The sequence below is a fragment of the Elgaria multicarinata genome, chromosome 3 (assembly GCF_023053635.1).
Source record: "Elgaria multicarinata webbii isolate HBS135686 ecotype San Diego chromosome 3, rElgMul1.1.pri, whole genome shotgun sequence".
NCBI lineage: Eukaryota > Metazoa > Chordata > Lepidosauria > Squamata > Anguidae > Elgaria > Elgaria multicarinata.
Window position 1 is genome coordinate 17,225,489 of NC_086173.1, and position 275,850 is coordinate 17,501,338.

The window sequence follows — 275,850 nt, forward strand, 5'->3', positions numbered from 1 at the left end:
GAAACTCACTTGGGCATTAAGTTGAGGGTTTATTGGGAACTGCAGAGATCAGAACGGACAAAGAGCCTGTTCAGAATGGTTAAGCATTTTGAGCTAAACATTATGGCTTACGTGTGTCGTGTGAACCATTCCTAACCATGGTGACTACATAACCACAGTTTAAACATGCTCGCTAACCATTTTCAGCAAAAGAGTTAGCGGCGTAGCCATGGCTTAGCGTGTTGTCTGAACAGGCCCAGTCTGACTTGAAATGTTGTCTGGAGAGATTCGTTTGAGGCAGCAGGGCAAGCAGACAGTGTGGCCAAGAAATCATAAGATGGGGAATAGGACGGAGGCAATCCAAGCGTTAACTGTTTCCCCAAATTTACAATTCGCTTAAACAGAAGGAGAGATCAAAGTCTGCTTTTAGCCCGCTCCCTGTTTAGACTTACCCCAAAGAGTGGAAATCTTCTTGAGAGTGTAGGAGAGGGGGCTGGGAGAGGAGAACTTCAAAACGAGCTGATTTTTCAAACAACAGCTGTTAGTGGAACCCTCCCAAGCGGGAGGAAATAAATTGCCAACACCCCCTTTTTTCAGCCTTTTTGTCAATATCCTCCTGGAGCTGGAGAGAGAGAGAGAAATCTCCTCCTCCTCCTCCCTAGGCAGGCAGCAAGAGCCAATCGACATTCATGACTGTGTGTGGCTAATGCAATCCCATTTCTATCCCCCCCACAAAAATATATATATATGTGTGTGTGTTTTTTAAAAAAACTGGCTGAAGAGGAGGGTTTGAAAAATCTTCTTGCAAGCAATCTGCTCTCAGCGCCTGGCGCTGCAGTATGAAAGAGCCAACCCACTCACCAAGGAGTCTGTGTGTGGAGAGAGGAGGGGGAGGAGGAAGCGAAGTGGAGCGGGTGGGGAGAGGGGGACTTAGCAGACACTCCAACGTGGATATGCTTTCTGATACATTCCTGGCCAAGGCGATGCTTATTGCAAGAGCTGTGCTGACTTGTTGCAAGGATCTGTCTTAAAGCAAGAGAGAAAGGGGGGGGGAATCATCCATAGACTCTGTTGATCACCCCCCTCCTTCGTTCCAGCGGATCTATCTGGTCGATCTAGCTGCATTCATATTCACTGTTATTATATTATATATATTGAACGGGATCGGGCAATTTGATGGGGACTCCAAGCAGCCTGGCGTTTTGGGGGCGATCTCGGAGGGATTTCGGAGGGGACTGAAGGAGGGGAGGGGGGGTTGCAGTGCAATCATGCAGAGGGCCAGCGTGATGGGGATGCCCAGCCCGGAACCCAGTGGATCTTATTCCCAGCAGTTCAAAGCCATCAGGTTCTCCTATCACATTGAAGGAGCAGCAGCTACTTCACCTCAAATCCGAGCCGGTAAGCGCGAGGTGAATGGGGGAGGGGAATACTTGGGGTTGGGGGCTTTCGATTTCTATATTTGAGCCTTGGTTTATCCTTAAATCTGAGCGTAGATGAGGAGGGGGATTCTTGGTCTGGATTTTCATCTCTAGCAAGGAAAGTCGTGCTTAATGGTTAAAGCAAAGAGAGCTTGCATCAGGAGCATCTAGGCTCAGTCTTCCGTATTTGGGGGAGTGGAGTCCAGGGGTTAGAGCAGTACATTCAGACGAATGCTGTCTCTTTGGGGAGAAAAATATCTGGTTTCTGGTGAGGATTTAGGAGGGTGTATAGAAGCTCGGTCAAATGTGGATTTTTCATCGGTGGCTTTTGCAGCAGCTTCGGGTCACTATGGCTCTTAAAATTAGAGTGGGTCGCTTTTCTTTCTTTCGCCTTGTCTTGCAAAACATTGTCCCTCCTAAAACTAACCCAGAGTGGCTGGATTACAGGAGGAACTATGCCGCCTGCTTTGTAGTCTTCTGCCCCAACGTGCTTACAGTGGTAGTGCAGCTCTCCTTTCTGTCCACTCTTTCTTATCCTTCCTATAGTTGGCTGTCGCCTATCCTTCTAGTATTCTTTCAACCCTGCCATTTTGATTCTTTGCTCTTCAAATCCCCAAAGCTGCAACAAGTCCAAGAAGGCAGCTTTTGAAACAAAGAGGTATACAGTTAAATTGTAATGGAGGAGGCTCAAAAGAGGTGGAGGGTGTGCAAGAACATCAGCTTCTGAGCCTGTGTGCTCTAAGTCCATTCCAACATCTTGAGTAACACTTCTGATGCCTCCAAGGAAAACCCAGTTACCTTTCTTTATTTCAGATGTTAGATATTCTAATTCTACATGCATTATTTGCAAATACTTTTTCTAGATCCAATGCAGGCATTCTTCCAGTTCACTTGTTAGCCTTTTTGGAGACCACTTTCTCCACACTGAATCCATCTGATATGGACTTGGCCTAAGCTGCACCGGTGGAACTCCCTTCCACTTGTCCACACCAGGGCTCAAGAGTGTTTAACAAACAACTGTTTTAGACCCCAAGGGCCACATATGATGCTAGCTTGGGGGTTGGAAGCCACATGCACACGTATGCATACACACACCAGCAATCCTGATTCAGATAGCTCTTTCCTTGTTGCTAGTAGTGGTAAAGAACACTCTGTATGAGAATTTCTGGGAGAAGCTACAAGCGGCAGGAAAATTGGCAGGGGATTTGGTGGAGGGTACTCTTTGGGGGGGCATAAAGACTTTGGAGGGGGCTGCAGGTTGTGGACAGAAAGGCTTGGTCATATCTCTTGGCTACTTCTTTATTCATAGATGGAATAAAATTTTAAGCCAGGATTTGATGCCCTTTTTTTTTCTGTATCTGGTCCCAAACTGCATCCTATCAAGATGCAAGTGTGAAATGTGAAAAGAAGAGGATAAGTGTGTGTCCTCTCCTTTCCCAACCCCCCAGCTCAGCCTGCTGTGAAGAATCTCACACGCGGTACTGACACATTTGAGTCACCCTTGCAAGTTTGGTATTCTTAGAAACACTCTGAGAAAATCTATTGGGGTGGGTGGGAGGAAGATTCGTAAGAAAGAAAGAACTAAATAGTCTTCCTTCACAGTGGCTGAAAATATGACCAAAGAATGGGTCCTCTTTCCTCAATACCTCCCCCCACATCTTTGGGCACTGGTTCTTCAAAACTGCCACTTATTATCATGTCTGTTTCCTTCATGGCTTCAGGCAACAGCCTTTAGTAGGAAGGTGGTGCTTCCTAGTGGCTAGAAAAGGATGCCTGGAGGCCTGGATAATTGGCTTTTGTGTTCAGCTGTAAGAAAGGGAATGGAATGGGGTCTAAAAGTGGATGTTTTCTGGCCCCAGTTTTGTTCTCTGAGGCAGGGCAAACCCATCCCATCCCCGCCTCTTTCCTTTGTTGATTCAGTCTAGGGTAAGCTTTGTGCCTTTTTTTTTTTTACTCTGTGCCTGAGCCAGCACCTGGTGAGACTGAGAATCTGTTAGGGTGGATGCTGCCACAGTGCAGAGAAACTGTACAGACACAAGCTTTTCAATTGTAAAATCCATTCGGTTTTGGTTTAAGCACTGGTTTCTTTCCTTTATTTTTTTTCTTAACGAATCCATTTATGGGAATCTACTACGTTACATTATTGTCGTTGTTGTTGCAATACCACCTATGTGTCCCTTCTTCTTCTTCCCTCCCAAGCATGAGTTGCCCATTAGGCTTTGCTTCCCTCCATGTGTTGGGTAGAGAGTCCAGGAATCCTAACTGCCAGCCCTCCCTTCTTTCATATCATGGACCCACCCACTTCTCCCTTGAGCAAAAGGTGGGAAGGAAGCATAACGCTAAACTGAAAAGGTGGTTGTGTGGGCCGCCTCAGTGATCCGGGCCAGGATTGTTGGGTGTCAGACATGAGAATTATATGGGGGTGTGAAAGGTTGAGGGTTTACTGTTGGGGAGGAGGTGGGTGACTTCTGCTTTTGCTTTCTTATGTCAGACTCTAGCCTCCTGTATTTTACACTCCTTCAGCACAGAATAGCAAAAGAGACCCAGACAGATCTACCCTATTCTTAAAGATTGTGCCTACGTGTGTGTCTGCCTGCAGTTGTGCTTCCATCTTGCAATCCAGATTTTCAGCCACAAAGGAAGCCTTGGTTTGTTGCTTCCAATAGGAGTTGGCTGACTTTGCATTGCTTGAAAACAAAATGCCCTGCTTGAAAGGAAGTCTGTTGGAAGTCCTGGCTTCTTCAGGAGGCAGCAGAGCATAGTGGTTATATGCGATTGGGTGACAGACAGGACTCTTGTGGGCTTTCTCCCCAGTTACCTTCAATCTGATATAGGTCAAAGCAGAAGGACTTGGGAGCTGAAAAGGACTTGGGGTTCTGGAAAGGGGCAGGAATCTTGTGGTTAAAGGAGGAGGGCTGGCTGACTGGATTTATAGTTTTTGTATGGAGCCCGGAAGTGAAATTGTAGTATTTAGGCTTTTTTAGGGGGGTGCGGGGGGGGGGGAGATATCAGATGTGTTCAAAATGAATGTTTAGATGCTCTGTACATTGTGGTTGAAGGAGAAACTTGAGTTCTTTTGGACCAGGTGCTGGCCATCTTTGTCCCATGCCCACTTCTTTCACCCGAAGCAATGGTTCTGTCTCTGATCTCCTCCCCCGTCCTCCTTCATTACAAAGCCCTGAGGAACGCTGCTGGGTTGACATAAAAGCAAAGCCACATCCTGGCTCCAGGAAAACCCACAAGGGGACTATCTGGGGGCCAGAGCCTGGCTCAGGATGGGATAGGAAGGCCTCGTCCGTCTAATCCCGCCTGTGGGTTAGACTCAAAAAAGTTTAAGGAGACCAGGAGCTCAGGACTCATTGGCTTCTGGTTAGAGGAGCACAGGGGGTACTAAAAACAAAGAAACGTTGAAGCAAGCTCTGTAAGGCAACGCGAACCAAGGCTTAGGTGTAGTTTAACTCAGCAGTTCATCTGTCAGTGCTTTCTCTTGTCTTTGCGGCAAATGTGTAAAAGAAAAAGAACCATGGGAAAAGGATTTCAAGCCTTTAAAAAAGGCTAAAAATAGGACTATCAACTTATTAAGGACTTTTGAATTCATCTCATTTTTTAAAAAAATACACAACTGGTTTGTTATTTATATTTAAATATGCACATTACAATACTTCGAGTGCCTTTTTGAGATATTTAAAGAAACATGAGGTTACAGTTTCATAAACCAAAGCTGCAGTCACTTACCTAAGTGTAAGTCTTATTATATTAAACTGGAGTTACTTTTGAGTAGACATGTGTAAGATTGTGCTGCAAACTGTTAGACACAAAAGGCATCTTTAATACTTCCTTTCTCATTCCCTATTACAGTAGTATACTGGACACAAAAAGCCTCAGAAATAATCAAGAGTACTGTTAGCCGTTAGTCGCACAAGTTAAGCTATGGGATGGCCAATCTGAAAGCTTTCATTGGATAATCTGTTGATTAAAGTTTGCAACCCTGTGAGGAAAAAAATGTCTGAAGAATTCTCCCACCCTTCTCTAGCGCTGTCAGACCAACAGGAGAGATCCTTGTAGTATTGTTAGTCGTAGGAGATGTGGGATCCCGGTTAGAGGATAGCGTTGGGGATCTATGCTTCCTTTGGTGTTCCCTTGTGCCTCCCTACGTAATCAGAATAAAATGGTGGATGAGAGTGGAAGAAAGCAGGGCTTGGAATTGGAGAGCTTGGGTTTAGAGCAGCTGTGCGTCAAATTTTGGAGTGACTGGAGCAAAGCACGAAGTCTTATGATAAGGCCACTTCGGAGGATGCCTGAAGCAAGAGGTTTCCGGCATCATTAAGGGTGGCAAAGCGACAGCCAGGCAGATGTGACCTGCGGAGCACAATCAGCTGGAAAGTTCTCCTGCCTAAGCTTCTGAAATGAATGGGAACAAATTCACTTCAGTGGAGTTTGTGCAGGAGAACTTCCTGTTGGATTGTGCCTCTTCTCGAAGAGTGAGTAGGGGGCTTTTCTAACTTGGGCACCAAAATTTCCTGACAGTGTGTGGGCTAGTAAGGAAAGCAAGGGGGCCTTGGGGAAGATTCCTGCTGCCTTCCCTTGCCTGCCATCTCATCGGGCTGGCCCCACCATTTTTTTCCATCCATCTGGGTGAGAAGAGCTATCTTTAGAAAGGGGCCGGGCTGGGGAGCTCTGGGGCTGTAGTTCACTGTGTCAGCCACAGCTGCCAGGCTCTGAGTGGGGAGGGGAAGACTAGGCCTGAGCCAGGAAAGAGGTCTAGTTTGAGAAGACCGTTGAGGGGTGTATGTTGTTTGCTAATGACAGGATCCTGAGGCTTGCTGTGCCAGCAAATAAAATAATTTCGGATGGGGCGTACTAATAGCTGTGCCAGTGCTGCGTCATTGTGACATTCTGCTGGCACTGCAGGAAATTAACAGCAGCATTGGGACCGTTATCCTGGCTATTAAGGTAGTGAAAGGGGTTTGGGGGAGTAAGGTTTCCTCCCCCCTCCCTGCCCCAAATTGCATCCTGTAGGATGATTCCGGCCTGACGAAAGGAAACACTGCTTTACAAAATGCACATTTAACTGCTGGAAATGACTAACAAGTACCGCAAGAAGCAAGGATGGCCACTAGCGTAGATGGCTGTAAGAAAAGGGATTTCTTATCGATGGCAAACTTCCTAGGTCCTTTCAACTTGATCCAGGAGATGACTCCCAAATGTGTGCAGGAATCAGAAGCTGACAGGGCCTTCCCAGATGCCTGGATCTGGGGCCACTATTTTAATTTCCCATAATGCCCCACGCAAATGCTGTGTAGATAGTTGGCTCACTGCCACAGCTTGCAGCGTATATTAGCTGTGGGGGAGGGGCACTGTTGTAAGAAGGGCCCCCCTCAGACCTGAAGCCAGCCCTTCCTATGTGCACATGTATTCTGCACCCTAACAAATCCTGCAACAACTAAACCCAAACTGTTTTACCAGACAAACAACAACATGCTGATGAAGAAGATCTTCATGTATAATAAATGTCATTGAGCAGGAACCTATAAATAGCTAGTCTATAAAGTCATGAGACAGGAGGAAGAGAAAAAAGGAAGATACAAATGGGGGAAATTTATAACTGCTCTTTGATCACTGTTTCCAAGGGCTTACTGATCAAATAATTCTTCGACGTTGGGGAAAGGACTAGAGATGAATGGAAGGACTGCAGGATATAAAGTTGGAGGCAGGTTGTGGAGCATGTGGTCTCATCCCACCTTGCAACGGAAGGAGCAACTACACTAGCTGATCTGGGTTCATGGCCAGGACAACACTATGCCCCATCAATGCATACACAACAATGCCATAGGGCCGCAATGTATGAACCCCAGTAGCATAGGCGGAAAGCACAGAGCTTCCAAGAGACCCCAGGCAGCTCTGTAGGAAGACCTCTGAGACCCCAAATACTACACTGGGCGTACAAGCACCCAGCCTCAGAATCCAATCAACTCCCCCCACCCACTGCTAACCCATGGGACCAATCCCACCCATCACCACCTGCCAGTTCACCTGATAACATTTATATACCGCCCAGAGAGCTTTGGCTATGGGGCAGTATATAAATGTAATAAATAAATAAAATAAGTGTGCATGAAATGGGGCCAGAGAGAGATATCATCTGAGTTGGGGATAAGCAACATGGTGCCCTTCAGATGTCCTTGAGTACAACTTCTAGTCCCAGCAGGAATGGCCAATGGTAAATGATTATGGGAGTTGCAGTCCCCAAAATCTGGAGAATACCAGGTTACTCTTGCTCCTCATCCTCATTGCTGCCACTTGCTTGCCTGACAGGCAGAGAGCGAGTGAGCAAGCAGGCAGGGGCATCTCCTGCACCTCCTCACTACCATTGTTATTTCAGCCCATGTGAGGGGCGGGTGAACAAGTAGGTTGCAAACGTGAAAAGGAAGAAGAGACATAACTCCTGCTGTGTGGTGGGCGCTTGGCTGGTGCCTGGCCATGCCTACCATTGACATTGTCCATGACTCCATGTCAGAGCTTTATATGCTGGTTACACGATATCCTATGGTCAGGGTTGGGGATGTTGTTGACATGGACACAGCTTTTACAATATTCCCCCCTCCCAAGAAAAAAAAAATCAATGTGAGGGTGTTTTTGTGTGTATCTCCCATGTCCATGGCTGCTGTAAGGTTGTGTCATCGATAGAGCCATGAAGGAGTATAGGATGTGGCATAAATGTGCTCCTCCGCCATGTCGCCAGTGTTCCGCCCATGACTCTGCCCCATTTTAGCTGTTCTGCCAACATATTGGGGAGTTCCACACATCCCATAATAATTTAGAGTGCAAGCTGCTCAGGGAAGAAGCCTGTCCTTCACTTATATTACTCTGAAAACACACTCCTATCATTTTATAAAAAACACCTATTTGCATTTCACCTCCCACTACCTACATCCTTTCAGGTTCTTGATATGTGGAGATCTGTTCTGTATTGACTGTAGAGCGGCACGAGGGAGAAAGGCACCTGGCAATACTGATAGGACCTGCAATTTAGCCTAGTCAAAATGCCATGCCAGAATTCCATTATTCTAGTGGGCTAGGAAGTGGGGATTCCTTCTTTTTCCTAACAGTTCCTGTTATTCTAGGCTCAGCAATTTGATTAAAGCCTTTTTCTTTCTGCTGCCTCCTACTTCCTATTTTGTGGGATGGAAAGGGTTAACCCAGCCCTCCACACATACAACAGAGCAGGGTGAGGGCAGGATACATCCTGCTGCACCACCCACATTTGGCTTCTCTTCCCTCCCTCCAACCTTTTTTCTTTTGCAGAACCCTTAATACATTCCATATGGGCCCATCATGTGCACAGAAGCTTCCATGAGAGCCCTGGGGCTGAAGTTGCTGGTGGGATGGACCAGCAAAGGATCCTGAATCACCCCTAACCACCACCACCACCACCACCTCCCCTCTCCAGCCCCTTAATGCTCCAGCCCCTTACAGTGTTCCTTGTTTTGAATTGTAGTTGCCTGTGGAAGGGAGGGGGGCACTGTAAGCTGATCTACGAATCTTTCTTTGCCCCCACCAAGTGGTGCTTATCCTGGGCGTGTTCCAGGATTGTTCTTATGTGCTCAGATTCTGTTTAGTATTTCATCAGCAGATGGAACGCTGGGGGTCAGCAAGTTCTCAGATTTTGTTTTGGGGTGGGGTGGGAGACTCCTGAAGAGACTGCTGTATAGCCACTGTTCCTGGGTTTATCATGCAGAGTTAATGAAGCCCTGCTGGAGCTGTTGGGCTTGTCTGCTTTAACTTAATGTGATCCACTTTCCTCTTCCCAGGTCTGAGAACCTGAATCCAGGGGGCCTCTTGCATTCTGGGTAGTGGATGTTAAGCAGCCAGACTGCCATCATGTCTCTTGTTCCTGCTTGGAATTGGTGCCCTGTAATTTTGCAAGCAGGCCTTTAATTTGCTGCAAGCTGGACATGCTTTTAGTGAGAGAGAGAGGTTTGTAGGGTGGAGTCAGGAGGTGGACTGCAACCAACTCAGATTTTTAAGCAAAGGAGAATATTGCCAAGGCTGAGTGCTGAAATGCCAAACTCCTTCGACTGAGAGAGAAAAGCCCCCAAACCTAGTATTCCTGAGCCAGCTAAACTCTTTGCCCTGGGTCTAGTTTTCTTTCCTTTTGACTACGTGGTGGCTCAAAAGTAGCAGGAGTTTGTGTTATTTTCAGTGCCAGTGGAGGGCTTGGAAAGTAGACAAGGCCCCAACTTTGCAACATCTTTTGCATGGTTGTCATGCAGGTTGTGTGTGTGAGTGTTTAGATTCTGTCAAATTGGACACAACACATTCTAATTAAATTCACATGGATTATATATGCCTTAAGTCCCTTTAGCCTGCAATCCTATACACATGTACCTAGAAGTAAGGTTCATTGAACTCAGTGAGGTTTAGTTCTGAGTAAATTTCTATAGGATTGCACTGAACCATGTTCTTATACTTTATAGAAAGTTCAATAGTGGATTTCCTCAATGCTTTCAGTGCATGTTTATGGCTGGTGTAGGGCTTTTCATCACACCAGTGTTTCCGAGGTTGTGAACAGGGGTGCTGATTATATTTCAATTGATTTGTTTATTGCATTTATATCCCATCTTAATTAATACAGAATAGAAAGGTGTGATCTTATGCAAGTGGTGAATTGGAGAAAGAGTGTCTGATCCAGTGGAAGGGTTTCCAGTGAGTCTCCCCCAAAGGAAATGGTTGGGGCTTCATTTCTGGAAAAAGAGGTGCTGGTACTTAAGCCTGCTTCAGAGAAGTTTTCCTCAATTCTAAATTTGGGGACAGTCTAAGTGGTGAAGGAAAGGCAACTTGGCACATGCTTGGGTATTATTATTATTCCACATCTTTCCAGCACTGGTATTGAAATTGAATTCAAAGGCTGAAGGCTGGCCCAAATTGTTAAGTCCCAGCCAAATGCCAGGCAGGTCCGGCCTATTCCCACAACTTTAGCTCCTGCAATGCCCTAGCTCCCTCTTCGTCCTCCTGCCAACATTGCAAGCCCCAAAGGCTCACACAGCTCCTTTCTACCTCCTCACATCTTTAGTCATCGTGACCACTGTTTTTAGTCAAACCTCTCCAGGCAGCACAGAAGACGCCCTCAGACTGCAGGTGGTTCCAGACTAGGCTTTTATAGCACCAGCACCCTGCATCATTCACGGAATTTTACAGGGGGTCCAGATGACATCATCTTCCATGCACCCTCCTCCTGTGTTTTCCCGCCGCTTCTTCTGTCTTTTCTCTTACCATGGAAAATATGTTTAAAAAGAAGCAGTGGAATAGCTGCACAATGTCTTTTGATAGGTAGTGCTAGCCCCACCCCCACCCCGGTCTGGAAGTGCCCTTACTTGATTTCCCTTCTGCCCCAGTCTGCCTGGCAAGAAGATTAGGTATGGGCATGTGGTGCCTCACCAATAGAAACCATGGGATAGAAGATAATCAACCCTGAGGATAACAGAGAGAAGCCAGAAGGAAGGGGACAAGGGCTTGCAAACAAGATGGGAAGGAGGTCCTCTTCCTGGAATTCTTCAAATACTTCCACAATTTAAGTAAAATTGCCGTGTCTGTACACAGGATGGGGGCTCTTCTGTTTCCCCTGCTGTGATGGTTGCAATTTGTGCGAAGGGATTAATTGCTCAAACACAAATAAAAACATATCCTGCTTTCTCTAGATCTGCTGGCGAAGGCCATGATTTGCACTTTTGTTTTACCAGAATCCTTTGCTGGCAGGGTGTCTCCCTCTCCTGGCTACCAGGTGACAGTCTTATGTAGGTGACTCCTGGACAGATTTGACACAAATACCTCCAGACAAAGATTACCTTGGGTTGGCAGGCAGGCAGGCTGCTTCTGAGAAACCTCGGGACCTTATCAGTCCTTCGCAGGCTGGAAATGGCCGTTCCGTATTCCGCCTTCCCCTTTCCACCCCCACTGGGGCATTGCTAATACACTTCGTGTTCTATAACCTTCAGAGCCTTAATGGACTATGTACAGCCCAGTCCTTTACACCTCACCATGGGGTGGACATATTAAAGACATTGTGGATTTTTCAAGCCCTCCTTGCTTCAGTTTTGGTTAATCGAAAATGGAGCTCTTGTGTACCAAGCACTTTTCCTGTGTGAGCGGTCTGGGGGATTTTCCTTCTGACCCCTAATGACCCATACTAGGTCTGTGCAGGCTTCTGGGTTCTCTTGAACACCACCCACCCCCCCTTCGCCTTATCCATATCATTGTCTAATCCCTGCTTTGAGACTCATTAATCTGTTTGACTCAGCAGGGTTTCTGTTACTGGGGTGGGTGGGTTATGAGTTGGAATGGGGAGGGGGAGAAGGAACTTAAAAGCCCTGAGAGAGAGCCTGAGGCTGGAATTACAGTGGGGGAGATTCAGGGGGTCAGGACCCTGGTGCATAAGGAACCTCTGCCATCTGTTCCTTTCACTCCACAATACAGATGGCATCAGCATTTTTATGGAACAGGTAACCCACTGGGGATAAAGCAAGCTGGGTTTCCTATTTCCATGGGGGGTGGGTGGGGGGAGGAGGGCGTGCGGGCTTGCCATTTGACCAGCTGCCCCCATCGCCAAAGGTCAGATTTATGTGGAAAGACCCGAGTGATTTCCCCCTTTCCCCCACAACAGTGCTTAACTTCCATTATTATATAGCTCAGTCCATGTGCATGCTATGTCACATGGTAACATAAGGTCCCTCACCCCAAAGAGCTTACACCCTAAGAAAGCAAAGGGAAAGGCATGGGCTGACGAGGGGTGGATCGGCGCTAAGGCAGTTATGTGTACTTAAGCGATGTTGCAGTTGAGGGTGAGGACTAAAGTGAAAGGGGACCTGGCTGAAGCACTGTTCGAAAGTCCTGCTTTCTTCCTGGAAGCCCTTCCCCCCTCCTCCCAGATGTGTGGAGCAGGTTGTGTTTACCCAGCTACTGAAGGGAGGTACTTACCTCTGCCTGTTCCAGAATTCAGTGAACCGTGCGGTTGGCAATGTGCTCTGAGGCCAAACCCTCGTGAACCCTGGCTAGTTAGATTATGCCCTGCTCCTCCCCAGAACGTTCATGGAGCAGCCTGGAGGCTAACTCCTGACATGGGGTGCGGCGGGCGGCGGAAGTGCAGCAGGCGTGTCGGACTGGCAGGGCTGGGCCCTGGAGGTGAGGTCACCGACAGGGTTAAGGTAGAACCAGGGGAACTGCCAGGGGGAAGGTTCCATTATATGGGCCTCTGGGCCTAACTCTAGTGCAGACCACTACTGCAGATCCTGCGAAACCATAAATGAACAGTGGTAATATTGATAAGCACGTGAGGTGCTGTTAAACTGTGGAACTCACTGTTGTAGGATGTTGCACGTGCTGCAAGTAACTTTAGCAATGGATACTTGAATGGCTGCAAACTCGCTTCTGAGGATAATATTCTGTGAGGAGAGTCTGGAGTTGGGAGACTTTGAATCCTCCAGGGTGGGTTTTTCATAGACTGAAGGAAAGCTGCTAAATGTAATTTCCGGATTTGAGGATACCATAGCTGAGGTAGTCCCAAGAAAAATGGCTTTGGTTCGTCCTTTTATTACAAATTGTAGTTCTTGTTAATATATTCATACATATTTCACTTTTATTCTGTAACATGTTTTGTTTTGCCCTCACAATCACTTTCTGAGTCAGATCGCTATGGTCTCCCATTTTATAGATAGACTGAGGGGCTAAGTGCATGTGATGGTAATTGATCTCTGTGTTAGAAGATGGACAGCTGCTGAATTCATATAAAGAGGTGGGAGGGATTTAAATCAGAGGAGCAAGAGGAAGGTGATGCTAAACTTTGTTCTGCTGCTGCTTTCCCCCTCACAACCTGCTCTCCCCAACTGGGGAGGAGGGAACAGAAAACAGCATGTAAGGGCAGGCGTGAGTCCACTTTGAATTGTCCCCCTCTGCTTTATATGAATTAAGCCTGACCAGTGTTCTGACACGTGAGTTGTGTTGCCATCATTGTAACTTACCCTGAGAGAAAGTAAGTTGCACAGGGCCAACTGAAGCACTGCACTGACTGCATTCACTTCCAAGCACTGTATTAATTCAGGATCTCCTCTTCAATATTAGGGATACACATCTTGGTGTATCCCATTGTGCCTGGCAATGACAAATTATTGCCAAAGAGTTGGCTGTCTGAACACACAAAGGATAGATTTGGACACTAACTAAACATTGAGAAAGACAGAGGTGTTCTGTTCTGCACCTGTTCCTTGTAACATCTAGTTCAGCTATGGGGAGGCTCTGGCCTGTAGGCCCAATGTGGCCTATGGGTTTTCCCAATCCAGTTTACAGGGTCTTCCAGGAAAGAACACCCTCTTGTGCAGGTCATGCCCCCTTAGTTTGAGTCCTCTTGGCTCAAAGCCTCACATACAGCATGACATCATGTCATATGTTGGGTTCCAGTAGGCATTACAAAGAAGTGACCCTGAACAATGGCTATTCCATTTCTCCCGTAATGTTTAGTTAGACTCTACAGAGGAAAGAAGGATTAATGACTTAACTGAAGAAATAAGATAAATTCCATGGTGTGATATTTAAATAAATGAAGTTGGTTTGCTTTTGAATATTTGAAGGCTGCCTGTTAGTTTAAAACCCTCAGTTTAAAGATGGTATGTGAACTTTGGGGTTTCACAGAACAGTTTGTCGCGCACAGTGAATATTAGAACAACTTGATGGCCAAATCTATGAAGCTCCGAACTCATTTTTTAAACTACTGGTTGTTCCAATAAAACTTGTCATCTTCGATCAGTCTGGTTCCTTTCTTTCTGTGGGAACAATAGAGCCACCAACACTTGGATTAACTGGAAGACTCAGTTATATGTTATAGGGTGTTTAGTTCCTTGCATTCGGAAATTCCACCCTCCTTATTGAACTAGACTTGGTTTCAGCTCATAGATGGTGCCTCTAGCTCATAGATGGTGCCTCTGAGAGGAAAAATATTACTCTGTTGTCAGTCACACGCAAACACACTTAACTCTGTGTCTCATATTCCACTTGGAGATTCTACCACCTTAAAGAGGCAGGTAGGTTCCTGTTTGGGCAGTGCTGTTTGAAAGTGTTTGGCTTGACGGTTGCTAGGAACAGAGCCAGCAGCAGGAATTTTGACTTCATAACCAGGTTCTCTGGAACTGCAAAAGGACTTGGGCCCCTGGAAAGCAAGGCAGTGTTTGCACAGACTTCCACAAAGGTGAGTGTACACCTGGGTTTTTGGGGTCCTCTTGGTGGAAGAAGGGATTATACTAGGGAGTGAGAACAGTGTTTGGAGGCAGTTGCTGCCACCTTGTGAAGCATGTTTGGGCCATCATTAAGGATGGTGGTGTAAGAGCCAGAAAGATCTAGCTTTAGGGCATAATCCACCAGGGAAATCCATTTGAAAGGAATGATAGCTATGCGAGTATCCCTACTCATTTTTGCTGGGCCTGTGCAAGAGAACTTCCTGGTAGATTCTTCCCAGTGAGAAGCTACAGTCATTTTTGCTTTCTGACTCAGGTATCAAAATGTCCTTGGACTTGCTTGGGTGTTTGGGGGTTCTAGTTCTGTCTACCTACTGTGTGTGTGTTTACGGATAAGGGAGAGGATAATAGAACTGCAGGACTGAAAGAGAGGTAAAGAGCAATCTCATACAATTTAATCTCCACCATCACCCCTTAATCCTAATCATTTTTCATTACAATTTAGGCTACTATTGATTCAATAGTTCAATAAAGACAGTTGTCAAATGGGCAGAATAAGTAAGAAAGGAAACAGATTATATCTTTATTTTAGGCAATCTTCTGTTTCGGAATTGAAGTTTATAACCTGGTTAAATACAAAGTCCATTAATTTGAATAGAGATCTTAAGTTCCTGGACAGTTACAGCAACGTACAAGCTCCCTGTGGGTTACTTTATATGAATTTACAGAACTCCGCTCCAGCTCAGAGAAACATGTTCATGTTCCATTGAAATCAGAGGAATAAATGAACTGTGACTGATCTTTCTTTGATTTCAATGGACTTAAGTGAAACTAACCTTTTCCTAAATTAATCTAGAATCATAGAATAGCAGAGTTGGAAGGGGCCTTCAAGGCCATCGAGTCCAACCCCCTGCTCAATGCAGGAATCCACCCTAAAGCATCCCCGACAGATGCTTGTCCAGCTGCCTTTTGAAGGCCTCTAGTGTGGGAGAGCCCACAACCTCCCTAGGTAACTGATTCCATTGTCGCACTGCTCTAACAGTCAGGAAGTTTTTCCTGATGTCCAGCTGGAATCTGGCTTCCTTTAACTTGAGTCCATTATTCCGTGTCCTGCACTCTGGGAGGATCGAGAAGAGATCCTGGCCCTCCTCTGTGTGACAACCTTCCAAGTATTTGAAGAGTGCTATCATGTCTCCCCTCAATCTTCTCTTCTCCAGGCTAAACATGCCCAGTTCTTTCAGTCTCTCTTTATAGGGCTTTGTTTCCAGACCCCTGATCATCCTGGTTGCCCTCCTCTGAACATGCTCCAGCTTGTCTCCGTCCTTCTTGAATTGTGGAGCCCAGAACTGGACGCAATACTCTAGATGAGGCCTAACCAGGGCCGAATAGAGAAGAACCAGTACCTCACGTGATTTGGAAGCTATACTTCTATTAATGCAGCCCAAAATAGCATTTGCCTTTCTTGCAGCCATATCGCACTGTTGGCTCATATTCAGCTTGCAATCTACAACAATTCCAAGATCCTTCTCGTTTGTAGTATTGCTGAGCCAAGTATCCCCCATCTTGTAACTGTGCCTTTGGTTTCTATTTCCTAAATGTAGAACTTGGCATTTATTCCCAGATATCCAAGGAAAGGCTGCAGAGTGTTTCTGATATCCTTACTTCTCCAAACAACTTATATTAATGAGGGGTAGGGGCAGTTGGGGGAACTTTGCTTTTTTAAATATCAGTTGTGCAAATGGATGTGCATAATAGTGGTGGGTTGGTGCATGCATACCGAGTAGTTTGTATATTGGAGTGCTCTTTTGAAACCCGTCTAGCCTCTATTTCTACTACTCTTGCCCAGGTTGTAGAGAAATTTACATATTTTACCAGTGTTTCCCCCCTGACTGAAAGTAAGGTGGATAGAATTGGACAGAGGACATGTTGAGGGTAATTGTCCGCACCACAAGAATAACAATATCCACATCATAACAGATTCCTTCTGCAGAGAAGAGCAATATTCTTAAACTTTTTCAGAGCTGGGACCTAATCTTAACCCCAATGTGACATCCATGTTAAACACACACATAAAATGTAGAGGGGGAATTAAACAACCCCCTCTTTCCTGAACGAAAAGTTATGACAATAGTTTCTGTTTTTATCCCTCGGTTGGTGTGTGGTCCACTTGTGGGTCCCTATTGACCTGTTGAAAGCCAATAAAGTAGAGGAAGAAGGGGCAGAAGTGTCCTCCTGGGCCCCACACAGCTCCATCTCTCCTAGACCGCTCATAAGCTCCACCTGACCTAGCCTGGGTATAAATAGGTGCATGTGTTTTTCCTTGGGCCAAATTCCAGACTTCTGCCTTATCAGTATTGACTCTTTTTGCTGACTAGATCAGGTATGGGCAGACTTCAAGCTCCCAGGATCTACTTCATTGTTGTTGGTTTTATTAGAGCCCTGAGATCCATCAACTAGTTTTGTTGTTTATTCGTTCAGTCGTTTCCGACTCTTTGTGACTTCATGAACCAGCCCACGCCAGAGCTTTCTGTCGGCCGTCGCCACCCCTAGCTCCCCCAAGGTCAAGTCTGTCACCTCCAGAATATCTTCCATCCATCTTGCCTTTGGTCGGCCCCTCTTCCTTTTGCCTTCCACTTTCCCTAGCATCAGCCTCTTCTCCAGGGTATCCTGTCTTCTCATTATGTGGCCAAAGTACTTCAGTTTTGCCTTTAATACCATTCCCTCAAGTAAGCAATCTGGCTTTATTTCCTGGAGTATGGACTGGTTTGATCTTCTTGCAGTCCAAGGCACTCTTAGAACTTTCCTCCAACACCACAGTTCAAAAGCATCTATCTTCCTTCGCTCAGCTTTCCTTATGGTCCAGCTCTCGCAGCCATAGGTTACTACGGGAATACCATTGCTTTAACTATGCGGACCTTTGTTGTCAGTGTGGTGTCTCTGCTCTTAACTATTTTATCCATCAGTTTTACATCTATTCTCACCTATCTCCCGTCCAATATTTGGTACTGGCTCCATCAACTAGAGCCAGTGCCAAATATTGGATGGGAGATAGGTGAGAATAGATGTAAAATGGCGTCTCAGGTGGTAGAATCAGTTACCTACTGCATCCCATGGGCTGTACATTGGGATTACCTCTATATAGAAGTACAAATCTGGATATGAGTTCCTACAGGTTCCAATAGCCTAATTTAGAGGAAGGGGGGGGGAACTACCCTTGTGTCTGTTCAGAGAAACCCTTGCTTATCCACTGCAAATCATCCTGTGATCTACCTGATTTACTTTCTGCCCCTGTCTCTCTCCCTGCCTGTCCTCTAATCTTCCTGTTTGCCTAATGCCCTTGCAGGCTACTAACCTCCTTATCTGCCTTCTGGGCTCTCTTAATTGATTTGGCCATGTGCCCCTGTGGTGAGCTTCCTCACATCTGACTTCTCATGCTACCTTGACAACCTATTTCTTAGGATCTCTCTAGTCCAGGCATAGGCAACCTGGTGCCCTCCAGCAATTTTGGACTATAACTCCTGTAACCTTTGACCATTGGCTATGCTGGCTGGGGCTGATGGGAGCTGTAGCCCCAGACGCCTGGCGGTCACCACGTTGTCTGCCCCTGCTCTAAGCCCTCTGGTGTAGTGTTCTGACCTGGCCTCAGTCTTCCTCCTGACAGACTTGCACCTTCTGCCCTTGAGCTGTCCAAAAAGGACTGATGTTTGTCCTTTTTGTACCTCTTCTACGTAGGTTTTTCAGCTTTGACCAGCGTGGTTTGTTTGTTTTTCTTCGTGGCTTGTTCCTGCTCTAACGGTTAAGATTTTCTCCATAGCTTAACTTTACTCAATCTCAGTGTGGCTTTTAAAAAAACGTCTGGCCTATTTCCTCCCCTCCATATGAACGGTTATCCTTTATCTTTTTTATGACAGAGCTCTTACACTTATTTGAGGACTGCTATTGCAGTGTATCCCTTGCCCCCCTCCAATTTGCTTAACCTTTGGTCCCAGTTCCTGTCCTTATAAGCCTTGCATCTAAACTGTTTTATCATCTTTGCTGCTGTTGCATGCTCTGGTTTGTCAATATCTTCCTTCAAATGGGATACCCAACAGTGTGACTCAGTGGTCTGCTTCAGCTGGGGCCTAACCCCATGTGAAGTTTGTGTGTGCTAGAGCCAACTTTGTTTTACTTGGTATAGGAGGTTCACTCTATAAACAGAAGATTTCTTTGGTAACCATTTACCATAGATGGCAATGACTAATCTTGCACACTATTAAGCAGCTATCTGCAGAATGCAGGTTACAGTATAAGGAAATGGCTTTGTATTCATGTGTCTTGTGTATTTGTGTTTCAGACCCTTTATTTTGAAATGCCATTTCTATACTATCAAACTGTCCTGTGTTTATACAAAATACAGGAGGGGTATCTTATAGCCAAGAGCTATGAGACACTGCTCTGAAATTCAGCTAGATTGCTGAAGATGGGTTCTATTGCTGAAGGGTTTTTTAATTGGTTATTGGTGTTTCCTTTGTTTATTGTTGTATTATTAATTTAATTGTTCATACTGTGTTTTAGCTAAGATTTTGTTAATCTGGATTTTATTATTAGCTGCTTTGAGCACCATTTTGTTGGTGGAAAGGGGGGAGGGATAAGAAACTTAAATAATAAATAAGAGATCAGGCAAATGTTCCACTGCCCCATGATATGTCACATTATCATTAAATTGAGTTACCACTGTAGAATTAATATTGTAGATGCAAGATTTTAATAAACACAGTGTATTGGTTTCAATTATTCCCTTCTTTGGCCTTAATTGAGGTTTCTCAGAGATCTTCTGACTAGTTTGTTCAGGCAGCAGAATCAACAGTAAAGCCTTTTCCTGGATTGGTCTGTTTCAGGATACAGTGGAAGGAAGGGATAATTGTATCTTTGGATACTTCTTCCCATAGGGAAACACTTTCCCCCTTCACACAGAAAACTAGTGTATCCGTGAGAAAGGTTCTGCTTATTTTATTTATTTATTATTGCATTTATATCCCACCTTTTTTCCTGCAAGGAACCCAAGGCGGCGTACATAATCCTCCTCCTCCTCTCCACTTTATCCTCACAACAACAACCCTGTGAGGTGGGTTGGGCTGAGAGTCTGTGACTGGCCCAAAGTCACCCAGTGGCTTTCCATGGCTGAGTGGGGGACTAGAACCCGGATCTCCCGACTCCCAATCTGACACTAGCCACTATACCACACTGGCTTAGTCTGACTTGCTGGTTTTCTATATGCATGGAGGTTTTTTAATTTATTGCAAGGCATTTCGTGCATGCACCATCTGTGACGGAAAACTCACAATCTAGAAAAAGGGCTATCAAGTTTGCTGACTGTAGCCATTATATGAAAACTAGTACTTGTGCTGCAGGAAGTTTGAATATATTGTTTAAACTTTATGGTTAATATCTCAGAATGTAGGGATTTGCTGCTGGGCCCCCTGGAAAGGAGCTTTGGGTTCTCATTGTGGAACTGGGCTCTTTGTATACCTGACATATTTTGATGTAGGTCTGTATGTGTAAGTTTTCTGTCATGGGGCAAGTAGAAGCTGGTCTAGGGAGAGCACTTTAATCAGAAAAACAGCACTAAGGGAAAGCTAAAGGACCATCCCATCCCCACTCCATAGCCCATGTTTGAATTGGCATACCTGGCAGCTGTGTTTTGCTTAAAATTGTAAAGAGAATGGAGATTGTTTTGTCTAGTTAAGTTTGAAACACTGTAAATGTGTATGCATGCCTCTGGAATCCTCTAGTTCAGCCTTCTCCAACTTGGTGCTGCCAGGTGTGTCGGACTACAACTCCCATTGGCTGGGGACAATTGGAGTTGTAGTCAACACATCTGGAGGGTACCAGGTTGAGGAAGGCTGTTGTCCTCTTTTTGCAGTGCTACTGCTTACTCAGCTCTACCTGTTTAGGTCCTCTTTCTTTGTTGTAATGCTTTATATTCTTTTAGATGCCAGGTGAAGACCTTTTTATTCTCCCAGTATTTTAACAGTCTATACATTAATTTGAACTTGATGTTTTAAATTTGTATTTTAAATTTGTATTTTTGCATTGCTGCTGTTTTTATCTTGGTTGTGCTTTTATATTGTATTTTATATTACGGTTTTATACTGTTGTTTTATACTTGAATTGTCTTAATTTTGTAAACCGCCCAGGGAGCTTCAGCTATTGGGCGGTATAGAAATGCAATAAATAAATAAACAAATAAAACATAAATAAATAAATAAATAATTTTTTTGGCAGGAGCTAAAGGTAGCAAGCAGGAATCAAAATCAGCTGTGGACCAGAAGCTGGCAGGTGTGCTGGGTTGATGAGGGCGAACATTGGAGACCATTTTCTTTGGCGGGAGGGTTGATAATGAAAATCCATGATCACAGTAAAGAGTGCCCCAGGGATACAGTTCCAATCCTGGAAAAAGCAAGCAAGGGAGAATCAAGTAGGGTGATTTGGATTGGGTTGGATAGCAGTAGCCAGGTATGGAAATTCAGGGTTACTAGCTGCAGATCTGAACATTTGGGGGTGGGTGATCTACTCTTGTAGGATTTATATAAAGCTCAAAGACAATCAGGTCACTGGGCTGGGAACTAATCAGAGCCTTCTTGAAACAGGAAAAGACATTTTGGCAGGCCTTCCATGCTGGTTGAATGGTTGAGCTCCATTCTCCAGACTTGAAAATCCATTGTTTTGGACCTGAGGAGATTGCTACTTGCCATTTTTATCTCTGCTTTCATCATTTGTGTATGTTTTTGGCCCAGATCTGATTATTTTCCCCAGGACCACTTTGAATTCCAATTCTCTTCTCTATAGTTACGTCATCTGTGTGTGATAATAGCATGAATACTATCTACACTATTAAAAACATGTTGAATGGTTCTGGAGCCAAGAGCTCCATTCATAATTGCTCTTTGGTTGCAGTTTTTCAGCCAGTAGTGAACTCACTGTGTCAATTCCCCCTAGTTTATATATGCGGCTATTATGCAGAACCATGTCAAAACATACTGCTGAATTAGAAAAGAATAAAAGAACAGAGTGCACACCCGTCCCCTTATCTCTTGCCTTAACCACTAAGCAAGTTACCCCATCGAAGAAGGAAGTTAGGTTGTGTTTAACAATTCAACACAAGGAACTGGCAAGCAGAAAGTTTTCCTCTAGGCATTTTGACAATTTTTTAAAAATGTTTTAATCAGCCCTTAATTTGGTATGACTTTGTTCCCCTTACTTTTAAGAGTTGAGATTCTGTTTATCTTTGCCTGTTTGGTTTCAGTGACCTCCCTGGGGAAAACTGTAGACCCCACTTCATTCTGGGATTCTTCCCTTAATATTTTGGGTGCATATTTTTTTAAAAGACGAGGATAATAAATAGTAATAGTCTGCAACCCATTTAGATATGCAGATATAAAGAAAAACCTGCAGATAGTAATCTACTCAGTAAGAAACAAAGATAAGAACACAAGAAGTGCCCTGATGCTGGATCAGACTAAGGGTCTATTTAGTCCAGCACTCTGTTCACACAGTGGCCAAACAGCCATCGGCCAGGACCAACAAGCACCCTCCCACCCATGTTTCCAAATTCCTGCCCAATGAGTGCAAAGACATGAGATGCTTGACACACATTTAAAATTAATATATGTTTAACTTTGGCTCCATGCAGCTACTTGTTTTTAGGTTTTTTTATGGATTTGCGCAGTCGCCCTCCTGTATACATTTAGCCACCTTGCAGTACACACACACTTCTGGCTCTTGGCCTCCTCTCTTTTAGTTGTCTGTCAGGTCAGCAGTCTTCCAAGAATTCCTAGACAAAAGTGATGGCTGACAATAGGATATATTTCATATAATACCCTGCCAACTTGGATCCAGAGTAACGAAATAGTTTTCACTTGCTCTTTTCCTATGGCTTCAGCTAAGTGGAATAAAAACATAAGTAGATCACTGTTGGATCAGACCAAAGGCCTATCTAGTCCAGCGTCTTGTTTCTTGCATTGGCCAACCAGATGCCTCTGGGAAACCCACAAGCAGGACAATAGCATGCTCCCTCTTGTGTTCCCCAGAAGGTATTGAGAGTCCTCCAGTACTGGAAGTAATGTATAGTCCTCATGAAAAGTAGTCAATTATACTCTTATCTCCCATTAATTTGTCTAATTTCCTTTTAAAGCCATCTAAGTTTGTGGCAATCACCACGTCTTGTGCAAGTTAATTCCTTAGTTTAAGTATATAAGCTGTGTAAAGAAGCACTTCTCTTTATCTGTCCTGAATCTCCCAACACTCAACTTCATAGGATTTTAGGTTATATTATGACGAGAGAAGGAGAAAAATATCTGTCCATCCACTTTCTTCACACCATGCATATTTCTATATCTATGCAATGTCATCTTTTTGCTTCTTCTCTAAACTAAACAGCTCCAAATCTTGCAACTAACAGCATTTAACAACGCTAAGTTTTGTTTGTTTTTAACGGATCCCAGAACGGTTGTTTTTAAAATGGATACCGTTGTTTTTATACGGTTGTTTTTTATGTTTTTGATGGTTTTAAATTTTGTATACTTTTTAATGTTCACTGTTTTTAACTTTTGTAAACCGCCCAGGGAGCTTCGGCTATGAGGCGGTATATAAATGTAATAAATAAATAAACTTTTAAACTCTTTACTGAATCAGGTTGCACCATAGATTTCTATGAAAGCTTTACAATACAAGCAGTTTTATTTTCAACCCCTTTCCTAATAATCTCTAGCATGGAATTTGCCTTTTTCACAGCTGTTGCACAGAGTTGATGGTTCATTGCGCTATCCGCCATGATCCTGAGATCTCTTTCCTGGTCAGTCACTGCCAACTCAGCCCCCATCAATGTGTGCTGCTTTATCTTAATTTTGATAGTCACAATGGTAACTTAGTTTGGATTGCAGCTTCAGCTACTAACTTATCTCTGCGATCAAGCAATGTACTCATAGTTCTCTTAGATTTGTTACCTCTAAGGTACGTATTTGCAAAACCTTGTCTATTATTTCTTGTAACTCTCTACCTGTTGGTAACATGGTTGGTTGGCTGGTTTCTTTCTCACCATTAGATCCAGAAGGATCCCCAAGGCGGCTCACGTAAAATAAAACAATGAAATAGCTTTTGAGCATTCTTCGACCACCTCTGACACATGGCATTCTTCGAAGTAGCTTATCTTCCCTTTGTCCCAGAACTGTGAGTCTTTTTATTGTCCAAGGGCAGAGAGGGAGGAGCCAAGTGGAGCAGCCGTTCCTCAAATGAATTGCTGTGCAATGATAGTTGGATCTTCTGTTGTCTGGACGAAGAGGCATGCAGGACCAGTTGAAAGCTACATAGAGTCCTGCCTACATAGAGTCCGGCTGGCTTTGTGAGGCTGCCCTCAACCTGAGGGGATCTGTTGAGGCCCCTGACAAAGATCCTACGGCAATTGGGTTCACTGGAGGCTAACAGCAGGCATCGGTGACCACAGGAAAAAAGACCAGCACATCCAGAAGCCTTGCCATACACATTAGTAGCCAGGGGACGGAGGACTTGCCGGAGCAGGGCCAAGGAAAGACTGGGCTGCCACCAGTCCAGGTCAAAGTATGTAGCTTTGAAACAAAGAGGAGAAAAACAGAAGAGTGCTATGAAAGGAAAGCTGAGGTGGGGAGAGAACCTGGGAGGGAGAAGTGAGCTCTGGAGAAGCCTGAGGAGTTAGAGATTAGACAGGATCGAGAATCGGAGGTCAGCAAAGAGGAACCTGGACATAGGAGCCAAGATTACTGGGAGAGTGACAGAAAAGAGAAGCAGGTGAAGAAGTAGAAGCAGCCCTTAATCCACCAGACAGAAAATCCCAGCAACAGGACAGGACAGAAACTGCCACCAACCCCAGGCTTCGCCAGCTCCACTGGGTGATCCACCAAAGCACTAATGTCTACTGAAGGCCATCGACAAGCACCAGCCAGGTGGGTGGCAGAGCCTTAAGTTGGGTTCTTGGATCTGGACTGGGCGCAGAAGCTACACCCTGATACTTAGCTTTGCCCTGCTTATAGAATCATAGAATAGCAGAGTTGGAAGGGGGCTACAAGGCCATCGAGTCCAACCCCCTGCTCAATGCAAGAATCCACCCTAAAGCATCCCTGACAGATGGTTGTCCAGCTGCCTCTTGAAGGCCTCTAGTGTGGGAGAGCCCACAACCTCACCAGGCAACTGATTCCATTGTCGTACTGCTCTAACAGTCAGGAAGTTTTTCCTGATGTCCAGCTGGAATCTGGCTTCCTTTAACTTGAGCCCGTTATTCCGTGTCCTGCACTCTGGGAGGATCGAGAAGAGATCCTGGCCCTCCTCTGTGTGACAACCTTTTAAGTATTTGAAGAGTGCTATCATGTCTCCCCTCCATCTTCTCTTCTCCAGGCTAAACATGCCCAGTTCTTTCAGTCTCTCTTCATAGGGCTTTGTTTCCAGACCCCTGATCATCCTGGTTGCCCTCCTCTGAACACGCTCCAGCTTGTCTGTGTCCTTCTTGAAGTGTGGAGCCCAGAACTGGACGCAATACTCTAGATGAGGCCTAACCAGGGCCGAATAGAGAGGAACCAGTACCTCACGTGATTTGGAAGCCATACTCCTATTAATGCAGCCCAAAATAGCATTTGCCTTTCTTGCAGCCATATCGCACTGTTGGCTCATATTCAGCTTGCGATCTACAACAGTTCCAAGATCCTTCTCGTTTGTAGTATTGCTGAGTCAAGTATCCCCCATCTTGTAACTGTGCACTTGGTTTCTATTTCCTAAGTGTAGAACTTGGCATTTATCCCTATTAAATTTCAATTTGTTTTCAGCCCAGCACTCCAGCCTATCAAGATCACTTTGAAGTTTGTTTCTGTCTTCCAGGGTATTAGCTATCCCACCCATTTTTGTGTCATCTGCAAATTTGATAAGCATTCCCTGCAACTCCTCTTCCAAATCATTAATAAAAATGTTGAAGAGCACTGGGCCCAGGACTGAGCCCTGTGGTACCCCACTCGTTGCCTCTCCCCAGTTTGAGAAGTTTCCATTGATAAGTACTCTTTGAGTCCGATTCTGTAGCCAACTGTGAATCCACCTAATAGTTGTTCCATCTAGCCCACTTTTAGCTAGTTTGTTATCAGAATGTCATGTGGTTCTTTGTCAAAAGCTTTGCTTGTTAGTACAAAAAATACTTTCCCCCACTTTTGCCTATCCAGTGAAATTTTAGAATGTTTTCAGGATGTTTTACTCATGTATGGTATGTTTTAATTCGTTTTAATGTGTATTTTATCTCATGTTTTTATACTGTTTGTTTTACACTTTGAATTGTTTTAGTTTTTGTGAACCGCCCAGGGAGCTTCGGCTATTGGGCGGTATAAAAATGCAAATAATAATAATAATAATAATAATAATAATACTGGGACTCTGGAACTGATGAGCTTTGCTGCCTTTAAGTTCCAGCTTACTTCAGAACCACCCAGCAGTCTGCAAAATTGAAGTTAGCCACTTGTAGCCATTGTAGCAAGGATTATTTATTTATTTATTCAGTTTCTGAACTTCTCTACATGAGGCTGTTAATCTACTCTATCTACTTCCGATTTCATTGAAGAATTGAAACCTGCGCGCTTCATGCAAAGTGTTTCCTTTCCTGCTTTCCCACTACATAACCTCTATCTGATATTGTGCTATAGTGGAATAGTGCAAATACACAAATGAAAAGAGTGTTGTTGTTTCGCTTTTACAAATCAATGCCACATTTTCCATGCTCTAAAAAAGTTCTGTGAAAGTTCTCTTTAGACACAGAAGCAAAACTGGAGGGTCACAATGTTGTCTAAAGAGCCCATAAGCAACTATGAGTAAGGAATGACGAGTGCAGAATACCTCATGTAGAAAAGCCCTATATCCCACCCTCACAAGGAGCCCAGGGTGGCTAAGTTTTCCTTGATTTTCTCTTTTCCCTGCGGACACTATATATGGGACAATAAATGAACTGGTTGAGTATTTTTCCATTTGACAAATCCTTACTCCAAACTCTGCTATATGATGTATTTAGCAGTGCATTTGTTTGTTTTCAATGTTCACCTCCTGTGAACCCCACAAACAGGGTACCAGCAACTGATATTCAGAGATTTTACAAGGTGGTTTCAAGGCTAACAGAACATATCCATTATGAATGTATTTATTTTGCTTGTTAAATCACATTTAAATCCAGAGACATACGTTTTCCTTCTTTTTCTGTCTGTTGTTTGCTTCTACATGTTTTTAGTGGGTCCTTTATTTGCAAACATTTCTCTCTAGGAGCCAGCCCCACTACCGATTTTTAATTCAGTGCGGCTGAGCCAGAGTCTGTATGTGCATGTATGAATTTTCTGCTATATCCACAAGTATATGAAGGCTCCCTCATCCTCAACCTTATTCTCATTCACCAGGTGGATAGAGTTGAACATTTCCCATGATAACTTAGACACAGTGTGCCTGTAACGGTAAACTGGTTGTCTGTATTATCTTGCCAAGTGATAAGGTTTGGTTTTTTTCAACCACACTATAGGGATGGCAAAATGGCCACTTAAAACCACCCAATGATTCTGTCAAACACATGTGGAAGCACTCTCTAGCAGGAAATGACAGGCTCTTGCACTTCCGTACACTCTTATGGACTATTTATTTTATTACATTTCTATCCTGCCTTTAAGGACTTAAAGGCAGCCTACATGCTCTGTGTGTGTGTGTGTGTGTGTGTGTGTGCGCGCGTGCGCGCACGCACAATTGTATCCTCACAACCGCCCTTGAGGTAGTTTACAGTGAAAGATAATGGCCCAAGGTCATCCAGTGAGCTCCATGCCTGAATGAGGAACTGAACCTGGGTTTCCATTCTGCATTTTTGTGAGTCGATTGGCAAAACAGTCATTAAAGTATGCATTCCTCACTTTCTATTATTGTTCATGTATGGAAGGCCCCACTCCTGGTTGACATGGCTCTTAGGGATGGGGACATTAATAAAAACTGAAGTGCAAGGGGACAGAGTTTGGTTCAGCTCTTCAGCCTGAAAGTCTCCATCCCTGCGTTATACATCTCTTTCCTTTCGTTTTTTGAATGTTTCCCTACTGATTATCTGTGGTGGTTCCCCCCCTCCCTGCCCCACATAGACTGGCTCTGATTGTTTCTATTGTTCTTTTACAGGGTTGGGTGCTGTGTGGGGGGGATAGCTTTCCATTGTGACTTGATATATGATTACTACTACAATCTGCTATCTGTTTTGGCCTCCTTTCTCACTCCTTATTGTGCAGTGGAGGGTGCATAAGAAATTAAAGGCACCATATATGTTACCTCTCTAATGGAGTAGTAGGCAAACATTTTGCAAAATACACTTTTATTACTACTCACCCTAACAGTAGATACTGCATTATTGGTAAATGTTAGAGTCACATCTCTGTGCATTCTTCAAAGCCCCTTTTGTGCAGCTCTGCAGGCTTTCAGTGTACTATTAAGGAATGAAGGGTGCTTCCAGATTAGGCTTTTATTGTGCAATCACCCTCATTCCTGGGCTTTCCCAAGACATTTTGCTGCCTGAGGCAGAGCAGCAAATGGTGCCCCTACCCTGTCATGGTACATAGTGCCCAAGAGTAGTCAAATTATTTTGGTATCTGAGGCAGAAAATTCCACAAACACCTCTCTCTGGCAGAATAATAATAATAATAATAATAATAATAATAATAATAATAATAATAATAATAATAATAATTTTAGTAACTAACAACTCCTCCTCCCACTCCTTCTTGGTATAAAATTTGTTAAGGAGGGAAAGACCGAATTGCTGTACAATGCCTTTTGACTGGTAATACTAGGAGACTTCTGTCTGGAAGCACCCCAAGAATTTGTAGGCCTTGTGGCTGTGAAGGGACAAATGGGAAAATATAAATTTCTCTCTTTGACAGTCTTCTTTTTTCTCAATCTTGCCCCCACACACCCTCATTCTCACAGCTAAAACTGACATTGCTTTAAATTCATATCTAGCAGCTATCTATGTCTTACTCATTTTTACTCTAGGGTAGGTGCAAACCCACCCACCCCCTCTAATCTGGATTTTAAAAACTCCCACATTAGGGTCCTGATCTGGATTAGGCACATTGAGGCTACTCTAGAGTAAAGGTGAAAAAAAGCCATTAGATGCGGATTTAAAATAGTCTGTTTGGTCTTCAGTGACTTATGGCACAAGGAGCAAATATAGAAGCAACCTTTTGTCCTTACCCCATCTCTGCTATTAAACTATTGTGGATTGCTGTGTCACATTTTCTAAGGCAGGGGTTCTCAAATGTGAACATAAGCAGAGGAAGCAACTGCTTGAGTTTGTAGTAGCTGATGTCTTTGAGTCATGTGGGTGTTGTAAATCCCTCCCTTAGCCTCTGGAGTCTGGAGGAGGCAAGTGAAGTTATGAGGCAATTCCCCCCCCCCCCCGCCCCTTGAATATTTCCTACCCAGCAGTTAGGGGAGTATTCAGAGGGGGAAAGCAGATGGAGAGGGGAGGATGCCCAGAGTTGTAATTTCCTCACCCTTTAGAAATGCCTTCCCCATTGTGGTGCCCTCTGGATGCGTTGGACTACAATTCCCATCATCTAATTGGGTGTACTGGGATATCTAGTCCAACACATCAGATTGGGGAAGGCTCTTTTAGGGACTTTCCCTTGCAGTAGCTAATCACTAATCTGAGGTAGGCTACACTGATAAGAAACACTGAAGTGATCTATTTAGACTATGTTTCTTTGTGGCAAACACTGGCAAAACCACGCAAGGTTGGATTTTATCTCTTGTTGGCCTTCAGCTTGAGTGATTGGAATTTGGAAGAAAAAGCCGTCTTCCAAACCGCTCAGGGCCAACTAGATCAGCCCTTGCGAACTTTGGGGGAGCCTGATGGGATTGTGGTGGTGGGAGTGGGGTTTATGGGAGCCAAAGGGAAACTTCTTCACATTGCAAATAGAAGGGGGCGATTCCAGTTGCTAATATGGCAGGGATGAAGGGTTTAAGCCCCTTCCCCTCCCAGTCCAGAACTGGATTGCCTCCCTTACACCAGTGTGATTTTTTTCCCTTTAATCAGTGCTAAAGATGCAAGTGTTAAAGAGGTGAATATGAAGGAGCAGTTGTATAGCTTCATCACACCAGGGTTATACTGTGCAAGGAGGGCTTTAAGCATACCAAATTTGAATCGGATTGGGTCATCCGTTGATTTTTAATGATTTTTTACATTTCTCCCCCTCAAACCCTTTCCTGGTATGCAAAGGAACTTAGGAGCATTGCTGCCGAGGGTGTGATTTAGCTAACAACAACAACTTTACGCTGTGGGGATGATTTGAGGGAAACGGGTACGTGGGATGAAGCCGTTAGTTAGAACAGGATTTCAAAGCAGTTCTCATTTACTGCATCTAATGTCAAACCCTGACTGAGGGTTTCTCTCCTACGCTCTTTGGTGACAACTGCAGAGCAAAATCAATATTCAGAGATGGATTGTTCCTGTGCTGCATGGACTTCTTCTTCTTGTAAAATCAGCTGAGTTTATAACAAGGCTACATTAGTTTAGCTTTATTTATTTTTTTATTTGAGATATTTCTATCCCATCTTTTGACAAGTCTCACAACAGTTAAAAATAGATATACAATAACCCAATAATAAAACACTTAATAGCATATTTTCTATTAAAATAACCAAAGTGGCTTACAATTAAAACAAATACTTCATTATAACAAAATAAAAGTTTACATTAATTTAAAAAAAGAAACAGTAACTAAAGCAATAAGAGGCAGCCGTATGAAAACTTCAGTGGAAACATAAAATAGGACGTCATTGATTAAAAGGTAGCCTTTTTTAAAAAAATGTCCATCAAAAGACAGGAAGATAGGGAGATTGGAGAATTCCCACTCAGAGGGAGTTACATAATTCAGCTCTGTCTCTCTTATACCCACTTGCTTGATAACTCTGAAGCTGTGGAAGTTCATCTGGGAGCAGGAAGCTTATGAGGTAACATTACCTTTAAACCTTTTAGGGCTGCTTGTTGCACTGTGCTCAATGTACAGATGACTTAACATAAGAAGAACCAGGCTGGATCAGACCAAAGCATCCTGTTCACATCGTGGCCAACAAGCTGTCCATGGAGCGCCCACAAGCTGGTTACACCAAGCTTATATTCCCTGGGATGCTCTTTCAGGGACCATAGGATTGTTCTCTTGATCTCTGTTTCAAAACTTTTATGACTTCAGAAATCATCACGTAATTGGTAGTGCTCCTGAGACTTAGAAAAGTATCTCCTGCCATCTCCTGCAAGAATTACATGCTTCTGTTTAATCTATATCTTGTTATGTGGAGTAGCGAAGGTTGACAATAGGCCTGGTCAATGCCATTGATCCTGGTTTTGTTTTTCTCTTTCTCAAAACATGAATGTCTCTGTGCTCTTAAGTGATTAAATAAAAGGCTGGCATTATGCATTACAAAATGCAAAAAAAATCTCTTTGACTTAAACTGGTTAAAATTGAGAAAAAATTAAATTATTAAAAAAAGGGGAGGGGAGGAAAGCCCACAAGGATATTAGTGCAGCAGCATCCTCACACCCATGCAACTGGTTTACATAGGTATACTGCTTCTGATATTGGAGGTATCTGAGGCTAATTCCTGCTCTACTCTTCCAGTAAGCAACACTTCTTGCCATGTGCTAGCGAGGGATGTCAGTGAACAAATTTGCCATAATTTTTATTCCTTAGTTCAGGCATACATTGACGTGAATATATACCCGGTCACTATGTTCAACATCTAAGGTCCTCCTCCGGGTGCCTACTCCGAGAGAGGCTCGGAGTGTGGCAACGAGGGACAGGGCCTTTTCGGTGGTGGCTCCCAGACTACGGAATGATCTCTCTGACGAGGCTCGCCTGGCGCCAACGCTGCTATCTTTCCGGCGCCAGGTTAAGACTTTCCTCTTTGCCCAGGCATATGGCAGCACATCTTAATCACCCACATGTTTATTGTTTTAACGGTTTTTAATGCTTTATGTGTGTATGTTCTGTGTTTTAAAATTTTAAATTTTGTATACTTGTTTTTATCTCAATTTTAGAATTTCTGTAAACCGCCCAGAGAGCTCTGGCTATGGGGGTAGTATATAAGTGTAATAAATAAATAAATAAATTTGGGGATTTGGAAGCTTCTATTGCCCTTGGCTGCTGTCCTTTGGGAGGGAGCTGATATTGATAGTGTAATGCAATAATGAATATTAAAATGATTAGCCAGGCAATATTTAAGACTGAGCTTGCATGCTAGGTTAGTTTTTTTTAAGGGGGGAGATGGGGAAGTGTCCAACAGGGAACTCCCACTACAAGCTGACTTCCTCCCAGTAATTATTCTTCATTTGTTCTTATGAGTGCACCCCCTTGGGTGAATAGGGGGCCAAGCTAGAAATGATGGTAATTGCACAAATTCAATTAATACCCACTTTTTGTTGCTATAAGTACCAGCCATGGGGGAGAATAAGCAGCTTTTGGAGGGATGGAGGGAGGGGAACTTTAACTCTTTCTCTCTCTGTCATGGTCCTGACAAAAACTGTCCCTCTTTGCATTTCAAGGAAAAATTCCATTGGTACTAACAGGGCTTCTCTTGAAATGCAAATAGCAGCTTTGGAAAGGCATTTTATTTTGTCAGAATCATGACAGTAGACTTCCTTCCCCAACCCCAGCTGCTATTTACATAATAAAAAATTTGCATGTATTCATGCAAATTAATGTCATGTCTGATTTAGCATTGAGATACTGTAAGCAGCTGGTCTTCCAATAAAAATTAAAAACCCCTGTTTTCATTCAATTGTTTCACCACACTCATAAGAAGATAAACTCACATATAGATAAACATGGAAATTTCAAAATATTATATTGCAAAACAGATACATGTCAAGTCAGTCATAAGGATTGACATAATGCTTCTCCAGGAATCCGAATTAATTTCTGTCCCAGTTGCATCACATGGCCAACCAGCAACATTATTATTATTATTATTATTATTATTATTATTATTACAACATTTCTATACTGCCCCATAGAAGAAGCATTCTGGGCAATTTATATAAGATTAAAAACAATTAAAAATGATACACAAAATTTTAAACCAGAAATAGCAAAAGCATACATCAAAAACAACTATAAACTACTAGTTTATATGTTAATGTATCACATTTACCTTTTCCATAAAATGCTGAACGTGACTTAGAACTAAATTTAAATTACAAAAGCACAAGTACAGACATTCATAACATTGGTTTTTTTTTAAATGCTAAAAGAAGATGCATAAGTAAATGCAACAATAAAATAACCCAGCCTTAAAAAACAAACGACTTAAGAAATGCCAGTTAAAAACTACATTAAAGCAGGAAGGCTTTTTGCAGGCAAGAAAGTCTTTATCTTTCAGTGAAACATCAAAAACAATGGAAGTTGGCAAGGTTCCCTACTGAGATTGTTCCACAGAGTGGTTTGCTAACCATTGAAAATGTTGTCCCCAGGGAAGCATTTCCTTAAAAGATGGAACGCAGAGAAGATCAGCCTTCCCTAATCGGGTACCATCCTGATGTTTTGAACTACAGTTCCCAGCAACCTTGACTACTGGCCATACTGGTTGGGACTGGTAGGAGTTGAAGTCCAAAACATCTAGTGCATAGCAGGTGGTAGAAGGCTGGAGTAGACTGTCATTACCAGATCTTAGATCTCAGGGAAGAAATGTATGGGTGAATGTGTTCCCCAAGGTATATTAGGTCCTAGCTATTAAAGGTAATAATCTACAACTTGAATCTGAGCCCAGATTACCAGTGAAATGTAACAATGTAGGAAGCTGCCTTATAGTCAATCAAACTATTTGTTCATCTAGCCCAGTATTGGCGACACTGACTGTCAGCATATCCCCGAGATTTCAGATAGGAATCTTTCCCCTGGAGATGTCAGGGATTGAACCTGGGACCTTCTGCATGAAAAGCCAGTGCTCTATCACTGAGCCACAGGGCAGGCAATGCCTGATCATACACTGGTCTGACACAGGTAATGCCTGTTCCATGAGTCATGTCGGCCATTTCCTATCCCTACCCAATTCAAAAGTGCAAGCTGACTGAGATGGTAATTCCTGACACCGCTATAGGCAAGCTTGGAGCTGGCAATGAGGGAGTCAGATCAGAAGCCCTCTGTCCTCCCTTCCAACGTATGTATTGGGTGTCCCAAGAGCAGGGACGGTGAGGTGGCCATCTCAAGCAGCAGATTTCGGGTACCATTAAAGGCCATAGCATGGGAAAGAGACCAATCGTAGGAATGGAACCTACACGAGGCGGTCCTTCTGCCCCAAACCCATTGCAATGAACAAGCCCAATAGCATTATCACACAGACTGTATCCAGAGATGGCTGAGATTCCATTTGGATTTTCTATTTCAGGTAGCAAGATGTCTTTTCCCAGCCCTGGCCGGGAGACATCAGGGCTGCCCAGTCCTTTCAGTACAGGAGGCTGTACACTGGGTTTCCCCCCTAGAATTCCTGAGATCCACCGGAGCCTGGTGTAAAACACATATAGCTAGAATTAATTTATTCTGAGCCCAGGACATCTCCAAATGTCTTCATCAGGCAAGGTGTTGCAAAACCTGCTTTTTGTAATATCTTGGGATTGAGCAGGGAGTTCCACTTGATAGCCGTATAGGCCCTTTCCAACTCTACTATTCTATGATTCTATGATCTCAAAAGTTTGCACATTTTTTGTGATCTTTTGGTTGGCCTAATACAAGTATTTCACTAATATGAATTTTGGCAGTTTTCTTATGGTCAACATGACTGCCTTTGTTTTTGTTTGTTTTCTCATTTCAGTAGTATCATGGGTGTGTGTGTCATTTTGCGGCTGCTATTGTTAAACAATTGGGAGTGAGTCATAAATCCTGTCCATCTACTGAAAATCACCCAGAGATTCACCAATAGATCCAGACCTACCTTCTGCCAACCCATTTTGCATGATAGGATCATTTTAGCCCAGAAGTCTTCAAATATGCTACTCTCCTGCATAGCTTCCGTTCTTTAATTTTCCTGTCAGGCAGAGAGTAGAATTATCTTCCTGCAGGAAACTCCCCAAGAAGGTGGGATATGTGTGTAAATCTCTATTTTTTTGCTTTCAGATCTAAAGTGTTAAAGATCTAGAGAATTTTATCTCTAGATATCATACGCCCATGCCAGGACTGTTCTAGACTTCCTGCTCCTGGTGCTGAAATGATCCCTGGTTTGTATACGGAACCTTGAGGCTGCTAGAATTGGTGACGCAGGGCTAGTTTTTGTTTAACTATCCCTTCTCCCATTTTGTCTTCCTTCCAGGTCCTGCTCAACCCTCGCGGCTCCTGGTCAAAAGCCTTTCCTTGGAGCCCAGTCCAGAACATCGCTCCCCAGAAGCCCCCCAGAGGCTCATCTCGGATCCAGGACCTGATAGCAACGAAGGGGAAGCAGCCAAGCTACGCCCACACAAACGACCCCCAGGACCAAAGCCACAAGGTAGTCTCTCCTGGTGTTTCCAGTCCCAGCTTTGGACTCTGTAGAGGAAGTGGGGTAGGACACAGTTGTCAGTAGAAGGGAGATAATTATCTACTTTATTTATTAATTAGTGTATTTATTATATCTAGATCTGCTTTCCAGAGAACGTTGATTCCAAAAACAGCTTAGACTAAAACACAACACAGGATGCCTGGTTTTGTACATATGGCAGAGTCTTCTCCCCTGTGACAGTTTATGACTTAGTCCAGAGTTCAGGTCTTTGCTCCTGAAGGAAAGGGGCTGAAGGAGCTGCAGGTGGACTGGGCGGGGCGGCATGGGGCGGAGCAGTCTTCCCTAACCTGGTGCCTTCAACCTGATGTGTTTGGGCTGCAGTCCCATAATTCCAAGCCAATGGCCATGCTGATCTGGAATTATGGGAATTGCAGTTCAAATCATTCGGAGGACAGCTGGTTGGGGCAGAGCTACCTGATGCCAGCCTGCAGAAACGGCTGTTTCATTCATTATGTTTATTTATTTAAAGCCTTTTTTTACCCCTCTCCTCAGCCAAAAAAGGTTCCCGGAGCAGCTTACACACAATCAATAAAAACAAGACAGTCCCTGCCCGCCTTCTTAAAATCTGAAAATACATGACAGTAAAGGAAAGGGGATGGGGGAAGAAAGAGGAAAACAGATATTACTTCAGTCTTTGCTGGAGGTTTGTGTGCAATATTCGATCTTTATTTAAAGACCAATGATTCCTGTTTGTTTTCTAGTTCCTCCCAAGCCAGCCCATCTGCAGAGTATCCAGTCACCACGACTTCCTGAATCCATCCCTCCGCCCCCATCACGACCCCTCCCAGCTGATCCCCGCCTGAGCCGCAGCCCTCTGCTGAAAGATGGATCGGGGCCATTATCTGCCGTCTCCTGCCTCATTGAGAAGTTTGAGAGGTGAGTGCTTCAGTAGTTCAAGAGACCCTGCTTCCTTCTGACAAGCGCTGCTTCCCTTTGGTGTTATTTCACCTGCTGTGAGCTGCAGATCCCAGGGTGCTTCCAGGCAGAAGGCTCCTGGCGCTACCAATCAGAAGACATTGTGCAGCTTTCTGCCTCTTCCTCCTTTCCGGATTTCCTATAGAAAGTTATTTATTTATTTATTTATTACATTTTTATACCACTCAATAGCCGAAGCTCTCTGGGCGGTTCACAAAAATTAAAACCATAATAAAACAACCAACAGGTTAAAAGCACAAATACAAAATACCGTATAAAAAGCACAACCAGGATAAAACCACACAGCAAAATTGATATAAGATTAAAATACAGAGTTAGAACAGTAACATTTAAATTTAAGTTAAAATTAAGTGTTAAAATACTGAGAGAATAAAAAGGTCTTCAGCTGGCGACGAAAGGAGTACAGTGTAGGTGCCAGGCGGACCTCTCTGGGGTAAAAAAGACGGAAGAAAGACGGAAGAAGTGGCGGGAAAACACAAGAGCGTTGCAAGTGGATATTGTCATCAGCTTGACTCATCTTGACCCATGAGTCTGATTGGTGGGAGATCCAGGACAAATAAAAAGAAGTACTTCTTCACACAGCACATAGTTAAATTATGGAATTCACTACCACAAGACGTAGCGATGGCCACCAATTTGGATGGCTTTAAAAGGGGGTTGGATAAATTCCTGGAGGAGAAGGCTATCGATGGCTACTAGCCCTGATGGCTGTATGCTGTCTCCAGTATTGGAGGCAGTAAGCCTGTGTGGGGAACATGGGTAGAGGGGGCTGTTGCACTCATGTCGTGCTTCGTTGGTCCCTGGTCGACAGCTGGTTGGCCACTGTGTGAGCAGAGAACTGGATTGGATAGACCCTCTGTCTGATCCAGCATGGCTCTTCTTGTGTTCTTAAAATTCTGTGAATGTGGCAGGGTGATTGAACAATAAGTGTTTCATTTGGAAGCACCACAGTGTAAAGGACCAAATGACTGTGTTTTCCACATGAGAAAGCTCCTATTTAATTCTTGTGGAGCAGTGCTTCCAATTTTGCTGTACTCAGTGAGAAGAGCTGTGAATGTATTCCCTCTACCTCTCCCAGACCTTATACAGACTCACCCTCCATTTGTGAGTATATGAGAGAGGGGGTGGGTTGGATCAATGCATCTTTGACTTACAGAGCAGTAACGGGCACCGAAGCCATCTTGCCCTTACCCTTTAACTTCCTTGAACCTCTGGCTGGCCTCTGAGTCAGTAGATACAAAGACAGTCTAGGTGGATCCCCATCAGTCTGATCAAGCATGCCAGTTTTTAACATGCTGGGTTTTTTTGTGAAGGGCTATGAGTTCTGTCACTGTTAGAACTTGACCACAAGACATAGTGGTGGCCACTAGGGTGACCATATGAAAAGGAGGACAGGGCTCCTGTATCTTTAAGAGTTGCATAGAAAAGGGAATTTCAGCAGGTGTCATCTGTATGCATGTCACACCTGGTGAAATTCCCTCTTCATCACAGCACTTAAAGCTGCAGGAGCTACACTGTGACCACATTTACAAGAGGGCAGGGCACCTGCAGCTTTAACTGTTGTGATGAAGAGGAAATTTCACCAGGTTCTCCATATATACAAAGGACACCTGCTGAAATTCCCTTTTCAATATAACTGTTAAAGATACAGAAGCCCTGTCCTCCTTTTCATATGGTCACCCTAGTGGCCACCAATTTGGATGGCTTTAAAAAGGGGTTGGATAAATTCCTGGAGGTGAAGGCTATCAAGGGCTACTACCCCTGATGGTTATGTGCTACCTTAGGTATCCGAGGCAGTAAGCCTGTATGCATGAGTTGCTGGGGAACATGGGTGGGAGGGTGCTGCTGCATTCATGTCCTGCTTTGTTGGTCCCTGTTCAACAGCTGGTCGGCCAATGTGTGTACAGAGTGCTGGACTAGATGGACCCTCGGTCTGATCCAGCAGGGCTCCTTCTTACGTTCTGATGGTGCGTTTGTGCTTCTTTTGTCTCTTGTAGGGAACCTGTAATCCTGACAGTCGAGCAACCCCCCTCGCCGTGCCCCAGCCCAGATCTCCCCACCCCAGAGATCGGATCTATGGAGCCCTTGCTCGATCGCCCAGCTTCCTTGGAATCGGCCGAGCTGGCTCACAAACTCCTGGACCTCCTCGCACTGGAAGGGGGGCAAGAGGCTGTGGGGAACGCGGCCTCCTTGCCATCTCATGATGGTGGGAAGCTGGCTAATCGAGACAGTGGCATCGACAGCATCAGCTCACCATCCAACAGCGAGGAGATCTGCTTTGGGGGTGACGAGGGCTCAGGAGAAGGAGTGGGGGTCTCAGCACCGCCCGCTGCCATCAAGCGCCGCTCGACCCGTGATTCTGAGGGGGACAGTGACATGGACGATGGCAGCGGGGATGAGGCTGAGCTGCTGCCAGAGCTCCCGCCCCCACAGCCAGAGAGGCAGGACTCGGATGAGGTGAGAGGCTTGGCCCACCCCCGACACCAGTGTGATTGCCATCCACACACTAATGTCTAGGCCTGAAGCATAACTGGGAGTAAATCTCAAGGGAGAGAACACCTATTAACCCTGGACCAAATCCTTGTCCAGTGTTGCACTCTGGTGCTGGGATGGTTAGTGAATAATATCTGGTTCATACTCATTCATTCATTGATTGCATTTTCATCCCACCCGTCAGCCAAAAAAAGGTTCCCAGGACAACTTACAAAGTTAAGAAATATGTCAGTCCTACCTATAGGTTTTATAGTCTAAAAGACATGACACAAAAGGGGATTAGGAAGGAGGAGGAACTTCAGGGGTTGAACATAGAGCTTCAAGGTAGAGCTATTTCTGCGGGACTGAAATGCACTCAGTGGGGCTACTTTACTTATCCCTTGAAATCTTTTAACTGCCTGGTCATATTCACTCGCAAAGTGGCGAAGCCCTTTCAGTTTATGTTTATGGGAGTAGCGGGAATTCTAATCCACCCCTAGTGATTATGGGAACTGAGCCAAGTGATCAGTGCAATATGCATTTCACAATCTTTTCTAGGCCTGAATGGTAACTAGAGGAAAACAACTCAGGTGGGAAGAGGTAGGGGGGTATGTAAAGACCCATTGGAGAGGGGAAAAGCATGGACCGATCCCATGTCCAGTTTGTATGGTGCAACCTGGCATTTGAGGTGAAAGTAGTGGTAAGTGAATTAGGATTTGGTTCGTTTCCCCTTTAGGATTTAATTTATCCCCCTTGATCCCTTCATCAGATGACAGTTCCACAGAAGGTTTTCCGAATCGCCAATGAGCTTTTCCAGACAGAAAAGGCCTATGTGTCTCGCCTATATCTGCTGGACCAGGTAATGTGCATACTATGTGGAGTACCCAAAAACTGCTGTTGTGCATGTACTGTTTTTTTCTGAAGCCTTGGGGCAAAAGTAGCTTATCCTTTGCATTGCATGCCCCAGGCCATAAATTGGAAGGCCCACTTGCAGGGCTGTTGTGCACTTGTGGGATTGTGGCATACATTTTATCTCTGTTTGTAGGATTATGGGTTTGGCCTTTGTACACTGTTCTTGTACAGAACAGTGGTTCCCAATTAGCTAAGTACTGCGGACCCCTTGTTTTTCAAATGTCAAGCCATGGACCACCTACTTTGGAAAAAATTGTTATCTCTATGGTAGTTACCTGTGTGAAGCAATTTTTTGGAGAAAATAAGGGGTAGCCCCTAATAAGCAAAGGATTTTAGGTATACTGAAATTCAGACCATAAAATTTGTGATATTTGTGATATTACCACGCAAAAATGACAATGATTTAGTTAGGAATATAAAGACAAATTTAATTTTACTAACGTCTAGTTTACAATTGAACAAATTATGGCTTGTCTAGCAGCTACTAAACCTAAATGTGATGGGAAAATCATGCCTCTTTTTGTCCCGAACAATTCCTTCCACGTCCGATTCAATATTTCCTACTTTTAATCTCAAATCTGGATCAACATTGAGCCGATTTCTATGCTTGTTCTTCATATAACAAAATTTGAACATGTTTGTTCACAAAGATATGTGGAACAAAAGGGAACTAGATGTTTCAAAGCTTTTTCACCTAACTTCTTATAATCAGGAAAAACCGTCACCCAGAATTGGTCCAGTCTATATTCTTGGAAAAATGATTTCAATGAATCATCCCAAGTCACGGCAACAAGTGCATCTTGCTCTTCCGCAGATAGAGTTGTTAGTTGTACATCACCACATTCAAAAGGATTCCTTATCCATGAGTTTTCAGGATTAGGTGCAGGGAAGTAATCTCTGAAGCTAGTCGCTAAATCACGCAGGTGCTCAGTGATGTTATATTTTACTTCTGGTAGGAATTCATCATCAGTGGACTCCAGAAATGAATGGTGACTATGTGAATGGTACCACGGACCCCCTGGGTGGGTTACACGGACCCCCAATTAGGAACCACTGATAAAAGGGGGAGCAAGACAGGCAGGTGTTTTGTCCTACCACCAGCCCTAGCCAGCAATGCTGGGAGTTGCAGGCCAAAATATTTGGAGGGCCACAAGTGGCCAGCCCCTGGTCTAGGACCGTAGATTATGGAGAAAGCAGTAAGGGTGGTGGTGCTGCCAACCACGGACTGCAGAATCAATGGTGAACGTTGATTCTTAAGTGAATGTGGGCTGCTCTGGGGCAAGGCTGCCTCCTCCATGTTGCTGAAGTGCCTTCTGCCTTCTAGGTCTTCTGCGCCCGTTTGCTGGAGGAAGCACGCAGCCGAAATTCTTTCCCAGCTGACGTGGTGATGGGCATTTTTGCCAACATCTGCTCCATCTACTGCTTCCACCAGCAGTTCCTGCTCCCGGAACTGGAGAAACGTATGGAAGAATGGTGAGGAGGATTTGGTTGGCTCAGCGTAGGCATGTGGGTGCGCAGTTGCTGTTTTCTGTGTGTGTATGTGGGTGCACTTCCTTTTTTTAAAAAAAAAAAAGTTAATTTGTTTTAAGATTTAAAGCTGCCATTGGCAACTTGTACAGCATCAAAGATTGTCCTGAAGAAGTCCCATGAGTTTGGCATGGTAGCTATTGTGGTGTGTTTTTATCTGCATGGAATTTTAAATATAATTTCCATTTTATTTGAATGAAAGTGGTGTGTGTGTGTGTGTGTGTGTGTGTGTGTGTGTGTGTCGAGGTGATGGTGTTCCTGCTTCCCCAGCTTAATCTTCCAGCCGTTTGGGGTGATTTCAGGTCTTGGTGTTGCTAATTTAAAATGCCTCAAATGAATTGTCGTGCTTGAAGCTGTTCAATGCAGGCTCTGCAATGCAGGATGCTGCTGCAGCATCCCTGAGAGATGTGTGCTCTGCCTGTGCTTGAACACCTCCAGTGAAAGAGAGCCCATTACTTCCTGAGACAGTCTGTTCCAGACATTTTTTTTCCTTACTGCAAGGGTGAGCAACTTGTGGCCCTCCAGATGTTTTGGCCCACAACTCTCAGCATCCCTCAACATTAGCTATGCTGGCTAGGGCTGATTGGAACTGTAGGCCAAAACTATTAGATGGCTACAAGTTACCCACTCCTGGATTACTACACAATGGCCCCGTTCAGAAGACACCACAAACCATGGCTAACCACAGTGTTTAAGCCAGAAAGCCAGGCTGTGTTCAGAAGACACTTTAAACCACGACTTTAACCATGGTGGATAAAGCAAAAAGCCTTATTCACCGTGATTAAAGCCATGGTTTAAGGTGTCTTCTGAACACAGCCTGGCTTTCTGGCTTAACCACCATGGTTAAAGCCATGGATTTAAGGGCATAGCTAGACCAGCCGATATCCCAGGGATCGCCCTGGGATCAACCCAGTGCGTCTACATAACGCACAGGGCATCCTGGGTGTAGGGAGGGATCATCCCTCCCTTGGCCTGGAATATCAGCAGGCCCTTTAATCATGTTTTTTCTGCGGTCTTGGGACTTGTAGTGGCGCCTCTCAAGTAACCGCGACGAGCCGGGCACGGGGCACAGAGCTCCATTGGGGGTGCGGTGGGGGGAAAAACTCATTTTCTGTGCATGAGCGCTTGTGCGCGCCATCTCCTTTTTTAAAAAAATGGTGGGCGCGACATCCTCTTCATCCTAGGACATTGTGCACCGCATGTAGACAGAGGGGGAGATCTCGTGATAACCATATCATGAGATCCTCCCTCCTCTGTCATGCTAGACTCGTAGGTCTAGCCATGGCCAAGGTGTCTTCTGAACGGGCCCAATGAGTCTCCCAAATATTCCCTTCTTTTCCACCCCTAACCACCATCGCCTGCTTGTCTTTTACTAAGAGGCCAAGCTGCATGATTTCCAGCACCAACTCCATTCAGCATGTTCTCTTGGAATGCCATGGCTCCACTTGCTGCGTTACCTTTGACCTCGCCCTTTTCTGCCATCTTAACACCTGAGCTACCATCTGCCTCCCAAACAACAGCCTCCAGTGTGAAAGCTGTTGTGGACTTTGGAAGACCTTTTTATTCTCTCAATATTTTAACACTTAATTTTAACTTAAATTTAAATTTTACTGTTTTAACTCTGTATTTTAATTTTATTTCAATTTTGCTGCGTGGTTTTTATTCTGGTTGTGCTTTTTATATTGTATTTTGTATTTGTGCTTTTAACCTGTTGGTTGTCTTACTATGGTTTTAATTTTTGTGAACCGCCCAGAGAGCTTTGGCTATTGGGCAGTATAGAAATGTAATAAATAAATAAATAATCAATAAAAGCTCCTGCCCTATCTGTGTAGCTAGCTAGCTGCTGTCTGAGCATGGAGGACACCAGAGAGAAGTCTTTCAGGGACAACAATGGTCATATCTTTAGCAGGGACTCCTGGATCTCAGCCATGTCTCCATTTTTGGTGATGTTTCTCATCCGAACCTATTTTTTTGTTTTTGTTTTAGTGCAACCTGTCCTGCCCCTTCCAAAGTCCACAAGCCATATGTCCCACCTGGTTAGGATTTTCCTACCACTGCATGAAACAGCTGTTCTTGCAGACCAGATGTAACAGCCAAGGTGTTTTAGGTCCTTTTCACCATCTTGCCACAATGTTGTTTAACATCTATATGAAGTCTTTGGGGGAGGTCATTAGGTGATTTGGAGCCAAATGCCATCAGTATGCTGATGACACGTAGCTCTATCTCCCTGTGGCATCTGAATCAGGTGAGGCTGTACATGTTCGGGACCAGTGCCTAGACTCAGTAATGGGCTGGATGAGGGCCAATAAACTGAAACTGAATCTTGGCAAGACGGAAGCCCTGTGGGTGAGTGCTTCCTGAGTCTGGGAGATAGGATCATTACCTGTTGTGGATGGGGTTGCACTCTTCATGAAAGGTCAGGTTTGTAGTTTGGGGGTACTCTTAGATCCATCTCTGTCGCTGGAGGCCCAAGTTGCCACAGCGGCTCAGAGTGCATTTTACCAGCTTCGGATGGTTCACCAGCTATGGCCTCTCCTGGACAGGGATAGCTTGGCTATGGTGGTACAGGCCTTAGTAACCTCAAGGATGGATTACTGCAACACATTCTATGTGAGGCTGCCCTTAAAGCTTCTCCAGAAGCTGGAACTAGTGCAGAATGCAGCATCTCGGCTGTTGCCAGGAGTTACCCCTTTTCAGCATATAACTTCTTTGCTGAGGGAACTGCACTGGCTGCCTATTCACTAGTGGGCCAGGTTTAAGGGGTGGTCCTAGTTTATAAAGCTCTAAATAACTTGGTACCAGGATACCTGAGAGAGAGCCTTCATCCTCACCAACCTGCCAGGCCACTGAGGGCATCTGAGGGCATTTTCCACATGGACCTATGGCCCGATTGGAGTTTGCCAGGAGAAGAGCCTTCTACAATTTTCAATGTAGAACTTATAGAACTCCCTGCATTTGGAAGTCAGGCAGGCACCAACGTGTATTGTCTTCAACGCCTCCTGAAAACATTAGTGTTCCAAGAAGCTTTCCTGGAATGTCTGGCCATGTTTTTATCTGCACTTTTGTTTCTTTTAAAAATGTAATTTTAATGACGTTTTTATTCTTTTACCTTATTTGTTTACCACTTCTAGAAATATTGTAAATAAATAAATTACATGGTGTGAAAAATTAAGTGCACTTGACAGGGAACCCAAGGCAATTGGGACTTCCTAATGAATGTATGTGTATACGATGTGTATCTGCAAATACAAATTTGTCCACACTTGTTGATACTTAACACTTGCAAGTCTGTATTTGAATATCTTAGGTGAACACTTGAAAAACAATCCTATAGGTCACGTTCGCACAGGACACTAAGGCAGGATTATGGAGAATCTTGGCTTACTGTGAACGAGCTGTGTGCTGGGGCCCACAACCTGTAAGCTCCTGCTTGGCTCCTCCTACTAGTGTGAGTGGCTCCCTGTACAAGCCAGGATAATAAACCAGGGTTTGTTCTTGGGTTATGAATCCTGGCTTGTTTGGGAGCAGCAAGCCAGGATCCCAGGTTCAGATGACATTTTAAACAAACCATTTCTAGTTTGTTTAGCTGCTTGTGCTAGCAGGAGGAGCCAAGTGCGAGTGAATAGGCTGTATATACAAGCATACCGCTTCTTCAGGATAAGCTAGAAACCATAAGAATCATGGTAAAAACCCTGGCATACTGCTCTATGTAATCGCAGATGCAGTGTGTGGATCCACATTAAATCAGCTACTTTTCTCAACCTTGGGAAATGCAGAAGTTATCAAAAATTATAGCAAGGTTCAGTCCTCCCAAGTTCTCTGTGTTTTCCTAAGTACTTTGTCTTTCCTAGAGAGCCACACCTCTCTGCAAAATTCAAGTCCATAGCTTGATGTCATTGTTTTATAGAAAGTTTGGTGTCCCTCGTATACTTGTCTTACATCCACTCTGTTACGTGATGTGCTCTCATTAGACCCATGTACAAACTTGCACACGTTCTAATGAGACTTACACCCGCTTATAAGGAATCTTTTGACATTGGCAATAGAGCGTCTGTGGCTAAGTAAGGCAATTCTTACTCAAGAAGCTTACAGCACTGAAGGGGATAATGCCACAATGGCACATTTCTTGAGGTTGAAACAAATACAAAGGCACAAGCTAGTTTTGGGGAAATTAGCTGAGCAAGTAGAGGCTTAGAAGCAGTTTCAAGACTGAAAAATAGACTTTTTGAGACTTAAGAGCATACACACAGAGACAGCAGGGAAAAGAGGAGAGGGAATCTTTAAAGGCAATATACCTTTCCTTGGGCTGCAGCCCTTTCCTGTAGAGCAGAACTGGGGAGCATTGCAACTCTTGGTCTTAGGTGAAGAGGAAAAGAATACAGCCAGGCAAAGCACTCACTCATGGCAGCTTGCTCTCGCAAGCTGGAATGTGTAGTATGTTTCTGGTTCAAAAAGGGAGAGAGAGAGCTAGCCTGCTTCTTCCCTCAAACTTGAGGGTTTTTGTATGATGTTATCTAAAGATCTACTTGCTATGGGAACAAAAGAGGGTGATTTGGGATGATGGCTGTACTTGATGCAGCCTGGAGTTCAGCAACAGGGCTACATTAGCATGTGTATGACCAGGTAAAACTCTTGCCATCCAGCATTCATATTCTGCTTAGTTTTACCCCTACCTTTGTCTCTGGGGAATGCATTTGAAGAAGTCTATCAGGAAATGGTTACTTGACCTAGGCCTTCTGTGAATGCTCTCAGTCTGTAGGTGGGGTTTTGGGTCGCTCAAAATGGAGTCAGTACTGCTCACAGAAGCTACCTTGTAACAACTCCCAGTCAGAGTATTCCGCTGGACTTGCAGATAGTATCTGGACACTTTCCTGAACAAGGCATCTCAGTTTCCCTGTCAGTCCTGAATCTGTCTGTCTCCTATTCCCATCTTTTTGCTTCCATTCTCCCAGGGACCAACACCCCCGCATCGGGGATATCCTGCAGAAACTGGCCCCCTTCCTCAAGATGTATGGCGAGTATGTCAAGAACTTTGACCGCGCCATGGAGCTTGTCAACACCTGGATGGAACGCTCAGCACAGTTCAAGGGCATTATCCATGAAGTACAGGTGAGCCCGGTCACCCGTGACCTAGTTCAGGATGCTCTCAAACTTATTGTGGTAGCCAATGTCCCAAGTTCCCCCACCCCAAGGAACAAAGCAACACAGTCAAACAGCTGAGCCTACCCAGATGGCACAACTACAATTTGTTTTAGGCATGGAGGCCGGCACTGATGTAGCATTTTTTCGTACTAAATGTTCAAAGCGCTTACAACGTTTTATTCATTGAGCTTTTATTGACTGAGCATGTGCTAAGTACCCTTAAAGAAAAGAAGCAAAAAAGGTAAGGAATAGCTTCATTGCACCCACCACCATCTCAGGGGGCAGGTCTACCATGAGGTAGAGTGAGGCAGTTGCCTCAGGCAGCAGATTTTGTGTATCATAAAAGGGCAGCAAATAGTTATTTACTTTGTTATGATTGTATTTCTACTGCCAGGGAGGGAAGGAGGGAGGCGTTTGTGGATTTTCTGCCTCGTGCCCCAAATTAACTTGGCTGGCTTTGGATGCTATGCACCTTGACTTGAGGAGGCAGGCACCATTTGTTGCTCTGCCTCAGATGGACGGAAAGAGAGAACCGTTCTTCTGCTTCGTGGCCTAAATAAGACCAAAACAAAATCCGGGTGTTTGGATGGGGTTGTCAGGAAGGAGCTCCTGTCTCGGCAACGGCTCATGGCTCCCTAGGGAAACTTGCCCTAGATTCTGAGAACTCTGCCTCCAGTTCACTGGGTCTCAGTTCCCTCCAGGGGCAGGCATGTTGCCATTGGAGTACAGCCAGGCAGACAGCTCTCTTGAGGTTGCTTTCTGTTGCAGCGGGAAGAGATATGTGGGAACCTGACCCTGCAGCACCACATGCTGGAACCCGTCCAGAGAATTCCTCGCTACGAGCTGCTGCTGAAGGACTATCTCCTCAAGCTGCCACAGGACTCGCCCGATTGCAAGGATGCCCAGAGTGAGTGCAGCTGTAGGGGGCGATAGAGGACAGGGCAGGGCAGGAAGTGAAGGGAGCGCCATGTGCCACAGCAAGCACAGGAAGGGAACTTCGTAGAGGTGGCTGGGCTGTGGAACTGTGGGCTGGGTTGCTAGGGGACGCTTGCCCCACCTCTCTGAACTTCCCAGACCGTCTAAATTGCTCGGCAGTACGTTTCCCCAGGGTGACATAACTTTTGTGAACTGCCCAGAGAGCTTCGGCTATTGGGCGGTATAAAAATGAAATAAATAAATAAGTTGAGGAAGAGGTGGGAGGGCAAGGCAAGTAAGGCTCCCAACCCAAACCACTTACAGTGGCCATGCGTGGCTGGCCCTGTGGCCCCAGGGAACCCTCCCTCTACATGCATGGTTTGCCTTTGGGTTGGCCCATGCAGTGAGCCAGGTTTGGCTTGGAGGCCCTCCAGTTGCTGATGTTTAATGGAAATGGCAGACCCAGACGCCCCCTCCTTGTCCCAGCCCCTTCAGCCAATTTGAGTGGCGGCATTCTGGGAACCGTCCTGCATGACTTTTATTTTTCCGGATGTCCAGATGTGGTATTTCTGCCTTTAGTTCAGTTGGAGGCACTGTGTGGACTTTGGCTCACGTGGGCTCTCCTTTCCTCTTTCCCTCTTGCTCAGAATCCCTGGAACTTATTGCCACTGCGGCGGAACACTCCAATGCAGCTATCTGCAAAATGGTAAGAGTTGGGGGGTGGGGGAGTCAGAGATTATCCAGAGGAAAGGGCTCCTTTTTCTCCAAACTAGACTGGTTTAGAGCTGGGTGCTTACGGGGGCTGGGCCTGTGCTCTGGGTGAGGATGCAATGGGCCAGCAAGCCCACCTCAAGCAACCAGTGTCAGATTTGCTGGATCATCGTTTGCCTTGAGCCATATGGGAGCCTCCAAGCGAAGAAGGGACCCATAGCTCAGTGTCAGAGCAGCCGCTTTGCATGCAGAAGGTCCCAGGTTCAATCCCTGGCACCTCAAGTTTTTTAAAAATAGGGGGAAAGTCCAGGGAGCCAGTAATGGGAAAGCCACAAAGCCTAGAGAGAAGTCAGCGCTAGGCCAGAAGGACTAATAATCTGACGTACTCTAAGCCAGCTTCCTGTGTTTTGACCTAGTGTCCTCTAGATGTCTTTGGACTGCAGTTCCCATGAGCCCCAGCCAGCCTGGGTAATGGTCAGGGATAATGGGAATTGTAATCCAAAGCATCTGGAGGGCACCAGGTTGCCTTCCTTGTTCTAATCGGTTCTTTATTGCCAGCTGGGAGCACTTGCCTCCTTTCTCCCTCCCCGTCCATCCATCCATCTGTCTATCCATCCACATCAAGCCTGGAGGCAAAGCCTATCAATGGCTATTAGCCCTGATGCACACAATAAGCCTGTGTGCACCAGTTGCTAGGGAACATGGGCGGGAGAGTGCTGTTGCACCATGTCCTGCTTGTTCATCCCTGGCCGATGGCTGGTTGGCCACTGTGCTGGACTAGATGGACCCTTGGTCTGATCCTGCAGGGCTCTTCTGATATTCTAAGATCTGCAGAAGAGACTCTCATCCCGGTTTGCCCCATTGTCCCAAAGTTGGGTTTCTCCTGCTCCCCCTTGCACTTCTCAAGTCTCCCACCCCCACAATTCTCCTTCCTGCATCTAAGCTCCAGCTAGGCTCTTCCCAGCCCCCTTTGCTAGGGCTCCATCCATTTCCTTGTGGAGACTTGCATCCAACGCTATTTGGAACCAAGCCTTGCATTCCAACTCTTAATAAGTAAAGGTGGAGGGTGTGCCGTGTCATTTACTTGTGCCTGTAACCCTTTCTAGGAGAGGATGCACTCGTTGCTGAAGGTGTATGAGCTGCTTGGAGGTGAGGAAGACATAGTAAATCCCACCAACGAGCTCATCAAGGAAGGGCACATCCTGAAGCTTTCTGCCAAGAATGGTACCACGCAAGACCGGTACCTGATCCTGGTGAGAAGAGCTGGTGGGACTTTGTCCTTTTCTTCCTCCCCCTCCACCATCTGACTCAACTGGGGTGGGGGACATGGCAGGAAGACCTCCTCATCCTACAATCTCACTGTTGACTCCTTTCCTTTTGTCCAGTTCAATGACTGGTTGCTGTACTGTGTGCCAAAGCTGCGCCTGATTGGCCAGAAGTTCGGAGTCCGTGCTCGCATAGACGTAGAAGGGATGGAGGTAAAGGAGGGAAGGGAGCAATGGGAGAACTCTACAAATTCAGGCTTCTAGATGACCAATAAATGTCGTGATGCTTGTCCAACTCTGTGGGCTAAAACTGGGGGCAGTGGGATATAAATGTAATAAATAAATAATAAATAAATAAAATAGAACTTGGGAAGGGAAAGAATAGTTCCCAACCTTCTAGGAATTAAACAAGTGTGGTGTGTTTAGGTCAGACTGCAAAACTAGATCACAAGTGGATGGTGTGGAGAAAGTGGACAGGGAGACATTTTTCTCCCTCTCTCATAATGCTAGAAACCAAAGGGGTCATCTCATGTAGCTGAGTGGCCGGAGATTCAGGACAGATAAAAGCCCTAAACGGCTTGGGGCCAGGTTATTTGAAGGAACGCCTCCTCCCATATGTGCCTGCCTGGACCTTAAGATCATCCACAGGGGTCCTTCTCCGTGAGCCCCTGCAGAAGGAAGTGAGGCAGTTGGCTACTAGGAGGAGGGCTTTCTCTGCTGTGGCACCCCGGCTGTGGAACGAGCTCCCCAGAGAGGTTCGCTTGGCACCTACATTGTTTTCCTGTCGCTGCCAGCTGAAGACCTTTTTATTCTCTCAGTATTTTAACACTTAACTTTAACTTAAATTTAAATTTTACTGTTCTAACTCTGTATTTTAATCTTATATCAATTTTGCTGCGTGGTTTTATCCTGGTTGTGCTTTTTATGCTGTATTTTGTATTTGTGCTTTTAACCTGTTGATTGTTTTATTATGGTTTTAATTTTTGTGAACCGCCCAGAGAGCTTCAGCTATTGGGCGGGATAGAAATGAAATGAAATGAAATAAATAAATAAATAAATAAAAGGAAAGACATCTTAACACAGCGGCACGTAGTTAAATAAGGAATGCGCTGCCACAAGATGTAGTGATGGACACCAATTTGGATGTCATTAAAAAAGGATTAGACAAATTTATCAAGGATAAGGCTAACAATAGCTACTCCTCATGGTAGCTGCATATTTTTTCCAATATCAGAGGCAGTATGCCTATATACTCCAGTTGCTGGGGAACATGAGCAGGAGTGCAGGACATGCACTCATGTCCCACTTGTGGGAATCCCATGGGCTCTGTAGGTGGCCACTGTGTGAAGAGAATACTGGACTTGATGGACCCTGGTCTGATCTAGCAGGGCTCCCCTTATGTTCTTTTTCATAGCCATGATTTAATTACTCATCAGTCACTGACTTTCCACTGAATGGGTGGATTGGCGCCATTTTTAATGCATTTACTTGAGATGATGCTGGAAGTTTTTTTTTTTTTTTAAAAAAATACTTTTTATTTACAATAACAAAATTTCTATTATGTTTTCAATTAAACGACAAATATCCCTTGTATAAAACAATTAGGGGGGAGGTTTTAAAATAACTATAATACACAAAACAATGCAAAATTTTGTGAACCACCCAGAGAGCTCCGGCTATTGGACGGTATAGAAATGTAATTAATAAATAAATAATAAATAATAATTGTGGGGGTGGAGACAAACCAGGAAAGAAGTTTAACCCTACAGAATTGCTTATTTTATTTATTTTATTTATTTATTTATTATATTTTTATACTGCCCAATAGCTGAAGCTCTCTGGGAGGTTCACAAAATTTAAAACTATAATAAAACAACCAACAGGTTAAAAGCATAAATAAATAAATAACACAAGTGTATTCTAATTTAATATGTGAGGAAACTATGACCCTATTCAGACGACACGCTAAACCATGACGGTTAAGTATTTTGAGCTAATCATGATGGCTTAGCATGTTGTGTGAAGCAGTCCTAATTTTGGTGACTACATAACCATGATACGCTCACTAGCCATTTGCTGCAAAAAGGTTAGTGTCTTAACCATGGCTTAGTCTGTCATCTGAATAGGCCTTTTGAGTGGTCTTTTATATTTCTGATTAGTTGACTCTGGGGCAGTTAGGAATGGGAACCATTTCCCCCCAGAAATTGTCACTGAATGCAGGGCTAGCTGTGGGAAGTTCTAAGGACAGGGTTTGAGGTGCGCTGATGACTTGTTCACGTGCGCATGTTGCATTAGGTCAAGCGGCAAGCGTGCATGTGTGAACCAGCCTTATGCCTTTCCTTCTTTCCTACTCTGCAGCTGAAAGAGACCAGCAGCCTCAATGTGCCCCGGACCTTCCTTGTATCAGGGAAGCAGCGATCCCTAGAGCTTCAGGCCAGGTACAGCCAGCAAACCCAGTCCGCACTGTGTTCCCTTTCTCACCTCTCTTTGGGCAATGTGGTTTTGCCACCCCAGTGACTCCCCCTTCCATTGCTTCTTATCTTCTGTTGGGTGAGACCAATGGGGACCCTGTATCGATCCAGCTCAGCCTTTCCCAACTGGGCACCCACCAGACGTGTTGGACTCTGAATCCCATCATCTCCCACTCATCACAGTCAATGGCCATGCTGGCTGGGGGATGATGGGAGTTGAATAGTTGAGGGCACCTGGTTGGGGAAGGCTGACCCCTGCCACTTCCACTACTACAACCTCCCCAAGGTCAGGTTAACTGAGAGCCAGTGTGGTGTAGTGGCTAAGGTGTTGGGCTGGGAGTCGGGAGATCCGGGTTCTAGTCCCCACTCGGTCATGGAAACCCACTGGCTGACTTTGGGCCAGTCACAGACTCTCAGCCCAACCTACATCACAGGGTTGTTGTTGTGAGGATAAAATGGAGAGGAGGAGGATTATGTATGCCACTTTGGGTTCCTTAGAGGAAGAAGGGTGGGCTATAAATGAAATGAAATAAATGAATAACTGCATCCCTCTGTACATCTAATATAAATGCCCCATCAGCATGTCCTCCATCAACAATTCTCATTCTTCCTTAGGACTGAAGAGGAGAAGCGAGACTGGATCCAGGTAACTGCTGGTCTTTCTCACCTGCGCATAATGCTACCTTTCTTTATCGTCATGGGAGATGAAAGAAGTGGCAGAGGATCTCTTGCACAGTTACATCTAGACCTCCCATCCTGCAAAGCCCTTTTGTGGTTGGTTGAGGAGGCCTCTTTTAATTAATGGTGGGGAGGGTTGGATTTCTGGACCATGGTTACCTGGATGGCTTTCATTGACCCAGCAGAGAAGGAGAAGGCTCACAGGACAAGACTGTACCTCTTCTGTCAGGAATAATGTGATGTGAGTGACCCTGGGTGTTCCCCAACAGACAGCTCCTAGCACTACCAGTCAAAAGGCACGGTGCAGTTATTTTGTCTTTCCCCCTTACGAGACGACTGTGGAAAGAAAGTCGCAAGGAGCAGTGGGAGAGCAAAGGAGGGTTGCAAGTAGCAGATGGCCTCTGGACTCCCCTGTGAATTGAAGCAGGGCAGTGGTGCCATAAAGGTCTTGTCTGGAAGCACCTCCTTGGCAGGGCGCATTCTGACAGTGTGGAGCAGCACACCCAGAGGCAAGGCAGGTCTGGCCAATGGGCTCTGTTGGTGTGCATTTGATAGTGCAAGAGATCCACGGCGTTGGGCAGATGCTCACCAAAGGCACCCATGCAATGGCCTGTGTCTAATGGTGTGGCAGGCCTGCGCACTTGCCCCAGTGCCTGCACCCCTGCATGATAGGGAGACTAGGGCCTTAGCTAGACCCAGCTAAGGATTATCCCAGGCAAATAAAGGGGTCATCCCTGCCTGCTCCTGGGATCCCCTGTGTTAGGGTGACCATATGAAAAGGAGGACAGGGCTGCTGTATCTTTAACAGTTGCATAGAAAAGGGAATTTCAGCAGATGTCATTTGTATATATGGAGAACCTGATGAAATTCTGACTTCATCACAACAGTTAAAGGTGCAGGAGCTATGCTAGAGTGACCAGATTTAAAAGAGGGCAGGGCACCTGCAGCTTTAAGTGTTGTTATGAAGAGGAAATCTCACCAGGTTCCCCATATATACATATGACACCTGCTGAAATTTCCTTTTCAATACAACTGTTAAAGATACAGGAGCCCTGTCCTCCTTTTCATATGGTCACCCTACCCTGTGTATTGTTTGGATGCACAGGGATGATCCCAGGATATAGGCCTGGTCTAGCCGGGTGGTAAAGAGAAGCGAGAGATTAGAGAGGAGAGAGAGTCAAGAGCTATTCTCTCATCATCCAGTATATGCCAGACAGAAACTAGGATTGGAGAGGTATGTGGGCGCAGGGGCTCCCCTAAGCCCAGTGGTTCTTTCCTCGCCGCACCAAAGAGGCTGGGATTCTGCTTCCCTTTCCAGTTCAGAAATCTGTTTATCTGTTACAACAAATACTCTATTGTTAAAACCGTCAGGCAATACAGGCAACCATCCAGAAGCACGAGCAGACTCTGGAGATGTTCAAGCAGCTGGTTAGCGAAGATGAAACGCCGCCCAATTCGCCTGTGAGTCCACGCTCTGTATTTGTCCATGTGTGAGTGCGAGTCTCAGAAACTTGAAATGTTTTCAAAAGAAAGCTTCCGAAGAATCTTGGTTGAATCCTGAGCCAAGGTTGCATTCTGAAGCTTTTTTGGACCTCCCTGGTCTTGTGGCACGGCATAAGGCTTTGGCTATTTGCCTGAATGTTGAGGCTTGGGTTGGCTAGAAGTAGAAATGGCTTCTTCCTGGAGTGGCTTTTTGCTAGATAGATAGATTCACCTGCTTGACCTTCTGTTCCCCCGCATATAGGGGTGCGAATTGGGCCGACGGGCGCCCACACCAATCCGGGAAAAAGAGGTGACCCTGTGTATGCAGTGCAAGGAGCCCTTCAACGCCCTCACCAAGCGGAGGCATCATTGCCGGGCCTGTGGCCATGTGAGTGTGTGCAGCTGTAGGACTATGCATTTCCCATTTCACACTGCCCTCCTCGCCACCCCACCCGGTTTGTTTGCACTCCCCACCCCCCCAGCAGGCTCTTTGGAGGGAGGGCAAGGGACACATTTCATGTATGAACAAGCCAATCTTGTTCACTCTTGTCCCTCCTCCATATCCTGAGCCAACCTTCCCCAGCCTCATGTCCTCCAGATCTTAATGGATTCAATCAACCTGAGCCAGCATGGCCTATGGTCAGGAATGCTGGGCGTTGTCATCCAAGACATCCCACCCACTGAGACCATCTCATCCAAAAGCCCCTGATAAACCTGGAGCCATCACATTCAGTAAAACGCAGCAATAACGTTCTTCTGTAGGATTGTTCTGTGGCGGGTGTGGGTTTGTTTGTCGTCTTTAGTGCTGTTTCCCCATCGGAGAGGGTGGGGGAGCAAGGGTCTTGGAAAGGAAAGGAACCTCTCATGCAAGCACTGAGTCATTACTGACTCGGAGGGATTCCAGCTTTCGCTGACATTTTCTTGGCAGGCCTTATAGCGGGGTGGTTTGCCGTTGCCTTCCCTGGCCGTTATTACCTTTCCCCCAGCTAACTGGGTACTCATTTTACTGACCTCGGGAGGATGGAAGGCAGAGTCGACCCAAGCCGGCTGCACATTAAAAAAAGTTATCCGAGCAAACGCAAGGCTGAACCTGTCTTTCTGGGCTTGCTGTTTTTTCATATGTGGGGATTTGTTTTAATTCAGACGTGCAACACCCCCCCACCCCCCAGAAGCCTGACATGGAGTGCTTTCAGATGGGGGGAAATTGCATTTCCTTACCATTGGCTCTGAAGCTGCATCTCTTCCCTTCTGTAACGGGCTCCGATTACTAGGGCTGTGCTCCGCTTTGCTTCGGTTCTTAGAACTGATAGCGGAGCGGCCTGATTCGCCTTCAACAAAGGCGGAGACGTATTGGGTCGGGGGAGCTGCGGATTGAAACGAAGTGGATCGAGACCAAGCGATCCTTTGCCTCGATCCGGAGCTCTGAAAAAAAGGTAAGTGTGGCGGGAGGGGGGCTTATCTGGTGCCACTGCAGTCCGTGCGGCAACGGCAGCAGAGCCAGGTAAGGGGGGAGGGGGGGCTTACCTGCCTCCATCGCGGTCTGGCGGTGGCTTCAACTGAGGCCCAGGCCTCAAACAGGAAGACCAGGCCTGGTCTTCCTGTTTGAGGCCTGGGCCTCAGTTGAAGCTGCCGCTGGACCACGACGGAGGCAGGTAAGTGGTGAGGGGGGCCTTACCTGGTGGTGGCGGTGCAGTCTGTGCGCCGCCGGCGCCAGGTAAGGGGGGAGGGGGGCTTACCTGCCTCTAGCGCGGTCCGGCGGCGGCTTCAACTGAGGCCTGGGCCTCAGTTGAAGCCGCCACCGGACTGCGACGGAGGCAGGGGAGGGGGGGCCCTTTGATTTTCAATGCAAGTCTATGTGGGGGGGGGGAACACGGAGCTCCGATCTGGATCCGGAGCCCCGCAGCATAGGCGGATCAATGCTGGGTGGAGCGGACCCGATCCAGAAGTTGCGGATTGGGGGTGGGGGTCCGTGCACAGCCCTACTGATTACATGGTGGGAGAGAGCAGGAAGTGAAGCAACCACATGGCTTGTTCAGCTTCAATGGCACAGCACCCTCTTTTATAGCAGAACGTCTCCTGCACACGGCAGGAAATAGTGATGTATATCAGAAGAGTCGGCTTTTCTGAGCCTTTTTTTAAAATCGCTAAAACTGGGAAATGGAGCAGGAGGCGCGCAGGAGGAGCACTGCATTGTTAAAATGACCCCCGAAGATCCGTGAGTGGCCAGTTGCAAGTATGCGATAAAATGCTAATCATGGTCCAGTCCAGGGAAAGAGGTCTAATCCTTGATTCTGCTGCATGTATAAATGGGCTCTTAAGTCACTGACTGCCTTGCCCCAGCTGATTTCCTCCCTCCCCGCTCACTGCAGGTTGTCTGTGGGAAATGTTCCGAGTTCCGGGCCCGCCTGGTGTATGACAACAACCGGCCCAACCGTGTCTGCACTGACTGCTATACAATGCTACAGGGCTCCCCTGCCAGCCCCGTCCCACACCCTAATACACCTCAGCGCCGGAGATCCATTCTGGAGGTAAGGGTGGTGCTGCCAGCCAGATTAAGGCCTGCTGGTGGTGAAGCAACTTCTTTTGAAGCTAGGTGGATAGCGCAGTTCATGGAGAAATCCTTCTCCACCACCATCATCACCACCATTTTTATCCTGTTCCTTGCAGCTTCTCATGTTGGCTCTATACAATGTTCTTTGTTCTTGTGCTTCTTGCAGTATTTTCCCCCTAGGTACCCCTCCTTAACATACTGCACCCCGAAATGAGAGGCAAATTGTTGGCTAATGAAAGCAAAGCCACCCGCTGGTCTTGCTTCCCCAAAAGCACAGTGCAGAAAAAAAAAACCACAATGCATTTTTGTTTGCAGGTATTCTCTTCCTGATCATTTCAGTGTGCGGCCATCAAAAATCTTGCTGTTTAAAGTTTCTGGTCCTCTTGGTTGAATATATGAAGCTGCCTTATAACTGAATCAAATCACTGGTCCATCTAGCCAAGTGAGGACTATGCAGACTGGTGAAGCCTTGCCTTTTCTTTTAAAAAAAGAAAAGAAAAGCTGAACAGCTCAGGAAGCTGAATTCTTTAGCTTTTCTCCACTTTTATTTGGAATTGATCCAGATACACAGACCCCACCCCACTCTGGCTGCATAGAAGCTCCATATTAATATTGGGAAGAGCAAAAGAAAGGGGGAAAGAAAGGACAAATATAGTTGATGGTCTTTGAGATGATGACAGTTTGCATTTATATCTTTTCCTCCAAGGAGCTCATGGTTCTCACCCCCACCCCACCCTACTTTATATCACAACAACCTTGTGAGGTAGTTTAGGCTGAGGTCGCCCAGTAAATTCTGTGGCTGACTGGGAATTTGAATCTGGATCGTCCCCGTTTGACACGGCTCAGGAGTGTTGAACCTCAAGACTGCAAGTCAAATCTGGCCTGCCTGGGGTCCCAATTCGGCTCTCTCCAGATGGCCATGTCCCTTTCCCCTGGTCACTGATCATGTGATGGTTTGCTAGCTTTTGCATGCCCGCCCCCAATCCTAAATTGAAATGCCGCTCCTTTTGGTTACTGGCAATAACAGCTTTAAACTATAATGTGCTGGTGTTTTGGCCCTGCCCCTTTGGCCCCGCCCACCACTGATGTGCAGCCCCCGAGAGCGTCTCTTAAATGGGATTTAGCCTTTGGGCTGGATGGGGTTCCCCCACCCCCCTCAGCTAGCCGCTACACTGCTCTGGTTCTCTGTAATGGTACAATTGAAGTTCAAAGCTGCAAGGTGCCTGTGCCAACGGAACGGCCTGCTATTGGTGATTAGGGCTGTGGGCCTTACAAGAATCTCTCTGGCCTTTCTGCAGAAACAGGCTTCTGTGGTGGCAGAGAACAGTGTGATCTGCAGCTTCTTGCACTACATGGAAAAAGGAGGAAAGGCCTGGCACAAAGGCTGGTTTGTCATCCCCGAAAATGAACCCCTGGTGCTTTACATCTACGGAGCTCCCCAGGTATGGCAGCCCCCTTCCATTCTCCTATACACCACTTCTTTTCCATGATTTTCCCCTGTCATCAGGCCTGCAGATCCCCCTGAGAAAAAAAAAGGTCCGGCCCTCCTTGACTTGGGAAGAGCAGCCCTCTTGGGATGGGAATGGAACTCACGGCTCAGCTCGTGCCATTTGAAGGCGGGAGGGGGGATGTCTCATGCTCCCCCCTCTCCATATACGCAACTATTAAATGAGACAAAGGGTTCCCCAAATATGAATGCTAGCCTACCTGGCTACGAACCACCTGATGAAAACATCTTTCTTACCAGAGTTGGAAAGAAAGGATGCTAAGCTAGGCAAGGAAATTGAGCTAGGCCAGCCTACCCCAACCTGCTACGTTCCAAATGTTTTGGATCACAAGTCCCATCATTCTCGACCATTGGTTATCCAGACTGAGGTTGATGGGAGCTGGAGTCCAAAACATCTGGAAGGGGGAGAATGAGCTAGGCTCACACATCCACCCTTTCGTCCTTGGTGTCCTTTGACCCTGAGCTGCCTGCCTGTCCTGCAGGATGTGAAGGCCCAGCGCTCAATGCCTCTGATCGGCTTTGAGGTGAACCTTCCCGAACCAGGCGAGCGGGTGGATCGACGCCACGCCTTCCGGATCAGCCAGAGTCACCTGTGCTGGTATTTCAGCCCTGAGACGGAGGAGCTGCGGCAGCGATGGATGGAGGTGCTAAGCCGGGCAGGCCGAGGAGAAGAAGCCAAAGGGACACCTTCCATCCTGGAGGCAGATGAGGATACGGAGGCAGAGAGAACCTAAGACACGGAGGCTGAGGAATTAGGAATAACTGACTCTGCCCACCTTGGGAACTTGCTCACCATTTTCTGACCAGTATACTTGAAACATTTTCTCTCTCTCTCTCTCTCTCTCTGGCACTTTCTCCCCTTCCTTTCTTCGTCAGCATTAATGATTTGCCATAGGCGACCTCCTGTCTCCCTGCTACAAAGACCTGTCCTCAGCCAGAACAATCCCTGCCATCCCTGGCTGCAGAGGTGATGCACACGCACTGAGATTTTGCTCCAGGCCAGTTCCTATTCCCAGCTGTAGCATGTGAGAACCCTTTCTTTCTTTCTTTCTTTCTTTCTTTCTTTCTTTCTTTCTTTCTTTCTTTCTTTCTTTCTTTCCCTCCCCTCCTCTACACAGGGAGAAACTGATCCAAGAGGGTGGATTTCTTCCCTCTCATGTGCTTCCCCCTCGTTTACATCTTGTACCAAGATCTGTTCTTCCAGTTCTCCACTGCTTATTTAGCACTTACCGAACTTATCTCCATTGCAGTGGTTTGGGAAAGGCGGTGTGTGTGTGGGGGGGGGAGAAGGGGGGACAGTGAAAGAGGGAAAATCAGCATGGAGCCAATTATTTCATTGGAAGGGGGGTTGTCCTCTCGAGCATTCGTTATCCTCCCTCACCCCTGGCAATGTTTGTGTGAGATTAGGTGGAAATTTTGTCTATTGTGATGTTTCTCACCCTACCAGCTACTTCTGAGATAGAAAAGGCTGCTTTCAGCCTGCCTCAAATTTAGCAGATGGCTGATCTTGTTTTAACTTGAAGCCTCTGTCTTCAGGACTGCTTTGAATTAAACTCATACAGACTGGAAGAGAAGGGCTGGTTTAGAGAAGAGAAGCAAAGCAAGATCTTTACTTTGCAGGGAGGGGTCTTCTCTTACAGATGGGATACATTGATGAGTGGCCACATCCCATCTCATTATTTGCTCTTCCTTCCTCTTACCTTCTCTGGGCTTGGATAGCAGGTCACAGTCCACCCAGGGCTTCTCCTGTGCAAGCCCCACTGAAGTTGAATGGAGCTGTATAGCACTGTGGCTAGCATTCAGTTGATACCCATTCCTCATGTTTGTGGTGGTGACTTTTTTTAAAATTATAAATGGGTTGTATCTAGTGTTAGTTCTACTTAGAGTAGACCCATTGGAATGAATGAGACTTCAGTTAGACTGACATTGGATACAACCCTATAAATAGCTCAAAGGTGCTTGCAAAACAGAAGAGAACTTAAGAAAATTGCATAAAAGTTGAATTAAGTCAACAATTAAAAGGAAAATGATAGGTAAGTAGCTGGGAAACATAGTCTTCAAGTGCTTTTTGTGAGGACCAAGGAATGTAGTAGACACATGAGGGAGAAAAGTCCCCCATGGAGCAGCCTGTCCTAAGATTGCCTCTCGGCACGAAGGAGGCATGCGTGCATGAGCAGAGGTAGGCAAGAGAATGAAATTTCACAAGCTGAAATTGAATACAGCCAAGGCCTGGGATAGTGTAAGTCTCATTCATTTCAATATGAATGTAAGAATTGCCATGCTAAATCAGAGCAAAGTCCATCTGATATGACAGATGTTCTTAAATGTTAGTCCATCCACATGCTCCATCTAAGCAAGTCCCTAGAAAGCTTGAGGAATAGTCGAGAATATAATTGGTTTCACACAACATGCTAACCCACACTCTGTGGCTGAGTGTGGGTTAGCGTGTTGTCTGAACTCAGGACATTTTCCGCAGGGGGGGCTTGTTAACCATGCACGCTGGCTTATTTTTCTTGAACAAGCCGTCTTGAGAACCCATGGTTCGCAGTTGGGTTGTGCAGGGTGATTAACAAGCCACCCTGTGGGAAATGTCCCGGATTCAGACAACACACTAACCTACTGTTCAGCAACAACCCATACTCAACCACTGAGTGTGCGTTAGCCTGTTGTGTGAACAGCCCCTATCTGTACTTGGCCCTGTACTCACTTGTTGTGTTTTTGACTATGGTAATTGAAGCTATCTTGATTAGGAGCCAAGGTTATCTAACAGGTTAAGAAGGCCCTACCAAGCCTAGGTTGTATCATGATTTTCATAATACAGTCTACTAATTTCCCCCTAAAAATTTACCACTTCAAGGGTCCCTTCTCAGCTGTCTGGCCTGGGCCTCATAATTTTTTTGATGCTGGTTTTTGATGCTGCTGAAGGAAAAAAAATGTTATTGAAATATGATTTATGTTCATGCTTTGATTTTTAGAAAAACAACAACAAAAAGTACATTTGGTGCTTCAGGAACCTCACTACCAGGATGTTACAGTGAAATAGCCATTCTCCTTTTCTTTGTCCCAGCTGCTGGTTTTCTTAAGAGATGCTGCCCCTGACCTGAACATCTACCTATAACAGCAAATAAGACCGGTGTTCGCAGCTGGCTTTTGAATAAGCAAGCCCTGTGCCATCCAACACAGTGCTTGTGCAGGAGATGCTTCCAGTCAATTATGCCAAAGGAAGGGGTGATTATTTACAAGAGGCAGATCAAACCTGTCTCACACACACTCACACACACACACTTTTCTCAAATGCAGTTGCTTCCCTTCCTTGATACAATGCACTTAAAATCGCTGACATCCTTGAGTTCTATTCTGATCCTTAATTGGACCATCTTGTATGTTCCTATGACCCCACAGATATTTCTCCCCCCACCCTTGCCAGTACTGTTTTAACTTACAAGTGAGGGGTGTTTGTGTGTCCCTTTTTGAAAACTGACCCCTTGCCTTGTTTTATGTAGGTTTCCTGGTGGTGCCCATCCCTGTTCTTCGTCCTCCCCCCATGGTGTAGAGCTAGTGCATGTAACTTTTATATTAAAAAAAGCCTCAGTATTAAGGGATATACAAAATCTTACCAAAATAATATTTTATTGTTGCTCATGTACAGTGGCTGGCCACTACAGAGGTGAGGGAAGGGGAGCTTCTATTGACAGAAGTGCCCCTGTCCCACAACCGAGATTTGTGTATTGTTCATTTTACTTTCTAGTTTCATTGTTGGATTTTGTTTTCCATTGTCCATAATTTTTTTTTTTAAATACAGGATTTTGTTTTTCTGTTAAATTCATTTCTTTGCTTGAGTAAGGGCGAGCACGCACACTTTCCCTTCTGGGGTTGGGATGGAAGAGAGAGGCTGGCCCGCTTTGGTCTTCCAGGTGTTGGGCTACTTGACGGGGCAAGGGACATCCTGAAACAAGTGCCTCACACCAGACAGGCTGTGAATTGGGCACGGAGGAAGGTCTTTCCCTGCCAAAGAATCTATACGGCTGCTATCTGCCATTACAAACCCTAGGAAGAGAACGGATCCAGAACAACTTCAAGGACCGGAAGGCCTTCATGCTATTGAGTCTAGAACCTATTAAGTGCAGGTCAGCTTCTGCTAGGTCAGGAGCAAAGGCACTAACAGTGGAGTGTGCACAATAAATGCAGGCTGGAGTGGAGAGCCTAACCCATGACCCCCCACCCAAAAAAACACACCTCTGCTATCCAAGTTGCTTCCTTCAGCACTTTGTAAAGAAACACCCAAGCCATGGAAACAAACAACTCCTTGCAGCACTAGTCTATGCAGGAATCCTACACTCATGGTCTTTGGCTCCTGCTCTTCATTTCTATTTCTTCCTCACCAAGGTCCAACCATCTTCGGTCTCTGTGCTTGGTGGAGGTGGAGGGGTGCTGCGTTGTGGTCCATTTGTGCTGGGAGTGGTACTGCAGTCCATGGCCTGGGGAGGGAGAAAGCAGACCTGTTAAATGGTTGGACTAGCCCTTACTGACTGTCTTCTACAAGTATATGCAATTGTAGTTTTTTTTTAAAAAAAGTTCTTTGTTAAAACAGCTTCTAACCTCCCCGTTTGACAAATACCAAGGGAGTAGTCCTTGGCATTAACTAGCGGACAGGCTTGGGAGCAGCCGGTTACTGGGCAAGCCTAAGGAGCCATGATCCCCACGTGTATCTACACAACTGCGGTATTAAAAGCTGGATCTAGAATGGATTTTTAATAGTCATCTGACACGTTTACAGGGAGTACATGCAGAAGGCTCCACTCATCGGGGGCTTTGCTCTGCAATCTGAAAACCAGTCGTCTTTCTTTAATGGCATTCTTTAACCCTTCTTATCCCACTATCCTCAGACCACCCCTCTAAGTGAAGGTTTGGAACAAGGCCTGCAGCTCAGAGGAGGCGAAACAAGCTGGTTTGCATACAGACGGACTAATGGGCTCAGGTTTAGTTTTCAGAGCAGTATTTGCAATACCTCTTCCTTGGTCTCCTCTTCCTTGTTACTGCTGCTTTCTTGAGCTGCCTGGGATTTTGAAGCAGCCATCTTAGCCTCTTGCTTCTTCTGGGTCAGTCGGAGAATGGCTTCATGCACTGCTGCACTGTCTCCCTGCTGGCACTGACTGAAGAACAGGCACAGTTGCTGGCTTACCTACCGTGTGGGAAGAGGGACAAAATTCCTTTCAGCAAACAGTGCAGGACCATTCCCAAGCCAAGCACTCTAGAGATGACAGTAGGAGCATGTCTTTCTTCTATCCCATTAGAACACACACCGTTCACAGAGCGGAGAACCTAAAGCAGGAGTTCTTACTCTTACAACTATCTCGAGTGCTTACTGCTGTAGCTAGCAGTCATAACAGCATTAATAATACTAGATAATGAAGGAGATACTTAGCACACTTGCCCCACAAACAGAGTCCAGAATTGCAGGGTCTTGACATAAAATATCCCTCCAGTGTCGTGATCTGGGAATGTGGCAATGACCTTCCTTAGTTTTCCAGAAAGCAGGACTGATAAAATAGCTTTCAAGGCAATGGCTATTTTTAACCATTCCAAGCCAGAGGAATAGCTGGGATTCAGGCCCAAATGCAAATCAGTGTTGCTTAACTGTCTTTGCAAGTAAGGGCACAATCCTATGCATGTTTAGATGGAAAAAACGGTCTACAATTCCCAGCATGACCCAGCCAGCGAGCTAGGAACTGTAGATCATTTTTCGGTCTAAACATGTGTAGGATTGTGCCTTTAAGATATTTTGGTTCAGGGTCATCAACATTCGATAGCCATGAAAGATTGACAATGATAAATATTATTTATTTATTCCTCTAAGGAGTTCAGAGTAGATTATATTATGGCCCTCTCTTTTCCTGATGGTATCCTCACTTCAAACCTGTATGGAAGGTTAGGCTGAGAGTAATTGACCAAGGTCACTTGTAACTAAGCAATAATTTGAATTTAGCATCAACTCGTTTAATGTTTTAGGCTACCCTTCACCAACTTGGTGTCCTCCAGATGTGTTGGGTTACAACTCCCATCATCTACAGCCAACATGGCCCTAACTGGATGGGGATGATGGGAGTTGTAATCCAATACATCTGAAGGGCACCAGGTTGGGGGAGGCTGCTCTAGCTGCTCCAATACATTGTCTCTCAACTGACATAGAAAAAAAGGGAAGTGTACATTTTGTCTAGTGGAATCCTCCAATGCCTCTCTTTGCTGTACTACGCAAAAGGAGAAGTATTTGGCTCCATCTAGCATGCAACGTGATCTGACATTTTCTTTCCTTTCCTGCATTTTTATACCGCCCAATAGCTGAAGCTCTCAGGGCAGTTCACAAAAATTAAAAACCATTCAAAGTATAAAACAAACAGTATAAAAATACGATATAAAATACAACATAAAAGCACAATGACTGTCATGGGTGGATTGGTCAAGTCCATTTCCACAGGCTTCCTTCAAGTCTGGGCTTTGCTAGTTCTTTATGGATGGGGTTTTTAAGAGGATTTTTTGGCTTTTTTAAAAAGTGTGTTTTATGTGCTTTTTTCAATTGTGCGAATTTTTGTACACACTGTATCAACTAAAGCATGTTTTCACACATTTTTTAAACAGGCATTTTTTTTACTTGAGGACTTTTCAAATGGTCACATTTTTTTCAGATGTGTTTTTCCCCCGGTCTGTTAAGGTATGTTGAGTTCTGGATGGACACAAATGGTATCTGGTGCAGATCGGAGAAATCTGCCCCCAAAAGCCAGAGGGAGTGGATTTCTCACACACCCTCTCTATACGCATTTGAAAAACCTCCGTGTATGGAGCAACAGTGCCCCGCAGTGGTAAATGGCGACCAGTTCATTCAGGGACGGGAGGGTAGGTTAAAACCTCTTAACATCTCTGGGCAGGATTATAATGAAACAGGGAGAATAGGAAGGGGAGGTGTGATAAAGAAAGCAACCCTTACCTGTAAGGGCAGAAGAATCGGTCCAAATCAAAAGGGGCTTAACATGGTGAGAATGTCAACTCTCTAACACAAGAGCCTAAGCAGGTTTTCCGTGATTGCAATGCAAGTTCCAGAATTTGGCTTCCAGCACTGTACTGAGTGTATCCATCAGATTGCTGAGAATCCCAGTTTCTTTTTCCTCTCCGGTTTTTTTAAAATGATTCCCCCGCCCCTACTCATACTTGCAGAGTAGTTTGTAAAAGGCAAAGTCTTCAATTTATAGTGCATTATTTATTTAGCTTGCAGTCAACTTGTCAGCTTCATCTCTATGGCTGAGGAGTTTTGGTTTTGCCTTATACTAGGCTAAGATCCCTACCCTATATTTTCTTTTGGGGGAGAGTTAGTGTATGGGTTCCTTCACAATGAGCTCTAGTTACTGTATGAAGGGGAGGAGGCTGAGAATGACTGGCCTCAGATCAGAATGGCTAGTATTCCTGGAGCTTTTTGTGTGACTTGCACCCTTGTTCGCTGGTTGTGACACTTCACGGTGATGGATTATGTGGGTTCATTTATGGGATGTTGGCATGATGTGTGTCCTGCCTTGGAGTGAGTGTTTGGACTTGATGACCACCTGGTCCCTTCCAGTCCTTGGTTTTTAAGATGTCCAAACATCAGGATGGACTCATCAGAGCCTACATGCCTTACTAAAAAGAACTTTTGCAGGCAGACTAACTGGGTAGGCTGTCAAAACCAACCCCGCATTGGACCAATCAAGAGTGTGAATAAATACTGCAATACAGTAAGATGAGCATAACTAAGAAGACTACCTCTGGCTAATTACAGAGTAGGGAGAAAAGTTAGAAGGTGCGAAGTCCCCTATGAACCAAGAAGAAAGTAACAGGAGAAGAAGACCTATAGATCTCTCCATGACCTGCAGGAAGAATCCCATCTGACACCAAGGCCTGGATCGCACAAACAGCAGGTGAGGTTAATCTGTTTCAAACTGGGAAAAATGCTCCTATGGCTGACAGCTTCACCTTGCAAAACCATTTCCTGGATGTACTAGATGCAAGGGAGAAAAGTTGTACCCTGGCATGATAGTTTTGTGGCTGGAGATCGCTACTACTACTATTTAATTTGAAACAGCATTCAGTCATCTAAGCCCCCAGCTGCAATATGGAGAGATACAGAGGAATACGACTTAAGAAACAGCACTGTGAGACAGCAAACAGTCATGCATGCTTGCTCTCATGGTGACTGAAACCCTAATACTCACGGAGTAGCCAGTGGTAGAGAAAGATCTGGGTCTATTTTATGCTTTCGAAAAAGTGACATGGCCGGGGGAATTTACATGACCATGCCCCCAAAGCACCATATCTTTCTATCCTATCAGTCACATATCCCAGAGTGCCACTGGGATTCAGGTGGAGAGGAGAGGAAGGAAAGGTCAGAATTTTCCTTTCTTTATAGCCTAGCATATGAAATACCTGAGCCAGGCTTCCATCTTCTACCCTAGTGTCGAATTCATTGTTCATCAACTCAGCAAGGAAATCTTCTATCTCTTCAGGCTCCAGGTCAGCTGCAGAAAAGGTAGACATGGAGTCAAGTAATGCAAAGGGGAAAGATTTCAAGCACAGGAAGCTGCCTTATACTGAGCCAGGCCCTTGATCCATCAAGCCCAGTGTTGTCAACGCTCATTGACAGCAATGGCTCTCAAGGGTTGCAGGCAGTTTTTCCAGCCCTACCTGGAGATGCCGGAGATGGAACCTGGGACCTTCTGCATGCAAAGCATGTACTCTACCACTGAGCCACGCATGCCCCAAGATGCTCATGATCGGATATTCCCTAAGGGTAACAAAGGGACTCAGCCCATGCCCTTCCCTGCGGTAACCCACCATACCCCAACTGTGCTCTCTAAACTGGGGATAAAGGCCTGCAATGCGCTTCCTCCCAGCTGTAATCATACACAAGATGGGGGAGTCCTTGATCCCAGATCTCTGGTAAAATAGCCTTTCTCCTGGGATCGAAGGTGTTCATAACTAGCCACTTAGAGACACTTCAAATTTAATTTACATGCTCTTCTGAGTTTTCAAAATTGTAATAACGATGATGACTCTACTGTGTCTGCTTTGTCTCTGTTCCGTTTTAGGATGTTCAGACAGTTTTTCTTGACCCAGCGAGGATCCTGGTTTAGGATAAGACCAAATGAGCAAATTGCTAACCCTTGTGCCAAATAGCTCTGTTGCTGCTGTTTCTAAGATAGAACATAGTGAGACCAGTCTGACTTCGGACGCCCGCCATGTTGTCACAAAATTAAATCCGGGCCCCACCATGTTTATTTAATACACATTTATATACCACTTTCCAATAAGATTATCAAAGTCATTAACATAATAATATAACGATAAAATAATTACTGTTGAACAATAAAGCTATAGTTATAAGTAGCAGGGTTACACCTCTGGGCAGGCTTGCTCAAAAAGGTAGGTCTTAAACAGGCGGCTGAAAGTCAAAACTAGATGCCTGCCTGATGTTAATAGGGCAGAGGTCGGTAACCCCTTTCAGCCCAAGAGTCCAATTAAATTTCGGAGATGCTCTAGGGGCTGCATTCTAGTGGTGGGTGGGAGCAAAGGCAAAGGGGGAGGAGCCATTTTTTTTAAAAAAATGCCAGCGTATTCTATCTTAAAGCTCTTTCTGCCAGTAATTAAGCCTTAAGGGAGGCATTTCAACTTTTTAGAATGGAGGAAAAAAGCTACACCTAAGCCAAGGATTGTGGAGAAAGGGAAGGGAGTGTGGTCATCTGAGGAACTCCGGAGGGCTGGATCTGCCCCTGGGCCTGAGTTCCCCCCCCCCCCATCTGTAATAGGGAGTGTGTTCCAGAGGCCAGGTGCTATAACACTAAATGCCCAATAATACAATAATTTTAAAAATGTATTTATTACCTGACTCTCCCTCTGGATTGAGGCAGGGAACAACACCAAACACAATATAATACATAAAATTACTTAAAAGAGCATATAAGACCAATGCAATATTAAAATAACAATCACAGCATCTTAAAATTCTTAGGTTTAAAATTCATCTGGGTAGGCCTGCCGGAAGAGACCTCAGGAGCATGCAGTATCTTCAGAAGTGTTCCTTCTGAGGATTGCAAAGACCAAGCAAGGATGTAAGGGGTGAAGTGATCCCTAAGATAAGCTGATCCCAACTTGTTTAGGGCTTTATATGCTAATGATAAAACCTTGAACTTGGTCCAGTAGCTTGCTGGCAGTCAGGGCAATTCTTTTAGCAGAGGTGTAACATATTGTCGTTACTTGCCCCTCATTACTTACCTCGCAGCTGTGTCCTGCACCAGCTGTAGTTTCCAAACCAAAACTGAGGGTAGCCCAACATAGAGCACATTACAATAATCTAATCTTGCAGTTACCAAAGCCTGAACCACTGCGGTCGAGCTATTATAATCCAGGAGCATCTAGCATACCCGTCAAAGCACAGAAAAGACTCAGATAAGGATGAGGCTCTCCAGTTTCAACTAGTGATGTAAGGATCCAGTTTTAACTTGGGTCAGACCATTGTCCCTATTTTGGGCACACCATAGACAGTAGAGGAAACGGCATTCATAGCCGCAAGAATCTACCGCCTGATTCAATAGCACCTCACCATTGCTTTGGAAGTACTCCTCCACAGCCCCCACCATCCATTCAGCTTTCTCTTGGCTGTACGCTCCTCCAAAGCCATTTTCAACTGCAATCTGCATCAGAAGAAGACAAGGTCAAATTCATAAATGGGCAATTCTGCAATAAACAAACTTCCAGTTAATAAGGCAACACCTTTTAAGAGCGGCAGAGCTGGTTTGTTAATACCTTCACTGCCCTCAAAACTAGGGTGACCATATGAAAAGGAGGACAGGGCTCCTGTATCTTTAACAGTTGTATTGAAAAGGGAATTTCAGCAGGTGTCATTTGTATATATGGGGAATCTGGGGAAATTTCCTCTTCATCGCAACAGTTAAAGCTACAGGTGCCCTGCCCTCTTTTAAATCTGGTCACTCTAGTATAGCTCCTGCAGCTTTAACTGTTGTGATGAAAAGGGAATTTCACCAGGTTCTCCATATATACAAATGACACCTGCTGAAATTCCCTTTTCTATGCAACTGTTAAAGATACAGGAGCCCTGTCCTCATTTTCATATGGTCACCCTACTCAAAACATGCCTTTTCAGTCCTAATGGAGTTCTAAATATAAAGCAAAAGTTACTCAGGTTTTCTGCATGGTTTCAGAAGATGAATTAGGGAAAAGCCACTTCATCCTTTAATGCTGGTGGAGTTATGGCAGTGACAGATGCATATTAGTTAGCAACTGCAACACCATCAACACCTCACACCCAATAATCCCTGTCCTTTTTTTTGTTTCTAAGTTGAAGGAGAAATATGTATATTCTTATGTATCAGGCAGGCAGCCAGCCCAAAGCACAAAAGGGAAGGGCATGACTGACAGCTCTCTCCTAACTGTTCCAGCCTTCAACTGCCTTGTGTGAACTAGGTTTACAGGGTGCATAAAGAACCTATTGCTATGTTACCGCTAAAAAAACACATTTTAAAATGCTATACCCCTGATTATTCCAAAGCTCCTGGTTCTTGTTTATTTAAAAATCTCACTATTCTCAAGTGAGTTTCATTAGATTACAGCTATAAGTTTTCAACTGCATTAATATTTCCATGATCAGGGACATAGTTGCATGCCATTCAACTGCACCTATCAGGCTGGCTGAACACCAGCTGTGTGCTTTGGTAACATATATAATCCCCTTTCTAGGCGCATTCTGAAATTGATAAATGTTTTATAGAATGTACTAGCCACTGAAACCCCAAGGAACTGATTGATCTACTTTCAATTCTCCCATTCTTGTTCCATATGCAGTTGGCTCAGGGATATCATCACATTCTTGTTGCAGGTATATGAGGACTTAATTTTGCTAATATAAAATGAAGCTATGGTCATAGAAAAATGTGTTACCAGCATTCATGTGTGTGCATGGAGAACACAAGAGCGTATCAAACCCAAATACAGCTTAATCCTTTGCATTTTTACTCAGAAGCAAGTCCAATGGTGGTCAACTGAACTTCCTCCGGAGTACGTGCACACAAGATTGCAGCTTTACCATTGTATGAAAATGTCGTCATGGTTGGGCTTTCAATAAAAAAAGAACCAGCACGTGAGAGAAATGGCTACGGTGATGCATTACTGGGCCAGTACCATCCAAATTCCAGAGGAAAAGAAATGTTAAGTTTGTTACGACAAAAAGGAACTTCTTTGTCTACCATTCCTATGAGAATTGGTGGTCGATCTACATTGTTATTCTACCTGAGTTTAAATGGGATTTGGCTATTGGGATGCCATAATTTCTACATTGAGGTTCTACATTGTATCCCTCAACATTTGATAAAAGAAATTAGACTGAATGTACAAAGAGCTTATCACACGGTATAAGTCAGGGTGAGGCAGAAGGAAGACGGAGATCTACTGGCAGTTCAGCAAAGCTTTCTGATGCCCAATTGTTTAACAATAGCAACAACCCTTTCCACCTAAACTAGACTGCTATAATGAAGAAAGTTTGGGGTAACTATTAGTGGACTTTTATGTGAACTCAGTTCAGTTCTAGTACTGAAAACAAATTCCTAGGCTTAGAATGTACACAGAGCCACATTGTTCTTTAGTTCTAAGTATATGACTTTTGTGCCTGACTCTGAATGGTAGATCTTCTGGTTCCAGGGGAAGAAACAGAAGTAGCCCCAACAAGTCTGTATCTGCCCACTTTGGGGTGCTTTCAGAGGAGGCTTTTAATGTGCAATTCCCTTGCATCATTTAGAGGAGGTCCAGACAACATCATCCTCCGCTTTGCAGTGTTTTCCCACTGCTTTTTCCATTGTTTTTTTTCTTACTACAGATAATAAGTTAAGAAAGAAAAGATGGAATAGCTGCACAATGCCTTCTGATAATGTTAGGAAGCCTCCATCCGAAGTCCCTACTATAAGCAGCACAAATGAATGGGCAGCCTCTGTGGGCTCTAATGGCATACAGTAAGAAAACAGGTACTATATCTATTTTAAAAACAATGAAGGGCCCCTTGAAGAGTACCAATTTTATTCTATCACAAGCTTTCATGGACTATAGCCTAGTTCATCAGATGAATGGAGTATTATTATGATTGCAATGGGCATGGGGTATTATTATGATTGTCACTGTGACTACTTCCTGCATTTAATTTCCTTCTGACCTCACTGTTTACAATCTCCATCATCACCCCACCCCACCCCCATGTACTGTAGTGTAAACCAGAAGCTCTCCATAATACTCCACACATCTGTTGAACTGGGCTATAGTTCACAGAAGCTTATGATAGAATAAAACTGGTAGTCTTTAAGGTGACACTATTCTTCGTTGTTTTTAAAATAGCTATCCTACCTGTTTTCTTATTATGTGGTCTGGTTGCTGGTGACTGCGAACCGAATTTGTACCTGAGATAGGGTGACCATATGAAAAGGAGGACAGGGCTCCTGTATTGAAAAGTTGTATTGAAAAGGGATTTTCAGCAGGTGTCATTTGTACATATGGAGAACCTGGTGAAATTTCCTCTTCATCACAACTGTTAAAGCTGCAGGTGTCCTGCCCTCTTTTAAATCTGGTCACTCTAGTATAGCTCCTGCAGCTTTAATTGTTGTGATGAAGAGGGAATTTCACCAGGTTCTCCATATATACAAATGACACCTGCTGAAATTTCCTTTTCTATGCAACTGTTAAAGAAACAGGAGCCCTGTCCTCCTTTTCATATGGTCACCCTACAGCCTGAGACTTAAAAATGTTAAGTCTTTAAGGTGCCACAATACTTTTTGTTGTTATTGCTACAACAGGCTGATTCGGCTACCCTCTAGAAATGACATCTATTCCAGTGGGTCTACTACACAGGGCGCGCCTACTATAAAGCGTCATAACCCAACGAATCCGTCTCAAGATGCCACGGCCGGTTTTGCCTCGGTATTGCTGTTATCCAAGCTCACAGACGATGCCAGAGGACGGCGGGCCAGATAAAGAGCTTGCCCCCTCTGCCGCCATTGCTGGACCCCTGGGACTATTTGAAGGAAAGGCATTTTTCACTTACATGCCGCCCCAGAAATACACTTTGGTGCCACTTCCCCCCTTTAGTGCTGCCACTGTCCTAGCTCCTCGCCGACAGTTTCTCCGCCCGGGCTAAAAGAATCCTACCTGCAAGACAGGCCAGCTGTCCAGCACAGCCTCTACCGCCTGGCTGAAGAGGCCACGTGTCTCCTCCCTCGGCGTCGCCATGACAAGCTGTGGGCAGCCAGAAAGTCAACCGCAGATTTATCGATGGACAGCAGCAGAAATGGGGAGGCAGGCAAAAGGAAACGCGCGCAGAGTCTACGATATCTGCTCTTCTTTGTTAAGCGACAGGAACAGAAAAATTCTAAAAGTTCCAATCCCACCCTGTACTCTGGCGGGATACTCATATCCCGCGTATAGGACAAGGCAGCCTTCCCCCAATCTGATGTCCTCCAGCAATGTTGGATTACAAGGTCCACCATTCCCAACTACGGGGTCAATTGGGGATGATTTGCGTTATAGTCCAACCATCTGGAGGGCACCAGGTTGGGGAGGGCGGGTACAAGATTTCGAAATTTAACTAGAGGTTTGAACTAAACTCAGCCACAAATCTTTTTATTTCCTTAGATGGTTATTAAGCTCATCAAGTGTCAAAAAAGTTTGAAGCGGTGAATTTAGAATATGCCTGTAGTTGGAGCAAATTTCTTTTAAAAAATATGATGGGGAATGTTGAGAGTTGTAGGACTCTTTTCTGTCCAAATATGCATAGGATTGCGCCTTGAAAGAGACACTGTTCTTCATTACCCTTTCACATCTTACAAAGCTGAGCTCTGGTGTAAAAAACATTATGGAGGAGTCCTGTGTGACATGGAGGTTGCAATCCTAAACATACTTACTAAGGAGAAAGAGCAATGGAATTCAGCAAGGTTTACCACTGAGTAAACATGTTTAGGATTGGGCTGCATGCAACTTAGTATTCCTTTTATCTTCAATAAAAAAATGTAATTTAGGAACTACTTTCAATAAAGAGTTAATAAGATGAACCTTTGTAGATAGCAGAATGAGTGTATAAATTTGTTGATAATGTTGATGATGTTAATATCATACAATTGTTAACAGTGTTAACAATACATCCATTATCAGGACAAACTGGAGGGACGGTGTAAAAGCCGGAACGGAACAGAACAGGCCGGAACAGCCCCATTATATTAAAAAACCATACCAAAAACAGTGGCATGTGTTAGCAACACTTGAGAACAATATTTTAAGACTAAAACCATACCAATATTATATCACTATTAACCCCAGAACTCCCAAAACGACGTCCGGAACAGAATGGGATGGCCGGAACGGCCACTAGGGAACGAGCGATATCAACCAAACTCACCAGACATGCATAACTAAATGGCAGGGATGCAATAGGCCACAAAAGTTGCCCCGAAACCACGTTCAGATACCCGTTCCGGGCAAAAACGCATATTGCGCAAAATCGGCCGTAACGGCAGCTTCCCAATGAGATAAGTGAACCAAACTCACCAGATGCACATAACTAGGTGGGACAAATACAGAAAGCTCCAAAAGTTGCCCCAAAACCACGTTCAGTTACCCGTTCCGGGCAAAAATGTGTATTGCGCAAAACGGGCCATAATGGCAGCTTCCCAATGAGATAAGTGAACCAAACTCACCAGATGCACATAACTAGGTGGGACAAATACAGAAAGCTCCAAAAGTTGCCCCAAAACCACGTTCAGATACCCGTTCCGGGGAAAAACGTGTATTGCACAAAACGGGCCGTAACAGCAGCTTCCCAATGTCAACCAAACTCACCAGATGGACATGACAAGGTGGGACAAATATAGAAAGCTCCAAAAGTTGCCCCAAAACCACGTTCAGATACCCGTTCCGGGCAAAAACGCGTATTGTGCAAAACGGGCCGTAACAGCAGCTTCCCAATGAGGAAAGTCAACCAAACTCACCGGATGCACATAACTAGGTGGGACGAATATAGAAAGCTCCAAAACTTGCCCCGAAACCACGTTCAGATACCCGTTCCGGGCAAAAGTCTGTATTGCCCAAAACGAGCCGTAACGGCAGCTTCCCAATGAGGTAAGTCAACCAAACTCACCAGAAGCACATTACTAGATGGGACAGATATAATAACCTCTGAAATTTCCATGAAAGTCAGATTCTGTTACCCATTCCGGGCCATAGTTCATATTCCCAAAATTAGCTGGAAAAGAAAATTATGGGTGAGGAAAATGAGGCACTATCTATTGTCGGGAAATTGCCTTGAAAGGCAACTTCTATGTGTGTGAATGCAATCAAATAAACTACTTTCATTGTACTAACTGGAACATTTAATAAACTTTCTCAGAATCCAGAGTGAAGTTCTGCAAAGATGGTTTCCTACAGAAGCCCATAGTTGTCATGTGGTTTGGTAGTGTGCTTAAAATATCAGTCTATGATGGCATTGTTGGGGTTGGGCTGTCTCATTCCATCATGAAGCTTACAATGACCTGTGGCTATTCACATCTTTCAACCTAACTTATTCCACAGGGTTATTACAAAATTGGGAAAGGCCATTGTAGTTCACCATGCGTTTCTGGGTGGCGGGTGGGATATAAATGTTCTGTCAAAAAAGCCCAGGTCTTTTGAGGATTGCCATGGGAGTACTGGAGGCTGCATTCCAGGAAGTCCAAAAACACGGCCCCCAACCCCTTCCAGGGCTGATGAAGGCCTTCCCCTTCAGCCCTTTCCCCCAAGAAATTGGGTGCCAGTCCCGGTTGCCCTGGAGATCTCCGTTTTTCCAGAGGTCTCCCGGGTTTTCCGGGTCATCTGGTCACCCTTATCACACCAGGAGACAAAGCGTTAATGCCCACATTCCACAATCTTGACAGGTACCCCTCCCCTCCCCATTTATTTTTAAAAGCCAATCACACAATTTTTAATTGTATGTTAGGTGTCTTGAATAGGTTAGCCCCATGTGAATAAGAGGGAGCTAGGTTGACCATTTGTTTGATTCAGTATAACCCATTGTCATTGGCTGTGATGTTCTGAAGCTTTATTAACATATATGCTTCTTTAGTCATATTCTTTATGAAAACATGAATACAAGAAAAATAACCACAAACAGTAAGAACAAAAACAATGTACATAATATCTATACTCTCTCTCTCTCTCTCTCTGTGTGTGTGTGTGTGTGTGTGTGTGTGTAAATGTAAATGCTAACATATAGCACCTGTTAACATAAATTTTTGCCTACAGTGTAGATTATTCATTTCTCACAACACTTTGGACATTTGAATATACCACAAGAAGCTTGATTTATCTCAAGGCAAGAATGATGGTGCCAGTCCTGACATGCTCCCTCGCACAGAACCATGGTGTCGTCCTTTGGTTTCTTGCACTGATCACCCATTAAGCACAAAGACCAAGATGAAGTGTAATACTGTTGTATTGCTGAAGACAAGAACTGGATTGTAGAAAATGTTCCTTTCGGTGGTTTTCTAGAAACAGGACTATTGAATTGCTTAATTTCTCTCTGATTTATTTGCTTCTTTATTCTCTGCTGCTGTCTCTGCATTAAACTTGGCCGTGGAAGAAATGATTTGTGCTTGAGAAGTTCATTTGCAATCCACTGCCGTACAGGCACCATGTCTGCTGGGAAAGGGACAGGTGAGCCACTGCATAGCACATGTGCAAAGAGACATACAAAAAGTTTGGTTGACTTACCTCATTGGGAAGCTGCCGTTACGGCCGGTTTTGCGCAGTACACGTTTTTGCCCGGAATGGGTATCTGAACGTGGTTTTGGGGCAACGTTTGGAGCTTTCTGTATTTGTCCCACCTAGTTATGTGCATCTGGTGAGTTTGGTTTACTTTCCTCGTTGGGAAGCTGCTGTTACGGCCGGTTTTGCGCAATACGCGTTTTTGCCTGGAACGGGTGTCTGAACGTGGTTTGGGGGCAACTTTTGGAGCTTTCTATATTTATCCCACCTTGTCATGTGCATCTGGTGAGTTTGGTTCACTTACCTCATTGGGAAGCTGCCATTACGGCCCGTTTTGCGCAATATGCGTTTTTGCCTGGAACGGGTATCTGAACGTGGTTTCGGGGCAACTTTTGGGGCTTATTGCATCCCTGCCATTTAGTTATGCATGACTGGTGAGTTTGGTTGATATCGCTCGTTCCCTAGTGGCCGTTCCGGCCATCCCATTCTGTTCCGGACGTCGTTTTGGGAGTTTTGGGGTTAATAGTGATATAATATTGGTATGGTTTTAGTCCTAAAATATTGTTCTCAAGTGTTGCTAACACATGCCACTGTTTTTGGTATGATTTTTTAATATAATGGGGCTGTTCCGGCCTGTTCCGTTCCGTTCCGGCTTTTACACCGTCCCCAAACGGGATAATCTCATGAACTGTAGTAATAGAAACTCAGTGGGTAGCCTTTCTGAAGCATACCACAAACATATGACACAGCCTTTTCAGGTCAGTCCTGAGGAGAGAAATGGAGAAGCAAGGGAAATAATGTGAAATCCCCTCAATTACACCTAGTTACGACTGATAATATCAGGCATGATAACAAAAGTGGCCTTGGGCATTTTGCGCCTCCCATCCTTTCCTTCCAAAAACCAACTAGACCTTGGAATTTTGGATTCTCCTGCTCTCTGCTACCCTCAAATCACGTATCAACTCCTGATGTGACTTAATAAAAATCATGGATCCAGCGAGTCCTGGCAGGGCAATGATGCAAAATCCAGATTTCTTATTTTTTACAACTACACAAAAACTGTAACCCATTAAAACACATCTCACACCGATCTTTGTTGACTCATACCATATCAGAAAATAATAATAGCGAACTCTCATCAGAGGACAGACTAATGACTAACAGCCCCGTTATTCTAGACATGTCTACTCGGAAGTAAGATCCATTGTGTTCAATGGGGATTTACTCCCATGCAAGTGTGCATAGGATTGGAGTCTAATTCACGGTCGCAATTTCTTTCCAATGAGAAAATGCCTAAAGAGGAAGCACATGCCTGCTTTCAGACAGGCTGCATTTTGACGTTACCAACGTTTCTTTTCAGTTCTGTCTCTGTTACAAAAAAAACATTGTCTGAAAAAAGGAAGTACTCGGATCCAGAAGATGTGCATGTATGTAAGGCATAGCTATATTTTTAAAAAATCAAAATGTACAAGTAAAAAATATACTTTACATTATGTATAATTTTGGCATTACTCTCGTAAGAGTGTTATGCGTTACAATACAACCATCCCACCCTTTTCAATTAAGCAAAGCAAACAAAATGGCTGATATTGAATCCCAACCTCCGCTATAATCCCGCCATATGCCTCCCTCTCCTCAGAAGAAAGGTATGCTGTACTACAATTCCCAGGAAGCCTTGCGTGCAAAGAGTCCAACAGGGGTCGGGCGGGGGCCGCCGCTAGGCGCAGCCGAATCAATGGTGGGGTATACTCGTGGAGTTGGTACAATCTCGTACTTGATGCCGGCGTCTTCCTGCACTCCTTCCTCCTCCCCCCCTCCTCTCGCGCGCGGTGCCTCGCGCTGTCCTTCAGCCCCCCTCACCCCCTCTTAGCGAGTGATCTCTGGGAGTTAGTTGGGATTGGGAATAGTGTCAGTGCTTGTGGGGAGGAAAGAAGTGTCCCAACAGTGAGGGGGAATGGGAATGGTCCCCCTCCCCCTCTCCCGCCAGAAAGGTTAGTAAACTAAAATGGAGGCTCAGCCTGTGAAGGTTTTGGACATGGTTAAAGATTCTTACGTGGCAGGAAACCACCTCTTGAGATACCTCAGTGCAGAAGTCTTGCGAATTACGTTTTTGGGGTAAAAAAGCAACAACAGGTTTTAGTTCTGGCCGTCCTCCAAGGACTCAAGGAAGCCTATATGGTTCAACCCATTTTATTCTCATAACAACCCTGTGAGGTAGGTCAGGCTGAGAGATAGAAATTGGCCTCTCAGTGAACTTCATGGCTGAATTGATTTGATCTTGGGCCTCCTCAGGCCTAGTCTGACACAACACTATACTTGCCTGTCACACTGGGTGGTTATGTGTATATGCTCACACAGATTGAATTTCTGAGCCTAGCAGCATCTTTTTTTGCTAGAACTCATTTTGCTTATCACTTCCTCCTGCAGACCTCCTTTGCCTCCCTCACTGGGAAAAAGGTGTGTGTGTGTGTCTATGGGAGGTAATTGGGGTGAATCAGAAACTGGATAGGTAACGAATGAATGTGGGATATATAGAGTAATATTGTGGGGCATGAGCTATGGCAGGGCTGAAGATAGACTGGTAGGTACTAGGTAATCTACTGGTAGGTATCTAGGTAATTGCAGTAGATTGGCAAGAATTTCTGAGTCCCAATTGTTCCCTCCTCCCCACTCGCTCTAAATTATATGCTGAAATTAAGAAAACTGGTAGGCAGGATAATCCGGGCTGCTTCTAGATTAGGTTTTTGTGCTATCACACTGCCTTATTCATGGAATTTTGCCAGGGGTCCAGATGATGTCTTCCATTTGTAGTCCTCCTGTGTTTTCCCTTCACTTCTTCCATCTTTTCTCTTACCATAGAAAATTCGTTAATGAGAAAAAGACAGAATAGATGCACAACGCCTTTTGATGGTTAGCACTAGGAGTCTGAAAGCACCCAGGAGTGGATTTTTGTGTAGAAGAACTATGCGCTCTGTTCAGTTCTGGTACTCAAAACAAATTCCTAAGCACAAAATTCTTTAATTCTAAGTCTATCCATTATTCACCTTGTTCCATCTAGTGGATCTCAGGATTCTAGTAAAAAACAAAGCAGATCCCACAAGATTGGAATCTTGCTACCCCTGACATATGGAACTTGCAGATGAATTAAATGAAAGGACCCACCCTTTCAGTTCAGAGAGTAACTAAAAGGGTACCTTGGCAGTACACCAGTGCTGGGAATACACTCTGCAGCTTACATTTATGGACATAATGTCCAGGTATTTCTACTACAATTACACATTTGTTATCTGCAGTGTGCTACTTGCTGTTCCCTGATGTAATTTATGGCTCTGGAAGGTTTTTCCTGCACTCTTCGCTTGTGGCGTTTTAGACATTGGTCCCATGTTTTTTATGGACTTGATATTTTATAAAATGTATCTATATGGCAAACCTATGAAAACGTTTGACCTCTGTGGGTCCAGGTGGGTTCTGATGTGGGATTTGAAGGAAGAAAGGTGGTGTCATGTAAATGTTCAGTGAGAGACCTCCATCCATATGTTGCTTTACATTAAGGCAATTTGATACCCCTCTTCTTTTCACAGAAATGTGTCCTTTTGTGGGAAGGGAAAGTGAGGTCTTATATTGCCTGTGTGGTTTCCTGACTCAGTACTTATGGCCCCAAGATGGTGGGAGTGCATCCTGCACACCAAGGGTTGCACATAGGTCAATCACTGATGGCTGATAAGGACTGTTGTTGAATAATCTGTAGCAAAAGTTATATATTAAATACTACTTTTTGGGTTGGTGGGCACATACAGAATTTTGAGAAAGTTGTAGGTGCTCTCACAAAATGGCTGCCATGGGGGGTTTGCTCATTCATAAAATGGCTGCCAAGGTGGACGTAGCCAGTCACAAAACACTAATTTCCCAAAAGGCAAACTGGTGCGACTAAAAGCTCTATCCAACAAGCGTTTTATTGCACGCTCATTACTGGGCACTCTCGGAGTTTGCTCAGGTCCCTCACATGACATCGTCTGCCTCCCGCACGCATTCTGCCCCTTCTGGCCTTCCTTGCGCAACAACAAAACACCTGGTTAAGTTCGATGTATTTTTAAACATGGAATTGCTGCTCTCTCCTGCCATGTGCAGGAGAAGCAGCGCCATTAGAACAGTGGACTCAATGGGCCTCGTGATCCTTCTGTACTTCCTCTTTTGAAAGAGGAAGTAACTGAGGAACAAAAACACGGGCAGAGAAGCGAGGTAGGGAGTGTGTTAACCCCTGGTGTGATGAAGCTTTAAGAGAGCAATCCTATGGCCCCTAGATGATGTTGGGCGGTGGGGGGGAGCTATAAGATGCTTCAGATTCTTAGATCTGAGGTAGGAGATAGTGCTCTGATCTGTCCCCTCACAGTAGGTACAGAAGGAAATGCACTGGCTGCCCCTCTGAACTCGATCTTGGAGATGGGGCAAGGGAGGCATTCCGGTGGGAGGGGACTGATGCTGGCATAAGAGCTATACATAGGCTACTCCAGCCTGTCCAAGGCACCCCAGCTAAAGGGGCAAATAAGCCAGTCTAGCAAAAATACGTAGTGGGAGAAGAGGGGAGGCAGCAATCGCCTCCACCATTCCTCCTGTTATGCACTGGATCCTCGTGGGGCTCTGAGTTTGGAGGCTTATGAGCATCGAGGGCGGAAGTCATAGGATCCCACTCAGAGAAAAGAAACTTGGCTAAGAATTGAAGTACAAGGTGGAGCTGGGATCTGAGCTCCAAAACACAAAGACATTCTTTTGACCCCACCTTTCTCTCAGAAATCAAATTGATGTGGCTCAGAGACAAGTTATTTGGCCAAGAAGCTGAGTATAAGGCAGAACTAGGGTCCAAGCCCCAAATCATATGCCAAATCATATATTTCCTCCCCCCTCCCCACACCAAGCTCAACAAAATACCCATTTCACAGAAGGCAAGCTTGTGATGCTTGGAGATACACATACCACATATATACACACAAAACAAGGCAGAACACACACTATGCCAAAAACACGCTAACACCCAACCCCGACCCCCAGCAAAACAGAGATAGCACAGGTAAAACACCCTTCTTGTTCCACCACTTGCTCTAGCCTCCGAAGATGCTCCCTTCCATGGCAGCATAGCTTTTTTTCCTGGGTGGCTGGACATGTTTCAAAATGAAGCATGGGGATGCAGCCTCCAACATTTTTATTTTCTAAGAATGTCTCTGAGGCCCAGAGGCATTCACGGAAATAAAGATAGTGCTGGAGAGCATCACCTCACTTTGCAGCGTGCCACTATATATTTTTTAAATTAAAAACAAATCTTTAAAAACAAAATAAACAGTTCTGAATCAGTGCCTGAGCACAGTAATGGACTGGATGAGGGGCAATAAACTCAGACTCAATCCAGATGAGATAGAGGTACTGTTATTGGGTGGTTTGTCTCCTTGGCTAACTAATGTTCAACCTGTTCTGGCATGGCTTGATTTCCTTTAAAAGATCAGGTCTGGAAGTGTTCTAGGATCCAGCATTGTCTCTAGAGGCTATGCTTATCTGGTCAGAGATAGGTGCAGAGGGACCGTTGAGTGTTGTGGATTCTTGGGAGTTTTCTAGAATACACAGTTTACATGGGGCACTGACAAATTCTGATGGATCTCACAGTGGCCCTGTGTGAATGTAGGCCTGGTCTACACATGCAGCAGAATGGGGTGGTAGACCTCTGCGGTGGTAGAATGGACTTTGGGTGCTTCCAGACAAGGCTTTTAATGTGCCCTGCCTCCTTCGTGGAATTGGGTTGGGGGTGGGGAGATGTCACCATCCACTTGTAACCCTCCTGTGTTTTCCCACCATTTGACATTTTTCTTACAGTGAAAAAATGGTTAAGGGATAAAAGATGGAATAGCAGTACAATGCTTTCTGACTGTTAGTGCTAGGAAACATCCATCTAGAAACACTCCTTATCTCTTCAGACTGCAAGTGGGTTTGTCATTTTTTATGCTCATATAAAATACTGCCATCAAGAACAAAGGGTCTAAGTTCTACCACAGCTCTTTGCCTGCTGTGCTGGTTTTCTAATTGCTGGCAGTTTTTTAAAAAAACTGCAGAACATTAAAAAAAAAAGAAGTGATTTCCTCCAGTTCCAGTCTGAAGTGGTATAGTCTGTTCTACCACCTCAGAATTCTTAACACCTTACTTCGAGAACAATAGTCCTGAAGCAAAAGGCATATTTCCTTTGTTTTCACATTATAAACACAAGTGTTGTAGTAATTAGAGCAGCCTTTCCCAACCTGGTTCCCACTAGATGTTTTGAACAGCCCCAGGTAAAGTAGCCAATGGAGAGGATTGTGGGAATTGGTTGAAAACATCTGGAGGGCACCAGAATGGGGAAAGCTGAGTTAGAGAATCCCATCTTGTGTGTGTGTGTGTGAGAGAGAGAAGGAGGAATTGACTATTTTTAAAAAGGTGTTTCTTGGTATGAACACTTTTTATAAGTCATCTGCCAGTTTAATCAGAGCACCTTTTTAATTAATCAGAAGTGTTTATATTAATTAAAAGCTGCAGACCTAGAATTCATATTTACTGGAAGCATGTTTGATCTTTATTGTCCTGGTTTTGGTACTGGTAGACATGCAGTGATGTATATGTTGGAAAGCTAATGGTTGTAGAAATCAGAATATGTTTGGTTCCTGATTAAAATTTTGTATGTTGTGGTTGCTGTGCTGTTTTAGAACAGTTGCTTAGAAATTTGAGACTGTGTGTGTGTATACCTGTTTTGTTGAACCTGGGGTAGCCAGGATGTCCATGTTAATAAATAATTATGTAGGCTAAGTTAAGTGGCATGTATTGCACAAATGAGCTAATGCTATCACCATTTATTCTTTCTGCCTACTTGCACTCATCTCAGAGAATGGAAATCTCCACTGGTAAAGATGGGAAAGAACATGTTCCTTTGACATCCGGGTGATCTGCCTTTAATACACCATCTATTTCTGTGTGTCTCTTTCCCCCTCTCTTATATAGAATAGATGGTTTACCCCGATGTAGTTCGCTTCATTGAGACTTTGTTGGCATGTCAAGCTGCCTCTGCTTCCATCTCCTCCTCCCCTTGTGTGTGTACGCGCGTGTGGGGCTGGGTGGAAGGGTGGGTTTCCTCAGAATAGTACAGCCCAGACTGAAGGTGGAAGAGAGAGGATTGCTCTTCACCTGCTTAGCAGTCAAGGTTCACCATTACCCGGAAGTTCTTCCTTGTAAGGAGGGGGGGGGTCTTTTCTCCCTTGATGCAGTGAGCATCCCCCACCCTTTGCTGCTTCCATGGGGTTTGTTTGAGAGGAGTCCACAGAGATGGAAAGATGCGTCTCCCCTGGCACTAACCGAGACCCTGAAATATTGGGTAAGAAGGGGTGGCAGAAGGATGATTTCTTTTCCTAGAGGATGGGTGGGTAGAACGCAAGAAGAGGAGGAGGGGGTCTGGGCGGCTTTTGTGCATGTGACTACAGTATGTCTGGATGGATCTCCGTGCTGAATACTGTTAGAGTGGCGGCTGTTGGAGTAGAAAATGGATTCGGACAGGGATTTGTGTTACGATCCAAAGTACTAACACTTGGAAAACAAATTCTTTGAAGTTAGCAGGACTTTCTTCCTAGAAAATACGTTTAGCCTTGAGGTATCAGTGAGGGTTTGGGGTGGGGAATGGGGGGCGAACAAAAAGCTTCTGGGATTTCGTCTGTGAGCAGTGTTTGGTGTTGGAAAGACAGGTGTGTGTGGGTCAGGGTGGATGGAATTTCTTTCTAGGATGAGTCCTGTGCTCAAACATGATGAGGCAAAGAGAAACAGCAGAGCTGGTATTTTATATTGATATTTTATTTAGTGTGTGTGGAGGAAGCAGGCTGTGTGTGTGTGTTTAAACCTGTGTATAGAATTCCAGTAGACTAGATAGGAGAGCAGAAGGAAGTTTCCCTTTCCTTAAATTATTTGTGCCTTTGCTCTAAATGTTCCATAATGTCCCATTCACCACCTTTTGTTTTGCTTTATTATTTAATTTTTGTTTATGGTTTTTGTTATTGTTTCTTTGCACCTACCCTGCTGTGATGTAGTATCAACCTCATTCTGCAGGATTTTCTTTCTTTTTTTAAAAAGACCTTTGTGCATGGGTGTGTAGTTCCTCCAGCCCTAAGAATTTTGCAGACTGGATTCATCAGTGGGGTTTTTTCCCCCAGAGAAAGGAGTTAGTATATGTCAAATATATACATTTTAAAATAACTGTAGTTAGAATCCGAAGCACGCTTACCAGGGTGTAAGCATCATTGGACACAGTGGGACTTGCTTCTGAGTAAGCGTGGCTAGGATTGTGATGTTAAATTCATTTAGCTTTGTTGATGAAACATTTTAAGGAAGAGGGAAGAGAGATATTATCATTTCCATCTGGGGCATATCTCCATGGCTGATCTTCAAAATTAAATATGTATTTCCTTCAGTTTCCTTTAATGAATTGTTATTAATTGCTGTTTAGAACCATTCTTCGTAGCAGTGTGTCTGCTCTGTAATCTTATCTAGGTATCTTTAGGCTGCTTTTGAAATATCACATACTGTAGGCAAATGTATTGGTGGGTGGTTCCTGTATGCATTCATTTTGCTTTAAAAAGGTGTCAATTAGGCAAACCCAGTTTTCTTAGTTTAATTATATGGCTTGAGACTGTAAAGAAGGTATTTAAATGTATCCAGCAGCTATCAAAGTTCCTAGTTTAGTTCCTGTTGCCATTAGTGAAGTCAGGACTTGGAGCTGAGCTGCAGATGTTGGTATCTGGGTCATGAAAGTAGAAGTGAAATCCCTTGTGGCTTGGGATTTTGGCTACTTTGTATCCATTTGCTTCAGAAAGGTGCAACGCATCTCTTGTGGTTTCAGCAGTGTGGAGGGACCTCTGGTAGACTTTGAATTCACCAGTAGGGGTGGCAGCGATGTCCCTCAGAAAAGAAACAATTTGTTTCTTCGTAGTATAATTTAAGCATAATGGGGAAACTGTGATGCTTCATTGTAGATGTTGGTGTTTATGCCATAACATGAGGTTCTGGTTGCCTGGTGTTTTCTTTTTGGGTGTGCTGTATCGCAAAGTGCTGTGATAGATCTATACCAGTCATGAAAAGGAGCCTTCTTCTTTCTGGCCAGGAGTAACTTATCTGTATGCTGTGTCTGGTGTTAGGAGAAAATGATAATACAGAGCTGTTTAGAATTTGAAAAGCGAAGCGATTCATATTATTTTTAGGTTGCTCTTGAAAAGCTCAGTTTAAATAAAAGTCTTGGATAGTCCCAATATCTTTTTTTAAAATGTTAGTCAGCTGCTGTGTGTGCATTTCCATTGGGAGCATAGCAGACAGTTTTGACTTGTAGCTGAACCCATATGCTGCTGTTGGCCAAAGGCCAAGATTCCTTGCAAGAGATAGTGTCCTTTACTGAAAGTTCCAAACATCAGAGGCCGTGCCTTTTTGATAGAGTTAACAACAATGATATAAAACCTAATATCTTATGCACCCCTTTAATTTGTTTGTAGGTCACTCCAATGTTTGAACTCATTAGTAGCACTCTCATCCATCCTTCTCCAACCTAGTGACATCCAGGTGTGTTTAGACTACAACTTCCATCACCTCAGCCAGCATGGGCATCTGAAGGGCACCAGATTAGGGAAGGCTGCTCTAATCCTATTAGCCCCATATCTCTCTCAAAGTGAGAGGAGTGCATCTCTGAGGAGGCACAGACAGTTCTGGACTTCTCTTTGAGTTTAGGTCAGGAAATGTTGTGCCTTATTTCTTGTGCTAAATGTCAGATAATTGGAATTATTCTTTTAATTTTGCTTACAGCCTTTTTTTTTTTTTTTTTTTGCTTCCCAACATGGCTTGCATCCACTCTCTTCTTTTGATCTGTCTTCTGAGTCCTAGCAAGTGTGAGCAATCCAAGCAATTTTTGTGTTGTTGAAAGTATTTTATGTTTTGGGGGGGATTCTTGATTTAGGAAGATAAGGAATGGAGTATTTGAAGTATGCATGGTAGAGTTAATAGCAATTATATCTAATCTAGTACTTTATGCATCTTTTGAGTTCTGTGAATATGGTGATTAGATATGGAGGATGGAATTGAGTTTCTTTTTCTTTCAGATGGCAGCGTAGGTAGAGCAAAATTACTTTTGTCAGGACTCCTGGCCTTAGGTTCTCTCTCTACCACTAGCTTAATTATGTGACTTTAACCAAATTGTAATGGTTGTATGCCTTTTTACCAATCATAGTGAATTAATGCTCTATCCTCATTCAACTCTCTTGCCCTAAATGCATCACACATTTTTTCCTAATTTGCAGATAAATGTTTGCCCAATCCTGGATATAGCTAAACATAATAGAGAGCATGGCACTTTGTCAGGTGATAAAACTAAAAAGTCATAGCTGGTCCATTTTCTAAGAGTAGCATGCATTTTAAATGTTAAACTTTTTTTTCTTCATTATGAGGATAAGAAATTCCCTTGATGTTTCTGAAGTACGTTGTGATGAGGAGTTGATATTCTGGCAGATGATACAAAATCATTCCTGGCTATGCATCTCCCTTGTCCAGTTTTCTCAGTGATGGTTTTAAGAATGAACATTGTGTTGTAGAGAAAATATTTTGTATTTTACAAAATGGATTAATTACAGAGTTTAAAAAAAGGAATAAAAAAACCCCTGTGGATTCACGTCATCCTTACTTTTGCCATAAAAATATTATTACTTGGGATTCTTACTGCATTTCTTGAGTGTTGAAAGTGTCTTGTATATATTATTACAGGAATCCCTCATCTAATAAGGTCACTATTAATTATCCCCATATTAAAGATGAAGGGTTGAGGCTGAGAGAGAGTGGCTTGTCAACAGCCACCCAGTGAGTTCATGGCTGAACTAGAGACCTCCTGGCTCACAACTGACATTCTTAGTTCCTATGCTACAGCAGCTTTCATTCATGTTGCACTGCTTATTTAAAATGTACGAGGGTGGCTTAAGCTCCAATTACTTTTTGACTTAGCCAGAAATTAGATGTACAGTAGCTGTTAGCCAAAAATCCATCATGCATCTGTATTCATGGCTTGTGATTATTCAGTTGTGGAAAGTATCCAGCGCTTGTAAGCCAGCTCTTTTTAACTTTATAGATGTGTTAATTGTTAATCAAAATCTGTCTTTTGCTGTGCGAGTACAGATGCAGCCTCTTCCATCTATGAATGTCATTTGGAAACAAAGTTCGGGATCAGCTATGGAAATGTGAATATTTAGAGACCAACAAGTGACTGCTGGTTCATCATCAGGGCCCTGTCTGGAATGTGGTGGAAGACACTGTCACACTTGGCTTTATTTTTTCATTCTTGTGTGAATAGTGCTTTGTTTGCTGGAGCTGACCCATAATTGTAGCCTCGTCTATACTAGTTCTGCTTGTGATCCATAAAGTTTAGGAAAACTTTATGGATCAGTAATATAGGCTACAGTGTGCTGTAATGGGGGGTGGATGAGCAAGAAAGATGCTCCACTCAAGATTGGCATATGTACAGCATAAGGACCGCTGGATTAAAAAAAATAAAATAGTACATGTTGAGGTGAAGGTAACCTTCGTCTTACAGATGGATGTAGGGGATTTTGCTGTGCCTCAGAATATGTAACTGTGTATTGCATATTATTTCTTAAAGACCAGATTAACAGTCAGTACTTTCTCTTAGTCTATTCTATTACTTTTCATTTGGTTTGTTAATGTGGTTTTGGAGCATTGAGCCCAGCCTGTGCCTCTGGGGGTTGTGCTGACTAAAAGCAATTTTCAAAAATCCTTAATATCCCTAGTTATCCCCAGCATTTTCTTGATCTTCCTTTGTTTTTTGAAATAACATGTGGAACAAACGAAGCAGTAGATTTAAAAAACAAACGAACTTTTTTTTAACTGTGTATACAAGCTAGGGCTTCTCTGCAGTTAAGAGCCGTCATGGGAATGTTGCAGGCTCAGCTGGCTTTTGTCCTCAAGGGTGAACTGTTGATCATATGTCATATGTGTGCACCTGTTAGCATATGCTTTTAGTGCCATTTTTGCAAATGACCTTGGCAGGAGAGCTGCACCTGTGAATTCACATTTTTCCAAATAACTTTTAGATGGTGCTGGGGTAGCTATTAATAACATTTCTTATTAAAGAGTGGGGGAGTTGTTAAGATTAATTTCCTTAGCATATTTCAATTGAGAATTTCTTTTAGCGTTTTGGTTATGTAAGGGAGCAGAGCCAGATTAACTAGGTATTGATAAAATTTCACTGGCTCCTGTGCTATAACGTTCCACTATCTTAGGGTTAGAAAATGCTCGTTGATGTTCAGCCTAACTCAACGTTGGCTAACCTGTTTGGCAAAGATCACTGCAGATTTAAGATCTTTGATGAGAGATTTTGTCAAAGGCTTTTTGAAATCCCAAGTATGTAAGGAATAGCCAATTGGCTCTAACTATATGACTAGTGACACAAAAAGTTATAAACTTTTGGTGAAGTGAAACATTTTTTTTGCAAAGCTCATGCTGATTCTTCTAAACAAGGTCTGTTCTTCTGTAGTTTAATCATACCTTTTATTTAGTTTACTTGGGACAGAAGTAGGCTGATAAGTCTGTAATTTCCTGGAGTCCCTTTTAAAAACAAATGTTATGTTGGCTATCTTCCAATTCAAATATGTCACTTTGTGAGATGTTACATACTTTTGTTAAAAGATCAGTAATTTCATACTTGAGTTCTTCTGAACTCTCAGGTGAATGCCATTCAGCTTCAGTAGTTGTCAGTTTTGAATTTGTCAGTTAGTTCTAAACTTCAACCTTTGTCAAGTCTCTTTAATGAAAAGGATTCATAAACCGCTCTTCATCCATACAGATACCAGTATACAATAAACAGTCTATAAATAGAAAATACAATAAAACAAAAAATACAAATTTCAAAGCAATTGGCAGCTGGTTCTATTTGATACTTCTTCTGGTGCACTCCCAAAATACAGTCATTCAGGTGTATGTCCCACACTTTCTGTAGAAAGACAGATATAAACAGTTTTCCTGTCTACCCACAATATTGCTTTTTTATGGAGTCATCTAATGTTTCTATTGCTTTTTTTCGGGGTTCCTGGTTCTAATGTCTTGGAATACAGATTTATTCTTTCTTTGCATGTTGTGTCTGTTGTCAGCTTGTATTTGTTGTGCTCTCCCTTAATTTCCCTTATTTGAAAAATATTTATCCTTTTTAAGAGCAATCCTACCTGCCTTTTATAGGTCCTGTTAGACAACATGCTAAACCATGGTTAGGCCACTAACCCTTTTGCAGCAAATGATTAGTGAGCATATTTAAACCATGGTAATGTAGCCACCATGTTTAATAATGGTTCATATGACTTGCTAAGTTATGGTTCACGTGACATGCTAAGCCATAATGCTTAGCTCAAAGTACTTAACCACTGTGGCTTATCATGTCTTCTGAACAGGGTCAATGTTTCCTTATTGCTGCTACTTAACCATGTTGGCATCCTCCTGAAGTCACTGTTTCCTTTCACATTTGTGGCATCATTTTATCTGAGCCTTTATTATAGTGGTTCAAATAATCTCTAAGCTTTCTGAAGTGACTGGCTCTTCTGACTCTCCCTTTGAGTTTGCTTTGAGCTATCCCCTATTGCTGAAATTAAATTACTTGGCAATTCTTCACCCTTTACATGCTGAATTTGATACAATTGTGGCCATTGTTTTCAAACAGCTTGATACCACTTACATTTTTTCAAGATCCTAGGTACTACATACAGTTAAACCAAACGTGAAATTCCTTCTTGTCAGCTTTCTAACTATTCTAAGCCACAGTCATATTCCTTGAACATCGGAAGCTGCTATATACTGAGTCGTATGCATGGTCCATCTAGCCCAGTAGTGTTGATTGAACCAGGGACCTTCTGCATGCAAAGCAGGTGCTCTACCTACCACTGAGCTAAGGTCCCTCCTGCAACTCCTTTCTGTTCATAGAAGGAAAGTTGTTAAAAAATTATATAATCTCTCTCTCTCCCTCTCTGTGTGTGTGTGTGTGTGTGTGTGTGTGTGTGTATATATATATATATATATATATATATATATATATATATTCAACAATCAAATGAATTTACAATCCTAAAAAGAGGGTGTTCATTTGGAGACAGGTAAATTCATTGAGTGTTGAATGTAAAAAAGGTTCATAATGAGTCGGAGATTTCCTGATGGTACCTTCCCAGTGAAGGAAAGTTAGGGCCTAAGCCTTGTTTGACATGTGGAGTAATACCATCTCCAGTAAACACTTCTCTGCTGATTTTATATCCACAGATAACTGTTGCCTGTGGATTATCACTGTATTAGCAGATTTTATGATATGAGTATTACATCTCTATTCTTTTTAAAATTCCAGGTACAGTAATTCACCCATCTTGGCTCCCAGGTTTCTAGTATATATTGTGACCTTTAAATGCTTCCTCTGTGTCTAATTTTTTTGTGTGTGTCCCTTAGTATGTTTGGCTGCCTCTTGGTTTCAGTTAGCTTTTAGCATATGGTTATTTTGAGTACATCGAATCAATCACTTGTGTTGTCTTCCTGAACCAGCGCTCCCCAGTACTTGTAGGGTTTTTCCAGAAAGCTTATTTAAAGTCTGCTTGTTTTTGAAAAATTAAGTATTGGTTCTCAAAAAAAAAAGTTCAAAATCATAACTCAGCCCCTCATCTCATGAGAAGGAACTATAAATTATGGGATTACTGAAAAGGAATGCTACTTCTTATTTTTTGCAACCTATGAAATGTATTCCAATTTAATATGGACCTAATTTCTAACTATGAAAGTTAAAATTTTGCTCCAAAGTGAGTCTAGAATCTATGGTTGAAGGAAACAAATTCTGTCCCCCCAAAATGCTTTGTAAGGTTGTTCAAATATTTCTTACCTTTTCTCTTGTCTGTATATTTCCTTTTTCTGTTTAAAAAACACAGTAAAAACTTGCCTTTCCTCAAGGAAACATTTATTTAGCAGTGATGAGATCTTTCATCCTGTTTTGAAAAGGTGCTCAAAAGTACTGCAGGCTAGTTTCTTATGGATGTGTTGTGATAATAGCTTCCTAGGAACCTTCTTCATGGCCATCTCAAGTATTTGGTTTGCTGCCTGATAAGGGTCTCAGCCTTTTTGTTCTTCCCCTTGTTCTTTTTAAGATGAATATCTTAAAAGTTTTTTCTGAAAGATTAAACACTTGATAAAATATCATGGGATAGGCACGATTATTTTTGGAAACAAATTATATATGTAAAAACGTTGGATTACTTAACTACAAAGAGAAGTGGAGGATTTTGGCTTGCACATAGGTGCTGAGTGGATGTGCCCTTGTTGCAGCACAGTGCCCGCCACATTTGTAAATAAACTTGGCATATGACTGTAAGTATCTGGAGGGATTTGAATGGAGTCCATTAACTCATCCATTTGCTTGAAGTTCTGTTGTTGCAGTGTGCTGGCTGATTAAATGCATTTCCATTGAGCAATGGATTTTTCTTTTCTTTTTTTTACATTTGAAAGCTCTTTAAAAAAACCACCAGTCCCAAAACCACATGCAAAATCCCCAGCACTCTGGTCACTTGTTATGTTCATAGTACAACATGCCAGCAGGAAATACCAGTTTATCTGGACTTAATTATTAAGTATCTACAATGCACATTCAGAACATAAGAATAAAAGTGCTTCTTTCATTTAATTTATAAGGAGCAATTGCGGTCAGGGCAGGACACAAGGGGAGTGGTGTCTAAGAAAAGCTGTTAACTGTTTTCTAAGGCAGTGTATGTAGAAGCATTAGGATTTTTGGTTGAGAGACGGGGTTCTGTATCTTGGTTCGCTATTGCTGTCACCTTGGGCAAGCATTATGACCTCTGTGTATGTATATCGTTCCTTCCACTTTTTTTCCTGTTACAAAGCTTTTTGCATTGATGCAGTTGTTAAGAAATGTCTTCAGGTACCGAGGATATAGTCTAAGTATCCCACAGTGGTGGGAGTCCTGCTTATTGCTTAGGCATAGGCAATGCTGTATAACGCAAGTTGTATTTATTGTATTTTATATTATGGTTTTATACTGTTGTTTTATATTATGAATGGTTTTAATTTTTGTGAACAGCCCAGAGAGCTCCGGCTATTGGGCGGTATAGAAATGTAATAAATAAATAAATAAATAAATAAGTAATAAAGTGCAAGATGACAGATGGGAAGTGGTATGTGAGAACTTTAGCATTCAGCAGCTTTGACAGTTGGTGAATTAATTTACAATTGTTAAATTTGAGGGGTCGGAAGGGGAGGAGAGATCTAGGTCAACAAGTTCCATTCATATGTCAAACAGTCACAGGCATTGTATGCAATATTATAATATGATGTGGTGGTAATTGAAACCAATATTATATACAATGATATACTATACTATATGGCATGTAACTTTCAAAGTTCAGCATTAAAAAAGTTGAAATGAAAAAGCTAGCTTTGGGTGTTTGGGATTAAGGAACATTGGGCTAATGAACTGAACCCTGCACTTTTGGTGGCTGCTTCATATTTCACCTTCTAAAATGATCCTGTTTCCCCTCCCCTCCCTCTTGTTACAGGTTGCTATGGGAATTTTATGATAATCTGAGAGGAAGTAAGTCCTGGTAATATGTTGCAGTTACTCATGATGTGCCTGAAGTGAAGAGGAAACACTTAACCTATCTAAGTGCCAAGGCTCTGCTGTGTCATGGCTACAGACTCTGGTGAATCAGCCAGCACAGAGGAATCGGAGAAACCTGATGGAGTTTCTTTGGAATGTAGGGACCCGTTTGCTGATGCTACTTTGACCATGGAGGCCAGGACCAAAGAGGGTGTCAGTGTACCTGCCTCTGGAGCAACTACAGAAAGGAAAAGGTTTTTCCGAAAGAGTGTGGAGATAATGGAAGATGAAAAAGTCTTAGAACCCACTCCAAGGGATGAACAAGAGCCGTTTATAGTGGATGACCAGAGGATGTCCCAGCTCTCTGCAAGCACCCTGGGGGCAGGGCAGGAAGCCAGAAATGAGCATGGCCCGAAAGTGAATTTGGAAGCCTCGAAGGAGAGGACCAAGAAAGAGATAGAGGAGGAGGCAGAGATGAAAGCTGTGGCTACATCACCAGGTGGAAGGTTTCTGAAATTTGACATTGAGCTGGGCAGAGGGGCCTTCAAAACAGTCTTCAAGGGTCTAGACACAGAAACCTGGGTAGAAGTCGCTTGGTGTGAACTGCAGGTTAGTGTAAATGAGTTCCATCAGTCACTCATATATGTCTATATCTGTGTGGTGCAAAGAAAGGTTGATTTCATCCAATTGTTGAGAGGTGCATTCGGGGGTGTCTAGAACTACATGATTAGCTTGATCATATTGGAGAGTGTGGGCTGTGGCTCCTAATACAGAATCTAGTAGCTTGTATGGAATCTTGAGAAACATAAGCATGCTTTTCTAAAAAAAGAGCAAGTTGTTAGTCCTTATGGTTACAGTTAAGACCATGTGGCAGTTAAATGGCATTCTTTTAAATGCTTAGAAGCCAGAGAGAATCTGTACTTGGGGGAAAGGTCTCAGTCTCTCCATGAGTTCTTGCACTTGCACATCATTACTACTTCTGAAGTGTTAAGCGTTTTGACACTTCTTACTCAAGTCTTGACATAAATCAAGAAAGTATTCAAATTATGCACTGCTAATTTCCCCTTCCCAAACAAAATCACAAATAAATAAATTGTACTACATTCCTTTCCTATGCTAGGATCTCACCTGAGTTGGAATGTTTTCATATAATGCTTTCATATAAAAGTTATATAATGCAACCTCATATTGAGAATATCACAGAATAGCAAGCAACTTCATATACCATATGTTCATATACCAATTGAATGAACCAAGTTATTTTTTTGGGTGGGTGGGGGAATAAGTGAAAGAAATAATTGCTTAAATACATGGTTTATGTATAGTTTTCAAGTGAACAGTGCTTTTCAACTGAAAAGTGCTTTTTAGTTGAAATATCATATACCTTCTGACTATTTTCTTAGTGTGCACACTCAATGATGGGAGTATGTGTGGAAATGTGGCTCTAAAATTGAAGTATATCGGAGTTCAAAGGCAATTTATTTATTTATTATTTATTTATTTATTACATTTCTATACCGCCCAATAGCCGGAGCTCTCTGGGCGGTTCACAAAAATTAAAACCATTCAAAGTATAAAACAACAGTATAAAACCATAATATAAAATACAATATAAAAGCTCAACCAGATAAAAACAGCAGCAATGCAAAATTACAAATTTAAAACCATGTTATTTAAAATTTATAGATTGTTAAAATATTGGGAGAATAAAAAGGTCTTCACCTGGCGTCTAAAAGCATATAATGTAGGTGCCTAGCGAACCTCCTTAGGGAGCTCATTCCACAACTGGGGTGCCACAGCAGAGAAGGCCCTCCTCCTGGTAGCCACTTGCCTCACTTCCTTTGGCAGGGGCTCACGGAGAAGGACCCCTGAAGATGACCTTAGGGTCCGGGCAGGAACATATGGGAGGAGGCGTTCCTTCAGATAACCTGGCCCCAAGCCGTTTAGGGCTTTAAATGTTAATACCAGCACTTTGAATCGGGCCCGGACCTGGACTGGCAGCCAATGAAGCTGGAAAAGGACTGGCGTAATGTGGTCTCGTTGGCCAATCCCTGTTAGTAACCGTGCTGCCCTGTTTTGTACCAGTTGAAGTTTCCGGACCGTTTTCAAAGGCAGCCCCACGTATAACGCATTGCAGTAATCCAAACGAGAGGTTATCAGAGCATGGATAACTGTAGCAAGGCGATCTCTGTCCAGATAAGGGCGCAGCTGGTATATCAGCCTAAGCTGATAAAAGGTGCTCTTTGCTACTGAGTTCACCTGTGCCTCAAGTGACAGTTCTGGATCCAAGAGCACCCCCAAACTACGGACCCGATCCTTTAGGGGGAGTGCAACCCCGTCCAGGACAGGGCAAACATCACCTCACCGGACAGAAGAACCACCCGCTAACAGTACCTCCGTCTTGTCTGGATTGAGTCTCAGCTTGTTAACCCTCATCCAGTCCATTACCGTGCCCAGGCACTGGTTCAGAACAGCCACTGCCTCACCTGGGTTTGATGAAAAGGAAATGTAGAGCTGGGTATCATCTGCATATTGATGACACCTCAGTCCACATCTCCGGATAACCTCCCCCAGCGGCTTCATGTATATGTTAAACAGCATAGGGGATAAGATAGAGCCTTGTGGAACCCCATGGCTTAGGTGCCACGGCACAGAGCAATAATCCCCCAGCACCACCTTCTGGAATTGGCCATCCAAGTAGGAGCGGAACCACTGCAACGCAGTACCTCCAACTCCCAGCTCAGACAACCTATCCAGAAGGATACCATGGTCGATGGTATCGAAGGCCGCTGAGAGGTCTAGGAGAACCAACAGGGTCGCACTCCCCCTGTCTCTCTCTCGACAGAGGTCATCCCACAGGGCGACCAAGGCAGTTTCCGTTCCAAAACCAGGCCTGAAACCCGATTGAAATGGATCTAGATAATCCGTTTCATTCAAGAGTGCCTGGAGTTGTCTTGCAACCACCCGCTCAAGCACCTTGCCCAGGAAAGGGATATTAGCCACCGGTCTGTAGTTGTTAACATCCTCCGGGTCCAGGTTAGGCTTCTTCAGGAGTGGTCTAATTGCCGCCTCTTTTAAAGAGGCCGGCACCACTCCCTCTCTCAAGGAGGCGTTTACAACCTCCTGGACCCAGCCGGCGATCCCCTCCTTATTTGATGTAATGAGCCAAGAGGGGCAAGGGTCAAGCACACAGGTGGTCGACCGGACTTGGCCAAGCACCTTGTCCACATCCTCGGGCCTCACTAACTGAAACTCATCCAATAAAACTGAACCGGACGGCGCTCTGAACACCTCTACTAGTGGAGCTGCATTAAGTGTGGTGTCCAATTCATGACGAATCTGAGCGACTTTATCTTCAAAGTGCCATGCAAACTCGTCACAGCATGCTACCGAGGGTTCTACCATCTCTCGCCCTGGCCCAGAGTGTAACGCCATGAACCACACGGAAAAGCTCCGCCAGACGACACTGAGAAGATGCAATGCTGGTGGAAAAGAACTGTCTCTTTGCCAATCCTCACCGCCACAGAATAGGCTCGATAGTGAGCTCTAGCCCGTGTTCGATCAGACTCAGCACGAGTTTTCCTCCACCTGCGTTCTAGCCGTCTCCCCTCTTGCTTCATTGCCCTCAGCTCAGGTGTATACCAAGGAGCTGACCGGGCTCTGCTCAGAGGGAGAGGGCGCTTGGGCGCGATCGTGTCAACCGCCCGAGTCATCTCTGCATTCCACAGAGTGACCTGGGCTTCGACATGAGCACCAGCCATACCAGCAGGAAAATCCCCCAGAGCCCTCTGGAATCCATCGGAGTCCATTAGCCTCCGGGGGTGGACCATTTTAATAGGCCCCCCCACCCTTGCAGAGGGGAAAGGCTGCCGAAAGTCTAAACCTCAATAGGAAGTGATCTGACCATGACAAGGGGGTAGATGTTAATTCCCCCACTTTCAGATCACCATCCTCCTGCCCAGTTGAGAAAACCAAGTCAAGTGTGTGTCCCTTTGCATGTGTTGGGCTGATGACATGTTGAGACAGCCCCATGGTTGTCATGGCGGCCATGAAGTCCTGAACTGCCCCGGATACAGGAGCCTCAGCATGGAAGTTGAGATCCCCCAGAACCATCATCCTGGGGATCCTCAACACCAGATCTGAGACAACCTCCATCAGCTCAGGCAGGGAGACTGTTGGGCAGCGGGGTGGACGGTACACCAGCAGAATCCCTAATCTGTCTCGAGTACCCAACACACAGTACAAACACTCCAGACCAGTACTCGACTGAACAGGAAGCCTAGAGAGGGAGATTGTATTTCTATAGACCACGGCAACCCCCCCTCCCCGGCCCTCAAGTCAGTGCTGGTGCTGCACCGAATACCCAGGAGGGCAAAGCTGGGTGAGAGTAACCCCTCCCAGTTCACCCACCCAGGTCTCCGTGATACATGCCAGGTCAGCCCCCTCATCCAAAATCAAATCATGAATGAGGGAGGTTTTATTTTGGACCGACCTGGCGTTCAGCAGAAGCGCAACCAAACCTGAGGGCAAGCTGGTAAGGCTGCCAGGAACCATTTGGTTGGGGGAAAAACCAGAAGAGGGGATAGCTGTAAGAAATCTAGCCCCTCTTCTCCTCATCTGGCCTGTTATTCCCCCATCGCCATACCTCCCCTTACCCGTGACTACAGCTATGTGAGCAGCCCCTTGCCCCCCTGAGCTCCCCAGGCACATATTTAAAAATACAAATAGTAAAATAGAATAAAAAGAGATAAAACGCCACAACTTGCTGCTGTTAATCTGGTTGTTAACCGAAGGTAGCAGGACTGGTGTCTTCTTTCCTCTGCTTCTGCTCATTGCGACGCTAAGTGCGATGCCACTTAGCGTCGCACTTTGCACAACGCAGAGGCGCTGCCCCTGGCAGCCTGGCCCTTATACCTGTTGGGAAAGGAGAGGGCAGTCAGCTGACGTTGATGTCGATGTCCGTCGGGTGGGGTGGGGTGAGGCAGCAGAAACAAGCTGCAAGAAGGGCTTTTCCCCAACCCCAAGCACACTCCCCTGCTCAAATTCTGCGCCTGCTCAAATTTCTATTCTAGCTTCGTCCACCTTTGTTTTCTTTGCCTTCTTGTTTTCACCCTGGGTACATGCCTTAGGTCCTTAGCTTTTATCCTTTGCTGTCTCTGCACCCTTACTCCGGTTTCCAGCCTCCTTCCCATCTTCTCTTCAGTCTTATTCGGCTACCTATTCCTATGGCCGTCTTAGCAAGAGGCCCATCAAATGTTGGGATCATGTTTGTAGAAGTATTGTCTTGGGAGGAACAAGTCCTTGCATAATGAATAGAGGCTGTTCTTTGAGAACATGTCCTGCACTGCCAGTTGCTTGACTTTTACAGACAGTAGCTCTGCTGTTGTTGCTCACCTCGATGTGCCTATACTCATTCTTGAGCCTTTACTTTCTTCAAAGCCTGTTAAGCATGACAGACGTTACCCCTTGAGTTTTAAACATGCAGATAGGTCACAGATGCAAGTGAGGATTGGTGTAATGGCTGCTATGAGTGTCACAAAGGTGACACTCATAATCTTTTTCCTAATGCAGAGAAGCAGTCCTATTTTTGTGTGTGCAGTACTATGGGGAAAGGGATATTTGTAGTGCCTTCTCCTCTCTTTCTCTCAGGTTGCCTTCACCTCTCTCTCAGGTTTCAGATGGCACTGCTTCCACCCCACAGGATGACCAGATGCAAAGGAGGAGGGGGCTCCTGTTCCTTTAATAGTTGTATGTAGAAGAAGGAATTTTGGAAGGTGCAGGGATGACAAAATCTCAAAACAGTTAAAGGTACAGAAATTCTGTTCTCCTTTGCAGCTTGCACCTATGCTGGTAAAGCATTCTGGAGGAGGAGGGTCACAGACAGACAGACAAACAAACAGACTAGTGTGGTATTAAAAGTTGATTAGACAGATTCATGGCTGATAGGCTATTAGCCATGATAACTAAAACAAGAATCCACAGGTTCAAAGATTTCTGAATATCAATTTCTGGGGGGAAACAGCAGGGAGAAATATTGTCTCCTGTTGAATTCCTTGGAAGCAACCAGCTAACCACTGTAGTAAATAGATAGTTTAATTAGATTTGATCCTGTTGGACTCTTATGATGATTTTATAGTAGATTAGATTATTTAGGATCTCCACTGGTAGCTACTTGCTTGTTCAGTAATACTAATTAGACATGTACTACTAGTCCTCTTAGCAAGTTAGGTTTTAAGCCCCATTCTTCTCTTCATAAGGTACTGTGTTTCTCTAGGTGGATTGCCTATTGTCCCCCTGGTAGTCATGCTTTGGAACAGATAACTGTAATGGTTAATAGCAGATAAACACATTAGAAAGACCATTCAGAGAGAAAGTACCATTTTAAAGTAAGCTAGGTCATTACTTGTGTTTTCTTTGTCATGGAAAATTGAGTTGAGCAGCTATGATTCAAAAAACAGTGTGTGGTTGTTTTCCCCCTTCATATAACCATCAGTGGGTGGCGGAATAACTACTGTATACCTAATAATTGGTTTAATCTCCTCTACAGCTAGTTCAGCCTAAGCTTGTCAGAATTTTCCATGCCATATAGCTAAAGAGCTCCTCTGCAGTGATGGCTGAGTTTAAAGCAAACCTTATGCTGTGTTGCTTTATCAGTTACAACACTTATTGATCCAGCACCATAATCTATACCTATTCCTCCAGCATTATACTGAGAACATTAAAGGAGCTTTTTTAGCAGGGTTGTTTATTTGGAGGATGTTAAATATGATATTGGGTGAGAATTTCAGTTAGTACGTTAGTTAATGAGACCTATATTTAAATCTATTTATTTGAAAATAGGCCCTCTTGGAAGCAATGGAAATGAAAAACATTGCCAGGTGTATTTTTAACTATTTGGTTACTGTATGATGATTGAACAGAGGGATTTCTTTCAGGACTTTCGGGTCCTCAAACTTATATAATGCATTTAACCAAGGTCTTAGTTGTGCAATAAACTGCAAGTACCATTGGTCTGCAAAGTTACTTAGCTCCTTTCTTAAAATATAAATTTCAACTCTGAACTCTTGCTGTGGTAGTAGATTCTACAGTTGATCATCCCTCTGTGAGGAATGTTTTGCTATCCCTGCGCCCCTCATCCAAATTGTTTCACAAGGTAGACCATTGTTGGGAAACCTGGGTTCTGTTCCCGGATTTGCTATTATTTTGCTGTGTGATTTTGGAATATATACTTTCTCTGTTCCCCATTAATAAATAGTGGATGGCAATGCTAATTCATCTTTGCAAAAAGATGTAAGCCTTCTTGTAAAGTGCAGTATGAGAAATGCTGTATAACCTTCAGTCAAATGTTTTTGTAAACATGACCATTCTTGGACAGTGAGATTAGTAATGCTATGTATTCGCAACATAGATTTGTATAAGGGCATTATGATATTGGCAATTTTATTTTTGATTCCTTTTCTAATTATGGCCAATATGAAATCTGCCTTTTTCACAACAGCTGCATACTGAGTTGACAGTATGTAACTCATCGAGTTACTGGGACTCTGTTGCACAGCTCTGTATCAGACTTTTCTCTTTAATGATAAGGGCTGGATTAATGCAGAGACTGATGACACTACAGGCAAGACGTAGAAGCACAGCGTTGTGATGTGATGCATGTCTGTGATTTAACAACAATAGCTCAGCTGGCAGCAGGGGTCCTCTCAGCATTGTATGCCCCATATGCTGGGGGCACAGTCTTCCTATTAGTACATTACTACTCTTCCTTTGTGTCAGATATTCCTAAGCATCAACTTTCTCTGCACCCCATTATTATGGTTCTATCCCTCTTTGGTACTGGTGTCTCCTCTGCATTCGTGACTCTGCTATTTAAGGATGTAAGAAAAGCCCTGCTAGAGCAGACCAAAGATGGATCTAGTCTAGCATTATTTTCTCAAAGTAGTTGACCAGATGCTAATGGAAAGCCCACAAGCAGGACATGAGTTTTCTCCTCTGGCCTTTCTTAAGGCTTCTGAAGTAGGGAAAGTTGCATCTTCGAGCCCTGAGGGCAATATAACTCTGAATTGTATTTCAACATTGATGAAGGAGGCCAATTTATTCTTCTTCTACAGATGACACCAGGATGCATGTGGTACTGCTCCTGTGGATGGCCCAAGTCTCTAAGGTTGCAGATGGAACTACTTCCACCACTTGTGCAGGATCTGGGTCTCACTTGTCCCGTGTCGATGTGGCTGACCCTGTTACCATTCCAATGTTGCCAGCTTTATTGGAGGTAGTCCTGGAGTAGTGGAACAAACCTTATTCTCTGCTGCCCATTTGTTGGAAGCTTGAGAACCTCTACAGAGTACGGCAGAGCGCTGTGGCTTTCTGTTTAAACATTTGGTCCTAAGCTCTGTAATTGCAGAAGCCACTCAGAGGAAGCTGGGCAAAGCCTCATTTGGCTTCAATAGATTGAGAGGGGGGAAAGTTGACCATCGTGGGCATTGCAGACTGCCGTGCCTTCATGTCCCATTATCAGCTTTTTGTCCTTGGTCACCACTGGATGGATACTAAGTGACCAAAGGACCCATGGGGCACATGATTGAGTTTTAATTCTTACCTGATGGTGTCCCCCCTCCCCCCCCCCCACTCAATATCTCCTTCCCTCCATTAGGAAAGGAGATCAAAATCCTTCCCCCAGGGAAACAGTTAAATTAATGTTGTGCCACCTTTGGTGCTATTTTTTGGTAGAAAGGATACGAATCCAATCAATCAATCATTGTAATAAAAGTGTTCTTTGACTTGGAGGTTTTTATCTGAAATGTTTTGGCCCATCTTAGGTCTTCAGGGAATCAGTGTTCATATGGTCCCAGATGTTCAAGATGATCACATCTTGAACATCCTTCCACTCTTACACGTTGGGGCATGGTTCCCTGTTGATAAATGATTATGGCAGATCCTCATGGCAATGAACCCGGTCACAGCAGCAAGCTTAGCTTCCATTGCTTTGTGAGATTCTGCACATGCAGAATTCATGATAAGGAAATTAAGTAGATTACACTTGTTTGTGCTCATCTGCCCTGTGGCACAGCTCAAAACCCTCATTAGTTTGCCCACAGTGGTAGCTCTTGGGACCGACTAGCTAACTGGCTGGAACCAGAAGCTGCTGGGCTGATAGCTCCCTTCCTGTGCTTTAGTATGAACCCATTGTGACTTTGCTTCCTCAGCATCTGCCTTTTGTAGGTACACCGTTGGATCAGATACCTTTTCTGACTCTACCTTTTCTGACTCTGAAATGCCTCATTCTGCCATGGGTCTGCCATTCCCTCTGGTAGACAGTTCCTGACAATTTGCTCTGTGGGGTCCTTGTTATTCCATGGCTTCCTGTGCCCATAGCTACCACAAGTGTTTCTCAACAAGATTGGGGAGCACATTGGGCAAATCACACCATTTATGCTACATGGTGAGATGCCCTTATAATGTCTGTCGTCCTCAATGCCTTTTGGTATTCAAGATTCCCCTTAGGGAATTTACCATACTGGTGGCTACTGCCCCTGGCATAAGTAATTTTTTTGCAGTATTGGACTGAGGACTCTCCTGGCCTATACATCTGAGCTTGAGCATGCAAAATGACATCACTGCTATTGTTGTTGACATGTATGTAAGAATGATGACTTGGTGGATCAGCTTGTTTGGATGGGATGCTGATTGTGTGGGTGGTCCAGTGTTTGTTTTTCTTAAGGGAATTACTCTAAATAGACAGTTTTGCCTCCTTTTCCAACAAGCAATATAATTGGTTCCTTGGCCATGAACTGTAGGTCATTGGAGGATGCATTCCTCTTCAGATGCGATGCGCATCTCCATTTATGTCTCATATCCTGTTGATATTGAGGATAGTTATAAAGATGCTGTGGGATGAGGTGAACTGCATTCTTCTTAGCCTGTGGTGGTTGTGAGAGCAGATATTCCATCCTAGTGTCCTTAATCACAAGCCAATGGCTTGGCATGTCTGACCCTGCCAGGCTTCTCAGGCAAAGTAGAGTAGAACACAATCCATCCACATGTTGTTGCTACATGTCCTCGCTGAGACAGATTTAGATGGAGAGCTGTGCCAGTGGAGCTTCTCCTTAGGGTTTCCAATTAGATTCAGAATTTTAGCATTCAGACTTAGTAGCTGCCTCTGTGCTTCCTGTGGGACAAATTCCACCCTTTGAGACTCAGAACAGACAACTCATGCATAGGTCACAGACTCTTTCCAGGTACTGTCAGGCTGCATTTTGTGTGGAATCCAGCTCTGCTCCCAATGGAGTACTTTACCAAGGGGTAAAGCTTTCTCTCTTTGAGTATGAGAGGCGCACAGATTTATCTGGAATAAACCATGTGGCAGAACAGGGGAGGTGAGAACGTGGGATAGGTTTCAGAGTAGAGCCTGGAAAGACTCACAACACATTTTTTTAAAAAAATCTGTTGGACTCCAGTTTATTCTTAGAGCTTATTCACTCACTGTGAGAGATGCCCAAGGCAGTTATAGGGTTTGCAACAAAGGGCTTGATAACTAAGAGGCTGGATGCAGGTTGCCATAAAACAAAGGAAACACTTGTTTGGTTCTGGCCATAAAACAAAGGAAACAATAGTTTGGTTCTGGGCACTGAATAGAAGTTACAGGGAAGTTCCTTGTCTCTTGATTATTTTTTCATCTAACTGGCTATACAGAGTATAGCACAATTTTCAAAACAAAAGGGCGATGTTGTTATGGGTACAGACTGACATGTCTGGGAGGTAAGAATGTCTCAGGATTGGACCATTTTCCCCATCAGGACTTTTGACTAGCAAATTCGAACTTACTCTTGTTGGTCAGTTGGCAACCAGTCATGTATTTACATATTTTCCTCAGATCTAAGCAGGGCTGTGGAGTCGGCACATAAAACCTCCGACTCCGACTCCTTTATTCATGGCAACTCCGACTTCTTTAATTATACATTGATATAGGAAATAAATTTCCTATATATTTCCTACATCGACTGCAAGCACACAACTTTTTAGAACCCTAACCTGTTAAAGTCCGGGTCTAAAGGCTATAGCTAAGACATTCTGGTTTTTTAATTTCATTTATTAAAGAAGCCCGAAAATGAAAACAATGAGGTTATATTTTTATTTATTTATTTAATTGCATTTATAGCCGAAGTTCTCTGGGCGGTTTATCAAAAGATTAGAGTATAAAGTAATAGGATATAAAAGAAAGAAACTATAAAAGAAAATCAGGAACAACTTTCTCTAGTTCAAAAATCTAAAGTATATACTTTGATATCAAAGTCAAAACTACAAAAAAGTAAAAAAACAATTGAACACCTAAAACAACTTAACAAATGACCATTTTAAAAGAAATGAACTCAGGTACATAAGTAACATAAACCTTTTTCGAGATTAAAGTATTGTTTGAATATAAAATTCAAGTAAATATACATTTAATGAAATAAACATTATATTGTAGAAGACTGAAGACTAACATATTGCTCTTAGAAACAGAATTGCTTTTGCCAAATCCTCCCTCATAGAAGCCCTTAAATCTGATTTGACTATTTTCAGTGCCAAAAGCAGTCTTTCAACACTGACTTGGGTGAGTGGCATTGCTGTTACAGTTCTAGCTGCATCACTAATAACCGCTGGATAAACTATACTCAGGTTTTCAGGGACATATCACAACTCTATATACAATTTAAATTTATTAGGAGTCGGAGTCGGTACATTTTTACCGACTCCAGTAACCCAAGAATTGCTTCCGACCGACTCCACAGCCCTGGATCTAAGGAAATGTAATTTAATTAAGGAGAAAGCAATTATGTTCTGTGGCTCCTTTGGTTCTGCAGTGGTTCCTGAGCCTTAATAGTGTACCTGGCAACTCTCAGACTATGCCTTCCAGAACAAAATGTATTCTTAATCAAAGATGTGAGGATAGTCCATAGCATGTGCTAGAGAACCAGAGTGTCTGGATCTGCTCTGTAACAGCAGCACCCCTATTTAACCAAGTACTGTCATTTTTCAGGGTTTGTGGCATGGCACAGGTTCAGGTTGGTCTCTTTACCGCTGCCCAGTGTCCTATCTTCCTGCTTAGCATTTCCCCACTTAAATTTATTTAAAAGCTGTTTCTGCTTTTCATTGTCCCATTGACAATTGCAGTGCTTTCCCCCCCTGCACCTGTTGGTGAATCAGTTCATGAAGGGTTTATTGAACCTCAACCCTCCTGTCCAAGCCCTTCTGCTGCCATGGGGTCTCTTGGTTGTTCTCATGCAGTTAATGGTGAAATCCTTCAAACCACTAACTACTTGTGACTTCTAGCTGCTAACCTTCTAAGTGGCCTTCCTCGTTATCATTTGCGCAACTACAGCTAAGTGAGCTCTGCATTCTTCATTCTGATCTCCTCTATCTCATCCTGCATTTAGACAGAATCGTGCTAAACCAAGACCTGTCATTTCTATCGTATTTATTTATTTGTTAGATTTGTATACCACCCAACTGGCAAATGCCCTTGGGGTGGTTTACAAAACCAAATGACAACAAAATAATCCAAAATAAATATATGAAAATAATAATACAAATATAAAAATAATAATTAAATATTTAAAAATATTTTTACCATAAATATATGCTTAAAGAGGACAGTCTTAACCAGACCTAAATGTATACGGTGAAGATGCCAGGTAGATTTCCCTGGAAAGGACATTTCATTGATGGCGGGGGGCACTTTAGAGAAGGCTTTCTTGCTGATAGCCACCTATCACAGTTTTGTGGGCAGCAGCACCCAGAGAAGAGCCTCCAAAGAGGATCTTACCAGTTGGGCAGGAACATATGGGAGACGTATGTGCTCCTTCAGGTAGACTGCTTCTAAGCCTTTTTAGGGTTATCAGAGATAGTTTCTACCATCCACCTGAACCAAGAAATTATCCTTTCTGTGTTCTATCTGAACTGGATATAAGATGAACCTTGGTCTTCTGCATTGATGGAACTGCAGGGCAAGGCTCACATTGGTCTCTTCATCTGCTATAAAAATTCATGAAAGCTTTCCTCATTGGATTTTGTCCACCATAAAACTTTGCTATGCTGCTATCTGGTTTCACCCCTCACCTGTCCATCAGGTCCTATGGTTTGGACGTACGAGCTTGAGTTGATGCCTTGTTTGGATGGGCTGTGCTGAGCTTAGTGATTGCTTGAAACCAACTACTTCACCTCCACATGGGTTAACTTGCTATTTTTTCACATGTGGGTTTGCACGAAGACCACGAAGGAGAAATAGAATTTGTATGCCTGTAACTGTGATTCTTTTGAGTGGTCAACTCAACCTGCCTTCCTTCTCTGCTGTAGGTGTCTCTAGTTAGCTCCTCTTGCTCTGATGCTTCTTGACAGAGGCCACAGAGGTGGTCCATTAAGGAATCAATGGAAAGACAGGTCCATATTCCCTTGAATGTGCTGCCTGAGGGTGGGCCTCCGACCTAAACTTTTTATCACCTAGCTCTAGAAGTTTCTGATCTTTGCACAGGGGCTGAACCCATATTTAGGAGTGCACAGAAGAACCATAGTTACAGGTAAGCAACCTGTTTTCTCAGTTCTTACCCCTGGTGATGAAACTTTATGTTGGTGTTGGAAATGAAGGTGGTAGCATGTTACCACAGTTTACGGTGCTTTGGGCTTCCTAATTAACAGCAACAGGGTTCCTTCTTTATGAAAGGACACACATGGAGACAAGCATACAGACAGAAATTTCAGGTAGTTCAGATAAAGTATGATCAGCTTGAATCAAAATGTTATTTTCCAGAGGAAGACAGTGCACAGTTTTCAGTGGTTTCTGCAGACCAAGCACATTTCCATCTTAACGGTGTGGTGTTACTGGAAGAGTCCTCAGTTCTTTTAACTAGCTGAAAGAATGGTTTTAGGGTAACAGTGCAGTTGCTGTCATGTCTTTCTCCAAATGTACATACCTTTGATCTGAAAATGACCTAAGGAAAGCTTTTAGTTTCTTTGCAAGAATACTTTTTGCAAGAACAGCTAAATAGTCTCTGTTTAGCAAACAGTAACCTTTGCTAAAGCAAAGTTTGATTATAAAGACAATTGGGTCTTGTGTGCTTGACAGTAACTCCAGCTTCAGCATCCTGTAAGTCTTTTATAACAGGCAAAACTGGAAACTTCTGGCTCTGACTTTACCTCAGAATCAGGGAAGCTAAGTCAGGAGCTCATACAGATCTTTATCAAATATAATATGCATACATGGCAAGGTGATATAATTCCAGATCCGCCTTCTCATATTAAGTGCTTAAGGAGCATTTTCTTCTTTAGGTTTATATTGGAATATTGTTTAAATCTACTTGTTAGCATTTTATTTTATTTTTTGCTAATACTGCCCCCTATGCAAAAATTAACATTTTTTAAAAAATCTCTGAGTTAAATTTGTAAACCTAGCAAATGTTCACAGATTTATTTAAGTACAGGGGTTATATATTTTTCTATTGTGTTTTCTTTTAGTGTTGATTATTTTCAAGGTCTGTTTAATAAAAAGATACTTCTGGTGTTGTTGTTTTTTAAATCATACTTGGTACATTACCTGTACCTTTACTTGCATTTTTCTTTACTATTGTTAAACTATTGGGAATCAGAAATGCTTGGTGATAAACTGCAAACAATCCAGACATTTACCCTTAGCTTCCAGTCTACCTTCTGCTCGTTCCTGAAGTAGAGAGGCATTCTTAGTGACTTCCTGTAACGCTTGTAATTTCCACACCTATGAGATTCACTAGAACTTGGGTTTGAACATCATTGAAAGGGGTGTACAACCATTTCAGCGCTGAGGGCTGCATGTGGTATTGGCGGGGGAGGGCCACAGATGTGAGCATGCGCGGATGTGAGCATACACATATATGCAAACACACTGGGCGGGGAGGTTTGAATCTCGCCCCCATCCCAGTGATCCTGTGCAAGATTGCATGGGAGGGGGAGGCTACTTTGATGTTACTGAAGGAGGCGGAGGTCTCCTTCCCTTCCAGCGACCCCGATGGGCATTGCTGCTTCCACACTGCCATTAGTGCCATGATTGGTGTGTATGTGTGTGTGTAAATTTGGCAGCAAGGACATGGGAGGCACACATCAAGCTTCCAGAGGCCATGGGTTCTGCATCCCTAATCTATGGGAATGTGTAAAATATTCTATTTCTCCCAAGGCTTGAAATTTCCCCATATCGTCTTTTCATTTCTTATAAAGCACTTAAAGGGTTAAAAGTTAATTTAAATTGGATTGGGATTTAAGAATATATTTAGAATATTATTATTTTTCTTGCTTGTATTCTACCTAAGAGAGAAATTGGAGCTGACAGTGATCTCTCCAAGGTCTTGTTTATTTTGTTCACTAGAGATTTTATATTTATTTTGTAGAAAAGATCGCGGTCTCTAGATGTAGTGATCCTTTCTCTTCAGCTGTCTTCAACAGGATTCTGTCATTTTTCATAAGTTTTAATATTTGCTGTGAAGTTTATGTGATCCTGAGCATATGGGAATATTTAGTTATTTTTGCAATATATTCTAAACTTGTTTATATTGACTTTCCACTTGTTCTAGGCCAAAATTAATGGGGATGAGGGAAAGGTAGTTTCTGGAGATGTACTGTATGTTGTGCGTGCCTCATTTGTACACTCATAGATCTTTCCATATACAGTAGTTCAGGCTAGTTTGTTTCCTAAACTAATTTTTCCAGTGTGCAGTAAAGGAAGGGATATTTTATTGAATCTAATGCTTTCTTAACAACTGTAGAAAGTATGATAGCTTTTTGTGTGCACAAAGAGCTTTTGTTATTTGGAGCACGTCTGCCTTGTAAATAATCATTTTTGAAGTTTGTGCCCAAAGAGCAAATCATAGGTTCACCTTGGCATGTGACTTGCCACCAGAAAACATCAGTGTAGGGAGAGAAAATACTTAGTGCCCCTAACTTCCCATGTTTGAGTTTACCAGTGAGAGGCATTTGTATTATCCATGATCTGATATGCTTTTGATTCCCTAGTTATTAAAACATCAGCCTGTAGACCTGGCCCTTTAAAGTTTTCGACAACGTCTCTTATCAAGTCTTGTGGTTGATCAGTAAGTGCTAACAGAGTTAAGCTGCTTAAATCCCATTGAAATCCATATGAGTTAGGCAGCATTAAGTTGTGCAGCTTTAGTGACTTATTGCATAGGGTGACCATATGAAAAGGAGGACAGGGCTCCTGTATCTTTAACAGTTGTATAGAAGAGGGGATTTCAGCAGGTGTCATTTGTAGGCATGCAGCACTTGGTTAAATTCCTTCATCACAACAGTGAAAGCTGCAGGAGCCCTGCCCATGACCAGATACAAAAGAGGGCAGAGCTTCTGCAGCTTTAACTGTTGGGATGGAGGGAATTTCACCAGGTGCTGCATGCATACAAACGACACCTGTTGAAATTCCCTTTTCTATACAACTGTTAAAGATACAGGAGCCCTGTCCTCCTTTTCACATGGTCACCCTATTGTTGCACCTATTCTAATGGTGCTTTTTGTGAGGCAAGAGTCTACATATTTTGTAGCAATGAGTTCTTTTTACTGTTCAGCACTTTTATTTGATGCAGAAATATGTTTGTGGCTATGAAAAAGCAACATCCTCCTCTCTATGACCTGGCTGCCCCCGCTTCCTGAACAACTGTCGTAAGTATTGGAACAGAGTGGTAGACCATTGAAACAGTCCCTGAGTGCTCCCTTCCAGCTTGTGTGTCTCTTTTCAGCAAAGGAAATTACTTCCCTGAAGGCTGGAAATTAAACAAGAAAATGCCACATAGGAACAGCATGAAGTCTGCTCTCTCTTCTGGGGGCTTTAGTCACTAGCAGTGCTAATAGCAAAAGAGCCAATTCTAGTGCAGGTTTCCAGTTAACCACTTGCCCAGGGAAAATAATAGATCTTTCCGGGCAAGTAGTTTGCTAGATCTGCTGCTCAAAATGTCCTATGATATTGGTATCAGAACTTGGCTGAAGGGAAAGTTGCCTGGGCAGAAGACTGTGGAAAGGCAAGCTGCAGGTGAGAGGAAAGGGCACTGTACTCCTTCCCCATTCACCCCTTTTATTTAACACAATGACTCCGCTTCCATTTCTAAGTGTTTGGATTTAAGATCTGGTGATCTACGAGCATCATGTCTAGTTTGGCTGTTAGGTGACTTTTGCACTGATTTGTTTATTTACAAGTGCAAAGAAACACTATTAAGTGGGTGCAATGCACAAACAGACAGTGCTGATTTGCAAGCAATAAATGTTCATGTTCCCCCAAATCTTAACAAGCTTGGAGCAAAGCATAACCCAAATGATTCCTCAAAACTCCCTACTCTGACCAGGCAAATTAATTTCAGCCCCTAGTCCTACATTTATTCTCATTAGCTGTGTCAACAGGGGCAGGAAGCAGATTTAGCCTCCACCCAATAGTACCCCACAGTTTATTTGCGCCATTCGCCGAAGCAAGTGCGTGGTTACTGTTTGCCACTGTGGAGAGAAATGAAATGCCAGTTCATTTGAGGCTGCTGTTAAAGTGAGGGCAGAATTTGCCCATTATCCTTCATGCTGAATAGCACAGCTTCCATTGGTAGGGATCTACACACTTTCATACACCCACCAGCTATAATGGCAAGCACATGGCATGCAGATTTTTCTTGAGATTAAGTTTCTGTAGCATGGTGTAGTCTAGATGTGTTGGACTACAATTTCTATCATCCCCAGTCAGCATGGCAGTGATTATGCTGGTTGGGGATGATGGGGGGGTTATAGTCAAACATAACTGGATGGCTCCACATTGATGAAGGCTGCATTATATGTTGTAATCACTAGTTTCACTTATCACAATCTTCAATACTGTTTCACAACAGTAATATATTCAATTCTAATGCATTGATTTGCTGATCTCATGATGTCACCCCCATTTTTTCGGGGGGGGGGAATGTTGTTGGATGCCTTGTAGCAACAGCAAATAAAAATTATTCAGAAGGAAACAGTGAAGATGCTAGTACTTTCAACATATCTGGAAAGGAACATAAAGATTCACTCTTACTTATTATTTGGGAGTCTCTCCAAACCAATGTCATTTCCAAAGAAAACAGTCAAGCAAAGGAGGTTGGTGTTGTGGCAAAAATATTGTCTAGGGAAATCTGGATTCTGTTCCCAGCTCTCTTTGATGCTTTTTTCCTGATCCTTGGAATAAAATGTTAAGGCTGCAAGGAATCTTAATAGTTTCCACACAACCCTGCCTCCCTTGAATGGAACCAGTTATATTCCAGCCATTTCTAATTAATTTTCAAACCAAGCTACAAGAAGCCTCAAATTATAAGGCACCCAGAAGCAGTGGTGGTAACTTGAATCATTGCCCGAAAAGGTCAGAAAACTGCCTTGCATTTAACCAAATTCTTATTTCCTTAACTTAAACCTAATTCTATTGTCCTTTCTTTCATCACTGTACACAGACATAGTTTCCAAATATGCAAAAAATAGCTGTTGCCTTCTCCATCCACCATCATTGTCTTCTCTTGCTTTTGTATTTTCAATGGGGGAACTGTCTGCCATGTTGATTCCTTGCACCAATAGCCTTTGATAGGGTTGGCTCCAAGTTTCAGGAGCTCCTGGCAAAGTGTCCTCTGGTGATCCCCTTCCTCTGCTAATGGACCCTGACAGGCTTATCTAGCTGTGGTGGATTGGTGCTTCAAGTGGTCCCAGAATATCAGTCCAGAAAAATTAAGGTTGTGTCCGAGGCAGACATTGGCAGTAGTCCTTACCAGACCATTGGAGCCAGGTGCTGACGCAGTCCTAGGTGCAACCTGAAATCTATTTTGCACCCAGTAGAATCTAATCTAATTTAGTTTGCATAACACTACTTGCAGTCTATTTTAAGATGCTTACAAACTGCAGATTTGGGGCGGGGGTTCCATTATGCCCAGACTTTTTCCTTCTCTGCTCTCCTTTTTGTGTTGTTTTCTTTTAGCTTGTTGTCCAGCCTGAATAAAAGTTCCTTATTTTACTAATAAAAACTAATAAAAGTTCTTTATTAGTATGGAGCATGTCCATATGGTCCTAATGTATGTGATCAGCTAAATCAGCCTTCAACAACCTGATGTCTTCAAGATGTCTTGGCCTACAACTGGGGGCAAGGTGTCAACAGTACGCTGACCAACACTTAACTCTATTTTTCTGTGACATCTGAATTGAGAGAAGCCATGCACATTCTGAACCGGTGCCTGGATGCAGTTATGGCTTGGATGAGGCTGAAGCTGAATCCTCATAAGACAGAGGCCCTATGGATTGGCAGTTCCCAGGTCTGGGAATTGGGGTGTTTGCCTATTCTGGATAGGGCTGCACACCCTTTTGAAGTAGCAGTTCTATAGTTTGGGGGTACTCCTGGATCCATCTTTGTCACTGGTGGCCTTGGTGCCCAGAGCACCCATTGTTGGTTGATACACCAACTACGCCCATTTCTGGATAGGGATAGCCTAGCCATGGTGATCCATGCACTATTGGTAACCTCACGATTAGACTACTGCAATGCACTCTATGTGAGTGGTTCAGAAGTTGCTGCTAGTGCAGAGTGCAGCAGGTAAGGTGCGCACTGCAACACCTAGTTATACTCACATGACACCTGTTAAACGAACTGCACTGGCTGATTGTTAGCTACAGAGTCAAGTATAAGTTATGTTATTAGCATAAAAAGCCCTAAACTTGCGACCAAGATATCTAGCAGACCGCTTTCCCTTACATCTATCCAGGCAACATTTAAGATCAGCAGAGGAGGCCTTGCTGGTTATTCCAAAATGAATGGAATGTCACCATAAGGTATCCAGATGGTGGGCCTTTTTTGTAGCGGCACCCATCATGTGGAAATGTAGTTCAGGAGGCAGAAAATGTGACGTCTTTTAAACACCACCTGAAAACAGACTTGTTCACCCAGGCTTTCCCTGGGCTGTAAGTAAATTAATTATGCCGCTCCTGAATTTGGAAATGCTTTTAATGCTGTGTTTTAAAATGTGTTTCTAATATTGTATTTTAGTATTGTGAACTGCTGAGAGATTTTATTATATTCAGTAGTATATGAACGCCACAAATAAATAAATGGTCGTACGTGCTGGTGCCTGGGGATAATGAGAGTTGTCCAACACACATGGAGGGCATGAGGTTGGGGATAGCTGACCTAAACTTTCCAGTTTTGTTCAGTCACTTGGGTTTCCCCTCAATACACTCCTTTATGATGCAAATTGTTCCATATTGGTATGAAGCGGTGACCATGGACTTCCCTTGCATTTGGTATTGAGAACAGTCAAGATGGTAGGCAGCTGGTCTAGTGCCAGCCCTCTGGGCGTAGCTCACTAGCTATACCATCTCACTTTCTCCTCTGCTTCCACTGCTCCTAGTTAAACCAAGCTGAGCTAAGTAAGGCATGCTTGCTCCGGCTCTCAAGATGGTTACATGGGAATAGTAAGACAGCCGGTTATGCTCCAGTCTCTGCAGGCCAAGCAATTACCTTGCTTTCTCTTCTCTCCCTGCATGACTTATTCTGTAAAGCATGACCCAAATGTTCTAAGCAGTGTGGGGGAAACAAACCAGTCCTTGAACATGTGCTATTAAGTAAAGTTTATTAAAGTAAAGATAAAAACAAGATAGTGAGGGAAAGCAGTGGGTGTGCCCCATAAAATTAGAAAAGCAAATTCTAAACCAGAATACTGGTCAACTTACATTCCTATACTTTATTACATTTATATACCGCCCCATAGCCGAGGCTCTCTAGGCAGTTTACAAAAGTTAAAAACAGTGAAGATTAAAAATATATATACAAAATTTAAAAACCATAAAAACAAAATAGATCAAAATAGACTTACAATGAAGTATCTTGTGCTGCTCTAACATGGAAAAGAAAGACAAGTCAAAATCAGCATTATTGGCATTTTATGCTATTTGATTGGGGTGATCTTGATTGATTTCTCACAGGTTCTGCCCAAGCAGAAAGGTAATTGGTACCAGAGTTTATCTTAGGAAGATGAAAAGTGGCAAGGAGCTGGCTAATCCTTTTCTGCCAGACGGCTTTGTGTATTTGAGGGGCTGGAAGGATGGCCTCAAATGGAGACTGCTGTTTCATCCACTATATGGAAGGCTGAAAGGTCAACCTTGGCATGTTCAGGATTCTTTATATGGGAACCAAAGGCATAAAACTGTATTTTGCATAAATTAATGTCTGATGTACACTCACACAATAGATTATTTAGGTGTAGTAAGTAATACCAATAAGCTTTGAAAGAAAGGCTTTTTTATTACGTTTAAAGCAGCCTTTCCCGACCTAATGTCCTTTGGATGTATTTTACTACAGCTCCCATTATCGCCAGCCAGCATGGTTGTTGACCCTGCTGGCTGAGGATGATAGGAATTGTAGGATGATAGGAATTGTATTTTTGTGAACTGCCCAGAGAGCTTCGGCTATTGGGCGGTATAAAAATGTAATAAATAAATAAATAAAATAAATAGTCCAACACTTCTGGAGTGCACCAGCTTGGGGGAACCTGATCTAAAGTGGTATTTTGCCACAGGAATGAGGAAATCACACCTTTTCTAGAAAATAGAGATGTATGTAAGGTTTAGTCCAGTGTCCCATCATATGCACTTTCTGCTTTCCATTTGCTGCATTTATTATCCCATCTTCATTACTTCTGTTGCTTTATTTTGTAAGCCAGGCAAAGTGTTTGCCCTTCAGCCTTGTAGTAATAACCCAGCTATCAGCTCATCTAAGTGCCATTTAGACTGTTGTTTATTTTGGCTTATTAAAGGGTAAGAGATTATGCTGGAAGATCAGTCTGCTAAAAGGTGATCTACAAAAAGGAAACACAGAAACTGAGAGTCACGGAAACTGAAAGCATTTAGGTAAACAACTACTCTTTGTCCTTGTTCCAAAACTGTTGGAGAAGTTTTGGATTTACTGTTGTAGTTGTAGAGTGATTGGCACTGGGATGTCATATAAAGCATTAGAAACCTCTGTCAGGGAAAATAGGCTAGTAACTGTGACAGAAAGGGTCCTCTCATCTTATGCATTGCCACCAACTGTACCTCAGAACACAGGTTACGCACAAGAGGGCTGTATCAGCTGATCTTAAGGGACAGGCAGATTCACATAAGAGGAGACAGTCACTCATATAGATTTGTCCCAAGCCATGAAGGGCTCTAAAGGTAATAACAAGAACTTGAATGGCACCCTGAAGTAAACTGGTAGCCAGTGCAGTTGTTACAAGAAAGGGGTCACATGAACTGACTACTTGGCCGTGGTCAAATTTTTGACTGCATTGTTCTGAACCAACTGAAGTTTCCAAATGGAATTCAGTGGTAGCCCCACATAGAACATGTTATGGTAATCTAATTGCTATGCAACTAATGCACGCATCACCATAGCCAGATCAGACTGTAGCAAGAGCAGGCACATCTGGCGTCTTATTCTTTGCTGGGCAAAAGTAATCCTGGCCACAGCTGCAACCTGGCACCTACATTATATGCTTTTAGACGCCAGGTGACCTTTTCATTCTCCCAGCATTTTAACAGTCTATAAATAAATTCTAACTTGGTGTTTTAAATTTGTAATTTTGCATTGCTGCTGTTTTTATCTGGTTGAGCTTTTCTATTGTATTTTATATTATGGTTTTATACTGTTGTTTTATACTTTGAATGTTTTTAATTTTTGTGAACCGCCCAGAGATCTCCGGCTATTGGGCAGTATAGAAATGTAATAAATAAATAAATAAATAAATAAACAAACTTGAACATCCAGTAGCAAGGCTCGGTCCAGGAGTTTTCTCCCAAACTGTGAACCTGATCTGTTAGGGGGTAATGCAAACTCATCCAGAAGAGGTTGACATTCTATTCCTGGGCCTGCAGCTCTCTTGACGCAACAATTAAGAAAAAAAATTTAAATACATCAGAAGCAGTAAATAGACTAGGGAAGCAGTGGGACAGTAGGATGACAATAAAGGAGAACTAAAGGAAGATGAGACTGCCCAAAAAATGGGTTATGAATTCTTTGCATCTGTCTTCACAGCAGTAGATGTAGGGCTGATATTTGTACCTGATCTGATACTTTCAGGAAGGGAGTCTGAGGAACTGGGGCACATAGCGATGATAAGAAATGAAGTTCTAGACTTCCAGATTGTAAACAAACAAATCACCAAGTCCAGATGGTATCCATCCTAGAGTTCTTAAAGAACTCAAATGTGGAATTGCTGATATTCTTGCATCAGCCTCTACGAGAGAATTGGAATGTGGCCAATGCAATGCCAATTTAGCCAACCATTTAGTCCAAGTAAATTGGTAGAAAGTGTTGTTAAAGACAAAAGTATCAATCATAAAAGAATCAACATAAAAGAATCAACATACTTTTCTATAAAAGTAAGTCCTGTTTCACTAACCTTTTAGAGTTCTTTTACATGAACCTCTGTCAAGCATGTGGACAGGGGTGATCTGTCAGACATTTTCAAAAGATGTTTGACAAAGTCCCTTGCCAAAGACTCCTAACAAAACTTAGCAGTTATGGGGTAAAGGGAGAAGGCCTCTTACAGATCACTAATTGGTTAAAGAATAGAATGCAAAGAATAGGAGCAAATGGCCAGTTCTTGCAATGGAGGGATGTAAACAGTGGGATTCCCCAAAGTTCTGTATCGGAAGGGAAGGTCACTGCTCCTCACTTTGCTGACTGTGGCAGCATGGAGGATATAGACGAGAAAAGAACTGCTTGAGAGGTGTGGAGGCAGAGCTAAGGTGTATTCAATAAACAAAAACCCTACGGTTTACAAAACAACGTTATTATTATTATTATTATTAATTTATTTATATAGCACCATCAATGTACATGGTGCTGTACAGAGTAAAACAGTAAATAGCAAGACCCTGCCGCATAGGCTTACATTCTAATAAAATCATAATAAAACAATAAGGAGGGGAAGAGAATGCAAACAGGCACTGGGTAGGGTAAACAGGCACTGGGTAGGGTAAAACTAACAGTATAAAGTCAGAACAAAATGAAGTTTTAAAAGCTATAGGAAAAAGAAAAGTTTTTAGCTGAGCTTTAAAAGCTGCGATTGAACTTGTAGTTCTCAAATGTTCTGGAAGAGCGTTCCAGGCATAAGGGGCAGCAGAAGAAAATGGACGAAGCCGAGCAAGGGAAGTAGAGACCCTTGGGCAGGCGAGAAACATGGCATCAGAGGAGCGAAGAGCACGAGCGGGGCAATAGTGTGAGATGAGAGAGGAGAGATAGGAAGGAGCTACACCGTGAAAAGCTTTGTAGGTCAACAGGAGAAGTTTATATTGGATTCTGAAGTGAATTGGAAGCCAATGAAGAGATTTCAGCAGTGGAGTAACATGGTCAGAGCGGCGAGCCAAGAAGATGATCTTAGCAGCAGAGTGGTGAACAGAAACCAATGGACTGATGTGAGAAGAAGGAAGGCCAGAGAGAAGAAGGTTGCAGTAGTCCAACCGAGAAATAACCAATGCATGAACAAGAGTCTTGGCAGAAGAGACAGACAAAAATGATCGAATCCTGGCAATATTATATAGGAAAAAACGACAGGATTTAGCTACTGCCTCAATATGAGGAATAAAGGAGAGCGAGGAATCATATAAAAGCCAAGACTACGAGCTTCCTTGACTGGAGTAAGTGTAACATCATTGACAGTAAGAGAGAATGAGAGATGAGGAGAAGGTTTAGGAGGAAAAACAAGCAATTCAGTCTTTGCCATATTAAGTTTCAAACGACGATGAAGCAACCAAGCTGAGATATCTGAAAGACATGCCGAGATACGATCGTGAACATCAGGAGAAAGATCCGGAGAATATTCTATTGAAGAATGGTACAAAGAAGTATGGGATATAGCCATTAATGATAAATTGACATGTAATATTAAGTGGAGAAAAGGCGTAACTAAAATAAATGAATTTGAAGGAATCTGGAAACAGTTCCTAATATTTGTGTTTACTAAGGGAAGTGGGAAACCGCCAGCAGAAGAAACGATCAGATTTTGGACTCAGGAATGATCCCGAGGTGGGGGGTGCACTTTTATGTTAAGAATGATTATGTTGTAGTATGATAATGTATAGGTAATAGTTATTCAACATATATGTACTCAACATTTATTCAATATGTATGTAGCAGTTGTTTGATGTTTCTTTTTTATTATTATTATTATTGTAATGTTTTATGTATGTTTATATAGTGTAGAAAATAAATAAAAATTATATATATATAAAAAAGAAAGATCCGGAGAAGAAAGATATAATTGTGTATCATCGGCATACAGATGATATTGGAGGCCATGAGATTGAATAAGATTATCCAAGGGCAACATGTATAAAGAAAACAACAGCGGACCAAGCACCGAGCCTTGCGGAACCCCTACAGAAAGGGGAAAAGAAGAAGATGAGCTGCCATTAGCCAACACGCTGAAAGAGCGACCCGCTAGATAGGAGGCAAACCAGTTATAGACAGAGCCACAAAATCCAAGGTCATGAAGGGAATCTAAAAGAAGATCATGATCAACCGTGTCAAAGGCTGCAGTTAGATCAAGGAGAATAAGAACGGAATAATGGCCTTTAGACTTGGCAGTAAGAAGATCATTGGTAATCTTAGTAAGGGCTGTTTCAGTGGAATGCAAAGGACGGAATCCAGATTGAAAAGGATCCAGAGCAGAGTTACTAGAAAGAAAATCAAGACAACGAGAGTAGACCACACGCTCCAGGATCTTTGAAACAAACGGCAACAAAGAGACAGGTCGGTAGTTAGACAGAGATAGCCTATCAAGAGTAGGTTTCTTGAGAATAGGAGAGACTGTAGCATGTTTAAAAGCAGAAGGAAATGAACCAGAGGACAGAGAAAAATTAATAATATGAAGCAAGGAAGGGAGGATAGCAGGAATAAGATTAATAAAGACACGGGAAGGAATCGGATCACGAGAACAGGTGGAGGGCTTCGAAGAGCGCAGTATTGTAGACAGTTCATCAGCTGAGACCGAAGGAAACGCAGAGAAATTTGCAGGAGGAACTGACAGATGAGGAACAGGAACTGGAAGAGGAGCAGAGCTGGCCAGATCAGAGCGAATAGTTTGGATTTTAGCATTGAAAAAAGAGGCAAAGTTATTAGCAGAGAGGCGGGGAGAGATGGTGGATTAGGCTTCAGGAGAGAATTGAAGGACGCAAAGAGCCGCTGAGGATGCCTAGCATTTGACTGGATCAACGTTGAGTAATACCGCTGTTTGGCCAATGAAATGGCAGAAGAGAAAGAGGAGAGTACAAATTTGTAATGGACAAAGTCCGCCCAGTCCCTGGTCCTACGCCAAAGGCGTTCAGCTGCCCGGGAACAAGAGCGAAGGTAGCGGAGGAAAGAGGTGAGCCACGGTTGGGGTTGAGAAGGGCGAACTATCTGAGTTGTAGATGGAGCAAGAGTATCAAGAGTTGAAGATAAGGAGGAATTAAAGATGGAGACAGCTGAGTCCAAGGAGACAGCCGAAAAGACAGAAGGAAGAGAGGAGGCTAGAGACTGAGAAAAAGCCTCATAATTGATAGATTGCAAGTCACGACAAGAGCGAGAAGCGGGACGTGAAGGAGGAGGAGGATGAGTAATACTGAAAGAAACTAGGTGATGATCTGACAACGGAAAGTGAGCAGTAGAAAAGTCCAAAACAGAGCAATTCCGAGTGAGAACAAGATCCAGACAGTGTCCAAGGGAATGTGTGGGTACATCAAACCAAAGCTTAAGATCATAAGAGGACGTTAAGGCTGTACAGTTTTCAACCAAGCACCAAAAAGCATGGAAATTGGGAGTTGAGGCTCACAAGCCTTAACGCCACATCCTCCCTAAGGAGGCAGAAAGTACCAGTGAAATTCTCATTCTCCCAAAGCAGATAAACCATGAGGACAGGATGGAGAATAGGATATGCAGAGGTGACTGTGGGGTTGTGGAAAACTGATGATGAACAACTTAGAGCCACCTACTTCTTTTTGTTTTGTTTAGAGCAGCCCTTCCCCAACCTGGTGCACAGCATTACAGTCCTAAATACATTCGCAGGACACCCCCCTCCCTTCAAGATCCTTGCAGTATATGACCCCATATACATCTGCATACGCATATGCCACTCGTATTCCCCTCCTAGATATCCCTCCCCTCCTCTCCCTCCACACACACCCTCCCCTGCACCCACGAAGGGGGGTGGGTCTGTCTATTAGAGCTTTATCACACCAGCACCCATGTGCCTGCTTTTGCAGTTGTCTTGCTACTGCTGCTGCAGCACAGAGCTACCAGCTTTAGACGTTGTTGTTTTGCAGCAATCCTTTGCAAACCAGGATGTGAGTTTAAGGGGGAAATGGAGATTTTTTTTGCAAATTAAGCACAATTAAAGCAGGATGCATGGGAGTACTTCACAATAAAAGCTGATTTTAAGGTGGAAAACTTCTGAGTCCTTTGCATGCAATTTGCAGTGATTACAAGGTATAGCGCTGGTGCAATAAAGCTCTTAAGCAGCCAGCCCCCTCCATTCACCCGGCCACCATCCCTCCACACCTCAGTCTTACCTTCTAGTTGCTGCTTCTTCTCCTGCTTGCTTCTTTCTTTCTTTCTTTCTTTCTTTCTTTCTTCTTCCCTTGCTTGCTGCTTTCTTCTTCTTCCCCTCGGCCTAGGCAGGGAATGGGGGGGGGATGCTTCCAGGAAGTCCCAGAACGCGTCCCTCCAGCCCCCCCAGCGTCAATGGGGCCTTGTACTTGCTCTGCACAATCTTGCAGCCCAAGTGCAAGGCCCCATCGAGGCAGGGGGGGGACGCTTCCAGGAAGCCCCAGAACGCGTCCCCCAGCCCCCTCCCCCAGCATCGATGGGGCCTTGTACTTGCTCACACGAGCGCGCAGCCCAGAACACGTAACTCTCTGTAGCCCCCCCCAGCGTCGATGGGGCCTTGTACCTGCCCTGCACGATTGCGCAGCCCAAGTACAAGGCCCCATCGAGGCAGGGGGGACGCTTCCAGGAAGCCCCAGAACGCGTCCCCCAGCCCCCTCACCCAGTGTTGATGGGGCCTTGTACCTGCCCTGCACGATCGCGCAGCCCAAGTACAAGGCCCCATCGAGGCAGGGAGGGGGCGGGGACGCGTTCTGGGACTTCCTGGAAGCCCCCCCTCCCTGCCTCGATGGGGCCTTGTACTTGGGCTGCGCGCTCGTGCAGGGCAAGTACAAGGCCCCATCGACGCTGGAGAAGGGGACTTGGGGACGCGTTCTGGGGCTTCCTGGAAGCGTCCCCCCCCCGCCTCGATGGGGCCTTGTACTTGGGCTGCAAGATCGTGCAGAGCAAGTACAAGGCCCCATTGACGCTGGGGGAGGGGGACGCGTTCTGGGGCTTCCTGGAAGCATCCCCCCTGCCTCGATGGGCTGCAGGCCAAGTACAAGGCCCCAACGAGGCAGGGAGGGGGGGATGCTTCCAGGAAGTCCCAGAACGCGTCTCCCAGCCCCCTCCCCCAGCGTCGATGGGGCCTTGTACTTGCTCTGCACGATCTTGCAGCCCAAGTCAAGGCCCCATCAAGGCAGGGAGGGGCGGGGACGCTGGGAGGAAGCCTGGGCCCAGCTGAGGCGAACCCCGTGCGCGGCTGCAGGCCCGGGTGCTGGAAGGAGGCCCTGCCCCCCAGAGGACGGCCTTGCTTGCTCCCAGACGGTACGGATGGCCCCCGCCCCCTCTAATGCCCGCCACTCACCTTGCTGTAGCCAGTCCATAGTCCTCCTGAAGGCCTGCCTGGGCCGGTGCTTCCTGGTTGCTGCTCTTCGTGCCCGCAGCCAGCTGGAACTTTTCTGACAATCTCTCTCCCACTCACTCCCTTCTCTCTCCCACTCTCTCCCACTCACTCCCCCTCCCTCCTCGGAAGCTTAGGTGCATGCGTGAGCTTATCAGAGTTCCATAGGCTAACATTGGACGCAAATAAATTAATAAAAAAACCAACGGAAGCAGATATTGCAAAAAGAAAGGCCAGTCCATCAATGAGAAGGACAGGGGAACACGATCCCATCAATGGATTGGAAGGTAAGGGTCCCAATTTGGCCCTATTAGTGCGCAAAAAAATGGTCGCCAACCCGGAAGCATGTCTGATCAGATTGAAACAGAGATGTTCCCCTCCTTTTATTATTTATTATTATTATTATTTATTTATATAGCACCATCAATGTACATGGTGCTGTACAGAGTAAAACAGTAAATAGCAGGACCCTGCCGCATAGGCTTACATTCTAATAAGTTAGTTGCCCCAAGGCAAAAGGAAGCTGTTTCTGGGCAGTAAAGTGGTGCAATGAACTTACCCTTCCTACCCTACCATCCATTGATAAAGAACTAAATTTTAGTTATGAATGGAGGTGCGGAGGGAGAGAGAGAGGGAAGATTTATTTCATAAACCCGATTCCCTGTTTATCTGTTATAAAATAAACTTTGTAAAAACACATCTTACAAATGTATTGCACTCGTGAATAGACTCTGGTCATCTCTGGGTACCCCGTCCTAACTGCCCACTGAGACATTTAAAGAACCTCATTTTCAGTAGTAGGCTGCAATATTTTGTATTAAGTCCTGGTTCACGTGCTCAAAAGTTGGTGTGACATACTGTTAGAGCCATAACTTATTCGTCAGATCCATGGTTCCAATCTTGCTTCAAGAATGAATTTACTAGGTGGCCTTAGGTATCCCCCTATATCTCAGCCTACAGTATATTCGCAATATGGGATAACAATACTTGTGTATCTTTTTTAAATTTCTAAGGATTACTGATGATTCTAAAAAAATTGCTTAAGTATTATATAATATTGCTTGAATCATTTGAAGCCATCTACTCCGTATGCAGCTTGGGATGGTACATTTTAATAGCCAGAAATGAGTTTTAGGAGATTCCCTTAACAGAAGATGATGCTATAATAAAGTGATGCTTTAAATAAAGTTTCTGCTTTAAACTGCCATCCAGCCATCAATATTGCACCAATCTTCCTGAAACGCGCAGAGTATTTAAAACCAGCTTTTCTTTCTGGCAGTACTGCGTTTCAGAAAGATTGCTGAAATATTTTTCATTTTAGGCTGCTAGGTTGACCTACCCCCCAGTAACTCCATTTAATATGGTGGAATGCTTGTTTTACTGACCGTCCTTAACTACAGGGAACACAACTGTATTCCCTGTAATAACAGAGTGACATGAACCCCTTTGGAACCCACGCCTCAGGGGGTTCTAACTTCAAAGGGAACTGCCCTCTAATCTGCCTAAGAGAACCTCTGTACAGTGGCTTCATTCCGTCTTTTGTGTCTTGTGAAACTCTGGACAGCCTCTCAGATTGTGTTTTTATTTTGTTTTAGTGGAAACGGGCCTGACTCTCCCCTGTGATTTAATACTGGGGTGGGGGGCAAATAAAAGGGAGTGGAGAAAAAGGAAGGAGGGAGGAATAGATGGATGGAGTATGTGGACAAGTGGATGGATAAGTATGCGGGGAGGGGGATGCGTGTGTGTGTAAGAGAATGAGGCCCCTGACATACAAAAGTTTGCTCAATCCTGTCCTAAAACAAGACCATATCTGAAAGAAATGGAGAGATTGAGACTGAGTTCCAGTTTTTACAAAAGCCGCCATATTATTTCACACAGATTTTTAAACTGTTTGCATGCCTCAGTTTCAGCCATCTGTAAAAATTAGAGGAAAATATTCTGTAATACTGTTGTGAAGCTTTCATTGCCTAGAAATTGGAGTTATGAACAGTGAGTGTTGAAAGAGCATACTTGTTTATTTTGCCGGGGTGCCTAGAGGTAACTGCCAGGGTAATAGTTGCAGATGCTGTGCAAATGCAAAGATCAGTCCTGGTTCCAAAGAGTTTGTAACTCAGTGGGCTTACGTAAGTGACTGAGAAACTGATTTTTCTACTTTAAGTAAGCTTGTTTTTCCATCAGTGACAGAGAATACAAAGATGACTGTGGGCAGCTAAACTTGGAAGGAAGTTTGGGATTAAAACCTAATGTAAAAAATAACAGTTGCCTGAGTGGGGGAAATTAGGCATGATACCATTACATAATAGATTTTGCATAAAAGTTGCTCTGTATTGTACAACAGATGATTGTAGTTGTAGCATGCCACCTGTTTTTTTTAAAGCAGCAAAATCCACAAAGTTTTAAAATCTATGTTGTTGTTAGGGATGAAAGAAATTAGCATATTATGTAGTTCAGTGAAGCAGAAAAGTTTCCTGTTCCAGTGCTTGTTTTGGTGGCTTGATTTCTTGGTGAACTAATTAACCATTTTTATTCTTATTTTTGGGATGGATAAACCTGTTTAACTGCTTTCCTATAGTGCATTAGTGGAAACTTATACTGTAGTGTCTCACTTGCATTAACCCAATTTGTCGTATGACACCCACCAACATGTTCACACCTTTTAACAATTAAGTGTGGAAATTATAACATAGATGTTACCTGAGAAGTAGTTATTCTTAACAGCCCCTCTGAGAAATTCTCTGGTATAACAAAATACTTTAAAATGTTGAATGTACCTTGTTTTCTGCTGGTGGATACATTTAGAATAATGGAACTGGAAGGCACACATTGGATCTTTAAGCCTAATAATCCTAAACATAAAACATCCCCAGCTGATGCCTGCCTTATCTGAAAGCTGACTCCATATCCTCTTCAGGTGCCTCATTCCATGGGAGTACTGCTCTTGCGACTTGGACGTCCTTCCTAATGCTATGTTTGCACATAATTATGAACTTTCCTTGTGTGTGACTTTTAGACCTGCTGTTTTCTGAATTCTTTTCAGCTTAATATTTTATCAACCAGTAATGCCAAGAACTGTTGTCCAGAACTGAACACTACCTGATGTGAGGCCTTACTAGTGCTGAATGGAGTGGTACTGTTCCAGAGACTTGCAAATGATGATTCATAGAATCATAGAATAGCAGAGTTGGAAGGGGCCTACAAGCCAATCGAGTCCAACCCCCTGCTCAATGCAGGAATCCACCCTAAAGCATCCCTGACAGATGCTTGTCCAGCTGCCTCTTGAATGCCTCCAGTGTGGGAGAGCCCACAACCTCACCAGGTAACTGATTCCATTGTCGTACTGCTCTAACAGCAGTCCAGCTGGTGTCCAGCTGGAATCTGGCTTCCTTTAACTTGAGCCCGTTATTCTGTGTCCTGCACTCTGGGAGGATTCTGCTGATCACATACCCTAAAACCGCATTGGCCTTTTGTGCACCAGGTTGTTGTTGACTTATGCTCGGTTGTTATCCAGTATAACTTGCCTAGCTAGGAACTGTACAACAGTTCGTTTGTGACCATCAGCAAATTGCACATTCACAGTGCTTTAGGTTGCACTGGAAGTATAGCTTGCTTATGATAAATGAACTTATTTGATTTAAGGATTAGGATAGCTTGAATTTGGAGAGCAGTACTAGGTAATGTCTGGGGTTCAGCATTTAGCATTGTGTTTCCATGTCATTTTGTGTGAACCAATTATTAACATGAGGAAAGATGGTGTTCCATTCCTGAACTCCATCCAAAACTCATTAATGTCAATAGAAAATAAATGGGCCTCAGAATAGTTTCTCATTTCATAAGCTTGGACAAGTAAAATGGCTTCCCCCCTTCCCCCTTTTTTTTCTGTGCTAAACGTGTGTATAAAAGGAATTCGCTGTTAACTTTTTTAGGGTGGAGGTAGAGAATTACATGTTTGTTGGGTTCAGGGTTTTGTGTTACAAATATTTGGCTGCTTTAAGCCAATAACCCCCCTCCCAACAATTACTCCGTCATCTATTGCATTTAAGCCAGTCAGAAGCAAACAATAAAATGGTTGCAGCTTTGCTAAATCACCCATCATTAATTTTGCAAATTGCTGCTTGCTGATTACTTGAATGAAGGCACATAAAAAATGAGTTGTTCAGAGGTCTTTGATTTGGCTTTTCTGTTAAACCATATTGAGTGAAGTGACTGTTCAGAACTCGTCAGCAGTGAAGAGGCCAACAGGGGCTGCTTCTCCATGGGCTATCAGGGATGGAAGGAGGGTTGCATGCAACCTTTGGCATATGTCCTTTGGATTATTGCTTCTTCCTTCTCCCTATGTGTTCTCTGGCTTTGCTGCATATCTGTGCTGCCAAATGTATGTCAACTGAGCATCATTGCAAAGGAATTAAAGGGGATGCTTAACTTATACTCACTCAACTGCCATCATGTAGATCATGGGAAGCTTTATTGAGGAAAAGAGTTTCTACCCATTTAAAAAGATTGTGTCTTGCCATGACTATCCTCTTTGCCAGAATGTTTAGTTTGGATTTAAGGCAATTTAGATGTATCAATAATAGGGAAAGGGAAATTACTTTACCCACACATTACTCTTGTTTCAGCATTTATAATTGTTTTGATTCAATTCATAGAATAGACCATAGAGACAGAACTAGGTCAAGACCTAGCCCAAGGCACATCTTACACTTTTGCCCTCTTTTTAAACACAGAATCCTCTGTTGAATTTGTGTTTGGGTTGGTAATTGCAAAGTTTGCCCTTGAAGAAGTTTATAGATCACCAGTAGCTGGTTAATACTGTACAAAATGTTCTGAACTTTGTATTAAAGTAGGGTTTTTTTTAACTCCCAGATTTGTGGCCCAACCAACACAGTTAAACCCCATGTCTTCAGGCTTTTATTTCAAATAATGCACTGTTCCTGTTAGATGTGAAATTATTAGCTGCCACTGCAGTTGTTTCATCTTGGAAGAATTGCCATTTGTTCCTTATGGTCTCAGTGCAGTCACACATACATGGTTCTGTACCTGTACAGAGTTAGATTTGCCAAATTTAGACTGAGCTTTAGCTCTGGAGCTGGCACTCCTACTTCCTCCCCTACAGGAGAGGTTCTATGCTTTGCACATGACTTGAAGGGTGGGTTTGAGCACCTCCGCACCCTCTCATCTCTTCTAACTGCCATGTTAGCAGCAGCTATTGGATAGCTAAAGGAGTATCTCCACCTATATGAGGCAGCCTGATTTTTAGAATCTGCAGGACAGGCTCTTTTCCACATACTGTTAATATTTGAAGTATGAATGGCAGGGATGCAGGAGAGATATCTTGGGTTCTTCTTCGTGGTCTCTGTGCATCACACATATGGGCTCGGCGCCTGCGCAAAGCCCCGCCTCGGGAATTTTCTATAGCTAAAAGGCATTTTGGGCGGGAAACCCTCCCCTCTCTACTGCGCATGTGCAGGAGGGTTCCTGCCCAGAATCCCCAGTTCTTCTTCGACCGTCTTGCAGACTGCCTCGTCGGGAACCTCACTCTTCAAAAAAACAATATAGCTAAGACTTACCTTGTTTTCTTATAATCTTTTTCCTCATACTTTTACCTTTCCTTCCGTTATCTATCTTTTTCTCCTAAAAAAATTATAAATAAATAAATTTCACTCTCTCACTTTACCTCATTCTCATCTATCTTCAACTATATTCTGGACCGCATGGGCCCCAAGGCCCCATTTAAAAAGTGTGCCCGCTGTGGGACGAAACTACCTCCATCAGATGGCCACAATTTTTGTGTTATCTGCCTGGGGGAAGGCCACAAGGTGGACGCTTGTACCCATTGCCAAGCTTTTTCAAAGCTCACAAGGCGGCATAGAGCAGATAAATTGCGGGCATAGCTGTGGGAAAGGGCGCTTGCATCAGTTGATAAACCTGCAATGGCTTCTCAGCAAGAACCAATAGCGCACCCAGCTCCTGTCGAGCCAACAACAGTTCAGGCTGACAGACCCCGCCAGCAAACCCCTGCAACACCAGGGCGATCCCTAACTGCCTCAGTAGCAAAAAAGCTAACGAAAAAGGTACGTTCTCCAAAGTCTTCGGAGATTGTGAAACAAAAGAAGGCCAAATCGGCAAAAAGCCATGAAATTATAGAGAGCGTATCTCACCAGAGTAGAGAACTAAGTTACCCTATAAGGGGACCAACTAGAGCAGTGGTTCCCAAAGTGGGCGGTGGGATTGCATAGGGGGGCGTTAAGAGGCAAAGGGACGGCAGGGGGGCGCTAACAGGCAAAGGGGCGGCAGGGGGGCGCTCGAGGTGGTCTCTCCAGGAGGTCCTAAAACCCAGGGACCGAGCAGGAAAGAGCGGCAAATTCAGCTGCTCTCCCCACACCGCTCCTGCTCAGGAAGGACTTTCTCACTCATGCAGCCACTCTCTCCTCCTATCTCAAGCCCACAGCAGCCCCACCAGAAGTAGGGGGTGGGGGAAGCGCCCACAGGAGGCAGCAGAGCAGGAAACAGCGGCGAATTCAGCTGCTCTGCCCACTCTTCTCCTGCCTAGGAGGGCCCAGGGCTTCTTTCCTGCTGGAGCCACTGCCGCCTGCTCGCTCGCTCCCTCGGCCAGAGCTGCTCCCTCCTACAAGCTGCCCCGGCAGACCTCTCGCGATAGTTGCTGCACAAGGCGGGAGCAGCAGCCATGTGGCAGAGAGGAAGGAGCATGTGGAGGATGGCGGGTGGCAGACAGCTGCTAAGAACAGCAGTCAGCCGGCAGGCTGGGTGGGGAGCAGGACTGCTTGTGCTGATGCAAGGTATCACCAGGCTCCCTTCCCCTGTCAGGAGTTGCAGATTGGGGCCATCTCCCCTCTGAGCTGCTGCCCTCCTGTCGTAATCAGCCCGGCAGCTATTGTGAGGCTTGGGGGGAGGGGGGGTTGGAGAGAGAGAGGGGGGCTTGGAAGGAAGGGGGTTGGAGAGAGAGAGAGAGAGAGAGAGAGAGAGATATGCTGTGTGTCTCTGTGTGTGCTCCCACCCCCAAAACAATCTGGACTACAACAGGATTGGGAGAGAAAAGAAAAGTGGGAGGGAGAGAGAATTGCAATTCCCCAGGTCCTTCCTGGCTAAAGAAGATTCAGCAGCACCTTTTTCCAGAATGCTTGCTGAAACCATTCCTATCTGCCCTTGCTTATTTCAGGGTGTCGAACCCCCTTTTTTCAAGCGTTCTTTTGGTAAACATGGTATGTGTGTATCTTGTGTCACCATAAAAACAGAGCTGCAACACAATCCTAAGTATGTCCACTCAGAGGTAAGCCCCACTGAGATCAATAGAACTTACTCTGAGGTAAATGTGCATAGGATTCAGCCTGAAAACGAAGAGAAAAAATATCAAGAAAAGACAGGAGAAAATGAATTGTAGAAATAGAATAGCAAGGTAACTGTGGAATATTTAACTATATTTAAAGACAATAAGTACAGTAAAATTAGTGCCCCTCTACTTCAGTCCCGGCCAGATTTTCCATAGGAAAAAACTCTGTACCAGGTGGCAGATAATTATTTTAAAATTTTAACTAAAATACATTATCCTTTCCTATAACAAAATGGTGCTTACTCCTAAGTAAGTGTGTTCCACTGAAGAAGGAAATCCTATTTGATTCTTGTATACATGCTAGTGTGACCTGATAAGTTAAAGGCACAATATTATGCATGTTTAAACAGAAAAAAGTCCTTCAACTCCTAGAATCCCCTCTAAATGGGAAGCACCTGCCCCAGGCTTGTCGAGGGAGGGAGGGAAAAGAGAGAGGGAACGCCTCTGTTTGCAGCCAGCATGGCAGGCACACCAATTGGATTTTGAATAAAGTATTCAATTAATTGTTACTGTTTTGAATTTGATTGTTATTATCTTCCTTGGTGGGTCGTTGAAAACCATTATTCTGAATAATGATTTTTATAGTGTAGGGTAGGGGGGCGCTGGGCATGAGTTTGTGGAACCAAGGGGGCAGTGACCTGAAAAAGTTTGGGAACCACTGAACTAGAGGCTCACCTCAAGCAAACTTACCTGCCACTGTCCAACATCGACATGGATATCGAAGATCGCCTACGCCACTCGAATGTCGATCACAATATCGACGTTCACCGGACTCAGGCCATTCAGTCGATGATCGATATCGAGACGACGAACGTTACTTCTACACCAGACGATATCGATCTAGATCCCCTGTAAGGGAATGGGACAGACAGTCAGAATATTCTCTCCCACCAAGACCAACCTATTATTATAGGGACTGGCAGGAAACACATGACCGATATCGACAAGAAAACCGACTATCAACCCCTTGTTGTCAACAACCACCATCGGCAACGATATCAGCACCAGGACAAACTACCAAAGTGCTACCAACTCCATTACCCATTACATTAGTCGACTCTACACCTCAGGAATGAGAAACTGCACTTTCTGTAATGGGGCAAACAGGTGATGTCCAAACAGTTCAAATTGCTTCATCTCCCGAGGAAGTAGATGACTATTGTTCAGACTCAGCCTTCGTAACTCGCCCACTCCATCGATACCATCGCCGGATTCAATAGTGGAAGCACAAGGATCAGTCTCAACTTCTGAGGGACTTGCCCATTTTTCAGACCTCATTCAGAGGATGGCGCAAGCATTGGGCATAGAAACTCGACAACCGTTGGAAAAGTTAGTTGATCCCGTTTTCGATGCAATATATACTGAGGCAGCAACACCAATTGCTATACCCTTTCTACCAACTTTAACCAGGGCAATCAAAGAATCCTGGAAGGACCCGGCAACATTACAACCGTCATCAAAGCAGCTAGATAACATGTACAAAGTCCTGGATAAAGATGCGGAGTTCCTTTTTACACATCCTCAACCGAACTCGATCATCGTAGAGTCTGCACAGGGTCGATCTCAAAGGGTGCATACAGCACCGGTAGACAAGGAGGGTAGATGCCTCGATTTAATGGGGCGAAGATTTTACTCTACTGCAGCACTAAGCCTTAAGGTATCGAACTACCAGGCTACAATGTCCCGGTACCAGTTGTTCCTATGGGATAAAATGATGTCTCTATGTGATAATCTAGGAGATGATCAAAGAGAACTAGCAAGAGTTTTCCATGCTGAAGCCACCAGGATGGCGAGACAACAAAGAGCCACAGCTAAGCACCAAGCCGATTGTGGTGGAAAAACCATGGTCGGGGCAATTGCCCTGAGAAGACATGCCTGGCTCAGATCTGCTGGTTTGTCTCAAGAGGCCAGATCTCGTATTGAGAGTCTTCCTTTTGATGGCACAGGTCTGTTCAATTCCACAACCGATGAGGCCATGGATAATGTTCAAAAGGCGAGAATAACAGCGCGCAAAATGGGGGTAGGTCCATCCCAATATCAACAACAACACTTTAAGCCTAAAAGATGGTGTAGGCAACCTGGATTCGCTACCACAAGATACCAACCGGAAAAACTATCTTACAGACAACAATTCCAATCTCAACAGGGAAAGAAACAGTTTCCACCCTCAAAACCCAGATTCTAGCGTCGTAAGCCCGATTACACGCAAAATCGATGTCTTTAACTTCAATATCCACACCACAACCACTCTCTTCAGCGACCGTCTCTCGACCTCAAGGAGGGCTTCGAATCGAATAATTACGGACAAATGGGTACTTTCCATCATAGAGAACGGATACAAAATAGAATTCGATTCCTTCCCACCCTTGGGAGTCCTGAGATCAACTACACCATCGCCACCTCTCCTGCAAGAAGTCCGCTCACTCCTGGAGAAGGGAGCAATAACATCAGTACCAGAACATCAAATAAGGAAGGGATTCTATTCCCGATACTTCACTGTCCCGAAAGCCGATGGAGGCATCAGACCCATTTTAGACCTACGCAACGTGAACACTTTCATAACACCAAAAAGGTTTTGTATGGTCTCACTTCCAACAATCCTACCACTACTCACAGGGAAATCGTGGTTTGCTTCCATCGACCTCAAGGATGCTTATTTTCATAAAGCCATCCACCGGGACAGCCAGGGATACCTACGCTTCGCCATAAACCAAACGGCTTTTCAATTCCGAGTCCTACCTTTCGGATTGTCAACAGCTCCCAGAGTATTCACAAAGTGCATTGCTGTAGTTTGTGCTCACTTAAGAAATCAAGGAATTCAAATCCACCCTTACATAAACGACTGGCTTCTAGTAGCGGACTCAAAACATGCCCTCCAGCAACACATAGCATATGTTCGGGACCTGATGATGGAGCTAGGTCTATTAATAAATATCAAAAAGTCTACCCTCACACCTACCAAAACCATAAAATTTATAGGTGCAATCTTGGATTCGCACACCACCAAAGCGTTCTTACCAATCGAAGGAGCCATTGCTATCCAGAAACTAGCAAACAACCTCTCCAAACAAAGAACGACTACCGCATATACAATCCAAAGACTCCTGGGACTGATGGCTTCAACCACCATGGTCGTACCGTTCGCAAAACTCAAAATGCGACGCTTGCAACTCTGGTTCACCAGAGTATTCAACCCATTACAGAACGCCAAGCGTACTTTTATTTATTTATTTATTTATTTATTTATTTATTTATTACATTTTTATACCGCCCAATAGCCGAAGCTCTCTGGGCGGTTCACAAAAATTTTCTCTCCTTACCACCGACGGTAACCAAATCCCTAAAATGGTGGACGGACCATCACAACCTACTGAAAGGCGTATCGTTCCAACCATCAATGCCAACGAAGTCGATCACAACAGATGCCTCAACAACGGGATGGGGAGCCCATCTCGACTCCCTAAGAGTACAGGGCACCTGGTCTGTGACAGAGAGAAGGGCGCACATCAGCTACCTCGAGCTACTAGCAGTCCAAAAGGCCCTCAAGGCATTCGAACCCGTGATATACAACCGCCACATTCAAGTGACATCAGACAACACAACAGTGGTCTTTTACATCAACAAACAGGGAGGCACAAAGTCTTTATCCCTAGCAAAACTCACCATACACATACGGGAATGGTGCATTCGACGTCGACTGTTCCTGACTGCAGTTCATATAGCCGGTCTTTCCAACACGCTGGCAGACAATCTCAGCAGGCACTCGTCGATAGTCCACGAATGGTGCATTCATCCTCAGGTCATCAGAGAACTGTTTCACCTTTGGGGACAGCCACACATAGATCTGTTTGCGACAAAGAGCAACACAGTGTGTCACCAATTCTGCAGCAGAGCAGGAATAGGAGGAAAATCATTAGGAAATGCATTCCTCCACAGGTGGAACAGTCACCTCTTATACCTATTTCCCCCATTCCCTCTAATAACGAGAATCCTCGCCAAGATTATTCACGACAATGCGAACTGCATAATTCTAACTCCCTGGTGGCCCAGACAGAACTGGTTTGCAACCCTTCTCAACAGGTCACAGGGTCACTTCCTATGTCTACCAATGAGACGAGACCTTCTATCCCAGGATCACGGCCGGATCTGTCATCCAGACCTCAACACCCTTCACATGACAGCATGGAAGCTGATCCTTCAGTAGCGGATAGAGGTCTGACAGCTAAGATCCAAGAGGTTTTGGATGCAGCACTAAAACTGTCAACAAGGCGGAACTATAACAGGAAATAGTCTACATTTACTAAGTTTGCCTCTGAACATGGATTCTTACCCTCAAGCTGCTCTATTAATCATATCCTGTCCTTTTTACTAATGATGGTTGACAGGGGGTTAAAAGTTTCCTCTTTAAACGTGTATTTGGCATCTATATCCACGTTTCATGACCGTATTGACGGTCTTACTGTTTTCTCCCATCCTACGGTTAAACGTTTCTTGAAAGGTTTGTTAAATCTAAATCCACCAGTAAGAATATTTTCACCTTCTTGGAGCCTACCAGTGGTCCTACATTCACTTTTTTATATATATTACAACAACTTTGCTTTAATACCTTTTCATGTTTGTTTTTCTTTTCTTTTTTATTTATTTATTTTTTAATTTTATTAAACTTAAACATACATCAATACAGTAATAAAACACATACACACATTTTTTTTACAAATTAAAATCATAATACATAGAATTGAATAACCTTATAACATTTCTAATTTAATATTTTGACATCATCCCATAACATAAAGTGCACCCCCCCACCCCGGGATCTATTCTTGTTTCCAAAATCTCATTGTTTCTTCTGGAGGTGGTTTTCCACTCCCCTTAGATAATGCATATTCCAGGAACTGATTCCAAATTCCCTCAAAATCATTCATTTTTGTTATCCCTCTTCTTACTTTTATATTACATGTCAATTTATCATTTATAGCAATATCCCAAATCTCTTTATACCAATCTTCGACATGATAATCTCCTTGTACCTTCCAGTTCCTAGATATGATCAACCTTGCTGCTGTCAGCAAATTCGTTATCAGTTCTTTTGTTTATTTTATTTATTTATTTATTTATTACATTTTTATACCGCCCAATAGCCGAAGCTCTCTGGGTGGTTCACAAAAAAAGTGATTCTTTGTTACACTTTAATTCTCCATATAATGATAGCAATGCCACCATAGGTGTCTCTTCAATCTCCATTCCAACAATGTCTTTTTTCTCTTTAAATACCATTTTCCACAATTTTTGAACAAATTCACATTCCCACCACATATGTAAATACGTTCCTTTTTTTTTACATCCCCTCCAGCAATTTGCTGAGTTCAGCTTGTTCATTTTATTTAATCTCACCGGGGTTAGATACCACCTCCATATAATCTTATAGTAATTCTCTTTTATTCTCACTGACATGTTTCTCAACACTCTTTGTGTCCATATTCCCTCCCAACTCTGTTGCCCTATTTGTACCTTCAGATCCGTTCCCCACACCATCTTATCCATATTTTCTGTCTCCCCCTTCCCAACCAATATTCTATATATTTCACTTGTTAAACCTTTTCATTTTATTTTCTCCCTTCTCAACCTCTCTCCTTAAAATCAATTCCTCAAATTTCGTCATTTCTCTACACTCTCCGTTGTCCTTTAACCATTTCTTTGTCCACTGTTCTAATTGATAATAATTTAACCACGATAAATTCTTCTCCTTTAGTGCCTCTTCTAATTCTCCTCGAGTGTTCATCCCCCTTAACCAATTTTTTAGCTTCATTATATCCCTCTCTATTAAAATTTTCCCCAATTTATCTTTTAGGTTCCCTGGAAAGTTTCCTAACATTATCACTGGTGTTATTGGGGAAATACTTGGAAGTAAATCCTTTTTATATACACGCCATATTTCCCAGTAATTTTTTAGAAGGGGGTTCTCTATTTCTTCGCCCCATTTTTTATTATATTCTCTAAAAAATATATTTTCCAATTTCCAATCTTTGTCCATTCCTTTTCTATCCTCCAACCAACTTAAGTCTCCTACTCCTAACATACTTTCTACTATATGTCTTAATCTATTAGCTACGTAATATAATTTATATTTGGGAGTCCTAATCCTCCTTTTTTTGTGTTAAATACCACCTTTTTTTATTTAATCTCGCTTTCCTATCCCCATTATAAAAATTATTTAAAATATTTTTCCAACTTTTTACCTCTTTTTCGGATATTCTTATTGATAACATTCTAAATACAAAATTTACCTTTGGTAATAGCTTCATTTTTACTAAAGCTATTCTTCCAAACCACGATAAATTTAATCCTTTATATTTTTCTAATTTATCTATGACTTCTTTTTTCAAGTTGTTTAAGTTCTCCTTTTCTAAATCCTCTAAATTTTTTGTAATTTTAATTCCCAAATATTTAATCATTTCTTTAATTTTCATATTCTTCTCTTTACTTTCCCAATCTTTCCCTTCCTTTTTGGTATAATTAAGTAACATCATCTCTGATTTTGTCCAGTTTATTCTCAATCCCGTAACTTCTTCAAAATCCCTCAGATGTTGCTTAATTCTTTCCATTTTCTCTAATGGATTCTTAATTGTCAACAATGTAATCTGCAAACATATTTATTTTTATTTTTTTATTATTACATCCTACTCCCTCTATTTTATCATCTTCTCTTATCACATTTGCCAATAGTTCTATAACCAATACAAATAGGACCGGTGAGAGTGGGCATACTTGTCTAGTTCCTCGGGCCAGTTGTATCTTTTCTGTAATTCCATCATTTATCACCACTGAAGCTGTATTTTGTGAATATAATTGTTCAATTAAACCTTTGAATTTGTTTCCAAACCACATTTTTTCTATTATTCTCTTTAGTGCTTGCCAGCTCACACAATCAAACGCCTTAAATATATCCAACGCTTTTATTCCTGCTTTGGTCTTTATCTTTTTTACCTCCTGTACCGTGTTTAAAACTCTTCCAACTTAGTTATGCATTTGTCTACCTGCCACAAAACCACACTGGTCATCTCCAATATAATTACCTATAAAAGTATTCATCCTCCTTGCCATTATAGCTGAAAATTTTTTTGCGTCCTGATTTATTAATGAAATAGATCTATAGGAATCTGGGACTGTTATGTCCTTATCCAACTTTGGAATTAATATAATTAATGATTGTTCCCACGATGGTGGTAACTTCTCTCCTATATAATGGAGAGTGGTAACTTCTCTCCTATATATCTCTCCTATATAATGGAACTATATTCCATTATATAGTTTCAATAATTTTGGTACCAACATTTTTTTGAATGTTTTATAATATTCTGATCCCAACCCATCTAACTCGGGGGATTTACCTCCTTTCAATTTCTCAATAGCTTCCTCTATTTCCCTTTGAGATATATCCTTCTCCATTAATTCTTTATCCTCTTCTATTAGACCCTTCTTTATATGTTTATCTATATATATCTCCATCTTCATATTTAGTGTATCCTTCTCTTTATATAATTCTTGATAAAATTCCTGAAATATCTTTATTTTCCCTTTCATGATACTACTACATGGTTTTCCTAGTTTATCTTTCATTATCCCTATCGAGTTCTTTGATTTTTCCTTTTGTGTGAGCCTCGCTAGCATCTTTGAATTTTTGTTGCTATTCTCAAAATACTCTCTTTTCATATAAATCTAATTCTTCTGTACTTCTTCTAAATTCTTGTTATCTAATTCTTTCTTTTTTTGCCTGCAATTCTATCAATATTTGTTTATTTCTGCTTTGCAAATACTCTTTTTCTAGCTTCTTAATTCCTTCCTCTAAGTTTTTCTGTATTTCCTCTTGTTGCCTCCTTAAATTACACATTTCTCTAATACAGATCCCTCTAGTCACTGCCTTCATTGTATCCCACACAACTGATGGTGAACTTCCCCCATTCTCGTTAATTTCCCATATTTCCGACATTTCTTTCTGCATTTTTTCTACCACCTTATCATATTTTAAGACCCTAGTATTCATCTTCCATCTGTTCGCCTCCCTATAATCTCTTTTTACTTTAAAATCAAGGCTTACCAATGCATGATTCGTTACTTTAATTACCCCTAATTTTGTATTACATACCTTTGTTGCTAAATCCTTTGAGACAAAAATATAATCTATCCTAGAGAAAGTTTTATGAACTGGAGAATAATATGTGTACCCGGGCTCCCCCATCCTAGTTAATCGCCACCCATCAACATAATCCTTCTCTTTTATCATTTTATTTAAAATTGTAATATTATTTCTTATTTCAAACCTAGTAGGGTTAGACCTGTCTACTCTATTATCCATAACCATATTAAAATCTCCAGCTAAAATAACATACCCTCTTTTAAATTCCTCTATTTCCCTAAATAATTCTTTAAGAAATTCTTTTTGTCTCATTTGGGGCATATACATTAATTAAGGTATAATAATTATCTTCCAATTGCCCTTGTATCATAATGTATCTCCCTTTCTCATCCTTTTTACTCTTTTCTATATTAAATCCACTTTTCTTCGAAATTATTATAGCCACCCCATTTTTTTTGAGGTCCCCAGGGATTTTTCATAGTAACTTGACCATTTTAAACGTATTTCATTTATACCTTCCTTAGCTTGATGCGTTTCCTGCAGAAAGATAAAGTCAGCCCCCTCTTTATTTAATAATTGCTCAATTCTCTTCCTTTTAACAACTGCCCCCAAACCTTTGACATTGAGTGTTGAGATTCGTATCTTCTTATCCATAATCTTTTTTCTTAATTTCTTTTAGATCCCTTGTGCACTCCCACATTAGTAACAAAAACATAAATTTTAACATATAACAACATATACACACTTATTAAACTCCCCACTTCAAACCCCCTCCCTCCCCTCCCCTCTCCCCCCTTCCCCCCTCTACGTAGGTGGAACACCCCGGTCATGGCCAACACCTTAAGGGGGGGGGAAATGAAGCCCACAGTTCTGAGATGGCAAACCTCCCACTCATTTTTTTATTTTTTTATTATCTCCCTTATATTAAAGCTTTATTTCCCACTTGGGCCTGGGCTTTCTTCCTTTCCTTCTTCTTGCTGAGGTGACAAATCACTGTCCACCCCCAGACTTCTCAGCAGCTCCATCCCCTGCTCGAGCGAAATTACTCTGTGCTGTTTTCCATCTCGCGTAAATCTCAGGAACACCGGATAGCCCCATGAATAATCAATGCCCGCCCACTTAAGCTTTGCTATAATTGGTTTCACACTCGTTCTCCAGACAAGAGTTTGCTGACAAAGATCATTGTAGATTTGGACTGGTGTTTCTTGAAACTTAATGTTGCTATTGATCTCAGCTTTTTCATAAGTTGCTCCTTCTTGTAATAATTGCCAAATTAGACCAGAATATCTCTTGGCATAGCTCTTGATCTATTCCCAGCTACTCTGTGGATTCTAACGATGTCCTGCTGTATTATATCGATGTCAGGAACCAGCTCTTTGAACCATCCTAAAATACTCATTCTCAAATTTTCATCTTGTGTTTCTGGGAGATTTTTAATTCGAAGATTTCCCCGTCGTTCTTGGTCTTCCAAACAAATCAGCCTCTTCTCGTGCAGATCAAATTTAATATTATGCTGAATTAACTGCTGTTCATTCAAATCCACTTGTTTTGAAATTTGATTAACTTCTGTTTTAATCTCTTTTACATCCTTCTCAACTTTTACCACTGAAGTATGTAAGTTTTCCATTTTTTTGAAAATTTCTTCCTTAATCAGTTTCATTTCTTGAAGCATTGCTTCATTATTACTTTTAATGAACTCCTTTAAGTTGGTCTGCAGTTCGTCGAGTGCTGATTTTGGCCCAATGCCAGCTTCTGCCACCATCTTTCCGCTTTGTTGCTGTTCACTGTTTTGTTTATTTTCCAGACCGTTTTCTCCTCCGTTGCTATCCCCAGGGATGTCAGTTTTAGTGAGTCTTGCTGCCGTGTGATTTGAGGGATGTAACTTTTCTCTCACCTAGATGGGATTTCTAGCTTTATTTTTCTTTTTTGGCATTTAATCTTCCGGCACTCTTCTAACTACTGGGCGGAAGTCGATCGCATCAATAAATCACAACTTTTTGATCCTTCCTTCGTCTCAGTGAGTTATTTAGTGCTTTACTTAATTCTTCTAAGTAATAAATAGTTACTATCTCTGCATTCCAATAACGCTGTGATTTATAGCCTGAAAGTCTTCCTTAGATCTGTTGCGTAGCATTCCAAAACCGAAAGTAACCAAGCTTTAACTCTTTACAGCTCTCTGAAAGACATTTCAAACTTTTTCGCTTGCAGAGATATTTCACCACTCATTATTATAAACAGTACTCACATTTCATGCCAAGTAAATGGAGATAATTACACTTCTAGGCTTCTTTCTTCTCCAGAGCTGAGAAAGTTTACCACTCCATTGAGCCGTCAGGCTCCACCCCCCTACATGCACTTTCAAATAAGCCATTTGAACCTTTGGCAACCACTGACCTGCGCCTCCTGACTTTGAAGATGGTTTTCTTGGTGGCAATCACGTCAGCAAGATGTGCCAGCGAACTATGTGCGTTAAGGATAGATGAACCTTACCTCATATTCCATCTTGATAAAGTAGTACTTTGTCCTGATGCCCAATTCCTGCCTAAAGTTGTCTCCAGTTTTCATGTCAACCAAGACATTATCTTACCAACGTTTTTCCCAGCACCTTCATTTCCGTTGGAACGGACCTTGCACTTATTAGATGTCAGAAGGGCTTTAGCTTTTTACAAAGATCGCACTGCGTCTTTCCGCCAGTCACAACGCCTGTTTGTATGTCATGGACAAAGCAATAAAGGCTTACCAGTATCAGCTCAGAGACTCTCTTCATGGTTGGTGCAATGTATCATCCTAGCTTACCAGTTGCAGAAATTAGACCCCACGACTTCAGTCAGAGAGCACTCTACTAGAGCTGTCTCCACATCCTCTGCTTTTCATCGTGGTGTTATCATCCCGGAAACATGCAAGGCAGTGACATGGGCCCGACCGATGACGTTTGTATCACATTACAAACTGGACGTCAGGTCAAGGTCCGACTGCTCTTTTGGCACAGCCGTGTTGTCATCTGTCTTCACCTAAGGATACCAACCCTCCTCCGGTGAGTAAAGCTTGCTAATCGCCCATATGTGTGATGCACAGAGACCACCAAGAAGAAGGACAGGTTGCTTACCTGTAACTGTGGTTCTTCGAGTGGTCATCTGTGCAGTCACACAACCCACTCACCATACTCCCCACTTGGTGTCCATCATTGTTACTAATCCTACTGTTAGTGCTTTTTTCAGGCACACCTGTATTCCTCAGACGAGGCTTTTAAGTCTCAGAAGAACTGGGGATTCTGGGCGGGAACCCTCCTGCACATGCGCAGTAGAGAGGGGAGGGTTTCCCGCCCAAAATGCCTTTTAGCTATAGAAAATTCCCGAGGCGGGGCTTCGCGCAGGCGCCGAGCCCATATGTGTGACTGCACAGATGACCACTTGAAGAACCACAGTTACAGGTAAGTAACCTGTCCTTCCTACGCTATGGAACTTCTTACCTGGGGATATTTGTCCTGCCCCATCTCTGATGGTTTCCTACCTCCCTTTGTTCTCTGGCTTGCCAAGCTGACGTTTTAATACTGATTTTATTCTTATCGTCTGTGACCTGTCTGGATTTTTTATTGTTTATTGTTATATACAGTTCTTCTTCGTGGTCTCTGTGCATCACACATATGGGCTCTGCACCTGCGCGGAGCTACTGTCGGGAAAACTTCTAAAGCTGAGATTTTGGGCGGGAACCCTCCCCCACTCTCTAGTGTGCATGTCTAGGAGGGTTCCCGCCCGACTCCTCAGTTCTCCTTCGACCGCCTCACGGTTACTTCGTTGGGTTTTTTACTGCGAACATTATAAACATCTGAGTTCTATTTCTTCCTAATTCTTCATATTCTTTTTTCGTTTTTTCTTCCTAATCTCTTCAACTTTCCTTTCTCTTCAAAAAAATTTTTTTTAAAAAAATTTAAATTAAACTACAACCTACTTCAGAAGACGATCAGCGGCTGCTGATCGTGAAAACTCTATTCGTGTATGGCCTTGAGGACACCTTTCTGCAAATGCACGCGATGTGGTAGTAAATTGCCACCATCGGATGGACACAGCCACTGCCTTTTATGCCTTGGAGAGGGTCACAAAGTGGATTCGTGCGTAACTGCCAAGCCTTCTCACGGCAAACTAGAAAAAATAGAGCTGATCGTTTAAAGGCTGAGTTGTGGACACAGGCATTGCAAGCCATCCAAACTACCAAACCTGCTATGGAAACAACACCAGCTAACATGGAGCGCCAAGCCGTAGCTCCACTGGTCAGATCTCGTACTCCGCCGCTAACCTCACCGGCGTTGAGAGAGACACCTCCTACTCCTGGGAGAGCAACGACCAATGTACTAGCGAAAAAGCTAGCAAAAAGAGCCAGGGCAACAAAGGCTCCTGACGCTCACAAGAAAAAGAAAAAGAAAACCAACCATCAGCAAGGACAATGAGAACGACGTTCTCACCATTCAGAGGGACAGTCGGTACCGACCATAGTGATTCCCTCGACATCGAGGATCGACACTATGCCGTCTCCTTCGACATCGAGGGCCGCTATCGTACCTCACTCTTCGACATCGAGAATAGATACCATGCCATCTTCTCCGACACCGAGGAATGACATACCACCTCAGTCTATCTCAGAAGGGGAAATAAGAGACTCGCCTCAAAGCCAACCCCTTAGACAACCGAGTCCTCATATAACTTCCATACCAAGATCGCCTCAACCACAGGAGCGTGATTGTTACCGATGACAATCTCCAGAATCACTACATTCTGCAACTACACGAGATCGTGCATACGATTATCCATACTATCCTCGACACCGTTTGCACTCTCCAGTCTCAGATCGAGACAGACGCTCGGACATTTCAGCTCCTCCAGCATACTCATGTTACTGGGAAGATTCACGTCGACACCAAGATTATGACTACTATTACCGATACCCTCCATCACCGCGACGTTCATACGATGCACAGGACCATGTGTTTGCACGCCCACAGCAACCTCCGTCGGTGCCGTACTCGGCGTCGACGCACGATGTAACGTCAGCACAAATCAGATGTAACCCATCCCCTATACCAGTAGCTCCTGAAGAGGAGCATTCCCAGAGGGATCTGCCCCCACGCCAGGCTACTGAACAAGATCTAACGATACAATAGCCTCCCCTCACTCACTAACAGATGATTATCAATCCAATTCAGCATCATATTCCTCTGCTGCCTCATCCACTGCCTCACCAGATGGAATAGTGACATCACAAGAGCCACTCTCACCATCGGAGGACCTTGCCCACTTCTCAGATCAGATCCAACGGATGGCACAATCCTTGGGCATACAAACCTCTCAACCAGTACAACCACTAGTTGACCCAGTTTTTGATGTCATAAATACAGAATCAGCGTTACCGGTAGCCATTCCTTTTGTACCCACATTACTCCAAACAGTTCAACAATCTTGGAAACAGCCCGCATCGATGCCACCCGCATCGAAGCGACTTGAAAATATGTATTGGGTCCTTGAGAAAGATGCAGAATTTCTATTCTCTCACCCACAACCCAACTCAGTCATAGTTGAATCTGCTCAAGGCCGCTCACAACGCATCCACTCAGCACCAGTTGACAAGGAGGGCAGACGTCGCGACCTCATGGGGAGAAGATTTTATTCATCAGCTTCCCTAAGTCTTAAAGTGTCAAATTATAAAGCCACCATGGCAAGATACCAAGTATTCTTACTAGACAAGATTGCATCCCTTTGCAACAACCTTCACGATGACCAAAGAGAACTCACCCGAGTTTTCTCCGACGAAGCAATTAAACTTGCTAAACAACAGATTTACACATCAAAGCATCAGGCTGATTGTGGTGCTAAGGTGATGGTGGGGGCGGTAGCCTTACGCCGTCACGCTTGGCTCAGATCTACGGGATTGTCACAAGAGGCCAAGACCCTCATTGAAGACTTACCCTTCGATGGCGAGGGACTTTTCAATGCTAAAACAGATGAAGCAATGGATTCAGTACAGAAAGCCAGAACAACTGCAAAGAAGATGGGATTAGTTTTCCCAATACAACAATTTAAACAAAGGCGCTGGTACCGACAACCACAGTCACAATTCCAACGCTATAAGAACGAACGCCCAAGGTTCCAACAAGGATGCTTCTCACAACAGCAACAACAGCGAAGACCAAATAGGGGACTATTTTCCTCTTCTTGACCTCAATTCCAAAAACGGAAAAGCGACTTCAGCAACTTTGACTGTACTGTCAAAACGATCAAACACATTACCCCATTCGGCAACCGTCTTTCCAAATTCCTTTCGACATGGATGCACATCACATCGGACACATGGGTTTTAGCCATAATTGCATGAGGATACCGCATAGAATTCGACATGCTGCCTCCATCCGGAATCATTCGAAGTACTGCCCCAGCAACACCTTTAAGACAGGAAGTACTCACCCTCCTGGCAAAGGGAGCTATTACTGCGTTACCGAAATCCCAGCTACATCAGGGTTTTTACTCCTGGTACTTTACAGTACCGAAAAAGGATGGCGGCCTGCGTCCAATTTTGGATTTAAGAAATCTAAACACCTTCATATCCCCCCAAAAATTTCGGATGATTTCTCTGGCCAGCATACTGCCACTACTCTCAAAACACGCGTGGTTCACATCGATCGACCTCAGGGATGCCTATTTTCACATAGACGTTCATGCCGAAAGCCAACAATATCTTCAGTTTGTCATCGGGCACCAGGCATTCCAATTCACAGTCCTACCTTTCAGTCTTTCCACTGCACCATGCATGTTCACAAAGTGCATGGCAGTAGTCTGTGCCTTCCTAAGACAACAGAAAATTCAAGTCTATCCCTACATAGACGACTGGCTCATAGTGGCAGACTCCCGCCAATCATTAATCAACAAACTATGTACCATACAATTCCTACTTCAAGACTTAGGCCTTTACATAAACAAGGAAAAGTCCTGCTTATCCCCGAAAAAACCCATCAAATTCATAGGAGCGATCCTCGATGCAACTCAATGCAGGGCATTCCTCCCCCTGGACAGGGCAAGAACTATCATGGACATAGCAAAAAAGATAAGAACACGAAGCAAACAAAAAGCCATCAACATCCAAAGGATATTAGGACTGATGGCATCCACTACTATGGTGATAAAACTTGCACGACTAAAGATGCGGAGAATGCAACTGTGGTTCACAAGAGTTTTCAACCCTACATGAAATGCAAGACGGGTTACACTCCACGTACCACCAGAGGTAGCAAGATCACTACAATGGTGGATGTCGTACCGAAATTTACTGTTCGGAGTTCCCTTCCAACCACCTACACCCTCAGGCATCATCACCACCGATGCTTCCACGATAGGATGGGGAGCCCATTACAAGGACTTAATAGTACAAGGCCTGTGGTCTTACAAGGACAAGCACAAGCACATCAACATCCTAGAACTACTTGCAGTCCAAAAGGCACTCAAGGCTTTCCAGACACAACTTTATCACCAGCACATTCAAATAACATCGGGCAACACCACAGTAGTTTTCCACCTAAACAAGCAGGGTGGAACCAGATCAGTACCTCTGGTTCAACTCACCATCCAAATCCTGGAATGGTGCAATGCACGACACATTACCATTACTGCAGTTCATATTGCGGGAGAACACAACCGACTTGCGGACCAACTCAGCAGAACCACGGCAACTGCTCACGAATGGCAAATTCACCCAGACGTCATTCACAGCATATTCGACGGGTGGGGCATTCCATCTATCGACCTCTTTGCCACAACACACAACAGTGTTTGCAGCCAGTTCTGCAGCAGAGCAGGAATAGGACATCAGTCGATGGGAGATGCTTTCCTTTGCAAATGGAACACCGACTTTACCTACCTATTCCCACCTTTCCCTCTGCTAACGAGGATCCTGGCAAAAATTATAACAGACAATGCGAATTGCATCCTTCTAGCCCCGTGGTGGCCCAGGCAACCCTGGTTTGCCCCTCTCTTGGACAGAGCCCAAGGGAGGTTCCTTCGCTTAGCAACGAGACCAGATCTGCTGTATCAGAGCCAGGGGCGAGTTCACCATCCAGACCTCGACTCCCTACATCTGACAGCCTGGAGACTAATACCACTCTGAATCAGGATACTTACGCTCCCGAAATTCAGAGCATTTTAGACGTAGCTTTGAAACCATCAACTAGACTGTCATATAAGAGAAAATGGGACGCTTTTTCAAAGTTTGCCATAATGAAAGACTCTGACCCATTAAGGTGTAATATAAGTATAATTTTATTGTTCTTGTTACAGGTAGTTGAAAATAATCTGAAATATTCATCGATAAGAGTTTACCTGGCTGCAATTTCTGCATACCATGAAAGGTTACAAGGATCTTCAGTTTTCGTTCACCCAGTGGTCCAAAAGTTTTTAAAGGGCCTCCATAACTTACATCCACCTGTTAAGTCTCCAGTCCCTTCCTGGAGCTTATCTGTTGTACTCCATGCACTGTTATCCAAACCTTTTGAGCCTTTGGCTACAATTGATTTAAGACTGCTAACACTTAAGTTTGCTTTTCTCATCGCAATCACCACTGCTAGAAGAGTAGGCGAACTTGCAGCACTTAGAATAGATGAATCATATTTCATTTTTCATTGGGATAAGGAAGTTTTACGCCCAGACAGCCAATTTCTTCCAAAGGTTGTGTCCACCTTCCATGTAAACCAGGACATCATTTTGCCAACCTTCTTTCCATCTCCCACATCAGACATTGAGAGATCACTACACGTGCTGGACGTTAGACGAGCTCTGGCATTTTACAAGTCTCGCACACAAACCATCCGTCAATCTGAATGCCTTTTCATCTGCTATGGTTGTCCTAAGAAAGGATACCCTGTATCAAAACAAAGAACATCATCATGGATAGTGCAGACTATAGCTCTGGCCTATGAACTAGCGGGCATGGCAACACCAATGCTTGTTAAAGCACATTCAACCAGAGCAGTCGCCACATCCTCTGCATTTGAAAGAGGTGTTTCAGTCCCGGAACTGTGTCGTGCTGCCACATGGTTGAAATCTATGACTTTCATTCGGCATTATAGACTTGACACAAGATCTAGAGCTGATTGTACATTTGGGAGAGCTGTCCTATCCTCGATCCTGCACTGACACCAACCCACCTCCGGTAAGTCAGCTTGCTAATCGCCCATATGTGTGATGCACAGAGACCACGAAGAAGAAATGCAAGTTGCTTACCTGTAACTGTAGTTCTTCGAGTGGTCATCTGTGCAGTCACACAACCCACCCACCGTCCCCTCTTCGGTGTGGTGCTATATCATATAACAATAATTACTCCTCAGTACCGAGGCTTTGGTCTCAGGAGAACTGAGGAGTTGGGCGGGAACCCTCCTAGACATGTGCACTAGAGAGTGGGGGAGGGTTGCTGCCCAAAATCTCCGCTTTAGAAGTTTTCCCGACAGTAGCTCCGTGCAGGCGCAGAGCCCATATGTGTGACTGCACAGATGACCACTTGAAGAACTACAGTTACAGGTAAGCAACTTGCATTTATTAAGGTGCCTTGAGTGTTTTATGTATATGGAAGGGTGGGATAGAATATGAACATTACTACTAATGATGTTGTTAATGATGGTGATAATGATGATGATAAAGGACCATTCTTCCATGTACATCTCACCCTGCTTCAGTGTTAGTTTTGGCTTTGTTCCCCTTGGCTCCCTTTTCTTATTTTAGGGAATCTTTTGTGTGTGCTCTGTTCCAGTGTAATGAACACCAGTCCTCTTTTTCTTTGCTCATATTTCTCCTTTTGTTGTGCACCTGTGGAACATCAGGTCTCTCTTAAAAAGTACTTGTGGGCAGAAGCTCCCAACTCCTGACGACCGTTGTGTGTTATCACAGAGAATACTGCACAAATAATTGTTTTTATAGATTGAAGGTGGTATGGTAACATTAAATCATTGTTTTCTATGGTGTATATGCCTCTTTCTTTCTTTCATTTTCCAGAAAATGTTCTGCTTTTATATTTTTCTATAGAAATATTTTCTATATTTAGAAGTCCGTTGTTCCATAAAAGTAATGAGTATAATGATGATGAATAAAACAATATAAGTCAACCTGAGCAACTGAAATGAATACAATCCTAGCCAAATGTAAAATCCAAGGTGTAATTTTCTTTTTTCATGTCACTATCCCTAGGAAGTGCATATATTTGTGTCTCCAGCTTTTCAGGTGTGTCAAAGTTAAACTGAAATCTTACCTTAGTGAGAGTAAGTCCATTGTATAGTGGGACTTATTTCTGAATAGATATTGATAGGCCCCATTCCGCAAATGTGTGGAATGTGGGAGCAAGCTCCCCGCAACTGATGGTCATTCCCTATGTTTACTTTGTTTGGGGCAGATGCATGTAGTTGAGACTTGCCGTTTTTGCATGTGGTTCACAAAACAGACAAAACGCCACAGAGAGGATCGCCTCAGAGTGCTCCTTTGGCAAAAAGCATTGGAGGCCGCAGATCAGTTGAAAACTTCTGCAAAAACTACTATGACTGATTCTTTGTGCCGTGTACCTCCTCCAGATTCTCGGGTGTTGACCCTGGCCATGAGTCACCCTGAATCTCCAGCATCGAGCCGGACTTTGACCCTCGCAACTGCGGAAAAGATATCAAAAAAGGCCAGAATGGTCAAACCAACAGAGGAGGGGCATAAAAAGAAGAAGACAGACAAATCTAAAACCCTCTGACGAAAATGGGGTCATTACAGATCCTGACTCCTCCATTGTTGGGATCTCCTATTGGACAATTGGCACAATATGCTCCATCAGTACCAAGGACAGAAAGAGCGACCACGGCGTCAGTGTCCAAAGGGGAAAGAAGGGACATAATCCCCTCCAGAATGGAAACGGCTCAGGACACCCAACATCGTCAAGTCCATGAGCCTTGAGACCAAAGGAGAAGTCGGTCACCACACTTGATGGTTTCACCTTTTTCTGACTCTTGGGATAGAGTTCTACACATGGTCAACATGGACCTGCTACCTCAGATCCCCCGATAGGGACTGGGATGCATATTCAAATTGGTCGGGACCTCCTCATATCTTGTACCAATACGCTGACTGGCACTGTGGACCAGATCAGTATGACGACTGATCTGCTATTTTGCTGAACGCTCGTCTCAGTATCCTAGCTCGTCTTGATACCGATCACCTCCCTCGGCATCGCTGTTGTGACCACCTATGGATGAGACTGCCATTTGTACCGATCCATCAGTACCGATACCAAGAACGACAGCAAGACCATTATCAGGTGACCCCATTCGATCTCATCATCGGCAAATACAATCTTTGTCTCCTGAGAGAATGGAAGCGAATGACGTGTCTCAGTTGAGGGTAATCCAAGTACCACCCCCAGAGTCCACACAGCACCTCTTAGACCTTATAGCTGATAGCATAGAGCTGCAAGCAAGGGATAAAGACATTTATCGACCCACTAGACCGATGTTTCTGTATTCGGAGGAAGATTACCAGTCTGATACCTCCTCCTATTCAATGGTTGCTCCTTCGATACCCTCCCCAGACAAGGCAGCAACCACCCAAGAAGGTGCTTCTCCTTCGGAGGATACTTACAATTTCGCCGACCAGATTCTGCATATGGCCCAGTCCTTGGGTATGGAAACCCAGCAGCCATCAGAGAAAATAAACTATTCTGTCTTTGATGCCATATTTACAGAGACAGCCGCTCCTGTGGCCATTCCTTTTCTTCCCACTTTACTCCATACAGTAAAGCAGTCTTGGAAAGCTCCAGCGACCATAGACCCGACATCAAGATGCTTAGAGTCACTCTATAAGGTACAGGAGAAAGATGCAGGTTTTCTCTTTACACACCCCAAACCAAATTCAATAATAGTCAAGTCGTCTCATGCTCCCGCTGATAAAGAGGGATGGCGGCTAGACCTCTTGGGTCATCAAATCTATTCCTTGGCAGCTCTGGGACTGAGAGTGGTGGACTATCTCGCGATGATGTCCCGATACCAGCTTTTTCTCTGGGGAAAAAATGGATGCATTATGCAATAACTTACCAGAAGATCAAAGGGATCTCGCCAGAGTTTTTCAAATGGAGGCTCTCCTGCTTTTGTGCCAGCAACTCAATGCCTCACGACACAACAGATCGTGGCGCAAAAGCTGTGGTTGGGGCAATAGCCTTACATCGCCACGCCTGGCTTCGGTCAGCAGGCCTTACTCCCGAAGCAAGATCGTGAATTGAAGATCTTCCCTTTGATGGGGAAGGTCTTTTTAATGCAAACATGGATGACGGATGGAAACCATACAAAAGGCCAAGTCGACAGCTAAGAAAATGGGACTGTCTCAACAATTACAGAAGCCATCCAACTGACAATGGCGTTGGATGAGACCGCAACCGTACTACAACCCATGGCAGTATATTAAACGTCCTTGTTATACTCCGCAACCTCCAAGGAAACACAAGGATACGGCCGATTCCGACAGAATCGCCAGAGGCCTGAGCATGGCCAAAAGCAGCATCTTTGATTTCTTTGACATCTCTCTATCTTGTCAAAGAACTCCTCAAATTTTTGGAAAACTTCTTTCACGTTTCCTCCCAAATTGGCAGCTCATCACAACTGACAACTGGATTTTAGAAATCATTCAATTCGGTTACTTCATCAAATTCAAAGTCCTCCCTCCCCTCGGTACCGTGAGTATAACTCCTCCGTCAGAGATCTTGACAGCAGAAACGATGAACCTCCTGGCAAAAGGTGCCATCTGGAGAGTACATCCTTACCGTACCGAAGATGTTTTCTTCCCCCTGTTACTTCACGGTACCGAAGGCAGAAGGAGGACTTCGACCTATAATGGACTTAACCATTTTATCCAAACTAAAAGATTCAGGATGACCACATTAGCAGGTCTTTTGCCTCTTCTCTGCGAAGGAATATGGTTCACGTCCGTAAACCTGAAAGATGCATATTTTCACATCATAATCAGAGAAATTCACCAAAGATACCTCAGTTTCATAGTCGGTACCGAAATGTTTCAATTCCAAGTGTTACCTTTCAGTCTGTCTACATCTTCAAGAATCTTTACCAAGTGCATGGCAGCTGTATGCGCGTTCCTTCACCTACATGAGATAGAGGTATACCTTTACTTCGAAGAGTGGCTACTAGTAGCATTGTCACAGGAAAGACTCACAATGGCAGTAAGGGTGACCCTAAATGTTCTAGATTTCCTGGACCTCAAAATCAACACCGAGAAAACTTGCCTCACACCATCTCAAAAAATCCTATTCATCGGCACCATACTCGATGCTGAAAGGGTATATCTCCCATGCAAAAGGGTGCTCATGCTGTCGACATTAGCACACAAACTGCAATGCAATGGGAACACCACTGTGTTCAAAGTCCAAAGACTGCTGGGCTTAATGGCTTCAACCATAACAGTCATCCGATCAGCACAACTACATATGGGGACCCTTCAGGGATGGTTTCTCAAGACTTTTCACCGCAACTGCAACGCTGGCACTTTCCAATTCACCATTCCAAAGAAGGTACAGAAAGACCTCGAATGGTGGACAAATATAGACAATTTATTACATGGTATGCCTTTCTCTCCCATACCAGTGTCGAGAGTAATAGTAACAGATGCATCCATCTCCGGTTGGGGTGCCCATTGTGGCCCCCTGCAAGCCCAAGGTGTTTGGACACAATCCGAGAAACACGTCATATCAACCACTTAGAACTATCTGCAGTGTACCTTGCTCTATGTTCATTCGAATCTTACCTAACAAGCCACTATGTCAGGGTGCTTATGTACAATATGGCAGTACTCTGGTACCTCAACAAGGAGGGAGGGACTCATTCTTCGATGCTCATGCAGCTAACACTCAAAATCTTCCTATGGGCAATAAAGCGGGACATTCTACTCTCTGCCTTCCATATTGCCAGTAAAGACAATTGCCTTGCAGACTCCCTAAGCAAGCGTCACTTCATGTCCCACAAATGGGAACTCAACCTACACGTCCTGTCTCAGGTCTTCAGAATATGGGGATGGCCTCTGGTTGACCTATTCACGACCGATCACAACAAAGCCTGCACTCGGTACTGTTCGAGGGCAGGAATAGGCTACCAATCATTGGGAAACGTTTTCTAGATACACTGGAACGGGATAATGTTCTATCTGTTTCCACTGTTTCCTCTCATCCCCAAATCACTACAGAAGATCTTACATGACCGAACAGACTGTATAATGGTGACCCCATGGTGGCCACACCAACACTGGTTCACCCTCCTCAAAAAACTATCCAACAACCAGTTCCTTCGGTTATCGACCTACCCATCTCTTCTGACCATGCATCAAGGCAACACTCGTTACCTAGACCTCAGTACACTCAATCTAATTGCTTGGAGGATAATGTTGCAATAGATGGGCTTGATGGCAGTATCACTGCTATCCTACTTGCAGCCCGCAAGCCAGCAACTCAAAAGTCATATGATGCAAAGTGGGAAAAGTTCTCTATGTATGTTGAGTCCAAAGGCTGTTAGCCTTCCACAACATTGTTATCGACTATACTGTCATTCTTACATTCCCTTTATGATAAGAGACTCAAATTGTCCTCTATAACAGTTTACCTAGTGGCGATCTCAGCCTCCTACGGGCCTATGCAGGGTTTCTCCCTGTCTACCCATCCTGTTGTACGACAATTCTTTTGGGGACTGAAAAACCTTGCTCCCATGGTATGGACAGTAACTCCATCTTGGAGCTTATTAGTTGTATTGCAATCATTAACAACAAAGCAATTTGAACATATTGTGACATTGGATCTAAGGCTATTACCTTGGAAAGTTGCCTTCTTGGTGGCAATAACCCCTGCACACAGGACGAGTGAACTAGCTGCCCTTTGTGTTGTTGAGCTGTATCTTAAATTCATAAGGAAAAGGTCGTTCTTCAACCAGATTTATCCTTTCTGCCTAAAGTTGTCTCTGATTTCCATATGGCACAGGACATCGTCCTGCCAGCCTTTTTTCCATCACCTTCCACACCTGTCGAGACCAAGCTGCACTCATTGGATGTGCAGAGGGCCATTGCCTTTTATAAAGCTAGGATTGAGTCTTTCCGTAAAACCAAAAGACTCTTTGTCTACAGTGGTCCGAAGAAAGGACTGCCAGTCTCAACGCAACGTTTAGCAGCCTGGGTTGATCGGACATCTGTAAGGCAGCAACATGGGCCAAGCCTTTGACTTTTATCTCACACTACCAACTGGACATCTGTGCTAGAGCTGATTGTTCCTTCGGGCGAGCTGTCCTGTCATTGATCCTACATTAAAGCATCTCCACCTACCCTCCACCAGTAAGTGAGTTAATTAATCCCCCATATTTGTGAATGCACAGACGACCACTCGAAGAACCACAGTTACAGGTAAGCAACCTGTTCTTCCTGTACCTCTGCAGTGGTCCAGAGCCTAACTCACAACGTTTCTAGAAGTTTTTCTGGTTTTGTCTTCCAGAACCAAAATTGAGCCCTGAGCCAAAGTGTCAGGGTGATGCCAATTGGATACCTAGCGCACAGGTGTCAGAGAGCCAAGACGTCGGAAGCTCCTCTGTAACAGTGGAGACATCTGAAACAATATGAGAGATTCATTATCAGTATTGATAAAGCTGTCCTTCCAGTTAAGGAGGTGACTTCATGACTGACTCAACCAATCACTTCTGCACATATCAGAAAACCAAAAGAACAGGTTTCCCCTGAGCTTGACAGTGAGGAGAAAAGATTGTATGTGTGTCCAAAATGTGATGAGTGCACAAAACTGGGTTAAAAAAAAGCTTCATGCTCTCCAAGGCAAGTGTCTGCCTTTCCTTAGAGAGGTTTATCTCATATTCTGAATATCAGTGGATAGAGAAAGTGTGACAACTTGTCATGAAAATAGCAAATGCACGTTGCTGTTTTTTCCTTGATGTTGGGAATGAATCTGTTAAGCCTAGTATTTTGCCATGGCTTGGCAGAGCACTGATTATTAGGAGAGATTACATCAGAGACAGCAGTTTTAAAAGGGTAAATTTCCAGACCTATAAAAGTAATGCAGTGAAGTTTAAACTCTTCCTAACCTTTGCTATTTAAATCTGATGCAGAAGACAGATCTTGAAACATGCATCTGTTGCACACACTAATATTAAAGCTATAGATTTCTTTGTTTCAAATTAACAATTTTTGTGATCGTTCTCCTTCGTATTTTTCAGGTGTTTAACTTAGGCCTTCTGCTCTTTCTTATCTGGACTTCAGTGGCGCTCTGGCATTGCAGAACGTAGCTTTGCATGGAAATTGAGCAGTTCATTGTTTTGTGTACTGCTCATGAGAGACTTATTAAATCTTTGAGTGGAAGCAATATATTATTTTATTCCACTGTCAGTTGAGAGGGAAATAATATTTTAAAAATAACATCTATGGTTACCCAAATGTTTCTTGCTAGGTCACAGAAGAAATATTTTGGCCAAAAGGAATCATTTTGGGGCTGTTAATGATGGTAATAAATGGTATGATAGCTAAAGGAACAGTCTTGTTTCTCCTGTGATTTCATTTATGTTTGCGATATGATTTCTATACTGGAGCTGGGAAGTTGGTAGATTTTTGAATCTCATTTTCCTTCGTCACCCCTTTAGCCTTCGATGAAAGTAAAGAGAAGCAGCATTGCACTACTAAGCAAGCCTCCTGATGAATCGAAGTAAACTCTCATGACATGGATGTGGAGATCACTAGTGCTTCCCTTTCTAAAAATGTACGACCCAGCCCTTGGTAACTTATGCCTCTGACAGTGCCTGTGTGAAGGTGGGGGTTCCTAGGAGCCTGCCTTCTCAGGGGGCTTAGTCACATGCCCGTAGGGGACTTTCTTTTGCTTTCCCTGCCAAACAATTCTTGACAGACAAGGTGCAGGCCTTACCTTCTGGGAAATTTGTGTATGTGCTGAGTGATGGGGTTGTGACTGAGGGTTGTCTTCTCAAGAGGTCTGCTTGAGGGATTAGTTTCCTTGCTGCATTTGGCAATATTTGTACAACTTGTCATAAAGCCTTGCTGACTGGATTCTGATCTCTCTGACTTCTCTTGCACGCTGTTGTTGTAGTATCTTCTACCACATTGAGCTGTTCCCTCAGCACCTATCCCACTGGGTCCTTCTTGTCATTGAATTTGAATTTCCTCCCTCTCTGACAAAGTGCTTATTTTGTTGGAATAGAAGCTGCTAGATTAGGTCGATTGCTAGCTTCACTGACAAAATTCCTCCTTTCTGCATTCACCATGGAGATTAGTGATCTTTTTTATATATATTTATCTGAGTATTCTGCATTGCCACTAACCACTATCTACACCGCTAGTTTTCCTTCAATCCTTTTGGACACCAGTTTAAACTTGTAATTCAGACCCCCTCCCACACATTCCATGATCTACAGTCTCATCTTCTTTTTTATCTTTTCAAGTTGCTAGTTGCCTGATTTCTTGTGTGTGTGGTAGGAGATGGGGGAATTAGACCTTTACTTAAATATATTTTGGGCCTCCAAATCCTACTAGCAGCACTGGCTTCCACTGTTGCTGGGATCAATGCCCCTGATTACTTTGGTGCTTTGTTGCCTCCCCACACACCCCACACACCCGCCTATGCATGAAGAGCTCTGGATTGGTAATTATTGAGAGTTATGTCACCTAGGGGTAAAGACCTTTTTAATTCTGAAGACCTTTTTATTCTCTCAGTATTTTAACACAATTTTAACTGAAATTTAAATTTTACTGTTCTAACTCTGTATTTTAATCTTATATCAATTTTGCTGCATGGTTTTATCCTGGTTGTGTTTTTTATACTGTATTTTGTATTTGTGTTTTTAACCTGTTGGTTGTTTTACTATGGTTTTAATTTTTGTGTACCGCCCAGAGAGCTTCGGCTATTGGGTGGTATAAAATGTAATAAATAAATAAATAAATAAATAGGGGGACACATCTCTCTATCTCTCAAACAACAAGTCTTAGTTTAACTGCACAAGTGCACTCTCTCTGTTCTGGAAAAGCACCTTGTTGAGAAACCTATTGTTCAGAGTGTTGCTTGTTCTACTCTAGCACTGTTTCTGATTTGACTACAGATCTCTCAAGATCTAGACAAAAGGTACATAGATAAAGGGATTCAAAGAAAAGCCTACATATTCCATGTAATTTAATCCAATTTGGTGGTTACCAGAAATAATTGTGGTTAGGCTGTGTCTGTCCAGAACAGACCGCAGCTGGTGCACCAGCCTTGAGTGGTGGAAGGCACTCTGTGCCACAGTGGCTACTTGAACCCTTCATGATAAAAAGGATTCTCCTTCAAGAGCAAATCTGATCCTTGAAGGGGAGTGCAACTCTGACTAAAACAGGCTGAGCAGCTATACATACACCCACCCACAGCATCTCCATCTCCTCTGGATTGAGGTTTCATTTATTGCCTCTCATCCAGCCCATTACTGGTTCAGCATATTTACTACCTCACTTGAATCTGGCCAGGACAGGAATATTTGCAACTGACTGATATTTAATATTCTGGATGTAGAGAGGGCTTTTTCAGGAAGCCCAGTAGCCATATTACAGTGATGGGGAAATTGAGGCAAATTGTAAGATCATGCTTAAGCATATTTATGGAAACTGCTGAGCTACCTTCTTTTGGGTGTCTGGGACTACCCTCCCTTGCAAGCATTTACTACTCCCTGGCCCAGTTAGCCATTCCCGTCCCTACTCGATGTTATAAGCCAGGAGGGGTAAGGTTTGAGCACACTTGTCCAAGGGCCCTGTCTACATCCTGAGGCCACAGCAAGTGAAATCCAATAAAACAGGACCAGGTGGTAGTCCAGATATCTCCACAGTGTGATCTGTCCCAGAAGTGGCATCCAAGTTATGGTGAACATGAATGATTTTATCCTCAAAGTGCTTCATGAACATGTCACAACAAACATTCAAACCAAGTTAGAGAAGGCGCCAAATCACGAGAAAGAGCCCCACTGTATGACACTGTGAGAAATAATGTATCTTTTCTGTCACCACCACCAAAGAGTAGGCTTGATAATGAGCTCTTACTTGTATTCAGTCAGACTCACTATGAGTTTTCTGCCATTTGTGTTCAACCTGCTTCATAGCCTTCCGCTTTCCAGTAAATCAGTGAGCCAACTGGGTCTTGCTCAGTATGGATACCCTGCAAATGTGTCAAAAATCTTAGGGATTTAGAGAAACTTTCTTTGCTCATTTACCTTTGAAATGACTTTTTCGAAGGGTTGGTCTGTAGCAGCATTCTTCGTTCTTTTGATGACAATGCCTGTGTCCATCGCTTATATCATTGGTAATCCTCTCACTGTGTGTTTAAACCAGAGCAAGGTTGCCCATACTTGACCAGCCTTCTAAGCACTGCCATAATAGATGTGTTAAGTAGCACTATAGACAACATAGTCATTCTGTGTACATATTTTCTTCATTATAGGACAGGAAGCTGACCAAAGCAGAGCAGCAGAGGTTTAAAGAGGAGGCCGAGATGCTCAAGGGCCTGCAACACCCTAACATTGTCCGATTTTATGATTCCTGGGAATCAACAGTTAAAGGAAAGAAGTGCATTGTATTGGTAACTGAGCTGATGACATCTGGAACACTGAAGACGTATGTATCTCCTGACCATGCAGGGTTTGGTTGTGTGTGCAATTTTTCTTTCACAAGTTTGGTGTAGTGTCATTTCTTCTTCTTTTTAATGTACATTCACTTCTGCTAGCACTCTCCATGCTGTGTTTAAGGCACTCTCCTTATTGTGGTTATACCATAAGTTTGCCACCTCTATTCAGGTATGTTAGTTAGATTTGATGCCGCAATCACATTGTCACACATATGGGACATAGTGGCTTGCCTATGACCTAGCATGGACAGAATCTGTTTTGTGCAAGTAGGGTGCATGAAAACGAGAAGCCTGCCATGCAATTTTTGTCTGGACTTTCTCTGAATCCCTCCCCAGCCCCCAAATTAGTAAAGGGCAGGTATATTGTTTCCCTAATATATAAAACTGTTCAGAAATATCCTTGGCAAAAATGAAAGTTAAAAATGTCAAATAACAATGTTTACATTTGACTTACTCAGAAGTGCTACTACTTGAATTTACAGGATGTCTTTTGAGAGAGACCTTGTGAGATTGCCTGTTGAAATATCTATTGTGCTTGGATAAATTCTTGCAAGAAAAAGATAAATTGACTGGCTTCCTGTTGAGCTCCAAGAAAGCTGAATGGATTGGGATGCAATTTGGAGTAGATCATTACATAGACCAACATAATTATTAGTATATAGACATAAAATTGGCATTGGTTGCATAATTTTTCTAGGATAAATAGATTCTCCTAGAACTTTTATGCATGTGTGACTACACAGTTCTTATGCATTGGTTTTCTGTACTATTATACATTTTATTTGCATTAAATATTTATATTCCTTCTCTCAACCCTATCAGGTAGCTTACAAGATTATCTTTTTTTAAAAAAATCAATGTAAAATACAAATAAAAGCCAAACAAAAAAGGAAGAATTTGAATTTAGAATAAAAACAAAAAATGACATTGATGTATGGAGAACAAACAAAATTATATCTTTCAAATCCCAATTCCCAGGCATCAAAGTCTTGGGAGAACATGGATATTTTTAATTGGCATTAAAAATGTAATGAAGTGGCCACCTGCAAAATATGGCTGGGGAATGAATTTCAAAGTCTACATGCCATACTAGAAAAAAAACCTGTCTTTAGTATCCACTCACCTCTCTTCTTGCAGGGTAGTGGGAGGTGAATCTGGCACTCTGTAGATTATTTTCATGTACAGGCAAGTTCGTGTGGGAGCAAACAGTACTTTGAATACTCCAGTTTTAAAGGTTTAAAACCAGCCTTTAGAATTTTGCTTGGAAACAAACTGGTAGCCAATGGTGGACTTACAGTACTGGATTAATATGATAAAATCTTCTACTAGCCCCAGTTCATGAGCCATGTATTGAAGCAGTTGAAATTTCCAGTCTTCAGAGTTATCCCCACACATAACACTATATATGTGATTTGTTATAAATAGTAGAGACAGATATTCACTTGTAATATGGGGGTCTCCTTTTTCTTTTGATACACTAACCCCATGGTTTTCTTCCATTGATTAACCCCTGCAACATGTCATGATCATTTACTGATTTTAAATTATGTATTGTTTTAACTTGGTTCATGGTTTAATTTGTTTTTAACTGTGCATATTTATTGTTTTAGACTGTATGCTTTTATCTGTACACCACTCTGAAATCTTAATGATATAGGGTGGGATATAAATGTTTTAAATAAATAAATGATATCCTACTGAAACCCAAATCCTTCCCCACCCAAAGAAAAACAAACAAATTAAACCTTTGGTAATAAGTAGCTATTTATTTAACTATTACAAAATTCAAAGGCAAAAGTGTGTACTAATTTAATAATTATGAAGGAGCATTATTGAAGTGCTTGAGGTGGGAGATAGTAAAATTTCACAAGAACCCCTGGGTGATGAGCACAGAATCCAGTGGTTGTACAGAAGGTTGACTGAAACCCCCCCACTCTGATCTAATGTGCCTTGATGTATTAACTTGATGTATAAAAGCTTTCTGACCATCTGCAATTGTATTGTTCTCGTAATAGGTACTTAAAGCGTTTCAAAGTCATGAAGCCAAAGGTCTTAAGGAGCTGGTGTCGACAGATCTTAAAAGGGCTGCATTTCCTGCACACAAGAACCCCGCCTATCATCCACCGTGATTTGAAATGTGACAACATCTTCATCACAGGACCCACTGGTTCAGTGAAGATTGGCGACTTGGGACTGGCCACCTTAATGCGCACATCATTCGCTAAGAGTGTCATTGGTGAATATAGCGTGTTCGTGTACTCCACTGGCTAGCTACTTGTGGTCTTGTGGTGTGTGTGTTTTTGTAGAGACTGAAATATACACTTTCATCCAGGCAGAGCTACTGCTTTAGTGAAAACAGTTCAATATCAGATTACCTACGGCTGGCTCAAAACCAGTTCTAGTATAACATTTTGAATCCATAAGATGATGAAGGTCCAGCTCACAGATGTTGCCCTTGATCAAAAAGCATCACTGAAATACTCCAGCATAATATTTTCATGTATATTTCCCCATGTGTGAACAGTGGAACTAGCCTCCAGTCTAAAGATTGAAGGCTGAGTTGCCATAATGTGGTTACTCATCTGTATTAATTCATTCATGTGCTGTTTGCTAGCCTGCAGCCCCTTTCCTTGATCACACAAATTGTCCTTGTTTAATGGAGGATGCAAGTCCAGTTTAATTAGTTAGGTACAAACTCAGGGCATAGATACTCTCACATTTAAAGTAATTTAGATGGAGTAGTTTTTTTGGAGAGAAAAAGTATAAGCTATTCCCACCACCACCCCGGCTTACAAATGATAGATAGCTTATTAATGGTTCTGCACTTCCCACAAACCCCAAAGCTTTCAGTTACTGATAATTAGTAATAGATTTATATATATATACTAGCTGTACCCGGTGTAACATACGGCGTTCTAGCATATCTTAAAGTTAATTAATTAAATACCATCGTGGGTGCGCGGGCTGCTTGGAGGCCGCCGAAACAGCGCAGTCTGGCAGACCTGGGGGGCAGGGAGGGAGGGGGGAGGGGGAGCAGGTCTCACCCTTTCCCTGGGGTTCCTGTCAGCCTTGGGCCGCCCGCCCAGCTCGCATGAGATTAGGCCGGGGCCTCGGCTCGCAGCAGGCGAGCGGCCTCCCACCCGGCTACCAAGGACCCCGGCCATGCCTCGCTCATGCTCTGGACCGTAGCGCTGCCCCCTTCATGGGGGGTGGGGAGCGAAGAGGCAGAAAGGGGGGGGTAGGATTACCTTGGAAAGCCCGGAGGAGTCGGGCAAGGGGCTTAGCAACCTGTATCAGCTGACGTTACACGTTGTTACTGTTGCTTAGCAACCAGTATCAGCTGAAACCTGTACGGAAACATACCTAAGCGTTTTATAATTTTTCCATATCTGCTATTGAGAAACTCTTAAAATATTAATTTTCAAAACACTGCTGAAGTTTTGTTAAAGCTTTCTGGAATTATCTTTGTTTTGACATACACTAAATAGCTTTCATTCCTTACTTCCATTTAATCTTACTGTAGAATTATAAAGTGAACTTTTTTTAAAAAAAATTTTTAGCCAGCCCACTTTAGTGAAGGATTAGCGTTCACAAATCAACTCTTATGTTCATTTAAAATATTCCAAAGATGGGAACTCCAGAATCCTGACCACCAGGTGATTCTTCCTATGTATTAGAACAATTTTCTACTTCTGTGTTTGGATTGCTTTCTTTTCTTCTTTTCTTACTGGCTATAAGAAACAACTGGATTTGGTTGGCGAGTGATCAGTCTTCTTGATGCAAATGTCAGAAACTCCCCCTACCTTCTTTAAATGGTTGCAGAAAGAAAACCATTTCTTCTGTACTATAGAATCTCTAGATTACACATATCTTATGTCTGGATCCTAGGACTGACTGTGCCAATAAACAATTTGCTAAATTAGAACAACAACACAAAACATGATATTATATCTATATTGGAAGGAGATATACAGGATTGGTTGATAAAACCGCTGACTTCCCCTCTTTGTAATGTGCATTATAGCTATGTTACAATGTGTCTATAGAATTAGACATATATGGGGTTGGATCCAAACCTCTCATGAACAGATGTCTGCTCGCACAATGGGACTTCCCTGTCCTCTCCTCTCCCTGCAGCCTCTCATGCCCCAAATCTTCCCCAGAGGGTCCCCTAACCTTCCAGAGCAGATCTGCAGGACACGTAGGAAGAAGAGGAAATCTGTTTCACTGGTGGTTGCCTTTCGCCAGCAGAACACCATTGGACACAACCCAATGGAATACATGCACATCTAACACTATGATCATATCTACACTATAGACTCAAAATGGATTTAATAGTTTTCCCCTTCCCAGGTCATCTTAGGAAATATAGTTCTTTGAAGGGGCGTCTACAGGTAATGAACAAACTACAATTCATAGGGTACTTTGGAAGACACTTTCTCAATATTCCAAATGTGCCCACTGGACCAAAAAGGTTGAGGACTCTTGCTATAGATCCTAATTCCAATCCCCTCCCTACACACACACACACACATACTTTGGGGGTTTCTGGATGTCAGAATATACAAAATTAAGGTGGACGTGTGGGATCTGTAACACCATCTTGCAGTGTGGAGTACTTTCTATTCAGGAGCCCAACCATGCCTTCTTCTTTTTGGGATTATTCCATTCCATTCCCACTACTCTCCCCTCTGGTTTTCCATTGTCCCTCCAATAGTCAGTTGGCATTCCATATCCACTATATGCTTGGTCCTCATTGGACTGCTTTCAGTCCTATTCCCATCCTTTCCCTCCCTTTAGGTTTTTTTTTTTGTAAAGACATTTTTGTATTTCTGCAAATCTTGGAGTTTCCACAAGCCTGCTGATACCTCTCTGGTGTTGGGGGAGAGGCCAGGAATACAGTTAAGGAACAGGATGTCTTTGAACACATGCTCAGCTGAGAAATTTGTTTTCAGTACTAGAACTTGAGCTAACAGTCCACTCTTGGGTTTCCCTGCCCCCAGCTCTCATTTAGACTAAAATCCTAAATTAGCAAATCCCATTGATCACACTGGGACTTAATCCTGAATAATGTGTTAACAGTCACAGCGAGAAAGCCTTTTATATTGAATTTTTTTAAAGAAGTGAATTTCTGAAACCCTTGTCAGTCTACCACAAATCACGGAGTAGCTTGATACCTACAGTACCTTTTGCTCACCTTAGTATATAGGATGCAACAGCATAGAAAATGGGAAACGCTTATTGAATAATTGCAGCAACCTATCAATAGCCTTTTTTCCTTTTCCCCCAGGAACTCCTGAATTCATGGCTCCTGAGATGTATGAAGAACATTATGATGAGTCTGTGGATGTCTATGCTTTTGGAATGTGCATGCTGGAGATGGCAACTTCTGAATACCCTTACTCTGAATGTCAGAATGCTGCTCAAATCTACAGAAAAGTAACCAGTGTAGGTGTAAATGTAACTTCTTCATTAGGGTAAACTTGTACATTGGCAGCTTAAGGCAGCTAAGCTTATTAGTCAGAACTAATGCTGGTCTTCTTGCCCTACAGAGCAGCTGCTAAACTTAGTCTCGACACATTTCCCCAGACTTTACTGAGTTCTTTCCAGAACAGCTGATCTTTTTAGATGTTATGTTCACTGAAAAAGTTTAAATTGCTGTTTGGTGTTTAGATGCCACACTGTGAAAGTTAAACTTGTTGCTAACCAAGGCCAAAAGTTAAATGGAACAAACCATATTTCTGTCCAGCTCGTTTCATTGTATTGATCCCTGTTGCTGCCTATTCCGAAAGTTTACCAGCTGTCTTCCTACTGTCGTTATTGGGCCAAACAAGTGTCAATCCCCTACCCAGTCTTTTCCTTCGAGCTGGCACACACTTTCATATTGAGACTGGCAACTCAAATGATAACTATGTTGATTCAGACATCCAAAATAACTGAAACCACTACAGATTTTTTTTCCTCTGGCTAATTGTGTATACCTCATTCTGTAGCCATGATGAATGAAAGTTATAAATTAGGATAATAGAAAACAGATCAAACGTGCAGGCTTTTGTATGTGTGTGCATGCGTGTGTGCGTGAAAGAGAGGGGGTATATTTATTAACAAAACCAAGCCTGTTGACGTTGAAGGCATTTCCTCTTGTTGGTTGCAGTTTTCACATTTTTCATATATTGGTATTCTTTCACTTGGCTATAAAGTCCTGCCAGCAGGACTGGTCCAAAACACTTTGGTGCCCGAGGAGTAAAGTCCAAATGGAAACTTCTTTCCCCACCATCTGTTGGGAAGATCTCCTGTACAAGCTCCATTGACACAAACAGGAGCTACTGTGTGTTGCACAGCCATTCATTTCCATGGGGCTTATGAAAGGCCCTCTTGGCTGAGTTCTAACTTCCCACTCTGTTGGCCTTAATGGCATCCAAAATTCACCATTTGAAGCAGCTGCCTCTCTTTCTGCCATGGAGGGCTGCCTCTAGTTATTGCCCAGTCTAAATTCGGATTATTTGAACATGCTAGCCGGAGTACTCAGTCTTTGGTGACATTTGTGGTCATTCATTATGAAACTCATATATATCTTGTTTTGAGTGTGCACATGCGCACGCATATATGTATAATAACAGCTAGGGCTCTGCAAGCCTCGGGTCTTGGATTCAGAAATCCGAAACACGGAGGCCATTTTATGGCCAACCTGCCATTTTATGATCATTTTCTTGCACAGCCTCTGTAAGCAAGTTACAACCTACAACTCCCAGCATGCAGTGCCTGGGAGAGCTGCACTTACTGGGGCCCAGGAACAGTGGGCACACATGTCCTTGCCGCTGCCATCGCCTCTTTCTCGGCACAATTGCCTTCTCCTCGACGTGATCGCCCACTTCTTGGCACAATTGGCTGCTGCAGCCACAATCCAGGATACTCCAGTAACTCTGGAGGGGTCCCCTCATGTTCCGCAGGCACCCTGCAACCACCTGCTTCCCCAGAGAGCCGCCCAGGGAAAGCAGGCATCTGTGGGGAACCTTTGGAACGTTTGGGGACCCCTTCAGGGTTACTGGAGTATCCTGGATTGTGGCAGCAGCGGCCAATCATGTCAAGAAGTGGGTGATCGCGTCGAGGAGGAGGAGGCAATTGCGCCGAGAAGCAGGTGATGGGGGCGGCAAGGACATGACCTCCATGGTCATTGGAGTTTCCTGGATTGCAATGGCAATGGCTGACCACGCCAAGGCAGTGACAATGTGGCACAAGCGGATGTCTGCTCATTTATTTATTTATTTATTTATTTATTTATTTAATTAATTAATTACATTTATATACCGCCCCACAGCCGAAGCTCTCTGGGCGGTTTACATGTCCATGTGATTGGACTTACTCCCCTCTCTCTGCAGACCTCTATGTGCTTTGTGGGGTAGGGAAGGCTGCAAGGTGTGTGTGGGGTGAACCATTATACCCCTTCTGTTCTGCTGGCAGGCAGGCAGGATTGGGTGCAAACCCCAATCTTTTGATGCTATTAGAATACAGGTGTGCATAGATGGTTAGAAACACAAATTCATTATATATCTTTATCTTTAAATATATTTTGATAGCACTAAATAAGTTGGGGGGGATTTCAGAAGCAATTCTTAACAGATACATTCACAATAAATAATAATGAAAAATAATGTATATTTATTACTTTTTCCTTTCAGAGTGCTTTATACAGCTTCTTAGTAAGCCTGTAAAAGTGACCAATATTATCATTTCCATTATGCAGGTTTGCCTTAAGGCACCCCACTGAGTTCCTACTAAGATTATTTTTATATCCTATCCTTTCTCCTAGGAGCTCAGAACAACATGGCAACTAGCCCAAGGTCTGCCAGGCTACAATCCTAAACATGCTTACTAGGGAGCAAGCACCCTGAATACAATGGCCCCATTCAGAAGATACCTTAAACCATGGCTTTAACCATGGTGGTTAAGCCAGAAAGTTGAGCTGTGTTCAAAAGACAATTTAAACAACGGCTTTAACCACAGTGACTAAGGCAAAAAATCTTATTCACTGTGGTTAAAGCTGTGGTTTAAGGTGTCTTCTGAACACGGCCTGGCTTTCTGGCTTAACCACTGTGGTTAAAGCCATGGTTTAAAGTGTCTTCTGAACAGTGCCAGTGGGACTTATTTCTGAGTAACCATGCTTCCAGTGAGCTTCATCGCATAGTAGGGATTGGAACCAGGTCTCCCTGGTACGATTTCAATTATGTAACCCACAGATAGGTAACTCGGTGTCCTCCAAATGTTTGGACTACAATTCTCACAATCCCTGACCATTGGCCATGCTGTCTGAGGCTTACGGGAGTTGTAGTCCAAAACACCTAGACAGCACCAGGTTGCCCAGCCCTGCTCTAACTAGTCTTAACAACTACATCACACTATCTGTCATTATAATTTCCAGGATCTGAGGATTGTTACTAGAAAGATGCCTTCTGGGAGTTGAAGACAGATTCTGACCATTGCAACAAAATGTTTTCTTTTTCCTTATTCATTTATATAAGGGGAAAAGTCTAGGATATAGCTTTTTTTCTGTATTAGGTTAGTTTTCATGCACAATCATGAAATGTTCTTATATCTGGGTGTGAATGGCCAGATAAAGCTAAAGGAAGAGATTAGTCAAATGGATTAGAATGGATTTTGACTCCTTTCACAATATAGCATAAAGCCTGGATGTCCAGCCTGATCTGATTTAGAAGCAATAGCTGGGTTGTTGTTGTTTTTTAAAAAAGTGGAATAATGGCCACAGTTTGCAAGACAATTGGACTGAAATCAGTATAATGTTCTTCCAAGTAAATGCCTTCAGCATCGGGGGTTTGTGGTGCTAAGATCCAAAATTCCACCAGCTTAGGCTGCTTGGAAGAGCCTCATCACTGTAAACTGGCGATTTTCCTTAATTCTGTCTAGTTGCAGCAGAGAGAACTCCTACTGGGTATTATCTATTAACAACCATATCCCTTCTCTCCTAGGGCATTAAACCTGCCAGTTTTAACAAAGTGACTGACCCAGAGGTGAAAGAGATCATTGAAGGCTGCATTCGGCAAAACAAGTCTGAAAGGTGGGCAGGTCCTCCATTTTGTGCCCCTCCAATTGCTCTGTGTACCATAAATTAAGAGGTAGCCTTTGTGGCTGTTAATAGAGGTCTGCTGGTATTGGCAACAAAGGACTTGATTAAGCAAAGCATTCCTGCTTAGTATAGCACTTTTAAGCACCTGCATAAGCCCCTTTGAACTGAAAGGAAATTAAGCTTACACAATGTATGTCACATGGCTGAATTGGGATTTGCCTGGCTCGTATCCAAAATGTTGAGTATGAGAAACTATATATAATGGAAGTGGAAGGCCCTGAGAAGCAATAACAAAATAAAGGAATTAAAATTTTGGTGTGTGTTTGAGCAGACGAGCTTGGATCCCAGAACACCTATTCTTGGTTCATGGAGGAGCGTGAAATCTGGTCATTTAAAACAGAGAGGTGCAACTTATTGGTTCTCTAGCTTTTCTAAGTGATGGGTGGTGAGATTCTTCATTCCTTGAAAACTGGGGTTTTGGATGGTTGCTTTCTTTCTCTCTCTCTCTCTCTCTCTCTCTGTTTGTCTTTTACCTGTAGCATGGTCTTGAGGGTAAGTGAAATGCAGTTGTCTGCTTGATTCCTCTTGAAAGAGTGATGAACCATGTTGGATTCAGAGAAGCACTGGCAGAAGGGGGTGGGTGGAATTCAGCCTCTCCTGTGGGTCGGGGCCCTCCTAAATGGGGTGGGCTGTGGCACAGTGGGCTGAGGGGGAAGGGGGGAATCACAGAAAATCAACCAAAGACTCTCTTCCATGAGCAGGGGATGCGTTTCAGGGGGTTACCAAGAGAGAAGAGGGCAGGAAGGTTGCCTTCGGCCATCCCCTTTCATTGGTGGCTTCTTTGGATCCAGTCCTAAAACTATGACTATGTGTATACTGAGTTACTTCTGGAATTCTCTCCCTAAGGAAGTCCATTTGGTCTCCACTGTATTTTCCTTTAAGCAGACAAGAAGGTTTTCTGCTTCATTTAGCATTTTATCTTATGCATGTTGGTTGGTTGCTGATAATGTTTTTGTCTGATTTTGGGATAATTTTACTAAATTATTGTTTGTTCTTGTTTTAAACTTCCATAGCTCACACTGAGAGAGTTTTACAAAAATCAATAAATATAATGCATATTAGGGAAGGCCTCCATGGAAGAGCAGCCCACCAGCTGTCCATGTACCTTTGGTATGGGACTCCTAAGGCATTCACTCTGTCACCTTTCTCATTATCACTATCAGGCTATCTATCAAAGATCTCTTGAACCATGCCTTCTTTGCTGAGGACACTGGACTCAGAGTGGAGCTGGCAGAGGATGATGATGGGCTAAATTCCTCCCTGGCTTTGAGACTTTGGGTGGAAGATCCCAAGAAGCTGAAAGGCAAGCACAAAGATAACGAAGCTATTGAGTTCAGTTTTAACCTGGAAACAGATGTCCCAGAGGAAGTATCTTGTGAAATGGTGAGTATCGGCATTGCTTGCTGTACCACTTCTCCCTGTTGTGTGACAGAATTTCCAGCTTCTTCCTTTGCCTCATTTCCAACATGGGGGTTTGCTGTCTACCATTTTATATCCAGTCTTTCACAGTCTCCTTGTATTGTCATAGTTGTCTGCTACTTTGTCATAGTCCTCTCCTATGATCCAAATGTCTTCCACTGGGTAAACTTTGTCTACTCTGTTGTATAACATTCAAAGTTTGGTTTACAAGTTCAAATATTTTTGCAGCCCAATCCTAAATAGGATTACACAGAAGTAAACCCAGAAGTATGCTAGTCTGGAACCTTTTCCATGGCATGCCAGGGTCAAACTGCAAGTTCTGTCCCCACATTTTTTCTTTTTTAAAAAGCAGCTGTGTCTGTGAGAGAGAGGGAGGAAAAGAGAGGGGGGATTTTGGATCAAGGACTGAGGGGGATCTTCCTCTTTGTGTCGATTCTCTGACATAAATCCCACTGACCCCTGAAGCTGTGATTCTAGATTCTCCCTAGTTTTCTATGAGCAGGGAAACGTTCATAAATGGAGTGAGTATTCAAACATTTCACCCTTCCCCTGAAGTCTGAAATGCTAATAAATATAAATATTGAATATAATCCCTGTTTTTCTGCTTTTTTGTTGTAATTTTGTATTTTGTTTCTATCTTTTCTTTTGTAAGCCACCTTGTAAATATTACTGGAGGGCAAGATATTTTATTTATCAATCAATCAATCAATCAATCTACAGCCGTGCAAACAGATACATCAGACGAGACTGTTGATTGTGTTTCATCTCTTAGTTATGTAAAGATGAATGGAGAAATAACCATTATCCATTGTATTAATCAAGATAGTGAGTTTTACTTATAAGACGTCATGACACTTTCAGGATATTTGTACACACTGAGAAGCACCATGAGGTCAGATAGGGACCAGTGGGTGAGCATTTTCCCCAGCATAATCTCTGAAGCTGCATGACGCTGGGGTTTCATCAGAGCTGGCTTGTTTATACTCACTTACAATACGTTGATGATAAGCCAGGCAAAAGGTGATTAAGATACTGTATAAGTGAAGGCATCTTCCTTCCTCCCTTCCTTTAGTGGCTGTGTTTCCTTTGCCTTCCTTTGCCCATGTTATCTGTTTAGACTGTAGATTCTTCACTCTGCCTTGCTTGTTGCCTTGGTTTTGTTTTCACAAAACATTTGGCTACACGGCAACCTGACAAGCAACAGCTGATGATACGGAAAGGAGTCATAGCACTGCATCTGTTCACTTCTTTTCGTGTGTGTATGGAAGGGACTATTGCTTAAGCATCACCCGCCCACCAGCCAGCTAGAACAGCCACATAACCACTAGCTGGTATTGATCCATCCAATGTATTTGACCTTAACTTAATAACGTATAACCAAAGTGTAGCAGCATTTACATTTGAGGGTCTGTCTCTTTGCTATTTGTTTGACTGGCTTTCTGCTTAATAGGTCCGAGATTGATTTGCACCTGGTCAGTGCAAAATTCATTGCAATTGGACCCTGGTTTAGAGTGATGTTCAAGTAGTGAATAACATGATCAAACACTGATGGATACTTTTTTAGGAAGAGTAGAGTGATGTTTAACAGAACTGTACTTTTTTTTTTATGTCTAGGTGAAGTCAGGATTCTTTCATGAAAGCGACTCCAAAGCTGTAGCTAAATCCATCCGGGATCGTGTTGCCTTGATCAAGAAGACACGGGAGCGGAGACAGGTGGGCTACCTGGAGGAGAGGAGGGACTCTCAAAGCAAACTTCCAAGTGGGCTACCATTACTCCAGTCACAAGGCTCATCTTTCAGCACTCCTTCCCAGCAGAGCAAGACTGAATGTGAGGAAACGGAGGTTGATCAACATGTCCGACAGCAGATCCTTCAACAAATTCAGCATAGCTCCTCCCTCACTGGTAATGAGCAACCAAAGTCAGTCTGTCTTCTCAAATCCTGTGCTTAACTAAAGGGTGAATCTGAGTGTCATTTAGTTCTGCCAAATTCCTTCCCTTGAGACATTTATTGAGCTCGTGGGTCAGTTATTTACAGGTTTATTGGAGGCTAATTAGCATGTAAACTGTGACTTATTTCTCTGGCTATTACTCCTAGTTTAAATTGTTGGCTAATACCATATACATTATGGGTTGCTGGAGTGTTAATCCTCCTCCCTGGAATAAATTAGTCTGTGCTACGGTTCTCTGAGCTTATGTGAGTTTATTACAGCAGCACTAGCTGAGTAGATCTGGTCAGTGTGCTTTTCCAGCCACTTCAGTAGAAACCCTCCACTTCATAGGCAAGTAGGGTGAAGACAAGTATAGACCAGGGTGGAACTACTCTTTAGGTATGGTTCCCTGTTTCTTTTACCTGAGGGCTAGCCAGGGAGAAGAGGAAGAGGTTGTTTAACCCGTTCTTTCTCAGCAATTTGACTGCTCAGAATTGCTGCCCACGTCAACTGCTTTCTCCCTAGGATATGAGAAACAAGGGCCTGTATCTTTTATCGTTCAGAGAAAAAACAGCTTGGTGAGGGTGAGGAATGTAGTGATTTTTTTAAAAAAAATTTTTTATTGATTTTTAACACATAAAACATTAATAAACAATAAGACTGGCAAAACTGAACTGAATTCAGTGAAAACCTCTTTGTTGCTTGTTCAAAACGCCTAGGCTCCAGAACTTAAATAGCTTGGTGTATCCAGGCCTGCATAGGATGCCATTCTGATAGGTAGGATTGTCCCATTTTGTCTTCACAATGATCCTGTGAGGTAGATTAGGCTAGGAGAGCATAACTCAATGAGCTTCATGGGCTTTGCAGGTATTTGAACCCTGGTCCAAGTTCTATTCACTGGCCTACACAGGATTCTAGTAGAAGCAAGAGCTAATATTCCAAAGAGGCTTGGGGCATATATATCTGAACCACGTGGCTCAGTGGTAGAACCACTGCTTTGCATGCAAAAGGTCCCGGGTTCAATCCCTGGGAAAGATTCCCCTCTGAAAACCTGGAGAGCCATTGTCAGTCAGTGTAGTCAAGGGGTGGGCAGCTTATGGCCCTCCTGATGTTTTAGCCTATCATTCCTATCAGCCCTAACCAGCATAGCCAATAGTGTGGGATCATGAGAGTGGTAGGCCAAAACATCTGGAGGTGTAGGCAAAACTGAACTAGATGGAGCAACAGTCTGACTTGATTTAAGGCAGCGTCTGATGTTCCACATGATAGGGTTAATGGAGCAACCAGAAGCAACATACTGCTGATTCTTTTTTTAAAAAAGAAAATGGCCAGGCCACTCCTCCTTGCCCTCTCCTAGAAAGCAGTTTTGCATTTTTTTGTGTTCTTTCTCAAATAAGTGTTTGATCCTAGTAGAAGGTGCATTTGTTGACAAGACATGTTGCTCTGTATATACCTAAGAGTTTGTCTGCATGGGGCACTGGTGGGGAGAAGGAGTGGAACTGCTTTTCACTTCTTCTGACAGAGCTAATATTCTGTCTTTTCCTTCCTCCCACACTGACACAGCTGATAGCTTATCTGAGAGAGGGACAGGATCTGTTATACTGTCCGATGCCTCCAGTCAACATACCTTCTCCTCGGAAAAGATTAGAGGCGCTCAGCAAGCCCCCAAACTCTCACAAGCTGAAAACAGTGTTCAGGGGCAAATCTACACTTCTCAGCAGCTGGTGGGGCATTACCAGCCCATGGCAGGGGTAAGAGATCTATCATTTCCTTAAACACCTAGCCTGATAATCCAACTACACTGTATTTATTGCACCCTGGAGTTTCAGCACAAATTGCTGTGGTTGTGTTGATCCCAGAGAAGGAATAAAAGAAGATGGGGAAGGTGCTATTAGGTGGGGAAGGTGCTGTTAACTAGCAGTGTTGGTGCAGGGGAGGGGCGCAGAACCTTTTTCAGCCTGAGGGCCAAATATCATTTCAGAGAAGCTCTCAGGGGTCACATTCCAGTGGTGGCCAGGGCTGAAGGAAAAATGGTCAAGGCCAAAGATACCCACATATGGTAGCTTAACGCTCTTACTGCCAGTAATGAAGCCTTAGGACAGGCATTTCAACCTTTTACATTGGGGGAGAAAAAACTGCACAAAGGCCAGGAAACCAACAATCAGTGGCTGGGAGAAAGGGAGTGGGGCCAGGGGTAGGGGGCGTGGCTTTTAAGGGACCCCTAGAGGGCCAGATTGGGACAGTTAGTTTGGGCCCCTGGGCCTGAGCTTCTGCGTCCCCATCAGCTTGTGATTTATACAGAAATATTCACAGTTGTAAGAAATCTGAGTTTAACAGAATATACGAATATAAGTCAAATTTATTTGCATGGAATTTTCATATGGGGGAATATTTTAAAATGTGACTTTCTATCTCTAGTGTCCATTGTATGTCCTCATTTTGCCCCACATGTAGAACAGGCTTCTGGCTTTTCTAACCAGTTAGCTCTACTAGTCAACCACTTCAGAAGACCTAGGTCTGTCCAGCCTGCATACAATTATTATAGCCTGGAATGGAGGGGCCCTGATGTTGTTCCTCCCACATCCACAAAAGCTGGTCCTAGAAAAGATATTCCGGCACCTATTTTGTATTTTTATGACAAATAATGAGTTGTATATTCTGTTATTTGATATGGTCAAATGAGTCATCAAAATGTCTAGCCAAACAATAAAATGTAAATGATCGGTGGTCAAATGTTACTGGGCCAGACTTCTGCTAACAAATTTGAGAAGCTCTGTTCGTTGAACCTCTCCCAATCGATTTGTGCGCACATATGAGTATAGTTCATGAGTGATAGAAAATGGAAGAGACATATTCTAGGTATTTGAGTTACAGATGCAGGAAATTGAGAAACAAAAATATTTTTTCCGCACCGATGTATCTTTCGCTGGTGGAAGCCTCTGGCAGCTTGACACGTGAGGGGACCGCTCCAGAGCTTCCTCCTTCTGCGGCAGGTTTCTGTGCACACACCCGCCTCAGAAGGCGGAAGCTCTGGAGTGGTCCCCTCGCACATCATGTGACGAGAGGCTTCCGCCAGCGAAGTACGCAATGGCGCCTGTGGCGCTCCCATTGCCTGTCCCTCTGCGTGGGCGCAGTGAGAAACGGCGGTCGTGTCACCTCCAGTGACAGGGGAGGCGCTGTGTTTGTTGTTGGAGCAATGGCCATGGCGGCGGTTGAATCCCACTTCCTGTCATGAAGAGAGATGGCTGCGTCAGCGCTTCTTTCTCCAGTGATGGCCATCGTGCGTCTTTCGCAGTGTCCGTCACTGGAGAAAGAAGCACCAACAGAGCCATTTCTCCTCATGACAGGAGGTGGGATTCATCTGCCGCTGGGGGCTGTCACTCCTGCAGCAGCTGCAGCATGTCTCTGCATGGTGTGTCTCTCCTCCCACTCCTCTCTTCCCCACATAATGGCAGCACCCTGATAAGGTAAGTGGTAACCAGCACCGCCATTCAGTGGGGAGGGCGGAGTGGGGGGGGGGGAGAGACAACAACTCCGCAGAGTGGGGATAATCCACTCCACAGAGCAGCACTTCCCCGCAAATAGCCATCTGTGGAGTGGACTATTCCCACTCGGTGGACTAAAGTGTTGTCTAAATGCACCCAATGCGACATCTTCCTGAGGCACATTCTCCATAGCACAGATTGGCTAACCATAGGTTTGTTCACAAAAACGAAATATTGTTATAGTATTGATGTAGAATGCATGCAAGGGCTTTGATCCATCTACTGCACTTTCCATCAACATTATGAAAAGGCCAGTCCAATGACTGGTAAAGAGCCTTTTAGATATAAATTTATATCTATCAAGCTTGAGGTTATTAAGAACCAGTGTAGTCCAGCAGATGATGCTGGACTACAACTGGGTAGATCTGAGTTCAAATCCTTTCTCAAATCCTTAGCTCTTGAATTGGCCTTAGACACCAATTTTATCCTCAGAACTCCACAGTTCAAAGTTAGCCAGCTTTTAAGGACAAAGGCCTGGTTCGCATGCCATGCCAACCCACAACTTTTGTGAATAAATAAATTGTGGGTTGTTGTGAATAAGGCAGTATGCTGGCATGCTGTCACATGCACAACAAACCAGGGGTTTTAAAAAATCCTGGGTTGTTGTAACATACAAACTCTTCCATCCCCATCTAGTTTCCAGGCAGAGAGCCGGGAGATCTGACAGTCACAGCTCTCCCTGCTCTCTGCCTGGAAACTAGATGGGGACAGAAGAGGTGCCATCGAGACAAGCGATGCCCTCTCAGCGGAGAAGTTCTCTTGGCGCCGATGCATCCTTCGCCCTCATCTCCAAAGCAACAGGGATGGGACGGCTATAACAACGCCGCCCACTGCCCAGTTGCTATAGAAATGATGGCGATGGATGGGCGGGCGGGGGGGCGCAAGGAGCTGAGCTGTTCCCGTGACGAGCAGGACTGATTCTTCCACATCTTGACCTGTCCCCATTTGCGAGATGGAAGGGGAATCCTTTGCTGTGGCAGAAGGGATGCTTGCGTGTCTGATTCCCCTGCATCCCTCCTGCCTCAGCAGAGGATTTCCAATCTGTTCTCATAAAAGAGGACGGGACACGGAAGAATCCATCTTGCTTGTCACAGGAGCAACATGGATCCTTGCACACACACACACACACACACACACACACACCAATATCAGTGAATGGATTTCTCTGACAGTTGGACATTGCAAGTCCAGCCACAGGAGACATCCTTGGCCCTCCCCACCCCACGATCCATTTCAGGATAGGCTCAAGGAGTTGAAAGGAGCTCCTTCCATCCCCTCAAGCCTATCTCCAGATGGATAGGGGTGGGGTGGCAAGGCACATGCACATCCCTGGGAACATGTGGAGCGCTGTGATCGGTGGCGCCCCACCCAGGGACATCATGTGCTCATGCCTGAAAGCGTGTGGGGAGCCGAGGATCGCACTGCCCCACCAAGGGACAGTATGATTGGGGCTCCCCAAACGGTTGCTGGCATGGGATTGTTTCCCCTGCCAGTGGAGCCCTACTGGGCTAGAGCGGCTGGGGTTTCTGCTGCTCTTGTCTCGTGGCTCTGTCGGCAGGAGACATAATCAACGGAGCCCACCACATGACATGATAATCAACAGTTGTGCAGAAAAACAACTCTGCAAACTGTTGGTTATCTCCATTGTTTTGGTTTTTTGGAAATAATCAACCGTGGCGTGGTTTTTGCCTGACAGACAGCGCACTCGTCAATGGTGGGCTATTTAAGCAACAGTTGATTAAATAATCCACCATTGACTAATATGTCCGAACTGAGCCATTCTCTCCAGAGAATTTGTCACAGGAGGCTGCAAACAGGACAGGTGAGACCAGGGAAGCTGGAACGTAAACAACCACTTCATTTCTCTAAGAACAGTCCATTAATTATTCTTTATGCAGGTCCAGGTGCAGCAGCAGCAGCAGCAGCAGACAACAAATGTGACCCACTCCAATGTTTTACCACTAATCCAAAGTCAACCTTCACCTCTATCTACCCACACCTTGGCACCCCCTGCAGCTCCCCAAGCCCAGGCCTCCCCTGTTGCAGTTCAGCAGTTCACACCAAGGCTGGTTAGTACCTTCAGCGATTCTCTGTCTTGCAGAATTGTCCTTTTGAACAATCACTCAAAGTGTCCATGAGCTCATTTTAGCCATTGAGCAATATCGTCACAAGTGGCTTCATATGACAATAGCAGGCAATCATGTCCTTAGCTAAAGTGGGGAGAGAGCTCAGCTGATGCTCTTGTTCTCTTTTTAATCTGCCTAGATGTATGCTGCCAAACAAACATTGCATGGGGACTTGGGGTGTGTGTGTGAATTGCCGTGTCCAGAACACAGCTGCATGTGACATTAGCCTGATGGTCACTTTCCCACTGCAAAAGATCCACAGGAGAGAGCAATTTGCAATGAGGAGAGGGAATGCTTCACCCTTCTCTCAGTTGGCCCTTTTCTGCTGAAACTATCCCCCAAGTTGGTTCCCTCTCCCCAGGGTCCCAGAGCCATCTTTCTGAGGCCTGAAGCACTGACGGGAAGGAGGCGAGGGAAACAGTTGTGGAGCTGTAAATTCAGGAGAAAAATGCTGGGCAGGGGGGAAGGTGAGTTAAACGTCCCCCAGCTGTTTCTGTGTTGCAAATTTCCCTCTCCTGAGAACAGTTTGCAGTAGAAAAGAAGACACCGAGCTAACATTACACATCACTGCATTGTAATGTGCAGTTTGGGCTTAAGTGCATAACAAAATAATACCATATTTTAGTTCGGGGTCCCATGGATGCTTTTTCTTAAAAATAAAAGCAGAGAGTTTTAGAGCGTCATCAGACGAGCGTTTTATCGCACGTTCCTGACTGCCCACTCATGGTTTTTCGCAGGTCCTTTTGACAATGCCATCCTCCTCCCACGTGTCTCCCGCCCCTTCTGCTCATTTTCCCATTGTAAAAAAAGGCCAGAAAAATCTGACTTTGCAGGAGAAGCAGCGGGATAAAAACGCCCATTGAATGCGCCACGCGGTGATCGTTTACTTCCTCTTTCTTCTCCGTGTAAAGAAAGTGGCAGTATTAAGGGACAGAAATGGGGGGGAAAGCGATGGTAAGGAAATGCAATTCTCCCCCCCCCTTCAAATCGGATGACGCTCTTACACATGCTGCTTTGAAAGCATGAATAATATCACACAAATTTTGTCCATGGAACCAACCTCAGGATTAATGTCTATTGCTGAAAGAGATTGCAGAGAAACTCTGCCAGGCCCACCTAATAGATTGGGCTAGAAGCAAATTAACATGGCTGGTTATCAGAAGACTTATATGTTGGTGTACAATCTTTGAGGTTGAGGTAAGGATATTAATAACATCACTGGTTAGCTGGGAAGGATACCTGGATTTACAGGAAAGCTGCACTTAAGAATGTATCTCAGTATGTTAAAACAAAGCCATTCAGCTCTGACTGCTTTTATTCAGATGACCCTAGATCCTTTGATTTGTGTTTCCCTTGTTGTGTTCATAACTGGAAAAGCTGGAGGCCCGTAGAAACTTAACCCTCCAGTTCCTCCATCAAGTTGTGTAACCCCCATTAAGGAACAAATTATAGATTCCATGCAAAGGTAGCTAAATAGGACAACTGGCCTTTGACTTAGAAAAATATGCTACTGGAGGGTGCATCTAGTAGTGGGGAGAGTGGGCATTCAACTCTTCCCTTGCCTAATTTTTCCCCTCCTCCAAATTGTCCCCTTCTCAGCAGTTCTTCCTGTCCCAAGTTTAAACCCCAAAGGATGTGAAACAGGCTGGGCTTCTGGAACGCAGTTGTGGCTGTTGGCTCCCTGCAAAGTGTGCCCCTAGATGTAGTGGACCTTCACAAAAGTAGTTCTTCCTCAGACACCCTAAATGTAAAAATCCATCCTATTAGCCCAGCCTTTTATTCTGCTTAGAGCACAGCCAAGAGACATACTTGTTGTCCAGCTACTAAAGCACTGCTGGAATTGCATTGAGGTGCTAGTGACTTTTAGCTACTCTACATGTAACTTGTATATAAGGCCATGATTTTAGAGCATTGAATGTGTGTTGCCAAGGTGATGGAATTTTACAGGCTGCTATTTGATAACTTACGCAACAGCCCTGAATGCTCTCTGTGTGAGAGAGATGGCGTTCTCAGGGTTGTTCTTCTGGTGCTTGTTGTGACGTTTTATAGTATATGATCTCGGTGCAAAGACCTCCTTTTTAACCTCCTTTAAAAAAAAATTTTTTTCTTACCAGCCTCCAGATGCACAGGTACCCTACAGTGCAGAGGGGCAGCCATTGGATGGATCCACCATGGGCATCCCTCAGCAGATCTTGACAGTCACTTCCCCTCAGAATATATCTTCTCCGCAGATGGTGAACAAGCACCTGTCAGCTAACGTACAACTGGCCTCTGCTGCTAGGATTGGTAACCAGGCTTCAGCTGCTGCAGTAGTACCCGTGGAACTGGAGCACCCTCCGGCTAGCTTTGTGCCTGCCAGTCATTCCCCTGTGCTGCAGGGGCAGCCTTCAGCTCCGTTTGTCAACAGCATACAAGGTTTGGCACAGGGCCTTGCTAATTCCTCAGCTCTCCAGTCAGCTCCGCAAGGAGTTGTGGCAGCTCAGCAACCCCAGCAAGTTCCCCAACAGGTGGCATCTATGCAACCAACTCAGCAAACCGCTCAGCAGATGGCATCTACACCACAAGCTCCCCAACAAGTTCCCCAGCAGGTGGTGGCTACGCAGCAGCCTCAGCAAGTTCCCCAGCCGGCAGCACCCATGCAGCAGTCCCAGCAGGTGGGCTCCATACAGCAACCCCAGCAGGTTCCCCCACAGTTGGCATCCATGCAGCAGGCTCAGCAGGTGGCATCTATGCACCAGGTTCAGCAGGAGGCATCCACGCAGCAGGTGCAGCAGGTGGCGTCCATGCAGCAGGCTCAGCCGCTTGCCCCACAGGTGGTGCCCACACAGCAGGCGCAGCAGGCGGCATCCATGCAGCAGGCTCAGCAGCAGGCTCAGCCGGTTGCCCCACAGGTGACGTCCATGCAGCAGGCTCAGCAACTGGCATCCATGCAGCAGGCTCAGCAACTGGCATCCATGCAGCAGGCTCAGCAACTGGCATCCATGCAGCAGGCGCAGCAGCAGGCGCAGCAAGTGCAGCAGGCGCAGGCGCAGCAAGTAGCGTCCATGCAGCAGGCGCAGCAGCAGGCGCAGCAAGTGGCGTCCATGCAGCAGGCGCAGCAGCAGGCGCAGCAAGTGGCATCCATGCAGCAGGCGCAGCAAGTGGCATCCATGCAGCAGGCGCAGCAGCACGCGCAGCAAGTGGCGTCCATACAGCAGGCGCAGCAGCAGGCGCAGCAAGTGGCGTCCATGCAGCAGGCGCAGCAACTGGCATCCATGCAGCAGGCACAGCAGCAGGCTCAGCAAGTGGTGCCCACGCAGCAGGCGCAGCAGGCGGCATCCATGCAGCAGGCTCAGCAACTGGCATCCATGCAGCAGGCTCAGCAGCAGGCGCAGCAGGCAGCATCCATGCAGCAGGCTCAGCAACTGGTATCTATGCAGCAGGCTCAGCAACAGCCTCAGCAAGTGGTGCCGGCGCAGCAGGCGCAGCAGGCGGCATCCATGCAGCAGGCTCAGCAACTGGTATCCATGCAGCAGGCGCAAGTGCAGCAGGCGCAGCAGCAGGCGCAGCAAGTGGCGTCCATGCAGCAGGCGCAGCAGCAGGCGCAGCAAGTGGCGTCCATGCAGCAGGCGCAGCAGCAGGCGCAGCAAGTGGCGTCCATGCAGCAGGCGCAGCAGCAGGCGCAGCAAGTGGCGTCCATGCAGCAGGCGCAGCAGCAGGCGCAGCAAGTGACGTCCATGCAGCAGGCGCAGCAGCAGGCACAGCAAGTGGCGTCCATGCAGCAGGCACAGCAGCAGGCGCAGCAAGTGGCGTCCATGCAGCAGGCGCAGCAGCAGGCACAGCAAGTGGCGTCCATGCAGCAGGCACAGCAGCAGGCGCAGCAAGTGGCATCCATGCAGCAGGCGCAGCAGCAGGCACAGCAAGTGGCGTCCATGCAGCAGGCGCAGCAGATTGCTCAGCAGGTGGCGTCCATGCAGCAGGCTCAGCAGCAGGCTCAACAAGTGGCATCCATGCAGCAGGTTCAGCAGATTCCGCAGCAGGTTCCCCAGCAAGTGGCATCCATGCAGCAGCCCCAGCAGATGCTTCGGCAAATGGCATCTGTTCAACAGCCTCAGCAGATGTCCCAGCAAGTTCCCCAGCAGGTGACATCCATGCAGCAGCCCCAGCATGTTCCTCAGCAGGTGGCATCTGTTCAACAGCTTCAGCAGGCAGCAGCCATGCAGCAGTCTCAGCAACAACTGGGTTCCATTCAGCAATCTCCACAAGTTCCCCAGCAGATTAGCTCCTTCCAGCAATCTCAGCAGATGGGTCCCATTCAACAGCCCCAGCACGTTGTGTCTGTACACCAGGTCTCTTCCATACCACAGGCCCTGGCACCAACACAGCAGTGTCTGCAGTATCCAGGAATGCCCCTAGATACTTTGGCACAGCCTTCACTGTCCCAGCAAGAGCAGCAGGCTATTCAGTTGCACCAATCCACAGATCAGCATCCTTGTGTAATGCAACAGATGTTATTTCACCTGCCTCTGCAGCAGCAAAAGCAGGAGCAATTTGTTCTCCATGCTAGCTCCATAGAGCAGCTGCCAGCTGTGACTCAGCAAGACATGGAAAAGCAACTGCAGGCTGAACTCTCAGGTTCAACTCCAGAACAGGTGGCTTACTCCATGCAAACACACTACCAGCTGCAAGGCCAAGAGCAGCTAATATATCCAGCACAGCCCCCACACCAATTACCAGCCTCAGAGCAGCTGACACACCAAGTACAGCCAACCAACCAGATGCAGGGCCTAGAGCAAGCCGCATGTCAGAGGCATGTCACTTACACAGTGCAGGGCACGGATCAACCTCCCTGCCCAGAGCAACGGGTTTATGCCGCTCCTGGGGTCTATTCAGGACAGCCCCTGGACCAACCAACATATCCAGTGCAGCCTTTTTACCAAGGGCAGGCAACTTACATTACCCAACCACCACCATATCTTGCTCAAACTCCAGAGGTCCAGCAAGCTCACTTAGCAGTACAGGTCACCGATCAACCAAGTTTGGCCATGCATTCTCCTGAGCGATCATTATATATGATGAAGGATGGTGACACTGGCTGCATGGATCAGCCGGTTTGCTCATCGCAACCAATGGAAATCCGTGCTTACCCTTCTGAGCAGCACCAGCCTGAGCCACCAACGTATCTGATACAGCAAGATTCTGGCATAGGGCATCAGCAGCTACAGCCTCCTAACATGGTACAGAGGATTGCAGAAGGACAACAACCAATGACCCCCTTTGGCCCATCTCAGCCGTCTTTTATATCACAAATGCAACCACAGCCTCCTTACCAGGAACTAAGCCAGAATCCTATTCCTCAGCTGCTCAAAGCCACAATCCCCCAGCCTGTCCCAAACATGTTACAGACTCTGTCTTCTGTGCCAGAACAGCTGGATCAAGCATATGCATTGCAACAGCCATCAGAACTGCCAGAGCTTCTACACAGTGCTAGTCTCCTCCAGCAGCCTCAGGCATTTCAGCCAGCTGACAATAACCAACCATTTGCCCCTCCGTCAGTACAGCCAGCATGTGTTCAACAGCAGCCGATGTGTCAGACATCAGTGTTATCGGCAGAGTCAGCCGTCCAGAAGCAGGTGCCTTCTAAGAGTCCTGTGGAAGCACCTGTTAACCAGCAATCATCTCTTAGTGCAGTGACTCAGACACACCAAGGGCATGTTCAAGGACATGATACTCCACAGGTATGCCTGTTGTCATAAAGAGTCTGTTTTCATGCATTTCCCCCCTAACCGCAGAGAAAGAGACAAAAAATGGCTTGGTATTTCAATCCTAGGATTTAGTGAGGTGTTTTTTTAAATTCTAAACTTCATTCCATTAAATAACAGCCATGCGGAATCTGATTAGGATCGGGACCACAGGAAGTGGGGGGTTAACCCTTCCCCCCTTGTGCCACAGTCCTGATAACCATCCCAGTTTGCCACAGAAGGGAAGCTGCCACAGGTACCAACCTAAATAAAACTAAAGCAAATGTGTGAAGCGAGAAAACAGATACCCAGAACCAAAAAGATTTTTATTTATTTAAAAGTATTTTTGATGCTCCCCTTCATCTTATAGTATCAGGGTGGTTTACAAAATATAATAATTATTATTTTAAAATCCTAATAAACTACAACAAACCACAACAGAAAGGTGGATGATACATAAAATAGGCATAATGTCCTCTAAAATAGTCAGTATAGGTAATGTCTTCTGCCTTTTTAGCCACACAGGACTCCAAAGTTTTAGATTGTACTAAAACAGAAACTTCATGGATCATGCCTTCAGGATCAGTGCATACAAACAACCATATTGTAGAATGTAATATCTCTTAAGATAGTTAATAAAGAATGTATTATTTATTAAGATAATTTGCAGCTACCTTTCCACTATAAAAATAGTGCTCAGGGCAGCTAAAACATCCCCCAAAATTACAGTTAAACTATTTAAAATCCAAAAAAACAGATAGTATGGATTGCTAAAAAGACGGGGCCAAACAAACCGCTTGTAGGAGATAATTCTACAAATGGGATGTGACCTCAGGAATGACCCTCTCATGCATCCTGTTCAATTTAGCAGTTACTCAGGTTGGGACACAGAGAAGGGCTTCCCCATCAGATCTTATGGTGCAGGCAGGGTGATATGAGAGGAGACAGTCCTTTCAGTACCATGGACCTAAGCCATTTAGTAGTTGGTAAAGCTGTCATAAAAAGGGGTTGGTCTGGGACTCTATTCTGCTTGTGGAATTGGATTTTGGACTATGAGGTTGAGATCCTCATAGCTTGGGTTCATTTATGCTGAACTGTGTTTAGCATGCTGCTGTCAAAGTTACTTTTTCTTCAGTGCAAACAAATCTTTTAAAGAGAAACTATTGTCCTTTTCAAGAGGGTGCAGAATTAAAAAGGAAAAAAAAGTCCCCTCGCTCCCATTTTCTAATAAATTCTCGCTAATCAGATTTGAGTGTTTCTAACTGCAACAAAGAATTTAGATAAACCGGCAGGCATAGCCTTCTGTGAGAGCTATATGCAGGTGAGACTGCATTTGAACAATTGAACAATTGTTATAATCAAACAGCCCTGTCAAAAAAAAACAAAGAGAAAAGATAGCAAACCCAGCCCCTCCTTTCATTGATTCCATGCCTCTGCAAACCAGATATTCTTCCTATTACCTCTTAGTCACCCCATGTTGTTGAGCAATCCTGGCGATCTCAACCAGGATCCTTCACTGCCCGGCAGTCTTTTTCCCCTTCCAACTCTGTCTCATTCCTGTCCTATTATTATTATTATTATTATTATTATTATTATTATTATTATTATTATTATTATTATCCCGCCTTTTGCCCAGTGCTGGGCCTCAAGGCGGCCTTACAAAGTTTAAAATATACATGGGGGGGGGGGGGAAACAAAACCATAAACATTTAAAATACACAGCAAAATTATAAGACATTAACATAGATGGAGGGCCAGACTATTCTCCAAAGGCCTGCTGGAACAAAAAAGTTTTAGCCTGCTTCCGAAAGCCCATCAAGGAGGGAGCCAGCCTAGCTTCCCCGGGAAGAGAGTTCCAGAGCACACTGGAGCAGCCACCGAGAAGGCCCTCTCCCATGTTCCCACCAAGCGTGCCTGTGAAGAAAGTGGGACTGAAAGAAGATCTCAAAGCACGGGCAGGCTCATAAGGGAGAATACGGTCTTTCGAATAACCTGGACCTGAACCATATAGGGCTTTATACAGCTCCTACTGTCCTATGTGAACAACCTGCCCCCTCCTTTATTGGTTTCCTTTCCCCTTAATGCCCTGTCTCTTTTCCTTAGGTCTCTGCCATCACAACCTGAGGCTTCTGTATCTCTGTCCATTGCTTACTCTGCTCACTTCCTTTAACTATCTGGTCCCCTTTGTTTAAATTGTCTCCTGAGGTCTCTTCTCACTCATCCTACTTACCTTGACAATACAACTCTCCCTAGGGTTAATTCAGACATACTGACCTCTCATTTCTCTGGCAGCCTGTTCTATCCTCTTCTTAACTCCTATGTATTTACTATTGAGTTTCCTGATTACAATGATTATCTTTATTCCATCTGGGTCACAGATCAGATTCCTCCTCTGTTAATGCCAGACCACAAAGAGGACTTTCTTGGTGTTATCATCATCCATTTGTTTGTAATCTGTTTTCCCACAACTTTGTGCCCAAGTGGCTCACAACCTATCAAATGAACAGCAGTCATGTGCGATGCTGGATTTCAGTTTTGATTACCACCCCTGGAGTAAGATGCTGTGCTAGTTTATCTCTAGAACATGTCTTTAATTGTATTTAAAAGCTCAGACCCAGGTCCACAGCATGATTTGTTCAGTTTTAAATATATGGATCAGTTACTTATTTTGCTCAATATCACTGTGTGATATTGCACATCAGTTTTCTCCCTCTCCTTTAACAGGTTTCCACCTCAACATCAGAGCAACAACCAACAGCCCAAAGGCAAGATTCTACTCAAGGGTGAGTCTGCTCCAAGATTAATTCATTCGGCTGGCAGAAGAAACAACTGCTTAGAGCAGGGTGGTTAAAGTAGGTGAACATCTTCATTCTCTGTAGAGAGAAGACCAACTTGAGGCTTGGAAGTAGGAGGAAACTGTATGTGTTCAGTCAGAAGAAGGCTGGAGGAAGGATAGTGGGATAACCGTTTACAGAAATACGTGTAAAGAAAGATTGGGACATCCCCATTGTTCTTTACATACCAAGAACGTTAGTTGAATTTGGCAAAGTAAGATTTAAGTTAAATATTAGGAATTTTCTAATCAAAAGAGTAGCATGGTAAAACAAAAAAAATGTATGGATTTTCTTCACTGGAAGGGTTTGGCGAATTCCAGGCATTGCTATACACCCAAGACAACTTGCTAGCCCAAGTGGAGGCCAAATGGCACCTTGATTGCTAGGGTCAAACCTTTTTTAAAAAAGAGTCTTTCCATCCTCACTTATCATGGTGCCACCAGGCCTTCCTTTAAGGACTAGTCCTAGCTTCCCCACACCGCTCCACACCCAGCTCTGGTCTCCCAGTAACTATCAGACGTTACTTGAACTTACAAGTCATGAACATTTAATTTTGTTTGCTACTTTGTTTTTTTGAGGGTGGGACTCGCTCAAAGCAGGGTAAAACAGAAAGGAGCAATACTGGAAAGAAGGTGATAAGACAAAATTGTCCGGTGCACAGGTTCCTATATTCCAGTGATAGTCAACTTGTAGCCCTCCAGATGTTTTGGCCCTTTGCTCCTTTCAGCACTAGCCAGCATAGCCAGTGCTGAGGGATTATGGGGTGGGTGGGCTAGTAGACCAAAACATGTAGGGGGCCACAAGTTGGTCACCCCTGAATATATTCCTGTACAAACTGTAATGGATGCTGGTCATAAGAAAGATCCTATATAGGAATATTTTAAAGAGATTCTCTCTAAAATTAAAAAGTAAACCATGCAAAATATAGAGTGTGACAAACAGATACAAGGCCTGGTTGTAGGAATGAAACAATAATAATACTCCATTTAATTGTAAATTAACATGGTTTAGTGGTCAGATTTGCACCTCTGTTTAGTAAATATATAAAGATGTATCAGAGCTCCATCAGACGAGCGTTTTATTACATGCTCATTACTGGGCACTCATGGATTTTCGCAGGTCCCTCCCACGACAGCCGTCCGCCTCCTGTGTGCCTCCTGCCCCTTCTAACCTTCTTCACATGACAAAAAAATACCCCAGTAAGTCTGACTTATTTTTAAAGATGGAAGGTGCCGCTATCTCCTGCTTGTGTGCAGGAGAAGCAGCACGATCAAAACAGCCCACTGAATGGGCCACTCACACATTGTTCACTTCCTCTTTCAAAAGAGGAAGTAATGAGGGACAAATGCGCAGGCAGAGATGCAACAGTAAGCAAATGCAATTTCCTCCCGCGTGATGACACTCTCAGTACAAAACAGGATTTAAATCAGACTTTTTTACTTGCTGATTTAATTCATTATTTAAATCACTTTGATTTAAACCAAATCCACCACAGTTCACAGTTGTTCTCTTACCCTCTGTGCTACATAAACTCACAGTGCTTGCTCTTGTCCCTAGGCAGAGGTCAGCAACAGTTCCAAGGTATCTGAAGTAGCAAAGATCGCTAGTGGTTCTTCGAGTGGTCTCTGTGCATCACACATATGGGCTCTGAGCCTGCGCAGGGCCAGGTTCGGAAACTTCTCAAGCTGAAAATCTTTTAGGCGGGAACCCCTCCCCCACCGTCCACTGAGCATGCTCAGGGGTTCCCGCCTAATCCCCTCAGTTCTCTTCAACCGCCTGTGGGTCAACAGCGTTTGGAGACTTCTCTTGGTATAGTGCGCTTTTGTTATACCATAGCTGAAAAATCTATCAATTTTTCCTTCTTTCTCTTGTTTCTCCAGTTTTCTATCTTTCCTATTTTTTATTTTTTTAAAAATTGTTTGTTCATCGGTGTCTTGGTGCCTATCATCAACGCCTCTTCAAGAAGTGTTCCAGTTGTGGACAGAAAATAGCACAAACCGATGGACATTCTTTGTGCTTGCTCTGCTTGGGGGAGACTCATGTTGTAGAGTCGTGTGCCTTTTGCTTGAAGTTTTCAAGGCAGGCACGAAGAAACTGCGCAGAGCGCCTTCGGGCTACTCTCTGGGAAAAGGCTTTGGAGGCAGTAGACAAACCGAGAGCGGCTCGCGTTTCTGCATCTCCACACAAGATGGAGTCTATGCCCCAAAATCCTCCGACAAGGAGTGAAGCCTTAGTGGTTCCCCCCTCCTCCTCTCAGTCCGCAAAAAAGGCGGCAAAGAAGATCTCTAAGAGAGCGAGAGAACACTCTGAGGCCGAAAACCCTCAGAGAAAAAAGAGCAAATCCATGACAAAAAATGGAAAGAAAAAGTCATCGAAACCGATTCCGTCGGTACCGAGGAGCCCGGCACCGAGTACTTCGGTACCGAGCAGTGACACAGGGCATAGAAGCCCGATATTGAGTCTCTCACTACAGAGACCTCCCTCGCATGCGATAAGCCCGATACCGAGGCTATCGCTACCGACACCTTTTTCGATACCGAGACGGGCGACCCCATCTTCGCCATCGGTACCGAACCCACCGCCGCGTGAGGAGCCGGTTGCTAACTCGCCAGTCCCGTCGCCGCTGCATATTGTCACGGTCCCGAGTGACGAGCCCAGTGTAAGGGCATCGATTTCGGAAGGTGAAATCAGGGGCTCCTTGCTGGATAATACCATTGCAGATCGGAGACCTTTTTCCCCTCAGTACCGAGAAGACATAGATACCGACAGCAACCACAGGTCGATACCGAAGGCTATCGATACCGAGAAACACCTCCTTATGGATATGGCCGTGATCGTTCACCAGCTTCAATTCATTCCAGTCGGCAATATGCTGCTTACAGCGAAAGACCCAGGTCCCCACAGAGGGGTACGGGCTACTATGCCGATTGGCAACCCCCACATTTTCCTCCATATTACTATGAGGACTGGAGGCACAGAGGGCACCAAGAATATTACTACCCTCAAGAACGCCCGTATGACCCATACCCGCGTTTTCGTCAGCCACCCTCCGAGACGGTCTCCCGTCCACTGCCCCCGGAGGTTGCTGCAGCCATGCCGCCTCCGCCTCAACCAGCGGTACCGAGGCGCTTGCCGCAACCAACGCGAGCTACGGTACCGACCACCACGGTACCGACTCAAGCGTTACAACCACGTCCGAACTCAGGGATGATGCCACGCGTTTTGGACGTCTTATCGGAGGAGGACTACCAGTCTGACTCCTCCCAAGAGGCTTCACCGGTACCATCCATTCCCTCCCCTGATGACCTTGTAGGGACTTCGGATGTGGTCTCCCCTTCAGAAGACCTATCGCACTTTGCCGATCAAGTGCAAAGGATGGCGAGATCATTGGTGATTGAAATGTCTCAACCCATTGAAAAATTAAACGATCCAGTGTACGACGATGCATACTGTGAATCAGCTACTCCAGCAGCCATCCCATACCTGCCCGTGCTGTTACGCACTGCACAGCAGTCGTGGAGGCTGCCCTCCTCTATGCCACCAACGTCCAGGAGGTTAGACAATACATACAAAATACAAGAAAAGACTGCTCCTTTTCTTTTCACCCATCCCAAGCCCAACTCCATAATTGTAGAGGCATCTCATAATTGTAGAGACACAATGCACCTGTAGATAAAGAAGGCCGTCGGCTGGACGGCATAGGCCGAAGAATCTATTCTTCAACTGCATTGTCATTACGTGTGCATAATTACCAAGCCACCATGGCAAAATACCAACTCTTCTTGTGGGAGAAGATGGCATCCCTGTCTGGTTATCTGCCAGATGACCAAAGGGATCTGGCAAACGTTTTTTACACTGAGGCCATGACATTATCAAGGCAACAGCTTAACACAGCTCGCCACGCGACAGACTGCGCCTCAAAAGCCATGGTAGGGTCCATAGCCCTACGAAGACATGCATGGTTGAGGTCAGCAGGTTTGTCTCAAGAGGCACACTCCCGCATTGAGGACCTGCCTTTTGATGGAGACTGCCTATTCCATTCTTCCACCGATGAATCGATGGAGAACATCCAAAAGGCCAAGAATACGGCCAAAAAGATGGGAATTGGGCAGCAACAACAGATCCAAAGAGCATACCGCCCGAAACACTGGCCTAGGGCTTAACAACAGTTTCAGCCCAGACAGCAACAACAGTTTCAAGATCAACCCCCTCTGTACCAACCCCAAGGTCAGTACAAGAGGCAACAATTTTCAGGACGCTTCAAACAAATCAGAAGCAAACCAGACCAAGGTCAAAGACGGCGTCTTTGACTGCCCCATAATTATAATTTCTGCACCTAAATTTGGTGACATCCTTGCCCCCTTTTATAATAGTTGGACCACCATTACCACCGACAGGTGGGTCCTCAACATCATTTCTCGGGGCTACAAAATTGAGTTTACCACCCTCCCTCCCCTAGGAACCGCAAGGTTCTCTCCACCTACATACACTCTATTGCAAGAGACCAAGTCTCTTTTGGAGAAGGGCGCCATAGAGCGATTACCAACTCATGCCTTAATGTGCGGGTTCTACTCCCGCTACTTTATGGTTTCTAAACGGGATGGGGGGCTAAGACCTATTTTGGACCTTAGAGACCTGAACAAGTTCATCAATCCTAAAAAATTCCAGATGAACTCCTTAGCAAGCATCTTACCTTACCTTTCCTCTCCCAAGGGGACTGGTTTACTTCCATTGACCTCAAAGATGCTTACTTTCATGTCTCAATTTACCCTGACCATCGCCAATTCCTCCGGTTCATAGTAGGGGAAGACATTTTCCAATTTAAAGTGCTTCCGTTTGGTCTTTCTACTGCTCCCCGAGTCTTCACTAAGTGTATGGCACCAGTTTGCGCCTTTCTGAGAACTCGAGGGATAGAGATTTACCCCTACTTGGATGATTGGTTGATAGTGGCTAGTACGGAGCAGGAAGCCACCCGTAACACCCACCTTACCATCAACCTCCTTAGCGAATTAGGCCTTTGCATCAACAAAGAAAAATCAAATTTTCAACCAACTCAAAAAATTAAATTCCTTGGAGCAATTCTGGACTCAACCCGCTCCAGGGCTTTCCTTCCGGAGGATAGAGCTGCAACATTAATTCGACTTGCACTCAATTTTTTTCACTCCAAGACCATATCTGCTTTCCAGGTGCAAAGACTACTAGGTCTCATGGCGGCAACTGTCAGCGTTGTCCCTTGGGCACGCTTACACATGAGACCTCTACAATTGTGGCTTCTGCAGGAGTACGACAATACAATGGACGCTCATCGAGTGAAATTGTCGCCCCCTACCAAAGTAAAGGACACTCTTCTTTGGTGGACAGATCTGTCCAACATTATGCAGGGCCTGGACTTCAGACCTCCACTGCCATCTCAACATCTGATGACAGACGTATCCCTTCTGGGCTGGGGAGCCCACTGCGGAGATCTTACAATTCAGGAGCGTTGGAGCCTTTCCGACAGGAAAAGGCATATAAATGTCCTAGAACTGATGGCCATCCAAAAGGCACTGTATGCCTTTCAGCAGACCTTGTCAGGACATGTCATCCAAATCCATACAGACAACATGGCTGCTGTTTGGCATATAAACAAACAGGGTGGAACACGGTCTATGGACCTGATTACCCTAACGTTGGACATTTGGCACTGGGCTATCGCCCACGACATGACCTTATCGGCCATTCATATCGCAGGCCAGGACAATATCCTGGCAGACAACCTCAGCCGCACCTTCGTGGACACGCACGAGTGGCAGATGAAAGACTCTGTTCTCGAACTGATCTTTCTGGCATGGGGACAGCCTGCAATGGATTTATTCACGTCACCAGAGAACGCCATCTGCAACCAATTCTGCACATGGGCGGGTCACGGGACAGGATCCCTAGGAGACGCCTTTGAGAGGACGTGGACAGGACAGCTGCTGTACCTGTTCCCCCCATACCACTCCTATCCAAGGTGATCCTGAAGTTGCGCACAGACAACGCCAATGCCATATTAGTAGCACCTTGGTGGCCAAGGCAGCCGTGGTTCACTCCGCTACTCAAACTGTCCTCAGCGGAGTTTATCAAACTGCCCCAATGTCACAACTTAATCTCCAAGGAGAAAGGACTCATTCTCCACCCAGATGTCCGGTCCCTGAGCCTGACAGCGTGGAGAATCAGGCAACAATAGATAATCTATCCCTGCCTGCTGATGTATGGGACATTATTCTGGCAGCCAGAAAATTGGCCACCAGAAAATCATACGCTAAAAAGTGGGAAGTTTTTTCTGCTTTTGCCTTTAGCAGAAATGAAAACCCATTTACAGCACCTTTACCCATTGTGCTTTCTTTTCTTTTTTCTTTATTTAAAAAAGGACTCAAGTTCTCGTCACGTAGAGTTTATTTGGCAGCTATTTCTGCCTCTCACTGTTGGGTTCAGGGATGTTCAGTCTTCACCCACCTTTTAACCAAATGTTTCATGAAAGGTATGAAAAATACCATCCCACCAGTTCATTCCTTTGTTCTTCAATGGAGCCTTTCCGTGGTGCTCAAGGCACTGTCTGCCAAGCCCTTTGAGCCATTAGCAAAATTGGACTTGCGATTGCTGACTTTCAAGGTGGCATTCCTCGTTGCCATCACGTCTGCTAGATGTGCATCAGAGTTAGCGGCACTCCGTATGGACGCACCCTATACGGTGTTTCATGCTGGCAAAGTGGTCCTTAGACCAGACCCAGCCTTTCTTCCAAAGGTTGTGTCTTCTTTTCACCTTGGACAGGATATTACTCTGCCAAGGTTTTTTCCGTCGCCGACATCCCCCCTTGAGGTGACATTACTCACCCTGGACGTGAGACGTGCTCTCGCTTTCAACCAGTCCAGAACAGCAACTCTCCGGAGATCCCAAAGACTTTTTGTTTGTTATGGGGGCAAACAAAAGGGACTCCAAGCATCTCCGCAGAGAATATCTGCTTGGGTTGTTCAGACTATCAAATTAGCCTATGAACTCGCTGGCCTCCCGTTGGAGGGGAAAGTGCGCTCTCACTCCACCAGAGGAGTGGCCACTTCTACGGCTTTTGAAAAAGGGATCGCTCTACTAGACTTCTGCAAAGCAGCTACCTGGTCGACATCTTTGACTTTTGCCAGTCACTACCGCCTGGACATCAGGGCGCGCAGAGACTGTGCCTTTGGGCATGCCGTCTTATCGGCAATCCTATGACTACTCATATACCAACTGACACCACCCACCTCGGGTAAGTCAGCTTGTTAATCGCCCATATGTGTGATGCACAGAGACCACGAAGAAGAAAGACAGGTTGCTTACCTGTAACTGTAGTTCTTCGAGTGGTCATCTGTGCAGTCACACAACCCTCCCACCGTCCCCACTATGGTGTCATTATTTTTGATCACCTGGTGGTTCTCAGTGAGACTGTTTAAGCGGTTTCAGGAACTGAGGGGATTAGGCGGGAACCCCTGAGCATGCTCAGTGGACGGTGGGGGAGAGGTTCCCGCCTAAAAGATTTTCAGTTTGAGAAGTTTCCGAACCTGGCCCTGCGCAGGCGCAGAGCCCATATGTGTGACTGCACAGATGACCACTCGAAGAACTACAGTTACAGGTAAGCAACCTGTCTATTTCAGACAATTATTAGGGCAAGTTCAATTATGCATCTATGTAATCAGGCTTGACTATCCCTTGTTCGGACCTCTGAACAGCGGACTGTTCACAGCAAGGGAAAAAGAGACACCTGGCTTAAATAGTTTAAGGTACAATGAGAGTCACAGGGAATGATTTTCGGCTTTGAGAAGATGTAGTCCTGCATTGGTGAATGAGTTGTTCTGGGTGATATTTTTTCCTTGGCTGGAGAGAGACTTTCAGAGCATTGAAAGTGATATTGATAGATTGTTCATTGCCTATGCTGAGAACAGTCACCCCACTATTTCCTCTGGGGAACAAATTGTGCTGGTTTTTGTAGTGATTCAAAAACTGGCAGCTCTTTTCTAAGCAGCAACAGTAGTGAGATGAAATAAATGAGTGCGTTGGCACTAGTGTCTGTCTCCAGCCCGCTCCAGTTTTTGTCCTTTCAGGTATTAAATGATTTGGCGGGCACAACCTAACGTCAACCTGCTTTTTAAGCTAACTTATATGTGGAGAATAACATTTTACATATATTCATGTGCGGAAGCTACAGAGGGTAAAACTATTCTATGCTCAACTTCTTTTCCTGTCTTTTTAGACTAATTCCTGACCTAGCCACTCTGAAAGAAGGTGCCAATGGGTGTGACCTCCCAAGTGGAAATGGCAAACAAGACAAGAGCAAGCAGAGGAGGACCTCCTGTGCCCGAACAGAGAAGGGAACCAAGTTTCAGCTCACTGTGCTGCAGGTTTGTATGGTTCAAACTTGAAGCTAAGGTGTGTGTGTGTGTGTGTGTGTGTGTGTGTGTGTGTGTGTATGTATGTATGTGTGTATAGGTCCAGATTGGAATTCAGTGGCAGAACATTTGTTTGGAAAAAGTATTTTGATTGGCTTGGACCTTAACAGAATCCACCTTAGAGTTTGTTTACCTGGGCCTTTGTACTACTAGTTTTACAATTCTGCTTGCTACTCACATTTATTTATTTATTTATTACATTTATATACTGCCCCATACCTGAAGCACCTGGCAATACTTCACTTTAATGTCAGAATAAATTCTGTAGCCATTAATTCGTTTCTCTGGTTAATGTAGGTTAAGAACTAACCCTTTGGCTCAATCAGTCCTTATTCATAACTATTTCAGATGGTGTGTGTGTGTGATTGTATATGCAGTTCAGGATGCAGTTCATTAGGGGTGCAATCCAGCTAACTTCCCTCCACCCATGGAAGGCTTCCATCAACACAATGGTGAGGGTCATGGCTTTCGGTGATTCCACTTCCTCTCTGCAGCTCTCTATGCCCCCAAATCTGCTCCGGAGGGGCACGGGGGAGGGAGTAAATCTTTGCCATCTCCATTCTGCTGACAGAAGCATTCAATTGGCAGAGATAAACTACTTGGATTCTGCCCTAGATAATGGAGGGCAATGGATTATGGGAAAACAGAATGGAAAACTGTTCTTCAAGGTTTGCTTTCAGCAGAATAGTACCTTTTTATTTTACTTACACCTGTTATAACATTTGTTGTGCTTGGAAGCAATCTTTATGGACAGTATATTGTGGGACAGATTTAGAAAATTGCATAATGTGCCACATAAAGTAGTTAATTACATGGCATAAATTAATGTTTACACATTATATTGGTTTGTGCATCTGCCATAACAGATGACAAATTACTTTACAGTTTTTTGCATGTCTGGTTAGCTGGAATTTGTCCTTGAAGCTTCATGTGATCAAAATGCATGGGTTAAGATAAATCACTCTTAGGACAGTGCAATGTATGAATGGGACCTAGAGTACTTCCACAATAACATTTTAGTGTGGAATAGCTGTGCTTTGTTTATTCACATTTTAGGATACACACACAGACACACACACAACACTGTAATACAGTCAATGTCATCCTATATATTCCTTGTTGCATCTTTTCTCACATCCAAGAAAATCCAACATTTTCCAGAATGGAAGAGTAGCATAAATTACACAGTTCTATTTGCCCTAGGTATTACTGTTCCATCTTTGCAGTGGACACAATTTTATCATCTAGTTAATTTTTTAAATCATCTTTTAGAGCTTTTCTACATGAGGCTGTTAATTGGCTGGATCTACTTGTGGTTTTGTTGCAGAATTGAGATCCAAGCACTACACAAAGAGCTTTTCTGCTACATAACCTCTAGGTGGCACTGTGATATAGGAGAATAGCTCAAATATACAAGTAAAAAAAGTTTTCTTTAGCTTTTGCAATGAAATAGTGGACTTTCCCTGCTCTAAAGAAACTTGCCGAAAGTGCTCTTTAGACACAGAACCATAAATAGAGGGTCACAATATCATCTAAAGAACCATAAACAACCACGAGTACAGAATGATGAGTGCACATTAAATTCCTTGTGTAGAAAAGTCCTAAATCAGCACCAAAGTTGGTCTCCAATTTTTTTTAAATGTATTAAAATAAGTGAAATAACACTTTTTATCATGCTGTTGCAGTGTAATACATGTGTATATTTATTATTTATTATGTATTAAAACATTTGTATCCTGTCCTATATCACTGGGATCTCAAGATGGCATACAGATAAAATCATACAATATATGTGTGCGTGCATATTTAAAACCTTTCAGATTGTTGCCATTAACCACATAATTAAATGGCGCTGACCAGAAAGAGTTTTTAAAATCATTTTTAAAAATGGCAATCTAGTGTTATAGCCCTATAATACTTCATTTAAGTGGTATTCATATTTATTTATTTTTAAATTACAGCTGGAAAAGCATTTCCATGCAAAATAAAAGGCTGATTAAAACCAACAACCTGGGCGATAAAATGGTGGTCACTGCAAGATTTATAGTGAATGTATGCTGAGCTTTAAATGGCTGCTGAGTTGAATTAGACCTTCTCCAGCCACAGCAGCTATGTCATGCCCATTGGTATGGATGGAAAATAATAGGACAAGCATACAGCAAAAGTCCAATATCTCTGATAGTGTGGGAAATCAACTGCAGTTGTGCTCATAGCTTACAGTGGCTTATAGGAGAAGAGCAATCATTATTAGTGCTAGGAGCCACTCATCTAGAAGTTGCCATAGAATCCAAAGTTTATTGAAATCAGGTCATAATTGAAGGGAAAGACTTGAATATACCTTGGAAGGAAGAACAAAAATTATATTTACAGATCTCCAGTCAATGCTTACAAGGCCAGCTAATGGGGCAGTTGAATCCCAAGGACCATCTGTGTTGGCATTTCTTATGAGAAATGCCACAGAAGTGAATTGTATTTATAAGCATTGTCATAGCTTAGAATGACATATAGTTATCATGATAATTTTCTTTTTAAAAAAAAACCCTCAAAGGTAATTGACAGTGTTGAGCCTTCTTAAGTAAAGGTAGTTAATTATTGTTGCTTTATTGTTGGATTAGTGGTGCCATTTTATGAGATCGATGTTGCACTGAACAAGCACAGGTGATCCTTGCTTGCTAAGAATCTGAGAAGAGCCGTGTTCTGTCTCCATTTAACGGCACAGTGACTGTTCTTTCTTTAATCAGGTGTCAACGTCAGGGGACAACACTGTGGAGTGTCAGCTTGAGACTCATAACAACAAGATGGTTACATTTAAATTTGATGTTGATGGAGATGCTCCCGAAGACATTGCTGACTACATGGCAAGTTTTATAGAACCTGTTTCCCAGTAGATACTCTGTTATTAGTGGCATTCAAGCTGGTTTCTTGTTTAAATACGCTGGTTGCTCAAGGCAATGTACAATTACTTGTGTCCTCTTTGTAGCATATCTCAAATTATGGAAACCTCTGAGGTCTAACCTTTCTCTTGCACTTGACATGCCCTTTGCTTGCTTGCTTATTTATTTATTTATTTTTGCATTTATATCCCACCATTTTTCCTCCAAAGAACCCAAGGCGGTGTACATAATCTTCCTGCTCTCCATTTTATCCTCACAACAACCACCCTGTGCTGAGAGTCTGTGACTGGCCCAAAGTCATCCAGTGGGCTTCCATGACTGAGTGGGGCTAGAAACCGGGTCTCCCGACTCCCAGCCCAACACTTTAGCCACTGCACCACACTGGCTCTCTTGCACGGATTATTTTGAGAATGAGTTTTGAGTGACTTTGGGGCAATATCCTAAAATTGGAGAGGATTGGGCAAGGGGGAGGGGGGCGCTGTTAGAGGAATTACTGAAAAGTGGAGATGGAAATTTAACTAAACTCTAAAAATGCTTATAAACCATTTGAACTAATCTTATGGAAGTTGTTATTTCAAGCTTTCTGCAGACTCTTGGAGGTCCATCTGTTCTTCTTGGGTAATACAGTTCAGAATGGTATCTTTGCCCTAAAAATGAGAACCTCAAGGGGGAGGGGGGAAAGTTCGATAAACAATTCAGGGATTGAAATTTATTTAAATCAACGAAAAGAAACGTTGTCTTCTTTAGACATAAGTCTTGCAGCCTGACCATTACTTAGAAGCCAGTCCTACTTCATCAGGTGGGACTACTTCTAAGTATGTGTGTATAGGATGTTATCCTCAGATACATACCACAGAACCCATTGATCTCCTGTGAGGATGTGGTGTAGGGGGATTGTAGTTTCTGATAGGTATTGATGCTGAAATATAAGTTCAGCACCCCTTATATGTATGATTTAGGATTATTATACAGTTGCACTGTTTTGACAAGCAGTGTTTAAGCAGAGCACAGTGAATGGATTGAGAACCCCTGAATATAACAGCATCGCTGAAGCTAAGCAGGTGTGGTTCTGATTCAACTCTTGGTTGGGAGTCGCATGTAAGAGTGGGGGGTTAGTATAATGATATTATGTTAGTTTAGTAATTCCTTTTTAAAAGAATGCTTACATATACTAATATGATTTTAGTATCAGTATGTGCCGTCTCTAATTACTTGTGAATCCTGGGATGATTTGCTAATATATGGGCATTGACTGAATTTCAACATTTTTGGCTGTATAGGAGGTTTCTTTTTTGCAGCCAAACAGTATTACGCTTTTGGAATGCTACAATCTCTCCAACTGTACAAAATGTGAGAAGGTGATATTTAACAAAGGAAGTAAATGTAGTATTATTTGGAAAATATGGCCCACTTTTTAGAATGTGTTCAGTGGGCATTATCCAATGGGGCGCTTGTGCTCCCGCCAATTCTTTTGAGCCCCACTGATTCCCTTCTGCAAATGGTGGATTCCGCCATTTCTATTGTGTAAGCAGAACACTGCTTGTACACTGCTTATTCAGTGGAGGTTTAGTGCTCCCTAGATGAAGCCCTGAAATGAGCAAAAAATGCTCCTTTCTGGATCACGACAGGTCGGTGGAGTTCCCTTATGTGAGCTCTGCTAAACTGCCCTGTTCCAGAAACAAGCATTTCTGCTCATTTCAGGTTGCCCTCAGAAGCACTAAATCTCCTGCTTTAGGTCAATTTCCCCTCCTTTATGTTTTGAAATAATTGCAAATTCTTTGCACAATATATTGTGAATACATTTTGGAGAAAATATTTAATTGAGGTATGTGAATTATTTTGTCACTTTGGTGTTATTTTTTAAAATATTTGATGTGGTAAGTTAAGTTGAGTGGGAGAACATGGACTTTAAAAGGGAATAGTGGGGTCTCTGTGGATGGGTGGTGGATTTCTGTCCTTTAGGCGATCTTTTAGGTGGAGGGTGGGTGATGTCCAGGGCGTGGGGGCCACATTGGCCCTCTCAGAATCCTGCAGGGTGCTTCGCCCCTTCCAAGCTGCTGCCCAGATCCCAGTGATTTTGCACATGAGGAGTGCAGACCTTGTTTCCCAGCAGAGTGCGGCTCATGGCAGCCTGCCAAACAGCTGTTTGTTGGGAGTCCCATTCTGCAGAAAGACAGGGCACACTGGAAACGAGGTGCCCGCTCCGTGCATGCCTTCTTTTGGGGCAGTGACAGGGACCAAGGGGGCCGCCAAACACCCATGACAGGCCACATGTTGCTCACCCCTATTTTAGATGGATACTTTTGTAAATTTGTATGATTTTAGTGGATATGTTATTGAATATTGTATTTGGTGTTTCTTTGTTTTGTTTCATTTTTATTATTTGTAAATCACTTTGTGACTTTGTTTGGTTGTGTGAAGAAATACGTAAATGTAGTCAACTAACTATCTTCTGCCTTGGCGTGTTTTTTTTCCTTTCCCACTTACTAGGTTGAAGATAACTTTGTGTTAGAAAACGAGAAAGAGAAATTTGTTGATGAACTGAGGGCTATCGTTTGCCAAGCCCAGGACATAATCCGCAGTCTTCCTGTTGAAGATCGAGCCTCTGGTGCAGAGTCTGCTTCTGATCCTGCCAACAGCCAAGTAAGTTTTGTTTGTTTAGCAGTGCCAGTTTTCTGGGAAGGTGTGTGCTTGTATTGGGAAATTCCCTTTTTATATTTATCTATTCGTTTTTAATTCAGACAGGATCTTCTGAACAAGTTCAGATAAACCCAGCATCTACTCAAACTGGCAGTAAGTAACTATTTTAAAACATTTAACATTGAAGGACCCAAAAAAGAAAAAGAAAAAGAAACAAGCGAAACTCAGGTGAAAGAAATGGAAATAGTAGACTTTTTGACAAGGGCTAAAGCAGATTCTCTTGTCAGTTGTGTTGGCTTTTGTCCTTTAAATCCTACATGGTAGTTCACTCTTTGAAGAGTGTCCTTTGTATGGGCCTTTGGTGCATATACTTGGCTCTCGGCAATGTTTCTGATAACTGTAATGGAAGACTCTAAAGCAGCCTTGTTCAATCAGGTACCCTCCAGATGTGTGGACTCCCAACTCCCATCATCTCCCAACTCTCATCATCTCTGGCCATGTTTGCTAGGGCTGGTAGGTGTTGGAGTCCAAAACATCTGTACGTAGTTTGGGGAAGGGTGTTCTAAAGATCTGAATGTTATTATCCTAGGCTGAGGTTAGCCATAATACCAAATACTGACCTCTTAATAGGCATTGCCAAGTTGGTATTAGCTCTGGGGTTGATTTGGTGAACTAAGAAAGAGCTCTGGAATTTTTTTTCTTTGGGAAACTAGTGTCTGAATTCTTTCATTCTGGTTGTTAGTAACTCCAGATTTATACTGAAGGAGGTGAACTCTCAAGCCAGCATTCGTTATATGTAGTTTGTGGTGTAGTTTCAAATAATTGACAATCACTTATTTCTTTTTGAGCTTGGGTACAAAGTGTTATCTGAGTTTAATCAGCAAAATTCATATATGGTCATGCTGTCCATTGTGAAATGATGCATACACACTTAAATGACTGAGTTTTCATGCAAGAACTGCATAAGCAATGGTTGTGAGAGGGTGACTCCATGTTGAGTATGGGTTTTCTCTTAGTGGAAGTGAAATAGGAATATGAACTGTCAACTCTATTCCTTTATGTGGAACAAAATTAGTCAGTTACCATGATGGACTACTTTTCAAAACTGAGTCCATAATTTTACTTCTTGGACTTTGATTTGTTACTATTAAGCAATTTTTATTTCTCTAATTCTTGACATTGGATTTTATTATTTTTCTGTGTGTCTGTCTACTATTGATTTGTAGTTTCTACCAGCTCCAATACACATGTCTTTGTGTCCCTGGAGGACTGGAACGCTTAAGACCTTGGACAGGATCCAAAGATTCACATAATTAGTTCTGTGCACTTAAGGGTTTTTTGGATGTATTTTTGAAACAGGGATCTTCCTTACCATGTGGCAAACCAATTCTCAAACTATGTAGTATCAGAGCAATTGTGAAACTGATGGGGCTTTCCAAAGCAGATTGTGATATGCACTGGGGTCAGCTGCTCAAAGATAAAAAGTCAACATTTTCACCGAGCTTGCTTAAATCTTGGGTGAGCTTGAAGTAGCTCTTTGGATCTCAGCCCTGCAGTCTATGGATGGCTACATGGTGGCCAAGTATACTATCTTCATATTCTACTGAGCACATTGATGATTATAAGGGGTAAACATTACAAGCAGTAATGCAGCTTCTGTTGCTGACGGCAGAAGGCTGCCAATTTTTTGTGTGGTATAAGCAATTGTCTTTAGTGAAGTGTTGTATATTTATTTTATTTTAATTGTATTAAATGTCTAATAAAATTAATTTCTCTAGGTTTTGCATAAGCAGGGTAGACTCTGAATGATAAAACAGAGGGTATAATGCCATCCAGTTACAAATCAGACAGCCCTTTTGTGACATCCTGCCCTCAGTGACCCACAAGCCTCAGTCCCTATATTCACTAGATATAAGAGACACCCAATATGCCCTGTTGGTTCCCTTTGCCCACACAGAAGAAGTACCCAAGAAATATGAACACTATTGGTAGCACAGAAAGATTAACAACACATGAGATTTTATATTTTAAAAACAAACATATTAAAGTTTATTTAGTATGAAAGATGTTACATCATATAATTAATCATTCAGTTCTTGGTATATTCTACCCCTTGGTATATTCTTGGTATATTCTACCCCTTCTAACTCCCACTAACTCGATGTAGCTTCATCAGTTGTCTCCTATCTCTTAACTCACTGACTATCTGCCTGTTCTCCCCTTATATAAACTCTGCATGCACACACACACACACACACACACACACACACACACAAGTCTCACCCACCTTTTACTCACTCTCTACCAAACAATTAGCCCTAACTTACCTGGGTTCTATCTAACACAGCAAACACATATATACATTAATATAGATACAACATGGCAAGCAGTGTGATTTTGTCACACACCTCTTCTTAAGCGAGAAGGAAACACTGGATTAAAAGGAAAAACTGTTGAAATTGGATAATGACCCTATTATTTTATGGATAACTTTTTGATCTTATTTCCTTACTGATTTGGGTTTCTTCCCTGGCAGCCTAGAGTCATTGACTAGTTTTAGGTACTTTGGCATTGCTGTTTGACTGCTTCAGCTGAAGTGAGAGCAATTGTACTGCAATGCATTATTCCTGTTGAGGCCTGGGGCAGTCTGCACCTAGTGTGCCAGCACATGCCTAATCCATGACTTTAGAGAAGGCAGATATAGGGCAGGTGCATAATGGCACAATGCTGACCCCACTGAATAGATACACATACAACCTGAGGTAAATACGGTGAGGTCGCAGTCTCAGAAGCCTACAGTCTCGGGTGGTGCTATTAGTGATTCTCCCTGAACTGAGAAAAGAACAGTGGAATTAAGGCAAAACAAAGACAAGATGGCTTCACCACCTCACCGTCTTAAAATTATGTATTTAAATAAGCAAGGAATGAAAAGTCATGTAGAGGTAGGAGCTGTCCTTCATGCAGCTGCTCAGCGGCAGAGCTGAAGATAAAAGCCAGGTATTACAATCTTAAACACGTTTACTCAGAAGTGGGTCCCACTGAACTCAATCAGACTTACTCTCTATAAGTGTGTTACGATTAAACCCTTGGTGTCTCAAGGTCAAAACCAGGATTCCGACTGTTGGACCATGCTGCTTTTAAGGCTCCTGTTTGCAGCAGTAGTGCTGTTTCAGGTTTATGTAAATCTTGGGTTCTCTCTCTCTTTCTTTCATGTTGCACACTTCAGAAACGGTAGAGGAGTGATTGTCCCTTATGACTTTTCCCTCTCTCTCTCTCTTTCTCTCTTTCTCTCTTTCCTTCCAGGTGACTCTGCTCCCCAGTCATCCCCTGTTGGCCGCTGGAGATTTTGCATCAATCAGACAATAAGGAACAGAGAATCCCAGGCACCTTACACTCTTCTACAGTCAACTACAGCTGCCCCAGTCTGTCAGATAACAGGTGAATTTAAGATGGGTTAAAAAGCACGGCTCATTTGTGACTTGACCCTGCAGCAGTGTATTAGCAGTTTTGGAGCTGTAGTCAGCTCAGGTTCTTTGTCTTGAGCAAGAGTGGCTCAAGCTTTTGGATTGGAAGGTTGCAGGTTTAATTCTGTAATGCCATGAAAGCAAGAGTCCATTCTCTATCCTTTGGGATAGCCACTGCCAGTTGATGATTGACTCTTACTTGATATTCCAGTAGTTGTTGCTCAAGTTTTGCTGGATTGGTTTCTATTCTTTAGTGTATATTGATAGTGATTTTACCTCTTTACCACCCTCATAAATAATTATTTTAAGAATGTTGCATGGGAATGTGAAAAACACAATTCTGCAATATCATCAAGAGCCCAAATGCGCAAATTTTCATTACAGATTTGCACTATTGTGCGAAGAGCTACCAAAAATACCTGCACCAAAATATTTTATTTATTTATTTATTTATTTATTGAATTTTAATACCGCCCAATAGCTGAAGCTCTCTGGGTGGTTCACAAAAATTAAAAACCATGAGGAGCATAAAAACAACCAACAAATTTAAAAAGTAGACTTTCCTGTTGTGCCAGATAGACTGAACCCATGCAACAGGGGAAAGGCAGTGAATGGCATAAGGCAGCCTTCCCCAACCTGGCACAGTCCTGATGTGTGTTGGACTACAACTCCCAGCATCCCCAACCAGCATGGCTGCTTGGGGGATGCTGGGCATGGTAGTCCACACATCTGGACAGTGCCAGGTTGGGGAAGGCTGGCATAACGGCCAACCAGCCTGATTCATTTACAATAACTGTGCTGACAGAATTAGCTTGGCGTTTCTGTTCACATGTGTTTTTCCTTGGTTTAAATTTTAGCATCAATATTGGGTTTTCTTCAACTCAGTACAGCATGAACCATGCAAACACAACTTTGGTAGCTACCTGCAAGTCCAGTCATTCTAAATATAGCAGTGCAAGTCAGCCTCACACTCCGTCCAATTCAACTCCACACTAACCAGGGTAAAAATTAGCCCATCCCTTCAAGCACAGCAGAGCCTTTATAATGACTGAGAAGGTTTTGGTCTGTCCTTCTGCCAGCCATGTGCCATTTCTAAACAGGAGTTGGATCAGTTTCATTCAGAGATCAGAATCAATGTGTGGAATGAAGTAGTGGTTAGATAAGGATGCAGTGGTCTTTTAAAAAATATTATTAGTGAAAAATCACCACCTCCTTTGGTACCAGCTGAAGACCTTTTTATTTCCCTAGGGTTTTAAATGTGTGATTGATTGATAATTTTTGTTTTTGTCCTTTCCCCCTCACTCCCTTGCCACCATTTATGTTTTCCATGGTGTTATTATATTTTATTGATCGTTGTTACTTTAAATGTTTTTTTAAAAAAATGAAAACAACTTTGTGAGGTTCACTTAAAGATCATTGTAGAAGTATTTTAAATTAATCAAAATATTCCACCATCACAATACTAGCTGTCCCTATCTCATAGGACCCATACATCTCTCTTGGTTCTTCTTTCTATATCACAGGGCTGGCATCAAGAGTAGGGCATGGTTGGGCACGTGCCAAGGTCCCACACCCCAGGAGGGTCCCACTGACAAGAGCTCCCTGGGCTTGCTCTTATTCTTCACCATTGTTCACCAGTCTTATACTCTGGGTCAGACAACAGTGGTGGTAAGAAGGCGGAGCAGTATATGCCACTGGCTGTTTGCCTGTCAAGCAGGCAGGTGGCCACAGTGATGAGAAAGAGGAGGAGCAATAGCAGCTGGGGAGAAGGTAGACTCACTGAGAGAGGAGGAGGCACATTGAGGGATTCTTGCCCCAAAGCTTGGAGCCTGCACTCCTATGGTATCTTCTAATCTATTCTGCTTCACATACGTTGGCGTTGGTTCTGCGCAGCTCTTAAATCCAATGACCCTAGATAGAGTCAGGGATTTTAAAGTAAACTTCTCCCCTGTTATAGGCTCATTTTGAGAACTGCCCTATCTCTGGAATTACAAGTTTTAGAAGAGATGATGACAGCAATTAGCATGGGTCCTAGCCTTTAAAAGGCCGTGCTGCAATATCACTTTTTCTGGAATCTTCTTTGTGAGCCTCACTAGTTCGTTTCTTGTGTTTGCAGACCAACTAAAGGAAAGTGCCAAAGAAGATAGCCCCCAAGATTGTCCCCTGAGTGTGGAAAATCTTAGCAACCAGCAGAGGCATACCCCATCTTCCAGCTCAAATGAGCTGTTAAGTGACAGTACGATGTCTGAACCCCAAATGTCAGAAACAGAGCAGTCAGCTCTTCCTTACCAAGTGGAAGACAGCATGGACAAGTGGCTGTCTGCCACTGCTGGTGACAACAATGATACCAGTGCTTGTGATCCTGCTTCTTGGCTGGAGTCTTTGGGGGAAGAGACTCAGGCTGATGGAACTCTCCATTCTTCATCTACACCTCCTCTAACATCTGGCATTGCTGAGCTGAATTTGTCCACTGAGGCCTTCATATCCAGACCAACCACATGTCACATCTTGGCCACTGACGAAGCAGATAACTCGATGAATGCTGAACAGGCCAGTGCTTCGGTTCAGGGCCTGGCCCCAGAAGGCACTTCCTTTACTTCTGCTCTGGAGTCGGACAGCGAGGGTCCCCCTAAGATGGATTTTGTCGACAACAACATCAAAACTCTGGATGAGAAGCTGCGGACGCTTCTGTACCAGGAACACAGCTTGTCGGGAACTTCCCCTGAGAGCCAGAAAGACACACAAAGTGCAGTGGAGTCTCCGTTCTCATCTTCTGCTGAAGATACTCTCCCTTGCCCAGTAACTGAAGCACTGGACATTAATTCCCCTGAAGAAACCCAGCAAAGCCCCACCAAGCTTTCTGATCCCCAGGCTATGCTCATCCCATCTGCGAGTCATCCTGACAGTTTGCCAGTGCTGAGGAGGGAACCCAGTGCTATCACCTCTGCTCCCAGTGATCTCTGTATGCATGTGAGTAGTGACAGGGAGGTTAGGTGGGGTTGAAAACGGTCTCTCCTGCAATTGGAGAAATCCAGGATTATGCTGGATAACTGTACAAACCCAACCACCAGACTAATGGATGCTGGCAAGAGGTAAGCATCTTCACCAGACGCGTCATTGCCACGTTTTGTCCTTTCCTATTCAGTGTTTTTATTCAAGTAGAGTTCTTGACCAAGAGCTGGTATCTGACCATGATGGGAGTGGCATTGAGTGGAAGGCGGATCACCTTTCTAGATCTGAATTGAGATAGGCCTGAATTTTACTAGGGCCTAACTGTGTTAGGAACTGGAAATGTCTTTCCCAGGGAAAAGTATTCCATAATTACAAAACAATTAGAGATCATTTCTCTACATGTTCTTGATTATATTAACTTGCCAAATGGATATTTTCAGGAATAGGCACTTAGTCGAGTTTGAAGATTTGTATGTGTAACATTAAATAAGGGGGAATATCAATGGTCCAAGTATATATGTCACAAAACAGAAGAGAAGTTTTCAGGTGCCTGAACGAATGGAGCATTTCAAGATAGGAAGGTTTTTCCTCCCGATACGTCTAAAGAAAACCCCTGAGGAAGGAAATTTCTTCTGAAATGCATTGGGCAGAATAACATATTTTATTCAAGTACCTGAGACCCTCTTTTCTCTTCTGTTTTGTGATATATTAGTGCCTTACCCTGTTGCTGTTTTCCAAGTGCATATGGAAGTATCACCACCTCCCTTCTTATTCAAATATCCCCTCTTTTCTGCCCACTTCCCCACCCCCTTGTTTTGTGCAGGAGACGTCCCCTGAGGCTTCATTTCCTGAGAACCCTGTGGCCTGTCCTGCTTCAGCATCAAGTGGTGGAGCTGTGCACCTGCATGCAGGAGGTGGATATTTTGGCCTAAGCTTTACTTGCCCTAGTCTCAAAAACCCTATTAGCAAGAAATCCTGGACTCGCAAATTAAAAAGCTGGGCATACAGGCTACGGCAGACCAGCTTTTTCAAGAAATCAAAAGTCCGGCAAGGTAGTGTGCTTACAGTCAGGGATCTAGACTAGGTAACATCTGTTTTGATTTCTTTATGTATGTTTCTTTTCTTTCTCCCCTCCCCTCCTTTTTTGGGGGGCATTTCCAACACTACTTCATATATACCCTTTCCCTACCTTACTCACCTGTGTAACATTCCATCCATCATCATTTTGTTTTCCAGTTTGATTAACCAGTTTTTTCATTCCACATAGAAGTGTAGGTCTTGGGATACAATATATAAAGCCTACATGTATACTAGAATCATGTTTTATACTGCTATGTTGCTTGTCCGTATTCTCATGGTACCAGATTTACCTGACAGTATTCTATTTCTTTGTGTCCCTTTCCTTTAAAAAAAAACTCGCAACAGAAGAGATGACTGGTGATGTTACTCCTGACTGGATTTCTCTCTCTGAGCAAGCAACAGTGGAGAATAAAGCAACTAGTCATTCTAAATCTGTGGCTGGATCATTCCAACGAGGCCGCTTTCAGGTGGGTATAATTTAATCAGTTAATTCAGTTAAATCCAAATATGTCATTTATCTATTTGTTTTCCCCCCTTTGTTCAAAAGGCATGTACGTCTCTCATTGTACTTTTATATCATTGTTTTAAGCTTTTGTATTTTCTGTTATATTTCATGCTGTATTTTGTATTTTTTAATTTTTGTGAACTGCCCAGAGAGCTTTGGCTATTGGGAGGTATAGAAATGTAATACATACATACATACAATTTCCAACAGGGGAGGGTTACATAGTCATGAGGCAGCCACAGAGATCTGGCTACTACTAGAGGCCTGCAGCCATGTTTGATTATTTCAAATCACAGTGACCCTGTTCAGATGACATGCTAAGCAGGGCCAACCCTACCATGAAGTGGTAGGAAGCAGGCACAGCAGGCGGTGGAGGATGGGAAATGTGGCGCTCTCCCCCTCCAAAGGGTCTGCCGTTGCTTGATCCTGCTGGCCGCCTGCGTGGCAGGTCATGCAGGCAGATGGCAGGACCAAGGAACAGCAGCTGCCCACTCAGTTGCCCCCCCCTCACTGCACCATCTTGCTGCGCCACTCTGAACCATGACTTAGTGTGTCATGTGAACCATTCCTAACCATGGTGGCTACATAACCACGGTTTAAATACTCTCACTAAACTTTTGCTGCAAAAGGGTTAGTGGCCTAACCATGCTTAGCGTGTTCTCTTGGCCTTTGCCAACTCTTCAGTTTCTGCCCATTTTGAATATTTCTTTTCCGCCCAGCTCTCTGTGTTCTCCATGAACGCTCCTCCAGCTGACCTTCTTTCCTTCCCCTTATTTTTCTGAAGATGGATATGTCTTCTTTAACTCCCCCTGCCATTTATGACTAACTCAGGTTTCCCGGTCGCTCGTGGCAAGCACACGTTCTGGGAAACTGACATGGGCACCCAAATCAGTGAGACTTCTTTATTACAGGAAATTCCATGGTAAAAGCTTAATAGTTACACACTCAGAAATCATATAGCCGATAGTCAATAACTATAGGCGCCAAGAAAGTCCAGAACAATCAAAAGTTAATCCCTACTACCGTGACGAACGAGATCCCCATCAACGTGATTTCCTCATTGCCCTCTCCACGATTCCAAACACAAGGGAAGGTCAAGCCATACATGGGTTCCAAACCCAGACAAGGGAGGGGAATGATTCCTGACATGATGCTTCAGGCAATCAAAGGAGCAAATTTTTGAAAGGCCTAACATAGTCCCCAAAGAGAACTAGTCCAACCTCAAATCATACATTGGTAACTGAAAGGCAACATGGTTAAGACTTAAACAAGATCATGGAGAAAGGTGAACCCTCAGACACAAGGAGTTCCTTGCCATTGTTTTCGAATGGCCAACATCTCTCCGCATGAGTCAAGGCAGAGGAAGGAAGGTCCAGTCAGTGATCAAACCCAGTCTTCTGGTGCAGTGAACTCATGGCAAACAAAGACACACAATCCACAGCAAACAAGAGTTCAAGTCTATGAAAAGTCTCACAGTACTTTTCATGGCAAGTTCTTAGTAATCCAAAGTTCCACTAAGGAACACTCTGGTTCAGCGCCCCAGAGCCTCAGACAATGATAGATCCAAGCAGGGAGGTTTTCCAGGAAAGCAGAGCAGATGTTCCTAGCAAAGACTCCTCGCCTTTGCATCAGCTTAAAAAGGGAGGCATACATGTTGGAAGGATAAATGCTCACCTCCCATAATGCAATGGAGAGAGGACTTAACAATGCTATCAACATTTGAATGGGTGTTATATCGAGGTTGCGAGTGGATAAGTACATGGATATTTGGTCTGCTTTTCTTCAAACCTATACATAACTTTCTCCCTTCTTTTTTGAATGGTATATCTGATGGGGAGAAATGATGATATTCCTATGTATGTATCTTTTATTTTTCACAATTTATTTTTTGTTCTGTTTTGTTAAATTCACAATTTTTAAAAATGGGGGGAATTAAAAAAGGGGAGGCATAGGTCTCTTCCAGTCCACTAGACAGACAGGGGCTTTTGGCCTTTCAGCAATGACTCTGTCTAAACAGGGCGGCCTTGCTCAGCCCACCAAGATGATGCTTCAGTTTGGGTGACCCTTCTGCAAGTCCCCTCCCTTTCTCTATCAACTTCTCACAGACAGCTTTTCTGCTGAGACTGAGGCAAGCAGGTGGCTTGTGGGGAGTAGAACCACTCCCCCGTCCTTGTTCTGAGAACGCTGACAGAGATCAATTCTCACAGATTCTAATATTTGAGAGGCCAAACAGGCCCAAAGCCTTCCAGACTATTTCTAATTAAATCTTAGCTAAAAAAAACAACAAGACCTCACGACCAGTGCCTTAACTATCCCTGACACTAACAAAGTTTATTTGAGGCTCAATCAGAACCAACAACTCTTTTTATATGTTGAATTATAGACATACATCTTGGATCAGTTTTTTGCTGGCATTCCTATGTATTTGGAGAAATTATTTGCAAATGTGCAGCTGTAGATATTGTTCTGGGGTTGAACCCTAGGAGTAGAGTTTGAGGCATCACCTTTCACCCAGATGAAAGGTAGAACTTAATCTAAAATTTTAAGCTACAGTGTTATACAGTGCTAAGCTAGTGTTATATTGTATTCTTTCAGTGGCTTGATGCTTTAAAACTTTCTCCAGTATGACTTTGATAATTGGTCAGAAGTTCTCTGAGGCACAGGTGAAATTCATATAACATATGTTCAGTAGCTATTTCTTTGTAGCTTTGTTCATGGTTTTGAAAATCATTATTTCAGTTTTCCCAGGTTCCCCCCACCCCCCAGTAGTGCTCGTGTATGAAACATATCTCTGTCACAGTTTCACACTGCCCAACAATCTCAAGCTGATGGCGGTGGCCTCAGAACTGGTGTTGGGGACCCTAAGGCAGGCAGTTTTGGGGGGACTTCAACACTCACGCTGAGCCTGCCTTGTCTGGAGCAGCTCAGGATTTCATGGCCACAATGAAAACCATGAGCTTGACTGAAATTATGTCAGCCCCAATATATGTGACAGGGCACACTTTGCGTCTGGTATCCTGGAATGGAATAAGAAATTATTTGTGGGTGCAGGAGCCACTGATGACTCTCTTGTCATGGACAGACCATTACCTGACCAAGTTGGACCTTAAGGCTGCCTGCAACCCCTGTAATGTTTAGGGAGTGGTTTGTATGGTTTCATACTGTGTTATTTTGATATTTTTGTTGTTTTTTGGTTTTATGATTGTAAACCGCTCCAAGGGCCCTGGCCAGTTGGGCAGTATACAAATCTAAGAAAGAAAGAAAGAAAGAAAGAAAGAAAGAAAGAAAGAAAGAAAGAAAGAAAGAAAGAAAGCTCACAGCAAATTTTACTTGCTCGCATCCATGATGACTTGGATGTCACATTCTTAATAAAGTCGGAGATGGATGCAGCTAGGGCACTGTGTGGTCCTTTTGTTATGGTACTTTTTAGCTTGTGCAATTGATGGTCTACTTATGACATTCATGCAGATTTCTACATGAAATTGACTTCCATGTAGAATTTGATCATGGTGGAAGCAGCTCTAGGTTGGTGATGCTAGTATGACCAGATCACTTGCATATAACGAAGTGGTTAATCTCTGAGAACAGTTTCGTATCCTAAATGCAGAAACAAATGCAGAAACAATTCTTCCTCCCTGCAGAATTGAAGTTAGGAAGAAAGTCTATGTACTACTGCATCCAAAAGAGAGAGAGGGGTCCTTCCAAGGATCAGCTTGGCAGTACTTGCACCTTTCTCAGAAACATAGACTTGTGTTATTTGTAAACACTAGAGTTACAATCACAAACTCATTTCCATATTGTGTAAATATAATGTGGAAACTAACCCCAGATTAACTATTCTGTGCTTGCTGATTCCAAGAGCTTGGAAAGACTAGATAGATAATAAGTCAGTTGAGCCTAATCTGTATATCAGGAGTGCAGAACCTCAAGCCCAAGGGCCAAATCTGGCCCTCCTAGAGTCCCAGTCCAGCCCTCTGGGGATCCCCAGCAGGACATATCACCTTCCCCTAGCCCCACCCTTTCCCCCTGACCACCAGTAGTTTTGTGGTATCCCAGCTTTTGTGCAGTTTTTCCTTCATTCTAAAAGGTTGAAATGCTTCTTCGAAGGCTTTGTTAATGCTGGCATTTCTAGCCCCACCCCTTTTGCCCCACCCACCACGGGAATGTGGCCGCCAAGAGTTTCTTGAAATGGAATTCATCCCTCAAGCTGAAGGAGGTTCTTCACCCCTGCTGTATATAGTTGTTTAATCTTTTTGTTTTGCTTCCAGTTCATATCATTTGGTGGATTAGTACACAGATCTGACAACAAGAGTGCAGAATGCTGCTTGATCTCTTAACCGTACTTATGCCATCAGGAGTTGCCCTTGTGCTCCCTTCATCCACTTGCTTTCATTTTTGGAACTAACTGTATTGCAGAGTCACATCTGCGCCAGCGTATTCTCTAATCATGGCTAAGTTCATGGCATAAACCCATTTGCAAATCCATTCTAACCATGATTGTAAACTCTCCTTTGGAGTTAACCATGGTTAGAGAAAATGCTGCTATAACCCTGTTCAGACAACAAGCTAAGCCATGGTGGTTAAGCATTTTGAGCGAAACATTATGGCTTTGTGTGTTGCGTGAACCATGGCCTCGCGTGTCATGTGAACCATTCCTAACCATGCTGGCTACGTTACCACAGCTTAAACACGCTCACTAACCATTTGCTGCAGTAGGGTTAGCGACCTCACCATGACTTTGCATGTCATCTGAACAGGCCCATTATGATTAGCTCCAAAAATGCAAGAGTGAAGGAAGGGGAAAGGACGCCATAGTTGTTAGGAGATAAGAGCAGGGTTATGTCTGCATGAGGTCTGTACATTCCTCCCCTCCCCTTGCTCAGCTTTGCTTTATAGGAGCTGGAGGTTCAACACTATGTTCAAATCACTTACTGTAGGTGGGCAAATGTTCTTTCTTGCATTCTATATGTTTGTCAATTGAGACACTTAGCATACAGTTAGCTATTAAAAAGACAAGTAATCATAATCTATTGACTGCAATAAGTTGTTGTTGTCGTCAGTTGAGTAGCTGTACCAGAAAAATGTGGTCACAGGTTTCCCTTCCAGAGAGTAAACCAGTGGACTGATTGGTTGTTTGTGAGGAGTGAGACTTTGGGTCAATTGTTCAAACCATTGTGAACAATAGGCTGTTTTTTGTTCTGGCAACTCTGAGTAATTAGTCTACCTGGAAAATTACTGGAAAATTACTGTCTTGGGGAATTAAACTAATATTTCCCTAAATAGCTCTAGAATAATCTCAGTTCCAATATTTGATATGCAGCCTCTTTGCTTGTGAGGGCCTCATGCAATGGTGGACAGAGGATCAGGGGCCGCACGCCGGCAGGCAATAGGGGCAGGACCTGGGCTCCCTCGCCCCACTTGATTTCTCTCTCTCACTCACACCCAGATGCAAAAAAACTCACAAACAGACCCACACGCAACTTCTGAGGCACAAACGCTAACACACACTCTCCTCCCCCCATTCTCTCTCTCTCTCTCACACACACACACACACACTGGGGTTGCACGGAGGTGTACCATGATACTGCAGTGATTCTATTTTGCACCTCCCTCATGGCACTGCCACATTGATTAGCACTGAGAACAGCTGTTCCCAACAGTAATCAGCTGGGCAGTGGGGGAGGGGATCAGTGGGGGAGTAGATGGGGGTCCCTTGGGCTGCTCATATGCGTACTAAAATATCTTTATTTCTCAGGTTTGCAATTTTGTACACTCTTTCCCCCCCCCCAGATTGATTGCTAAAGGGATTCCCTTAATAATAATTTCTTAATTTTTGGATTAGAATTTTAGACTGGATCTTTTTTTATATAGGAATTCTTGAAAGGATTTGTCCAAACCTGAGTTTGCCTGTTTTTCAGAATGTTGATTGTGATCATGGTGGCTTGACTTATGTTTATTCCAGGTTGCCCTGAAAGAGGGTGTGTGGGGGGTAAGACCTGGTACTCCTTCTTTGTGCAGTAATTGTCCATGCAGTCTCCATTCTGTTTGGTGCAGTAGCATTTTACATTCATACAGTGTATCTTTCGTGGTGAGCAGTATGCAGATCTGTATCATGACGCTCTGTGTGCTTTAAAATGCTGTACTTTCTCTCCCCCCCCCCCCCCCCGGTGTTTTTTTCCTCTCCCTCATTCTGTCGCAGTCTTTAAGAAACCACTTTGTTTGTTCTGTCTGTTCATTGCACGGCTGTGGATAGTTTTGCTGCAGTTGAGAGGGTTTCCTGGCAGGCCTCTACGAGGCATATATTCACTCAAAGGAGTTTTCAAAGGAACCTATAGACCCGGCTATTGACTGATGATTTTTTTTCTTACTCTTTTCCATATTTTCTCTTTGGAGTCCATAAATATTTCTTAGGATCCTTTTAATAGATTTTTGAGGAGGTTCCCCCCCCCTTTGTTTTGTGCAGCATTTTTTATCTATAGGGTCAGCTGGAATTTATGTCACTGCAGTCCAAGTCTGTGCTGGCATGGCCTGTTACATTGTTTTCCCATTTTTTGAATGGAAGGTAAGTATTTGCTCTCCTGTTTGGGCCGTAGAAGCCTTGCGTGCATTTAGTAGCTTCTTAGGTTGACATACATAAAGCCTTTTTATTTGTGAAAGCCTTGGTTGAACAGTATGTTTTATTATAGAGCATGTTTTAATCTTGAATATTTTACCTCGTTTAAATTTTATTGTTCTAAATTTATGGTTATCCATCTTAAGCCTTTTGGAGATAAAAGGGGTTAAAAATCAAATTAAATGGAACTCCAAGAATCCTGGTTCTTGACTGCCCCTGCTCAGTCCTAGTCCCCTCTCAAGTTGCAGCCTGATGGGCAGTTGTGCAAGTTTAAGGGTGCTTCCAGACAGACAGCTCCTAGCACTACTGATTAAAAGACGTTGGGCATCTATTTTTTCTGTGGTAAGAAGAAGTGGTGGGAAGACCTGGGAGGATTACAAGTGGAAGATGAGGCTGTGTGGAACACCCACCCACCCCCGGCATAAATTTCCATGTATGAGGCACAATAAAAGCCTTGTCTGGAAGTACCATAAGTGCATGTGATGGAATTCAGGGCTGCAGCCTGGTTTTGCAGGACTATTTATATCCTTGGGGATCAAATCCTGCCCTCTTGTCTACCCCATTCTCAATCTGTTTTTCTGGAAAAGTGAAGGTACTGCGCTAATGTCCCCCCCTCTTGTCTGTCTCTCTGTGCATGTCTCAGGTCATCACGGTGCCACAGCAGTTGGCCTCAGGTGGTTCAGAAAATGAACCCTGTGAGATGCTTCCTTCCTCGGAGCTTGGGGCAGAAGCAGGGGCTTCCAGACAAGGAGAAATTGCTCCGTTGACCAGTGCTGTGGGTGAAATGGATGTGGCCTCTACTACCCCTGAGCAGCGGGAACTGGAGGAGACCTCTGCCACCACTAGCAGCATGCAGTCTTGCTCAGAGCCATGGTCCAAAGGTGGTTTTGTGCGGAAGCAGCCTAGCTCTGACAGCGAACTTTCTGCCCCCATGGGCGGTAGCCTGGAGGGCTGGGAGCGTAGCCAGCCGTCGCAGGAGGAGAGGGCTGGAACCCACTCAAAGAGACGCAGTTCCCACTTTTACTCTCCATCTTCCCCTATGAGCAGCGATGACGAATCTGAGATTGAAGATGAGGACTTGAAGGTGGAGCTGCAGCGTTTGCGGGAGAAGTAAGGGCACTAATGTTGGACCTTATAACACATTTGCATTGCTTCTAATTCCAGTGAGTGACCAAAATAAGAAAAAAGTGGAGCACGATATGATTCCCCCCACCCCCTGTGTTTCATTGCCCTACTACTTCCAAATGATTCCTGTTTTTTTCTCATATTATTATTATTATTATTATTTACATATAGGAAGTTATATATGGGACTGATTACTGCTTGTTTAAAGAATTCTTAATTGATCAGCCATATAACTTTTAATCAATTAATTGCTCTTTTTAATTTCCATAGGCTTGCACATGAGAAAAACAATAATTCTGAAGGGGGAAGAAAGCACTATTCCTTCTTTTTTAGATGATGCGTGCTTGCATCCTAGCAATGCCTCTTCTAAGAGGATCCCGCCAGTGAGGCCACTTACCTTGGAAATAATTAACTTTGAAAATTTTGTGCCCAGTTAACCGGAGCCAACTTTTTAATCAATCAAAAGATCTTTAATCAATCTAATGTTAACCAACCTAAACTTGTCAGTCCTAGTTATATGGCACTTGGGCAGAGCAATCTGATCTTCCAGGGGTGCAGAACTTCTCCTAGCCCAAGGGCCAAATTCCATTTCAGAGAAGGTTTTTTGGGGGTGGGGGAGAGGCATTCCAGTGGTGGCTGGGCCCAAGGCAAACCCATATTTTAGCTTAAAGCTCTTGTTGCCAGTATTTAAGCCCTAGGAGAGGCATTTAAACTTTTTAGAAGGTGGGGGGAACCTTCTAAATCCTCAGATAACCCACAATTGGCAAGTTTGTGCAAAGCAACAGGCCCCATATGCAGTGTGGCGCCCGCATATGCCACAGATTGTCATGGATTAAATAACCTGTGGTGAGCTCCAATGCGTTACCCAAACCTGGTCACTGTGGGCATCTGTCTCTTTCCCCCTCCCACCCGTGGCCTCAAGACCCAGTCATATATGCCAGGATCACATTGGCTGCAGGAGAAGCCCTAGCCTGGCAGAACAGTTCAAATTTCACTGGCAGGAAGCCCCAAATTTGAATCCAGGATACAACCCCATGGTAGCATGTAGGGAGGAGCTGCCATGCACAGGCATTGCACACCATGGACTAACGTTTCGCCTTTCCTTCCCCTGAAAGTGCCTCTGCTCTCCCCTCCCCATCCCACCCTTCCATTGACTGCCTCATGTACCCTGGCAGCAGCACCACGTCACACTTTTGCACCCCGAGGGGCCTGTTCCTTCACAGAACAGGGAAACTGAGTGAGCCAAGAGTGGAGGGCCCGCTGGCCCTGAGCATGGGTAGCATCGAGCTCACTGCCCACCGCCTGAGCTGTGCCTCTTGGAGAAGTTCCACCATCTCTTTGTGCATGTAGAGTGGCTGCTGGTGTGATAAGTCTAAGTCAGGACTTGTTCTCTTCTGCATAGGCACATTCAGGAGGTCGTGAACCTTCAGGCTCAACAGAACAGGGAGTTGCAGGAGATATACGAACGGCTCCGCTCCATCAAAGACTGCCGATCAGAATCCTCCGACGTCTCCCTGCAACTGTCGTCTCCGCGCCGGCCAAAGTCTTTCAAAAGCAAGCTGCGTAGCAGGCCCCAGTCTCTCTCGCATGTGGACAATGGCATTGTCGCTGCCGGTAAGGGCGTGAGATTGGGAGGCAGTTCACAATATTGAGGCCACCGTGGGAATTTGTCTGAACAAGTTCACCAATGCATGGATGAGTCCATTAAGAGATGTTTACTTTCCCTAGGACAAGCTTCCCTTTCCACTTCACATTGTTTGCCATGGTCATTCTATCAAGAGCAAAAGTATTAATTCTTGTCCGCTCGCCACACTTGACATAGCAAAAATCTGGAGAATGTCCCCACTGCCACTCTGCTTTGTGCAGCCCCCTGTGAGCTGAACTTTTCAAAAATTTCATGAAAATGGATGCCAGTTGTGGGCCCAAATCACTCAGACTGATTTGAAAATACTAATCTTGGATTTAAGCCATTTCTTGGTTATCCTTTCCACCCTCCCACACTATTATTCTGAAGCCTCTAACTGTGTGGCTTTCTTCCACTATTCCTTTGCCCCGCAGAATGCTGTTGCGCTACCACTGCTGCCTCGGTGATAGACTATCAGTTGAGCATTCAGGCCCATTTGCTACACCAGAGCTGTTCCCAAGCAGAGACAAGCCAAGGTATTTGCAAATTTCATTCTGTATTGAACTAACTATTCAGAGGGCTCAGTTTGCAACACATAGGGCTGATTCAAATGTAATGCTCAACTTGCCTTCCACAGTGCACTACCTGTGGACACTTCCCTCTGCACCTTATAATTAAAAAAAATAAATTTAAAAACACCTGCCTTGTATTCAGTTTCTTGGTTACTTGTACTTTTTGTCTAGGCAGGCCCCGTGACAATCAGTGACCCTGTTCAGACGACATGCTAAGCCATAGTGGTTAAGCATTTTGAGCCAAACATTATGGCTTAGTGTGTCATGTAAACCATGACTTAGCGCATCATGTGAACCACCCATGGTGGCTACATAACCATGGTTTAAACATGTTCACTAATCATTTGCTGCAAAAGGGTTAGTGGTTTAACTGTGGCTTAGTGTGTCGTCTGAACAGGCCCATTTTGTGTTGGTTCCTTATGACTGTCACAATGGGCAAGTAGCTTCCCCAAGAAACTGAGTTCCAAATGTATCCATGGGCCCCCAAATCTACTGTTGTGTCTGAACACAGTGTGGTTCTACACTTAACCTCTTCCTTGTCATGGAAATTCACCACTTCATGGATTTACATCCCACTAAACTGGCATTTCTTGAGACCCAGGTCCTGTGACTAAACCCTTGAGCACCTTCTTTGTTGGAAATCCTTATTTCATTGGTCTTCTGCAAGACCGATGCAGAATGCCCTCAAGCATTTGGGATGTATTTCTTTTTCCTTTGCATTATCTGTTTATCCTGTACTGTTGATGCTGCCTGTGAAACAGCCTTGACACTTGGGAGAAAACGAGAGCCATGACTTATAAAGGTTCTGAAACTGTTGACTATGGACAAGCCTTCCTGAGTAGTGGTGGGGCTAGCTTGCCTAGCTTCCTCTTCCTCATAGAGCTACCATTCCCTGCTCTCCTGCATAAGCCTTTTGGCCAGGCCATCTAATCTGGCCTGGCCAAAACACCGCCTTGATAGCATTTTAGCAGATAAGGGAGTATATAAATGTCAGGAATAAATGAATAAATAAAATGAATAATCCAAATCCCCTTCTCGCTTTCTGGTTCCCTCTGCTACTCCAATCATTGATTTAAAAAGCAAATTTATTTATTTATTTATTTATTTATTTATTTATTTATTACATTTCTATACCACCCAATAGCCGGAGTTCTCTGGGTGGTTCACAAAAATTAAAACCATTCAAAGTGCAAAACAACAGTATAAAGCCATAATATAAAATACAATATAAAAGCTCAACCAGATAAAAATTAAAATTTATTTATAGACTGTTAAAATGCTGGGAGAATAAAAAGGTCTTCACCTGGCGTCTAAAAGCATATAATGTAGGTGCCAAGTGAACCTCCTTAGGGAGCTCATTCCACAGCCGGGGTGCCACAGCAGAGAAGGCCCATCCATGGTAGCCTCCTGGTAGCCTCCTGGTAGCCACCTGCCTCACTTCCTTTGGCAGGGGCTCACGGAGAAGGACTCCTGAGGATAACCTTAGGGTCCAGGCAGTTACATATGGGTACATATAAATCTGCTTTCAATGACAACTTACATTTCGAGACAACAAAAATTAAGGTATACATATATGCAAATCTGCTGAACTTGCAATGCTTATTCAGAGTACAAATGTGACTTTCCTTGCCACACAATTTTGGACTTTTTGACACACACAATACCACAGCCCTGCCTTTTCTTACTGTCCTTATCTTCCCCAAGTGGGAAGAGACCCAAACAACATGTGCAATTTCAGTGTTTGGGGGCATCTTTCTGTATTGTGCTTTTTAATACATCCCTCCTTCTTAGACCAGCTCTGCATTGTCAGCAGCACCGCCTCTTGTCAGCAGACTACAGCCAGTAAGAAAGGGATGTTCACGGACGACTTGCATAAACTGGTGGATGACTGGACAAAAGAAAAGGTGGGGAACTCCCTTATCAAGCCAAGCCTCAACCAGATCAAACAGAACAAGCACCGGCTGGACACCGACAGCTGGAGCAACGTATATGAGGTGAGGGATGGGGGAAGATTAGGGTATATGAGGTGAGGGATGGGGGAAGATTTGTATAGAAGGTGTGGACTTTGTGAGATAGTAGACAAAGTAGTCAGTAAGCTTGTTGGCCTGCTGAGTGGTTACCTTGGGCCCTTCTCTCCAATCAAGTCTCCTTCTTTCTCTCTCTCTCTCTCTTCTCTCTTCCCTCTTCCCTCTCCAACTTAATCCTTTCCATCTCATTTTTCTTCTGAAGTCTCGTAGAAAGACAACTCACCCCAGGCATTTTGTGATGGTGCCCTTGACTGTCACAAAGAAGAAGTGACGTCCTCAAGAAATCGAGTTCCAAATGTACCCATGGGCCCCAAAACGTTGGGGATCCCTGGACTAGTGTTATGTTTTCACACAGTGTGGTTCTACCCTTAACTTCTTCTTTGCTGTACAGAATCTGCTGACATCTGCTACAAACAAGTGCTAAATGAGGATTTCTCTCGTTTTAAATAGTTTCTGTTTTCTCTTGTTCTTAAAGACAACAACCTCTACAGTGGGCTACACATCCACGTGGATTTCCTCACTTTCCCAGTTCCGGGGGACCGTACCAGCTGCTTTGCCCCAAGGACTTCCCCTGTCACCCTTTTCTGGCACGCTGACGCCATACGGAGTGCCCCACGTATGCCAGTACAACACCATGACGGGGACAGCTTACCCAGTGCAATGGATGGGCATTTCAGGGACAGCCCAGCAGTCCATTGTCGTCCCTGCTCAGCCTGCGGGACCATTTCAGCCAGGGATAAGCATGCCAGCATTTCCAACGTCACCTGTGCAAAACCCAGCTCCCATCCCCCCAGGTCCCAAATGAAGGTGGATGGCCAAAGGATGATAGAGATGAGGACTGTGCCTATAACTCATGATTCCATTCCTCTGCCTTGCATTCTGCGGCCTGGATTTGTAGGGGTGGGGTGGGGGTGAATTCCCCAATGCAACAATCTGGTGGGAGTGATGGGAGACTGCCTTTGCGTTCTCCTCTTTGAGTACTTGATGTAATTTTCTTTGGGGGGGAATGTTGTTGTTGTTTTTTAAAGTACCTGAGAGAGCTTTGGCCTGTGCATCTCATTGTTCCTGAGGTGGACAAGCATGCCCATGTGCTGCTTTTTAATGAGACTTCCTTGTCATCCTTGCCCCTTGTTTGCTTCCGTTGCTACTGTTTTGAGGCTGATAGCAACCCTTCTTAAATTGTTGCACATAGTGGCATTTGAGTTAACTTACTTGAAGAGTGAGGGAGCAGCAGTGAAGAGTAACACCTTGGATTCTCTTTAATTTTCTATCTGCATCTGATTCATTGGCAACTCAAGATTCCCGGCTAGCTGGGGGTAAAATTGACTTTATTTGTAGTATGGCTAGCTTTCACTGAATGCTGTCTTAAACTCTTCCCTCCCCCGCCCCAACTGATAGGCCTTTTTGTAGGGTCGAGGGCTACTGAAGGAGGAGATGTACAAATGCCGCCAATTTGTTCATTTTGCAAGACCTGTAAGTTGTTCCCTGGCAGTTCAGAAGAGCTGTTTATATAATGGCAGCTAGGTCCTTATACGCACACTGCATTCGCAATAGATGCATTTGGGTTGTTGGCCTGATTTTTGTACTTGAGTTGTAATCTTTTTTTAAAGCTCATTTTGCAGCTGACACAAATCTTGTGTCGTGGATGGGGTGGGGGTGGGGGTGGGGCAGCAGTGGAGAGGGTGGGAACAGTTGGGGGACATTGCCTAGGGAGCTTTTTAAAACTTGTCCCATCCTGCCCATTTACACCTCATCTGTGATCCATGCGTAACCCATGTTTTGTGGACTGAAAATTGTGCGTGGAAACAGGGTCATTGCATTTAGTGGATTGCCTTACATTGAATTAGATAGACTGAGGCTCCTAGTTCAGATTATCAGATTCCTCATTTCAGAAACAATATTTCAGTTGCTCATGCAAGATCATTTTGACAGATTAGTTTGATTTGATGGTACCCCATTATCTTTCTTGGACCATCTACTAAGGGGAGGGAGTCTTAATTTCCTGGGGTTAACATTCTTTTGTTCTTTGTTTCATTTACATAGAGCCTTAGCCATTTTTTCCCCAGTTTAAAAGTTTTAATCTTTTGTGTACCAGTGGGTTGCTTCCTTTGGACCCCAGAGTCTTTAAAATATTTGCTGATGCGCACCTGGATTTGCTTCCCCCTTCATATATCTGCATCGAGAATGGCAAAGCTCTGCTTTATTTTGAATTCACAGAGTTAAATGTTCGTCTCCGGGGTGTTGTAAGAAATTTGCAATGTTGTTGGATGTTGAAGCTGGCTTGCTTTGGTAATGAATATTTTGAGCAAGAGGAAGGCGGAAGCTGCATCTCACTACAGTGTAGTTAAGGCAAAGTATTTGAACTTCAACCAGTTTTGTCCCATTTAAAACAATGGAATTAAATCCTCTTAAATCAAAGTACTTTGGCTTAATGGTGTTGCAGATTGGGCTACCAGGTCTACCATTAATGTTTTCTTTCTCTTTTGGCGTAGTTGCCTCTTAAAATGGCATCCGAAGCTTAAGTGACTCCTAAAGCACCTGGGTGTTTTGTGGCTGTCTTTCCTCCCTTCCCTACCCTACCCTGGACAAAAGACCCTGTTTCCCATGTATAATGCAGCCTCCTTGTTCTGCCTGCAAAGATTTGCAGTGCCTTGTGATAGATAATCTTTAGCATCTTTTCAGATTTTTACTGGAAAGGCGAAAAAAATAGTTGTAGTCTTTTGAAGTTTGATGATATTTGAACATTGCATTGCTGTACATCTCATGATGATGCGCAGCAGTAGAATTATATATACTTTGACAGAAAGTTTCAATTTGAAGAACAGTGTTACATTTTTTTTAAAACATAAAACACATCCTTTATTTTTATTTTGTTCTTTTCTCATCACTTTTAAAGTAGACATGTTTTCTAGTTAGGTAAGGACTCGCAGGAAAGATTGGGATTTTGTGCTGTACTTGAAATGTGTTGCCAAGTTCGATAACTTGACATTCCTGATAACACAAACTGCTAGGAAATAGTACTGGGGGCTTCTTTATCTTTTTCACAGCAATTGTGGGTGCCTTGGGTATACCAGCAACACACCAGACACACAGAGTGTAAATGAAAAGCATGCATCCTTGAACATTGCTGCATATGTATTGGGGATCCATGGTCCTGGTCAAGGCTCCCAGGAATAGGTGCACAAGTATATAGGATATGCATCTGTGGGAAAGGGAAACCATGATTCCTGACACATAGTTTGACCCTCAGTCGAGAATCACAAAATAGGCCAGATCTGTATGTTTGTTTGTTTTTAATTTTGTATATATCAGTATCTCACAAATATGGGACTTGATTTTAGTTTATGTAATGTAAAAAGACCTTCAAGTGGTAACAGAACAGAATATGGCAAAGATAGCCCCATCTAGGTCATCTTACATCTTACACAAGCTGCATAGACTTTTAAAGCCCTGCTTATGTTTCATGAAATGTGGAGCCTGAGGCTCTTCTTTTAAATACCTTAATGCTACCAGAGAAATGTAAAACCGAATTAAAGTTTTGTTCACATTTTGTTCACATCAGGCAGGGTTGGGAGAATTCTTTCCAGTCTACCTTATCATAGTAAGGTCTACATAGCCTTATTCCTTCCGGGCTAAAACTCAGCAGAAATTAAGGCTAAAACTTAATTTCAGTCTTGAAATTAAGCAGAGCTTAAATAGCACCAGAGTTTATGAAAAGCAGTCCCTTTTGTTATAACTGGAACATTTCCTCTCCTCACCCCAGTTTAAAACAGAGCTTGACTATAAGCCTTGTTTACAAGCAGTGGGAACCTGCATTTTCAAGACCATGATATTAGATGGCAAAAACTTTATTCCTATAGTCCTGTGGATAATGGGGATGGGTGGGTTGGGGGTGAAGGAAATTCCCATTGTGTAAAGCTTACCTCATGTCTGTGTTCTGCAGCTTGTGCATTGAGCCATATGTTCCATTCCGCTTTGGTTGAAGTTCTCAAAGAGCCATTGCTTTACAGTTGGCAATAGGGGACTCCATTTTGGAAATCCTTACACCGTTTATCTGTCTGTCTTCTGATAAGAGTAGTGGTAATGCCCAATTTACGAACAACTGTGTCCCTTCCATAGCACTTGTATCACCATCTGTGGTGTTCAAGTTAGGCCGGGACTAGCAGAGTGTAAATGGTGCCTGTTAAAATGGCATCCCTACTTTTCCATCTTCCCTGTAACCTTTAGTAATGCGGAACAGGTGGTATGACAATCACCGTGCTCTGCGTTTCTCCTCCTCCTCCTCAAGCGGGGAGCATAATGATACTGTGTCACACATTTTGTATTACTAGACTGTATGTAGAAGACAGAAAGTGATGTCTAGTTCTTGCCTTATGTGCTCAGAGCCATTGTTGCCTGTGGTGTATGTGCTAATTTGTTCTGTCCTGCAATAGTCTCTGGTTAAACAAGTTTTGCAGCTTTTTGAAACACTATCAAAACCTGTTTGACCATAGACCACAGAAAAATGTAGTAAAAATGGTTTGACCATAGACGACAGAAAAATCCGCAACAATGGGCATACTATTTCCAGCCTTTGAGGTGGGGTGGAGCTGTGGAGGTCTGAGTGACCCAGTCTAGAAATCCGAGAGGGGCGCTGTCTAGTACACTCGACAAAAGAGGGAAAATATTTGAGATGTTTATGTTGGTTTTGAATCTTTTGTGTTTAATGTGAAACATTTGCTATCCAATTCCCCCACCCCCCACCCCCGCCTTGTTGCTTACATTTCATTTTTCTTTCAAATGTGAATCCTGACAACAAGGAATCAAACTGTGAATTTGGTTTTGGGGGGTGTTTTTAAAGGCACTTTTCTGCTGTGACGCTTGAGACTAAGCTTGTATGATATGAATGGAATGTATCATTTTAATAACTGGGTGGATTTTTCAGTTATATTCCAGCTGAGTTGTTTTTCATTGTTACATTTGAAGTTTCATTTTCTTATCTACCTCATTTGTTAGTGCTGTTTAAATCTAGGCTGTGATGTAAACAACTCGTTCTACTGTTCCCGTATAATTCTTATAGTCTATTTTAAACCTGAGACAGTGTTTTGATACACGTGCTTCTCTCTCTGTCTCCCTCCCCTCCACCCCACCTTCCTCTATATAATTTGGCATGAGCAGCTCAAACTATGTTTACTGTTTTTAGGAGGATGTTTAACTTTCACAAGGAAGACATCAGAGGTTTATTCATCACCGTCAGTTTAACTTATAGAGACAGATGAATGAAAAGAACAACCCATGCATTGTTCCTAGTGTATGTTGCAACTGGTTGCAACATCTCAGCAAAGTGTGTGACCCACCGCCTCATTAGTCTTTCATACAGCAGTGAACTTGCTGTACGTGGGAAAAATGAGTTTGAAAAGCTTTCTTTCTTTAGAAAGGAATTCTTACTGTGTGCTTGCATTGAATTATTGCTGACAAACTGTTGAGGGGCTGGTACCAACATAATGCTCCTGATCTCTTAACCACAGTTAAAGGATCAGCAGCAAGATGTGAGATTGCACGGTCCCTTCTTCCAGCCACCCTGGACGCTCTTGGGTACAAATTCCTCCCACCATCCCGCTCTGCTGGAGTCACCCATTGTTAAGCTTACCTTGGCACCAATTTCCACCATGGTTAGTGCTAAAACCAAGGTTTGCTATTTACCAGCATTTATGACTAATTTCAAATCCCTAGTTAATAGTGAATACCTGTGACTTTTAACCATAGCTAAGGTCTGTGCTGACATTACTTTAAGCTGTGGTTAAGACTGATGTGAGGAATGTGTGTGTAAGAGGGAAAGAGTGCCCAAACCACAGCTTGATGCTTTAACAGGGGTGTTACATTGACACAGGGCCTTTGCAAAGTATGTTCAGAGTGTTTAGTTGCATCTAGTGCAGTAAAGTGAAATGTTCCTGGTAGTTTTTAATTCTGAAAACCAGCAACATTTTGTAGGAGTTCTGCCATTTTTGCAGACTGCTTCATTTAAAAAAACGAAGCAAGTTTCAGTAAATTAGCTGAAGTCCAGTTTAATATCTCCCGGAATATCACCCCCTCTCCTGACTCAACTCCCAAACTGACCTATACAGCAGGTAGATGGTGGAAAGTCATAAGTAATTGTTTAGGAAATCATTATACAAACATATTGCTCTTCCTTTGTTTTTGTTTTCCTTTAAAGACTGATATATTCTATCCCACATCCAAATGGAAGAGCGATAATTGTGAGCAGTATAGTAATAAAATTGGTCCATAGGATCAAATGCAACTCTTTGCATTTGCACAGCTGTTCTCAAGGCCCTAATACTACAATCCATGTGATATAATTCTCCACCCAGGTCCCCTAGAGCCTTAAAGTAAACCTGCAGTGACCGAAACTGCTAGCACAGTATGAATTTTTGACTAACATTTTGCCACTTTTGACTATCGTCACAGATGTAACCTACTCTGAAGCTAATGGTTCTGAGCCAACTTAAGCCAGCAATGATTCTAGCATTTCATGTTAGGAAAATGCATTTTGATCATCTCTGCATTCATCTTGTTCTTTGGTGGTGGTGAGTTGGGTTCCAATTCAGAAAAAAAAATGTTTAAAAGGCCAAGTATGTGAGTTATAAACTAGCGGCTAAATTGACACCTTATCTGTATCCTCCTACATATAATGGCTACTTCACAGGACATGTTTCCTATGTAGAGACTATTTCCCTGTAGAAAAACTGTGAATGCCATCGTGTGAAATATGGCATGAGCATTTGCTTTGTTGCAAGCCAGATGAAGCATGAGTTGAGAAGCCAATGCCTGCAAGTACCTGTATAATTGCTGCCTTATACTTTACACATGATGATGTACACTGTTTTCCTACTGTGAAATTGCCTATATGCAGGAAAAAATATGTGTGAAGTGACAGTCTGCTTCTATGTTTGTACTTGTTATATGCTCCAACTGATCCCTGTGAAGACCTTGAGGCTACCTGGCCATCATTTTAACAAGACTGCAATGCAAAACTTTTTTTCTCACTTCCATGTGACAGAAGGATGGTGGATGCCGAGGAGGGAGGTGTTTACCTGTAGCTACAAGTAGTATGAAAAACATTTTGTTGGAATTTGTGGTAATATATACTCCCATTATACTGCAGATATACGGGGCCACACTTCTACATGAATAGCTGGATGCTAGAACAAAAAAGCAAACCTTTTATTCTCCCCCTCTGACCACAGATTTAACTTGCAGGGCTAGAAAACAGCTTTTGTTCTGTCTTCTAAAGCATCCTAGGAGTGGGTTGCATGTGGCTCAATGTTATGGTTAATTTAAGACGCAGAGAACCTCTAGCTGTAGTTCCGGCAGCCATTTTGGAAGTGCAATTGTCTTTTAAGGTACCTAATATTTCAAACAAACAAAAAGACCTCTCAGTTAAAACTATTGTATTCTGTTTGGAGAGGGTTTTTTGTGAGGGGGTTTGTGAGAGATTACTGAGGAGCATGTAGGCCTAATACAACAGCATGATAATTTCAGGTATATGCTGTGAATAAATGCCTCCTTGGATTTACAGACGCTCTGGCAACGTCTCACTTTCAGAAATAGTTTTTATGTATGTGAATTATACTTTAATGTAGCATCTTATGACTTATTTTTATTGCCACCCCCCCTCAACCCCTTTGGACATTAAGGCTGAGATTTTTATGGCTGCATACAGGATGCAGGTGACCGGTTCATTGTAACAGGGATGAGGCATCCCTTTCAGTTTTTGAAAAATCATAGCCCTGAACTTAATGGTAGAAAATGAATGTCTTTTATCAGCAGTTGTTTCCATGTGTGTGTGTTTTTTTAATTATTTTTGCAAGCTGTGAGTTGACTTCATTTGTACACAACCATTAACAAATATTTTTTTAAACAGTTACAAAGGAAATAAAGGCTGTGTTGGAAAAAAAATCCTAATTAAATATTGTCTGGCTCTTATAAAGTTGCTGCTAAAGAAAAAAACATAGGACCTGTGCTAGGTTAATAATTTGATTCACTGTAATGGTTCATGCCCAGAGAAAAACTTTGCATGCGAGTAAATCTTAACAACAGATTCTTCTCTGCACTCAAAAGATTTGGGTACAAAATGTTACAAAGTAAATGTATTCAATACCACATAACGAAGAGAATACTACAAGAATGTAAAACTTGTATTAAACACAATATTGCAACGAGGGGCAGCCCAAGTATATAGGCAAGGCAAACTAACTTCCTAAGGTGATAAAATTCCATGGGAACCTGCTTCAGCTGTGCTTTGAAAGAGAGTCCCTGGGACTGTTTGCATGACACAACAGCCCACAGTGGCTGCCCACAGTGGCTAAAACAGCCTCTGTTTAGGCTGAGTTCAGATGACATGCTAATCAATGGTTGTTCCCCATTCTTTTTCTATTACCCCCCCCCCCCCCCCCGGATTAGCGTGTCTTTCTCAAGATCATCACCACCCCACACGCTTTTCTCTCTTGAATATCTTAAATGATGGTTGAGAGGTGGTGATGACTGAGAGTATGTGGAATTGTGGTGGTGTTAAGAATTCCTCCCCCCTCCCTTTCTCTCTCGCCTGTACTGACCCAGTTGTAAAGCAGAGGAAATGAAGAAGTGACAAGCATTAAACATGAAAATGAGAAAATAGTATCCCAGTCACCTCTTTATCATTCAATTTATCACTGTTAAGTTTCTCAACCTATAATAACAAGGGAAGAAAGACAGAGAATATGTTATCTGCCAGCCCTAGTCTACAGCTTATTGAATATGTATTAATTTAGATTATTTATGTACAAGAAAGATACCACATTTGGTGCTAGGCTACCGTCTCTGCAGACGGCATTAAAGTTGGAGCACTTCGAAAGAGAAGGTTCTACCCATATCATGGCTTGCCACCTGTCTCACCTCAGCCATGGCAGCAGGCGAGTGGTGGACAAAGAGTGGCTATCCAGGCAGGTTAATATGTGTATCAAGTTAATTTTGCACAGGCATATTTGTGAGCTATACATACATGTTTGATCTCAGTGGTGGCGCACATATACCAGAAATAACTTTGAACAGACAAACACGTACTTGTTCTTGTGCAAGTAGGGTTATGTGTCAGTGTAAACTTGACCTATTGCTTGTCAAGTACTGTGAATAGGAGATAGACTGTGTTCCATGGTGGATAAACTGCTCCCTGCTGGTTGCTGGGATTCTTGCAAAGAATGCTAGATAGACTAGGTGGACCTTAATCTGATCCAGCAAGGCACTCCTTGTATTCTTAAGCGAGATTTAACACATGGAGTAGCTATGTCTCAACCATTAAAAGATTCTGAGCATGCAGTCTTACTTTGTAAGCTGCCCTGGGAAACCACATGAGACTTAATTTAGTTCATCCATTTAACACACAATAATTTATTGAATTTATGTTGTAAAATTTGTCCCCTGTGTTTAAGTACTATCTGGTAGGAAGGAAAGGAACCTCTCGTGCAAGCACTGAGTCAGTACTGACTCTTGGAGGGACACCAGCTTTCGCTGATGTTTTCTTGGCAGGCCTTATAGCAGGGTGGTTTGCCGTTGCCTTCCCCGGCCATTATTACCTTTCCCCCAGCTAACTGGGTACTCATTTTACCGACCTCAGGTACAACCTTAAATAAAAGTTTGGGCTTTTTAAAGCCTGGATTTTTATATTTATTTTAGAATTAATTTTAAAAAATGTTACATATCATGCAATGCATTACTCAATCACAAGAGAAATCACATGCATGTATGTACATGCACACACACGCATAAACACAGTCTGTGCATTCTAAGTCTCAAATGCCTGTGGCATGAGCCTCTTGCTTAGGGAAGGGAAACATGTGGCCCTCCATATGTTGTTGCACTGCAATTCCCATCATTCCTCACCATTGGCTATACTGGGTAGGGCTGATGGGTGTTGCAGCCAGCAACATTCGGAGGGCCACACATTTCAAGGTGATGCACACAGACAAAACATTAGATACTATTAGATACTGTTAAATGTACACACTAACCATGGAGGTACTTTATTCCATATTTATCTTGACCTTCCTCCAAGAAGAGTACACCTCCCGCTACCTATCCTCACAACAAATAAGTCAGGTCGAAATATTCCACAATCCACGGTCAGGCACTGTTTTTATTAGGATCAACCAAAATGTCACAAAATAGTGAGCAACCTTTCAAGTCCTCCACAACACTTCATTAGGCGGGATATGAAACAGAGCCCAATCCTGTAGTCAAGGTTACTTGGAAGTGACGCCCACACACTTGCAGGTAAGTGGTTACAGTTTGCCTGTGTGGTACTTGCATGATATTATATTGGTTCCACAGATGCAGCACCAGAAAAAAAAATCAGGAGGGGGGGTCACAGAAGGGGTAAAGTATATTTCTAGGTGGGCAGGATGTGTCCCATATGTTAATATTGCTGAAAGAAAACTAATGGTATATTTCACATTAAAACTTCCATGCTAAACATAATAGTACTGAAATAAATGGGGGAAAGGTTACTTTAGGCCAAAACCACAGAAAGGGAAAATAATTTTAATTTTGAGAAATATTAATTCGTAGTTAGAATTTCGTTTCTTTTTTCTTTACTATTAGACACCCTGAATATAAATAATAAATTAATGCTCTTTCCTGCATGTCAGCGGCTTCCCCTTCCGCCTCAGTGGATTACCACTGGTCTGTTGGCATCTGGATGAGTATGTTAGTAGCTGCAAAATACGTAGGCTTTGTTGGCTCAAGAGCTGCATCTGAACTGTGTAAAAAAAAAAAAAAAACTGCAGAGATGATAATATATGAATGCACTTGTGTATGTGAAAAGTGCCTTTCCTTCAAGGAATGACAGGAGTCCAGCAATGGAGGGAGGCAAGTGGGGTGGCGAGCTCCTTGTTTGGTAAGGCGCTTCCTCCCACCCACCCCTTAATTCTAAGCCACCAGCATTTTGCTGGTACACCAAGAATTTCATCCTGGCAGAAGATGGGGCGGTATTTGTTTTATTTATTTATTGCATTTCTATACCACCCAATAGCCAAAGCTCTCCGGGGGGGTTCACAAAAATGAAGACCATTCGAAGTATAAAACCACAATATAAAATACACTATAAAAGCCCAACCAGAATAAAAGCAGCAGCAGTGCAGAAATACAAATTTAAAACAGCAAAGTTAAAATGCCAGATGGAGGGCGGAGGGAGGTTGCAGTTCTTCTACGATTCATTTTTTTTTTTTTTTTTTGCGGAGGGGGGAATGGTTTTGGGGTGGGGGAAATCAACAAAGGTTTGTCTTAGAGGGGAAAGACACTTTGTACATGGTCACGGGCACGTTGCCCTAGGAACTACTATTTTGAAGCGTTGTTCCACGCTGGAAACACTGCTATGAACGTGCTTAGAGGAGCTCAGGCTACCGGAGCATGGTATTTATTTATTTTCTAGATCGCCCAATAGCCGAAGCTCTCTGGGCGGGTCACAAAATCCGAAGGGACACACTGAGATAGTTGTGTTGTTTGTAGTCGGCGCCCTGGAGACACAGGCAGCGGGCAAACGGCGCTCGGCCTTCAGCAATGTTGGTCTATCGGTTTATCGCTCAGGGCTTATAATGTGGTCCATTGCTTATTAGCATATGCGGTTTATCACTCAGAGGCGCTTTCACCGACGTGCGTACTCATAATCCACCAGCTTTTTGCCTCGTGTATTTGCTGAAAATGGGCTGTGATGACTACATGCTACAGCAGTTAAGGCTGGTGCAAACCCTGTGCGCGCTTATCTGAGAGCAAGTCCCATTGAATTCTGTGGACTTACTTCTGAGTAAAAGAGTGGAGGATCGGATCGGACTGCATAAATCTATGGCGCTATTATCCCGCAAGTCAACTTGTTCTCGCAGCCTGGCATCCTCTCTCCAGCTGTGTTGGACTACAACTCCTATCATCCCCCAGCGAGCATAGGCATGGGCGGGAGCTGTAGGTCCAAAGCGGCTGAACGGAGGGCGTCAGGTTGTTAAGTCTGAGGAAAATGTAGTCTAGATAAAGTGAAGAGGATGCTGGGTAGTGTCGTTCTCCCTCGATATGGCGTCGTAATGGAAGCGAAGGGGAGGCGTAGTCCTACCAATAAAGGGGGGGGATTAGACTACATTTTCCAACATGCGAAGCGGGCCAGAGACGTGACAATATGGCGGCATTGTTCCTCGAACGAATAGCACAGCAGCCTTACTCTGCTTCCAATGCCAGACGACCCATGTCCAGTTATTATAGCCCTGGGTTGAAACGGTTTTATTTTCCTTGAGGGTGGGAAAAACTACATTCCCATGAGCCTGCGCGCCAGCGACACCTCACAACGAAGTGAAAATGTACGAAGGACTTATGGTAAACGCGCGGGGCTTGCTGGAATTTGTAGTGCTTCTAAGTAAGTTTGCAATAAGCCTCCGACTTCCGCACCTCCCATGAGGCCGAATGACGCCGCTAGAGATAAGAGCTTATAAAAACATGGCGGGGCTCTCAGATCATCGGGAGTTGTAGTCACAAATTACCTTTCCTTCCGTTTAAAGCCGGTTTGGTGAGCATTTCCCCCCTATGGGACTACAAGTCCCACGAAGCTATGCGGCGCAACGAAAGCGCAAGGAAATCATGATAACATGGTGGCCTATTCTGTCCTGCCGGGAGTTGTAGTCGCATTATCTCGCACGGTTTTCTGTCTAGTAGCGATCAGGTAGAAGTAAAACTACATTTCCCGACGGGCTATAGTTTTAAGTTGAGGGAAAGGAGGAGGAGAGGAGGCAGGAGGAGGAGGAGAAGAAGAAAGCTACAACATGGCGGCTGCATCTATTCCCCAGGAGTGGGAACTGTGAGAAGCGAAGCCCCAGGAGCTGGAGCAGCTTTGACTGTGCCGGGTCCTGGTTTCTGGGTGCCAGCCCCTTGGCCTTCCCCGTTCGCCCTAGCGGAAGTGGGGCCTGCACCCTTCAACTGTGCAAAGCCATGGGGGTGCAGGGCTTCCAAGAGTTCGTGGAAAAGCGCTGCCCGGGGGCAGTGGTGCCTGTGGACCTGTTGAAGCTGGCACGGGCCGTAGGGGGCCGTGGAGGTGGGGGCCCTGCCTACTGTGCAACCTTCCACCCCTCAGCTGGCTACCCCCACCCAGCTGGGGCTGCACCGGGGCTGGGACCTATGGTTGGTGCTGGCCCATACCCACACTCTCAGCATGCACCAGGGTTGGCACCCCCAGCACCATGCCCGGCTCGACTCCTGGTAGATGCTGACTCTGCCTTGCAGCGCTTGTACGGTGGCTACCAGACAGACTGGGTGTGTGGGGGCCAGTGGAACGCTATGGTGGGCTACTTGGCTGCCCTTTCGCAGGCCTGCCTCTACCAAGGTGGGCTGGAGTTAGCTGTCATTTTCAATGGAGGGCTTGGAAAGGAGAGGCTGCCTGAGTGGGGCAGGAAGGCTCAGGCTGAGAGACAGACAGCTCAACTTATTGCTGGGCACGTGGGCAACAAAGGTACCCCACCACCCCGGGCCTGGTTCCTTCCTCCTGCCTGCTTGGGGCATTGCGTTCGCCTGGCCATGATTCGCTTCCGGGTCAAGGTAAGGTCCATATGACCCCTCCTGAAAACATTCCATTGCATCTTGTTGAGTTCTACCTTTGCCATTTTGTATATCTCAGTATTGGATCTCCCACACTTGCACTGTTATCTCTCTCACCCCAATTCTATTTGAGAGGACATTTTAATCATATTTCTGGTAACTTTTCATTTGCTTCTTTCCAAGCACTGTCTTCCAAAGCTTCACCCCATCTCAGAATTCCTTGACACTTGTCGCCCTCCCTGATTGGCAGTACTGAACCTTCCAATACAGTAAAGGCTCCATTCCTATTAATTTCTCAAAAGCCTTTCCCTCAGTTTATGTGCAGCTTATACCTCTTCTTTCCTACCTTCTATTTCACCCTTTGTGCGTTTAATGCACTTTCCAGTCCATTACGTTATTGGTAAAACCAACGTGTGAGTTGAGGTGCACGTCAGAGTCTGATAGATGTTGCCATGGAGCCCTCTTTCAGAGTTCACAACAAGCCTACAGAATTTATTAGCCCTCAAAAGTCTGTTACCCTGCACACAAAAACATATCTGTTTTAACCATTTATGGCCTATTAACAGACTGAAACCGTAAACTGTTGACCAAAACTTCTTGGTCAATTGGAAGCAGTTCCTATAGGCCCCCAGGCAAGCAGCTATTTATGACATTTATACCATGCTTTCCACACTAAGTGTTAAATTTATAAGCCTCGTGGTCTGCCTAAGCCTTCCCCAACTTGGCCCAACCTTCCCTACTAAGAATGATTTCTGTCATCCCCAGCTATTGGTACTAGCTGTGGGATGATAGAAATTGTAGTTCAGCACATCTGGAAGGTTGGGGAAGGCAGCTCTACATTGTCTCCATCCTTCTGCCCTTAAAAACAGCAAACAAAAAGACCTTTGCATTCTTGTCCTGCATAATGTATCTCTTTCTAAGGTATGGATTTGTGAATACTTCTGAAGCCAAGGCCTGGTGTTAAACATTCAGCATTCAGCTGAAATAATATGTACTAATTCTGAGCTGCCCCAGGCAGATCTTCTCAGCATAAGCAACTGTGCAATGAGAAATACCTCTCTCTTTGGGGCCAGAATTAATAAGAAAGTTTATTGCCTGTTTAAGCCGAGCCTGGACAATCAGAAGATTGAAATCAGCAAATTGAGTTTTTTTCTCTGCTTATATACTGATTTCCCACTTGAAAAATCAAAATATGTTCATTCTCCTGTCATTTCTAGTTTGCTAGAAAAATGTGAACTGGCTTGGCATATAAATCATGAGAATCTAACCTTTTTTTCTTGTAGTGTTTGAAAGATGCTCAGTAACTCACAATTTTGAGGTTGTAATAAATCCTGTATTTGAAATTAAAAATTAAAAATAATCAAACCACAAATCTTGCACTTTCTTAGCGCCTAAAACATACTTGGATGTGTAGCTGCTTCAGTAGTCTTCCACTGCAAGGAAAAAAATGGTGCTATAAGAACATAACTTATCATATGAGAAAATGACGCATGATTAGAACCCACAGCTTCTGTCTCACACAACAATTCCTCCTTGTCTTGCCTAGTAGTCTCTGTGGCACACAAGACTGACTCCTGGTGGTTTCCAACTGGTATTTTGATAGAAGGAGAAACATGCCCCATTGCTGGTCAAATATGAGAACTTTGTGTATGTTCATTGATGTTGAGCTGGTGCATAATACAGATCTTTGTTAAAATCTTGAGTACTCCAGTTCCTTTCTATCCCCTCTCCCCCCCCAAACGTAGACACACACACACACACACACACTTTAAAGTTTGGAGCAAGTAAGGGCAGGTTCCAAACCACTCTCATGATTTCTTGATCCCTATTATCTGGCTTTTCCGAGGCTGATCAATAGGTTTTTCATATTTGAGGGTAACCATTTGAAAGACCAGTGTTGCAGAATAATTGCATAGCCATAGTGAACTGCGGTTCGGTTATCTTCTTGGCTCATAAAAATATATAGTACAAGTCCTGTCATTCATGTGGGACAGATATGCTATTTGTTGGTGAGCTGCTTATCTCCTGTGTCGAAACTGACTTGGTTATTGGCTTTTGTAAGGACAATCTGTGGTACAATGTGCCTGGTTGCAGATGGAGAATACTGGATTTCAGCTAATTTCCCCCAAATAGCTGCATGCAACCTCCTGAGGCCAAAGGTAAATTGCCAAGCAAAGGCTTGGAGATCAGCTGAGGCTGAATAAGCTGTGGAAGCAGCTGACCTGAAACAGATGAGCTTCAAATGCAGCCTTACTTTGTAAATGAACAACTATGTGTTTCCGTGTGCGTTCACATGATTATTTTGATCATATTTTGGAAAACAGTTTTAAAACATTGGGCATGATGTAGCTCAGTGAAGCACTTCTAAAGTCCTGTTTATTTCAGCCAGACTGTTTAATATATGTTTCAGTTGCTCCATTGGAAACCAGTAAGACATAAATGTGCTCAACTTCTGGATTGTCCCAATAGTAAATTGGTGGAGGGAGGGGGAAGTCCTTGAGCCCAACTAAGTTTCAGTATCTCTGTGACCAGTTTGGCCACTATCCTCTGCGATGGGCAAGATGCAAAGAGTCACACAATTAGTTCCACACTTCTAAAGATGTTATGACTTGTGTTTCATGAACAGCAGCCTCTATGCCATGTAACAAGCCCATTTTGAAAACGATGGGGGTTTCAAAAGCATATTAAGATATAATATGAAGGTCTGCTGATCCAAGTGTGGAAAGTAAATAAATAAATACCAAATCAGAGCAAAGGCTCCTGCTCTGCTAGTGAGTGTGTTAAAATCCATTATAGCTGCTTTTGTTTTGCCAAGAGTCTGCAATTTTGCATTAAAGAAATTCTAGACTCTGCAGTCCAGTATCCATGCTTGGAATATAGTATGACATTCATGAAGCCAATGTGTCTTATGTTGGTCTGTTTTATTTATTTCATTTCATTTCTATACCACCCAATAGCTGAAGCTCTTCAAGCAATTCACAAAAAATTAAAACCACAAGTTATAGCATAAAACTCTAAATATGGAAGCTTAAAACCACAATATAAAATTACCACCAGAGTAAAACCTTGCAACAATGCAGAGATTTAAAATACAGATTTAAAACAGCCAAGCTAAAAGACCAGGATGCTAAAATGCTAAAATACTGGGAAAATTAAAAGAGATGTACCTGACGCTGAAAGGAGTACAACGTAGGTGCTAGGCGAACCTCTCTAGGGAGCTCATTCCACAGTCAGGGTGCCACAGCAGAAAAGACCCTCTTCCTGGTAGCCACCCCCTCACTTCCTTTGGCAGGGGCTCACGGAAAAGGACCCCTGAAGTTGGTTTTAGGGTCCAGGCAAGTACATATGGGAGGAAGCGTTCCTTCAGCTGATCTGGCCCCAAGGTGTTTAAGACTTTGAATGTTAATATCAGCACTTTGAATCGGGCCCCAACATGGACTTGCATAATGTGGACACATTAGCCAGTCCCCATTAACAATCTCATTGCCCTATTTTGGACCAGCTGAAGTTTCAAAGACAGCCCCACTTACAACACATTGCAGTAATCCAGATGACAGGTTATCAGAGCGTGGATAACTGTAGCTGGGCTATCTTTGTCCAGATAAGGACGTAGTTGGTATATCAGCCTAAGCTGATAAAAGATGCATATTACATTTTGGTTGTTTGCCTCCCCATTCCCCAAAGAACTTGGAGCTGTTTGGTTTCCAGTGTTTGTGGGTCCGAGGTGTGAGGGAAGAATTGGGCTCCCAAAACAGTTGGAATGAAGCAGTGTCTAGATGCAAAGTAATAGAGACCGAGGATTCTTGCACAACGTACTGTTGCTTTCTGCAAGATTTCACACGGAGACCCTGCATTTAGCCGAAATTGTTCTTTCCATTTTAAGATCCTCTTCCTGGACAATTGAGATCTAGAATCTTGAGAGGGGGGGTGGCTTGTTTAAAAACAAAAGCTCAGCATCTCTGGCCATATTTTGTGTTGTCTGACATGATTTTAGCTATGTAGACTTCAAGAACCTTGACCTTTTGCTCTTAATTTTCACCCCTAGGATATTGATTATGAAGGATATCCTGCATTATTTTTTTTTGCTTGGGAATGTGCTTTGGCTATGGTTGACCTACCACCCAAAGTTAAGTTTACGTGGAGTTCTCAAAATCATGTCCCATTGCAGACTGCAGGGAGAATGTTGTAACTGTAGATACTAGTAGCATAGCGAAAAGATTAATTATTTTTACTCCAGTTTTCTAACTTAAACTCTTGAAGAGGCTTACAAAAACTCCATCAAATAATAATTTTAAAAACTAGCAAAGGCTGAAACAGGTAGGCGACGTGGTGCCAATGTCCACTTGGGTACCTTCCTTGGGATTCACTGTGGGACCCCACTCCTCTCATTTTTTGCAAAGGTGAAATATCTACTAATGTTTTGGTACTCATGTTGCTGTTTTCTGATTGTTGCTATGGTTCTCAAATTCCCCAACACTCACACTCCCTTTAAAGTGGCCGCTCATCTCTCCAGGCAGAAAGCTGATGAGAAAAGAAGGGTACAATAAGATTTAAGGTCCCCAGTAAAATAATCAACAGGAATGCCAAGTTGTTCTGCTTTTGCTGAAATGATAGGTGGACAGAAATTATCAGGATAATGTGAGAGGCAGGATGTACAGAGGAACATTCATATTTCTGGTCCAATGAAATCAAACCCCCAAAATTTGCTGGTTGGGGAGAACAGTCAGAACGAAACTCACTGCTCATATGAATTGCCTTGTGTGATACCAAGGTTCAGAGGTGTTTAGCTACCACAGCTAATAGTATTTGCTGGACACATCCTCAATGAATTTATCCAGTTTCTTAAAAAAAGAAGAAGAAGGCTATCGCTAAGGTAGTGGCTGGGTTCAGATGAAACACTGTGGCTTGCTTGTGGTTTATTTAAGGTTGCATATGATCCCCACTCATGTCATATGATTGTGGGTTATGTGAAAACCTGGGTTATGCAAGGCTTAAACAACCCTGAAACAGACCATTGGCTATGCGAGGATTGTTTTCCCTCACATAACCCATGCTTGCTGGTTCGCATAACATGACTACCTCTGACTAGAAGTTACATAGTCAAAATGGTGGCTGCACACACCACAGCCTCACCATGGGTTAAATAATCCACCATGGGCTGTCATGCTGTGCGAACAGCCCAGTGAATCATCATCACATATTGTAGAAATGAATCCATCATGTAATGATATATTGTTCCCCAGCAGCTGCCACTGTACAATATTCAAGAGGTCCATTTCACACTTTTTAAAGAGACAGGGTCTTTAAGCCTTTAGCGTAGGCAACATGTAGCAAAAGGTTTGAACCAATCGCACCATATATCATTCTCAAACAAATGAGAACAGACAGCATTATAAGAGAAGCCTGTTTCCTAGGAATGTCTATAAGATGTAATAATTTTCTTACTGGGGGTGAAGGGAATAAAGCCCTTAAGATCACAACAACAGTACCTGATTGCTTTAATGATAAATAGTTGGAATAATAAAGTTGCGTTGGAGCCTTATCAGAGAAGCCAGGATAGGCCTTTATATTATTTGTTAAAATTTCATTTGATAGATTTTAAAATACTCTTTTGAACGATTATAAACACTCATTTTCTCCCTGCTTTGCCATTAATCACCGTTGGTTTTTAAGAATCTGTCTTGTTTTTGATTTCCTAGTGTACAATCCAATACATGTTTTGATGGGGGCGGGGGGAGTCCTAATGTTCCCAGCAGCTGGCAGTTGCAGGACTTTATTTCTGTCTAGCCATGCTTAGGGTTCCACCCCTAGACTCTTTTTCTCGCTCAAATAGCCTTCTAGGCCGGTGGCCACACTGGCTAGTAATAATGGAGGTTGCAGCCCAACACATTTGGAGGGCACCAGGTTGGGGAAGGCTGTATATATCTTTCGATAAATAATAATGGATGGCTATTGATGGCCCACTTGATTTGACTGTGGGAGACTTGTAAAACAATGGCGAAACCTACTGTACATGTTAACACTTGTAGTCTCTGAACCTTAGAGTTGTACATTTCCACACCTCTTCCTTCTCCTTCCCCTCCCTCTCCCTCCTTCCATCTACCACTCTTAATTCCTCCCTTTCTTCATGAGCACTAACCATGGTTAGTGTTATATCTGCAGTGGCTGCGTTCGCATGTAACACGTTAAAGCCAGGATTTAACATTATGTGCACGAGCCTCTTGGAAGCATGTGCTCCTCTCTCCTCCTCCTCCTGCATGGCCAGAAAAAGACTCCTGTTGAGTTGATTTTTACTTTCCCCAATTCCTAGCCTGTTGCTGTGCGTGAACCAGGGATGGAGGTTTTAAACAAATTCTACTCCGTTGCTACACAAGCCAGCAACAAACCTTAGATTGTTTTGCTGGCTGGTTTAACAAACCAGTGCCACAATCCTATGCATGTTTAGACAGGGGGAAAAAGTCCTGCAACTCCCAGCATTCTCCAGCCAGCCATGTTGGCTGAGGAATGCTGGAAATTATAGGACTTTGAGTGGAAGCACGCCGGAGTGTATGCTTTCCCCAAGGCTCTCAATGGCTTGCGCACATAATTCTAAATCCTGGGACTTAGCATTGCAGATGAACTAGACCACATGAACCATGGTTAACTTTAACCAGAATTTGCAAAGCAGCATGTAGCTGGAACACTTGCATGACCTCTAAGCATTCTGTCTTAAAGGCTTTCATCTCCTGAGTGGTAGTGCACATTCCCCCCGCCCTGGTTATATATAAGTAGCAGGAATTGATGTGTGTCAGTGAGTTACCCCAAAGTGAGGTCTGTGCTGGGACTTCTTAACAAAACGTACGAGTTAAAGCAATGAGCTTTGTTTTTGTTGTGTGTGAGTGCGCCTTTGTATTATTTATGTATTATTAACATTTATGTATTTGTCTATTATTAACATATACTGCCTTATCTGCTAAAAAGCCATTGAGTTCAAAATTATAAGAACATTAAAAATAGTGGAAACGTTAGCCCTACACATTTTGAAAGGTCTTGTCCCCTTTTTCCCTTCAGGTGTTCCAGAGCCTGGAAGATCATCATCAGGAAGTGGTAACCTTCTTCCGGGAGAACGGCTTCCATGGGCTGATTGCCCATGACTCGGAGTATGCCCTCTGCAACATACCCTCATACTACAGCTCCCATGCCCTCAAGTTGAGCTGGAACGGCAAGAACCTCACCACCAACCAGTTCCTCATGCAAGAGGTGGCCAAGCAGCTCGGCCTCAAGCTGAGCAGCTTTCCCGTCTTTGCTGCCTTGCTAGGTAAGTAGAGGCGGTTGTGTGCGTTTTCGTGAGAGAGTGACCTGCTTCGCACAACAGCCCGTCGTGGCTTAATTTCCCTGCAGGGGCTGTTGCATAGCATCTGGTGCCCGTGGGTGCCATTTTTACCTGGCGTGTGCAAACCCAGGCAGCAGGGATTGTTTGAGGGTTAAACAATTTATTTATTTATTTATTTATTTATTACATTTTTATACCGCCCAATAGCCGAAGCTCTCTGGGCGGTTCACAAAAATTAAAACCACAGTAAAACACCCAACAGGTTAAAACACAATTACGAAATACAGTATAAAAAACGCAACCAGGATAAAACCACACAGCAAAGTTGATATAAGATTAAAATACAGAGTTAAAACAGTAAAATTTAAATTTAAGTTAAAATTAAGTGTTAAAATACTGAGTGAATAAAAAGGTCTTCAGCTGGCGACGAAAGCAGTACAGTGTAGGCGCCAGGCGGACCTCTCTGGGGAGCTCGTTCCACAACCGGGGTGCCACGGCGGAGAAAGCCCTCCTCCTAGTAGCCACCTGCCTCACTTCCTTTGGCAGGGGCTCACGGAGAAGGGCCCCTGTAGATGATCTTAAGGTCCGGGTAGGTACATATGGGAGGAGGCGTTCCTTCCGATAACCTGGCTCCAAACCGTTTAGGGCTTTAAATGTCAATACCAGCACTTTGAATTGGGCCCGGACCTGGACTGGCAGCCAATGAAGCTGGAAAAGGACTGGCGTGATGTGATCTCGCCAGCCAGTCCCTGTTAATAACCTTGCTGCCCTATTTTGTACCAGCTGAAGCTTCCGGATAGTTTTCAAAGGCAGCCCCACGTATAACGCATTGCAGTAATCCAAGCGAGAGGTTATCAGAGCATGGATAACTGTAGCTATCTCTGTCCAGATAAGGGCGTAGTTGGTATATCAACCTAAGCTGATAAAAGGTGCTCTTTGCCACTGAGTTCACCTGTGCCTCAAGTGACAGTTCTGGATCCAAGAGCACCCCCAAACTACGGACCCGATCCTTTAGGGAGAGTGTAACCCCGTCCAGGACAGGGCAAACATCACCTCGCTGGACAGATGAACCACCCGCTAACAGTACCTCCGTCTTGTCTGGATTGAGTCTCAGTTTGTTAGCCCTCATCCAGTCCATTACCGTGCCCAGGCACTGGTTCAGAACAGTCACTGCCTCACCTGGGTTTGATGAAAAGGAAAGGTAGAGCTGGGTATCATCCGCATATTGATGACACCTCAGTCCACATCTCCGGATAACCTCCCCCAGCGGCTTCATGTAAATGTTAAACAGCATAGGGGATAAGATAGAGCCCTGCGGAACCCCATGGCTTAGGAGCCACGGCACAGAGCAATAATCAAACAACCCTCAAATAACCCTTACCACCTGGGTTCACACAACACGACAACCCACGGCAAGCTGATTGCCATGCAGAAACAACTCCTGTGGGCACCTGGGCTCAGCATCGCAGCCCCTGTCGGTACATTAACCCTTGGTGGGCTGTTATGTCATATGAACTAGGTCAGTGGGTGAAGTGGTCAGAGAGTGCCTGAATTTATTAAGGCCTGACATGTTTCACAATGGTTGATTTTTCTTTTGGTAAATACTACTACTACTACTACTACTGATATATTTATTTATTTGTTACCCGCCTCTCCTTCTGGATTGAGATTTATACAACATAAATGTATGTTTATATTTTAGTAAATTAATTTTAACTTTGCTGTTTTAAATTTGTACCTTAAATTTGTATTTCTGCACTGCTGCTGATTTTATCCTGGTTGTGCTTTTACATTGTATTTTATATCATGGTTTTATACTGTTGTTTTATACTTTGAATGGTTTTCATTTTTGTGAACTGCCCAGAGAGCTTCAGCTATTGGGCAGTGTAGCATTACACCCCCACAAGTCAGTTCCCTAATGTATGTCTAGAGATTTGTAAGTCTATTGTGTTTAGAATGCTGACCTGAGTGGGTGGAGATTGAGTATCTCAGGAGAGCGGAGGAGGATATATAAGGGAAGGACTGAGGTGATAAGGGGTGTGTTTTTGTTTTTTGGAAGTACTTTGGTTCGAGGGAGAATTAGGGGATCAGGGTAAAGAGGGTTGTCTTTTGAGTGTAGTGTGCAGATTGGCAGTTGGTGTATATTAAACAATCCTGATAATAAAGGAAGTTCAAGAGTGAAGGTGTGAGAGAGGAAAGCGTGTATGAGAAGAGAGAAAGGATTGGATGAGAGGTTTTAACAAGGGTCTGAAAAGTTTTATTATGAAACAAAGTTTGTGAACATTGAAATAAATTTTTATTCAGTTTGTTTTACTACCACAAAAATCCCACGTGTCTCCTTGGCATTTATCATCTGCAGTTATATACATACTGTATAACACCTATTCTGACATTAATTCACCATCAGCACATATAATTCACAGTGCATTATTTTATTCCTGAAATTATTCCTGTTTAACCCCTTTCTCCACATAGTTTGTAGAAAGGTGGTGTTTGTCCCTCACCTCAGGCTCATAAAGTGGTGGTGCTTAGCTTGAGCTGGGAGTGTCCACGGACAGGCCTGTTGTAAAGAGCCTGTGTCATGGCACAGGCGGTATAAAAATGCAATAAATACAATAAATAAATAAATGTCCCCACCCCCTGGAGACACGACAGTTCTTAAGAAATTCATGCACTTCTGAATAGTGTTTCTCCTCTAGTCACTTGCTGCATTTAGCGAAGGCTAAACCCTTTGGCTTTTTTGAAGTTGCGCAGGTCCAAATTCTGGCTCAGGCATAACGTTCACTAGGCAACCGTGAGCAAGGTATGCGCTCTCTCTTTCAACCCAACCCACCTCACAGAGCTGTTGTGAGGGGAGGAAAGGGAGGAAAATAAAATAAAAATGGCAGGAGTAGGCAGTACCACAAATATTGCTCACTCATGCAGCTTTCAATGCCTTGGCTTTCACATGAGCAATGAAAGCACTCAAAATGTTATATGTTATGTTTCTCCCCACCCGGCCCTTTCTCTGAAGAGCTGTAGTGTTCCCAGAAACTCTTTACCATTGGAAAAGTCTAGCTGCTGCTTACTGATGGAATATCAGGTACCTTTAGGATTATTTTCTGCAGGACAGGGGGAGGATTATCGGACTCTGTTTTGAGTTTCTTTACAAAAAAGGAAATTAAATGGGTTTTCATGGAGAGCAATGTGTTTTTGCTGTTGTTGCTAAATGGTTTATTGGCAGCAACATGTGTAAAGGGAGGTTGTGGGCTTTCCCACACTAGAGGCATTCAAGAGGCAGCTGGACAACCACCTGTCAAGTATGCTTTAGGGTGGATTCCTGCATTGAGCAGGGGGTTGGACTCGATGGCCTTGTAGGCCCCTTCCAACTCTACTATTCTATGATTCTAAGGGGCAGGACTTCCTTTGAGCCAGGTAAAAGTAAGGTTGTGACTGGGGGCTTCCACAGATGGCTCCTTGAGTGAGGTTCCTGGAGGAGTTCTCCATCCAGTGGTCTCATGAGCATAGATGTGCGTCCTGTACAGCTGCATGAAGATCCTTTCCACACTCTCAACCACCTCCTCCATGCATGGGGCTATTCAAAACATTTGGGCTTACCGAGGGTAAGATCTGAGAAAAAGAAAAGGTGTGTGTGTGTTAGGAGGTGTCCAGTGACTGTAGGAAGCCTGCTTTGATGCATGGACTGGAAAGGTGTTGAGAGGTCCTATGGAGCTGCCTTCTAACGAATCTGGCCTTTGTTGAGTCAGGTGATCCAGCCTAACACGGTCTTGACACTGTGGCCTTCAGCTTTCAGCCAGCATCTCTCATTCAAATGAAGTTAGCTCTACGCAAGTGTGCATCATTTCAATCCGCAAATGTGGATTTTCTGTTTACTGGATGGTTGGCTTGTGCAGGTCGGCGTGTTCCTAGGGAAGGGTCTCTATCGCCTTGCTCTACCCAATTTGCCTCAGTGTCAGTCAAAATCCTCGTGTATTCCAGCGAGGCAGTCCCTACAGGCCTGCATCTTGCCCATTTGAATGGTGGAGAAAGACTTTGTTGTTTGTTGCCAATTGTTCTATGACTGTGCTCCTCCTCTCCCCTCCCCACCCGCTTTTTCTTCTTCAGGGAACCACATCCTTCCGGATGAGGATCTGGCTGCCTTCCACTGGAGCCTGCTTGGACCAGACCACCCATTGGCTTCACTGAAGGTAGCACTCACGTCCTCTTGTCCCGCCTGGAGGACAGCGAGGCAGGAATCTCTGACTCGAAAGGGCGGCAGGGATATTTCCCTTAGGGAGAGGAGAGGAGTCTGGAGGAAAAGAGAGTGTGTGGTGGACATTTTTGTCCCAACTCTTGGGAGGGGTTTTTCAATGGGAAGTGGGGAGTGAGGAGAGGCAGGAGTCCTCAGTTCTGTGATACACTTTGGGCAAGGAGGGGGCTCTTAAGAGCTGGAGACAGGGGCTGCAGCACTGGGACTCAACGCTCCGTATTCTCAGCCCTGGAAAGATCTGGGAGGTTTGTGGCAGTTGGTCTGGAAACAGAAACTGCGACTTCAGGAATCTCCCTGAAGTCTCCAAATCAGAGATTTTGGTGAAGTGCCCTGTGCCCCGGTTCTAGGTGCGTGCCCATCAGCTGGTCCTGCCACCCTGTGATGTGGTCATCAAGGCTGTGTCTGAGTATGTCGGCTCCATCAAAAACCCCTCCAATCTGGATGTGATAGGGAGAGATGTCTTCAAGCACTCCCAGGTAAGATGAAATCGATGGTGGTGGCAGGCCCAGTATATTAGGCCGAGTGTACAATTCGTCGGCAGCACAGAGGGGAGGAATAAAGTGATCCACGGATTGGCAAAGGTGGGGGATAGCGCCTGAGCTTCCATTTTGGGGCTTCCACTGTTTATAAAAACTGTCCAGCTTCTAGTTTGTGGTGGCCTTCTACCCTGTAATAATTGCAAATCCCATAACATTGTGTGGCACTCTGTGCCTGCCAGGTAGCTGGCTTGGGAACCGAGTTGGCAGTTCATGCAGCCCCCCTATAGTGGGGATTTCCACACTGAAACCCATTGCTGTTGTGGGTCATGGCAGATGGCTGCACTCCTGTCTCCATCCCTATCACATCCTTCCTTTTCCCTCTGGTTCCTCCCCAGTCCAGGACCGAAGATAAAATAGAACGTTTCAAGAAGGCCGTAGAATATTATTCAGTGGCCACGAAGGCACCCCCTACACCAATGGGCCAGTCCCCGTATGTTCGTGAGTATCCAGGAGACGCTGGTCAACTTCACCTCTCTCTCAGCCGTGTTTTCTCCCGCTGTCCAAGAAGGTGAGGCTCTGCCTGATACCCCCACAGCGCCCTCTGCTGGGGGAGGTCAAGTCTGGACTTATCTCTAGAGTTGCCACCTCCTGGCCCAAACAGGGCTTCCTGTGTCTCTTAATAGCTACATTGCTGGAAGAAATTTGGGGTGGCTTCTCCGGTGGTAATGCTGTAGGACTTCTTCATATCATGGTCTGTTAAAGGCACTGGAGTGCCTTTCCAGGTCAGGTGCTGGTAACCTTGTTGAACCCTTTCCATATTTAGCGTTCTGTTCTCATAGTAAACTACTTTGAATAGCCCATCCTCATGGTCTACTGATGTGTGTTTAAATTTACAGAGCAAAAGCGTGTACCCAGGACCTCTTAGCAGTTAAGGCATAACTAACCTGCGTGAAGTGGCCCTGAGTACGCATCCTTGTTTAAGGAGATGGATACTTTGATGGCTGAGACTGTGGTCTCTAGTCCATCATCCTTGGCAAGTCCCAGCAATCAGAGCAGCCTTCTCCCTCCAGGTGTTTTGGACTTCAAACTCCCATCAGCCCCAGACAGTGTAGCCAATGGTTGGAAATTCTGGGAGTTGATGTCCAAAACATCTGGAGAGCATCAGGTTGGGGAAGGCTGAACCAGAGGCTGTAGCTCAATGGTCTATCAATGGACAGTAGTATACTCTTTACCCATTCCTGGCCAGGGGAACCAGTGTATCCACCAGCAACTCCTCATTGCTCCCTAAGATAACTTATTATGGTTGCAAACAACCATGCTTGCCAATACTCAGTTCCTCCAGCATTTCTGAGCTGAAGTATACAGATGTTGTCTTCCTATCCTGTTTTCCAACACCACCCTCTCCTGGGAGACTTGGACAAATCTTTGAAAGCCACTGCCCTGAATTGTTTCCACTGAAGATATTCATCGGGGGTTCTTCAATAAGATGAATGGTAATGGGGGATGAGCCATCCTTCATGAAGCCCTCAGTGCCTGTAGGGCACCCAGCAGATTTGTTGGGCCTCGCTGGTCGCTTTCTAAAACACGTGAATGTGCGTATGTGCACTCTTATGTTTACATGCCACTCCCTCACTCATATTTCTTTGCTTATCTTGTATACATTCTAATATTTTAAAGGCCTTCCGTTAAATACAGGGGTGGGCAATTTGTAATGCAGATCCTTGGAGGCGGTCTGTCAGGGGCTGGGGTCCCCGTATTCCCCCCCCCCCCCACACACATACACAGGCTACCCCTGTTCACTCTCACATGCGCACACCTCCTCACTCACTGCTTTAACTCTGCCACTGAAGAAAAGGAAAAACACTCTCGGTGACCATCATTCCTAGATCATCCCCAAAGCATCCTAGGAAGCAAGCAGGAACCAATAAGCAATGCTTCCTAGAATGCTCTAGCAATGAGACTTCTTTGGCAGGGACCATAGAGCCTATCCATAAAACATTTTTTCCCCTCTTCCCACCCCCTTTTTTGGTGGCAGAAGTTGCTGTGGCCATGTGGGAGCCTCCAGATGGGGCTTAGGGGGCGCACCTTTTACACCCTTGCAATAGACATAATGCAGCCTAGCAAATTCCCCAGAATCATCTGTACTGGACAGAGGTTCTGTAGCAGAGTACCCCAAGTATGAAGGATCACCCCTGGATACAAAATCTGAAAATCGCCAGTTTGGGAAATAGAGGAATGATTGTGCTTCAGACCATAAAAATATGACTCCTACATGCACCTGCTGTCTGAAGTGTTTCTCAACCGCATCCCAGCTTAACCAGCTTATGCACTGGCAGGTATTCCCACTCTGCCCTTTAATGGTCCCAGCAAGGGCATGCTGGGATAAGAGAGATTCCTGTGTATAACAAGGTGACCCTTCTGTGTTTCAGTCCCAGCTTTTGGGCCCAGCCACTTTGGAGGGGCAGCACCTATGAGCCGCAATCCAATGGTACCACTCCCTTCTGGGAAGGCCATGGTAAGTGCCCAGGCTTGCTTTAGGCACATGTTGATTTTGGATCGATATTCCGGCCATTCTTGTGTTCGTGATGGGTATATATCTGTGACCGTGCCTCCTTATGGCTCATTGGGCTAGTCAGGGGACTGTTGCTTGTTGCAGGCCTGGCTGACAACAAGGATAGGGTGACCATATGGAAAGGAGGACAGGGCTCCTGTATCTTTAATAGTTGTATTGAAAAGGGAATTTCAGCAGGTGTCATTTGTATATATGGGGAACCTGGTGAAATTCCCTCTTCGTCACCACAGTTAAATCTGCAGGTGCCCTGCCCTCTTTTCAATCTGGTCACTCTAGAATAGTTCTTGCAGCTTTAACTGCTGAGATAAGAGGGAATTTCACCAGGTTCTCCATATATACAAATGACACCTGCTGAAATTCCCTTTTCTGTGCAACTGTTAAAGATACAGGAGCCCTGTCCTCCTTTTCATAGGGTCACCCTAAACAAGGAACTGTTCTGTATGTGACACAGATTAAGGAAGCAGAATTCTGGACTGTACCATTTCAGACAGCAGGTGTGTTTGGGAGTAATATTTTTTTTAATGCTCCCCCCTATGAACTCACCCCACCCCCACTGACATATAGCAAACGAGCATATTAGGGAGAGGATTACTGTACATTAAACTTTTCCCGTTGGCTCATAATATACAAACATGAGGAGACATTCAAAAACCTAACACACACACCCCACTAGTCAGTCTGAAGTGGTACAATCTAGAATTCTACCACATTAGTCTGCCTCATTCTGCATAGCCATGTACGTCAGCTGAGGCAAGCCAGATTCTGTGTTTGCAGTGGCAGGATTAGGTCTGTGTTTGCAAATCATTGGTCTCTGCAGGTGTTCCTTGAAGCATCTGGTTCTGTTTGGGGGAGAGGTGCAAAACGATATAGGAATGGCTCCTTCTTTTTACCACTGCTCCCTTTAAACCAGTGGTTCCCAAAGTGGGCGGTACCGCACCTTGGGGGCAGTGGGATTGCATAGGGGGTGTTAAGAGGCAAGGGGGCAGCAGGGGGGCGCTAAGAGGCAAAGGGGTGGCAGGGGGGCGCTCGAGGTGGTCTTTTCCGTACCAGGAGTTTTGGTTACAGAAGGAAATTTCTGATCGCTCTCCTGCACTATAGAAGCTCCTGGTTGCATTTCCAACATCATATTTGGTGGAATGTGGTTTTAGTGTGGTCTGACTACTTCTCTCCAAGCAAAGAAATTGACTCTAGATTACCAAACGTGGTGATTTAAGACTCCTGTTAAGTGACTTTAAACCAGACATTGGGAAACTGGTATCACTTCATCAAGCCCATCCATCACATTAAGAATGTATAGAATAGTGAGGTCCTCTACCCTAGTTACTAAATGTGATATCTAATATTCTTGCTAAATGACTATCACACTTTGAAAAGATGATATCACTGGATCAAGTTCATCAATTATGTTTAATTGAATAAACTAAACAAATTAATTGGATTTTGAATAAATATTCAATTAATTGTTACTGTTTTGAATTTTATTGTTATTATCTTCCTTAGTGGGTCATTGAAAACCGCTATTCTGAATAATGATTTTTATGGTGTAGGGTAGGGGGCGCTGGGCATGAGTTTGTGGAACCAAGGGGGCGGTGACCTGAAAAAGTTTGGGAACCACTGCTTTAAACCCATGGCATCACATGATTCCAGCCAAAACCAAGGCTGTGTATATGCCAGGACAGCTGCATGGATGGTAGTATTTGCTGTATGCTGTTGTTGTGGGTGACTCTGCCTCTTTTTTAAAAAATGAAAACCACATTTCTCTTTCAGCTGCTTGAGATCAGTGATCTTGAGAGTAAAAAGTCTGGCCAGGACCATTGAGCTAATTCTTTCCACTTCTCTTTGTTTCCACCTGCAGTTCACTCCCCAGATGGGGCCAAAGATGCCGTACCAGCCCTCTGCCCCACACAGCGGGGTTGCTGCCGCCTCGTCTTTCCTTCCTGGCCCCGGCTCCAGCTTTCTCTTCTCTCCGCACGGCCTGGCGGATGCAGCCCCCTTCCACGAGGACCCTGCCTTGAAGGGTGGACACTTCAACAGCTGGCCTGTCTCTTACGACAACTGTCCCGCCAAGTTGCCCAACCACCACCTGAGTTCCAAGCCCTCCCCGTCCTCTGGGCCTGGGTCTTCACCGTCCTCCTCCTCGGATGGAGAAGAGCACAATGGAACCAGCTCCAAGTGAGTGGCGGCCCAGCTGGCTTCTGAGGCCTGTGCCAGGGGCACTCTGGGATGACACCGGTGTGTCTCGATGGGAGAGAGCAGGCAGAAGGGGCCCAGGTCCCTGAGCTGCTATCCTTTAGTTCTGGGAAATGGGAGAAGAAATCGCATGCGTTGTGGGGGATAGAAGAGCCAGGAGCCCTAGGTTGTGATCCCAATTTGAGGTGGGGGTGGGGAGTCGAAGGGGAGAGGTCCTGGCTGTACAGCTTTTCCTGGGACATGGAACTACTGGCGTTTCCTTTTCCTCTCGTTCCTCCAGCCACGTCTCCGAAGTAGTGCCTCGCAAGACTGGCTGGGAGGACGAAAAGATGCTGAGCCAGGGCTGGGGGCAGCACTTGGCTGGGGGTGCTGGCAGCACAGAAAGGAGCCTGAGCGGGCCCGAGGCCCACATCCCCTCGCTGCTCTCCATGGCGACCCGCAACCACATGGACATCACCACCCCGCCCCTGCCCCCTGTCGCCCCTGAGGTGCTTCGTGTGGCTGAGCACAGGCACCGCCGGGGGCTCATGTACCCTTTCATCTACCATGTCCTTACCAAGGTGAGAGAGAGAAGGGGGCGAGGGACCTTTTGAGTCCTGTCACCTGGCTCTCGGTGGGGGACCTCGGCAGCTTGGAGGGCGGCACCGGCCCTCCAGGACTCTCATGGCCCAACGCTCCCCTTCCAGGGTGAAATCAAGATCCCCATGTGCATCGAAGACGAGTGCAACACTGAGCTGCCCCCAGCAGCTGTCCTTTTCCGGGCCGCGCGGCAGTACGTGTACGGCGTCCTCTTCAGCGTGGCTGAGACCCAGCGCCGGATGGAGCGCCTGGCTCTGCGCAAGCGCATCCCTGTGGAAAGTAAGAGGTCTCTTCCAGCCTTGTGCACGTGCTTTGCTTACTCCTTCCAGTGCTGCGGTTCTCAAGCGGTGAGAGACAGGCTCCCCGGAGATGGCCTGGACAGTTCCTTGGATCCAGAGTTTCACTGGCAGCAGGGGGCTTTTTATGACCCTTCCCAGCTCAGTATGTGCCTTGACTAGGCTAGGTGCTGACCTGCCCACCTGCTGAAGTAATTCAATGTGATCTGCTTCTCCCCACCCCCAGTGTATGACAGTGCCACGGAGGAACCACCCATTTCTTTACGGCCTTTTGCTTCCTTAGTTGTCTTCTGGGGGCCTAAAAGTGTACTTGAGATTATGATGCCTGGGTCCTTTGATTCGCACTCCTCAGGCAGGGACTAGGGCCCAGGTCAGTTTTTCTTGACCGTAATGATGTGGAGGTGTACAACAATGTATAGCTGTAGAGGGGTGCAAAATTATGCCTGGTGTAGAGAATGTGGATAGGGAGACATTTTTCTCCCTCTCTCATATAACTAGAACCCGGCTGGGTCATCCCATGAAGATGACTGTTGGGAGATTCAGGACAGAAAAAAAGGAAATACTTCTTCACACAGCGCATAGTTAACCTATGGAATTCAGTTCCACAAGATGTAGTGATGGCCACCAATTTAGATGGCTTTAAAAGGGGGTTAGATAAATTTCTGGAGGAGAAGGCTATCAGTGGCTAATAGTCCTGATGGCTATATTCTACCTCCAGCATCAGAGGTAGTAAGCCTATGTACCCCAGTTGCTGGGGAACATGGGTGGGAGGGTGTTGTTGCACCTGTGTCCTGCTTGTGGGTCCCTGGTCGATGGCTGGTTGGCCACTGTGTGAACAGTCCTGGACTAGGTGGAACCTTGGTCTGATCCAGCAGGGCTCTTCTTATGTTCTTAACGTAGGCAGGGCTCTGTGGTGTTCTGCAGGTGTGTGCCATGCAGGTGTGGAATTGGTATTCTGAGAATTGCCAAGGTGCCCAGAAGGGTTGGGGGAGCTGCAGTGTGCTGTAATGCGGACTGCAGTGGCACTATTTTATACTTTGGGATTAATTTATGATGGCCCATGTTTGGTGAATACATTGGCCACTACTGATATACACCATCCTGGGTATCGTAATCTAACTAAATTGAATCCAGCATGTCCAAACTGTCTTCCTTCTAGTTGTGTGAACTTGGGGGAGGGGGTTTATCCTTCTCACGTGGGCCCTGTCCTTTCCTATGCAGCTCATCCTGTTATCATCAAGGAATGGTCAGCGTACAAGGGGAAATCCCCCCAGACTCCCGAGCTGGTCTCGGCCTTTGCCTTTCGGGAGTGGACGTGCCCCAACCTCAAGAAGCTGTGGCTGGGGAAAGCGGTGGAAGACAAGAACCGACGCATGAGAGCCTTCCTGGCCTGTATGAAATCGGACACCCCCGGCATGCTGAACCCGGCCAATGTCCCCACACACCTGCTGCTGATGTGCTGTGTGCTACGGTGAGTGAGGCCTGAGGGAGAAGGCAGAGGGAAGAGGTTGGGAGAATAGTGTGTCAGCATGAGAAGGGCTTCTGGGACAAGATGGGTGTACGGCTCAGAGGGAGCATGTGACTGTGAGGGAGAAGTGTGGCAATGAGAATTTGGGGTGACCTATGCTGAAGATCGCAGCAGGACATTTGCAAGGTGAGGAAGGCTGGCTGTGAGTGTGAGACTATTAATTTGAGGGAAATGATCCTTTTTGAAGGTTATGGGACTCTTTGTTGTCATTACATTTGTTTTTTTGTCCCACTCTCCTCCATTACATGAAGTTAAAATTATCCAAGCTTGCTGGTTGTTCTGACTTTGGGGTAGATCCCGCCCCCCCCCCCCCCCCCCCCCGGATACTAAACATGGTGGTGGCTAAGATCCTGATTGTTTTCCCGAGCTGCAAATCTGGATAGCTGTTCTGCAAGTCAGTAGATCATGCTTGTGGAGGAGGCAAAGTGCCAGGTGTGTAGCCCCCCTTGGCTCAAAATTAGTACATGGACTGAAAATAAATTCTCATCTCTACCTATTTAGAGTTTGTATTTTCTTGGAAACTCAAGATTCCAACTAAAAAATAAATAAAAGGAAATGCAGAATTCTTTTTACAATGATTAAAGCCTCCACTGTTCAGCAGAGTAAGAAGATAGGAAGTTACTTTCCAATATGTGGTGGTTTCTTTTGCCTGAAATATTCTATCCATGGTTTGTTTGTTTTTAAAGGTATATGATACAATGGCCTGGGGGCCGAATCCTGCACAGACATGAGTTGGACGCCTTCCTGGCCCAGGCTGTGTCTGCCCAGCTCTATGAGCCGGATCAACTTCAAGAACTGAAGGTAGGGTTGTGGTTGGATTTGATCCCTGCAGTGTTTGCACTTATAGGAGTCGGTAGGAGGGATGTGTGAGGGTCATTAGGTTAGGACTAGTGTGCTGTGGAAGGGGCGCTCCTGTTCTTGTCCACGCGAGGCGAATTCCTTGTACGCTTCCTCATTCGTCGGATCAGGGGGTTGTTGCGAATGCACTCCCCTGGCCGTGCACCTCCACTTCCCCGCTCCCATCTCCTTTCTTGCTACCACGCTGCCCTTGGTGCCTTCCCCCACCCTAAATTCTGCAAACTGTGTAATTTCAGATTACAATCTGGTTCTCACAAATGGCAGCTGAGGTGCTAATCCTATGTCTGGGCTGTACCACTTCAGATTACAGGTGTGTGGGGGGGTTCACATGATCAAATGCTTCTTTGCACATAGAGAACTAGCATGTGGGAGGCAGGGGAGGTTCTATCCCCGTATCTTGGCTTTCTCTTATGACATGTTAGCTCTCTGTGTGCAGGGAATCTTTCCCGTGGAGGACCGTTCAGTCATGAGAGCCCTACCTGCAGAAACAGGTTTACCAACTCTTCTGTTGTTAGTGAGAACAAGACCTAAACTTTGTGATTATATGCACATAAAGTAAATCAGCCTGAATGACTTTGGATTGCTTATGAGCACAGGAGCTCAGTGCAGAGCAGTAGTGGAAGTACTGGCATGGGGTGGTATGGGATAAAAAAAAATCCTGGGTGGTGAAGTGGGCGGGAGACTGGCTGTTCTTGGAATGGTAAGGTCAGAGCTTCTTTTATTAAAAAGAAGTGCTGGGTCTCCCGTGTGCATGGCTATGCCATCTGCTCTGGAGGGGAGTGGGGGGTGGCGTAGTTTAGTGGTAAAGCACCCGCTTTGCATGCAGGAGGTTCCAGGTAGGGCTAGTAAAGAACCCTGCCTGAAACCCTGGAGAGCCACTGCTGTTCAGACAACACGTTGGTCAACTCAGTGTGAAAACTCCACTCAGCAGTTGAGTGTTTAACGGGTACTCCCCCTGCACAGCATGTTCTAACTCCACCGTTGTGTGACTGTGGGCTACGGCAGCGTTGAGTAAAATCCATCGCGATGTTTGATTGACAGTTCCTCTGCCCTCTCTCTCTGGCTCTGTTGACTTAGGAGCTTGGAATAGGAGACCTGGGCTGTATCCCAGCCTGCATCAGCCACTTCTTTCCCTAAGCACCACTGTTTTCTGTAACGTGAACTCTTTGAAGGCCAAGGAATGTTGCTTCTGTTGCAGATTGAGAAGCTGGATCCCAGGGGGGTGCAGCTGGCAGCTCTATTTATGAGTGGGGTGGACACAGCCCTCTTCGCCAACGACGCTTGTGGGCAGCCCGTGCCGTGGGAGCACTGCTGCCCATGGATCTACTTCGATGGGAAGCTTTTCCAGAGCAAGCTAATCAAAGCCACCCGGGAGAAGGCACCTCTCATAGACCTCTGCGATGGGCAGGTAAGTGCTGGCCTTCCTGGAAGAGAATGGGGGCGGGGGGGGGGCTGATCCTCCTGCTGCTACTGCAGCACCTGTCTTGGATTTCAACGCCATGCCTCAGCCCGTGGCCACACTAGCTGGGAATCTTGGGAGTTGTAGTGCAGCACATCTGGATGGCACCACATTGGGGAAGGCTTCCATTCCTAATCATTCCAATGCCCCCAAGACAGACTCCCAGTTCTGTACATCCATGCTCTCCTCCTAGAACCAGCGGAGGGGCAAATTAAAAGAAGTGGGACTCAAAAGAGTGTTGCTGCTGAAATTCCCAGTTCTCAGGCAGCAGCAAGCTGTTGTGCAAAATGAGAAAGCACTGGTGCCTGCTGCTATCCCAATGTTGCATCTCTGCAGGGTTTTTTTCTCTCCCTGCACAAGCAGTATTCAGTAGCTGGATGTGCCTTTTGTGTACATGAGCTGAAAACTACAACACTGCCTGGCCTGCTGCCCTTGCTAAGCCCCCGAGTAAAGTCTGTCTTTTCATCTGTCATCTTGAAAATGTGCTTAATAGTTTGCTACTGAAAAGAACATGTTACAGGGTGATCCAGCTGAAGTGAAGCCCTATTAGATCCCGTTGATTTCAGTGGAAGGGTTAAAGTATTTAACTTTGGCTGGCTCACACGCTCCGTAACGTAACGTTATTGGAGTAACTGTCAATATGTTACGTGAACTTTACTCTTAGCACCATCATCCAGGTTGTCTCCCCCACCCTACTTGCGCTGCTGTTTGATCTTGAAGTACCTCCCATAATAGGTTCAAAGCGCAGTTCTGTGTTTTCTCTCTCCACCTCGCTCCTTGGTCAGACTGAACAGGTGTCCAAAGTGGAGAAGATGAGGCAGAGCATCCTGGAAGGCATCAACCTCAACCGCCAGGCCCCACCGCCTCTGCTCCCTCCGCCACCCTTTGTGTCTTCTATGGCCCCACCTTTTTACCCAATGCCTTTCTACCATCGCACCATTGGCTCAGTTCAGCCGCCGGGCCCTGGGAGGACCAGAGGCTTCACAGGTAAGTGCTTGTCTGTCCCAGTTCTCTCTGCTATTTATATATTTCTCATTAGGCATCATCATCAATTTATTGAAGGCAACCAAATACAGGTTTTAGCCAATTACATAGACAAAAGTTATACACAGAGTATAAAAGCGTGTCATATAAAAAAGAATAGATAAAATGTTACAAAATGTTAAAATTTACATCTCAAGGCAGGCCACACGAGTTTGTCTAAGCTGAGCCGCCTTCACAGCAAATTTGGCTGTGTTAAACATTACAAACCCGTCTGTACTGGACAGTAGATATTTGACCTTGGCATTATCCACGTAGGCCGTTCTGCAAGCGAAGCCTACCGTTTGCACAACAGGGATTTAGTGCTTCTTTTAGGAAGCCCCAAAAGGAGTGGAAACGCTGGTTTCTAGATTGGGGCAAGTTGGCGAAGCCCCTTTATGTGAGTTCTGCTGATCTGACCTGTTCCAGAAACAGACATTTCCATTTGTCTCTGGTTCCTAGAGGAAGTGCTAAATCCCTGCTCCACAAACAGTGAGTGCCGCTTGCGAAATGGAATCGCCGGTGCCCCCTGCCCCCCTTGCGCAGTGGCCCTCTTGGATGATGCCCATTATTTATATCCTACTTCTCTGTATGTAAATGTACATTCAAAACCGCAGACGATGTAAATAGCAAAACCACCATAACAATCAATATAAACACTACGCCACAGTACAAATGAACTCTTGGAAGCCTATGTCACTAATTAGTTTGTGAGTTCTAGCATAGCCGCCTCACTTTGTTTTGTTTTTAATGTTTGGCAATATTTTTTTCAGAAGATGCTTTTAATTAATTAATTTAAAATTTTTAGTCTGCTTGCAAGGGTGGAACCCTCTCAAGGCAGCATATAAGATTAAAAACTATACAAAGTGGATACAGTAAAGATCTATAACAATACAAAACAATAAAATCAGTCCACTTAACCAAACATTTCCCCATCTGAAAAAATATGTCACAACTTTTCCCAGTCTGGTGCCCTCCAGATGTGTTGGACTGCAAATCCCATCGTTCCCAGCGTGGCCATTGGCACCGGATCGGGGAAGGCGTGTGTGTGTGTGTGTGTGTGTGTGTGTGTGTGTGTGTGTGTACGTTTTATGCCCCTCTCCACCTCTTTTCAACTTACAAGCGTTGGATTCTGGACCTAGAAGTGTGGTCCAGGTGATCCCCTCTGCTTTCGTCTCTTACTGAACATTCCCTTATTCTAGGACTTCATCCTATCCCACCCCAAGGAGGCAAATTAGAGATTGCTGGGATGGTGGTGGGCCAGTGGGCCGGCAGCAAACCCTCCCGAGGACAGGGCTCCTTCGGCATGCAGGTGGTGTCAGTCGGAGGCCCAGGAAAAGGGTAAGTACCCCTGGAGGGGGGTGGTCATGTTGACTTTGAATAGGCGCTTCCAGGAAAGGGCTTTCCCCTTCTTCCCTGCAGGATATTGAGATCCTGGGTTTTCTGGTGAGGGGTGGGAAGCATGTCCTCTGGGTTCTGTATATGGTTGTGGAAAGGGAAGATGAATCTAAAGGAATGGGAGGACCAGTAAATAGGGATTGCATGGGTATAAGCCAGAGCAAGTTAAAAGTTTGTAAGGGTGACCTTTGTGTTGGGCCCTTGATGATTGTAGGTGCCCAATCTCGGAGGCTTACAAGCATTCTATGCAGGTGGGAAGGAGTGCTAGTGGTGATTTTTGGCTCCCTGTCCTCTCGCTCTGTATTTTCCACTAGATGGGCTTTTTTGCCCATCTAGCTGGGGCACTTCGGAGCGAGAGGGAAGGAGGCTGGAGAGGCCTCAGGATAGTTTGTATCCTGGCCGCTCCAGTCTCCTCCTCTCCTTGCCCACCGAGACCTCAGGAAGCAGCTGGCATGGTTCTTCTGCACCAGCTACGATGGGTGGCAGGCTCAGAGTTCCGATTCCCTCTTCCGAGGTCTGTGGCTCCTCAAACACTGTCTAGGGACTATATTTGTTTTCTCTTCCTCCAGCCGTGGCCGCGACAGCTCTGGAAAAGTCCCCAAAGGAAACAAGAAAGTGAACAAGCAAGTACGTATTCCTACCCACCCTGTTCCCTATGCAGTATTCAAGTCCAAATGCCAGCCACTCTAAGTAAAGGTTTCTCCTTCATTGTTGCCTGGCTGGGACCCACGCTCCAAAGAGCTGCTCTCCACCTCAGCTGCTGTGGGGCAGGCTTTGAGAGGAAAGGGCTGCCTTTGAAGTGGTAGAAACACAGAATGAATGAAACACTGGGCTGCAAAATAGGGCACCTGGAACTTTTGGTCCCAGCTCAGGGAAGGGAGCTTTGGAGAGCCAGAAATCCTCAATTCTCTTCCTGGCCTCTTATGTGCTACTTCCCCCACCCTCTAAGGCTGAGTTTTCCATCAGTAAAATGAAGATGACATTTTTAGCCCATTTCCTGTGAAAGAAGACTTTATATGTAAAATAAAATGGCAAGTTGCAAGTAATAGCATCTGTCTGTTGGGTATTATTATTATTATTATTATTATTATTATTTATTTATTTATATAGCACCATCAATGTACATGGTGCTGTACAGAGTAAAACAGTAAATAGCAAGACTCTGCCGCATAGGCTTACAATCTAATAAAATCATAGTAAAACAATAAGGAGGGGAAGAGAATGCAAACAGGCACAGGGTAGGGTAAGCAGGCACAGGGTAGGGTAAAACTAACAGTATAAAGTCTGCACAACATCAAGTTTTAAAAGCTTTAGGAAAAAGAAAAGTTTTTAGTTGAGCTTTAAAAGCTGCGATTGAAGTTGTAGTTCTCAAATGTTCTGGAAGAGCGTTCCAGGCGTAAGGGGCAGCAGAAGAAAATGGACGGAGCCGAGCAAGGGAAGTAGAGGCCCTTGGGCAGGCGAGAAACATGGCATCAGAGGAGCGAAGAGCACGAGCGGGGCAATAGTGTGAGATGAGAGAGGAGAGATAGGAAGGAGCTAGACCGTGAAAAGCTTTGAAGGTTAACAGGAGAAGTTTATATTGGATTCTGAAGTGAATTGGATGATGATCTCAGGATAGAAACTAGCTACCATTTGACACTGTGGTTGGTTACAGAGAAGTTAAGTTTCCTTACCACCAGGTCACTCTGGAGTGAAAGAGCTCACCCCAGTTGGGCATCTGCATGGGCTCTGTGTTAATGCTAACGTAAAAGACCCTTTATAGGGCCTGCATCTCTGTTCTGGATCCATTTCTATAGCTAATGTCTTGGTACCTGAATGTTCTGCTTACTGCTTTTCTAAAGGCTTCATCTTGTGCTTGTCAGGTTATGGGAGATTTCCCTCTCCCCAGCTCTGCCACCATCTATTGGGAAACTGTTCCTTCACTGGACAATCCCATGTATGGGGTTTCTTATTTCCAGCAAATGCTTATATTTCAGGATCTAAGGAACTCTCTGCCACTATAACTCATGTTTCCCCAAGCTGATCCTTTCCCATCCCACCAATTATCTTAGAATGCTTTAAAACCTCCTAGTAGTTGGTATAAGAGGCTTAGGCATGAGGTGGGCACCAACACTAGCGACAAGATGAACTGTTAAACAAGTTCATTAATTAAAGGGATATTTTGTCTATTAAGGAATACTAAGATTTTCTTTGAGGAAGAATGTTTGCTGAGCCTTCTTAAGCACGCAAGTGACGCTGTTGTTAATACAAGCCTCATAATGACTTCTTTTACCTCAGGTCAGGTTCCCTAAACATCCCTAAACATCCACGCACAACTAGGCCCAGCTCTTGGATACAGACTTCCTGTGCCTCCCAAAGCTCCTCCTGTTGTATTTCTGGCTGCTTGGACAATTTACCTGGGTCGTTATAACCTGCTTGGGTCTTTATGGTCTGCCTGTGTAACCTTTTCCCGTCAAGATCTTAAGGCAGCCTCCTGACATAACACAGCCACCTGCTCCCGGTCAGACATGTATGGTTATCCCACCGAGAATGAATAGCTTAATATTCAGGTCTTAGCTGTTCGCTTTCTCCTGGTCCTTTTGTTGTCCCTCAACCAGGGATGTAAAGGCCCGCTTCCCCGGCGCGTTAATAGCCAATCAAACACACGAGGCTGGAGAATGCTCTTAATCCATTTACTTCCGATACTGCAGTATGGGGCTGCTCTCCAGTTCCACAAGATGGAGGCACCCAGAACAAAGGAATCTCACAGTATATATAGGCCCTGACTACAAGAGGGTGTTAGTCTCTTTCTAACCCTTCTATTGGTCAGTTCTGGATTAGCAAGTTAAGTTACCTTCAAGTTAAGGTGCACAATCTCAATGAGTCATAGGTTACATTCAGTGCTCTATTGGTTGAAAGTTTTTCCCTTTGTCTGATGTCCACCACTAAGGAATGCAAATCTGGCATATAGCCACATGTAGCCACCCTTTGGCAGAGAAGCCATCTTTAACCCTTGGCACATTACATTCATCAGAGAGATGAAACCTCTCCCTGGGGCCATCACTTTCATAACATCGCACATGAACCTGCAGGCCTCCCTGCTCTCTGGCTACCAACACACTAACCCTGTCAACTGCCATTTCCCATCGGCTCTTTTCCACTTAGGTAGTACTCTCAGCTAATTGGAATTGAATTTACCTGACCCAGGCCCCTCCCATAAATATTCAAAGTGACGGTCTCTCTTTCGCCCTTGAAAACATCCCCAATCAACTACTGCACAGGCTTTTGACGGTAACAAAGCAAGGCCTCACGCCTAGTCTGATACATTATAGCCTCTCAGAGGCCGCACAAAGTAAACAATACAGAACAACAACGGTTATATGTCTGGCATTTCTTCACACAGGGCTCTACCGATGGAGTGGCAAAGACGCCAGAGTTCAACAACAACAACAACAGCAGTAGCAGCAACAGCAGCGGTGGCAGCAGCCGGCCACAGTCCCAGGTGAACGGGAACGGGGGCACCCCCCCCACAGTGGGCGAGGATCCGGGGGCTGGAGCCTGCCCCCCAGCCACGTCACCTTGTGCCTTAGCCAGAGACGCGGACTCATGCAATAACAATAGCCCGTTCTTCGGGACGCTGAGTGGGGACCCTGAACCGTGCCCGGAGAACAAGCTTCCCTTCCCAGCTCTGCAGAAAGAGGAGTGAATAGAGGCCGCGGTGGATCCGATGGGCAATGGGGTGGGGGTGGGCAGAGAAGAGGGGCAGCAGGGAGGGGATGCAAATCTGTAGAATGCAAACATCAGATGCTGGCGGGTGGGGAATGTCGTTAGGGAAGGAGGTGGGTGGGGGAGAAAGCCAGCTTCTGATCTCTCTCACTGCAGCATTTGGAGGGTTGATAGGATGAGCTCTGATCCCTTGTGGACGGCAGCAGATACCATCACAGTGTGGGGCGACGTGAAATGGCTGGGGGCTCTGGTCCCGTCCCGGATGACCCCTTCAGCAGTTTGGCACTCCGCTCCTCGAATTTGCCACTGTGCCAATCGGATCCACAAGCGCGGTATTATTATTTTTCTTTTTAAAGTTTATTTGAATTTGTTTTCATTTTTTTTAATTTTATAGGGTGGGGGGAGAGTCTTTTTAGGGGGGCAAGAATTAAGAAATTCTGGATTTGGGGAAGGGGATATTTTTAAAGGAGAAAAAGCCGGCAAGGTTTTATTTTAAAATGGGGCAGATTTTTCCTGCCTTCCGTGTTGATTTCTTGCCAACTCCCCACCATCAGGCCAAATAGCAGTGTTGCTTTGGGGTGGGGGATGGTGGTAACAGTATGGAGAAAAATGGGGTGGGGTGGGGTGGGGGGAGACCATGATTTTTAAAAGAGAGAAAAACAGAGAGTCGCACAGCTATTGCAGTTTATACACAAGGCGTGTCTAGCAGTCAGCTTGTGCTTTTTATTATATATGAAAGAGAGATTATATTTATATATAACATGAATAGAGCTATATATAAATATGAACGCGGCAAACCCGGAAGGGGTGAAAATGTTCCTGGGAGACAACTTGTGTTCCAAAGCGCTATGCGTTCTATGAATTGAAGGCCTGCTTCCCCAGTCGCCTGCTGCTGGGTAAGTGAGGCAGGCTTCCTGATCTCAGACAAAAAATAATAATATTATCATCCTTAAAACAGACGAGCACTTGCAATGGCAGGACCACGAGCGAATGGAAATGGTTGGGGCTGTAAAGAGGGTGTGGGCGGATTGTCACCCTGTTGGGAAGACAAAGGTGTCGGTCCGACCCAGCGGAGGTTGGTGGCTGAGCTTCTAGCTGTAGTTGTCTTTTGAAAAGGGTGACCAGGAGACTATGGAAGCTGTTCCAAGTGGAGATGGTTTACTTTCCTCTATAGACAGGGCTGTATGTACTCTGCAGCTTCAGCACACAACCTGGGATCTGGTGCAGAATCTGGCATTCTAGGAACCAGCATTTTTAGTGTATAAAAAAAGACCACAACCCACAGCTATTTTTTTTTTACAACTGATGATTATGGGGAAAGTTTTTAAAGGGACAGATACTTTCTGGAAGGAGAGCCGGTCAAAGTTTTCTGTGTGTTGTGGGAATGACGAGGGCACTTCAGTGCCATGCACAACCCTCTCTCTCTCTCTTTCTCTCCTTCTCTTGTGGCTAGCACTCCTTGTACCCTTGATCTTGGGGGTCACCTAATCTCAGTTTCTGACGTTTGGTCCCATCCTTGCCTTCTGCCACCTTGTGGTCCTTGGAAAACTTGAAAACCTTGAATTTCAGAAGCTGAATAAACTATGTAAAATAAGCTAGTACACTATATAAGAAAATGCACAAGAGATCATGTGTACTGAAACTGTCATTTAATGCAGACTGCATACAGCTTTGGTTTTAAAGAGTAAGTAAAATGGGTGGTTTCAAAATGAATCAAGTAACGGGGCAAGGAGGCATTAGGATGAGCAAGATTAAAGAGAACTTTAAACCAGTTTTTCAATTGTGTGCATGCATGCAGACATACAGGGCTTACTTCAGTCTGATTTCTTAAGTCTGCCATGGCTCATGCCTCCAATTATTCGATTGGGAGGTTGTCGGAATAATCACTCCAACCTGAAATGTGCTTTGGTTTTAGTTTCTGCCTTCTGCTATCAGTCACTTCTCTGGCAGGCTGAACGTTTTCCCCTTCAGCTTCCATCGCACAACAGGCACAGATGAAACCATTCCCTGGGGAAATGACTCGGGGCTGGTTCCACCTATTTGACCATAAAGCATTTTTGTTTATTTGTTTTGCACAATAAATGTATGAGAATCACTGCCACAATGTAGATCCCTTTAAAAAGGGATTAAACCATTTCATGGCGGAAAGGTCTGTAATATTTTCTTAGCCGTGATAGTTAAGTGAAATCTACATGTTCAGAGGCAGTAGAGTCCTGAGTTTCAGTAGGTGGGAAACAACAGCAGGTGGGTATTGAAAAATTGGGGCGGGCAGGGAATCCATTCCCTTATCACCTTCAGTGGACTATAAAAAGGCAGTCAAGATGTGCGTAAGACTTAAAGAAGGGGTGGTGAACCTCTTTTCTGTCAAAGGCTGCATTCCTTTGGGATAATCTCTTGGGACTACATACTACTAGTGGGCAAGACCAGAGCCAAAAAGTAAGCAGAGCAGCACTCTTTCCTTTCAGTTTCCAACCCCCACCCCGCTGTTTTTGTCTGACTGACTGTGCCACTCCATCTCCACCCCCACCCTAACCTCTGCAGCACATTGCTGGGCAAACACTAGGTGTTCAGACTGGGGCTTGGGATCTCCTGGGTTGCTGAGAAAAAAGACTTCTGGTGGCTGCAGGTGCTGGGCCTCTGGGGACGATCAGCAGCAGCTGGTGGCTGTCTTCTCTCCCTTTTGGAGATCTCTGGTGAGAACACTGCAGGCCACAGCTGGGAGCAGCAGCTGCTCTTCCCCTTACGACAGGTAGGGACCCTCCAGATGCGTTGGCCTACAGCTCCCATGATCCCTCACCACTGGCTAGAGCTGATGGGGGTTGTAACCCAAAACACCTGGATTTAAAGCACAAGAGGTGATTTGTAGGTTGAGCTCAAAGGGCCGCTTGAGTCCCTCTCCTTCCCAGTTGGACGGTTCCTATTGTCTTTATTACTCAAAGTAGCTGAAAACCCAACTGCTAGAAATTCCTGTTTGCTCCAATTCCTAAATGTATTGAAACCTGAAACCTTTTCCTCTGTTGGGGGATTCATGAAAAACTGGCAAAGTTACCAAACCTTCTCCATTCTGCATAACTTGGGAATGGTGAGGAAGGGAATCCAGAAAGAAACATGTTGCTTCACTTATAGATAGGAATGCTACAAAGGGTTCCGGTAAGAGTAAAGTTTAGGGGGCTTTGCAATATATAACACACAAGGCTGCTGTACCCTTATTCTTTATTTCATTTCTATACCGCCCCATAGCCCAAGCTCTCTGGGTGGTTCACCTTAGTGGTGCCATTTTGTCAGATATTTCCAAAACTGGTTGAAGCCTGTAACCGGATCTTTAAGAATCTTGATTGCTGGAGTCACGTGCAGATTCCAGATAAGCTGCATTTTAAAAACTGGTTTCTAGCCTTTGTGGTTTGGATGCAATACATTGGCAATGCCTGGGAATATAAGAATTGCCTTGCTGAGTCAAACCAAGAATTAGATACTTGGGTCTTTACTGGTGGATGGCTAGATGTCCTTGCTATTATTCCCTGTCATTTCTCCCTCTGAGCATTTGACCCATCCTCAGTGGGTCCTATTGAACATTTGGAAAGCAGTGTGCCAGGATGGATCCCTTTATATTTTGTTTTTTCAGCACAGTTGTTTTTCGTTGCATACATACTTCCCTTGGTTCCAACCCTTCCTTTCCAATTCCTGTTGCTTTCCCAATTTCTGAACATACAACTTATTTCTGTAGGTAAAACCCCAATGTCTAATAAGCTCAAGTGTACAGGTTAAGTAAATGAATGGAAATTTGTCCACAGTTCATTGAAGTCCTACTCAGAAAGTGGCTTTTCTCAGTATCTAGCTAGAATTCTGTGTTTAAAATGATAATACATGTAGTCCAGTGTTTAATTTCAGCATTGTCAGCTTCTAGAACCTGATCCTCCTAGGTACCAGGTATTTTTATATACACTATTTAAGTACATATATAACAGCCTCCAGGTTTTGCTGAGAAGTATTTACAGGAGGAGCCAGCTTACATAAGTAACAGTTCTTTCAGCTATCAATTAGGGAAAGGTCTTCCCAACTCATAGAAACCTTTGACTGAAGTTGCCAAGAAAAGTGCATGTGTGACTTGGAACCATAAAAGAACAAAGCATGCATTGTGCCCCAAAGCTTTCAAATTAAGCATTAGATGCCCATGCTCTAACTTTTCTTTTGAGGCAAAAGAAGGAACCCAGTGCAGATTTTCAGGTACCAGTTTGGGAGGAATCCAGTCCGTATTTCTCTTGAGATGGTCTCAGGTGCTGTGCTTCATGTGTTATGGCTACAGAGAAGGCAGAACTTAAAATCACACATCAAAGGTATTTTAATTGGGCTTTTCAGAAAGTACCCCAGCTTCCATCTCAACTGGATTAAACCAACTATCTTGGGGAACTGGTGGGGAAGAATGAACTACCTTGCTCTTTAATTGTGCCCTCCATCACAAAATGTGCTTTGGTCTGGGGCTGACTTGGTGATGTAGAGGTACCTACTTTATTCCCAGGGTTAAGGGTGGGAATGGTGAATACATTCATCCTGATGTGATGATACTTCCTGTCATATAAGGAAAGGAAAGGAAAGGAACCTCTCGTGCAAGCACTGAGTCATTACTGACTCTTGGAGGGACGCCAGCTTTCGCTGACGTTTTCTTGGCAGGCCTTATAGTGGGGTGGTTTGCCGTTGCCTTCCCTGGCCATTATTACCTTTCCCCCAGCTAGCTGGGTACTCATTTTACTGACCTCGGAAGATGGAAGGCTGAGTCGACCCGAGCCGGCTGCCTGAAACCAGCTTCCGCTGGGATCGAACTCAGGCCATGGGGAGAGTTTCAGCTGCAGAAACTGCTGCTTTACCGCTCTGCGCCACACGAGGCTTTCCTGTCATATAAACAGGACATTATTTAACCACTTCTCTTGGGAGTGGGATTTCCAAATGAGGTTTGGGAAGTGGGTTGGCATCTTTAAAAGGTGTACCGGGGAGCAGGGACCTAACACCCCTTTTCTCTTGGGGTGTTTCAGCCACTTTAACTTGACAGTATTTATTGGAGAGAAAACGTCCTCTCCTGACCATTAGCCTAAATTTCCAAGCAACTTAACCATTGCCAGTTCTGAGGTCTCACCCCGGAACTAGAAAGACACCTGTCTGCTTAGGTCACTCAGTCACACAGATGTGCTAACATGCAGGTTAACATGCTATGATATCACGCAGCCCAGTGCTGGGGAGAGGATAGTCGGAGCTGTGTCTTCTGTTGTATTCGTTTTCTTATACCATATTTCCAGTGCTTGAGAAATGGAATCTTTTGCAGCTGGATCAGATCTCCCCCCCCCCCCCTTAGCAATACAACTCGGCAAGTGTATTGATTGTAAGAGATGGAGGGATTAAATTGGCTTTATTGTCTGTCTGGGTTGCAGACATGAGTGGCGCTCAGGTGCAAAGTAGCCCTTCCTGGACTGTAATAAGAAATTACTGTTGTGAAATCCTTACCCCAGGGTTTGGTGTATGCTGTGATACTTTTGGGGTACAGAATAGGGCTTAGAATTCAGCTTCTTCAGAATCCCGGCTTCTCCCCCCCCCCCCCCCCCCCGTTATAAAGAAAGATATTCCTAAAAACTGTGTCTGTAATGCCTGGGTGAAATTTCTGATACCAGAGGGCAGGTTAAATACAATTTACGAGATTAGGGCAGGGTATCTACTCCATTCAATGGCCATTCACACCAAGCAACATTAGGCATTTTTTTAAAAATGTCAGAATAAATTACACAAAATAAGAATGTACAAATGTGCGTCATTTGCATAATTTATATAGGTAGCAGAATTCAGTATTTGCAGATTTTAGATCTTCATTTATTTTAGCTCAAAGTACACACAGACCAGGTTTCTGCTTTCCAAGCTTAGGAAAAATTAAGTTTGAAGTAAGTGAATTCCAGATCCCTTTGACAGGGTTTCCTTTTCAATTTGTAGCCATCATTTTCAAAAACGGATGTCATTTTGTCCAGAATAGCTCCCTCTTTGCTAAGCTAAAAAGGTAGCAGGCATCATGTGTCTTTAAAATATCCCGTGGGAATATTAGGTGCTTCCATGTTGTGGGTGGGTGAGATAATTAATCTTGAGGAAATTTTAAATATGAAGCTCAATGTTCCAGTAAAGCCAAAGAGGTGGAGGAACATTACTGTGTTTGCTTCTCCTACAATGTAGGAGTTGCATTGTAGAACCTACATGGATCCAAATGATGAGATGCCCTCACTCCATACATATCTTTGAACATTTGGGGGGTTATTCCTACTTAGAATAGATCCGTTGACTCGAATGGGACTTCAGTTAGACTAACATTGGATGCAACCTTTTGTCTTCACTTTCATTGCAATAGTCTAAGGCTCCCATCTTTTTGCATAATGTTGAACATGCTCACTGACATGACCGAATGTAAAATAACATCTCTGATGTGACGCACATTGATTGCTCCATGATGCAAGAGCCAAACTAACATGACTTTTTTTTATCCATAATGAGAAGTAATAAGTGGCTTCATGGCCTCAGTGTCCAATGGGTTCCTTGACGTCTGAAATGAGCTGGAACCAGCCTGTTCCTCCAGCATTACAGAACTAGAAAACCTGAATCCATTGTGTCAATTTGTGTAATGCAAGGATTCAGGTTAGATCAAGGGTTCACAACTGGATCCCTAAACTTTGGGAGGTTCAAATGGATCCTCACCCCACCTCCCAGGGAAAATCTTTTTTTAGACCAGAACTGGGAGAGGTCTGTGGTGATTGGGATGGAGAGTTTTAATACCTGTACTCCTGCAGGAGTGAGGTTTGCTTCTGTGGGGACCGGAGAAGCCTTTTTCCTTCCTGCTGTGTTGACACACCCATTGATCTGAACTGCAGCCAGTGCATGGCTGCTTTATCCTGTGCTTTGACTGGGATGGGTCAGGGAAGAGCTTTGAAGAACATGATAACTGACTAATGAAACGGGGCTCTTTCTAACTCTAAAGCAGCTTTATGTTACATCTACCTTGTGGCAAAACAGTGCCAATTCCTCATTGTAGGGCCAGAAATCAAAAGGTTTGTGCAGCTACCTTATGCCATAAATAGCTGGCACTACAGCTACAGTGATTCCCCCACTCCCAAATTGAAACCTTGAATTTACATGCACATTTCAAATTCCTTTTAGATTTTGTTTTGTTTTGGGGGTGGGGTGCAGATTCCAAAAATTCAGATCCTCTTGTGAAATCAGAAATCCACAGTCCTTGAAAGTGGGGTGTTAAGAGTTAAATGTTGAAATTCCAAAGACAGTTCGACTATATAGCCATTTGACCTGAACTCGACTGGATATGCGTTGCATTTGAAATGTGTCGCTGAAAGTGCTTTTAACCTCATAGAAGGTGGTAAATATGACAAGCATGGTTATTCTAGTCCAGTTGTGATCTAGAGAAGGGTGAGACAGGATACTACAATGTGTAAGGAAGTATATTTTACTCACATTTTTAGAAAGCTGTCATTTTAGCACTGCAAATTACCTGTGAAATTTAGGACTTTTAAAACATCTTGCAGTGTAGCACATGGAGGCGGCTGCATGGTAACAGAGAAAATGAGGCCCGTTGCAAAAATACCATCTGAAGGTTCTTGGAAGGAGCATAGCTGTTTGTGAATCAAAATAGTAGTGACACTGTGGTAGTCATGTACAAGCATCAGGTTTACTTAGTGAGGGAGGCCACAAGTAATCATGACATCTATTGGACCCGGAGATTCTATTGAATTACGTTCTTAAATCTTTGTGAGGGTAGAGCTCTCAACTGGAGCGTTCTTGCTTTTTGTTCCGTCTGTGTAACACTTTAGACTCTCTCTGCAGCTGGATCAGTGAGTGGTACAAATCAGCCCAGTTACTTAAAAGTCACTGGATCTGCACCCCATGTTCTGACCTTTCATCTCAATGGAGTAAGTCTCATTCACACCAGCTATGGAGATCACCTTTATTATGAATCATTGCTGTGTTATTAACTTGGATGTTGAGCGTTAATTGAAGCAATCCGATTCCCCTCCCATCATGCGACGGGTCTTAAATGCCAACAAGAAAGGCCCCTTCTTCCATGGCGAAACGTTTTCCTGAGTTCAAATTTCCTTCCTCTAATGCAGCCTTTCTCAACCTGGCTGGGGATTATGGGATGAATCTGGAAGGCCAGTGGACGAGGTAGACTGCTGTGAGGTAAAGGAAAGTTCAATTTTTGGTGTGATTTCAAGTGGGAATAAGCCTCTTCCTTGTAACTTCCTGTACCAGGCTCCAATTCTCTAAGCATGTTTCTTGAACTCTAGAAACCATCATAAGGATTCGATCCATAAACTTGTAGGCATGGATTTTTTAGCATGCTTCCTTCGTAGTCTTGTGACTTGTGGAGAGGGGGGCTTTAAAACCAACCTACCAACCAATATTATCTGCATTACTCTTAAAAAGTCTTTTTCATCCCATCCTGAGGCAGTAATGCAGGGTGTGACTTTGGCTAGCAGTTCCCAAGCTATGGCTACCAGTTGGTTTAGCCAGACCTTTTAAGAAACACAAAACTCCAAATATTCTTTAATATATATACTTGAAAAGACTAGGGAGCCTTTTCAGGGGCAGCGTTAAACTTTTTCTGGTGTGTTTTAGAATTCCAGCTTTCCTTGGATTCAAAAGCAAAGAAATGTACCCTTCGATCCCTGGGGGAAAGTTGCAGACAAACATTATGACAGGGACCTGAATTCTTGTGGAGGGGAATGGGGGTATCTATGGCCTTAGCTAGACCTAAGGATTATCTCAGGCAAATGAGGGGCCCGGTATCCCCTGTGTGTCATTTGGATGTACAGGGATGATCCCAGGATATAGGCCTGGTCTAGCCGTGGCCTATGGATACACTATAGCCTGTGAAGAGGACACAGTGCCACTGAGTAACCAATTGGGGCAAAGAACCACCATTTCCTCCCCCCCACCTACCATTCAACTTTAAAAATAACCTATGCCGCAAATTCTAAGCATATTTACTTGGGTTTAAGCCCCACTGAAATAACGGCGCTTTCTTCTAAGTAAACATGGTTAGGGTCAGGCTGCAAGAATCCTAAGCAAACTACATGTTCTCTTTTTTATTTTATTTTTAATTTTTAATCTAGATAGCAGTACTACCGAGGTTGAATCATTATAGTAGCTAACTTACTTGACATGCATTGCTAAATATGCATGTTCTATTTTTAATTTTCATTCTTCCTCTCCACCCCCCAACCCCCCAACCCATAACACAGCCTCTTTTGTTCTGGTTTCAGTTGTGCTGGTTTCTTTTTGTGAAGTCCCAGTTTTCACGTTAAAAAGAAACCGAACCAACACACACCTGTTAGAAATCTTTCAGTCTTTAATTGCTATTTACTGCTCATTGCTTAAAGTTGGACATCGTTGCTCATTTTCTAGTTATTTTTTAAGATTAGATCCCCCCCCTTCAATTTTGAAAGGCCAACGCCTCCCCAAGCCCGGCCCTTATGCACCTTATCTATCTATAATATTACCCTCTCACACGGGATGTACACTTTCCTGACTATAACCATTGCTCTTGTATTTTGGTAGATGCTTTGTTGATCGTAACTAAATGCCTAGTAAGATTTTAAAAGTAAAAACTTCAATCTCAGTTGTTATTTTAAGCCAATCTTTCCCTTCACACACCCTCCTTGAGTAACCTTTGAAGTTGCATTTGGACCCTATATATATATATATATATCTCCCCACTGCCACCTTTTAAAAAATGTTTAGCCTAAGATTTTAGCTTTAAAGAGAAAACAAACAAACCAATCTTTTGCTGAACAGAGTAAATCTGATTATTATTTTCTTGTTAGTGATCCCCTGTCAATTGCAAGCTCATGCTTTATTTATATGGGAAGGCAATGATAAATTCATTATTTCCCTCCTTTTTAAAAAGAATGTTTTTCTTCTTCTTTTTATGCTATTAACACTGTTCTTAGTGGATGGATAAATGTTATCTTTACTACCCCCCACCCCAACCTTGATAATCAAATCCCCATCTCCCCAATCCTTGCACCCCACAACAAGCTCGATAGGTTGTTGGTTTTTTTAATCAGTGTAAGTTTGGACAGGTTGCTCTAAAACAGGAAACTCGCAGTAGATTTGCAATCAGAAAGCTTGGGTGTCTTTTGGGAATGTTTTTTGCTGGTGGAATCTGGGTGCGTTGTTCATCTATTGATGATGGAGAGAGACTTACAGTGCTTAATAAAGTCTATTCTTTTAGTAAAAAAACCAAACCCGCAAGTGTTGTCTTTTACTCTTGTGTTGAGCTCTGTAAAGGTACAGGTTCTGAAGAGCAGGAGATCCCTCACATTCAGCTCTCTGTGTTTGCTGCACCACCACAGAAGTGCAACTAAATCAGTGTGGTACTGGATGAAGGGTTTGGCTTCATAAAGCATTCCTGTGAAGTGTCTGAATCAAACACCACCTAGGGATCATATACAAGCTGCTCTGCCCTCCTTTGATGAAGACTGGGGTTTAAATATAGTACAGATTTAAGACAACTATTTAAGTCTATTGAAGCAGAACGTACTACCACTTCTAAAGTCTTACAATGGAATCCTATGCATGTCTATTCAGAATTAGGTCCCATCAGTTTGAATGGGTTTTGCTCCCAGGTAAATGCATATAGAATTACAGTCTTACTAAATACAGTGTGTCTTTCAATGTAGTTGTATAGGATTGCAGCCTAAAACCCCTCAGCGCTACTAACCATGTGCATGGAGTGTCACTTTGCTTCTTTAAAAAGGAGCTCAAAAAAGTCAATTTAAGAATGGATGCCATGCTTGCTTTTGGAGGGTACCAGATTTCTTTCTTGTTTTGAAAAAAGATGTCTTACATAGGGTGACCATATGGGAAATGGACAGGACTCCTGTATCTTTAACAGTTGAATAGAAAAGGTGTCATTTCTACACATGCAGTACCTGGTGAAACTCCCTCTTCATCACAACAGTTAAAGCTGCAGGAGCTCTGCCCTCTTTTGTGTCTGGTCAAGAGGGCAGGGCTCCTGCAGCTTTAACTGTTGTGAAGAAGAGGGAATTTCACCAGGCGCTGCATGCATAGAAATGACACCTGCTAAAATGCAGGAGCCCTGTCCTTTCCACATGGTTACAGAAAACAGGAAAACCACAAACCCCAAAAGAATTCCTGCCTTTACGTCGTCTTGTTCTGATAACCACCGAAGAGAGAGAGCCTTTCCAGCCATGTCAGTAAAATTCTGCCTGGAGCTGTCCTGCGTTTTCAACAGGACTGGTGTGCAGTGCAGTACTAGCTTAGCTGCCTCTGTACCAGAAACATCAGTATATCTGCCTGCTTACCTATCTTCCTAGTATGCAATCCTACCTCTTCAGAAGATCAATCCTTTACAACCAAAGACTAATAAGTGTTTAGATGTTGGGGAGGGGAGGGATCAACCTGGGTGTTATGAAAACAGAGAGCCAGGTGGTTGTAAAACAGCCATGGGCAAGTGTTCTGCACAACAAGTCCATTCTAAAATTCTTCATAGTACCATCATATCATGCACTACAGCACTGGTCTTTAGGTGATGGGCCTGACTTAAGGTGGGGGTAGCTTTGGTGTCACCATTCCATTTGCTTTTGCTTTTTTTTTTGTGGGCGGGTGTGCAGAAAAGGAGAAATAATACATGACTTCCATGCACGCTGACCTGGTTTGCATGTAACGGTGGCAGATTGTGGTTAATTATTTGCCAGGGGTATGCAAAGCACGCAAGCTGCTTCTGGATTGAAAAACAACCTACCAAGACCCCATTTGCAGGCTGTTAGTGTGACAGTCAAGCTTGGACATTGAGCTGTTTGTCAGTTAAACAACCCGATGTTAACCTACGATTAAGTGGCTTACACCTGATGTGATAGTTTTGTTCTTGCCTAAGGATATTATGGTATGGGATTTCTGTATTTAGCTAGATCGTGGATCCGCAGGTAATGTTTCTCATGCCATATTCCAGAATAAAGAGTCAATGTGGACATCGTAATTTTACAAAATTCATGGTATTAATGCAGTTTTTAAATAGAGGACTCTGAGAACAGGCATGTCTTTTTATCTTTTACTTCAAAACCTCAAGCAGTGATTCACATCTGATATAATAGCTTTGAACACGGACAAAAAGTACAGCTGTTACAAACAAAACACATTTTCTAACACATTTTAAGAATCATTTAAGAGCATTGCCTTTAAAGATTAAAGCATTTTACCCAACAATGATTCTGAGCTGGAAGTAAAATGGATCAGAGAGGTTGGTTAGGACTGGTGCTGTTGTCCTCTTGAGGACAGAAGTGTTCTGTAAAAACCAATATTTGGTTCTATGAAGTCCCTGTGTTCTGGCTTATATTCATCTCATTTCTTAATAGCTTGCTAATGTATGTTTCCCACAAAACTTAAAAAAAACCAAAAAAAGGTATGTTTTCCCAAAGTTCCCAGCTATGATTTCGGGTGATATATTTACTTTATATCTTTTCAGCACTGTTGAGTTCCTCCCAAAGTACCACCTAGTTCTCTTTCATAGGGTTTGTCTACTCATAATATTCCATGCTGCGTAACTACACATAAACAGACGTGGACAATAACTTATCTGAGGCACATTTTACTTTTTCCTCAGTTTAGCTGGGGAAATGTAATCTTTCCTATAGCAGGCTCCTACATCAGTAAAAGGTTCAGTCAAAAGCTACCACGTGGTGGCACAAATCTTCTGTTAAGATGCCTTACTAGAATTAAACTGATTCAAACTTAAGTCAGGAATATATCTTAATATTTCAATTTTTTTGTTTATGAACATTGTACCTTAGCAAAGTTATTGCTTATGAGAAACATGGAAGACCAACCATCTTTTTAGATAAATATTTGCAAGGTAACCTATTATACAGGTTGGTGCAGGAGTCTTGCAAGATGCAATGTCTTCTGGGGCAAATATTTGTCATAGCAGCTCACATGCTGTGTGTGTCCCTGGCAAATCGTGGATTAATTAAACTAAGAGTTGCCACCAATACATGCGAACTGGCCCTACTCTCTGGATTCCTTGCAGTTGTAGTTTGGTGTGGGTGCTAACAATTTTTTTAAAGAAGTTGTTGTTGTTAATATTTGTATCCCACCTTTTGCCCAATACTAGGCCTCAAGGCAGTCTTACAAAGTTTAAAACATACATTTTAAGACATAGGAAAAGAAAATAAATGTAAAAAAAAAAGTTTAAAATACACAACAAAATTATAAGTCATTAACATAGATGGAGGACCAAATTACTCTCCAAAGGCCTGCTGGAACAAACAAGTTTTAGCCTGCTTCCGAAAGCCCATACTTGACGTGTTTTTACACACATGCTGAACTACAATTCCCTGGGCGAAGAATCATTTAAAGCAGTAAATTTGAAATATGCCTATGCCCCAAGAGGAGAAAAGCAAGAAGAAAAAAGACACGTACCATAAAATTGGATTGAGTGTGCCAGGTTGGAGTGGAAAGTTGATCCGTTGTCTGAAAAAGTTGAGGCCTTCTCTACTATAGTACACATATAGCCCTGCTTATTTTATGTATTTAAAATTATTTTTAACACTGTCTTTAAGGGTAGAACCCTCTCTCTCAAGGCAGCATACAAGATAAAAATATGAAGTAGATACAGTAGGTATAAGTACATATTCAATAAAATTCATAAAAACAGAAAAATACTAATATAAATCAATATAATCAAATTACCAATAAAATCAGCAGCCCAAGATACTACAGAAAGGCCAATGAAAACAGGTGGGTCTTCAGAGTTTTAGTTTTGCTGGTAAGTGATGGGTTGCACCTCACAAGGGCTGGAAAGAATGAGTTTGGCCACAGCATGAAGAACTTGATCAGGAGGGCTTTAAACTGAATCTTACGGGGGCGGGAGACGTAAACCTCGAGGCAACAATGGATGAAGGCCAATGCACCACAGTACAGAGAACAGCTCCAATAGTGTCCCAAAATAGTGTCTGCAACAATGTAGGAACAAAGCCAGACTATGAAACACATGGTCTTCGATGTCTATATACTAATGCCCAGAGCATGGGAAACAAAGAGAATGAACTTGAACTCTTATTACATGAAGGCAAATACGACTTGATAGGTATAACTGAAACTTGGTGGGATGACTCCCATGACTGGAATATAGCAATTGAAGGATATAACTTGTTCAAAAAGAACAGAAGAAATAGAAAGGGAGGTGGAGCCGCACTATATGTTAAAAATACCTATCCCTGCACAGAAATACAGGCGGATGAGACTGGGAGCCCCGTCGAGAGCGTCTGGATTAAAATAAATGGGGCAAGGAATAAAAAGAATATGATAATCGGAGTCTACTACCGACCACCCAATCAAGGAGAAGACGAGGACGAAACTTTTGAGAAACAAATTGCCAGTGTTTCAAGGAAGTGTGATGTAGTAGTGATGGGGGACTTCAATTACCCTGATATCTGTTGGGAGACCATTACTGCCAAAAGCGGCCCTTCCAAGAAATTCCTGACATGTATGGGTGATAACTTTCTCCTACAGAAAGTGGAGGAAGGAACTAGAGGATCAGCAATCCTTGACTTGATGTTGACCAATAGGGATGACTTAGTGGATAAAGGGGCAGTTACGAGAACTCTGGGGGAAAGTGACCACGTCATACTTGAATTCTTGATTATGAAGGAGACAAAAGTCAAATGTAGCCATACACGTACTCTGGATTTTATGAAAGCTGATTTTAATAAACTCAGAACTATAATAAGTAAGGTCCCGTGGCAAGTGAGCCTAATGAGAAAAGGAGTGTAGGATGGGTGGGAGTATTTAAAAAAGGAAATTTTAACGGCACAGTTACAAACAATTCCAACCAGGAGAAAAGATAGAAGACAACAGAGGAAACCAATGTGGCTCCACAAAAAGCTTAGAGATGACCTGAAAACAAAAAAAGGATACATATAGGAAGTGGAAGGAAGGCCAGGCTACAAAAGAAGAGTACAGACATGTGGCGCAGAAGTGCCGAAATGGCGTCAGGAAGGCTAAAGCTGTGAATGAGCTGAGATTAGCGAGGGATGCTAAAAGCAATAAAAAGGCTTTCTTCAGATACGTGAGTAGTAAAAGAAAGAGGAAAGAAATGGTGGTTCAACTGCTTAATGAGGATGGCAAATTGATAACAGACGACAAAGAAAAGGCTGAAGTGCTCAATTCCTACTTTGCCTCGGTCTTCTCCCAAAAGCGGGTCTATGACTCCCCTGGAAAAAGTGAAGTAGAAGTTGAGGGGGCAGGATTGCAGTTTGAGATTGATAAACAAATGGTCAAAGAACACCTAATTTCCTTGAATGAGTTCAAATCCCCAGGGTCCGATGAACTGCATCCAAGAGTAATGAAGGAGCTAGCGGAAGAACTCTCAGAACCTTTGTCTATTATCTTTGCAAACCTTCTCAAACTGGGGAGAGGCAACAAGTGGGGTGCCGCAGGGCTCAGTCCTGGGCCCAGTGCTCTTCAACATTTGAATTAATGATTTGGACGAGGAGGTGCAGGGAACGCTGATGAAATTTGCAGATGACACAAAATTGGGTGGGATAGCTAATACCCTGGAAGACAGAAACAAACTTCAAAGTGATCTTGATAGACTGGAGTGCTGGGCTGAAAACAACAGAATGAAATTTAATAGGGATAAATGCCAAGTTCTACATTTAGGGAATAGAAACCAAATGCACAATTACAAGATGGGGGACACTTGGCTCAGCAATACTACAAACGAGAAGGATCTTGGAATTGTTGTAGATCACAAGCTGAATAGGAGCCAACAGTGCGATATGGCTGCAAGAAAGGCAAATGCTATTTTGGGCTGCATTAATAGAAGTATAGCTTCCAAATCACGTGAGGTACTGGTTCCTCTCTATTCGGCCCTGGTTAGGCCTCATCTAGAGTATTGTGTCCAGTTCTGGGCTCCACAATTCAAGAAGGATGCAGACAAGCTGGAGCGTGTTCAGAGGAGGGCAACCAGGATGATCAGGGGTCTAGAAACAAAGCCCTCTGAAGAGAGACTGAAAGAACTGGGCATGTTTAGCCTGGAGAAGAGAAGATTGAGGGGAGACATGATAGCACTCTTCAAATACTTAAAAGGTTGTCACACAGAGGAGGGCCAGGATCTCTTCTCGATCCTCCCAGAGTGCAGGACACGGAATAACGGGCTCAAGTTAAAGGAAGCCAGATTCCGCCTGGACCTCAGGAAAAACTTCCTGACTGTTAGAGCAGTGCGACGGTGGAATCAGTTACCTAGGGAGGTTGTGGGCTCTCCCACACTAGAGGCGTTCAAGAGGCAGCTGGACAACCATCTGTCAGGGATGCTTTAGGGTGGGGATTCCTGCATTGAGCAGGGGGTTGGACTAGATGGCCTTGTAGGCCCCTTCCAACTCTGCTATTCTATGATTCTATAAGATTGCAAAGAGGGGCTTCATTAACCCTCAATGAAAGGTGATAGCAATGTGGTGGAGCCACCACTGAAAAGACACCTCCACTGTACCATTCCTTGGGGTGGCTTTGCCTATAGTCACTAAAGTTGCAGTGCTATGTATATTTAGACAGAAAAATGTCCCACAACTCCTAGCATTCCCTAGCCAGCGTAAAAGTTGTAGGACTTTTTTTCTGTTTAAAGCAATTCAGTAGAGGCAGATGCAAGTGTGGACTTTCCCTAATGCCACAGCCAAGCTTGTTGTCTTCCTGCTCTTGTCCAGGTCTTGCCAGCCTTGTTGTAAAATGATGGTGCTGGTTGAACTGAAGCAGGGCATCTCTGTGGTTCCTGAGCAATACAAAACATCAGTGTTCAGAAGAGCTCAAATCCCCAATTGAGCTTAGTGTCTAGGATTTGAATTTGAGTTATTTGCCATCTCTGACCTTAACTTACATCCCAGGCTTGTGTGGAAATAAAATAGGACAACCTCAGGTAACGTGGAGGAAGGCTGAGGAAGAAATAGGGATGTGCAGCCTTTACAAGGTTATTTTGCCTGCCTGGAGTTACACAGCAAGGGCTTCTAAGGCAGAGGGTGTAATTTTCAGGTTGTGGGGTGGTCAACTGGCCAGAATGTCATCATCCTGACCAGTGGCCCCAAAAGAAGCATTGTTGCACAGTTGTAATCTATATACTCCCATCTAGTGCCCTTTTCAGCACTCCGTCCTTGGGTAATTTCTTTTAAAAGCTGTATGCTGGAGTGGGGAAATGCGCTCTCCGCACTCGATCACACACCGTTTTAAGACAAGCTGACTTCTTTCACAAAGGTTTTGTGAACTGCCCAGAGAGCTTCGGCTTTTGGGCGGTATAAAAATGTAATAAATAAATAAATAAAATAAAAGATTTACTTGTGTATTTTCAAACATGTTTTCCCCCTTTCAGCGCAATCCTCCGTAGGTCTACTTAGAAGTAAGTCCCATTGGGTTCAAGGGCCTTACTCTCAGGTAAGTGGCCATAAAATTATTTTTCCTTTTTTTGTTTAATAGCTAACACACATTCCGAAAGTCTGATTAAAAAATTGCAATCTATCTATTAGCGTCAATCTTTTCTTTTTTGGTATCTCTTTAAAGTCTTTATTGGCGATCTAGAGTGGAAAACCAATTTTAAATCAGAACTGCCATGAAGTTTGAGTGCGTAGATTTCTCTTCACTTTATCTATCTCTATGACTCTACCATGAACGTGCCATATCATAGAGACAGCAAAGTTGGAGTCCTGCAAATGAGTTTACAGCCACAATGTCCTATTCTCCGCCCCCTTCTCTAT

General features: G+C 44.0%; 4 protein-coding genes across 4 annotated transcripts; 3 read left to right on the forward strand and 1 right to left on the reverse strand.

Annotated features, from left to right (window-relative positions):
- The first annotated feature begins 1,145 nt into the window (after positions 1 to 1,145).
- On the forward strand, positions 1,146 to 58,793 carry FGD1 (FYVE, RhoGEF and PH domain containing 1). The gene is made up of 18 exons (XM_063119434.1): positions 1,146 to 1,377; positions 34,970 to 35,143; positions 35,896 to 36,070; positions 38,128 to 38,587; positions 39,372 to 39,461; positions 40,839 to 40,987; positions 45,994 to 46,150; positions 46,952 to 47,090; positions 47,746 to 47,804; positions 48,916 to 49,062; positions 49,195 to 49,287; positions 51,433 to 51,512; positions 52,161 to 52,191; positions 53,595 to 53,684; positions 53,968 to 54,093; positions 56,075 to 56,233; positions 57,555 to 57,698; positions 58,246 to 58,793. The coding sequence occupies exons 1-18, from the start codon at positions 1,248 to 1,250 to the stop codon at positions 58,495 to 58,497; spliced, it is 2,655 nt and encodes an 884-aa protein (XP_062975504.1). The 5' UTR covers positions 1,146 to 1,247; the 3' UTR covers positions 58,498 to 58,793.
- Positions 58,794 to 61,376: 2,583 nt separating this feature from the next.
- On the reverse strand, positions 61,377 to 72,079 carry TSR2 (TSR2 ribosome maturation factor). Its single transcript, XM_063119435.1, has 5 exons — positions 71,987 to 72,079; positions 68,385 to 68,475; positions 66,212 to 66,303; positions 62,772 to 62,945; positions 61,377 to 62,241 (listed from the first exon to the last, which is right to left on the reverse strand). Exons 1-5 carry the CDS (start codon positions 72,065 to 72,067, stop codon positions 62,131 to 62,133), a joined length of 549 nt encoding a protein of 182 aa, XP_062975505.1. The 5' UTR covers positions 72,068 to 72,079; the 3' UTR covers positions 61,377 to 62,130.
- Positions 72,080 to 82,705: 10,626 nt separating this feature from the next.
- Positions 82,706 to 217,941, forward strand: WNK3 (WNK lysine deficient protein kinase 3). The gene is made up of 29 exons (XM_063119456.1): positions 82,706 to 82,949; positions 92,194 to 92,843; positions 155,998 to 156,170; positions 158,196 to 158,416; positions 161,471 to 161,628; positions 165,165 to 165,253; positions 166,486 to 166,705; positions 168,356 to 168,644; positions 170,234 to 170,421; positions 174,114 to 174,284; positions 176,456 to 176,956; positions 176,993 to 177,061; positions 177,251 to 177,454; positions 177,677 to 177,841; positions 177,884 to 180,058; positions 182,786 to 182,844; positions 191,141 to 191,288; positions 194,078 to 194,194; positions 196,721 to 196,873; positions 196,972 to 197,023; positions 200,174 to 200,308; positions 202,451 to 203,304; positions 204,110 to 204,338; positions 204,712 to 204,833; positions 212,128 to 212,594; positions 214,012 to 214,223; positions 214,668 to 214,769; positions 216,597 to 216,799; positions 217,308 to 217,941. The coding sequence occupies exons 2-29, from the start codon at positions 92,322 to 92,324 to the stop codon at positions 217,635 to 217,637; spliced, it is 8,328 nt and encodes a 2,775-aa protein (XP_062975526.1). The 5' UTR covers positions 82,706 to 82,949; positions 92,194 to 92,321; the 3' UTR covers positions 217,638 to 217,941.
- An 11,678-nt stretch (positions 217,942 to 229,619) lies between these two features.
- FAM120C (family with sequence similarity 120 member C) lies at positions 229,620 to 258,097 on the forward strand. Its single transcript, XM_063119436.1, has 16 exons — positions 229,620 to 230,413; positions 237,464 to 237,710; positions 241,830 to 241,912; positions 242,322 to 242,450; positions 242,849 to 242,951; positions 244,883 to 244,968; positions 246,881 to 247,197; positions 247,496 to 247,775; positions 247,902 to 248,073; positions 249,312 to 249,561; positions 250,305 to 250,419; positions 251,675 to 251,884; positions 252,721 to 252,922; positions 254,158 to 254,296; positions 254,923 to 254,980; positions 257,736 to 258,097. The coding sequence occupies exons 1-16, from the start codon at positions 229,811 to 229,813 to the stop codon at positions 258,036 to 258,038; spliced, it is 3,297 nt and encodes a 1,098-aa protein (XP_062975506.1). The 5' UTR covers positions 229,620 to 229,810; the 3' UTR covers positions 258,039 to 258,097.
- The last annotated feature ends 17,753 nt before the right edge of the window (positions 258,098 to 275,850 follow it).

Coding starts and splice junctions, on each gene's coding strand:
- FGD1 (XM_063119434.1), top strand. CDS start 1,248: ATGCAGAGGGCCAGCGTGATGGGGATGCCCAGCCCGGAACCCAGTGGA. Junction 53,685..53,967: donor AAACGCCGCCCAATTCGCCT/GTGAGTCCACGC, acceptor CCCCGCATATAG/GGGTGCGAATTGGGCCGACG. Junction 56,234..57,554: donor GCCGGAGATCCATTCTGGAG/GTAAGGGTGGTG, acceptor GCCTTTCTGCAG/AAACAGGCTTCTGTGGTGGC.
- TSR2 (XM_063119435.1), bottom strand. CDS start 72,067: ATGGCGACGCCGAGGGAGGAGACACGTGGCCTCTTCAGCCAGGCGGTA. Junction 68,476..71,986: donor ACAGCTGGCCTGTCTTGCAG/GTAGGATTCTTT, acceptor CTTCTGATGCAG/ATTGCAGTTGAAAATGGCTT. Junction 62,242..62,771: donor AAGAGGAGACCAAGGAAGAG/GTATTGCAAATA, acceptor CTCCCTCCCCAG/GCCATGGACTGCAGTACCAC.
- WNK3 (XM_063119456.1), top strand. CDS start 92,322: ATGGCTACAGACTCTGGTGAATCAGCCAGCACAGAGGAATCGGAGAAA. Junction 204,339..204,711: donor GAAATCAAAAGTCCGGCAAG/GTAGTGTGCTTA, acceptor AACTCGCAACAG/AAGAGATGACTGGTGATGTT. Junction 214,770..216,596: donor CCAAGCAGAGACAAGCCAAG/GTATTTGCAAAT, acceptor CCTCCTTCTTAG/ACCAGCTCTGCATTGTCAGC.
- FAM120C (XM_063119436.1), top strand. CDS start 229,811: ATGGGGGTGCAGGGCTTCCAAGAGTTCGTGGAAAAGCGCTGCCCGGGG. Junction 248,074..249,311: donor CAAGCGCATCCCTGTGGAAA/GTAAGAGGTCTC, acceptor TTTCCTATGCAG/CTCATCCTGTTATCATCAAG. Junction 251,885..252,720: donor TAGACCTCTGCGATGGGCAG/GTAAGTGCTGGC, acceptor CTCCTTGGTCAG/ACTGAACAGGTGTCCAAAGT.